We start from the raw sequence: 288,358 nt of genomic DNA on the forward strand, positions 1-288,358 counted from the left end.
CATTAGCTGCAGACTTTGATTTTAGCAGTGGATTTGGACTTCCTGGGAAGGGGGTGAACCCTAATATTACTCTAAGGGTGGAGGTGTGAGCCTCTGGGTTCCCTTGTTGCAAATGCAAGCATCGTATCCTTTTATTTGTTGGTTGAGAAAATGTGCATATGTGTATATTATTGTAAACACTATATTGAGTTGGATTTATAAAGCTTCATAGATAACATGATTATTTGTTGGTTGAAGCAAATGTGTGTGAGTGTATATGTGGTTGTTATTGTAAATACCGTAATGAGATGTGTTATAAAGGTCCAGTAAACGGTATGGTTGTCATGTTTTTACCAGGATGTCATTGTAAATACTGCAACGAGCTGTGTTATAAAGCTCCATGGGCAATATGTTTTGGTTGTCAGCAGTCTTGCTGGTTGAAGGTATCTTTGAACACCGAGGACGATGTTCCTCCAAGGGGGAAGGTTCTGTAACAACCATGGTCAAAATTCATGTAAAAAACAATATAAGACCAAGGTCATGGGACATGTATTCCAAGCTGAATGGTGGGAAAAACATCCTAATGGGTATTCATTTGGTTTATTATGGCTAAGGAAATCGGCAAAGGCAAGGACAAAGGCTTTGGAAAGGCAAGAGGCATTAATTGGAATTTTATTTATGAAAATAATGGAAATTAGGAGAAAAAGAAGGTGAAAGGTCAAAAGTTGCATGTGAGAAGGAAAGTGAAGGAAAATAATGTAAGAATGAAGAAAATAGCAGCCTCATTAGTAAAAAGTCTTGTGAGGATCAGTTAGTAGACTTTTGCCAGTTCAGTTTTGGAGCTCTCTCTCTTCTCTCTCTCTCACTCTTGGACATTTAAAGCATTCTTGGAGCACCTTAGCATTGGAGGGAAGAAGGAAAAGGGAAGCAAAGATCAAGCAAGGAAGAGAAAGATCAATGGCTACAATGAAATTTCTTTGCAGGTATCGAGTTGCATGTGTGATTTCCTTGTTATTTTTGGCATGCATGGCACATGCATGTGGTTTCTTGGTTTGTCATTGGCATGGAGGATTACCTGGATGGAAAATGGTTTTGCCTACCCTTTCCATTTCCTGGATAGGCATGATGTTGTGGGTTTCTTTCCTTTTGTGTTTTGGTTGGTTCTCATGTTCCTTATGGTTGTGGGTTGAGTTACTAGTTCCTAGAAGCCTTGGTTGGACAAACACTATAGAAGCCCTATAATAGCTTGGGTTGAGTTACTAGTCCTAGAAGCCTTGGTTGGAAAAACGCTATAGAAGCCCTTGGTGGGTTGAGTTACTAGTCCTGGAAGCCCTAGTTAGACAAATGCTCTGGAAGCCCGGTGGCAATTGTAGGTTGAGTTACTAGTCGTGGAAACCCTGGTTGGAACAAATGCTCTGGAACCTTGGGCAGCTTGGGTAGAGACTGATCTGGTGATGGTTAGTGATGTCTAACCGTGATGTGGAGTCACTTGTTAAGGGTTGATGTGGTTTGGCCACTGGAAGCCCTGGTTTGGTTTGGGTTGGTTTATTCCATGAGATCCCACATTCATGCTTGAAATATGGCACGGGGGTGACTGGTTGAAGAAAGTTTTGGCTCAGCCCAGTCTATAGTCTGGTGGTACGTGGAAGTCCCTGACTTGGTTGGAAATTTCATATATTAATATGAGGTATTTTCTATTGCGATCTATGAGCATCTGTATTGCTTATGATGGTGATATTATGGTTGAGTTGCCATGTTTTATATGTTGGTTTCTATGCTAGTTATTTTCTAGTTATATGATGTACATTGTTTATGGCTCTTAAAATGTTTGATGAATATATGAATGGTTGATGCATGCATGGACTAATAGATGTGATTGCAGCTATTATGAGAGGGCATTAGACCTCCTTGATGATTCTCAAATAAGTTTCAGGCCCCTATCTTTACTTATGCATTCATGACCGCTATATTATTTATTTTCCTTGTGTTTGACGAAATGTCTGCCATGGTTGGGCTTGGTCAATTCAATTCCTTGATTAAGTTTTATGTTAGAAGCTTTGTCTTCATGTCATTTCTTGTTTTGGAAAGGCAGTGGTCGGGATCCTAACCCTGAAAATGTGGCTTAAAACTCTTGGTCTCTGGCACAAAATTGGCTGAAAAAGACTGCAGTCTCTCCCTTGGAGGCTTGTGGGAGCGACTGGAGGTCTATAGTAGCATGCATGCAGGCTTGTGCATGTGACTGAGGTTTTTTCAGTGAAAAGGAAATATGACTCAAGGCTTGGGCACTTGGAGGAGTGGTTTAGCTCATGTGGGTCCTGTAGCTCTTGAGGAAGGTCAGTAAGGTTTTGTTGTGTCGATTCCACTTCCTTAAGGTGATCAAGGATGTTGAATTTTATCATAGTAACTCTTCATCGCATTTTTACCTCGGTGGATTGGTTAGCTTAGGTAAATATGGGAGGAGGTTGTTATAAGACCACCTCACCTGGATCCAAAACCTTCCCGCAATCCAGAGCTCAACCAAGAAAGAGTCCCATCACACCATGGTTATCTGGAAATGGCAAGGCAAGGCTAAAACCACTGTCGAAACCCGACAAAACCCATGCCAATGATAACAAATGAACCAAATACACACATGCATATATCATGCATGCCAAAACTAACTAGCAAATCATACATGCAACCTGTTACCCACAAGTATTCTTGTTGAAGCTTCTTGATCCAACCTTTCCTTGCTTGATCCTTGCTTTCCTTGTCCTTCCTTTGCTTTCCTTCCCCTCTTGGTGCTTTTCTCCTCTCTGAGACTAATTCCAAAATCGAACTGATAAAAGGACCCAAACTGATGCTCTGATGTATTTTTATTATTGATGCCTCTAATTTATTCATTTTCCTTGATTTTCCTTCAATTTCCTCCTCACATGAAACTTGTGACCTTTCACCTCCCTTTTCTCCTATTTTCCTTTATTTTCATAAATGAAGTGCCAATAACACCTTTCTGCCTTTTCAAATCCTTTGTCATTGCCTTTGCCAATTCCCCCTTGGCCATAATACATAACAAGTGATGCCCACTAGGATGCTTTTCTCAACATTTAGCTTGGAAGAAGTGTCCCTTGACCTTGGTCTTATTTTGCCTTTATTAAATTTATTACATGAACTTTTAACCCAGGGCTGTTAAGACCCCTCCCCCTAAGGGGAACACCGTCCTCGGTGTTCTATGACATCTACAACCAAAAAAACTGCTGAAAACCATAACATATTTCCCATGGAGCTTTATAACCCAACTCGTTGCAGTATTTACAATGAACAACCTACTCAAAAGCAAAACCATCGTGACAAACATGACAAGCTAACAACCATACCATTGATTGGAACTTTATAATGCAACCCAATGTGGTATTTACAATAGAAACCATACATAAATATGTAAAAATACCAAAAAATCGTTTGCCTCCACCAGCAAACAATGAAGGATACATAACTCACATCTAATCATCAATTTACCATGTAGCTTCATTGGGCCAAAGTGCTTCCACTGCACTTTAACCTGCTCGATTGCTCTGTTTCGGAGCATGAACTGTTTCTGCTGCAATATACACTAAGGTTCCAATTGGAATTCTCGTTTTGGTTCCCCTACAATACAAACCAATCAATAACATGATAAACATCCTATATATATATTTTAAGCAATGAACACATTGAAAACATCATGGACTTTCACTGTTGAAGGCAGTGCAAGTCTGTAGGCCACTGGTCCAATCCTCTCAAGGATATCAAAAGGCCCACAATACCATGGTGCCAACTTGGCACATGATCCAATCCTCAAGGAGCTCTTCTTGGGCTTGATGCGCAAATACACATGCTCCCCAACTTGAAACTCCTTAAATTCCCTGTGTTGGTCTGCATAAATTTTTTGTCGGTCATGTGTTTCCTTTAGATTCTTCTTTATAATCTGCATTTCTTGTTCCATTTCCTCCAACATATCCGATCCAATAAGTACCATGTTTAGTGTAACACTCTGGATGATGGGAGTTTTACAACTCCTCCCATACAGTGTCTCAAATAGACTTATTGTCAGTGACTCCTGATAACCATTGTTGTAAGAAAACTCGACCGATGGGAGGTACTCCTCCCATCTCCTCTGTTAGTGCATGACGTACATCCCCAACATATCCTCCATAATCCTATTGACCCTCTCTATTTGTTCATCTGTCTGCGGATGATAAGTTGTACTAAAGGCCAACTCTATCCCAAACCTACAAACAACTCCTTCCAAAACATGGAAGTGAACTTAGCATCCCTATCTGAAACAATCTTCTTTAGAACACCATTCAATCTCACTATCTCCCTGATGAAGACCTGTGCCACCTCACTAGTTGAATAAGTATTCTTCACTGGAATGAAGTGAGCTACCTTGCTTAACATTAGGGGAATTTTGAGGTCTAAAATGGGCCTCCTAAGGAAACTATAAAATAATAGTAGAAATAATAAAATAAGATTATATTACATCATCAAATTTTAGAGGGAAAAAAGAAAAACTATTTTTTTTTTTAACTTATCTCCCTATGGGTTTACTCAAATTTCGAGCGACAATGCTTATTGGATGCAAATTTGATTCCTCATCCAAGGAGTACCCATGTTGCATACTTTCGATGGACCCTACTTCATGAAAAATGAGAAATACATGAAAAATGTTATTGCAATCACATTTTTTCATGTATCTCTCATTTTTCGTGTAGTAATGTTCATCAAAAGTATGCAACATGGGTACTCCTTGGACGAGGAATTAAATTTTGCATCCAACTATTACTCCCACTCAAAATTTGAAAAAGTAGTTTTATTATTTATTAATTTTTAATCTTTTTACTTTTTTACTCCAAAAATGGTGAATCGTCCCTCATGGTTGGCATCATCATCTTGAATCCTATTGGTTCTTATAAAGTTTATTTTGGTTGTACATTTTTCTTAGGAGGCCCATTTTATACCTCAAAATTCCCCTAATGCCTATCGACCATAATCATGATAGAATCATGCTGCCTCGATGTCCTTGGAAGACCTATAATGAAATCCATGGAAATGACCTCTCATTTCCATTCTGGAATCAAAATAGGCTGAAGCAACCCACCTCGATGCTTGCACTTTGATTTCACCTGTTGATAGTCCAAACATCTAGCCACAAACTCTGCCACTTCTTTCTTCATATTCGGCCAGTAGTAGAACTTTTTCACTGTTGTCAACATCTTCTGATATCTTGGGTGACCTGAATATGGCTTGACATGAAAATCCCTCAAGATAAGCTTCTTGAGCCCACTGTCATCTGACACATAGACCATATATCTGAATCCCACCAAACCATCTTCTGTGATATGATAGTCCATATCCTGATCACTTGTGCGCTATTGTAACCTGTGCCTAAGATCCCTGTACCTGTCACCTTATTGTCTTACCTGTAAGATCTGATCCTGTAAATCTATCCCATACAAGCTCACAACTGCAATGTGGTTCATCTTCACACTCCTACTGAGAGCATCTACAACCCTGTTCTCCTTATCCTTAAGGTATCTAATCTTGAAGTCAAATTCACTGATCGTGTCCAACCACCTAGCCTACCTGGCATTCATATTCAGTTGGTCAAACTGATATCTCAACCCATTGTTATCGCTCATCAATACAATCCTCCTACTAAGAAGATAATGACTCCACATCTTCAAGGCATGGATAATAGCTGCCAACTCAAGATCATGAGTCACATAGTTCTGCTCGTGCTCATTCAGTTTCCTTGACTCATAACACACCACCTATCCCTCCTGCATCAGGACTCCACCAAGTCATCTCTTGCAGCATTTATACATACCACAAACTCTTTATCTGAATCTACAATCTTAAGAATTGGAGAATTTGTTAACAACTTCTTCAAATACTCAAAAATGGCTGCACATTCCTCTGCCCACTCAAATTTCTTACCTTTTGTTTGCAATGATGTAGTAGGATATGTAATGTGTGATAAGTTCATGATGAACCTCATGTAGTAACCTACTAACCCCATAAATGATCCGACCTCATCCACATTCTTAGGAGCTGCCCACTCCATGATAACCCTTATCTTCTCTGGATCCACTATTATGCCTTCCTTAGAAACAACATGTCCCTAGTAATGTACCTTTGTTTGAAAGAAATTGCACTTCCTAAGCTTGGCATACAACTGATGCTCTCTTCGCAATCTCGATACTGTTGGTAAGTGTTCAACATGCTCTTCCTCATTCTTAGAATTATCAATATATCATCAATGAATACAATCACAAACTTATCCAGATAAGGACGCAATACACTATTCATAAGGCACATAAAAGTAGTTGGGGCATTAATCAAACCAAAAGGAACCACAACAAACTCATAGTGCCCATATCAGGCTTGTAGATATCCTCTTCTTTGATGCGTACCTCATGACATCCTGATCTCATATCAATCTTCGATAACACTGTTTCTCCCTTCAACTAATCAAACACATCATCAATCCTTGGCAATGGGTACCTGTTCTTAATCATCACCTTGTTCAGTTGCTTGTAATCAATGCACAACCTGAGAGTACCAACCTTCTTATTTACTAACAATACTGGTGCACCCCAAGGCAATACACTTGGCCTAATGTATCCCTTATCAAACATTTCCTTAAACTGCAACTTCAACTCTACTAACTCTGGTGTTCTCATCCTGTAAGTTGCCTTTAATGTTGGTGCTACTCCTGGTACCAACTCAATAGAAAAGTCCACTTCCTTGTGGGGAGGCAACTTTGAAATCTCTGCTGGAAACACATCCTTAAACTGTTGTAATATAGGGTACCTCTTAAAGACCTCAATATCCTTATTGTTGTCACTAAAAACATGAACTGCAAACATTACACACCCTTTTCCAGCAAGGATCAAGCAAGGAAAGGTTTGATCAAGCAACTTTAGTAGGAACACTTACAGGGAATAGGTTGCATATATGGTTTCCTAGCTGGTTTCATGTATATGAGGTTTAGCAAGAAGGACCAATGCCTTCTCATAATAATTGTCACACCAATTAGGTCATGCATTCATTAACCAGATATTCATTAATTAAAATATGATAAGATCCATACATAAATATGTCATGTAACCATGCTGATAACTAACATATAACCAGATAGATAACAATGATGGAACAACCATTAAAGCCACATAATAATAAGTACAATTACTCATCAAAGACAAGAGGAACTTAGCTCTTATTAACCACATGCAAAATCCAACCAAGTTAGGGACTTCCACTTACCACCTGACCACAGATTAGCTGACCCAAATATTTCTTTCAACCAATCAACCCCGTGCCATATTCCAAGCATGAATGTGGGATCTCATGGGATAAACCAATCCATAAACAACCAAGGGAATCTAGAGGTTAAACCACCTCCACCCTCACCGTACCATGATCTCACCTAAACCGGTCCCAAGATCACAAAACCAAACCGACCTTTGATGCCTCAAAATTCCTTCATCATCCCTTGAGGAATTTTCCTGTCTCCACCCACATGTTAAGGGATTCCTGGAGAAAACCATCTCCACCCCCAATCCTTGGGATTTTCCTGAGACCACCTCATCCGGATCCAAAACCTTCTAGCAATCCAAAGCTCAACCAAGATGTAGAAATTTTGAATAATATAACACTTATTCACAGAGATTATCCCGATTATACACTATTTGCGGAATGCATGCATAATACATAACCTCCTCTACTATTGATCATCAATTTGCAGTATTCAGAAACAATCGCATGCGCACATTGAAGCATCAATCACACATATCAACACAGTATATCACGAGGAAAGCATACAGCTGAAAACCCCCAACTATCTGTATATTATATTGATTGAGAACATGTAACAATACATAGTACAATACTCCTCACAAGTACTCAGTACTATCTCCACCTGCTACACACAAACTAGCTCAGATCTGAATCAATCACAGGTTCAAATCTCCTCCGCTACTTGCCTGCCTCCACTGCGCAATCCTGCATGAGAATGGCTGATCCAAACTCGTATTTCCCTTGGCTGAACCACACAATCCTCATTGGCAATACTCAATCCATTGATTGTGCAAATCTCATGCACAACTATAGTCACAACTGACAACTGTCTTGCCCTTTCACCCACCTCTAACACTTGTCTCCATTGAACTGTCCATGCATTGAGTTAACTGATGTATTCTTTAGTTGATTTATGAGTTAATAACTAGTGAATTAATTAATAATTAATTCACATCACTCATCACTAGTGTATTCTGCAGTTAGACTAAATACAACTAGTTCAACTAAGTCAAACTGAACACAACTCCATCAACTCCTCAATTAACTCCACCAAACTCAACCACTTGAGTTCTAACTGAAGTCCATCATGCAATAGCTCAACTGACCCATAAGAAAAGTGTATTTCCTTCTGACAGCTACATGTGCCACATCCGTAGCTCGAACTGAAGTGCTCCAAGAGGATAAGATAATGTTTATAGTCCAAATATTATTAAGAGCTAATAATATTCGACTGTTCTATTTTTAGTCTGGCAGTCTAAAATTAGACTCTGCCCATATGTCTAAAAATAGAGGTCCATCTATTTTTACCAACATGACCAATCATCCACAAATAGCATCTTGCAACTCATGGACCATGATCCATATGTCTAAAAATAGACTGCACCAAAAATAGCCTACAGGCCCACTTAGTGAAGGCGACTCCTTTCCACTAAGCTCCATCATCTTGTTGCATTTTCAACACTCCCTCTCAACAAGATATGGATTATCTGCAACCCATATCCTGCAACTCTGGAATGTTCTGCATGCAACACATTTGCCCGGTCCACTTGCTCCAACAACACTTGGAACAAAAACACTCCCAACTGACCACTCTGTTGGGCTAGGAACATACTCTAATGCTGAAGCTCTACCTACTGCTGACAAGTGCTCCCTCTTTGACATCTGCACTACTGCAACATCTCCATGCATCTCGCACCATTGCACACTTCTTTGTGCCACCTAGCACTGTGCAAAACACTTGTGCCTCTCGCATTGCTGCAGCCTGCTAGCTATGTGCTGTCCTGGGATTCCCTACACTGTCGCTCTCTCTGTCGCTCCATCCGCATCTGTCTCTACCCAATCAGTCAGTTCCTGCTACTCCACATCGGGGCTCCCGTAGCAAGGTCTCATCCAAGAGGTTGGGTACCTCAAGGATCCTGCCCCTCCTCCTTGGGACAATCACTCTATATCGCCCCACCTCCTACCTGGAGGTATGGTTGCATGTGATCCCTCAGCCCACCTGGCTCGAAGTTTCCCCCTACTGGAGGTCTCTGCATGAGTAGATGTCTCTACTCAATCTCCTCTCAGCTTCCCTTGTTGTGGCTGCTCCACAACCTCCTGAAGCTGCTGCACCAATCGTGGCTCCTCCACAATCGTCTGAGACTTCTTCTGGCTCTGCATGTTGAGAGGTAATATACGCTCCCTCTCAACCACCAAGTCTCCATCAGTTGCCTCGTTGCTCAAGGCTTTGCATGCATCTTGAACCTCAAGAGCATACAGGTTCTTGACCCGTGAACCAATCTGCTTCACCTGTCTAGTGATGATGTGTCTAAGGAAAACCTTTCCCTTACTGAAGACTACATCACAGCCTCTGTCTTCCAGCATTTCGATCGACACCAAGTTTCTCTTCAGTCTGGGTACATACTTGACATCGGTCAAGGTAAGGCGAGCTCCATGCTCCCTCTGAAAAATAACCGTGCCTACACCTGAGACACTATACTTCTCATCATTACCCATCACTATGAGTATCTGGAGATCTTTCTCCTCCAAAGTACTGAACAAACTCTTGTCACCGGTCATGTGGAAAGAAGCTCAACTGTCAAGAAACCAACCAATTTCCGCCATGCATGAAACCATGCATGCGAAGAGTGTAAAATCTAACTCGAACTGTGAAGCAAGTGCCTCACCTTCAGATCCTTCCCCGGATCCCTTCTTGGATTTCTTCTTTGGGCAATTAGTAGCATAATGGCCCAACTCATGACAACGAAAGCATCTCACCTTCGATTTTTCAACCTTCTTCCCATCATTGGAAGAACTGGATTCGAAAAGAGAACCCTTCTCCTTCCCCTTCTTTGCTTTGCTCGCTAAGGCACAGTTCTCCTCATCATGCATGGATGAAGATCTGTCTTTGGTGCTCCGTCTGATCTCCTCTTGCACAAGATTCGACCAAAGTCTCTCCCATCCTGACAATTTCTCCCGACCATTGACAGAGTCCTGATAGGAATGCCAACTCTTCGGAAGACCAAGGAGAGCCAAGCTCACCAAGTCCTCATCATCGACAGTCACCCCCACACTTCCCAGTTCATCTCGACACTGAGTGAACTTCGTGAGATACTCGAGCATACTGTCTCCATTCTCACACTTAATGTTTTTGAGTTTATCCTTGAGTGCCAACTTCCTTTGATCGCTCTTGCTTTGGAATAGATTTGTCAACGCTTTCCACATCAAGTACGGAGAAGCATTTCCATGCAGGCTGGATACAATGTGATCTCACGCCCTCCAACAGAATCCTTCGACACTTTGCTGTCTTCTTTTGCGAAGCCACAACTTCAGCAGTATCAGTAGGCTTTGGGACCTCAGCCTCTATGAACTCCTTCAGCCCATTATCATCTAACACCGCCTCCATCCTGTCTTTCCATGCAATATAATTCGAGCTGCCCTCAAGAGCATACTCCAATCACAATCCGTTGAAAGAAATTTCAACTTTGACACCAAGAAAACACTGTTGCAAATTCGAATTCCACCAGCTCAAAACTCAACCGCTTCTGATCTAAAATTCGTGAGAACAAATTATTTCTCGTACAGAGATTGACTGTATGGGCTTTTACCGGATATCTCACCTTACAAAGGAAGGATGAATCCAGAGGCTACCTGGCCCGATTACAGACTCTGCCTGAAGAAATAAAAGTAATCACTTTCTGAATAATAGATTTGATGATCAACTCTGCTCCGATACCATGTAGAAATTTTGAATAATATAACACTTATTCACAGAGATTATCCCGATTATACACTATTTGCAGAATGCATGCATAATACATAACCTCCTCTACTATTAATCATCAATTTGTAGTATTCAGAAACAATCGCATGCGCACATTGAAGCATCAGTCGCACATATCAACACAGTATATCACTGGGAAAGCATACAGCTGAAAACCCCCAACTATTTGTATATTATATTGATTGAGAACATGTAACAATACATAGTACAATACTCCTCACAAGTACTCAGTACTATCTCCACCTGCTACACACAAACTAGCTCAGATCTGAATCAATCACAGGTTCAAATCTCCTCCGCTGCTTGCTTGCCTCCACTGCGCAATCCTGCATGAGAATGGATGAGAATGGCTGATCCAAACTCGTATTTCCCTTGGCTGAACCACGCAATCCTCATCGGCAATACTCAATCCATTAATTGTGCAAATCTCATGCACAACTATAGTCACAACTGACAGCTGTCTTGCCCTTTCACTCACCTCTAACACTTGTCTCCACTGAACTGTCCATGCACTGAGTTAACTGATGTATTCTTTAGTTGATTTATGAGTTAATAATTAGTGAATTAATTAATAATTAATTCACATCACTCATCACTAATGTATTCTGCAGTTAGACTAAATACAACTACTTCAACTAAGTCAAACTGAACACAACTCCATCAACTCCTCAATCAACTCCACTAAACTCAACCACTTGAGTTCTAACTGAAGTCCATCATGCAATAGCTCAACTGACCCATAAGAAAAGCGTATTTCCTTCTGACAGCTGCATGTGCCACATCCGTAGCTCGAACTGAAGTGCTCCAAGAGGATAAGATAATGTTTATAGTCCAAATACTATTAAGAGCTAATAATATTCGACTGTTCTATTTTTAGCCTGGCAGTCTAAAAATAGACTCCGCCCATATGTCTAAAAATAGAAGCCCATCTATTTTTACCAACATGACCAATCATCCACAAATAGCATCCTGCAACTCATAGACCATGATCCATATGTCTAAAAATAGACATAGTCTAAAAATAGACTTTGCGCCAAAAATAGCCTTCAGGCCCACTTAGTGAAGGCGACTCCTTTCCATTAAGCTCCATCATCTTGTTGCATTTTCAACACAAGAAAGAGTCCCATCACACCATAACTATTCAGAAATGGGAAGTCAAGGTTAAAACCACTATCGAAACCCGACAAAACCCATGCCAATGACAACAAATGAACCAAATACACACATGCATATACACATGCAACCGATTACCTGTAAGTATTCCTACTGAAGCTGATTACCTGTAAGTATTCCTACTGAAGCTGCTTGATCGAGCCTTTCATTGCTTGTATGATTTCATAGCAGGTTGCATGTACGATTTATGTCTTATTTTTATTTTCGTCTGGACCTGTTTTAAGTTTGACTCGAATTTATTATTTAAATCTAAATAATTTATTTTATATTATTACATATAAAATTTTATTTCAAATTGTATGATTTCTGTCTTATTTTTATTTTTGTGTGACCCTTTTTTTTTATTTTTTTATTTTTTTATAAGTTTGACTCGAATTTATTATTTAAATCTAAATAATTTATTTTATATTATTACATATAAAATTTTATTTCAAATTGTATGATTTCTATCTTATTTTTATTTTTGTGTGACCCTGTTTTTTTTTTTTTTGTAAGTTGGGGCGGGACTCTGCGATTTACATGTCCATTATGCACCCCTCTACGGGGAAGGGTAGCCCAGTTTGACTTGAATTTATTATTTAATTCTAAATAATTTATTTTATATTATTACATATAACATTTTATTTCAAATAATTTGATTCAGAATCTAAATATTTGACTTAATATCTGACCATAACTTATTAATAATTTTTTATTATAATTCAATATAAATATTTGACTATATATAATAAAATATTAGTTTATTAGTTCAATTCTACTATTTATTTATATTTTTAATCAAAATTTTAACTTAGTCTTCAAAATTTGACGATTTTTTTTCTTTTTCTTTCAAAACACGCTGTTTAATATAGTTGTAAAGGCCTCTAAATTGATTTCTCTATTTAATTTTGTGCCATGAACCACACTGGATGGTTCGAAAGGTGTCCTATGTGATTATTGCTGAAAAGATTTCTAGATTATTACTATTATTTCATTAAATATTTATTACATTTATTAATATCTTTTCATTTAAATCTCCCCTTATTGTTTGGTCAAAATTCAAATATTTTATTTTATTATTTTTAGTATTAAAAATTCGCAAGTAAATTTCTTTTAATTAATTTCAATTTTTAATTCAATTAAACACATACTCCAATTCTTTATAATTCTTCTTTTCTAATCCACTATGGTTTGCTTATGTCCTTAATGATGGGTGGTGAGTCCACAAGAAACATTAGGCAACTCTAAATTCTAACAAGTAGAAATTCAAAATTGACATATAACAAGAAATTTATCAACATAAGTAACAAGAAGATTTATTTCAATTTCCATAATAAATTTATCCCTTGTTTTTATTTATTCTTCTATATATTTAAGAAACCAAAGTTTAGATAGATTTGAGTGCATCTAAGAGTTAAGAAAATATGTTTCCTCTTAGGAGGTTAGAAGTTTGAATTCAAAGGTGAGTAGTGTGTATGCACCTTTGTAAATTATACCAACCTAGATTTATCTCAATTCTGGATCTAACAAGCCCCGAGATGGATCAAATCTTTTTTCACTTTAAAATAGATTTGCATATTCTGGATCTAACAAGTCCCGAGATGGATCAAATCTCTTTTCACTTTAAAATAGAGTTGAGATGGATCTAGGCTAGTTTAATCCCCCCTTTAAATAGGTCATGTTTCACATGAATACCATGGGTCAATACCATGTGTTCTCATACCATGGGTGAATACCATAAAGTTGTTTTTATTTCAACATAGTAAAAATGTTTAACTTAGTTTATTTTTAATTTTATTTTATTTTGACCAAGTATAAATGTTTACCAGACATGTTCCACATGAATACCATGGGTCAATACCATGTGTTCTCATACCGTGGGTGAATACCATAAAGTTATTTTTATTTCAACGTAGTAAAAATGTTTAACTTAGTTTATTTTTAATTTTATTTTATTTTGACCAAGTATAAATGTTTACCAGACATTACATTACGTTACAACATCTATACCACAGTGGGCAGAGAGGCATCTTGGCACAATAATCAAATCATAAGCAAAAGAGCCTCATACATCAACTTGATATCTAATGAGACTATAACATTATTATTATATATAAAAAGTTAAACTATAAAATAATACGATAGTAAAATGATTATTATTTTATCTATTTCCACTAAAAATCAAATAAACTAAATGATATTTTCAACTTTTTAAAATTAAACATAAACAATAGTGAATGACCAAAGCAAGTGGAAAACTACCTCAAAACAATTAAAAGTCCTAAACTAAAAGCTAAACTTCGGCCATGTTAGGGTTGGTGTGGCCCAGGCTGGGTGCAATCATTGGGTGATTTTGACAACGCATATGCCCTTGGTTTGTGGTTTCTCAACCCTAAAGGTAAGCGCGCAATCATATGCGATCTCTCGGTGATTTTGACGACTTAGATGCCCTTGGATTGCAGTTTCTCAAACCCAAGGTTAAACTCACAATTATCTCAAGACTCACACAACTTAGAAAGCAAGAAAATGTTTTAAATATTTAAATAAAAAAATATAAACTTACTAAATTATGATAAATAAAACATTGAAAAATAAAATTATAAATGTTAACTATTTATTAAACTAGTTTTATTTATATCCTAAACAACCTTCTTTAATGTCTATAAAATCATTAGCTAATTTACAATAATTTAAAAAAACTTACTTAAATTTAAAGTCATACATGAATAATTATTTTATCAAAATCATTAAAATCTTACACCTAATTGTGATTATTTGAAATAATTCTTTACATGTAAACTCTACTCCCCACTAAAATGCATCTTTGTAAATCTAAATCTTATTACTTTACTCTCCAATCTACTAGTGGTTGAAACGAATAAATATAAGGTATTTTTGTTTTTTTAAACTTAGTAAGATTACATCTTCATAAATAAATAAATATAAGGTATTTTTATTTTTTAAAGTTTAGTAAGATTACATCTTCATCATGTCTAACTTCTCACCCCAATTTACTAATAGTTAAAACAAATAAATATAAAATATCATGTCCAACTTCTCACCACAATTAAAAGATAACACAAAATTTAAACTTAACTTTTTTTAATTCATTTTTTAAGATTCAATAACGATAATGCTGCTTCATCATCATAAAAAATAACCATTCTACCCGAGAGCCCGGAGAAATCTTATAAACTTTAAAAATAAATAAATACCATGCTTATTTTTTTTTAATTGTGAAAAGGTTATAATAAAAAGCCGTGCTACATAGAAGTCTCACACACCAAAATCAATATTACTCTCATGTTCAAACAGGGAAATAGTAAGGTTTTTAAATAAAAAAATTAATATTATTAAAATTGGAAAGGAGTAAGGGTTTGAAATCCAAAATTAATGTTATTAAATTTTTTGAAATCTCAAATCGATTTCTTTCTCATTTAAAAAAAACAAAACATGTGCATGAAACCAGTGGATCCCTTATGACGGGGTACTCTATTTTTTTTTAACCACATTATGAATGGGATTTTTTTTAACTATATTATGATTTAATTTTTTTTAATTACGTGATGAATCAGTGATTCTCAAGTTTAATCTATGGAAGTTTCAGGATCAAACTTCATAGCTGTCACTATAACACCAATCCCAAGAGCATAAATCCCAAGAGCATAACCAATCACCTGTAAATCGGGTATACTAAGTTCCTATGATTTTAGCAAGAGCAGACTCCCGGGAAAGGGGAATCCGCCCCTCTAACCACCACCACAACAGGTCATTGTACAATGACATTTGAATTTCGGACTTCCCCCATGTAACTTATCGTCAAACCACACATCACTGTACTGACGGGGTACTCTACCCTTACAAAAGTCAGGGGAAATCTACAGAAGTCAATGGTCCCTTTACAACCGTCCCGTAAGATCCCAGGAAATGCTAGGGGCGACATCTGAACCCAAATCTTTGTGTGGGCTCGTGCACACTGGAGAGCAGAATATACGCTATGTGAAAACTCTAAGCACTTCATAAATGATCGTCATTCGATTATCACAGCGAAATATTGCTGCCCGTACGACTCCCACGAGTGGCATTCGATGATCTTTTTGATAATGAAGTTGCGTTTCTTTAATCAATGAAATCCCATATCTCAAGCCTCCTTTTCCCACAACAGCCTCGGCTTCTTGCCTGCAACAGAGCGTTTGCCCAGAGAATTTGAGAATTTAGTCCTGTACAACGTAAATCTGTTGAGGTACGTGCATCTTAGCCTCCATTTAAACGCCTGGGTTCTTTCTGTTTGAGCTTCAAATTAAATTGGGTCGATTCAGATCAGAGATTTTGCATCTTATTCCTGTTTCTGGTGGCTAGAAATCTTTTTAAAATTTCAGATCAGTTTGTTTTAATCAATCACACGGATGGAACAAATAACGTTAATATGTGATATCTATGCTCAACGACGAATCCATTACTGTTATGGGCGTTGTTGACAACGACATTTCTTCTTCTTGCTTGATGTGGTCCTCTTCTCTCTAGCAAATCCAGGTCTAAGAGACGAAACTCTATTTTCCATCATAATTATTTGCAGAAGTAAAACCACATAGAAAACTTATTATCCCATTGTGCACTCATCATGTTAATGAGTTCTTGATCCGTCATTGTGTTAGGTCAATTGTGGGTGAAGATAGTTAGTTTTACTAACACAAACCTATTTAATGTTGGGTTTGATATTCACCACGAGGTTGGGAAACTAAGGTTGTATATTGAGAATTCCATCCCACCTCTAGGGTTAACTTGAGATGTGCATCCTAGAGCTTTGCAACTTTCACTTGCATATTAAACCTTAGTTCAATATCCATGTTCAATGCACATCATTTAGATTTAATTCACCATTATACCCATACATGAACACACTAAATGTTAGTTGGTTTGGCTTGCTTGGGTGGTTGAGCACTTTGAGTTGCATGTAGCTGGTCTCGGGGTCGATCGTGGAGGTTGGCTGCCTTTATTGCATGCCTCACTCAATTTCTCTATTGGGTTGAGTGTTTTAATCAACACTGATGGGTTTACACTAGGTACCATCAACACTGATGGGTTTACACTAGGTATCAACAGTGATGGGTTTACACCAGGTACTTTTAATCAACACTGATGGGTTTACACTAGGTATCAACACTGATGGGTTTGTGTTTTGATCAACACTGATGGGTTTACACTAGGTATCAACAGTGATGGGTTTACACCAGGTACTTTTAATCAACACTGATGGGTTTACACTGGGTATCAACACTGATGGGTTTACACTAGGTACCATCTCCACTGATGGGTTTATTTACACTAGGTACCATCTCCAAAATGTGGGGAGGTGAAGTGCCTGAAGGTTTCCCCTCCCGGGTACCATGATGGGTTTACACTTGGTACCATCCCCAAAATGTGGGGAGGTAAAGTCCCTGAAGGTTTCCCCTCCCAGGTACCATCTCCAAAATGTGGGGAGGTGAAGTGCCTGAAGGTTTCCCCTCCCCACACAGTGTTGTTGGATCTCTCCACTGCCACCTGGGCTCTAGAGCGCCTCACTTCTTTTGGAGCCATTAGAAGAACGGTGATGATGTAAGTTATAAAGAATCAGCAACAGGCTTCAGGAGACACTAAACCAGTGTTTTGGAAGTTATTAATCACTTCCAAATCCTTCATTATGTAGCAAAAATTTACTAATTCATAACTGATCAAGTTCACACAATGTTTTTCACTTTGTGAGTTAAAACTAGCACAGATCCATTTAAAACCTGGTCTGATATGCACCTTAATGTTGCAAAATTTGGGATTACATATCTCTGATTTCAATATTTAATGAATGGGACGTTTCTGTGAATTCAATGTATGTATTCTTGATCTTCGAAACCTTGAGGGGCATATCATAACCAAGTTTAGCTGGGTTGGTGCTCGTGTCTATATTCCATACCCCCAATAATATGTCATCTAGATCTATACACCATTACATTGTCTACGGTAGTAGATTATAGAATGTAAAAGGGAAGCTAAAGATCCAGGACACTAGATTCTAGCAAAAGCCTTCAGAATCTCATAGCAACCACAACAATTTAATTCAGTTATCTTTATTCTGGAAGTTAATTTGTTTACTACTTGGAAACTATAGTGATGGGAGTTAATTTGTTTATCACTTGGAAAGTATAGTGATGCAATCATTTAGATTGGCCTCGGGAGAGTCAGTGTTGTCCGCATGTAGAGAAGAAGAGTATCCGGATTTTTTCAGGGGTATTGACCCCAGGGCCACTTGTAGCAGAGTTAGCTTTGATACCAAATGTTGAAAACGGAAGGAGAAGAATGCTGATTCACAAAGACATTCAACTTCCAATTAACAGGAATTTCAGTGCACTCCATTGGGCATAATTCATTCATCACATAAGCAAGACACACATAACATTTATCCATATATTCACAGAGACGAACATCCTGTGGCAAAAGTGAAATTGACAACCAGAAGTAGATTGTTTGAACAATTTACCACATGCCCCTCTCCTTTGTTGGAAAATCAGAAAGGCAGAAAGATTTTCTTTAAGTTGATAATTACTTGTTATATTCTTATGTTCTTCTTTTACTTTAGTTCATCAAGCAATTACCAAAACAATAACACAAAGATCACAGACACCAGATGTAGGCGGACAGCCAGGGCAAAACCCCTATCTAGGGGAAAACCTAGTCAACAACTCTTCCTTTAATAGTTTCATGAGATGATCCAAGACTCCTTGACCTAGACACAAACTTCCTCCAATCACCAAGTCAGCCCTTCCTTTCTTCTGCAGATGATAACCTTCCAGCAACAACTTTGACCTAGCACTTCGATCTAACAGCAGTAGACTTTCGAATTCCCCAACAACAAAACTTCGACCTAGCAGAACTCCGACTTCGACCTTCCCAGTAGCAAAACTTCAACCCAACAAATCTAGAACTTCGATCTTCCCAGTAATAGAACTTCGACCCAACAAATCCAGAACTTCGACCTTCCTAGCAACATAACTTCGATCCAGTAAATAGCCCAGTAAATCCACACACGTGAGAGAGAGACAACCTAGAAACTTCAATTTTCCTTCTCTAGCAAATCTCCTCCTTTTGCAACTTTGCACTTTTTCTGCTGCCTCTTCTTGGATATCAAACTTGTGTAATTGAGTGTTCTCCAAATAAATCGAACTACTTGTATATATACCCTTTTCTAGAGGTCGAATTACCCTCATGTAGGTCAACTTGATCAGGTAAGGGCCGACTTGGTGTGGAGGTGACAAATGACTTATTTTACTCAATATTAATTCTTTTTACATGATTCAAAAGCCCAATAAGGGTCTCATTAAATGGACAATGACTCTAATGACTCAAGACAAAACCTAGAAGTCCTCAATGGGGACTTTGACCTAAAACATGATGATCTAAGCATGAAACCCATGTTTTAATAAGTCATAATAATAATAATAATAACAAAAATTTCTTTTTCTTTCTTTTGATAAATACATTTCATTATGACTCAAATACAATTATGAAGATCGAACCTAGTTACATTCTTCAACACTCCCTCTTAACTAGGGAGGTATTCATAAGTACATGGAAGATCTCAAAACACATGAACCATGAAGAGTTTAGGCACTTATGGTGCCACAGACTAGATTCCTGACCAGGGCAATCTATCCGGGTGGGACTAAGATGGACTAAAGCTTTCAGCCTCTCTAGGTACCATTAGGCTTACTTGCTAACCATCAACCCAGGGAACTAGGTGCGTAATGCAAGGTCAAAGCTCTATGACCAATGCCACCCTCCCTACTACTTCGGGAACTAGACATCAACACATATGTCGGCCAGATGTCCTCCCAGGCATTTTACACACACAATGCCTCAACACATCAAATCTCTCTTGATCAAATAGATCGATAACCTCAAGCATGCTTTTCAAAACTTCGAGGGATTTTCCTGTGCAAACACAACCCCAATTAGTAACAATCTTTCAAATACTCATAAGTAAACACAAACCTTCAGGGTCTTCAATCATCTTGATGCTACTTCACTATTTATCATAGTAGGACATAGAGGCTTTCCAAACAAATCTTGACATAAGATTCCTCAATCATACAATTTCCTTTCGTACTTAACATTCAACAACATATTCTACAACTTGCTTTCTTTCTTTTAGCAACACCTCAATATTCATTCTCCAATTTCTTCTTCAAAGTATCCATCTTGACTGTAATATGCCCTCCCTCTGAACTTGGGAGGTATACTCTTTTCTTTATCCAGGCTCCCTCTTAAACTAGGGAGATCAACTTCAGAGAATCTTTCATGGCTTCCATCCTTCTTATCAAAGTCATCTTGATCATCATCATTCATGTAACTTCCTTCATTATGCTTATCAATCAAATCAACTTACAAATATCATCAACATCTTTGAAGATTATGTACCTGCACAACTTAGACAACAAGCACAACCAAAATACTTATATAGAAGCATGAAATAAACTATATCAGAATCATACAACAACGGAAACATTAGACTTTAGACATCGAATACCTAAACTTAGTTAGGTTCATAATCAACCAAAGACACATACTTTAAATCTCAACTTCTTGCTCGGGTTAGGTTATAACCCCTAGATCACATCAGTGACTTAATCAACATATCAGTCTCATTATATCTAGGGCCTCAATATTTCTTCCAGAGATATGACATACTCTACTATAATATATTTCAAACCGTAGTAACAATTCAAACAAGTACACTTACAATGCATCTAACAACTTTAGAATTCATATGATAGACTACTACTAGGATTTAATGCAAACCCTAGATCACAACACAACTCTTCCTTTAATAGTTTTAGTAGACTTTCGACTTCCCCAACAACAAAACTTCGACCTAGAAAAACTTTGACTTCGACCTTCCCAGCAGTAGAACTTTGATCCAACAAATCCATAGCTTCGATCTTCCCAACAACAAAATTTCGATCCAGCAAATCCAGAACTTCAACCTTCCCCCTTCCCAGCAGTAGAACTTCGATCTAGTAAATAGCCCAGTAAATCCACACGTGTGAGAGAGAGACAACCCAAAAACTTTCTCCAGCAAATCTCCTCCTCCTTCTACAACTTCGCACTTTTTCTGCTGCCTCTTCTTGGATATTGAACTTGTGTAAGTGAGTGTCCTCCAAATGAATTGAATTGATTGTATATATACTCTTTTCTGGAGGTCGAATTACCCTCATGAAGGCCGAGTTGATCATGTAAGGACCGACTTGGTATGGAGGTGACAAATGACTTATTTTACTCAATATTAATTCTTTTTACATGATTCAAAAGCCCAATAAGGGTCTCATTAAATGGACAATGACTCTAATGACTCAAGACAAAACCTAGAAGTCCTCAATGGGGACTTTGACCTAAAACATGATGACCCAAGCATGAAACACATGCTTTAATAAGTCATAATAATAATAATGATAATAATTCTTTTTCTTTCTTTTGATAAATACATTTCATTATGGCTCAAATACAAATTGTGAAGATCGAACCTAGTTACATTCTTCAACATTCTCAACGTGCTATTTTGAAAATTTGATCATACCATTGTGATTACTGTGAAAAAAACAAAAATACCCTCTTCTACACAAATTCTCACTTAGATGTAATATCATGTAATATTCCTAATGGAATTATGTAGTGAATAACTGAAGCATGAACTAGAAAACAAATTTTTTTTTTAAAGTACAAGGCACTAAAACACCCAACACAAATTTTAGAACAAGTGAGCCATTTTATTAAAAATTTGGAATAAATGGGAGTACAATAACAAGGAACAAGTGCACTTGGGCTTGCATAAGCAAGTTGAAACAAATCCAGGTGAGAAAGATGCCCCAATTAGTAGAAACTTCGACCCCCAAATTGCCTCTGCGCTGCCCAGAAATGTGCCACTGCTGCTATCTGAAAATGGTTTGAATCCCCTGCTAGAATGCTTGGATTGGCTTGAAATTGTTGATGTAAGGAATTGGTCCCAATCTTTCACACCGAAAAACCCACAAAATGGTGCAAATTACTAGCGGAGTAATAAAACGCACTACTGAACAAAATGGGATTTCGAGCCTGAATACTACCCGAAAAATTCTGCAAATTTAACCGGGACCTCTCCTCCAAATACCCATAAAAACCTAGAAATCTTTGGGCCTAATTCCAACCTTCCAAAATTACCCCCAAATAGAGTGAGCTCCTCCCCTTGCTGGGAAATTCGTACCACCCAGAATTCTGCTGCAAATGCCCACCAAAAATAGCTGATAAATCCCTCCAATAATTCTCCTGATGTCCCCTAGCACAACTCACCCCCAACTCTGGTCTATCCTCCACAACGAATGTTGCTCCTCTAGTGACTATGTAGGTCCCCAGTCAGCCACTTCTGTGCATGCCCAAGAAGAGGGTTTCGGTCTAAAGTGCTGCCACCAAATCAGCTTGTAAGTCCCTTGCAAAAATGTTGCCAAATACTCAGAAGGTGGGCCTCTAATTTTCTAGAACAATCTCTGATCTGTAGCTCTCTCCTCCCACACGTGCGTGGCCTTTTCCTACGCCCTAGTCTGCATCCAGAATAACTCGATTTCTCTTGTAGAATCCCTTTGGTACAACCTTAGATGTATAGCAATTCTCCCCTAGGGTGGCACTTGAAGTCCACCGAAGAAGGAGTCGAGATTTCCCTGCGGAAATCTCGTGGGCTGAACAACACTCTGTTGACCCAACTAAACAGCTATTTCGTGTGCTGAACAACACTTTGTTGACCCAACTAAACAACGATCTCGTGTGCTGAACAACACTCTGTTGACCCAACTAAACAGCTTGAGCAAACGATAGTTTAGATGTCAAATGAGAAAAAGTCCCCAAAATGAGTGCTCCACCTTCCATTTATAATTTTTGCCCCCTTCTCTTTCCTTGCGGGCTGCACCCAACGAATTTCCTTTTCCCTCCTCTCTCCAAGTCAAGCTCTCCAAGGGGTGTGTATTCCCTCATGGAGTGACCCCCACCTTCGACTAGCTCCACAATTTTCCTTTTTCTCTAAGTGGGTCCCTCCCTTTACCCAAAAATTAAATCTTCTTTTGATTTATCCCCCTTCCTAAGTTTTAATGCCAAAATATCTCCCAATTTCTAAAATTGCAAAAATGGAAACTATTCTTAACAAAAGTAATTAATTGGGATATTACAGTCCTCCCAAATTGCTTGTCCTCATGCAATTCCTAAACAACCACCCTCTCGGTCAGCTGAGCCAAACAGTCACTGCAAACAATATTGGGGCCCCAAATGTGCCACCGAGTCATCTCGGATCTCTGAACTCTCCTGCCATGGGGAAATCCCTCAATACCAGGATCCCAAGCCGTTCTGATCAACACGACGCATCCCTCGCTCCCCTCACTGCCCAACCCGACATGGTCACCAGACACCCCCTGCATACCGCCGTTAAGTAGAGCATCATGGTAGAATAAAATCCCAATCATCTCCTCGTGAAACTGCTCTACTGAATAGTCCCTCTCGTGCACTTCAAGAGTTGACTCCTAAAGATGCAATCCAATCCTTGTGGGGTTGAGTTCTCGTCTGCCTAAGCTTCCCCTGATCTCCTCTTGTTGATCACCCTGCCATACTGGTGTAGTCCCCCACACCATCAACGAATCACTAAAACCCAATGGAAGATCTGGATGACCTTCCCCTAAAGAAACTAATTCACGTCTATGGGCAGTTGAACTGCTAACCCCTGTTATGCCAAAATCCCTTGCCTATCGTAGAATGAACCTATCCTGCTGACATTGTGACACCTTGGTCATGCCTGACTGCTCAACATGCTCGTATCAGATCCTCCTCTCCAGTAACGCTCAACCACTATACCTATCACAATCAGTGCTATGCCCAACCTGCAAGGGCAACTCAACAATGCTCAAGCCCACCACTCCACGGCTAGCCTCGATCCAGAGAAGCAACCTGCCTCACCATATGATGAATGTCTCAACGACTCCCTCTGGGAAGGAATTGGATCACCCTGCATTTAAACCTTGCCCATTGAGTAGGGGAGTGATCCACTTGCCAACCGGGTCCCTGGATCCCCCAACCATAATGAGAGCTCACAACTCCCACTCCTCACGGGATGCCGCTGTGAAGCACTGCTACCCATTAGAGCCCATCTGACCCTCGTCTCTGACCCCAGTATATATACCATAGGTGGACCCCAAGTATCAAGAATTCGTCCCAAGCATGCCAATTTGTCTTGCCCCTGCCAGCCCATACAGTGAAATCCGCTATCCCAACTCCTGATGATACGCTTGGACACTGCTCGGGGTCTGGACACCCTCCTGTAGACGAAATCTACCATCCACTGTCCCTCAGGCTCCTGTAATGCCTCAGACTGTCTCCCCCAAAGTGCATCATGCAACTCCCTTGCAATCACCTCCTCAAGTGTAAGCCCAAGGGTGGAACATATGCTGCCTCAACAATAAGCCACACGATCCCTAACCCTGTATTCGTTAGCTTGTGCATCCACCAAATTGCTCAACTAGAGAGTCTCCTCCTCGCCCATGACATGCAGTGCCTCATCCAACTGCCTAGGGTGGGTCTCCCATGTCCTGCTGCGTGAACAAAGAGCATCGAGGGGTGGCAACCAAATGCTCTGCGAATGTAAGCAACACTGGAGGATGATGGTTGGGTAGGTCCCCAAGGGTATGCTCGATAATTTGCAGGAATACTGAAGAGTAATCCTATGGATGACCCTCTCTCTGCCTCAAATCTTTTGATAACCCCCTCGAAGACCTGTCTTCACTAAACATGGTGTCCCTAGATTCTCAACAATGCCCTCATCAATCCTAGGTAAGCTGCATCCAATGGTACACCTAATTTCCCTGTCCATAAGTCTCCCTGGAGGCAATGCTCCAAGAGCCTGTTGTGCCGCATCATGTGTCATTGCATACCACCAAATATCACCACACTCCTTGGCATGCAATTGTATGCCACAACTTGTCTCTATACACCACTGGACACCCCCAGGTACTGTTATACCATCTTGTACCGTCTCGTGTCCAGCCTGTGTCGTTGCTCCTGTCACTCCCTGCGTGTACTCAATGCAATTTAAGACACTCCTACTCCACAATGCAATCCAACACACTATGACACACCACCATTCATCTCCATGCCTACTTGCAAACCACTTCTCAACGCTAGATGCTCCTACACGTCCTTGGATGTGATGGCCTAAATTTGTGTCAGTACGCGTCGGCCCGCACTCGATCGACATCGTCACCTCCATTGTCGCATCACCATACCCTCCGATGAATGGATCTCCCCTCCAAATCCTCCCTGAGGGACCCAAGAAGTGAATCTTCCTAGGTATCAGTAGTGATGCCACCACTGCTCTGCTCCTCTGTGTCCTTTGTGCCCCACACAAATGTGGAGAATCCCCAACTCCGTACAAGGCACTGTTTGGTGGCCTACCAATGCCACTTACTCCGAAAAACTCCTGCCAGAGTATGCTGATCATCCTGTGATCCCATGTACAACTGTCATACCAAGACAACCCAAGGAGTCTGCCCATAAACTAGTTGGCCACTGGTGCTGACCCAATCTCCCCTAGCGAACGCATGTTCTCAGTCACTAGGTCGACTACCTCATCAATGCCATAGCCATCCCGTATGTCTGATATTGGATAGGAAGCCCCACTTGGATCCCAATGCCAACTTGGGCATCTAGTACCCTCTGTGTCTGAGAGCTCCCACTGAGCTTTAATCCAGACTACGACCATCTGCATGAGTCCAGTGCACTCCACCGGGTACCAACTCAAAATCTCTCGCCATCCAACTCCAAGAGGGATCAATTGCATGAACTCCCGCACATAGAACAATCCCTCCATCCCGCGAGTGCTGCACCCTGCGCAGCTCATGTCGCCTCATCCCAGCATCCTGGTCAACACCCAAAATCTGTCAAGGTGACTCTGCCTCTCCCTCTCCAATGTGCAAAGGCAACCCACTATTGCTACAAGCCCCATATATGTATGTTTGAAGAGCGCTGCTCCGATGCTCTAATGTGCACTCTAGCTGGACCATTAGGGAATCCAACTGTTACCCAACGTGAGTCAGTTTGGCCACTGACTCAGCACAAACCGCCCTCACGACATCCAACTCCTTGTTCTGTTGCAGAATAGCCTCTCACATTGTCGTGGCCTTCTTCTTCAATGCTAGAAGGACAACCTAGAACTGATGAAACTGTTGTGGTCGACCATCATCTGATACCACTGTATCCCCTGGCACCTCATTAATGGTGGACATGTCTCCCTGTACCTCGCCAATTTGTCGTGCACTACTATCACTTGAAAACTCAGACACAACCCTGGACATCTCACCAATGGATATCTCAACAATGAATGCAACTCCTCAATGGTGGACACCTTTGCATCTCTGGCACCTCGTCAATGGATGGCCTTATGGGTGTATGCTCTACTCTCTCCTCTAAGATGTCAACCAGAGCGGTCAAGGGAGTCTCCAACAAGGGTGACTCCTGCATCACACTAGGTGTATCTACGTGCTCCCCACGATCTTGTGTACCCTCAACCTCATGCTCAGGCTCCTGATGTTTAAAACCAGGTCTCCACCATCAAAATCGCCTCTTGGTCGCACCCTTTAACTGCCCTCCTCTACATGATGGTCCAACCCCTGAACCATACTTCTCCTTCTCTTGTTCATCCAGGAAATGAGGCATGGTAGGATGCCCAGACTGACCACATGTGTGGGTGTTGTACGATTGGGATGTGCATGCACGTGCTTGGGTTCTCCTCTGGTTATGTATCATTTGTTGCATCCCCTCTAGGATCTGCTGGTTCTGCCTCACCAATTGTTGGCTCTGCCACATCAACTATTCCACAGTCTTGCTAGCATCCCCACAGCTGGCCAAGATCATGCTCTGATACCACTATAATATTCCTAATGGAATTATGCAGTGAATAACTGAAGCATGAACTAGAAAACGACCAAAAATTTTAACACACAAGGCACCAAAACACCCAACAAAAATTTTAGAACAACAACTGAGCCATTTTATTAAAAACCTTGAATAAATGGGAGTACAATAACAAGGAAAAAGTGCACTTGGTCTTGCATAAGCAAGCTGAAGCAAACCCAGGCGAGAAAGATGCCCCAATGAGTAGAAACTTTGACCCCCAAACTACCTCCGTGCTGCCTAGAAATTGTGTCACTGCCGCTATCTGAAAATGGTTCGAATCCCTTGCTAAAATGCCCAAATTGGCCTGAAATTGCTGTTGTAGCCTCCTCTTAATTTTCCCCACAAGATACAGAAAGGAATTGGTCCCAATCCTTCACACCGGAAAACCCACAAAATGGTGCAAACTACCAGCGGAGTAATAAAAATGGGATTTTGGGCTTGACTACCCGAAAAATTCTGCAAATTTAACTGAAACCTCTCCAAATACCCATAAAAGCCCAGAAATCTTTGGGCCTAATTCCAACCTTTCAAAATTACACCCAAATAGAGTGAGCTCCTTCCCTTGCTGGGAAATTCGTACCACCCAGAATTCTGCTGCAAATGCCCGCCAAAAATAGCTGATAAATCCCTCCAATAATTCTCTTGATCTCCCCTAGTACAACCCACCCCCAACTCTAGTTTATCCTCCACAACGAATGCTGCTCCTTTAGTGACTGCTTAGGCCCCCAGTCAGCCACTTCTTTGCATGCCTAGGAAGAGAATTTCGGCTTGAAGTGCTGCCACCAAATCAGCCTGTAAGTCCCTTGCAAAAATGCTGCCAAATACTCAGAAGATGGGCCTCTAATTTTCCTAGAACAATCTCTGATCTGTAGCTCTCTCCTCCCACATGTGCATGGTCTTTTCCTATGCCCCAATTTGCATCCAGAATAGCTCGATTTCACCTGTAGAATCCCTCTGGTACAACCTTAGATGTATAGCAATGCTCCCCTAGGGTGGCACTCGAAGTCCATCGAAGGAGTTGAGATTTCCCTGTGAAAATCATGTGTGCTAAACAACACTCTGTTGACCTAGCTAAATAGCGCGAGCAAACAATAGTTTTGATGTCAAATGAGAAAAAGTCCCCAAAATGAGTGCTTCACCTTCCCTTTATAATTTCTGCCCCCTTCTCTTTCCTTGTGGGCTCCACCCAACGAATTTCCTTTTCCCTCCTTCTCTCTCCAAGTCAAGCTCTCCAAGGGGTGCGTATTCCCTCATGGAGTGGCCCCCACCTTCCACTAGCTCCACGATTTTCCTTTTTCTCTAAGTGGGTCCCTTTCTTTACCCAAAAATTAAATCTTCTTTTGATTTATCCCCCTTCCTAAGTTTTAATGCCAAAATATCTCCCAATTGCTAAAATTACAAAAATGGAATTTCTTCTTAACAAAATTAATTAATTAGGGATATTACATATCAGAATATGCTTATGAAGCCCATCAGAGAGAAGGAAGAACCAAGATTAATATAAGCGAATTAGTTTTCTTTTTGTGCCCTACAACTTCCCTATCTTGTATTGCATTTCAACGTCTAGATGCTTTGTTTCCCAAGTTTGCATTTTGTGGTCAACCATCAGCACCTCAACCATATCGAAGGTTGACCCAATTTTCATGTCAGTTTATTCTATGCAATCTTTTATCTGCAGGGAAAGGTCCATATTCTTGAACATAAAAGTTAAAAAATATCTTTGGTGCGGTAAGATATATATACTCGTAGGGCCTTCTTGGCAGGCACGTGTCTTACAACCACGCTAGAATATGAGGATTTAACAAGTATAGGGCTCTGAGCCTTGATTATCTGCAACAAAAGATCAAAATTGCCAACTTTTAAAATATATATATATATATATATATATTAAATCCTCCTATACTTGTTAAATCCTCATATTCTAGCATGGTTGTAAGGCACGTGCCTACCAAGAAGGCCCTACAAGTGAGATCTTGTTAGTCTTGGTGACCTAGGGGATTCTCTGTAGAATCTTCAAACGCCTACATCATCATGTAGATGCACATCCATAGAATTCTGCAAAAGGTATAAGTCTATTATTGAACCCTTGTTTGTCTTGACAAAAGCCATGCACTACCTGTATGTCATCATGAAGTAGAAAATAGGGTCTAATTGGGATAGACCGGGGTTACAGACAACGCCATACCTGAAAATTGTGCTGCAAATATAGGCTTAGCTAAGGGCACATACGATACACCCTTTCATTTTATTTTATTCAGCTCACAGTTCAAAAATATCCTTCATTGTTTCTTCTCAAGAGATTGGTTATTAGGTTTTAGTGAATACGTGTGGCAATGGGGACCATCTAGATCTAGTTTGTAAGGATCAAAAAGCATTTTGCAATATAAATTTTGTTTTATTTCAAGCAATATATGTGAAGTGATTTTTGTTAGGAAAGCACCAAAAATTGAAATATAGAAGCCAGAGAAGCATATACCCATGAATAGTGAATGGACCCCAAGGAAAAATAAAAAAGGGAAATGTTTGTTGAGAAATATAGTTTTAGCAGGAGCTTCTTGCATAGGTTAGGTCTAAATGTGGGAGAAGTAGTTCGAGAGAACTTTTAATGCCACTTAGTAAAAGTGGGAAATAATACCATCTTGTAACTTCACTTACATAAATACAAGTAAAAGTCAAATTTCACATATTCACATAGTCTTAGAAATCTAATGAATTATTTTGGAGATTTAAGAATACTAGTGAGTGAGATTTGTTTTAATCTTTATCATGCACCTCATTATTGAGACAAAGTGGTTGCTAGGATTAAGGAGATTAGTTGCTAATATTTGGGAGATTAATCACTAGTATTTGGGAAATTAGTTTGGTAGGATTGAGGAGATTTATTATCTCTCTCAAAGCATAAATAGGACAAGATGAGAGAAGTTAATATAAACATTTGTACACCAAGAAGACTCAAGAGACCAAGAGAGATCAATTGAGCAGATTCAAAGTAGAGGAGAGGAACCAATGTGTTAATTTCAGATAACAATGGTATGTTCTATGCTTGCAACAATTACTTCAATGTCCTTTTGTTAGCCCAATGATGGTTTCTAGTTAATTTCCAATAGCAATCACATAAACCATTAATCACATTGACAATAACCGTAGATAGAACACAAACAATAATTGCAGAAGACAAGCCAAGACAAGAGAACACCAGTGTTTGGCAAATGCCAGTGAAAAACCCCAAGATGGAGAAAACCCTTGCTCAATTCTTCTTATTATAAATATCAAATTTTTAGCAGAGAGAGAGTACAATAAAGTCAAAATTGACTTGCCAATAGATAATGAAAACCACTGCCCAAAACAACCTAACCCAATCTGTGATTTTCCCTCAGTCAACAACAGTGAAACAACAACAATGTGTGCCCTAACTAGTCAATGGTCAAGGTCAAAACAATCCTTAGTAGCTTGGTGAAAGAAGAGAGGAACTCTACCTCTCTTGCTTGTCAAAGTTAGCCCAAACAATCAACAAATTTGCAGTGAAAGTTGGTCAACCTGAAGTCCACCTTGCAGTCAAACAGGCTTGCAGTCAATGCAGGTCAAAGTGCCCAAAAATTCTCGGTTTCTGTGCCAATCATTGTGGTCTGCCCAAACAAAAAATTTCCCACAAAAATCACAGTCAAAGGAGGTCAAATAGTCCTTGGTCAACGCCCAGAAACAGTTCTGCAATTCGGCCCAATTAGAAAGTCACTTCTGCCCTTCGCACATGTGAGAGAGATCCTACAATTCTGAGCTGTACGAACCAATAGGAGGAGAGAGAAGATATGTTGTGTGATGATGGGATGCAAAATGAGGTTTGAGGTGACCCTTATTTATACAATTCGTTGAGGGTCAAAGGACATGTCGCTTAGGCTTCATGAGCCTACATGATTGTGAGGCCGACCTTCACAATTTACACTTGTGTGGGCTTGACCTCAAAAACATATATCTCCTTGTCCAAATATAGTGATCTTTAGGTCGATTTTGGTCCTCTCAAAAAGAGGAATTTAATGAAAAAATTATCTCCATCAAATGAGTTGTCAAAAGTGGAATTTGGCTCTAGTTGCCAATTTTAACACTCCCTCTCAACTAGGGAGAATTCCACCTGCCAATATTTGACCATCGATCATCATGCCATCCTGTCATTATGAACCATCTGTGCCAGTGTTTGTAAAACCGGAATCAGTGACCGGACCGGTCCACCTAATGAACTGGTTTACCGACCGGAACCTGTCTAACCGGGACTGGTTTGGTCAACGAACCGGTTTTAGAAAAATACATTAAATAATCAATTTTTAATGAAACAAAACTATTTTTAAGATTTAAAACCATGATTCCAAGCCAATAGAGACAAAATATGCAAAGTTTGCTCATCTATATACCATGTAAAGGTGAATATATTGAAATTGCATCGAGTGCAATACGTATCATCGACAAAATAGCAAAATACATAAGAAATGAGGCTCTAAATGGCCTATAAAGTCCAAAAACAATGTTGCAAGCTATGAGGCCATTGGCCTACTACAAGTCTATAGTGTACACATGATCAATCATAAAGTTTATCACCACTACTAGCCACAGGATCATCATCAGGAGCTACATAGACATCATTTGGTTCGGAGTTTGAGGATGCCTTAGCCTGATCTGCAACCTCAGTAGCAATGCCACCAATAACAATAGAAGTGGACCTAATGGAAGCACGAGTTTGTCAACCTGCACGACTAGTGCCTTTCATTGGTTCTTTGCCTTTCGTTGATGCCGCTACTGATCCTGGTTCTGATGCCGCAAAAAAATTTGCTTCATGCCCCGCTAAAGCCATGTCGATATCAAAATCAGCCTCAAACGCAGGATCTTCAGTCTCCTCCACCCATTCTGATGTTGGATCAATATCGTCCAACACAATGGGATCTAGATTAGGTGCTTTGTTCATCATTTGGTTCCTCCTCAGTCGAAGGTTGTATTGCACGAACGTAGAAAACAAGATCATTTAACTGTTTTTGTTCCTTAAAGGCTTGGAGAGGGTGTTTTTGGAGGGAAAGCAGCCTTAATTTCCCTCAAAAACCCCTAAAATACCTTGGAAAAGCATCACTATGGGTCCTCGGTGGGCATGGCAGGTAACCGGCCGGTTAGACCGGTGTAGGACCGGTTAGGACTGGTTAGGTCAAATTTTTCGCCACACAGCCTATTAAACCCTGTTTTTTCACCGGTTCCAACCGGTGGGCCTGCTAACCGGCCGGTTAGACCGGTAACTGGTTAGCTAGGCCGGTTTTTAATACTATGATCTCTGCATCTCGTCTCAACTTTGCTGAACACTTATATAGATAATGAAGAAGAATCGATCGAGAGTGAGTCACAAGACCTTATCACTCTCCACTGACAAATGTCAGTCCACATAACCTGGGGTTGAACCCCAATCAGAGTTGATCTTGAATGATCAAGTTGTTGAACATCATGCATCATAGACATAGGGAGTACGATAGTACACGATGTGTCTATTTGTAGTGCTATGGTGCCTATCCTCTTTTCCCAACTCATTGGCCATATGAGAGGTACGTCTAAGGAGTCCTAGACTGCAAGGGTAGGATGTATGCTGAGGCATCCGCAGGAGAAGGTGAACCACTCATCCTGCTCATATGCCATAGGAGAAGGTGAACCACTCATCCTATGCATATATCATCAACCATAGGGGAAGGTGAACCACTCACCCTATGCTCTCATATATCATCATGGGGTATCATAGGGGAAGGTGAACCACTCACCCTGTGGTCGCACATAGCTCCAAGAAGTACCCTAGGCCCCCAGGAGCTCCCAGAGCTCAATGTCCAACTCAAGCGGGACCCTCATGGGAGGGTCCTTCCACGACTCCCAGCCTCTCTTTGAAGGCAATGAACTTGACCTTACCAAGAGGCTTCGTGAGGATGTCAGCAACTTGTTCATCCGTCCTGATGTGTTGGAGCCTTATTGCTCCCTGTTGTACCATATCTCAGATAAAGTGGTACCTGATATCAATATGCTTGGAGCGGTCGTGGAACACAGGATTCTCTGAAAGTCGAATCCCACTCCGGTTATTGCAATAGATAATAGTGGTATCTAATATGTGCTCAAATAACTCACTGAAGAGTTGCCTTAACCAAATAGCTTCACAATAGGCCATACTAGCTGCAATATATTCGGCCTCGACGGTGCTTAGAGCAACTGATTTCTGCTTTCTCCTCATCTAAGAAATTGAAGCAAATCCCAATGAGAAGCAACATCCTGACGTGCTCTTTCTATCCACCACACTGCCAGCCCAGTGAGCATCAAAATATCCATGTAACCTCAAATTCTCGACAGTGTATCTCAATCCATAGTTGATAGTGTCACAAAGATATCTCAAGAGATTCTTTGCAGCAACCCAATGTATGTGATGAAGCTCAGCCATAAATTGACTCAACGTATTTATAGCAAAGCATATGTCCGGTCGGGAGTTTACCAAGAACATCAGGGCCCCCACAAGTTGTCTATATTCAGAAGCGTTTGCAAATTCGGGTCTAGCAACACTTCCACATAACTTCTTGAAGTTGAGTTCCATCGGAGTAGTAACGGACTTGCATTCCACCATACTACATCTTTCTAACAACTTCATAATGTATTTTCCTTGAGAAAGGAAAACCTTGCTTTGATTTTGCCAGACCTCCAGTCCTAGGAAGTAATGCATCAGTCCTAGGTCCTTCATCTCGAACTCAGAAGTCAACTCCCTCTTGCATTGATAAATGAGAGGGTCTGCACCAATCAGAAAGAGATCATCAACATAAAGGACCAAAATAAGTGGCATGTCCTTTTCAACCTTGAAGTATAGGTTTGGATCAAAATAGCTCCTTGTAAATCCCAACTTCATAAGATAGTTATCAATTCTTTCATACCAAGCCCTAGGGGATTGCTTCAACCAATAGAGGGCTTTCTTTAGCTGACAAACACGTGTCCTTTTATCTTGTATTTCAAACCCCTGTGGTTGTTCTAGGTAGACTTCCTCCTTAAGTGAGCCATGCAAGAATGTTGTCCTGATGTCCATTTGATGTAGGCTCCATCCTTGATTGGCAGCAAGAGCAATAATAGATTGGATAATGGTGCATTGAGCAGCCGGTGCAAATATTTTGTTGTAGTCCACTCCTTCCTTTTGAGAGAAGCCATGAGCTACAAACCTAGCCTTGAATTTTTCAGCACTCCCATCAACTCCATGTTTAATCTTGTAAAGCCATTTGGAGGTGACCATAGACTTGTCCTTAGGTCTAGGCACCACGTCCCAGACATCATTCTTCATGATCGATTTATATTCTTCATTCATTGCATCTTTCCATACTTGGTGCTTTACGACTTCTTTGAACGTGCATGGTTCAACTTGAACAATAGTACTCATGGCAACGAAGTACCCTTGATACCTATTTGGCTTCTTACCTTCGTGAAATGTCCCTCTTGGAGCACTATGTCTTTCAACATCTTCAAGAGTATCTTTGAGCCATAGAGGTCTTTTCCTTGAGGTAGAGGGATCGCTAGAAAGTGGCTCAATAAGATCCATCAGTCCATCAACATTGGGAATAGGATCGTCCATTAGAAGTTCGTCTTGTTTTTCGGAAGCATCATCATCGTCCTTCCTTGAGATAGGGAGATCTCTAGCTTTCCCAAGGGTCGTGTCTTCATCAAACGTAACATCTCTGCTTACTTCCACATCACTTTGACTAGGTACATAGATTCTATATGCCTTTGAATTTTCACTGTAGCCGACGAATATACCTTTCTCCCCAAAAGATTCCAACTTATTCCTTTTCTCTTTAGGCACATGAAAGTATACAAGACAACCAGAGATTCAAAAATGAGAAACATCAGGTTTATTACCAATGAAAACTTCCCTGGGTGTTTTGAAATCCAAGGCTTGATGCAGGCTCATATTTTGAACATATACGACAGTATTGGCAGCTTCTCCCCATAAGAATTTCGGTAGATCTTGATCATAAATCATGGCATGGGTGGCTTCCATGATTATTTGATTCTTCCTTTCAACAACGCCATTTTGCTCAGGAGTGTACGGAACAATTGTCTCCCTCTTAATGCTAGATTCTTTGCAAAAATCATTGAATTCATTTGATTCATATTTGGTTCCAGAGTCAGTTCTCAACATCTGTATCTTCTTCCCTGTTTGATTTTCCACCAATGCCTTGAAAAAACTAAACCATTTGAACACTTCATCCTTCCTCTTCAAGAAATATATCCATGTTTTGCGTGATAAGTCATCCACAAAGATTGCATAATATATGTATCCTCCCAATGAGGTTACAGGTAGGGCACCAGATAGGTCAGAATGGACCAATTGAAGAATATCGGTTGTCTTGCTTTCACTAGAAGGGAATGGTCCCTTTGTATGTTTCCCAACTGCACAACCCTGACAAACTCCTTCATGGTTCATGTTAAACTCGGGCATCCCTGTGACCATCTTCCTTACCCCAGGTAAGGCTTTGTAATGTAAGTGGGCAAATCTCTGATGCCATAGTTCACATTGAAGAGAAGTATCACTTGCCAAAGCTCCCAAAGGACTTCCACCAACTTGATAGAGACCATCAACCCTAAATCCAAGAGTAAATGCATCTTTAGGGTTTCTATGCCAAATACGTACCTTTCCATCAATGAATGCTACCTTGAAGCCTTTATCTTCCATCACAGAAATAGACACTAGGTTCTTCTTCAAATTGGGCACATACAATACTTCTTGTAGATGTATGGTTTGACCTTGATTCAAGTGAAGAGTGACAGTTCCTATCCCTTTCACGGGGTAGGTGGCATTATCTCCAAGTATAATCTTTAGATTAGTCTTCTTCTCAATTAAATTTGAGAAGGCCTCCTTGTAGCCAGTGAAATGCCTTGAGGCTCCACTATCAACCAACCAATGATCCAAAGTATCTGGAGGAGAGGCAGTAGATAGAACAGAAATAAGATAAAACTCATCTTTTTTTCTACAACATTGCTTTCATCATACTTGGCATTTCTTGTCCTTTTGGGAGGTTGACCATTTCCATTTCGAGCAGCTGAAACATCCTCTTTCCTTTGTTATTGAACTTGTTGTTCCTTTCATTGCCATTGCCTTTGAAATTGTTGTTATTGTTGTCCTCATCCCTTGGAGGATTCTTCTTGTGAGGACACTCTCTAACATGGTGGCCGAATCTGTTGCAATTGTAGCACCTTCCTTTTCTTCCTTCTTTGAATCCCTTCTTAGATCCTTGATCCTATCTCCTTGGACCAACATCATTCTTCCTTTTCACATGAGCAGAGAAGGCAGTAGGTTCATTTCCATTGGAGGACTTATCTCTCTCCATCATCCTTGTCTCCTCTTGAGCGTTGTGATGGTAAATATATACCATGGTCTTGAAAGACCTCCAAGTGCATTGAGAGTGAGCTCCCTGTCAATAATAACTTCTCCAATAGATAGTAGGTCGTTCTTGATATTAGTTATTCTCACGAAGTAGGATTGGATAGACTCCCCTTTATCCATCTTCATATCCTTCAACTTGTTTTCTGAGAAAGAGGATTTGATTTGCATTGTTTAGTTTGAACATCCCAACCAACTTATCATATATTTCCTTAGAAATTCCCAAATCATAAATGTAGGCAACCAAATGCTTTTCAATGGAGTCAATCAAAAATTTCTTTGCTTTGACCTCACCTTTTATATACTTTGTCTTAGCAATAGTTGGTGCATTTGAAGGAGGCTCCACCACTTTTCCCTGCACATAGTCCAATACTTCATGCTCCTCCAAAGTCAGGTCCAAAGTCATCTTCCATGCATGATAGTCAGATTTGTCATTGAGCTTGTCCTCAGTCTTGAAGTAAGATGTAGAGGCCACGGAGACTTGTCCAATAGTCTTTGTCCAACATATATCTTAGTGATTACTTTTATCTCTTGCTTGGGATTTGTCTTTCACTTGGGCTTTGATATTATGTTAATTTTAGATAACAATGGTATCTTCTATGCTTTGCAACAATTACTTCGGTGTCCTTTTAGCACAATGATCGGTTCCAGTTAATTTCCAATAGTAATCACATAAACCATTAATCACATTGACAGTAACTGTAGATAAAACATAAATAATAAATGCCAAAGACAAGCAAAGACAAGAGAACGCCACTATTTGGTGAATGCCAGGGAAAAACCCCGAGATGGGGAAAACTCTTTGATCAATTATTCTTATTATAAATATCAAACGTTCAGCAGAGAGAGTACAATAAATTCAAAATTGATTTGCCAATACATGATCAAAACCATTGTCCAAAACAACATAATCAAATCTATGATTTGCCCTCAGTCAACAATAGTCAAACAACAGTAGTGTGTTCCCTAACCATTCAATGGTCAAGGTCAAAACAATCCTTAGCAGCTCGGTTAAAGGAGAGAGGAACTCGGTATCTCTGGCTGGTCAAAATCAGCCCAAAACAATCAACAAATCTGCAGTCAAAGTTGGTCAACCTGAAGTCCACCCTGCGATCAAACAACCCTGCAGTCAATGCAGGTCAAAGTGCCCAAAAATTCTCAGTTTCTATGCCAGTCACTATGGCCTGCCCAAACAAAAAGTTTCCCACAAAAATTGCAGTCAAAGGTGTTGGGAAAAATACTGAGAGGGGGGTGGGGTGAATCAGTGTTTTAAACTCACTTCAACTTTTCAATTTCTTATTCTGATTTATGTACGCTATTGTCATTTAGGAAACCAGCGTATGTACGCGACTGTGGTAAATGCAAACCGCATATATCCAGATAACTAATTTATCATTTATTTCATTAATTGTTCATCCTTAACCAGTGCATCATTACTTCATTATTCATTCATTAAGCAAAAACCATGAGCAGTAAAGAGCAGATAGATCATCAACACACAAGAAACATATCAACACACATGAACACCAGGATTTTAGGTGGAAACCCAATGTGGGAGAAAGCCAGCGCTATAGTCATCTTTGTCTTTTTCTTTTATTATTAAGAAAACTTCTTACAATCTTGTACCGGCGTAGACTCTTACCAGTACGTAGGCACCCACCTGTAGAAGGCTACAACCTTTTCTTGTTCACCAACACCCACTGGAAGGGAGCTCCAATCTCCTGATCTCATTTACCGGCTCCTACCGGAAATGAGCACCTACCCCTTGCACAAATTTACCAGCTATTACTGGAAGGAAGCTCCGACTCCCTTACTAAAGGCTCCAACCCTCAGCACCTCTTGTGGACCACATTTCATAATATTTCATACTGGATTCACCTGACTCAAAACATCAAAACCTGTAAGCCACCTTTCATCATATTTTCAGACTGGACCCACACCCATCATTAAGCTCAATATCAAATTGAATACAAAGATAATCACTATAACATCAGCGAACCAATCATTGGATCTCAATCAACCATTGCAACTAAAACAAATCCATAACAAATATAAGCTATCAAATCATACCAACCATTCATCAATAAACCATACACTATTCACCATCACAGAAACACAGTGCTGTTCCTGCAAACCGTGATCATACATACATTAGAATGTATACGTTACTGTTCTGAAGCACACCCGCGTATGTACGCATGTTAAATTTAGTTAACAATGGTATGTTCTATGCTTAGCACAATTACTTCAATGTTCTTTAGCAGCCCAATGACAATTTTCAATTTAGTTTCCCAATACAATCAGATTAAATATAAATCACGTTGATAGTAGCTGTAGATAGAACATGAATAACAAAAATGCAGAAGACAAGCCAAGACAAGAGGATACCAGATTTGGCGGATGCCAGGGAAAAACCCCAAGATGGGAAAACCCTTTCATCAATTCTTCTTATTATTATATCGAATGTTCAATAGAGAGAGAGAGCACAAAAGTCAAAATTGACTTGCCAAATCAAAGTCAAAACAACCCTGTCAAATCTGCAGTCAACAACAGTAAAATTCTGTCCTAACCAGAAAGTCAATAATGGTCAATGCAATAGAAAACAATCCTCTTTGGAGCTCGGTTAAGCACAGTGAAACTCAACCTTTAGAGGTGGTTAAAGTTTGCCCAAAACAGTCCTGAAAACAATGGTCAAACTCTGCGGTTGGGCCAGCGGTCAACTCTGCAATTGGTATGTGGTCAAAGTCAACATAATGCCTCGGTTCTTGTGCTAATAGATGCAGCCTGCCAAAAACGAAATTCTGGGACAAAAACTGTAGTCAAAGGAGGTCACATCATCCTTGGTCAACGTTGGGCAAACCTGCAACAGTCTCTGAAATTTCAGCCCTGTAATTCGACATGCAAATTTTCCTTCTGCTGCCACACATTTGAGGAAAGAAGATGCCCAATAAGCTGTACGAAACAATCAGTTGACGAGAGAGAAGAATGTGTGAGTGAGTGAGGTGCCAAATGAGGTTTGAGGTCTCTTATATTTATACAAGTCGTCGGGGCTCAAGTTACACGTCCATTGGGCTTCATGAGCCTACATGATGATGTGGTTGATTTTGACAATTTGCAAATGTGTGGGCTTGACCTCAAAAATATATTTTCCCTTGTCCAAATTTGGTGATCTTTAGGTTGATTTTGGTCCTCTTGAAAAGAGGAATTTAATGCAATCATCATCTCCAACAAATGAGTTGTCCAAAGTGGAATTTGGCCCTAGTTGCCACTTTTAACACTTCCTCTCAACTAGGGAAAATGCCACATGCTAATCCATCCGTCATCATGCCATGCTGTCATTTGCATCTTGTCTCTATGCTGCTGAACATTAATGTAACAATGAAGAAGAATTGATCGAGAGTGAGTCACAAGACCTTTCCACTCTCCACTGACAAAAGTCAGTCCAGGGGTAGAACTCCAATCGGATTTGATCCCAGATCAAGTTGTTGAACACCATGCATCCTAGACATAGGGATTACGACAGTACACGATGCATCCATCTGCAGTGCTATGGTCCCTATCCACTTTTCCCAACTCATTGGCCATATGAGAGGTACTTCCCATGAGTTTCAGACTACATGGGTAGGATGTATGCTGGGGCATCCGCATGAGAAGGTGAAGTACTCATCCTACTCATATGCCATAGGAGAAGGTGAACCACTCATCCTATGCAATGTTATCAGAACCGAACTGGTGATTGAACCGAAAAACCTTTGTGGATCAAGAACTGGTCGGAACTGGAAAGAAACTGGAAAAATATCGGTTTACCAAAAACACATAAAATATTCATATTTGAAAGAAAAGCAACTATATTCATGTGCATCCATATGAATCCAAACCATTTATACACAAATATGCAAAAGTTATCATTTATATAGAAACTAATAGTGCATATTACCAAAATAGAAATTAGTGCAAAACATCGCTGAACCAAAAAAGTTACAAACATCAAGACGCAGGCTCTAAAAGGCCTTTATAGTCCAAAATAACATGATAGATCATAGTATATTACTACAGGCTACAACTACAACAAGTCAATGATCAATCATCATCAGAATCATCATCCTGATCATCCTCCTCATCCTCATTTGAAGAATGAGTAGCATCCAAGTTTGCAATGGGATTATGGTTTGATTCCCCTAGCCTTGAAGTTGCTACCGGTGCTTCTGATATATCTGGCTCTGCATCTTGTGGAGGTGGGTCCAAGTCCAACCAAGAAAGGTCTTCATTGTCAAATGCTGGTGCTTGACTCTCCACAACCCATTCTGATGTTGGATCAAAGTCAACCAAGACAATGTTGCTTGATTCAGGGGTTTTATTTAGTAATTGGTTGCGCCTCAACCTAAGGTTGTACTGAACAAAAACCATGTCATTCAACTGCTTTTTCTCCAAACGATTCCTCTTCTTAGAGTGCATATGCTCAAACACACTCCAATTCCTCTCACACCCTGAAGCACTACATGTCTGGCTCAATATTTGAATTGCAAATTTTTGCAATTGAGGGCATTCACCACCAAATTGTTGCCACCAATTAGCTGCAAAAAAGGTGGAAGGAAAAAAATATTAGCAAATGAATTTGAAAGTTGAAACTTGGACTCAACAATTGCAAATTGAAATGAGTAATATAAGAATTTGCAAATTTTGACAGTTGTTACTTGGGGGACTCTTTGCTCTATTTCTTACAGCTATAAAAATTCCAAAGGTATCGATACTTTCACTAAAATTCAATAGCTTGTTATGAATTTGATCTCAAGTCTTGGAATCTGGGACCATGTGCTCAATGCATTTTAGGGTCCAACCCTAACCCCTTTATTTATGTAATAGGGTTGAGTCATAGTTATAGTTAGTTAAAGAGTCAATAAAGCCCATATTAATAATTGTAAGTGGTTGACCCGCATTTAAAGAAAGGGACCACAGTTAGTTGCAAACGGGCCATGGTATTAGATAGATGGTATTGAGAGAACCATGGTACTGACCCATGGTATTGCATGTATGAATCCTATATAAAGGATAAAGACTCCCCATTGAGAGGCATTGTGTCTTATTTTGTAATCGAGCTCTGCTCTGTTGGAGGTTGCCCCCTCGAAGAGGCAAGTGAACATTGCTTTCATCTCTGAATAATAAAATACTTGCTGTTTTTTCTCATTTTGTTCTGTGTTCTGGGTTGTATTTCTTCGTATATTTGGTATTCTGGCATCTTATTGCAGGTCAAGAGCATAACAAGTGGTATCAGAGCGCTTTTCAGGGCCGGTGGTATCTGCATTTTTAGCAAATTTTTTTTAGGCTAGAGATGTGTTCCGACGTCTTTAAACCACGGGATTTGTCGTTGAACGCATAAACCTACAGATTTGGGGAGGCATGCACGCAGGAAATACAAGAGGTGGTTACGCTTGTTGGACTCCCTTGTAACCCCTGTGGGTACCCCTTCGAGTAGTAGCGCATTAGACAGAACTGTGCACGGACTGTCTTCCACGTACCCTTTGGGTATATCAGAAGCCCCCTAGGCTCACCTGAAACCTCGCCTTAGATAAATCGTCAGTCGTCTTGCTGCTACAGTACACTGAGAACAGCACTTGGGGAGATTACTCGCGCGTACGATAGGGTAGTCGGGTAGTACGGCTAAGGGTACGGTTGATCCTCCTTAGTTAGTGCCCTGAAAGATTGGGCTGAGTACTACTGTTGGACCCTTATGTATATTGCGATTTGTAGCACCTGACATTCCTTGAGACCATAATTCCCTCGTCTCTTTGAAGATTGCCCATTATCTTCTTTGCCAGATTAGATCTAGCAGTTGGGGTTCTGTCGTCGCCGCAACAATCAAATCCACCAGTTGAGGGTCTACTGCCACAGTACCATTCAGATCTAGCAACTGGGGTTCTGTAGCTGCCGCAGTCCAACTCACATTTAGTAGTTGAGGATTTTGCTAGCAGATCTGACCATTTGTGCAGGGAGGCTTGTGGCTCCTATACCATAGGGTGATTCTCGCAGGACATTGGGCAGGATTAAGTTTTCGAAGTGACGACAAGTGACTAGGATCTGTGTATGGTAGAAACCAGAGCTCAAGCCATGGCCAACGAGAAGATCGAGAGCCTTGAAAAACAGTTGGCTTCTTTCAAGAGCCTAGCGGACCAGATGCAACAATTCATGGACACATTCACAAGGGGCAAGTCGGGGTTGCAATTGGAGGCACATGGGTTTAATGAAGACCTTGAAGGCGAATCTAGCCATCATATTCACTTCCATGGAAATCACCAACATTCCCACCCTCGACCACCCAAGATGGACATGTACAAATTTGATGGCTCTAATCCTACAGTATGGGTAGCACAAATGGACCAATATTTCACTCTGAATGATATTGTAGATGATGAAACTAAACTATATGTGGGAGGCCTTTACTTGGACCAAGAGAGATGGCAATGGTGGCAGTGGCATCGGAAATGCTATCTCGGGAAAATTACTTGGCAGGTGTTCTCAAAATCCATTTGTGACTGCTTTGACCGTGAATCTAATTTTTTGGGTCGTCTTACTAAGCTCCGACAGACAGGCACAATAAAAGACTACATTGCAACCTTTGAGACATTGGCCATCTGCACAGAAGGTCTGGGAGATGAATTCTACTTGGAATGTTTTATAAGTGGTCTCAAAGAAGCCATCCAAGCCCATGTCCGGATGCACCACCCACCCACATGGATGGATGCTTGCAAAAAGGCTATCGAAGTGGAATGTGCTTTAGCTGCCCAGTCGCCTCGTCCAAATTTCATAGCCAAGGGACGCCCCACCTAGGCTCAGGGCACTACCCAAACACTTAAGGTTCAAAAGGTGTCCCCTACAGAAATGGCTGAAAGAAGAAAACAAGGATTGTGTTACTACTGTGATGACAAATACTCCCCGGGGCATAAATGCAAGGAACCCAAATTCTTCCAAATTGATGTTATTGATCACAGCTCATCTGAGGAAGCCCCACCCCTTGAGGGACCAGAGGAGGAAGATGAGGACACCCAATAGGACAATGAGCTCCCAGCTACGCCAGAAGAACCAATTATCTCGCTACATGCTTTGGCAAGCATTTCTGCGCCCCAAACTCTCAAAATTAGAGGTTTTATTAAACATCACCCTGTAGTAGTATTGATTGATAGTGGCAGCACTCATAACTTTATCCATCAAAGAGTCGCCGAAGTTGTTCATTGTTTTGTCAGGGCAGTCTCTAATTTCTAGGTCCAAATTGTTGATGGGGGGACAATGAAATGTGAAGGCCGTTGCGAAAATATCAAACTTCAGATGGGAGATTACCACCTAAAGACCCACATGTTTGCCATCAACATGGGTGGTTGTGACATTGTCTTGGGTGCTGAATGGCTTCGCACACTAGGCCCAATCACAATGGATTTCCAGGAGTTATATATGAGTTTTAAGCAGAATGACCACATGCATACCCTCCGTGGACTCTAGGTAGGTGCTCCTTCTATCATCAGCTCGCATCGAATGGAAAAGTTGTTGAAAAAGGGCCATCATGGAGTTATCGCCCAATTTAATGCCATCCAGGCCATTGAGCCCACTACTCTTCATATTCATCCTGAGATGCAACAGGTCTTAAACCGCCACTAGCAGATCTTTGACAAACCTAAAGAGCTTCCACCCTCTAGAGGGGAACATGATCATAGCATCACTTTGGTCCCAGGGGCACAACCGCCGAATGTGCGCCCATATAGATATCCTTTCGCCCAAAAGAATGAAATTGAAAAAATCATCAAGGAACTCCTGGAAGCCGGTGTCATTCGTCCTAGCATCAGTCCTTATTCATCACCAGTGGTCATGGTGCTCAAGAAAGATGGGGAATGGCGCATGCGTCTAGATTTCAGGGCCCTCAACAATCTCACGATCAAAGATAAATTCCCTATCCCGGTTGTTGATGATTTGCTGGATGAAAAAAATGGTGCTCAAATCTTTACTAAGCTAGATCTTCGCTCGAGCTATCACCAAATACGCATGAAAGAAGTAGACATTCCCAAGACTGCTTTCCAAACTCATGAAGGCCATTATGAATTCTTGGTCATGCCATTTGGTCTCTGTAATGCCCCATCCACTTTTCAGAGCCTCATGAATCACCTGCTCAAACCATATCTCAGAAAATTTGTCCTGCTCTTGCAACTGCTCCAGAAGCATAAATTATTTGTCAAACTGTCCAAGTGCTCTTTTGGCATGGAAGAAGTCGAGTATTTGGGCCACATTGTGGGTCGTGAAGGTGTCAGGGTGGATCCCAAAAAGATCCAGGCAATGCAGGATTGGCCCCAACCAAAGACCTTGAAGAGTTTGAGGGGATTCTTGGGTCTCACAAGCTACTATCGCAAATTTGTCCGCAATTATGGTCGCATTGCTAGACCCCTCACTAACCTTCTCAAGAAAAATTCATTCCTCTGGACTGATGAAGCACAATAGGCGTTTATGGCTCTCAAACAGGCCATGTGTTCCACTCACGTATTGACACTACTCGAATTCACCAAATCTTTTGTGATTGAATGTGATGCTTCAAGCATTGGTATTGGGGCTGTCTTAATGAAGGAAGGTCGACCCTTAACTTTCACTAACCAACAACTAAGTGGGAAACATCTGGGACAATCTACCTATGAGAAGGAGATGATGGCCATCTTACATGCAGTAGACACCTGGTGACCATACTTATTGGGGCGACGTTTCCAAATCCGCACAAACCATCAAAGCCTCAAATATTTTTTGGAGCAACGTCTATCCTCGCCCCAACAAAATAAATGGCTGGCCAAAATGTTGGGATATGATTATGAGATAATTTACAAGAAAGGGCGCGAAAATGTAGTAGTGGATGCTTTATCACACCAATTTGAGGATGACAACACCCTGCTATCAATCTCTCTTCCCATTCCAGATTGGATTGAAGAAGCCCGCAAGGAATGGTTTTCACATCCCTCTCTCTCCCAACTCATTAATAACTTGAGAGCAGATCCTAATTCCACAGTGGGCTACTCTTGGAAGGATGAGATTCTTCGCTACAAGGATAGAGTAGTGATATCGCCGACATCCACCCTCAAAACACGCATTTTGGTAGAGTTGCACTCATCTCCCACTGTAGGCCATGCAGGCTTTTAGAAGACTTATGCTCGCACTCATCGTTCCTTCTTTTGGACAGGCATGAAAATTGACATTCTTACTTTTGTAGCTGAATGTGATGTGTGTCAACGCCACAAAGGAGAAACAGTCAAGCCCCCAGGCACCTTACAACCATTGCCCATCCCTGCGTCAATTTGGAAGGATGTTTCTATGGATTTCATTAATAGTCTTTCGAAGTCAGGCAACAAGTCAATCATCATGGTGGTTGTGGACAGGCTTTCTAAATATGATCATTTTTGCACCCTAGCCCACCCATTTACCCCCACTTTGGTGGGTCAAGCTTTCATGGACCAGATCTTCAAACTGCATGGCATGCCCACTTCCATTGTGTCTGATTGTGACCCGAACTTCACCAGTAACTTTTGGCAAGAACTTTTCAAGCTACAAGGCACCCAACTCCAACTAAGTACTTCCTATCATCCCCAAACTGATGGTGAAACTGAAGCAGTCAACAAATGTTTGGAGACCTACCTAAGGTGCTTCACTTCAGAAAAGAAACATCAATGGGTACAGTGGTTACCTCTCGCTGAATGGTGGTATAATACTAACTATTATGCTGCCACCAAGATGACTCCATATGAAGCAGTGTATGGTCAACTCCCACCTTCACCTACTTCTTATATCCTTATATGCTCTAAGGTGCAAGCAACGGATCAACTCCTATAGAATCGTGCAACCAAGCTAGCCCGTTTCAAAGATAATCTCCTTTAAGCTCAGAATTGCATGAAGCAACAGGCAGACCAACATTGTTCAGAGCACACATTTCAAGAAGGGGATCATGAATTCTTGAGGCTGCAAAAATACAAGCAAACATCACTCAAAGACAAGGGCTGTCAGAAATTAGCTCCAAATTTCTACGAACCTTTTCAAATACTTCAACGCATTGGAGAAGTAGCCTACAAGCTAGCCTTGCTACCAACTGCAAAAATCCATCCGGTCTTCCATGTATCATGCCTCAAGAAAGTGGTGGGGAACACTTACAGAATTCAAACCAGTCTACCTGAATTGGATGAAGAAGGTTCACTCTGGCTCCAACCTGAACAGGTCCTTGACACGCGAGAACGACATCTGCGCGGCCGCATGATCAAGGAAGTCCTTGTCAAGTGGAAAGACACCTCTCCAGAAGATGCGACATGGGAACCAACCACTATTCTTCAGCAGTTCCCGCAGCTTCAGCCTTGAGGACAAGGCTATTTTTTATGGGGGAGGGCATGTTAGGGTCCAACCCTAACCCCTTTATTTATGTAATAGGGTCGAGTCATAGTTATAGTTAGTTAAAGAGTCAATAAAGCCCGTATTAATAATTGTAAGTGGTTGACCCGCATTTAAAGAAAGGGACCACAGTTAGTTGCAAATGGGCCATGGTATTAGATAGATGGTATTGAGAGAACCATGGTATTGCATGTATGAATCCTATATAAAGGATAGAGACTCCCCATTGAGAAGCATCGTGTCTTATTTTGTAATCGAGCTCTGCTCTGTTGGAGGTTGCCCCCTCAAAGAGGCAAGTGAACATTGCTTTCATCTCTGAATAATAAAATACTTGCTATTTTTTCTCATTTTGTTCTGTGTTCTGGGTTGTATTTCTTCGTATATATGGTATTTTGGCATCTTCTCGTAGGTCAAGAGCATAAAAATTTATGCAATCCCCTTAATACCTCCCCATCAACCTTAAAATTTGTAGTGTAATGGTACCTTTAAAATTCATAAAACAAAAACATATTCATCAACTCAACAAAACTTAAAAGTTAAAACTTATAACTTATAAGCAATGAGCATTGAAATCCAAAATTACATACCTTGGATTTAAGTAGCTGCATGTAAAGGTCTATGAAGTTGTTTGTTCCATCTTTCATCAGTGATTCTCCATAGAGGAATGTAATTTTGTCTTTTATCACCATATGATGCCTTTATTTGTTCCTTGGCTTGATCCATGGCCTCATAAACAAAACCCATGGCTGGTTAATCACCATCCACCACCCACAAAACTCTAGTAAGAGGCTCTCTAAATAGCACAATCTCCTCTGCCTTTAATCAAAATCTTTTTTTGAATACTTGGTCGATAATCTGTTTCCCTTCAGCCTTTTTACTCTATTGAGATGAATTCCATTCTTCACATGAAAACATCTTCCTCAAGTTTGATTTTTGTTGAACAAGGGATTTCAATGAAAGAAAGTTAGTTGCAAATCATGTGATGGCTGATTGAACAAGGTCTTTACCCCCTATGTGCTTTCTTATAAGGTTCAAAACCCCTGAGTGGTTGTAGATGTACCTGGTTAAAGATTTTGCATCATCACAGACTTCTTCACCCACTCAATTTTGCCAATAGCCTCAAGCATGAAGTCCAAACGATGGGCTGCACATGGAGACCACCAAATGGTGGGGTGTTTTTCTTCCAACACCTTTCCCACTGCAACATAGTTAGAGGCATTATCTGTGATCACTTGTACAACATTTTCAACCCCTACTTCCATAACTACTTCATCCAAAAGATGAATAGCAATTGTGCATCCTTCATCTGATCAGATGCATCAATAGATTTGAGAAACATAGTACCTTTTGGACAAGCAATTAAGAAATTTAGTATGGTGCGAGATCTACCATCAGTCCATCCATCAGACATAATTGTGCATCCTGTTTTGGTCCACATGAAGCTATAACATCAGTCATGGGCTGATAATATGCAAAATTAGTAGCATTAAAAGGTATTTTTGCATCATACCACCATTTAGCAATGCATTCATTTGTAACCTCCTCTATCTTCTTCCATTTAGCATAAGGGTTAGTTGAGAACCAGGGGTGGTGCGGGGTACAAAGGAGTCAATCCCTTAACGGGTTGCTGTTCTCTTCAAGTTAAAAGCACTTGAACTATCCTCTCCAACTCTATAAGGGAAACTAGAGGAATTTTCAAAACTGGGCATATATTCTTCAAAATCAGGGTCACTAAGCATAACATCATCCTTTTGAATTTTGCCTATATCTTTTTTAATTATTTTGTTTTTCCCCTTTTCATCGTTGTAGACTTCAATTAGACTTTGCATCTTTGCTTTAAGATCATCAGAAACATTTTCACAAGGTTTTACTTGCCCTCTCCAATGTGCTAGGTGTTCTTTAATTCTATGGATCCCCCCACCCTTAACTTTTTTCCCACAATAGTTGCAGACTTTATCCCTTGTTCATATAAATAACAGTGAAACCAATTTGGATCATTCTTGTTTTTGGGGGCCATGACAAATTCTGCACGATGAAATGAAAAATCCACATAGAAAACCCTAGGGTTTTTAGAATTCTATGGGAATTTCTTTTAGAGAAAAATAAAAGAAGAATAGAGGCAATGAAATACCTGGAGAAGATCTGTAAATTTTGAGAAGATAAGAAGCTCCAACCAATCAGAAAATAAACTCTTCAATCAACTCCAAAATCTCCCTCAGAAATTTGCCAACGAAATCCCTCAAAATAACCCTGCAAATTTCAACAATTGTTGAGAAAAAATAGAAGAAAATAATGACCACAATTTTTTTCCAAAAAAAATTACAAATCTAGATTCTGCATAAAAACTCTAGGGCTTTGAAATTTTTAGGGAAAAAAATAAATTTTTGGAGAAAAATAGATCAATAATGGTTGAAAAAATACCTTGATTTTCCCTCGTCATTTTCTAAAGCAGATCAGCTCCAAAATCCTCCCAAATCAGCTCTGCAGCAGCCCTTACAAATCTCCATAACAACACCGGGGTTTTTAAATTTTTTGAAAAAAACTGATTTTTTGAGAAAATGGAACAAAAATAGATGGCAAAAATTTCCTTGATTTACCCTCTAATTTTTTTTTAGAAAATCAACGCCAAAATCCTTTGAAATTAGCTATGTAGCAACCCCCCCTCCAAATAAAAAACTCTTCAACTAGCTTCAAAAACCAATGAAGAAAACCCAAAGATCTCTGGGAAAAAAAATTCTTTGAAGTAGCTCAAAAATCTCCCAACCCAACAGCTCTCCAAGACTTCATTCAGCTCTTCAAATCTGCAAAAAATCTCCCTCAGAACAACCCTGCAAAAAACTCTCTAAATTCTCCTAACCGAACTCGGCTCAAGAATGGCAAGAGACGAATGAATAGAGTGAGTGAAATAGAGGGGGTGGGGCTATACTAGGTTAGAAATTAGGAGAAAAAATAAAAAAATGAATTTTTTTAATCTTGGGCCATGCGACTGCGGGCTTTGCGGATTGGCAGAACCGGCCTCCGAACCAGTCTGTTATGGTTTGGAGGGTTGGTCCAGACCGAATTTGGCCCCAAACCGGTCGGACCAGCAGGTTCAGCCGGTTCCAGTCCGGTTCCAATAACATTGATCCTATGCATATATCATCAATCATAGGGGAAGGTGAACCACTCACCCTACACACATGTTAACCATCATGGGGTATTACAGGGGAAGGTGACCACTCACCCTGTGTAGAAATTCAAACTATAGATCAACAAATTATGCAATAGATTAAAGCAAAATACAAGATGTACTTCTACGACAAACTTTGCGGAAGCTTAATCAAATTGAGTAAGATCAATGAGAACACATATAACTGAGAATGAGAAATCAATCACACATAACACAGAAGAAATAACCCGGGGAAAGCCTTAGCCTAAAACTCCAATCTCTGTATTATCATACAAGTGGAAATATGTTCGAGTTACAAAAGGAATCAGCTTTCAAGCTATCCTGCTCTCTCTGCAATCAAACAATACAGCTCACACACTGAATAGACACTGTATATGTCCTCCTCAAGCCCTCCAAGCCTCCTATTTCCTTGCGCAATTTTTCTTGGGGTCTAGTGATGCCACATGTGTGAATTGGCCTCATCACACTCACAAAACCTGAAGAAATAACTGCGCAATCTTCAAGGAAAGAATTCCTTTTGCATGCAAGAGATATTCACAATGGAAATATTCTAGCGACTGATAGTACACTGCCCCTCCATCTGATCTCCACTGGTTCTCTATCTGAATTGACATGCATGAGTTATTTATGAGAGAATATTCAGTTATTTGAAGTGCAACAGTTACATGCATGCATGCATTAACTAACTGAACTCACAATTAATTCAACAAACTATTTGAATTAATCTCACTGGACTTGACTCAGTTAACTGAGCCAACTAATTACAACTCATCCTTATCTCTTTAATTGATGGATAAATTCCTCAATTAATGGAGAAACTGTTGCATGTCCTCACATAGACTTCATGTTTGATTTTCTACAACTAATTAATTCATGGTGAATTTATTAATTATTTTACAAACAGCTGCTAAGATCAAATTCGAATTTTTACTTCTCTATTTTAGTTTAGGGACTAACTAAAATAGGAAGGTATCCCGAAATGCTATTTATAGCAGTACTAAATTTAGCACTTCTATATTTAGCATTTCTTGTTGCTATTTTCAACACTCCCTCTCAACAAGAAATGGATTATCAGTAACCCCAATCCTGTCTCTGTGGAACTCAAACTTGCATTTTGACAATGCCTTCGTCAAAATATCTGCATCCTGTTCCTCGGTCGAAACATACAGCAACAACATGATCCTCTTGACCACACAGTGTCGAAGATGGTGATACCGGATATAAATGTGCTTGGACTTGTCATGAAAAACTGGATTCTTAGAGAGTTTGATACAACTCTGATTATCGCAGTAGATCACGGTTGGATCCATCCTCTGACCAAACAATCCCACTAGAATCTTCCGCATCCAAATGGCCTCACATGCAGCCTAACTAGCAGCCATGTATTCAACCTCTGCTGAGCTAAGTGCAACTGACCTCTATTTCTTGCTGTACCAGGAAATTGCAGCTGAACAAAGGTTGAAGATTCCTCCAGAAGTGCTCTTTCATTCTGATGGACTCCCTGCCCAATCTGCATCTGTGAAGCCTTGAAGCTTCACTTCCTCTGTCCGTCTGTACCAAAATCCGAACTGAGTGCCTCTGAGGTATCTCAACACATGCTTCGCTGCCTTCCAAAACAGCTTGGTAGGTTGAACCATAGCTTGACTTAGCTGGTTCACCACAAAGCATAAGCCGGGTCGTGTGTTCACCAGATACATAAGTGAACCCACCAGCAGCCGATAAACAGTAGTAGCTACTACCTCACCTGAAGTAGCATCCTCCTTCCTCTAATTCCCAACAAGTGGAGTCTGCATGGGCTTGCACTTCTCCATGTGAAAGCGCCTGAGTATCTCATTGGCATACTTGCCTTGAGACAAATACTTCACCATCTTTCTGCCACACCTCCATGCCTAGAAAGTAGTGCATAAGACCCATGTCTTTCATTTCGAACTCTCTTGCAAGTGTATCAGATGATCATCACCTGTCAAAATCAGATCATCGACATAAAGAACAATGATCAATGGTTTACCTTCTACCATGATGTGGTAAATGTTCGCATTTGCTTCACTCTTAGTGAAGCCCAACCCAGTGAAATAGCTTTCGATCCCGGTGTACCAAGCACGGGGTGCTTGCTTCAGCCCATACAAAGCCCTCTTGAGTCAGCTCACATGCGACTCTCAATCGAAGGTCTCGAAACCCTCTCGCTGCTTAATGTACACCTCCTCCTCAATCTTCCCATTGAGGAATGCTGTCTTCACGTCCATTTGGTGGATCTTCCACCCCATCTGAGCTGATAGTGCCAACATCGATCTAATTGATGAGTACCTTGCTACGGGAGCAAAAGTCTCATCGTAGTCGATCCCCTCGACCTGTGAGAAACCTCGGGCAACAAACCTTGCCTTGTGTTTCTCAACACTGCCATCAGCTGCCTGCTTTACTTTGTAAAGCCATCTGGAACTCACCACTGACTTACCTTGAGGTCTTGGGACAACATCCCACACACTGTTCCGAATGATAGAGTCGTACTCCTCTACCTTGAATGAAGAAGGTTTGGTATCTACACACTCCCCAACCAGGGCCATGTACCCAGTGTACCGCTCGGGTGACCTCCTCTATCTGCGTTGAGAAGATGGCTGCCCCACATTCTTCCGCACATCCAGCATCAACCTGTCAGTTTCCCTTGAGCGTTTCCGCCCATCTTTGGAAGTCTCAGCATGATTGGATGTCTCCACTCCCAGATCATCTGCATGCGGTTGCTCCGCATCAATCTGAGGCTCCTCCTCCTTAGGAATTGAAAGTTCCTCGTCTGCATGCAACTTGAGCTCCCTCTCAAGTGATAATCGCATGGCTTTCTGCTCGTCGAACTTCAAAACCCTGCGTACCACTGTCCTCTGACTGGTAGGCGAGTACACCCGATAGTTGTGGGGTGTATCCGTGTACCCCACAAGTATTCCCAACTCAACTGTTGGATCCAGCGTCTTCCGGGCATCTTTGGTCACATGACAGTAAACTGATGATCCAAATATTCGGAAGTGACTCACATCTGGTCGCTTCCTGGTAAAGGCCTCCATAGGTGTCTTCATCTCCAGTATACCGTGCGGGCTTCTAATCTGCAAGTATACTGCTGTATTGCATGCCTCAGCCCACAAATGCAGTGGTAGGCTTTGGTCATGCAACATCGCTTGAGCTACTCCCACAATTGATTTGTTCTTCCTTTCGGCCACCCCATTCTGCTGTGGGTTATGGGGTGCCGTCAATTCCCGTTTAATTTATTTTGCGGCGCAAAAGTCTTTAAACTGTTGGGAGACATACTCTCCACCATTGTCATTGCACAAGGTTTTTATTTTCTTTCCAGATTCTTTCTCTGCCAAGGCTTTAAACTCATAAAACCTCAAGAAGGTCTGATCCTTCTTTTGCATAAAGTAGATCTAGCATCTACAAGAAAAATCATCAATAAAAATAACATAGTACCTTTGTTTAGAGGTGGAGGCTGTAGAGAAAGATCCACAAACATTTTGAGTGAACTCGCTCCAGGATTGCTCCAGCTCCACTGTCTCGATCCGGAAAGGAAGATTTCGCATTCTTACCCAAGGTACAACCTTTGCATGTATTCGTCTGCTCAAGTTTTCCCTTGGGTAATCCAGTAGAAATTTGTTGCATGATCTTCAGGGCTCCATGGTGCAAGTGGCCCATATTCTATGCCAAAGCTCGCCAACATCTTGGCTCTGCACCATCTCAGCTTTGGAACTCAATGCAACACAGTCGTCTACCTCCAGCTTGTAGAGATTCTTTACTCGAATCCCAATTCGCTTTGTCTGTCTAGTACCGATATGTCTTAGGAATACTTTTTCTTTACTAAAGACTACATCATAGCCTTTATCTTCTAGAATAGCGACAGACACAAGATTCTTCTTCAGACCTGGTACATACTTTACATCAGTCAGGGTGAGGGGAGCTCTATGCTCCCTCTGAAACACAACCATACCTTCACCTGAAGCACGGTACTTTCCATCATCGCCCATCTCAATCCGCATTTGGAGATCCTTCTCCTCCAAGGTACTGAAAAGATTCTTGTCACTTGACATGTGGAATGAAGCTCCACTGTCCAGGTACCACACACATCCCACCATGGATGAAACCATGCATGCGATAAGCGAGAAATCCAACTCAAACTGTGAGGCCAGTGCCTCACCATCAGATCCCTTCGAGGAACCCTTCTTGGATTTCTTCTGTGGACAATTTGTAGCATAATGGCCCACTTCATGACAATGAAAGCATCGCACTTTCGATTTGTCAAACTTCTTCCCACCATGGGAAGAATCGGATTTGGGATGGGATGCCTTCCCTTTCCCTTTCCTCGCCTTACTCGCTAAGGCTAGATTTTCCTCATCATCTTGCTTCGATGAGGATCCATCTCTGGTGCTTCTTCTTATCTCCTCCTGCATCAGATTCGACCAAAGTCGTTCCCAATTTGGCAGTTTTTCTCTTCCATTAACCGAGTCTTGGTAGCTATGCCAGCTCTTAGGAAGACCGAGGAGTGCAAGACTCACCATGTCATCATCAGCGGTCGTGATCCCTACACTTCCAAGCTCATCCCTACAGGTGGTGAGCTTGTTCAGATATGTAGAGATCGTGTCGCCCTTTTCACACTTGATTTTCCGAAGCTTGTCTTTTAGCGCCAACTTCCTTTGATCGCTGCTATTCTGATATAGATCTTTCAATGTTTTCCACATCGAAAACGGCGTTTCCTTCCCATGGAGACTTGAGACTATGTGGTCTCGAACTCCCTCCAGAAGGATTCTCCTTGCTCTAGCCACACATTTCTTCCATTCCGCCAATTGAGAAGAGAAGAAGCTCCAACCAATCAAAAAATAAACTCTTCAATCAACTCCAAAATCTCCCTCAGAAATTTGCCAACGAAATCCCTCAAAATAACCCCTGCAATTTTCAACAATTGTTGAGGAAAAATAGAAGAAAATAACGACCACAATTTTTTTCCAAAAAAAATACAAATCTAGATTCTGCATAAAAACTCTAGGGCTTTGAAATTTTTAGGGAAAAAGAATAGATTTTTGGAGAAAAATAGAACAATAATGGTTGAAAAAATACCTTGATTTTCCTTCTTCATTTTCTAAAGAAAATCAACTCCAAAATCCTCCCAAATCAGCTCTGCAGCAGCGCCTACAAATCTGCATTAAAACACCGGGGTTTTTAAATTTTTTGGGAAAAAATTGATTTTTTGAGGAAATGGAACAAAAATAGATGGAAATTTTTTTCCTTGATTTACTCTCTAATTTTTTTTAGAAAATCAGCTCCAAAACCCTTTGAAATTAGCTATGTAGCAACCCCTCCCCCCCAAAAAAAAAACTCTTCAACTAGTTTCAAAAACCAATGAAGAAAACCCAAAGATGTCTGGGAAAAAAAATTCTTTGAAGTAGCTCGAAAATCTCCCAACCCAACAGCTCTCCAAGACTTCACTCATCTCTTCAAATCTGCAAAAAATCTCCCTCAGAACAACCCTGCAAAAAACTCTCTGAATTCTCCTCACCAAACTCGGCTCAAGAATGGCAAGAGACGAATGAATAGTGTGAGTGAAATAGAGGGGTTGGGGCTATACTAGGTTAGAAATTAGGAGAAAAAATAAAAAAATGATTTTTTTTAATCTTGGGCCTCACGGCTGCAGGCTTTGCGGACCGGCGGAACCATCCTCCGAACTGGTCTGTTATGGTTTGGAGGGTCGGTCTAGATCGAATTTGGCCCCAAACCGATCGAACCGGCAGGTTCAGCGGGTTCCAGTCCAGTTCCAATAACATTGATCCTATACATATATCATCAATCATAGGGGAAGGTGAACAACTCACCCTACACACATGTTAACCATCATGGGGTATTATAGGGGAAGGTGAACCACTCACCCTGTGTAGAAATTCTCACTGTAGATCAACAGATTATGCAATAGACTAAAGCAAAATACAAGATCTACTTCTACACCAAACTTTGCGGAAGCTTAATTAAATTGAACAAGATCAATGAGAACACATATAACTGAGAATGAGAAATCAATCACACATAACACAGAAGAAATAACCCGGGGAAAACCTCAGCCTAAAACCCCAATCTCTGTATTATCATACAAGTGGAAAAATGTTCGAGTTACAAAAAGAATCAGCTTTCAAGCTATCCTGCTCTCTCTGCAATCAAACAATACAGCTCACACACTGAATAGACACTGTATATGTCCTCCTCAAGCCCTCCAAGCCTTCTATTTCCTTGCGCAATTTTTCTTGGGGTCTAATGATGCCACATGTGTGAATTGGCCTCATCACACTTACAAAACCTGAAGAAGTAACTGCGCAATCCTCAAGGAAAGAATTCCTTCTGTATGCAAGATATATTCACAATGGAATATTCTAGCAACTGATAGTACACTGTCCCTCCATCTGATCTCAATTGGGTCTCTATCTGAATTGACATGCATGAGTTATTTATGAGAGAATATTCAATTATTTGAAGTGTAGCAGTTACATGCATGCATGCATTAACTAACTGAACTCACAATTAATTCAACAAACTGTTTGAATTAATCTAACTGGACTTGACTCAGTTAACTGAGCCAACTAATTACAACTCATCCTTATCTCTTTAACTGATGGATAAATTCCTCAATTAATGGAGAAACTGTTGCATGTCCTCACATAGACTTCATGTTTGATTTTCTACAACTAATTAACTCATGGTGAATTAATTAATTATTTTACAAACAGCTGCTAAGATCAAATTCGAATTTTTACTTCTCTATTTTAGTTTAGAGACTAACTAAAATAGGAAGGTATCCCGAAATGCTATTTATAGTAGTACTAAATTTAGCACTTATATATTTAGCATTTCTTGTTGCTATTTTCAACACCCTGTACACAATGCACATATAGGGGAAGGTGAACCACTGACCCTATGGTCGCTCATAGCTCCAAGAAGTACCACAAGCCCCCAGGAGCTCCCAGAGCTCAATGTCCAATTCAAGTGGGACCCTCGTGGGAGGGTCCTTCTACGACTCCAAGTCTCTCTTGGAAGGCTAAGAATTTGACCTTCTCCAAGGGCTTTGTGAGGATGTCAACAACCTACTCATTGTTCCTGATGTGTTGGAGCCTTGTTGCTCCTCGTTGTAGCATATCCCAGATAAAGTGGTACCTGATATCAATGTGCTTAGAGTGGTCGTTGAACACAGGATTCTCTGACAGGGGAATCCCACTTTGGTTGTCGCAATAGATCACGGTGGTATCCAACACGTGCTCAAATAGCTCACTAAAGAGCTTCCTCAACCAAATAACTTCACAACAAGCCATACTAGCTGCAATGTATTCAGCCTCGGCAGTGCTTAGAGCAACCCATTTCTGCTTCTTGCTCATCTAAGAAATCGAAGCAGACTCCAATGAAAAGCAACATCTTGACATGCTCTTTCAATCCACCACCCTACCAACCCAATCAACATAAGTATATCCATGTAGCCTCAAATTCCGGGCAATGTATCTCATCCCATAATTGATTGTGCCACAGAGTTATCTTAAGAGATTCTTAGCAACAATCCAATGTATGTGATGAGGCTCAACCATAAATTGAATCAACGTATTCACAACGAAGCATATATCCAGTCCGGAGTTTACCAAGAATATTAGGGCCCCCACAAGTTGTCGATGCTAGGAAGGGTTTGCCAATTTGGGCCTAACAACACTTCCACATAGCTTCTTGAAGTTGAGTTCCATCGGAGTAGACACAGACTTGCAATCGACCATCCCACATCTCTCTAGTAGTTTCACAATGTATTTTCCTTGAGAAAAGAAAATCTCGCCCGGCTTTTGTCAGACCTCCAAGCCTAGGAAGTATGCATCAAACCTAGGTCCTTCATCTCGAACTCTCAAGTCAACTCCCTCTTGCATTGATAAATGAGAGGGTTTGCACCAGTCAGAAAGAGATCATCTACATAAAGGACCAAAATGAGAGGCATGTCCTTTTCAACCTTGAAGTATAGGTTTGGATCAACATAGCTCCTTGTAAATCCCAACTTCATAAGATAGCTATCAATCCTCTCATACCAAGCCCTAGGGCTTGCTTTAACCCATAGAGGGATTTCTTCAACCTGCATACATGTGTCCTTCGATCTTGTACTTCGAACCCTTGAGGTTGTTCCAAGTAGACTTCCTCCTTAAGTGAGCCATGCAAGAAAGAAGTATTAACGTCCATTTGATGTAGGCTCCATCCTTGAGTGGCAGCGAGAGAAAAAATAGATCAGATAGTGGTATATCGAGCAACCAATGCAAATATCTCATTATAGTCCACCCCTTCCTTTGGAAAGAATCCCCGAGCAACAAACCTGGCCTTATATTTTTCAGCACTCCCATCGGCTCCATGTTTGATTTTGTAAATCCATTTAGAAGTGACCACAAACTTGTCCTTGGGTCTAAGCACCACGTCCCAGACATCATTCTTCATGATCAATTCATATTCCTCATTCATTGCATCTTTCCAAACTTTGTGCTTTACAGCTTCTTCGAACGTGCATGGTTCAACTTGAACAAGAGTACTCATAGAAGCCAAGTACTTTTGATACTTGTTTGGCTTCTTACTTTCACAAAATGTCCCTCTTGGAGCAATATGTCTTTCAACATCTTCGAGAGTATCTTTGAGCCATAGAGGTCTTTTCCTTGAGGTAGAGGAATCACAAGGAGATGTAGAAGAATCACTAGGAGGTGTATCAATAGGATCCATCGGGCCATCAACATCAAGCATAGGCTCATTTGTCGGAGGTTCTCTTTGTTTTTCAACAACATCATCTTCGTCCTTTCTTAGGATAGGAAGATCTCTTACTTTCCCAAGGGCAGTGTCTTCATCAAAGGTAACATCACGACTCACTTCCACATCTCTTTGACCAGGCACATAGAATCTATATGCATTTGAATTTTCACTGTAGCCAACGAATATACGCTTCTTCCTAGATGCTTCCAACTTGTTTATTTTCTTTTTAGGCACATGAAAATACACAGGACAACCAAATATTCTAAAATGAGAAACATTGGGTTTCTTACTAGTGAAGACTTCCTTAAGTGTCTTCAAATCCAGTGCTTGATGCGAGCTCCTATTTTGAACATACACGACAGTGTTGGCAGCTTCTCCCCATAAGAACTTTGTTAGGCCTTGATCATGGAGCATGACACGAGTGGCTTCCATGATTATCCGATTCTTCCTTTCAACGACTTCATTCTGCTCAGGAGTGTCTGGAACAATTGTTTCCTTCTTAATGCCAACCTCTCTGCAAAAGTCATTGAATTCATTTGATTCATATTCAGTTCCATTATCTGTTCTCAATATCTTGATCTTCTTCCCTGTTTGATTTTCCACCACTGCTTTGAAAGAACAAAACCATTTGAACACTTCATCCTTCTTCTTTAAGAAATAGATCCATGTTTTGCATGAGAAGTCATCCACAAAGATTTCATAATATAGGTATCCTCCCAATGATGTTATGGGCAACATACCAGATAGGTCATAATGGACCAATTGGAGAATATCGGTGGTCTTGCTTTCACTAGAAGGGAATGGTCTCTTTGTATGTTTCCCAGCTGCACAACCCTGACAAACACCTTCATGGTTCATATTGAACACGGGCATCCCTGTGACCATCTCCCTTACCCTAGGTAAGACTTTGTAATGTAAGTGGGCGAACCTTCGGTGCCATAGCTCAGATTCAAGAGAAGTATCACTAGCCAAAGTTCCCAAAGGACTTCCTCCAACTTGATAGAGACCATCAACCCTAAATCCAAGAGTAAATGCATCTTTAGGGTTTCTTTGCCAAATACGTACCTTTCCATCAATGAATGCTACCTTGAAGCCTTTATCTTCCATCACAAAAATAGACACCAAGTTCTTCTTCAAATCAAGCACATATAACACTTCTTGTAGATGAATGGTTTGACCTTGATTCAAGTGAAGAGTGACAATGCCTATATGTTAATTTATGGTATGTTCTATGCTTAGTGCAGTTTACTTCGATTTCTTCTTATTAGCCACTATTTACCAATCACATAAACATAAAGTAAAACACTGATAGAACATTAATAGATCGACATAAAACAAGCCAAGACAAAAGACACAAAATGTGGCGGCTAGCCAGGGACAAACCCCAATGCGGGGAAACCCTTTGATCAATTCTTCTTTAATCTTCAATAGTTCAACAGAGAGAAATAGTACATTTCAGAAATCTATAATTTTATGACAGCAGCAACAAACCATAAATCAACAAAGTCAAATTTAGTCAAACAACCCCCGATTGACCTCTAGTCAACCTTGAAGAACTCGGTCTTCAACAACAAACATCGGTAGCCCAAAACAATCCTTGGTCAACGGTCAAAACAACAGTCAAAGATCAGGAGTCTGTGGTCAACCCAAACCAGTCAACGTTGGTCAACGCAACACCCAAACAGCGTGCATAGATTAGCCCTTGGTCAACGCAACCCTAGAAAAGTCAACGCTGCCCAGAAGTCAACGCTGCCCTAAAATCAGTCAACATTGCCCTAAACAGAAAATGCGTCCTTCTTCTTGGATGTGTGAGAGAATCTGCGCCTTCACTGGCCTAATGAGATGAGGAGAGAGAAGATGAGTTGAGATGGGTTGAGTGAATAATGACTCAACCTCACTTGTACTTATATGATGTGTTGGGCATGTGTGCCACACATTTCACTGCTGGCCGACCTTGACAATTTGTCAAGTAAATACAATAAATTCATATCTCCATAAATACTTGTCGGAATCGGATGATCGTTAGATCAATCCTACACCTCTCGACGAGAGGAATAAAGGAAAAATATCAGCTGCCATAAATAAGATGACCCACATGGAGTTTGCCCTAGTTTCCAATTTTAACACTATCCCTTTCACAGGATAGGTGGAATTACGAGAGGTTTGTCATCTTCAACCTTAAAGTAAAGGTTAGGGTCGGCTTCACTCCTAATGAATCCCAACTTCATCAAGTAGCTATCGATCCTCTCATACCACGCTCAGGGTGCTTGCTTCAACGCATAGAGGGCTTTTTTCAACCTGCACACATGAGATTCCCGATCATGAATCTCAAATCCTTTCGGGTTGTTCCACATAGATTTCCTCTTTGATTGAACCATGCAAGAATGCGGTCTTGACATCTATCTGATGTAGGTTCCATCCTTGCGAAGCAGCAAGGGCTATGATTGAGTGGATGGTGGTATATCGGGCAACAGGTGCAAATATCTCGTCATAGTCTATACCTTCCTTCTGAGAGAAGTCATGAGCGACAAAACGAGCCTTATACTTTTGAGCACTTCCATCAGCCCATGCTTTATCTTGTAAATCCATTTCGAAGTGACAACTGCTTTGTCCTGGGGTCTGGGGACCTCATCCCAGACATCGTTCTTCATGATGGACTCATATTCCTCAGTCATAGCGTCCTTCCATACTTGATGCTTGATAGCTTCTGCGAACGACGAAGGCTCATTTTGAATGATCGTGCTCATGATGGTCAAGTATCCCTGATACGTGGCCGACTTTTTACTTTCACAGAAAGTCCCTTTGGGTGCAATGTGTCCTTCGGCATCATCAAGTGTCCCCCTGAGCCATGAAGGCCTCTTCCGAGAAGAGGAAGGCTCTTGCAGAGGGGGATCAATAGGATCCATAGGTTCTTCCACATCGGGCATCGTCTCATCTTCCTTTTCCTCTGGTTTCCTGGTGTTAGCTTCTTTAGATTCCATTAGAGTAGGAAGATTGTCAACTTTGCTAAGAGCCATATCTTTGTCAAAGGTGACATCATGGTTAATTTCGACTTCCCTTTGACCAGCTACATAGATTCTATAGCCCTTAGTATTTTCGCTATGGCGTACGAAGATTCCTTTCTTTCCAGATGCACCCAATCTATTCCTTTTCTCTTTTGGTACATGAAAATATACATGACTTCCAAAAATTCTAAAATGAGATACGTCAGGTTTCTTACCAGTGAACATTTCTTCAAGAGTCTTGGAACCCAATGCTTGATGAGGGCATCAGTTTTGCACATATACAACGGTATTCACAGCTTTGGCCCATAGAAACTTCGGAAGTCTTTGATCATGGAGCATATCACGGACAACTTCCACAATCGTACGATTCTTTCTTTCCGCCACACCATTTTGCTCAGGAGTATATGGTGTTGTAGTCTCCCTCTTAATGTCAGCCTCTTTGCAAAAGTCATGGAACTCATTGGATTCATACTCAGTCCCATTATCAGTCCTTAAGATCTTGATCTTCTTTTCGGTTTGATTCTTGATCAAGGCTTTGAAGTGAGGAAACCAGGAGAACACTTCATCATTCTTTTTCAAGAAGTATATCCAAGTCTTGCGAGAATAATCATCTGTAAAAGTGAGGTAATATAAATATCCTCCCAAGGAGTTCACAAGCATCATACTAGATATGTCTTAGTGAACCAACTGCAATATATCAGAGGTCTTGCTATGGCTTGAGGAGAATGTTCCCCTTTTGAGCTTTCCTTTGGCACATCCTGGACATACACCTTCTTGCTCTACTTTGAACTCGGGCATCCTTGTCACCATTTGTCTCACATCGGGTAGAGCTTTATAATGAAGGTCAGCAAATCTTCGATGCCATAGTTCGGATTGAAGTGATGTGTCACAAGACATGACATCTAGCGTACTTCCTCCGACCTGATAAATGAATCAACTCGAAACCAAAGAGTGAAAGCATCTTTAAGATTCTTCTTCCATACACATACCTTGCCATTGATGAAGGCCACCTTGTAGCCTTTGTCTTCCATTGCCGAAATGGACACCAAGTTCTTTTTGAGATCAGGTACATATAGGACTTCTTGCAAATGAATTGTATTATCCCGATTCAATTGAAGAGTGACATTCCCTACGCCTTTCACGGAATATTTTGAGTTGTCCCCAAGAACAATTTCCAAGTTGGTATCCTTCTCTATTAGATTAGAGAGAGCTTCTTTGTAACCAGTGAAGTGCCTTGAGGCACCACTATCAATAAGCCAATTTCTCAGCGAGTACAGGGGAGCAGTAGTAGAGAGGGCTGCTGGTAGATACTATTCATCTTGCTTATTGTTAATAACGTTAGATTCATACCTGGAGTTTCTCGCCATCTTGGAGAGTTGACCACTTCCTTGATTTCCGGCATTCTTCTTTCCTTTGCCATTGAAGCTGCCATTCCTTTGGTTGCCTCGGGAGTGATTTTGATCATCGTCACGATGTGAGTCCTTTTTATCAAGGCACTCCCTTGCATAGTGGTCCATTTTGTTGCAATTGTAACATCTTCCTTTTCTTCCACCCTTCGGTCCGACCTTTCCTTTATATTTAGCCCCAAAATTGTTTCTCCTTTTAGCATGAGAGGAGAATGCAACGGGATTTCCTCTAAGTGCAAGCATTTCTTGCTCTTCCATCCTTGTTTCTTCTTGAATGCATCTTGCCATCAATTCCTCAAATCCAGGAATTACATTATTGTTGAGAAGAGTGGTTCTGAATATATACCATTCAGATGGGAGCCCTTCGAGAGTTGTGATGCTCAGTTCCCTGTCAAGAATGACTTCGCCAATTGATAGGAGATCATTCTTGATCACAATGATCCTTAAGAAGTATGCTTGCATACTCTCATCTTTTCCCTTCTTAATTTCCTTAAGCTTATTCTTAAGGAACAAAACTTGATTTGCATCATTAACTTTAAATAAACTTACTAGTCTATCATAGATTTCCTTGGAGGTGGTCAGCTCAGAAACATAGGCCACCAGGCGCTTGTCGATAGAGTCCCAGATGATCTTCTTTGCTTTGACTTCTCCCCTGGTCCACTTGTTCCTAGTAGTAGCAGATGCATTTGATGGAGGCTCAACGATTCTGCCTTTCACACGGTCCAACACTTCCTGCTCTTCTAATGTCAGATCGAGAGACATCTTCCATCCGTGATAGTCAGACTTCTCACGGAGCTTGTCTTTAGCGGGGAAGTGTGATGAGGACCCCATGAAGTCTTTGAGATTGCTTCAACAGCCTTTGGTGATTGCTCTTGCTCTTGCTCTTGCTTGGGTTTTGTCTTCACCTCAGCTCTGATACCATGTTAATTTATGGTATGTTCTATGCTTAGTGCAGTTTACTTCGATTTCTTCTTATTAGCCACTGTTTATCAATCACATAAACATAAAGTAAAATGTTGATAGAATATTAATAGATCGACAGAAAACAAGCCAAGACAAGAGACACAAAATGTGGTGGCTAGCCAGGGACAAACCCCAATGCGGGGAAACCCTTTGATCAATTCTTCTTTCTTCAATAGTTTAGCAGAGAGAAATAGTACAAATTCAAAAATCTATAATTTTATGACAGCAGCAGCAAACCATAAATCAACAAAGTCAAATTTAGTCAAACAACCCTAGATTGACCTATAGTCAACCTTGAAGAACTCGGTCTTCAACAACAAACTTTGGCAGCCCCTGGTCAATGGTCAAAACAACAATCAAAGATCAGCAGTCTGCGGTCAGCCCTAACCAGTCAATGCTGGTCAACGCAGCACCCAAACAGCATGTGCAGATCAACCCTTGGTCAATGCTTCACAAAACAACCCAGCACTTGGTCAATGCATCCCTAGAAAAGTCAATGCTGCCCAGAAAGTCAACGCTGCCCTAAAATCAGTCAACGCTACCCTAAATAGAAAATGTGTCCTTCTTCTTGCACGTGTGAGAGAATCTGCTCCTTCACTGGCCAAATGAGACGAGGAGAGAGAAGATGAGTTGAGATGAGATGAGTGAATAATGACTCAACCTCACTTGTACTTATATGATGTGTTGGGCATGTGTGCCACACATTTAGCTGCTGGTCGATCTTGGCAATTTGTCAAGTAAATACAAATAAATTCATATCTCCATAAATACTTGTCGGAATCGGATGATCGTTAGATCAATCCTACACCTCTCGACAAGAGGAATCAAGGAAAAATATCAGCTGCCATAAATAAGATGACCCACATGGAGTTTGGCCCTAGTTTCCAATTTTAACACTATCCCCTCCAAGTATGATCTTCAAATTAGTCTTCTTTTCAACCAAATCTGAGAGGGCCTCCTTGTACCCAGTGAAGTGCCTTGAGGCTCCACTATCAATCAACCAATGATCCATAGTATCCAGAGGAGAGGCAGTAGATAGAGCAGAGATAAGATAAAAATTCATCTTGTTTTTCTACAACATCACTTTCATCATACCTAGTATTTCTCGTCCTTTTGGAAGGTCGACCATTTCCATTTCGAGTAGTGGGAGCATTTCTCTTTCCTTTGTTGTTGAACCTGTTGTTCCTTCGATTGCCATTGCATTTGAAATTGTTGTGGTTGTTGTTGTCATCATCCCTTGGAGTATTCTTCTTGTGAGGACACTCTCTAGCATAATGGTCGAACCTGTTGCAATTGTAGTACCTTCCTTTTCTTCCTTCCTTGAATCCCTTCTTGAATCCTTGACCTTGTCTTCTTGGACCAACATTATTCTTAATCGTTTCATGAATAGAGAAAACAATAGGTTCATTTCCATTTGAGGGCTTGTCTCTCTCCATCATCCTAGTCTCCTCTTGAGTGATTCTAATCAATAACTCATCGAAACCAAGTATCCTGTTATTGTTGAGAATAGTAGTGACAAATACATCCCATGGTCTTGGAAGCTCCCTCTGAGAAATAACTTCTCCAATAGGTAGCAAGTCATTCTTGATTGGAGTTATTCTCATGAAGTAGGATTGAATAGACTCCCCTTTATCCATCCTGATATCCTTAAACTTGTTTTTTGAGAAAAAGGATTTGATTTGCATTGTTCACTTTGAACATCCCAACCAACTTACCATATATCTCCTTAGAAGTTCCCAAATTAGAAATATAGGCAACCAATTGCTTTTGAATAAGAGTCAACCAAATTTTTTTTTGCTTTGACTTCCCCTTTTCTATATTTTGTTTTAGCAACAACCGATGCATTTGAATGAGGCTCCACCACTTTTCCCTGCACATAGTCCAATACTTCATGCTCCTCCAAAGTCAGGTCCAAAGTTATCTTCCATGCATGATAGTCAGATTTATCATTGAGCTTGTCCTCAGTCTTGAAGTAAGATGTAGATGCCATGGGGACTTGTCCAATAGATCTCTCTTAGCGATTGACATGTAGAGGGTGCAAGTGAGTTGCACACATGCAGATGTGTTACATGTGACATGCATGAGATGTGCATGTAAAACAAGTTAAATTTATGACTTGTACTTGAGTTTAAGTAAAGAAAGCTAAAGATAGGATAGTTAATTAAAGTAAAGTCACTTATCTTTTGTTAACTTGACGAGCTGATTTTGGCCGTCAATCTTAGATTAGGAAAGTGATAAATTAAGCCTAAGTGTTGAGGCTAAGATACAACAACAACACAAGATTAAGAGGGGCTTCTCAATGAGCATATGCTGGGTCCGAGAGAGTGCAGAGAGACTGGTAATCAGTTTTGTATTTTCTCAGTTGGGCCATTATCCCTGGTATGAGAGCCTAAGTAAATTCCATATAAATTTATTAATGAAGCACTGTTGATTGGGCAAAAATCTATTTATGTGTATGTGATTCAGATCGAGTTTTGTTTTTGCTTCCACTATATTTTTGGTGTTAGGAAGCTGGCTGTGTATTTGTTAAGTTAAAAATTGTTGGGAATCAAATACCAAGTGCTGGGTTCGAAAATTCTAACATGCTATCTGAGCCCTAACTCTGAATCGATCTCGAAATTATAGGTGTCGGGTTTGTACCAGATAGTTGAAGTCAGGTTGGCTGTGATCATACGAACGAGATTTTTTTTTTAGGGGCTGAGATGATTTTTTTTTTTTAAAGGTAATTCTTTTTTTTTGAGTTGGAAAAAAGCGAAGGATTTAAGAAAAGGGGAAAAGAAGGAAAAGGGACCCATTTAAAAATAAATAAATAATAACATAAAAAGGGGCGCAGGCCTGAGTGAGGTAGCGGGTCAACTAGTTATTAATAAAAATTAACTATTGTAAGGTTGACAAGGATGACTACTGGGTTCCATTATGAGGACAACTTGGACAGGGCAGAATATTTTTAGCCCATGGAAGGAGCAAATTGTTTTGTTATTTGAGGAGCAAGAGTTGTGGGACATCATGGGGAAGGTCGTCGGTTGGCTGAGTTTAATAAGAAGAATGTGAAGGCCAAGAGAATAATCCTGGACTCCATTAAAGACCATATTATACCTCATGTGACAGGGAAGAAGTATGCCTTTGAGATGTGGGCATCCTTAACCAAGTTATACCAGAGTACAAACCAAAACAGAAAGATGGTGTTGAAAGAGAAACTGAGAAATGCCAAGATGTCTAAAACTGACACAGTTGCATCATACCTAACCAAGATCACTTAGATTAGAGATGACTTGTCAGCCGTGGGGGAAACTATTGATAGTTTTCTACAAAGTACATTAAGCTTTCTGCTAAGTACATTCTGTTCCATTCAGTTTTCTGCAAAGTACATTCAATTTTCTGCAAGTACATTCAGTTTTCTACATAGAACTTTCAAGTTTCTGCAAATAATTTTTTAAATTTCTGCATAGAACTTTAAGATTTTAACTGTATGTCTCTCTAGATTCTAACAAACAGGGCTAGACATCTCTCGTTGAGATAATGGAAGAAAGAGGACAACGATGCTGTAGAAATTTTTGTATACTACTTTTATTGCAAATTCATAAATTTCACCTCTCAATAGAGATTTCCTCGATCTGATCCCTGAGAGCTTTCAGCCTTAGGGTTGATCTCAAACATATAATTACAGCAGTGAAAAGCAATAAACATTTCAGTTTTCTTTAGTCAATATCACTAGGAAGCTCAAGAAAAAAGATATCAAACTAGTGTACTTCAATGTCAACAAGTTACAGACCTTGGGATACACTTTTCCATGCATACAACAGATTGAGATAACTTTATTTCAGCAGATTTTACAGCAGTAAAAATGGCCCCGTTGTTTTAAAGATATATGTTAAATCACTTAATAATTTCAGCACTATGTTATGTCAAATCAACATGAACAGAACTGCTGGAAATTACCCAGTCAAGAAGATGATACAAGCTGAAAATTAAACCTGCAAGTACACAATTCTTGGACAGCTGAAAACTTCATTTTATATAAGAGATGAAGTACATGTACACACTCACAAGTTGCAGCTTTTCTCAAACCAGTACAATTTCAAGCTCACCTAACCCTAGCTAGTGAATCGGAGTAAGCCCTAGCTACCAACTCCTAACTAGGAATCACTCCTGAGTCCTAACGAAAGCTGGCCGCTCCACCAAAATTCCTCATCAAGCTAGCATCATCACTGACAAGTCCTCCTTGGCTCAAGCAAAATGCCTCCTCTTCTCCTTGTCAACAAGCATAACAAGTAGCGCTAGGGTTTCCAAATCCCTAGTCTTCTGCTTTCTCAAGAGCTACAAGATACAATGCTATCTTTATCCGACTAGAGTTTATGACAAACCATAGCTTCGTTGCGTCCTTACGGTGAAACCTTAACTCTATTATATCTCTTGAATTTCTCCAAGAACCATGGTGCACAAAGACACAGGATGATAATACAGAGAGTAGTACACAAGAGAGAGGAACCATTGTGCTCCACTACTCACATCTCTATTACAAGTGTCTGATGGTTGAATTATATGAATGAACTCTCTCATTCCTGTGTTTATATGAGAGTTAAGGGAGATCAACAATATAATAGTGGTCCTAATCCACTACAAGCAACCTATCCTCAAGAAGATAGGTCCACATGTGAAGAAATCTCTCTACAAGTGATGCATGTCAAGCTCCAAGGTGAAGATGCCCAACGAGCAAGGCTCCAATTCATGAATTCTCCTCAATAAGGTATAACACTCCACCTCCACAAACCTTCAAAGCTCCATTGCTTGTCATACACCATGTGCTCCTTTGGGTCCACCCCACCTACATTATCATTCCCTCAATATAAGTGTCCCCTAGTCACATGCAAGTCTCCATACGAGTAATCAAGTGTGCCCATGTCATCTATGGTTCAATGCCCTTCTCTGGGATGCTCAATGCTCCTCCAAGCAAGCCACCCACTCTCCATGTGTGTATTGTGAAGAATGTCATCATGTTGTCTGAGGTTATGATGTTTCGAAGAAGAATGACACATAAGCATCCACACAAGGTATTGAAATTAATGAGCAATCCACCCGGCATGTCTGTCCATCAAAGAACAACCAAGGGCCATCATCCATACACGACGCACCCCATATGACCCCTTGGGGTCTCTACATTCATGGCAACTTGTTTGTTAGAGGCTTAGCTTGCTTTCCCATACTAGAAGCACTAGATTATATTTCTCTGACATGCTTGGTTTAATATATGTCATGGTTAAATTTAGATGAATATTTATATAACTAAAGCTTCTATGCTAGGTTTTGAATAAACATGTATGCTTTGAGTCATTGATAAAACCTCAAAATAGACATATTCTGTAATTGATTCCTCCAGAACTCCTACATCCATAGAATGTGGTGGATATATTTTTTCCGTCTTTTTATCATTGTAATTTCAGAAGATTTTTTTTGTAATCTTGCCATAGTACAATTGTGCTTGAATGACTGATGATGTAGATTTTCCTTGAAATTCTGCAACTGCTTGAATGAACGAACTGAAACTAACTTCGATACGCAAAGACACAAAATTTCTCTACTCTAAATAAGAAGCGTAATAGAAACAAAGATAAAGAAACAGAGTCACACAATAACACAATAAATTTTTCCTGGGAAACCAACTGGGAAAACACACTTCTTTGCTTGAGAATTTATTGATAAAGTTTGAGCAATAGATCTTTTACAAGGTAATACAGTTTCACTAGAAAACACACTTGTTTTCCCTGCTTATGCTAAGCTTGAAACACCCTGCAAATAACCCTGATCCAGCTCCTCTTTCCTTGCGCAGTTTCTCCCTATTTCCTAGCGCAGAATAGGCTTCTGTTCTTTAGGAATTTACTCCTAAATCCTAGTGCAAACCTGCAAGAAATTCTCTCTCTCAAATCTGCGTATAGGATTCTCCTTAATATGCTCTCCTAGCAAGAAGCTCTCCTCACACAAACTTGTGCAAACAATAATGATACAATTGTGCCTTTTGTCCTCCTTTTAAGCAATTCGATCATGCTATATCTGGCAAACCCAATTTTAGAACACGAGTTGAGTTTGACTTGTTAACTAAGTCAAACTGACTCTTCAACTCATCCTTGCCTCAATTAGAACTTGAAGCTCCCACTTGTACTCTTCTAAATTTGAACTCGCACTTGGAGAACAACATAACTGAGCCTCCAACTCTGCGCATGAATAAATTGCTCCATGAACTCGTCCTATCACCACAAACTCGTGCATGCTAAAGGAAGGACTGATCATGGTCTTTCTTGACTAAGGCACGAGTCAAGAAGACCTTCTCTCGCTACTATTTTCAACAGACGAGTTAAAATATTCTTTCCAGATTATTGTTTTCTCTTATGTCATGGTGTTATCTCAGAATGTCACATTTCAATGAGCTTTAGACATTAGAATGAATCTTGACATCTGTTCATATGCACAGTAGTTTTCTTCCATTGTAAGATTGAGCCTGATAAAAGCAATTGCAAGAATCACTGTCCTTTCCTTCTTGCAACAGCAATTTTCTTTTGACCTTGAGATCAGAGTTTTTCTAATGACATTGATAATTAATTTGAGGTATCTTAATGTTTGGTGACTACAGGGAGAGAGAGCTATGCAGATGTGCTATAAATTCTGATCATGATGCGAGTGTTGCTGAACTAGGCACATCGTTCTTCTAGGGAGCATATACAAAATGGCCTTGGGGAAATATCTACAAGAAAAACAATTGCCATTCTTATTTCTGCTGGTTGCAGGATTTATGTGCATTGCATTTTTTCTCTTAGCGTTTAGCATGTCAGGTTATCCTTCCGAGTTCCAAAAAGTTCAAAAAGAGGATGCGAAGTCAAAGCATGAAAATAACATTATCAAACATGATGATGCGAGACCAGATTTGTGGCAGCACAGGCAAGTGGTAGCCCAAAATAAAAACAATTCCACATCCAATAATAAGAGGCCTGCTGAGATAGAGAGAGAAGCAAACCAAGTTACAGTTGAAGGTACACAGAAGCAAAATGCAGAGCAAGTGATAGTGGACAGCACACGAAAGCAAGATGCAAATCAAATGGCTGCAGAAGATGTAAGGAAGCAAGGGGATAAGTCAATTGTTTTTAGAAGACATGATGATCCAGGATTAAACTGGGTGCTTTGTCAATGGAATGGAGCTGCTGACTTCATCCCATGCCTCGACAATGCCAAGGCTATAAAACGGCTACGATCTCGTAGGCACATGGAACACAAAGAGAGGCATTGTCCTGCCAAAGTGGACTTACTGAGATGCCTTCTTCCTCTTCCTGAAGGTTACAGATCACACATTCTTTGGCCTAAAAGCAGGGACACGGTGAGCTTTTTATGTATAAGCTATTTAGAACTTGGGGTCTCTTAATTGATTTCAGTTATTTGTAAGTCTTAACTTAATGCTTGATTCTAAAATAATAAGTTGTATCATATCAAGCAAATCCAGTTTTTGACATTTTGTATTATGTATTTAGACCTTATAGACCCCATTAAAAGTTATAGTGTGGCTTATATTGTTAGGTATGGTATGGTTTATTTGGTTAGCACCATGTGAGGTGGACTACAAAGGTGGTAACAACATATTATTTTTGAGGTATAAAACCACTACAGAATAAGGTTTGGTCTATTCGCTAATATATAAAGCTTTAGGATAAAAACACCTTATTAGGTTCTAATTTGAAATAGTCAGGAATTTAGGGAACCAATTTTTGTATTATTTCCTATCTAAAAGGCACTAGAAAAATAATGGGTCTGTCTAAAAAGGAACAAGATTGAACTGTGTTAAACTGATTACTTTGGAATCATTGGTTTGTTTCATTCAGAAATAGCAATTTCACAAGATGTCTTATTAAGGTATTTGGTAGCTTCATGTATATGGTATGTTACTTTGATGTTCACCTTTTATATTAACAATTACCATGAGTAATTGATGGACTACCTTAGTAATTGTATGTGAATGTTGCGAGATATGTATTCTTGGTCAAATTCCAAAAAGCGCTGAAAGGGATGTGTTGGAAATCGATGTCTCTTTGTTTTACTTGAGGACTCCTTTTTTTCTGTAAAAGATGCTTATATTCACAAAAAGTTATTTGCATCATTGACAAAACAGGAAAGCAGAAGGGTATATACGATGGAATGATATCCTTTTCTTTAAGGAAACCAGGACAGCTACGAAATCAGGATAGTCACCAGAATCTGACAGTTTGACATCCTTAATCAACAATTTTGTTTTGCCAGCAGCTGCATATGTACCTCCTTTCTCCACAGCTGACAAAACGAAACCAAAGAAATGATCTCATTCTCAAACACATTCGCAGCAGAATTTCCAAAGAAAAAACAAGGCTCTCAAACAATGCCAGTTATCAGCAAATGAATCCCAAATCACAGCTCTGGAATCCCCCAACAACACTGCCCTCTAATGTAGATGCACTTGTAGAATATTAGCCTGATCTGACTGAACATCCTCCAAACAAGTCCTGGGAAAAGGGCATTCCCACAAAAGATGTTTTATTGTTTCTACCTTAAGGCAAGTGGGGCAAAGTCTATTAGATAGGCTACTCTTGGCTAACTGAGCCTTGGTGGGGAGGCCTTGATAAATCACCAGCCAAGCAAGCATTCGGAGCTTATAGGAAAACTGCACTGACCATATACTATGCAATCTCCGAATCCAATGGTTCTTGACATCCAACGAAACCCACCATGGATTCAAAACTGGGCCTAGCACACGCCTTTGATGTTAAATGGATTACAGTCTATGTGAATCATACTGAGTCAAAGGACATCCAAAACTCCACTCCCAATCACACCAGAATGGCCTTGGCATATATCAATGTTCATTTTGAATAGAACTTCCTGTGGAATGAGTCTGTTGATCTCCGAAAAAATGAGCTGATCCAAATGAGATAAGGCATACTCTCGAGCCACCGAGCACAATCTTGCACTATCGAAGCTACTACCTTAGCCATGGTTTATTGGAAACACTCAACAAGGTTATCAGATGCCACCCACCAATAGAGCCTTTGGAAACATTCATTGGAGTAAGCTTAATTAGACCCTGATTAAGATATTTCAATAGGTTACTTGAAGTAAAAATCCCACAAGTGAGGTTACAAAAGTCATCCCAACTATATCCCACATCTACTTGAAAAAATCAGAAGGCAATCCATCAATTCCAGGGGATTTCCCAATTTTGCATTGAGCAAAGTGCAACGATGAACTCATCCTTTGTGAAACCTCTATCCAATCTATCCTGGTCAATAATCAAAACCTTATGAACAACCCCTTTTTAAAAGACAGAAAGAAACCCTAAAATAGGGAATTGTTGGTTCTTTATCTTCTCTGCTCTCAGTTTTGATTTAGGAGTTGCTTTCACACTCCCATGTTGTACCTACAATGGATGTATTATTTTAGTTCCATTGACCTACTTTTGTGACATCATGGAGTGGTTTTGAGTGGCTGAGAGGTTTGCTAGCATCCTTGAAGTTTGGCTGGTGCAGTTAGGGAGCATTGACGTTTGGAAATTAGGAAGTCCTAAGCATATAAGTAGAATACACAGTGCTCCAAAAATACAATATCTAGAGTTTTCCCTTGATCTTCCTTCCTTCTTGTGCATTAAGATGATTAGATGACAATTGGTTAATCAATTTTTCAATAATTCTGTCTTTTTTTTAACTTGTCCTAGTTTTTTTTATTAAAAATTCCTGGTCTCAGAAGATCCACAATCCATTTCCAAGGTAGTTTATACTTTGGGAGTGTTAAAATTTGACAGCTCATGGATGAATTTCTCCTATAAGAAATCATATCTTTCTGTTAATTTTAGATAACAATGGTATGTTCTATGCTTTAGAGCAATTTACTTCAACTTTTCTTATAAGCCCAATATCAAATTCCAAATTAGCAATCACATTAACATTGACAGTAAATGCAGATAGAACATAAACAATAAGTAGAAGACAAGCCAAGACAAGATGACACAATATTTGGAAAATGCTAGAAAAAAACCTCAATGTGGGGAAAACCCTTTGATCAAATCTTCTTATTATTCTTCAAAAGTTCAGCACAGAAAGAGAGTACACCATGCAAAATTTCCTTGCCCAAACACTGTCAAAACAGTCCAGTCAAACAACAGTCAACAGGATGCCCTAACTAGAAAGTCAACGCTGGTCAAACCAGCATAAAAATTCCTCCAAATGAGCTCGGTCAAACTCAGTCAACTCGGCCCCCAAAGACAGTTCAAATCAGCCCAAAACAGTCCTGAAATTCTCGGTCACACTTGGTCAACCAGTCAAAGGGCCTGCAGTCAACACAGGTCAAACAACTACAAATACCTCAATTTTTGTGCCAGGAGATGCAGCCTAAAGAAATCAGACTTTCTGCCTGAAAAACACAATCAAAGGTGGAGGTTTGACCCTCAGTGAACGCTGCTGCAAATGGCCCAAAAACAGTTATGAAATTTCACCCTGAAATTTTTGGTCAACCCAAGTCAACGCATAAAGAAGAAGAGCTGCTCCTTTGCTGTATGAACCAATGAGGAAAGGAGATTGAAAGATGTGTGTTGAGATGTGTCCAAATGAGGAAAATGCCTCTTCTATTTATACACAATGTTGAGGGTGAAGAGACATGTCTATTGGGCTTTATGAGCCTACAAAACATATGTCTGGTGGGTGTTTACGAGGAACATCATTACCCCAATCAATTGCTGATATTTAAAGGGGTTCGCCAAGTCAGTTCCAACAACATCTCCACATAACTTCTTGAAGTTCATTTCCATCGGAGTGGCCAGGGACTTGCATTCTACCATTCCAAATCTTTCCAATAGTTTCATGATATATTTTCCTTGAGAAATGAAAATTTCACTAGGTATTTTCCACACTTCTAATCCTAGGAAGTAATGCATCAAACCAAGATCCTTCATTTCAAACTCAGAGGCCAACTCCCTCTTACATTCGAGCATTAGAGGCTCACTACTTGTTAAGAATAGATCATCAACATATAAAACCAAAATCAAAGGCATACCTTGGACCACTTTGAAGTAGAGGTTCGGATGAGCATTGCTTTTGATGAATCCAAGCTTCACCAGGTAACTATCAATATGGGCATACCAGGCTTTAGAGGCTTGCTTCAAACCATATAGTGCCTTCTTCAGCCTACAAACATGAGTCTTCCTGTCTTTCACTTCAAATCCTTGAGGCTACCCAACATATACTTCTTCTTGTAGTATGCCATGAAGAAATGCAATCTTCACATAGATTTGGTGAAGAGTCCATCCTTGACTAGCAACAAGAGCAACAATCGATCTAATGGTGGTGTAGCGAGCAACAGGTGCAAATATATCGTCATAGTATTCTCCCTCTTTATGGGAGAAACCTCTAGCCATAAACCTTGCCTTATATTTCTCAAGACTTCCATTAGCTCCATGCTTGATTTTGTATAGCCACTTCGAAGTTACGACAAACTTTTCTTTGGGTCTCAGAACAACATCCCACACATCATTCTTCATAATAGACTCATACTCTTCGACCATGGCATCCTTCCAAACCTGCTCTTTCACTTCAAAAGTGGGAGGCTCAGCCTAGATGATAGTGCTCATAGCTATAACATACCCCTGGTATCGACATGGCTTCTTGCCTTCTCTAAAGGTACTTCTGGCATGTCTTTCAGCATCCTGTAAAATATTGCGAAGCCAAAGTGGTCTCTTCTTGGCATGGGGAGCACTTGGAGGAGAATCCAAGGGGTCCATAGGCTCCATGGGATCATCAACAATATCCTTCTTAGATTTTGACACAGAAGGACCTTCTACTGGGTCCATGTCATCATCCTATTTCTCAGCAGGAGGGGCAGAGGAAGGTCCCTTGCTTTTCCAAGGGAAGCATCTTCATCAAAAGTTACATCCTTGCTAAACTCGATTTTCCTTTGACCAAATATATATATTCTAAAGGCTTTAGAATTTTCACAATATCCAACAAACGTACCTTTCTTTCCGGTGGCTTCCAACTTGTTCCTTTTGTCCTTTGGCACATGAAAGTACATGGGGCAGCCAAATATCCTTAGATGACTAACATCGAGCTTCACACCTGTAAACACTTCTTCGGGAGTTTTGTTACCCAGGGCTTGATGAGGAACCCTGTTTTGAACATAGACTGTTGTATTTGTGGCTTCTCCCCAAAGGAATTTTGGCAACTTTTGATCATGTAACATGGCTTGGGCAACTTCCATGATAGACCTGTTCTTTCTTTCAGCCACACCATTCTGCTCAAGATTATATGGTACAATAGTTTCTTTCCTGATTCCAACCTCCTTGCAAATGTCAATGAACTCATTTGTGGTATATTCTCCACATTGTCGGACTTGAAAACTTTGATTCTCTTCCTTGTTTGATTCTCTATCAACACCTTGAAGTCCTTGAACATGTCAAACGCTTCGTCCTTATGCTTCAAATAGAATATCCATGTTTTCATGGAGAAATCATCACTAAAGATAATATAACAAAGGTAGCCACCAAGGGAGTTCACAAGCATGGGTCCACATATGTAAGAGTGGATGAGTTGTAGAATATCATTAGTCCTGCTTTTGCGGGAGGGGAATGGTCCCCTTGTCTTCTTTCCAGTGGCACACCCCGAACATACACCATCATGACTAGATTGAACATTAGGCATCCGAGAGACCAACTTGTTTACTTTAGGTAGGGCTTCATAATGTAGATGTGCCAACCTTTGGTGCCATAGCTCACTTTGATGATTGATATCGTGGACCATAATTCACATAGGTCTTCCACTGTCTCTATATAGTCCTTCAATTCTAGATCCCAAGGTGAAAGCATCCCTCATGCGAGATTCCATAGGCCAGGTGAGGACCTTTCCTCTTATGAAGGCAACTCTCATCCCTTTGTCTTCCAAGGCAGATATAGATACCAAGTTCTTCTTTAATCCCAAAACATACATAACATCATGAAGAAAAAATAGATTCCCCAAAGTGCAAATGAAATTTAACAAAACCAAAGTCCTTGACAGGATGAGTGGAGTTGTCTCCAAGGATGATCTTTAGATTTGACTCCCTCTCAACCAGATTTGAGAGGACTTCCTGATACCCAGAGAAATGTCTAGAAGCCCCATTATCTACCAACCAACTATCACAAGAATCTAGAGGAGAAGAACTAGAAAGAGCAGAAATAAGAATATATTCAGATTGAGTAGTAGCTGCATTATTTTCATACCTTGGGTTCCTTGATCTCTTTTGCGAATGAAAGCCTTCTTCATGATCATCAGGAGCCTCTCTTCTTCCTCTATCATCTCTCCTTCTTCCATCATCGCCTCTTATTCTATCATTAAACCCGTGGTTGTTGAAGCCACGAATGTTTTTGTAATTGGACCTTGGAGCAGCTCTCTTCTTCGGACAGGCTCGGGCATAGTGACCATGCTTGTGACAATTGTAGCATTCAATATTACTTAATCTTCTATTTGAGTCTTTTGATTCAGGCGAAGCCTTTCTTGAACTATATGGTCTCCCTCTTCCTTTTCTCTTCTTTCCTTGTGCAACAAATGCAGAGGTCTCCCCTTCTTCATGCTTTTGAATTCTCCCTATGAGATCATCCTGGTTTCTTCTTGAGTGCACCCTCATACAAGCTCATCAAATGACGAGAACTTGTCATTGTTGCTAATAGTAGTAATGAAGGTTTCCCAGATAGTAGGAAGACATTGAAGAGTGACAAACACCAGCTCTCTGTCAGATATAGGCTCACCAATAGTCTGCAATTGATCCCTTAGTTGGGATATCCTCCTGACATAGGATTGCATAGATTACCCCTTGTTTATTTTCATGTCCTTGAGTTGATTCTTCAAGGAGGATGTGATTCAAATTGTTGACCTCATACATCCCAACCAACTTATCATAGATATATTTGGACTTCTTCAATTTTCCAACATAAGTAAGCAAATGATCTTTCAATGAATTTGTTAGGGTCCTATAATTTATAGGATCTCAAGGTGATTGAGTATTTTATCTCAGGAATCTTATATTGTAAATAATTGTCAATCTGCAAATTATTTCCAAATTAAAAAAAAATAGAATTAAAAAATGAAAAGAGGGTATAAATAAAAAAGAGGAAAAACAAAAAATATTGAAAAAGAAGAAAAGATTGAACCCCACTAAAAGAAAGAAAAATCAAAAAGAAATAATACTGAAAGTGTTGCAAGTCTAAATGCCACTACTGATAGATAGTTTTCTTCATCATTGATAAATAAAAAAAGAGGAAAAAAAAAATATTGAAAAAGAAGGAAAGATTGAACCCCACTAAAAGAAAGAAAAAACAAAAAGAAATAATACTGAAAGTGCTACAAGTCTAAATGCCATTACTGATAGATAGTTTTCTTCATCATTGATAAATAAAGGTTGTGTGCAACTTGTTTAAAATGCCACAATGACTAGTTATTTGTTTAATCATACAATACAATCATGGTTAAACATCTTTAAATTTCTGTAAATTAGACTAGAGAATAAAGATTTGCCAAACAGTTTAATCTTGGTAAATCAATAGTTAGGTAGAAAATGACATTGATTCAATTGTTTAATCTGAATCAATAGGAGAAATAAGTGATAGGATTTAGATAGTTTTGCATTGTTTATAAAAGAAAATAAGGTGGGTTTGCTAGTCTAAGTGCACCCCTTAGAAGAATAAAAAATGTTAGCTTAGTTAAGGGTAGGTAAATTAGTTGGTTTTATAAATATAGGCCTATGCCATTTTATCCTAAGTTTTAATGTCATTGTAAAAAGGCAAATGGGGCACGATGGGATAAAGTGCTTTTACATGTTTTTATTCCTAACCTTTATCCTAAGTCCAAAATACAAAAAGTAAAGGCGCATATGGACAAATCTCATTTTGTCGTATATGGTTAATCAATGCCGCTGTCAGAGCATCGGGATCACCCGTCCTTTGCTATCCACGACCCTCGTTCACTTTCGGCTCCCCCTCTCCATCCTACCTTTACCGTCGGGCGGGGGCGGGGCCGGGGGGGGGGGGGGGTCCGAAAAGGCTGTTTTCTTCTGTCGGGCCCCATCCCTACATGGCACCCTCTCCGTATTTTGCACACCCTCTTGCAATACTACTTACCACCCTCTACCCCCCTCGAAACCGCCTTCCCCTCGCCCTCTTTACCGCGTCCCCACCACGACACCTCCACCACTCACCTTCCGCCACGTCACCTAGCCATTACCCAATTAATTCCTCTCCCAGTGAAAATAACCGTTCAACATTCAATTCGCCTTCCCGGGTAACCGTTCAAACTTAACAATCCCGCGCAACCTCCAACGAATTTCACCATTTTCTGCCTTTAAAAAGCTTTCGAAACCATCACTTTCCTCCTTTTTACTGCTCATTCTTTGTAATTGATAGCTTTTACACAACGACCGTTTTCAGAGCATTTCCTCGACCTGAACTTGATCGGAATTGACAACACCCTGTCTCTTTTCCCCTAACAATTCATTCAACTTAAACTGATTCCCGGTAACTTGTAAGCCTTTCTTTCTCTCACTATAATTATTCACTGATACAGTCATGCCTCCAAAGAGAAAAACCCAAGATAAACCTGTTAATCCATTAATCCCTCCCTCCGTAGATTTAGATCACATCCCTTTAGCTGATAGGGATTATCGAATTAATGAAACCCAGTGTGACCGTGAGTTCTTAGAGCTATACGGGAAGACAAGCATGCAGACAAGACTGATGAAATTGGACTCTTGGTGTCAAATCTTCCCCATTATATCTTCCCTCTGACCTTCCAAGCCCCTGAATTCACCAAAAAAAGTCAGGCCTGTTATGTCCCTGCTCGAAGAGCTATCATGGCCCCATCCAGTGACATCCTCTTTATCATTATTGCCCAGTCTATAAATCAAATGATGCTAGCTTCCCCCGTGGAAAATAGTGCCCCTTTCTCCTTATAAACCCTTACCCAGCTTTATCAGAATCTGGATTTTGCTACAGGATCCAAAATCTTTGAGATCTTCTTGCCTGAAAATGCCCAATTACCTAAGAAGAATCCTCCATACCCTTCCTCTATCTTCCTTGATCAAGCTAAACAAATTATATCCATAATTTCCTATATTTTGGGTTATTATTCTGATCAGTGGGTAGATGAGCCCATTTTAGGTTTCCTCTCCATATTTTCCACAGACAACAAACCATCCATTGTATTCAATTTCAGTCAATTCTTGGTTGATAGCATTCATGAACAATTTCTGAAATTTCCCACAGAGCAGGTGTTTAATTACACTTCCATTTTAATTTACATGTTCCTTTATTATCAAGCAGACAAGTTCAATTTTGCAATGCAGAAGCTAGATGATGAAGGAAACCAACAACCGGTGATATTTTGGACTTCATTGGTCATGAAAGAGCAGCAGGAATTCTCTTACAAGCAGTTTATTGAGGAGTTTGTTCACCCAGCAATGAACATCCTAAATAGTTCCATACAACCCAGAATAGGTGAAGATATCAAAAGGATTTTACATCTAACAGATCAGGCCAAGACTGGAGATTGGTATTTATACCAAAATTACACAGAAATAAGAGTTTATGGATGCGAATTGGCACCATACAAACTCCCTAAATACCTCCCCATGAGGATTTTTGCCCTGGAATACATTAGACAAATGTTAAATTCTGATGATATTCATTTTGTGGTGGCTAAGAAGAAGTCACAATTTCACATAAAGACACAGGTGGGCCCATTTATATGCAATACCAGGACAACAGGGGAAGAAGCAGACAAACTTCTTAAAGAGATGAAATTTAGCTTGAGTTTTACATGGTCTTATGACCCTTGGGGTATTATTTCAAAGCTCAGAGTAGAAAATAAAACTACTCCCTACATCCATAGGCCTGAGATAGAAAAGTATTCAAATCAATTGGAATGGACAAAGAATACCTTGCAGGAAGCTAAAGAACAACTCTTTTCTACTTCTAGTTTACAGACTCCCACTCCTCAGGAGAAAACAAGTAAAAGACAAAGAGAGGAGGGATCATCATCAACAACAGGAAGTGAGGCCAAAGAATTCAGGATCAGTTACAGGAAAAGGGCAAAATTGACTCCTAGGACAGATGTAGAAAAAGAGACAGAAGAGCATGTTGCCATCATAATTACAGACTCACCACCTGCAAGCAACAAATTTGTAACATCTTCTACTGGACCTTCATCATCACAGGGTTAGAAGGAAACAAAACTAGATTCACAAAATGTCCAAGGAGAGAAGGAGAAGACTGTTTTTGATAGGTACAGAGAAATTAAACTCAAGAATGAGATTCTTAAAAACAATACCTATAATCAGTTTTGGAAGCAGACCTCCAACTCACAGAGCAGATTGTTATCAGTTTTTGACACAGAATAGGGAAAGATGCAGATGGCCTTTCTTGAGGCCCAAATTCCACATCCAAAAACATCAGCAGACTACAAGAGTACTTCATTTGAGTTCAGCACCAAAGACATCCATCCCATTGATCAAATGGAGATGCATAAGCAGAATGGTGAGATGATTTCTTCTACCTTAACTAACATTGCTATGTCATTGTCCAAGTTGCAGGTTTCATTTGCCAATATTCAGTCTCAGTTGAAAATGGAAAAGGTATCCTCCTTAGCAAAGGATAATAGGATCAAATCTTTGGAAGATTTGGTGGTAAAGATAGGATATGATCCTAAAGATGTAAATGCTGCAGAGGAGATTATCAAGAAGAAGAATCTGGATATTGCAACATTGAGAAAGCAACTTAAGCTACCAGCCACAGAGGACCCCTTGACCAAGGACATTGAAGAAAATGAGGCACAAAAGGTTGACATGATGAAACTGATCATAGAGCAAAATATACATATTAGGCAGATGGAGGCTGAAATGGAGAAGATGATAAAGGAGAAAGAATAGAGTCAGAAGATGGCCATTGTCCCCCTAGATGCCATACCCATTTCTCAGCTTCCAGTAACAGGAACAACCATTGCAGCTACTTCTTCCACTCATACTGCAAGTGCTGAACAGGTGACAAAGACACTGGAGAACATGTCAATCCAGTCAGAAGAAATCAAGACTTTGCATGGACAACTCAAAGCTCTAGAAGAATAGAAAGCCAGAGTTGAAGCTTCTTGTCTTGCTAAAGTGCAAAAATCACAAAGACTGTTGGAGAGGTTGCAGAAGGTAGAGAAGGATACATCAATTGGTCAGACCTTGGCCCAAGCCAAGGAAACCATTTGGATGGGTATTCTGGACTCTATGAATGAGATTTGGCCATCTATCCAAATCATCTTTGAACAAAAGGAGTTGATAGAAAAAGCCACAGAAACCATTGTTCAGGTAAGGGAAAAACTTGGAGATATGCCCACAGAAGCCTCCAACATTATCAGATTCTTGAATTCTAAGTCTAAATATGAACTTGAAGAATTAGGAGTTAGTGACAGGACTGCCACTATTTTGGAAGTCAAGAAAGTCTTGACTAAAAGAAACCTCATTGATCAATTGGAGGAAAGATGTGAAACATTAGAGCTGGGAGTAAACAATTTCTGCAACAGAATTGAAGAATTAATCTAGAAAGGGCTGCCCAACATATATGTGATAAATGATAAATTAATCACTCGGGAAGACTATGTTTTGAAAATGAAAGAAATGGCCAGAAGTAGTGTCAAGTTTAGCAGGAAATGTTATCACTCCTCTGGATCTCCAAGGCTGAGAAAGAGTCCAACTGAGGTAACCACAGACCAATCTTTTGACTTGGTAGCTAGCCCTACCAGGCTGGAGAGGGCTCTCTCCAAAGAATCACAACCAAGAGGGCTCGATGGATTAGGGTTTTAGGCTAGGTATAAAGTGCAGAGGTTGTTTTGATTTGATTTGATTGGGTTATTGCTGGATAAGGATATTAGGTCAAAGAGGCTAGGTCAGGGCAAATAAGATATGATTGCAGACATTCAAAGAGGCAAGGTAGCCAGGAGGCTTAGCACTTAAAAGGTGATTTGGTGAGATGGTTTAAGAGATGAGGAGTTAGGAAGAGCATAGGAGATGTATTCTTCCTAAACTGAAGAAAGAATAGAAAATTATGATAACTTTCCCAAAACAGAGCATGAACAAACATGTATTCTGCCTATCAACTTGAAAATTACGATATAACAGACATGAAATGGTTTATGAACCTACAAAACATTCATACAAATGATAACAGAGAAGATTCAATGCTAAACATCCATACCACATGTATCCCAAAGAAATAGCTGCAACTCATCTATTAAAATTGGCCAAATTCTGATACAATAGTGTCTCTGATCAATACTGCAACATCCAACTGAGTCCAACCTCTGAAAAGAGTGAAAGAAGGGAAGATAAAGACATCAAAACAAACTCCTCCCAACCTCAGGGGTCGAATCCATGAGAGGAGGAGCAGTTCCACCAAAATCTGAACTGATAGCTAGAGTGTAGGGTGGTCAAAGTGACTCATCCCTAATTACATTGAAACTGATTCATTTGACTTGATGAAGTCTATTTACCTAATGTATTTACCCCTAGGTAATAGTAAAAGACCATAATTACATTTACCATATCAATTACATCAGTAAAAAGTTGATTCCCAAGGATGAAAATCAAAACTGGAGAAAAACAGTGAAAAATCAGGCAAATTGTCCTATGCGCAGCGCCAGTGGTCTATGCGCAGCGCCTTTGGTTTGTGCGCAGCGCCATCTTCCAGCTGAGTTTTGAAGGGGTTCCTAATGTCCAAATTGAGCTCAGGATAGCTCATTGGAAAGCTTATCCTGTCTACTTTCCAGAAATGTACTTGGTTCCAAAAAAGATAAGATTTGACCCCCCAAAAAGTCAATCTCCCAAGACTGCTCCCGTGCACAGCGCCTAGATGAAAAAGAGGGCAGAGATGTGATTTTTGATGGCCATTTTTTGTGGTCTTGGTTTTGCATTTGGAGGCCTCTAGAAGGTGCGCAACGCCTAGGGTGCTACGCATAGGATAGTCCAACTGTGCCAAAAACTATCAAATCTTGCACAAAAACCCAAAAATTCCAAAAAATGCCCAGAAACTTATCAAAATTGATACATGAGCTGCTGATGAAGTATGTCAAGCATGGAAAGAGGCCTCAGCAAGGATATCAAGTTTTCTCTTCTCCTCTTGCATATTTGATCTCTGCTTGAACCTCTGCTTCTGTCATCTTTTCTTTGCCTTTGTGTACCTGTTTTGCTAATGAAGAAGGCAGGGCCCCTCCCACAATCTGTGGGGCAAACACTTGCCTATGACCTCTCTGATAAGTATATGCCAATGTGCCCAAATCTGCCCTCTTAGGCTTGATGACCTCAACTCTGCTAGGTTACCCTGTATGATCCTACAATGGTGATGATGATGGTGAAATAGGCTGAGATGATGGAGGGATAGATGTAGTGGGCTGAGATGGAGGGGGTATGTCTTCAGCATGATGATCAGTGGGATGAGATGAAGGTGACATAGCTTCAGCATGTGGAGCAGTGAAAATATTGTTGGCAATGAAAGTGTCCCATGAGATGTTCAACTGATTAAGGTGATGGAGGACAATGATCTTGATTAGAGAGTGATGAAAGAGGCTGTTCATTTGCAGATCATACTTTTTTCCCTGAACTGTGTATGCCATTTTTTCAATGCTCCTGAACAAATAATATATGGTGAAGGTTACACCAGCAAGGGTCACTTGATTGTCCTTAAGATTTGAAATGAAAACTCTAGTCAAAACAGGGTGGCTTTGAACTGTTTGTATCATTTCACAAAAATCAAAGCGTCCCATATGCATGATATAAGTGACTGTCATGCGTGAGGCCATTAGTTCTCTAGTGTTAGTAGGCTCAAACCTCAATATTCTTCCTCCTTTGTGTGGTCTTCTTTCTTCTGTATCTTCCTCCTCTGTAAAATCTCTATCTTCCTCCATGATGCGTTTTTGTTCTTTTTGTCTTGAAACCCTAGGGATTAGGAAATAGGAGTGGGAATGGGGTAGGAAAAATTTAGTGAATGGGGGAAGGGATTAGGGAACTTAGGGAGGTGATAGGGTATTGAAATATTTAAGGATTTGGAAATTGGTATTTATTACAGGTATGGCAGTATGGTTACCTAGGAATTTGCTGCCTAGGACTTAGGGTTTAAGGAGAATAAATTTTGGATAGGGATTTAGCAATACAGGGGTAGGGATAGGGTTTACTGTGATGTGGGAAGGATAGTAGGGTCTTAGGAACAGTTTTGGAGGTGTGGGAATGAAACTAGGGTTTGCAAGTTTTGAGAACTCCAAGTTTCACACAAGAAACTTAAAACCATGAATTGATGACTTGTGAAATGTAAGGAGGGTATACTAAGGCCTTACTTACTTGCTAGGAGGTTAAGAAACCCTGTGCTGAAGGTTTGGAGCACTTGCATGAAATTTGAGAGCTTACAGATGAAGTTTGACAGGTGCGTAGCGCCTTTGATGCATGCGCAGTGCCTGACTGCTCTATGCGCAACGCCTTTGATGCGTGCTTAGCGCCATCTTCAAATCAACTTTTGAGTAACTTCCTGAAGTCCAAATTGATCCCATGATAGCTCGTTGGAAAGGTCTCTCTGTTGGCTACACAATGGACCTATCAAGCACTGAAAATGATCAATTATAGCTCCTCAAAAATCAATTCTCCCAAGACTTGTCAAAAAGTGCAGAATGAGGGTGCAAAAATGAAGTGTGCTCTTGCAGGAAACTTTTGGAGGTCTTCCTCAACTCCAAATTGAGCTCATGATAGTTCATTGGAAAGCGATTTTTGTGTAGTTATCATTTGACTCATCAAGCAAGTCATTTGGACACTCCAGCTAGGCGAAAAATGCATTTTCCCAAGGTCACTCCAGAGGTGCAACAACTCTCTTGTAGCAACTGTATTTTTGACATTTCTCCAAAACCATAACACCTGTGTAAAAACTGAAGGAGGTTTTTCATCCTTGGACTATTATGGACAAAAACCTCTCTCACTTTTGTAAAATTCATCTCTTTTTGGTTGGAAACATACTTTGAAGAAAAACTGGCCCTATGTGTGGCAAATGATTTGTCCCTTGGAATGACTTCTTGAAAAATGATGGAGACATGATGTTTATGAGTTGGAATGGCCTCATACTTGCTAAAATGACCTCCCTTAGGCCTCCTCTGCTCAGATGTCTCTGATTCCATAGCCAACCCTAGCTTAGTGGGAGAGGAAATTAGGGTTTAGTGCTTGTGGAAAATGATGATTTGGACACCCTTGGGAAAAGACAACTCCCTTTGGCATTCACTTAAATTTTTGAAACATTACCCTTTCACTTGACTATTTCCTTTGACAAATTGATCTTTTGATGGTCTTTGAGAACTCTTTGAATTTGACTTTGCTTTAATGAAGTTGGCATATAGAGATTGAGTTGGCAGCTTAGGAACAATACTTATTACATATAGTGAACATAAAATTACATGATGAAATAAGCATTTGTCTTTACAAATCATCTTCACATGGTGAAGAGATGTTATTTGATCATCCTTTACTTGTTGGTCTTATGCAATGGTTTATTGGAACCTTGGAAACTCTAATGACCTAATGAAACCTTGAAAAACCCTAAAAGACCTAATGAGACCTTGAAGGACTGAATTTCAAGATGACATGACTGATGTGATGGCATGATGTCATTAACTTTATGGACAATGGATACTCAGCAAGGTTGAAATGAGCCAGCAAGGGGTAAATTTCTAAAAGGAGTAAAGGAAACCCTAATTCAACCTTCAGTGACCAAAATTTTGCATGAAAACCTAGTGGAATGACAAAAATTTCAGAATGGGACCCTAATATGATATGAAAAGAGGATTTTTGATCACTGATGGCAGTATGCAAATACTGACTCTAACATCGGCCTTATTGGGGATGGCAGCTCCTTAGAGGTGTCAAGAACACCGTAGACCAAGTGCCTAACCATGTGGGCCAATACGGTCAAAAACTTAAACTGAAATGCATGACTAAACGCTGACAACTCAAATGACACAAACTGACTTGTGACGAACTGAAAACTGACTGAAAAATGACTCAATATTGACTTACTTAACTGACACAAGTACTTACAAAACTTATTAATGGCAGCAGACCATCGAGATTTGAGGGCTTCAAATCTTGATGACAACCACCTACCTACTGAAGAAATATGTACAATCATGTGAAGTGATCCTTCCAGTGTAACCAATCCAACAGATGGCTACTTACTGAAATTTTGCTCTCACTTTCCTCGAGCAGGTAGAATGATGTACATGTAGGCAACTCACAATAACAACTGAAACCAAGGCTTATGCTAACAAACAAGACAACATTCATCTTCTCCAATGCTTGCAAAAGACTGTCGAAGGGATCTTGAAAATCCTGAAGCATTACCTTGTCTTGAGATCCAACAACAAAAATACAATTAGTCTCTTCATTCTGATCTGAAAGAACAGTTGGTTGTTGATTGATAGGAAGGCATAGGGAAGTATAACTTTCTGCTATTTGAGTGTTGGCTGTAAATTCCTTGAGCATGAGAAATTATGACTTGATTTCTGGAATACTGTCTCTCTCAAGCTCATACTCCTCAAATTCATAGTATAAGTCATTCTTGAACAAAAAACATTCTTGAAGATTATCAAAGATGACAGCCTTATCATCTGCATTAGCTTGGGCTGTAACATGACTTTTCAGGAGTTGATCTATCTCATCTTCAGACAGAGGAGAAAGTACTTTTTGTTTTCTTTTGCTAAAACAATAATTGTCTTCTTTCCCTCCTAAAGATTCACAAGGATGCTGAATATGGTCTTGTGTATCAAAGTGACTAGCTTCTTCAGATTGTCCTTGAAACTCAAAACTAAAATTTCTATCATTTACCATAGAGTCATCCAAAGAAGATTTTTCACTTACTTGAACAAAGATCTCGTCTTGTTTTTCATAAAGGGACTGGATTACCTCCTTCTGAAGACTTTGTTCTGATGGGATGAGAACACTTGGGTTGATAACTTCGTTTTCTTCATTCAAGGTGATCTCAACAATAGAGCTCTCCTTCATGGGATCCGGAACAACATACTCTTCATCATCACAATCTGAATCTAGATCTGGAATAGCCAGCTTGACCTTATCACAATCTGAAATTGGAACTTGATTTTCCTTCATACCATCTTCTGCTGCAAGTAGATCTAAAATAAGACCTTGTCTTCCATCATTTTCAACTGTACAAAGATCTTCAGCCTGCTGCGAACTTTCCTGAGCATCTTGACAAGTATCCTCTAAGATTTCTTTGTGCTGTTGAAATGGATTTTCATACAGGGCTTCCATGATCTCATCGTCCATGAATTCATCATCTCCATAAACATTCTCAAGATTTTCAATAAAACTATCAACATGTTTACAACAGTTTTGAACTAATATTAAGGATGGACAAGATTCTTTATACCTTTCAAAGAACATGGTATGAAAATCCTTTAAACAATAAATACAAGCAGGCGGCAAACTTTCATACCAAGATTGGGCTTCACCTTCCAGAGTGGCCATGAATATCTTCATCAAGTAGTCTTCAAGAAAATCAATCTTTAATCTACACACATGCATGTGAAATCTCACCAGATGAAGAGCAACATCATAACCTTTCACATCTTTGAACATAGGCAAATTGCTTTGCCAATTTACCTTAGGCATTTTATTTGGGAAACCTGGAATGTGATCTCTTTTCAATGGAGCATACCTTCTTGCAACAGATCCCATCTTGAAAGTTCTTCAAGCTACTGATCTTAATGCAGTGGAGTCGCCATGAAGTGTTGATTTTCTGGATCTTTCAGTCAATGGAGTCGCCAGGTGAATGGTACAGCCTTCCTATGTGTCCAACTGCTGTTCACCATCAACAATTAGATCTAAATCATTGTCGTTCTTTCTCGAGGAAGATAGAGCTTTCTCTCCCCGGCAACGGCGCCAATATGTTATCACTCCTCCGGATCTCCAAGGCTGAGGAAGAGTCCAGCTGAGGTAACCACAGACCAATATTTTGACTTGGTAGCTAGCCCTACCAGGCTAGAGAGGGCTCTCTCCAAAGAATCACAGCCAAGAGGGCTGGATGGATTAGGGTTTTAGGCTAGGTATAAAGTGCAGAGGTTGTTTTGATTTGATTTGATTGGGTTATTGCTGGATGAGGATATTAGGTCAAAGAGGCTAGGTCAGGGCAAATAAGATATGATTGCAGACATTCAAAGGGGCAAGGTAGGTAGGAGGCTTAGCACTTAAAAGGTGATTTGGTGAGATGGTTTAAGATTGATGAGGAGTTAGGAAGAGCATAGGAGATGTATTCTTCCTAAACTGAAGAAAGAATGGACAAATTATGATAACTTTCCCAAAACAGAGCATGAACAAACATGTATTCTGCCTATCAACTTGAAAATTACCATATAACAGACATGAAATGGTTTATGAACTTACAAAACATTCATACAAATGATAATAGAGAAGAAATAATGTTAACAATCCATACCACATGTATCCCAAAGAAATAGCTGCAAATCTTCTATTGAAACTGGCCAAATTCTGATACAATAGTGTCTCTGATCAATACTACAACATCCAATTGAGTCCAACCTATGAAAAGAGTGAAGAAATGGAAGATATAGACATCAAAACAAACTCCTCCCAACCTCAGGGGTTGAATTCATGAGAGGAGCAGTTCCACCAAAATCTAAATTGATAGCTAGAGTGTCGGGTGGTCAAAGTGACTCATCCCTAATTACATTGAAAATAATTCATTTGACTTGATGAAGTCTATTTACCTAATGTATTTACCCCCTAGGTTATAGTAAAAGACCATAACTACATTTACCATATCAATTACATTAGTAAAAAATTGATTCTCAAGGATGAAAATCAAAACTGGGGAAAAACAATGAAAAATCATGCAAATTGTCCTATGTGCATCGCCAGTGGTCTATGCGTAGTGCCTTTGCTTTGTGCGCAGCGCCATCTTCCAGCTGAGTTTTGAAGGGGTTCCTGATGTCCAAATTGAGCTCAGGATAGCTCATTGGAAAGCTTATCCTGTCTACTTTCCAGAAATGTACTTGGTTCCAAAAAATGATAAGATTTGACCCTCCAAAAAGTCAATCTCCCAAGACTGCTCTTGTGCGCAACGCCTAGCTGAAAAAGAGGGCAGAGATGTGATTTTTGAGGTGTTTTTGGCCATTTCTCCTTGTCAGATTGCCCAATTTTGGTGTGCCAATAGTCAAAATTGCATGTTTACTACCTTCTGAATCCAATGGTGGTCTTGGTTTTGCATTTGGAGGCCTCTAGAAGGTGCGCAGTGCCTAGGGTGCTGCGCATAGGATAGTCCAACTGTGCCAAAAAATATCAAATCTTGCACAAAAACCCAAAAATTCCAAAAAAAGCCCAGAAACTTGTCAAAATTGATACATGAGTCACTGATGAAGTATGTCAAGCTAAGTTGCACGAAACGGGGAAACGGGGAAGCGAAACGAAACGCGGAAGCGAAACGAAACGCGACCTCCCCAAATTTTGGAAACGGGGAAACGCGAATATATATAATAATATATATATATATATATTAAAAACATTTAAAAATTATTAATATACATATGTGCAATCATAAAGCATTAATGATACATTTACTTAAACAGCTTAGAAACTTTAGAAATGGTTTCTAGAACAGCTTAGAAACCCTAAAAAAATTTACAAACTAATTAGAAAAAAAAAAAAAAAATTAAAAAACAAGTGATTTTTTGGAGGAAACGGGGAAACGCCCATGGAAACGCGTTTCCATTTCGGGAAACGTGACCGTACGGCCGGAAACGCGTTTCCAGGCCGTACGGTACGCGGAAACGCGTTTCCGTTTCGTTTCCGTACGGAAACGGACCCTCCCCCTGCGTTTCCTGCAACTTAGATGTCAAGCATGGAAAGAGGCCTTAGCAAGGATATCAAGTTTTCTCTTCTCCTCTTGCATATTTGATCTCTGCTTGAACCTCTGCTTCTGTCATCTTTTCTTTGCCTTTGTGTACCTGTTTTGCTGATGAAGAAGGCAAGGCCCCTCCCACAATCTGTGGGGCAAACACCTGCCTATGACCTCTCTGATAAGTATATGCCAATGTGCCCAAATCTGCCCTCTTAGGCTTGATGACCTCAGCTCTGCTAGGTGACCCTGTATGATCATACAATGGTGATGATGATGGTGAAATAGGCTGAGATGATGGAGGGATAGATGTAGTGGGCTGAGATGGAGGGGGTATGTCTTCAGCATGATGATCAGTGGGATGAGATGAAGAAGGCATATCTTTAGCATGTGGAGCAGTGAAAATATCATTGGCAATGAAAGTGTCCCATGAGATGTTCAATTGATTAAGGTGATGGAGGACAATGATCTTGATCAGAGAGTGATGAAAGAGGCTGTTCATTTGCAGATCATACTTTTTTCCCTGAACTGTGTATGCCATTTTTTCAATGCTCCTGAACAAATAATATATGAAGGTTATGTTGGAATTTCTAAGTTTAACCTGTTAGAAATTCTTCCTGTACTATCTGGTTTATTTCTTCCTACTTGTTCAATTACTTAACAAGTTATTTACCATGTAAATACTAAAAATAAACACAAGTACAATATCAACATCTATAGATCATCAACTGAAAGAAAACAAGCACACAAGTGACTCTGATATTTTTGGACCAATGTCCCAGAAAAACCCAATGCGGGAAAACCGATGCAGCTATTTTGAGGGTATATTATTATGCAGTGTTTCCTTGAGTACAACTGGGTGCCTAACTGGCTCACTCGATAGAGAAAAATACATGGCAGCAATACCTCTATATTTGGAAACATGTATTCAGAAAACCTGTCTCACAAAACCCTCACCGACGACTCTAAAGCACACTGCTGGCCCTTCTGGCCTCTGTGTCAGCCTCTTTGCATCAGCTCTTTGAGGTACTACACAACCTCTGGGACTCTCTGCGTCACTTCAGCAGCCTCTGCATGGATGATGTAGTCACTCTGTCCTTTGCGCTATCTCTGCTAGGTTCTGCATGGCCTGAACTGGCTGCTGCTCTCGCTCTCTTTGCTTTTGTGCTAGTCTCTCAGTATTGTTTTTGCCTCTCTGTCCAGTACTCACTGCCCCTCGCTGCTGATCACTGATTTACTTTTGCTTAGAAACCCCGCTCTAGCGAAATGAATGACTGATCACTCTGGTGTGTTCTCCAACTGACCCTCAAGCCTCCTCTTACACTTTTCTCGTTGGTCCATCAACGACCGAGATTAAATCTCTAATCAACGACTAAGATTAGGTTTGGCTTGATCCATGACTTTTGGACCTTTCTAACTGCTGGGACAAGAAAAAGGTATGATTTCTCTTCACTTCGTGCTTCATTTATCATTCATCCTTATAATATTATCTCTGTTTATAGAATAAAATGAGGAAAATATCAGTCAAAGTTGGAAGAAACTAGTTGGTGATAGAATAGGCGAATTTAGTACGAAAAACTGATTCTTTGCTATCTTTGTATGCAGAGATGCAATTGGGCAAAAGCTATTCAGTTGGCAGGACAACACGAGGCCATAAAGGGGAAAAGCCACGACGTCTGGGGCAGACAAGGAAGCAGAAGATCAGTTCGAGTACTCCTGTTTTATCATATGATCAGATTTTATATTGCAAGCTTCTATCCAAGTTTCTCTTTTATGTTATATAAGGCCGAAAGGCAACTAGATGAGAGTTCAGACTTTTAATATGTAATTATTCTCTTTGGAGCAAAAATGCTGTTAATTCAGTGACTCTGTCAGCTGTTACTTTGAAGTTAATGAAAGAAGGTTGCGCTTGATACATCTCCGTATTCTGAGTTTTTATTAAGTAGAGGCTTCTGGCGACTCTGGGCCCAGTCACAAGAAGTTCCACTGCTCCTTTGTGTTATAGTTTACATTCAGTCTTTGTATTTGATTTAATGTTTAGTTCTTTTGTTTATCTTGAAGATTTGCGATATTGATTTATACCATTGTTCACTTAGATTTATATTGACGCTGTGAGATAGACTTAAGTAAGCGCCTTGATTAGAATGAGTGAATGTGTGGTTGATTGTTGTTCAGATTGAATAAATGTTATCATAGATCTTGAGAGACAAGACTGAGTAACTTCTATGGATTGCAATATAGAATGTTTACCATTTAGGAATCTTTTATAGCTATTGCTGTTCACTTACTGATTGCTGTTCAATTGCCGATTGTTATTGCTGTTTAGTAATGCAGATTGATTTGAGTTGTTAGTGTTGTTCGATAATCATAGTTGCTTTACTTGATTAAGTGTGATTAGGCTCAAGCTTATTTGAATAATTCTCCGTGTAATTCTCATTTGCATTCAAGTTCCAATTGGTTTCGGAACAAGTTGTATAGAATTACATAGGGTGTTGCGAGCATTCCCTTCATAAATAGTTCTTTGTAGAGTTGTGTGAATTGAATTGAATATTGGACTTTAATGATTGCAACGATTCATCATTAGATAACCTCTAACTCACTGCACATACTGTGTTGGCACTCTTGAAATAGAAAGACTTACCTCAGGTTGACAACTAATGTAGGGATTAAGATTGCCTGTAAAAAGACATCTTAGTGAGCCAACATTTTGGCGCCGTTGCCAGGGAGAGTGTTTAAAGTGATTAATTCTATTCCTTTGCTGTAAGAGAACTGGGTTTTAAAAATGGAAGGTAAGAACCTGCGTACCTAGCAAGTAAAGTGCTTGCTTACCTGCCCGCTTTACAACAAAATTTTAGAGGTTAAATAGGAATTTGTTTTATGAATGACTAGAAATAAAAAGATAGAGAAAGAACAGAATCCTCTACCAAAACCCACAAAACCCAAAGGATTGGTGAACCTTGGGAGAACGACCTTTATAGACGAAATCATAAGAAGAGCAGAGTCTCAAGCATCAGTAGGATTCCAGGCTATACCTGGAAAAAGTTCTACTACTATCCCTCAAGCAGCAGGCCCACCATCTGCAGCTCATGTTGAGATTCAAAGCCAAGTAGGAGGATCGGAACAGAGTTTTCAAGCTACAATAAGCCTACCCTCTGATCCTCTACAAGAGGGAAAATCCTGTAACTTACAAGAAGGAAAAGGAGAAACTAGTGGGGCTGCTAAAGCAGAACCACAACTGTCTGAACAAGGATCTCCTGAGATTCCAGACCTAGGGAGTGCTGTAAAGCCAGCTCGGGTTGCTAACTCTCTGTTTATTACGGAAGCACCCCTTGAAATCCCTGAAGATTATTGGCATATCTTTGATCAAATGGCAGAACAACCACCCCAAGGTCAAACCTCGACATTAGAATACCCCATAGTCGACCAGGTGGCCAATGCCCCTATGAAGGTTATTCCTCTGCAGAACATCCCAACCTTCCATGGGATGATCACAGAGGATCCTGATGCTTTCCTGTTTGAGTTTGATGTCCTTTGTAGAGGGTACGACTATACCACCGACCCCCAAAAACTAAAATTATTCCCTTCCACTTTGAAAGGGGCAACTTTAAGATGGTTTATGGGTCTAGGTGGGCGAACCATCAATTCTTGGGACGAGATGAAAACCTCCTTCCTTAAAAGATATCAGGACTTTTGTAAAACTAGGGAACTGAAAGATGAGATTTTCAAGATGACTGCAAAAGATAACGAAACACTAGAAGAATATGTAGAACGATTTAATTATAATTTGCAAAGATCTCCACACACTACCCTACCAAAATAAGTCCTAAGAGCTATATTGATTAAAGGAATGAAAGAGGAATGGGTAGAAACTCTAAACTTAATGGGAAAAGGGGATATTTCTCAGGAAGAGTATGATGAAATCATTCGTTTGTGTATCAGGTGTTCACGAGGAAGCGCATGTACAGGAGTGGCTAGCCGAGATCCAATGAGCAGAGGAAGCAAACCACATAGTGGAGGTATAACACGAATGGAGATTGGCAACCTCCTGGAAGATTTTAAGACGGATATCCTGGGCACTCTTACAACATAGTTGGATGTTCTACAAGCCAAACAAAAGCAAGCTTTAGCAGAACAAAATTTGGCCATCTTCTACCCACATTGTTGAAAGAAGCACAACCAACAGGAATGCTCGTTAGACATGGTTCAAATGTGTGCCATTTGTACTAAAGATCATGATACTGAATAGTGTCCATCATTACGTTGGCTAAAAGCAGTATTCAAAGAAGCAGAGGAGGAAACAAAACCAGTATATTTGATGAACCAGCGTCGACAATGGCAAGCTAAACCTACAGGTATGTCACAAGACGCATCCCAATTTTTTCCTTCATCACAGTTTAATCAACAACAGAACCTTGGGGCAGCCTAGCAAGGCCAATCACCCTACCCAAACTGGCAAAGTCCACCATTCCCTATGACATCCTGGCCAACACAATCTTTTCCAGGAAATGGTTGGCCGAATTCTCCTTTTACTCCTATCTGGCAAGGCAATCCCTATCAATCCCAGTGGCCTGCCTCCACCTCTCAAAACCCGAATTGGTCTACAAACTGGCAGTGACCTCTAGGGATATCCAATATACCTATGGGAATAGGCCCCCAGCCTCAAACCGCATTGTCAGCTCCTTATACAGTATAACAGAATTCTCAACCTCTTCTACGACCACAATTAACAGCTCAGCCAAACCCGAATCCTAATAATAAGCCATTCTAGTTAGTACAGGTTATTGAAAATCTAGAATATGAGATTGAGCAAAAAGAATGCAATGAGCTCAGATTGAGGTCAGGTCGTGTCATAACACCCGAGAAAAAAAGGGACCAGCCTTCAATTGAAATTGTAACTCCACCTATACATATTCCATCATCTGTACATGTTCCACCACTTGTAAATAATACTGAATCAAAGCAAGGGGAAGAAACAAATCAACATGATGACCCTGAAAAACTTATAGTCACTTCTCCTCCGTTCCCCGAAAGGCTAGTGATACCTAAACCGATCACTTATCCTGATTTCGATCTTGTAGAGGAACTAAAAAATTTGTGTATTAAGATTCTTGTCCAGGTTATTCAAGACATTCCCATCTATGCCAAAACCATCAAAGAATTATGTGTAAAAAGGCCTGTGAGGAAGGTAAAAACCTCACCCACTATCCATGTCGTAGGAACCTTATTCGATCTACTCCTGGGAGAGGAAACTCCAATAAAGTACGAAGACCATGGAAACTCCATAGTAATAGTTAAGATATATGGCCGCTCTTTTCCAAATACACTAGTTGATCTAGGAGCTGCCATCAATATATTAACAACAGAAACTTTTAAAGCACTTGGTATTACAACCTTAGAAGTTAGAACCAACCACCACTTTATAAGAACTTGCTGATCGGTCGGTGGTAAGACTAGAAGGGATTTTACAAGATATTACAGTTTCTGTTGACTCATGGGAATATCCAATAGATTTCCTGGTTATAAACCCAAGGAGTAGGTTGGATGGGCATCCTTTGATTCTGGGACGACCTTGGCTAGCAACAATTGATGCATATATTGGCTGCCGAGAAGGCAGCATGACTATCACAAAGGGAGATGCTGTAAAAAATCTAGTGTTATACCCTCCTGCCAGGCCAAGTTTTCCCATTGTAAAAATATGTAAGCAGCCACCAACGTACCTGGAAGAGAGCATCCGTTCACCACTCACAGTAGCGGAAGCGCTAGAATTTAAAAATCAAACTGAAGATGATGTTATCAACAATTTTATAAATTAGCCAACCAATGTGGAGTGTCAGATGCTGAAAGCAATTCTTGATAACGAAGCCATGGAAGATCCCCTGAAGGATATAGACGACCAGCATATTCAAACAACTGCTGTTCAGAATAGCAAACCAGTTGAGATCGAACCAGGCAAAGTTCTAAATATCAATGCTAATCTGGAGAGCGAACAACAGAAAAAGCTTATCTAGGTATTGCAGAAAAATAAAGGGGCTTTTGCCTGGGATTATCCTGATATGAAAGGGATAGATCCGTAATTATGTACACACCACATTTATACAGAGAAGGATGTGCGACCCATCCAGCAACCTCAACGGAGGTTGAACCCTCACCTCAAGGATATCGTGAAAGAGGAATTGCAGAAGCTATTGGATGTAAACTTTATTTATCGTATCTCAATAGTAAATGGGTCTCTCCCTTGGTGGTCGTTCCCAAGAAAAATGGGAAATGACGTATTTGTGTAGACTATCGAGAGCTAAATAAGGCAACATAGAAAGACCATTTTCCCCTCCCATTCATTGATTAGGTCCTTGATACGTTGGCAGGGAAGCAGTTCTTCTCCTTTCTAGACGGCTTCAGTGGGTACAATCAAATTCAGATTGCCCCTGAAGACTAGGACAAAACGACCTTCACCTGTCCCTGGGGCACATTCGCATATAGAGTATTACCATTTGGCTTGTGCAACGCCTCAACCATGTTTCAGAGAGCTATACTAAGCATCTTTGCTGTTCTAATAAATGAAGGACTAGAGGTATATATGGATGATTTTACTCCATATGGGGATGATTTTGATCAAGCATTATGAACACTAGAAAAAGTCTTAGAACGATGCATCACTACCAGGTTATGTTTAAGCAATGTCAAGTGTCACATGATGATGACCGAGGGCGTGATCCTGGGACATTACATCTCTGTAGTAGGAATACAGGTAGATCCAACAAAAATACAGGTAATTCTTTTACTGCCTACCCCTTGCACCCAAATAGAGGTACGTAGTTTCCTAGGATATGCAGGTTATTATCACAGATTTATCAAGAATTTTTCACAGATTGCGGCACCCTTATACGCTCTAACTGGAAACATTGATTTTAGTTGGTTTGACAAGTGTGACATAACTTTTGCAGGATTAAAGAAACTAGTCTCAATAGCACCAGTATTACGTGGACCAAACTGGGAGCTGCCTTTTCATATTTCCACGGATGCATCAGATGTAGCCATAGGTGCTGTCCTTGGCCAGGAGGAGGACAAGAAACCTTATGCTATATATTACATTAGCAAAAATCTCACCCCTGCAGAACTCAATTACACAGTGACAGAAAAAGAATTCTTAGCAGTTATTTATGCAATAAACAAATATAGACACTATATAACTGGCTACCAAGTCTTTGTGTACACTGATCACTCTGCCATTAGATATCTAGCTAATAAACCAATCACAAATGGTCAAGTAACACGATGGTTATTGCTTTTGCAGGAGTTCGACATTACCATTAAATATCATCCAGGAAAGGAGAATCCCGTTGTTGATTTTCTATCTCGAATTCCGAAGGTTAATGATCCACTGGCGGTAGATGACCAATTCCCGGATGAGCACCTGTTTGCTGTGATGGTTAAGACGCCATGGTACACAGATGTGGCAAATTATCTGGCAGTAGGGAAGCTACCTAAACATTTAACAAGGGAAAGAAAATTGATTGTTCAAGCAGCACCCGGTTCTCTTGGATAGGTGGATATCTTTTTCATATAGGGGCCGACATGTGTATACGCAAATGTATCTGCGAGGATGAGATCCATGACATCCTGAAGGCTTGCCATGACGAACCCTGTGGGGGACATTTCGCAGACCGAAGGACAAGACATAAGGTATTACAAATGGGCTATTATTGGCCCACTATTTTTAAGGATGCTAAAAAATATGCCCAGGCCTGCGACAGTTGCCAAAGGATGGGTCGACCTGGTCAATCTGATGAAATGCCTCTGCAGCCACAATTTGTCATAGAACCCTTCGAGTGTTGGGCATTAGACTTCATAGGTCCATTCCATCCACCTTCCAATTAGAAGGCCTACATACTGGTAGCCACGGATTATGTGACAAAATGGGTGGAAACAGTAGATTTACCAAGAGCCACAGAGGAAGCAGTGATTAACTTCCTTTTTGGGCTATTTGTGCGGTATGGATTACCACGAGAAGTGGTCACAGATGGGGGAAAGCAATTCACAGGTAACAAGATTACTGCCACCCTCAGAAACCATCATATCACGCACAGGATCACTTCTCTGTATCACCCGCAGGTAGAAAGCACCAACAAGGTTATAGAAGCAATTTTGACCAAAACAGTCTCAACGCACCGATGAGATTGGACTGCTAGACTGCTAGAGGCCTTGTGGGCCTATCGTACAACTTGGAGGAATACTACTGGATACTCTCCCTACCAGCTTGTGTTTGGTAAAGAACCAATTTTTCCAATCGAATTCAAAATAAAGACTCTAAGGACGGCCCATGAAATGTGTTTGGATTTAATAGAAGCTCAAACCAAGCGTCTTCAGCAGATTAATGAACTGGATGAAGCTCGATTGTTTGCTTTGCAACGAATTGCAATAATACAACAACAAATGGCAAAATGGCATGACAACCTTATCAAGAAGAAAACGTTTCAAAAAGGGGATTGGGCACTTTTGTACGATTCCAGGTTCCAGGACTTCCCAGGAAAGTTGCAAACAAGATGGCTCAGCGTTTATGAGATTCAAGAAGTGCATAATAATGGCACTCTTACCTTGACTACCATAGATGGATCTAGCCATTCCTTTAAGGTAAACGGGTATCGAGTGCGCCTCTATCATCAACCGCTTACCAAAGAATCTTTCTGCAAGCAGGTACGCGAGGACCCCTCCATGCAAATTCTAGCTACAGGGAATGATAACCTAGTAGCTTTTTCTTTAAAAAATTGAAATTGCTTGAAAAATTGTAAATAATGTACATATCTTTGTAGGCATTACCACGTAAATATGGATTTTTTTTGTTTTTGTTTTTGCTGTTCAAACAATTGAACGCCTGTTGTTCAATTGATTAAACAACATATCTATTTTTCTTCTGTAACTCGCTGTTCAATTGATCGAACAAGTGCAGTCTTTCTTTGACGTAATTTGTTGTTCAAACAATTGAATGTTTTGCTGTTCAATTGATTGAACAACACATTTTTGTGTTGTGTTTGTTGTTCAAACAATTGGACATTTGCCGTTCAATTGATTGAACAACACATTTTTTCATTTTTCGCTATTCAAACAAGCGAACGTTTGCCGTTCAATTGATTGAACAACACTTTTTTTCATTTTTCGCTGTTCAAATAAGTGAGCGCTTGTCGTTCAATTGATTGAACATCACATTTTTTTCTCGTTTTTCGCTGTTCACACAATTGGACGTTTGCCATTCAATTGATTGAATAACACATTTTTGTTGTTTTCGTTGTTCAAACATTTGGACGTTTGCCGTTCAATTGATTGAACGACACATCTTTTTCATTTTTTTCGCTGTTCAAACAAGCGAGCTTTTGCTGTTCAATTGATTGAACAACACATTTTTTCTCCTTTTTCGTTGTTCACACAATTGGATGTTTGCCGTTCAATTGATTTAACAACACATTTTTGTTGTTGTCGTTGTTCAAACAATTGGACGTTTGCCATTCAATTGATTGAACAACACATTTTTGTTGTTTTCGTTGTTCAAACAAGCGAACGCTTGCTGTTCAATTGATTGAACAACGCATTTTTTTTTTCATTTTTTGCTATTCAAACAAGCAAATGCTTGCCGTTCAATTGATTGAACAACACATTTTTTTCTTCATTTTTTCGCTATTCAAACAAACGAGCGCTTGTCGTTCAATTGATTGAACAACACGATTTTTTTTCGTTTTTCACTGTTCACACAATTGGACGTTTGCCGTTCAATTGATTGAACAACACATTTTTGTTATTTTCGTTGTTCAAACAATTGGATGTTTTCCGTTCAATTGATTGAACAACACATTTTTGTTGTTTTCGTTGTTCAAACAATTGGATGTTTGCCGTTCAATTGATTGAATAACATTTTTTTTTTTAATTTTAATTTTATTTTTTATATTTACTCGTCTTTCGTTGTTCAAACAAGCGAACGCTTACTGTTCACTTGGTTGAACAACACTATTTTTCTTATTTTGTTTTCGCTATTCAAGTTATTGAACAATTGCCGTTCAATTGATTGAACAACACGTTTTTCTTTGTGTTCCCACGACTGCCGTTCAATTGATTGAACGACACATTTTCCGTTCATTGGTTTTCGCTGTTCAAGTTATTGAACAATTGTCGTTCACTTGATTGAACAACATTGTTCTTCTTATTTGTTTTTTCTGTTCAAACTATTGAATGACTGCCGTTCAATTGATTGAACAATGCATTTCTCCTTATTTATTTTCAGTTTTTTGATTTTTGATTTTGCAGAGTGAACCACACTTTTTGGCAAGCTAAATTTTGAATTTTTCTCATTTTTTCTTGATCATTATACCATGATCTTATTCTTTTGTATTGCAAATAAGCGCCATGTGCATTCGTGCCTCTTCTAAAGATATATGGTAATAACAATGTTATTATAACTTCTAAAACCCTTTTGTTGGTTATCTAAACATCTTTTCTTTTGGGACACTTCAAGAAATGATTCATTACTTTTAATCCATGCTGGCTTATGTTTATACTTCCAAATGGATAAAACTCATTGATATAATGTTAAGGGATAAGAGTATAATAGTCCCATTGGCATCTTCTTACTTCTTACACCATCCCTGACTCTTAAGGAGCAAATGAGCCTCCCTTTTTACAAGAAAAATTGCAAAAGAAAAATAAAAATAGCAAAATGCTTACAACATTGTCCAAAGAGGATAGGGGGTCTCATCATGAGCTAGCCTACCACAATCATAAGAATGTAACAGGTGACATTCCAATTTGGCTACCACACCAAGGTAATGATCTTCTTGATAAATAATTTGTCAGAAGAATAGGGGGTCTCATCACGAGCCAGCCTGATCATATCTGTTTCACCCTGGTGAGTGGCACTATGATTATCTTGTCACCATGCTAGCATAGTGATCTCTTTGTGGCAAAAGAAAGAAAAAATTAAACTGTAAAAAAGACTCTGGCTCATTTGGGAGGCTTAAAAAGCAACCCCGCCGAGGCTATGAATACTTGCTGGCACTTGTAGTATTGAAGTATTATCTTATATTTCCATATGACATCTACCTCTTATCACCTATGACTCTATTTCTAAACGAAAATCTCCGTTTGGTAGCACTTTTACAAGCTGCATAGCATGGTAATTTTTATTTATATTTATCATATTCCATATGTCCACGTATTAAATGATAGCCATTAAACATAAACCGCTGATTATGCTGATATGATTAATTCCGCTTACGGTAAAATATTTGACATAATGACTTGATATTGCTGTTTTTTATTTTGGCCAATTCACGTCTGACGGTGCATGTCGCTTAAATGCTTTATTGATTTGTGTGTTGTGCTTTTTAGATTGGTTGCCGACATTTATTTCGCATTGGTTATTTGCTTGTTTTCCGCGTGCTGAAAGGATGTGGACGCCCTTCTCTCATCAGAGGGGGGGGGATGGCCTGCGTATGGATAGCACGTATTCCAGTTATAAATAAATGTGTGATAATCATTCGGATTACCTCCGGAGTACGATTTGCATGATGTGTAGGAATATGTAATAATTAGCAGGAAATTCTGATTGGTCGAAGAATGGCAACCATTATGGCGGGCATGCAAACATATGATTTTGCGTTAAGTATGGCTGACAGGATGGATGACTTAACTAAAAACGATAATACTTATCCAAGTAGAGTCATTTCCTTTATAATTGCTGTGATATACATCGCTGTTGTGTTGCATTACAGGGGTAAAACACAGTTGTCTTTAGAAGAAGTCCTGGCTGAAGTCACTCGACTTTCGGCAGAAGGGGTGAAATGGGCAGACAAACGCGTCCTTTTATATAGCGCAATTGAAGCCTTCCAGGACCCAGGCGAGCGACTAGTACGAACGGGGAAAGGAATTCATCCTTCGGCGTTGCAGCAACCATGGCAAGAGCTGGCGGTCATCATCCAAAGATATATCACTTGCGACGGTCGGCATGACGTGGTAAAGCCTCGACAACTGAAACTCCTAGCCATTTTAAAGCAAAGAATTTCAGTTAATTTACCATTTTATTTAAATTCCCTATTACACGATGTTGCCCGACGGGTAAGGACAGCCAAGGACCCACATAGTGTAGTCAGCCATCATGGGTTAATTAAGTTAATCATCACAAATAGATTGGCACAACAACAATTAACATGGGACAGTATCATAAATCCTACCTTGGTTCCACCTCCGGAAAATGAGGAAACAGAGCAGTAAGGGCCAAGAACCCCAGGCCCAAAGAAAATATTAAAACGAAAGAGCCCCACTGCACCCCTAGAATCAGCTAAGTGTAGATGCTCGGTGAGAGTAAAAGCCCAACGACGCATTCCAATCCAAGCAGAAGAAGTTGGACCATCTCGCACACCTCCTCTTAGTCCTCAAGACCCTCCTTTGCAAGACTATGAGGAGGAAGTGGCAAGGGTTTTGGGAAGCATGGAAATGTTTACCGAGGGCAGGGAACAACCAAGGAACATTGAAAGACAGAACTGTACTCTTGATCGGTCGGTCCCTGCTGACAATTCCGGTCATGAACAAACCCAGCCATGCACTGATGCCATGGAGGAGCAGAGAGAGTTAATTCCTGATATGGAAACACCCCTCGAAGCCGAGGAGCACGAAGAAACCCAAGCAGAAAGAAATCCTAAAGGTGAAAACTTGGAGGATGCCAATCAACCAAGTGATATTCCCTTTTCAAAGTCCCTGTGGATGAGGCCTACCAAGAAGAAGACCACGAGAATGATGACTGTTCAGGAGATACCATTGCATTGGGATCTCCTGAACACGAAATGAATAATAATTATGAGTTGGAAGGAGAAATCCCGCCAACAAACACAGCTCCAATTGGGAACATTCCTGATGATAACATAATGCAGCCTGTGCAAGTAGCAGAAGGTAATGTAGCCCCAGATGGGAGCCCTAGAGTAGAAGAGCCCTACAAAGTTAAACTTAAAAAGGTGCTCAGAAAATATAGAAAACAGAAGCAGGTAATCAGGCAGTTGAAATACTGGTTAAAAGAAGCAACCAGAACGAGGAAATTGAAAGAAGAAATGGAGAATGCAGGGACACAAACAGAACAATGTTCTATGAAGGATGCAGAGACTCAGATAGAGTTTCTTAAGGGTTGCCCAAGAGAAACCCAGACTGAGCCTGCTATTAGAGAAGATACTGCCATACAAACAGAGGAGCCCTGTATCTTTTCACAGGGAACTCAAACGACCTACCCCACTGCGGACACTGCTGTCCAGACCGATATTGAAGAAAATGTTCAAGTTGTAATTCTAGAAGCAGTTGAAGCTGCTATGCAGACTGACCCTAAGGAGACCCAAGATGCAGAAGTCCAAACAGATGAAACGCCTCTTTACACCCCCTTGGTTAGAGAAGCCGTTATTAGAAAATTAGAGAATGAGCTTTTAACAGTTCATCAAGAGCTAGCTTAGCACAAGGAAAGGTGGTCCCTTTTCACGAACACCAAGGGCTAAAGAAGAAATTCGAGGCACTTACCAGGACGGAGGACGAGACTTTTGCTCAATACAAGGCTGAGCAAAAGAAGGTTGAAAATTTAAAGGGTCAATTGTAGAAAGCTAGAGAACAAATGGAGATTGTTTGTTCTCTCTATTCAAACACTCTATCTTGTCGAGCTCCCGCTACTAATTATGCTTTATTTCTTATGGAGACATATCTCCTGTTAAAAGTTAAGGCCATTAAGGCTAGTAAATTGACAGAAATTAAAACCACTCTTGATTTTATTAAGTGTTTCAGAGAACACAATGAGAAGATTTAGTGCTTCTTCTGTGAGCTCTATATGCATAATTTTGTTTTAGAGGATGACAGGGATAGCCACCCTGCCTCTTTCATAGGAGACATTCAATTTCAGGCATTCATTTCCTTTGTTGCTAATCAGCTAAAATGGGCCAAGGCTTACAACATATTCAAAAGGCGTGAATATGGCATTGACCTATGGGTCAGAGGAGAACCTACATAGCCACTACTCCTATCTGTCCAGCATAAGCAGTTTATGAAGAAAAACGGTGTCGTAGGCAAATTGGGGCCAATCCATACTGATATCATTCAGGCCGGAAAGGAATACTTCCAGGATATTAAAGAAGAAGCCTTGGCTACATCAAAGCAAAGATGGGAAGTTTCTAGTAACACTGTGAGGGGCCAGGAGTCGTTCGGATACCGTAACTTCCAAGTTGCCTCTTCCCATTTTTTCAAATATAGCAATATGATTTTAACATTGGGACCAGACTAGATAGGATGCCACTACAGAACCCCAATCATATGGTACCCTCCTGATCAATACCGTAGTGATTATAACTTAAAAGATCATGAGGTAACCCAGGCTTTCGCTGTCCTCAAGCAAAAGAATGGTTTTAGGAATTACAGGGAAGAAGTATACCCTGCTTATTCCCTCACACAGTTGCATCTGAACTATACTCTTGCACGAGGACGTGCAACAAGGTAAGTTGGGGAGTATGTTGGGACGAGAAAAAGGTATGATTTCTCTTCACTTAATGCTTCATTTATCATTCATCCTTATAATATTATTTCTGTTTATAGAATAAAATGAGGAAAATATCAGTCAAAGTTGGAAGAAACTAGTTCGTGATAGAATAAGTGAATTTAGTACGAAAAATTGATTCTTTGCTATCTTTCTATGCAAAGATGCGATTGGGAAAAAGTTGTTCAGTTGGCAGGATAGCATGAGGCCATAAAGGGGAAAAGCCATGGCGTCTGGGGTAGACAAGGAAGCGGAAGATCAGTTTGAGTACTCCTGTTTTATCATATGATCAGATTTTATATTGCAAAATCCTCAGGATCTCCTGATCTTGAGGATTCGCTTCTATCCAAGTTTCTCTTTTATGTTATATAAGGTCGAAAGGCAACTAGATGAGAGTTTATAATTTTAATATGTAATTATTCTCTTTGGAGTAAAAATGATGTTAATTCAGTGACTCTATCAGCTGTTACTTTGAAGTTGATGAAAGAAGTTGCGCTTGATACATCTTCGTATTCTGAGTTTTTGTTAAGTAGAGGCTTCTAGCGACTTTGGGCCCAGTCACAAGAAGATCCACTGCTCCTTTGTGTTATAGTTTATATTCAATCTTTGTATTTGATTTAATGTTTAGTTATTTTGTTTATCTTGAAGATTTGCGATATTGATTTATACCGTTGTTAACTTAGATTTATACTGAAGCTACAAGATAGACTTAAGTAAGCGCCTTGATTAGAATGAGTGAAGGTGTGGTTGATCGCTGTTCAGATTGAAGAAATGTTATCATTGATCTTGAGAGACAAGATTGAGTAACTTCTAAGGATTTCAATTTAAAATGTTTACCATTTAGGAATCTTTTATAGCTGTTGTTGTTCACTTACTGATTGTTGTTTAGTAATGTAGATTGATTTGAGTTGTTAGTGTTGTTCGATAATCATAGTTGCTTTACTTGATTAAGTGTGATTAGTCTCAAGCTTATTTGAATAATTCTCCGTGTAATTCTCATTTGCATTCAAGTTCCAATTGGTTTCGGAACAAGTTGTATAGAATTACATAGGTTGTTGCGAGCATTCCCTTCATAAATAGTTCTTTGCAGAGTTGTGTGAATTGAATTGAAGAATTGGACTTTAATGATTGCAACGATTCATCATTAGATAACCTCTAACTTCACTGCACATACTGTGTTGGCACTCTTGAAATAGAAAGACTTACCTCGGGTTGACAACTAATGTAGGGATTAAGATTGCCTGTAAAAAGACATCTTAGTGAGCCAACACTAACCCAGTTTTATATTAATACCCATTAATATTTTATTTTTCCTAAGTTTAGACTTAGGAACTCCATTAAAAATATTAATTATTTTAATATCTCCCAAACTGGGTACAATCTATCCAAACCATTTTTGGGTTTTGGAGATCTCATGTGCTTTAGCCTCTCCACCAATTTTCATGGCTAGAGCACATCCGATGCTACCCCAAATCAACACTCCCTCTTAGTGAGGACTGTGCTCTAGTAATGCTCCTCACTAAGTATCACCCTGATCATCCAGCATCGGTCCCTACGCTGATGCTAGGTCTCCCTGCCCAACATCCTCTGCACTGCTGCCCATGGCTCTACCACTGCCTCTGCTGCATCCGTATGACAACTCCCTCTGCATCCATGCTGTTGCTGGTCCATATACCCAACACTGCATCTGCACTGCATCCCCTTCTCACGCTGCGTCGTGTTGCCCATAGCACTGCCACTGCTAACTGCTGCATTGCAACCCAGTTACTGAGAAGGATGTAACTGATCCACCCAACTCTGACATCCCGATGCTGAAGCTCCCTCTGCTGCTAACAAGTGCTCCCTCTACTGACCTCTGTGCTACTGCAACAATTCCATGCATCTCGCACCATTGCACACCTCTCCGTGCCATCCTGCACTGGTGCAATACTCCCGTGCTTCTCGCACTGTTGCATCCTACTAGCCTCTGCGCTGTCCCGGGACTCCTGCACTATAGCACTCTCTGCCGCTCCATCCGCATCTGTCTCTACCGACATCTGCCAGTCCTGCTACTCCTCTTTGGGGCTCTTGTAGCAAGGTATAATCCAAGAGGTTGGGTAGCTTGAGGATCTTGCCCCTCATCTCCTGTAGTCCGTCTGACTACAGCTCGATGTCTCCCCACTTCCTCTCAAGTGGCACATGAGAATTGAACACTCATGGCACAATCGTCATCAGTCTCGACTTATTTCTCCGCCCTTGCTGGCCCTGCCTTGGTTTCAGAAGCCTCTCCCTTGCTCTTCTTCCTAGGACACTGGTTCGCAAAATGACCCAGCTCCCCATAATGGAAGCACTTGACTTTGGAGAGGTCCTTCTTCTTCCACTTCTCCTGCTTTCCTGTAGATGCTAGAGCCGCATCCTCTTCTTCCTCCTTGATTCTGACCCCTTTATCGCTACTCCCCCCCTTGGTCAGCCTTCTGATCTCTTCTTGACGAAGAGCTGCCCACAGTTCCTCCCAATTCGGAAGGCTCGTCTTGCCCAGTATGATCTGGACAAATACCTCCCAATCCTCTGAGACTGCGTTCAGTGCGGTCCTTGCCAACATTTCCTCATCCGGCGTGGCCCTTATGGAAGTCAGCTGGTCCCGACTCCGTCAATCGCCCGAGGAAGATATCTATCTTCTCTCCCCTCTGCATCTGGTATGACTGCAGTTGATTTTCAAGTAACATCTTCCTCTGCACGGAAGTATGCTGGTATAATTTATTCAGGGCCTCCCACATCTCATTTGCCGTGTTCTTCTCGGCGATATGCGGTACCACATGATCCTTGACCCCATCAAGGATGATGCACTTCGTGCTGGTCATTGCCTCCTCGTACTTCTCATTTTTAGCTGGGTCAATTGGGATCGCTATAATTTTCAAGGCGAAGTCCTTGATGCGATATCTGTTTAGAATGGACAAGATCCTAGCCTTCCAGACTACGAAGTTGGAAGCTCCATCCAGTCTATCCTGATCTCTCAGCCCATTCACTGCCATCTCGCTGCTCTTCTTTCGACTCCTCCGAGTCTCTCAACTTCTCGTCTAGAAGTTCTCGGTTCAACTCCCTCTGAGTCTCGATTTCCCTTCTGGAAATCCCTCTGCCAATGTCGAGTTGCCCCACTTTGATCATCTGTGCAACTGCACCACTGATCTGGATTCCTTGGCTAGAAATCCGCCTCGGCAACAACTCCCTCAACCTTGGTCTTGCCCTGTTAGGTACTGTTCTGACCACAGTACCCCACCAGCTTCGCTCTGCAAATTTCCCACAGCCTCCTATGCCCCAGCAACTGAAGGTCTGAGCCTCTAGGCTCTGCGCAATCCCGACACTGGCAAAATCTGCACCTCCTGGCCACAACGTCGATCCTTCCTGACTGAGAAAGATGATCGGGCACTGCGTAGGTCAGGTCTGCTCCTCTCTGCCTCTGTGCTGATCCTCCTCCTGGCTCGAACTGATGACGCAGGCCCTCTGCGTCACCCCTTCCTTGCTGCTTTCTGCTAGGAACAACTTCTATCACTCGGGACAACTGTTTCTGCTGCTATTGCTCTGCTAGCTGATGCCTTCAGTTATCCTGTGATCTACAACCATGCTCTGATACCATGTTGGAATTTCTAAGTTTAACCCGTTAGAAATTCTTCCTGTACTATCTGGTTTATTTCTTCCTACTTGTTCAATTACTTAACAAGTTATTTACCATGTAAATACTGAAAATAAACACAAGTATAGTATCAACATCTACAAATCATCAACTGAAATAAAATAAGCACACAAGTGACACCGTTATTTTTGGACCAATGTCCCCGAAAAAACCCAATGCGGGAAAATCGGTGTAGCTATTTTGAGGGTATATTATTATGCAGTATTTCCTTGAGTACAACTAGGTGCCTAACCGTCTCACTCGACAGGAATATACATGGCAACAATACCTCTATATTCGGAAACAGGTATTCAGAAACCCTGTCCCACGAAACCCTCTCCGATGACTCGGAAGCACACCGCTAGCTCTTCTGGCCTCTGCGTCAACCTCAGGACCCTCGGCGTTAGCCCTCTGAGGCACTGTGCAGCCTCTGGGACTCTCTGCGTCACTCTAGCAACCTCTGCGTGGATGATGCAGTCCCTCTGTCCTCTGTGCTGTCTCTGCTGAGCTCTGCGTGGTTTGAACTGGCTGTTGCTCTCGCTCTCTCTGCTTCTGCGCTGGTCTCTCATTACTATCTCTCTCTCTCTGTCCAGTGCTCACTACCCCTCGCTGCTGATCACTGATTCACATTTGCTTAGCAACCCCGCTCTAGCAAAATGAATGACCGATCACTCTCGTGTGTTCTCCAACTGATCCTCATGCCTCCTCTTATACTTTTCTCGTTGGTCCATCAACGACCGAGATTAAATCTCTAATCAATGGCTAAGATTAGATTTGGCTTGATCCATGACTTTTGGACCTTTCTAACCCAATTTTATATTACTACCCATTAATATTTTATTTTTCCTAAGTTTAGATTTAGGAACTCCATTAAACATATTAACTTTTTTAATATCTCCCAAACGAGGTACAATCTGTCCAAACTATTTCTGGGTCTTGGAGATCTCATGTGCTTTAGCCTCTCCACCAATTTTCATGGCTAGAGCACATCCGATGCTACCCCATATCAACAGGTTACACCAACAAGGGTCACTTGATTGTCCTTAAGATTTGAAATGAAAACTCTAGTCAAAACAGGGTGGCTTTGAACTTTTTGTATCATTTCACAAAAATCAAAGCATCCCATATGCTTGAAATAAGTGGTTGTCATGGGAGAGGCCATTAGTTCTCTAGTGTTGGTAGGCTCAAACCTAGATATTCTTCCTCCTTTGTGTGGTCTTCTTTCTTATGTGTCTTCCTCTTTTGTAAAATCTTTGTCTTCCTCCTCCGTGATGTGTTTTTGTTCTTTTTGTCTTGAAACCCTAGGGATTAGGAAATAGGAGTGGGAATGGGGTAGGAAAAATTTAGGGAATGGGGGAAGGGATTAGGGAACTTAGGGAGGTGATAGGGGATTGAAATATTTAAGGGATTTGGGAATTGGTATTTTATTACAGGTATGGCAGTATGGCTGCCTAGGACTTAGGGTTTAAGGGAGAATAAATTTGGGATAGGGATTTAGCAATACAGGGGTAGGGATAGGGTTTACTGTGATGTGGGAAGGATAGTAGGGTCTTAGGAATAGTTTTGGAGGTGTGGGAATGAAACTAGGGTTTGCAAGTTTTGAGAACTCCAAGTTTCACACAAGAAACTTAAAACCATGAATTGATGACTTGTGAAATGTAAGGAGGGTATAGTAAGGCCTTACTTGCTAGGGGATTAAGAAACCTTGTGCTGAAGGTTTGGAGCACTTGTATGAAATTTGAGAGCTTACAGATGAAGTTTGACAGGTACATAGCGCCTTTGATGCACATCGCTTGACTGCTCTATGCACAACCAATGTTGCACACATCGCGATCGGGATTTAATCGGCGCCGGGAAAAAATCGGAAAAATCGTTAAAATCGGGAAAAAATCGGGAAAAAATCGGAAAAAATCGTTTGGCACAAAAATATTCATTTTTTTTCATTTTTTTTCAATTTTTTTAATATCTAAACCATCTACAACATAAAATAAATACATTGACACATAAATATGATAAAAAAACTAATATATAAGATGTTCAATATCATTTCTAGCGCTAAAATCACACATAACATTGAATCATGTCCTAAATAGTAAGTCCTGAGTCCCAAGTCCAACTCAGCCTCAAAATATCAACAAAAAATATGATAATGTATCTCATCATGTCATAATGTCATATACAATAAAATGAAAGTCTAATCCTATTGATTTCCTCTGCCCCTCTTGCGAGAATATGGCACAGCTTTCTCTTTCCCTCTAGATGTAGAAGCTGGTGCCTGTGGTGGTGGAAATGGCAGTGGAGTCTGACGTGCTCTAGAAGCTGAAGAACTAGTAGTAGCAGCTACAAGAGGCTGAGGTGGACGGAGACCACGTCCTCTACTGGTGGTAGTGGTAGCCCGGGTAGCCCGGGTAGGCGGTGTCACCTCCTCCTCCTGCTCCTCCAACTCCTCCTCCTCCTGCTCCTGCTCCTGCTCCTGCTCCTGCTCCTCCTCCTCCTCCTCCTCCTCCTCCCCCTCCTCCTCCCCCTCATCCTGCACTAACCAATCCTCAGTGGGATCCATGAGAGGCCTCTCGGTCTCAACCCTCCATTCAGCAGTGGTGTCAATCCCATCCAATGAGATGGCTTCCGTATCAGGTGTCTTCTCTAGTTGTTTCACCCACAATCGAAGATTGTAGTAGACATAGACCATGTCATTAAGTCTATGGGACTCCAACCTGTACAAAGTTCATGAAATAATAAATTAATAATTAATATTATAAAAAAAATATTGTTTAAAACTTTAATGAATTCAAAAATTTATTTGGAAATTTGCAATATTTTAAATGTTTAAGTGTTAACCTATTGCGCTTCTTGTTGTGTATTTTTTCAAATACACTCCAATTGCGCTCACATCCCGAGGAGCTGCATGTTTGGCTGAGGATGCGCACGGCAAGATTTTGCAAAAGGGGTACTCTGCCACCATACATCTTCCACCATGCGTCTACAACAAAATTACAAAGAAAATTTTAAATAAACATAAGAAAAAAATGGAATTTGAAGAAACAATGAAATTTGAAACAAAGTTACAAAGTACATACTACAAACTAAAAAATACCTGGGATTTTAACCGTCCTATCATTGATAGCCATCTCAAAGCCAAATGTGCCACCTGACAACTTATATTGCTCAATTTGTCTAGAGACCTCCATACGTTCTTCTGGAGTTTTCACCATCTTCTGGACACAGGTTAATAATCCTTCCACGACCTCAACATCAAAATTAAACCCACATGCATAAGAAAATGCAGGGTTCAGGAAAAGGCCAGCAGCATGAATGGGACGATGGAGTGTGTTGTTCCATCGCTCATCAATGACCTTCCATAGAAGGAGTTGTCTCTGGAACCCATCATCTCCCTTGTCATCATAGTAGGACCGAATGGCTTCTTTGGCCCTATCCATGGCTTCATACAAATAGCCCATTGCGGGCTTCTCACCATCTACCAACCGAAGAACCTTTACCAAAGGTTCTGTGACAGCGCACACCTCCTGCACTCCCGCCCAGAAGTCTTCTTGGTATGAAACAAGTCTGCAGACGGCCTCTCCTTCTGGTTTGCGGCTCATTGGCGAAGAACGCCACTCCTCTGAAACAAACATTCTCTTCAAATCCCACATAGAATTCAAGAGGGATTGAAGAGATATGAAACTCGTCGCAAACAGTGTAATGGCGGGGCGCACCAACTCTTTGTTGTTGGTGCATTTTCTCATCAAGCTAAGCACAGATGTGTGATTGTAAATAAATTTTGTGATGGTTTTTGATGAGTCAACAGCCTCTTTGACAAAGGGAATTTTCCCTATGTCCTCTAACATCAGATCAATACAATGGGCAGCACAAGGTGTCCAAAATAAAGTAGGATGCCTGTCCATAAGCAATCTACCAGCAGCAACATAATTTGCAGCGTTGTCCGTTATGACTTGGACAACATTTTCTGCACCCACCTCCAAAATAAACACATCCAGCAAATCACATAAATTTTTTGCATCTTTGATTTGATGAGTTGCATCAACAGATTTGATAAACATAGTCCCCAAGGGACAACTAACCAAGAAGTTTATAAGGGTTCTCCCCTTTTGGTCAGTCCAACCATCTGACATAACAGTGCATCCTGTTTGTGCCCATGATGCCCTAAAATCCTCCAATCTTTGGGTGCAGTCACGCTTTTCATCTTGAAGAAGTCGGCCTCTGAAATCATGAAGAGAAGGGAGTTTGTACCCCGGGCCAACACTGGCAACAGCATCAAGAGTAGGTTGGAAAAATGGATTATTCCTTATAATGCTGAAAGGAATATCACTCCAGAGGAGAAATTTTGTCATCAACTTGTCAGCTTTTTCTTTTTCAGTTCTTTTCATCATTGAACCGATAGTTGGTTGTGAACCAGGTGTGGTTCGAGGAACAAAATATGATGATGCAGCAAACGGATTGACTGACGCTGCAGTAGAACCTGTGCCACTTGGCCCACTTCCTTCAACTGACCTTCTTAGTTGCCTTTTGAGTTCTTCTTTGGCGTCTCTAGTGTGCTCTAATTCTCCCAATGCTCTCATGGCTTTTTGGATAATTTCAGCATTTGTCTTTAGACAGGGCCCCACATCACGTCCAGGGATTTGTGCAAGGTGGAACTTCAACCTGTACACCCCCCCGAATATTTCCTTTCCACACAACTTGCAAATCAAGTTTTGTCTATCATTCGGAGTTTTAGGGTCACCATATTCCCAGAAAGGATCCAATTTCCTTGGCATGTTTGTTTTTGAATTTTGAATTTGCAAACCTATGGAAAAATAAGGATTAGGAAATAGGAATTTAGGATTACATAAATGATAATAGTAAATAGTAAATACAAATTACAATTTAGCATTTGCAAAATTACAAGCTAATTATTTCCAAAATCCCAATTTGAATTTCTAAACCCAAAAAACAATGAAAAATCAAAAAAAATAAACAATGTTTAAAGAAAATGAGAAAATAAAAATCAAAAATTGGTTCTCATAGTCATAACAAATAACCCATCCCAAATCAATGAAAAATTTCTAAAAATTCTTTAAAAACAATGAAAAACAAAGTTTTTAGAGAACCAAAACAAAAAAAAATTAATCTACATACCTGGTTTATGGACAAATTCGCGATCTTGGCTTGGATTCCTCCTAAAATCGGCTCCCACAAGCGACGGCAACCCTCTCCCTCCCTTCTTCTCCTTCTCCTCCTTCTCCTCCGCGGCGGACTGCTGAATGAATAAACAAAAAATCGATTTTACATATAAAACCCCCGCTGCCCGCGCCTCCCGCGATTTTTTCCTTAAAAATCGCGATTTTTTCGAAAAAATCGCGATTTTTTAAAAAATCGCGATTTTTTCGATAAAAATCGTTAAAAAAAATTTCCGCCGATTTTTTGGATAAAAATCGCGATTTGAATCGGCATTTTGAAAAAATCGCGATTTTCCGATTTTATCGCGATTAAATCGCGATGTGTGCAACACTGTGCACAACGCCTTTGATGCGTGTTTAGCGCCATATTCAAACCAACTTTTGATTGACTTCCCGAAGTCCAAATTGATCCCATGATAGCTTGTTGGAAAGGTCTCTCTCTTGGCTACACAATGGACCTATCAAGCACTGAAAATGATCAATTATAGCCCCTCAAAAATCAATTCTCCCAAGACTTGTCAAAAAGTGCAGAATGAGGGTGAAAAAATGAAGTGTGCTCTTGTAGGAAACTTTTGGAGGTCTTTTTCAACTTCAAATTGAGCTCATGATAGCTCATTGGAAAGATATTTTTGTTTGGTTATTATTTGACTCATCAAGAAAGTCATTTGGACATTCCAGTTAGGAAAAAAATTGGTTTTCCCAAGGTCACTTCAGAGGTGCATCAACTCTCTTGTAGAAACTGTATTTTTGACATTTCTCCAAAACCATAACACCTATGTAAAAATTGAAGGAGGTTTTTCATCCTTGGACTATTGTGGACAAAAACCTCTCTCACTTTTGTAAAATTCATCTATGTTTGGTTGGAAACATACTTTGAAGAAGAACTGACCCTATGTGTGGCAAATGATTTGTCCCTTGGAATGATTTCTTGAAAAATGATGGAGACATGATGTTTATGATTTGGAATGGCCTCATACTTGCTAAAATGACCTCCCCTAGGCCTCCTCTGCTCAGATGTCTCTGATTCCATAGCCAGCCCTATCTCAGTGGGAGAGGAAATTAGGGTTTTAGTGCTTGTGAAAAATTATGGTTTGAACTTTGGACACCCTTGGGAAAAGACAACTCCCTTTGGCATTCACTTAACTTTTTGAAACATTACCCTTTCACTTGACTATTTCCTTTGACAAACTGATCTTTTGATTGTCTTTGAGAACTCATTGAATTTGACTTTGCTTTAATGAAGTTGGCATATAGAGATTGAGTTGGCAGTTTAGGAACAATACTTATTACATATAGTGAACATAAAATTATATGATGAAATAAACATTTCTCTTTACAAATCATCTTCACATGGTGAAGAGATGTTATTTGATCACCCTTTACTTGTGGGTTTTATGCAATGGAATGGAGTTTTATTGGAACCTTGGAAACTCTAATGACCTAATGAAACCTTGAAAAACCCTAAAAGACCTAATGAGACCTTGAAGGACTGAATTTCAAGATGACATGACTGATGTGATGGTATGATGTCATTAACTTTATGGACAATGGATACTCAACAAGGTTGAAATGAGCCAGCAAGGGGTAAATTTCTAAAAGGAGTAAAGGAAACCCTAATTCAACCTTCAGTGACCAAATTTTTGCATGACGACCTAGTGGAATGACAAAAATTTCAGAATGGGACCCTAATATGATATGAAAAGAGGATTTTTGATCACTGATGTCAGTATGCAAATACTGACTCTAACAGGATAAAAGGCAGTATGACAACAAGAGCGTTTTTAGAAACCATGGCAAATGACTTCTACATCCAGAATGAGGTAAAACATGTTTTTACAATGAAGCCAACTTTTGCAAAATACACTGAGGTTGATGAGATTTACCGTAGGGTAATTAAAGTAACCATACCAAATGAAAAAAGATGGGAAGAACTTTGTGATTTACTAGATTAAAGGGTAATTCAGAGGCAGTAAAAACAACGGCCAACACAACAGTCAACACAGCAGCCAACGCATCAATGCAGCACAGTTTTGGGTCGATTCAACAATCGAACCCACCAAAATAGAGCCACTTTTCCATCCAGCTGTCTACATGGCCTTTTTTCCTGCTAGAGATAAATCTGATTGTTTAGAATTAGGCTAATAATACACTATCGGTTGAGACAACGATTTTGTAATGATTTTGTAATTATTTGTATAAATACTTCACTGTTTGAAGTATTAAGGTTGATTTCTGAATGTAATTTCCTCTGCATATTGTAATTTTTCAAAGTACTGGAGCATCAATAATACAAGGACCTTTCACAGGATTCATGTGGTGTACCAAATGGTGATGTGTTTCTTCTATTTATTTGTTTAAACATTATTTTTCTCTCTTTGTTATTATGGAAATCTCAATTACTTAACAGAAACTGTGATGAATAGGATTTGTTGTTTAGAGCACCCTATTCTCGTTGTCAGTAATTTTCATGTTTTCTCCTGAAGTCAAATTAAGGAATTCTTCATTGCTCCTTAGTTTCTACCAAATCTTACATTTCTTCTGTTTCACAATCCATTTAATATTCTGAAAGATCCAAATAGTGCAACCTAGCTTGCCCTGTGCAACTCCTCTAAAATTTGATGCCAAATCCAGTTAATGTTTAGACTCCATAGCCCAATGGAATTATGACAGTTTAATCAACCAAACAATCAAATCAAAACAACAGTACAATCATAACTAGCCTAAAATTTACATAAAACAAAGCTAAATTTTACAGAGAGATCACTCTCTGAAGCTGGTAGGGCTAGATCCCAGCTTCCAAAGTGGTTTTGATGTTGTCCTATGTGTTTACTCCCTCAGCCTCAAAAATATAGAACAACAACAAAATCAATGAAAATTTTCTTGGCTTTGAGCTCACCTTTCTTATATTTGGACTTGGCAACCATTGGAGCATTTTTGGTGGCTCAAGTACTTTTCCTTGCACATATTCCAAAACATCATTATCATCGAGTATGACTTCCACCTTGATCTTCCAAGTAACAAAGTTAGATGAGTCACCCAACTTTTCCGTGTCTTTGAAGTAAGAGGTAGACATCTTGACCAAGTCAAATAGGCTCCTTTAGCTTTCTTCCAAAGATGATTTTTCTTGATTCCTTGGGCTTGTCTTCACCTTAGCTCTGACTCCATGTTAATTTTCTACTGTTCTATGCTATTACAATCACTTAGCCCAATCTTTTTTTCAATTAGCACTCAAATTTAATCTTCCAATGATAAATATAAATTGTAGATAGAACAATAAATGCAATGTACAATAAAAGACAATCAAGAGCAATAACAAGAGACACAAGTTTGGTCAAAGACCACGGAAAATCCCCACAAGGGGGATTTCAAAATTTTCTTCTATTAGGTTGTCATCAAATGTTCAACAAAGAGATTACAATGTTCCAATTCATGAATCACGAGTCAAAGTCAAACCTTTGACTATCCAACAAAACCAACCAAATCAATGTTCAAATGATGAGCCCAATAGTCAAATCTGGTCAACAAGTCAATTATGCGATTCTATCAATGTCTACAATAGTCAAAGATGCCCAAACCAAACCTCAAGTCAATGGTCAAGCACCTCCAAACAACTTGGTCAAGGCAACATCAAAATCAGCCTTCAAAGATCGGTCAAACCCACCAAAAATAGTTATCAAGAACTCGGTCAAAGGAGAGAGTCCACGATCAAACTTCAGATTCCTTGTGGTCAACATAAGTCAAACTGCCCAAAAATCTTGATCTCTGCACCAAGGAATGTGGCCTCTAGAAACAGATCCAAATCAAGTAAAAACAAATCAAAATGCCAAGTCAAAGTTGGTCTGTGAGATGGTCAAACTGTCCAAGCAGAAAAGTCAACGAAGAAATCAGATTACCCTTCCTTCCCTTCACATGTGTGAGCTCGGACCTCTCAATTACAGACATGTATGAACGGATCCAAAGAAGAGAGAGAAGAGGATGCTTGTGATGTGATATCCAAAGTGATGCGACATTAGGTCTATTTATATGCGTTGGAGGAGACCCATTTTGACTTCTAGGCCGACCTGAACTTTTGTGCACATGTGAGTTTTCACATTAAAACTATATTTTTCCTTGACTAAGTTCAATTCTTGCAAAGGCAGAGAGGGTCTTCTTTGGATGAGGAAGGTTGTCCAAAGGAGGGAATTTGTTCTTGAGCTGCCAAATTAACATGGAGCCCCTCCCACTACCCTTAGCCTTAGAGGTAGATAGCCTTGAAGATTTACTTGCACGTTTGGCCCTATTTGCAACTGCCTCTTCTTTCTTTGTCCTTTGCATAAATTGCATCATGTGCAGTTCTCATAACCTTCGGGTTAGATGACTTACAAATCTCAACATCATGCCTGGGGATTTAGCAAAATTGTATTTCAACCACCCCTCCTAGCATATGTTGGCCATACAATTTGCAATTCAGTTGTTGCTGGTTTGTCCCATCTTCATGTTCCCCATACTTCTTGTTGTCACACAGATGTCTAGGCACCGCGACAATGACTTAGAGCGGGGGCTGTCACACTGATCCCTAATGAGTTGTCTCCCAATAGTAGACTAAGGGGGGTAGACGGGAACCAACCAATCTGGGAGACACAACTAAACAACCAATACTTGTTTTAGATTGCGCAAGAATTTAAATATTCAAATTTATTTTAGGAAAATGATACCAGTGCCTTGTGGAGTTAACTATCTTGTAGAGGAAATAAGGTCCAAGTAAAGGATGGGAAACTGTTGCTAAATGACTTGACTGTCTCATATGCAAATGCAAAACTTAAAGCTATGTGAAATGCAGGGACTTGGTTAATTTTAGTTAAATGAGGGCCTAAATTTATTTTTCTGAAATATGTCTTAAATGTTATTTAACTTAAGGCTTAGAAAAATGGTGATCTTAATGTGAAAACAAGTACTTATACCAACAATGTAAAATGTAAAATCTACACAAGTAATTACTGAAATGTACAATAGGACTAAAATGTAAAATGCTGGAAATAAAACACTTTAAATTCAGAAATCCATTTGCATGAAGTACTTAATCAAAGGTCATTGGATGCATAAGTGAAACTAAGTTAATCTTTCTTGAATGAGCATGTGAAAACAAATGTACTTCAGAAATAAAACTAAGTACTTAAACTCATATTACAGCAATGAAATATCAGTGTAATAATCTGTTCTTAAATCAAATGTTAATGCCAACAATATATTCTAAAACAATAGTCCTGTAACCATGGAATATTTAGATTTTTCTATGCATAACAACAGAAACTCATAAATGACTAACTAATAACTACAATTCAGAAAATTTCTTAGTTTAATTATTTCTGATCTACTGATGTATTTGATCTAAAAACTCATAAATAAATTACTGAACAACAGTGAAACAATGTAAATTTGTCAATTAGCATGCAAAAAGTTACTGAAGATAATTTCTATCTCTGCAACGTACATCAGTAGAATATGAAAATTAAATTTTGCTGATATACTCCAGCGAATTTCAAATTTATGCTAGTATTAGCCTTGCTTTCAAAATGAAACGAGGAAATGTTAGAGGGTGTGCACGAGTCAACCCTTAGGGGCTTGAAGACACTTGAAGATACGCTGCACGAATCACTGAAAATCCTCAACTCATAATTTTTTTGTGAAAAACCTTTTTGTTCAAAACTTGTAAATTTTTTTAGGGAAATTAATGGAGAGAATTTAGTGATGAAGGATGGCGAAGAAAGGGAGGCTAAAAGGGGAATGATGGACGTCGAGAGTGAGATGAGGGGAGGCTGAGAGGAGGTGAGGGAAGAGGAGGCCGTAAGGAAGCGAGGTCGAGAGTAGGAAGAGGGAGGCCGAGAGTGAGGGCCATAAGGTTGGAGAGATAAGGAGGAGGGGCTGCAAAGAGATGAGTGGAAGGTGAGGGTCAAGAGGAAGAAGGGAGCAGGTTGAGGATGAGGGGGCTATAAGGTAAGCCGAGGAGGCAAGCCGAGAGGAGAAGAGGGGAGGTCGAAAAGGAGCTGGAGATGGTGAGCATAGGGCCTCAAAGCCCTAAAAAATTTGCCGGTGACCCTTTTGAAATTTCTCCTTGACCTACAAACAAAATGGAGATGCCCTTTGAGGCTTAGATCTCACTCGGTAATCCACAAAAATCACCTACAATTTTTAGAAGTTGTTCTGCACAAACAAAAGATAAAAACCCCAAAGCATGTATATACAAAAATATAAAATACCTAAAATCCCAATGAATTAGAAATTTGATATTTACAAATCGACAATGATATTCTACAGATCTAGCAGATTTGCAGATCAAAGCCCTCTATTAACCAGATTTAAACAAATTTTGCACAAATTTAGAAATAAATTTGAAATTTTAAAGAGGCACAAGCCCAAGAAAAACCCTGCAAGTAAAATATTCTATAAAATGACTTCAAAAATTAAAAAGACAGTGGGCTCTTGAGAATCTGTAAACTGAGTCAGTTGGTCCAGCTGAGGACTTCCCCAAGTGCCCAAATCCTGAATGATAACTTTTGCACACTTAGATTTGATTGTTAGATTAATAGAGATTCAAAAAATGATCATAAAATCATCAAGAAATAGAGATACCTGCTACTTCTATCAAATCAAAATGATATTCTAAAAACCCAGAAATCTGTGTAAGATACCTGTACACAGATCAATCCTCAAAGGTTTTTAACTAGCAAATGCAAATAAAAGCAGCAGAGTATTAAGAACAATATTACCACAAAAATTGTCTTAAACCCAAAAGTCCATGTGTTTTATTAACCAGAAAAAGTTACAAGAGCTTTCTTAGAGCAAGTACACAATTCAAAAATCGGATCCAAATAATGGAGAGAGGCCTCTCATTTATAGAAAAATTCTTCAACGACTAGTTGGCTTGATCCCTGTCAAAGCAATCTCAACCGTTGATGAAGATCAAATGATCTTTTAATCATCACCGTTGAAATAAAGTTACTTTTTGAGGAAATTCGAATTTCACTTTTAATTAACTCAAAAATGATTATTTTGAGTTAATTGCCGCAAAAAGTTGACTTTGACTTAACTACTATGGCCCAAGGGTTCAAAATATCTTGAAATTTTCAATATTCCCCTGGTCGGGGAACTCCAAAAATTGAAAACTTTAAAACCCACGAATTTTAAATGTGGGAGAATTTAATTTTTGCTAGGACCTAAATTAATTAGATTTCTGGCTTTAACATTTTAATTTATTTTAGCCAGAAATTTTAGTTAATTGGCTCATGAGGGGATTATTAATTTTTCAACCCTCTAATATTTAGCGATGGTGTGTAACTATGAGGGATCACACACTAAATATTTTTACATGAAATATTAGATTTCTAACCCATGAAGGGGGAACACCTGTTCGTTATAAACCCTCAATAATTACCCATTTTTGTGATACAAAATATGATCTAACCAAAAGTTAGAATTATTCCCAAAATAATCTAGGACTTGTAATAAAATAATCTAATCAAATAGTTAGAATTATTCCCAAATCAATTTTACAGAGACTCGATAAATAACACTAAGACTTATTTAAAATCCCGATGACAAAATCCACCCTAGCTTTGGGGTGAAGCTGGAGGGAAAAACTCTGTCGATCATCTGTGTTTAGAAACACACATGAATCCGTGAGACTAAAAACCTACTAGGATAGAAATCATCATCAAAAAAATAAATTTACCTAGGTTGTCACTGTTGAAGATAGTGTAACTAGGTTCGGTCTTCATAATGACATAATCTTTGTATTCGATGTAATAAAACTTAAAAGGAAATAAATTATTTTTGTAATCTTGCTACATGGGTTTCATGAGCAAGAATTGTCTCTAGGTAAAAGACTTCTTCTTGATGTCTTTAGGATTTATTTTTATGTCAAAGAATCATGTCATGATTCCATGTAAATGTACACAAGTCTTCGACAAGTGTAGCAACCCTCCAAGACCAAGATCAATGCCTCAAGAACAAGCACAAGAAGTCTGTAAACGAAGCATTAAGGAGATGATCACGTCGGCTACAAAGAAATATGAATTAAATACATAAATACAAGTTATGTCGACTTGGTATAAAGACACATCGGTTCATGAAGTTATGTCGGCTCACATATGAAGCCTCACCACTATATATACCCATGAAGGGTCAGCTCAAAAGCATAGAACTTCGTACTTCTCTCTCTGAAATTTCAGGTAATGAAGCTACAGTAAGAAGCCGTAGTCAAGGTATGTAGCCGCAGCCTTGAGGAGATGATGCCGCAGTCACAAGGTAGCCGCAGTGAGACGAAACTGCAGGCATAGAAGAGAAGCCGCAGTCAAGGCTTCAGATGAGACAGGGAGCCACAGTAGGGTTTGACTGCACCTTGTCTTGGGTTTTTAGGTGCAATCATGATTGTGGATACACAGTGGAGCAGACAGGATCTTAGTTGGATGATTATCCTCAGCTCAACAATGTCTCCATAACCCTGGTAAGCCGCAGTGATAATATGATCAGTCTTGGATCCATAACAACGAAGGAGCATGACAAATTTGGTGTGATCATAGTCTCGACTTATCGCAGTACAATCAAGGTATATGTATAGTATGAGAAGGATCTCAATTTATTAGATACCGCAATGATCCTAGATCTTTGTCTCGGCATAATTATTCTCTGTAGATATCATAGTGTTCAGATCTTGTAAAAGCAACATGCTTCGAGGAGCAGTGACAAGGATCATAGTCTTGATCCTGATTTAATTGCAATCACAGTAATTATAGATCATGATCATATATCAGTGATCTCATTGACTCAGAGGATCTCAGTGCAGCAAGTGATCCTGGTGATACTATTATAAAGGCATCTAAGCTGCAACAGTGATGAAGATCATGGTGTTGCAACAGTAATGAAGAGCATGGTGTTGCAACAGTGATGAAGATCACAATGGTGATGACCTCTGTGGTGCAGCGAAGAGAATGATCTCAGCAGTGACACGAAGAGGATTGATGGCTTGGTCTTGGAGAGGCAGATTGTGTCAAGGGTCATGGTCTTGGTATTCGTCAATGGAATCTCTATAAGAAGAATTTACGCATGGGTTTTCCTCTCCAAGAGGGAGAGGTTTTGGCCCTGGCAGAAAGCCAAATCATTTGTGTTCTTGTCTCTTTTGGTTTTGGTAGCAGTTTGATGAAGTAATCAAATACACTAATAATGAATGGAACATCTAACTATGATAAATTGTTTAAACACTTCACAAATTGTTATCATGTCAAAGAAGAATCACCTTAATATGCATGCCCTAAGATTCTTCAACATGGTATCAGAGGGATTGGTTCAACAGTCAAAATAAGGGCAGTTAAGAGACATTCAAGAATCAAGACATCCAAGCAAGCTAAAGATCTACATCTTGATCAAACCTTGGATTAAAGGATCAACCTACAACAACAGTATATAGTAACAAGGATTGTTGCCTATCCGTTCAAGGAGATAGTCTTCAACAACAAGGGTTTTGGAGATCTACAGTCGAAAGGATAAAAACCTTCAGGATTCATACCAACAACTTTGATGCCTCCCACAGTCTCGGTCTACAACATGCCACTATTCATTTCTATAAAATCTCAGTCCTGAAATCTCGGATTCTCAGAACTTATATATTTGAGGACAGCTGGAATGGGCAAGCACTCGTTATAGAAGCCATACTATCTGATGGACAAGCAACCTCAATTCGAAGCTGCATACTACAAGGTTCCAGAAGTACAATTATATCAACAGTTTGTATATCAAGATAACTTCCTATCAAGGATCTCATCCGGTGGAAGCATCAATACTGCCAAGGTGAAGATTTCATCTTCACATCTCAAGTAAGTATTTTCATTAATCATTTTTTCTTTGAAATGACTTCATGAATGCAAGGAGATCTATAGGATAGACGAGTTATCTTGCATGGAATAAAAGGGATTGACAGAATCCTTATAGAGAAGGGAAGTCAGTGAACAGGTCTCCCTTGAAGTCATAAAAACTCTTAAGGTTCTATGAAGTAAGAAAGGAGACATAAGAGGATATACTCTCTGAGATGAAGTGCAGAATGGGCCAAGGAATGGAGAAGTATCTTCATTGAGAGATCTGGGAAAAAGATGAATGGATAATCATCATTGATAAGCAAGGTGACAATTGTTTATGAACAAGAAGATCAACTCAATCAACAGTTTGCGGTCTCTATGCCAGACAGAGAAAGGTAAGTTGAAAAGATTCAACTATGTGCAAAGGAAGGATTAATAAGACAAAACAACACTATGAAAAGATTATGAAAAAGGGTTCATATCATCTGAAGGATAGAGGAAGCTAAAGGGAAGAGGGAGTAATAGATTTCCAGTATGAGTGAAATGACATCCCTCTCAAATGGGTCCTATCAGAAGTCCTGATCATGGTAAGAAGATGCATCGTGGCATCATGAAAACAAGAGCTCGTATGAATCATGGAGGATATAGCTCTTGGGAATCTCGTTGTACATTAAAGGAAAGGAAGATCTAGGTCAGAGGAAACATTTGCCAGATAGGGATATACTAGATCCTGAAGGATCTCTGATAGAGATCTCAGCGGAGGATCTCATAGTCCGGGAAGGCAGCAAATGTTTCGTCAGGAATTCCAACTTTTGGAAATCATGAGATGAAGGACTGATGACAAATCAAGGGATTGAAGATCTGTTCAATCAAGAAGGTTGCAGAAAGTAGCTTGATGGAGGTATGTATACTTGTAATTGTACTTGCATTTGATATTGTGATGTCGTGTTATATGGTTGTAGGTTAAATGGATCAAGCATGATCAAAAGGGAAAGGATCTCCTCCTCTGAAAGGATGCAGAAGGACATAAGTCAGACTAGATGAAATCAACATAATATGTATGAGGAAATTGATGACCATTGAAGAACTATGAAAGCTCTTGGGAATGAGAAGAGGATGGAAGAGATCGTGAAGCATGCAACCATGATGAAGGCAGTCAACATCTAGAGGATCAGGAAGACTTGACCAGGAAACCTCCCGGAATGATGTGAAGACTCTGATGGAAGTCTGAAAAGATGAGGACCCTTGACAACAGATATCATTGGGAGATGTGTCAACATGTATGCAGGATGAATGATGCCTACAAAAAGATGTCACTGGAAGAAGGCCATCACCAAAAGGTAATATGTGATTTTTTTTGGTGTCTGACCTTTTGGAAAAGTTTGGGTATGTGTGCAGGATCAAGGAAAGAAGAGTTGTGAAGGATGTCACAACTATGTACCTTGTGATCCAGAGCAATCACTGTTGAAGGAAAGTGAAGACATATGAGCTTATGAAGGAAGCCCCAGATATGAAGCCAAGGAGGATACTTTTCGGAAAAGAAGGAATAACATGACGAAGGAAAGTAATGGATGGCTGACCCTACATGTGAAGAAATTGATGACATTGAAGTCTTGAATCATCAGTCAACTAGAAGACCCTATAAAGCACTGATGATAGAGTCCCTGTGTAAGAGGGAGCTCTGGGAAGTTCCTATGAGCGAAGGAACTCAAGCAAGTTTCTGAGTAAAGAAAAACTTGGAACTCGTCCCTGGTTAAGAGGGAGAGTTAGACACAACATTCTTGTCTTCAGTTTGGAAGAAAGAATGGAGGATTGTGTAATCATCTGGCATCCGACACTCTTTGAGGATGTGGTAGGGCATCCAAGAGTGGGCAAGAGGACCGATATTCTTGAGGGCTGGGAACCCAAGATGAGAATAGTCCTATTAGGGCATACTCAGAGAACACCCGAGTGGGTATGACCTTAAGAGAGACAATGATGATGTGTTATGAATATAATTCATAACAATTAGATAAATAAAATAGATATTAATATTAAATAATTAAATATTATTTAGGTTAAATAGTCATTAATTAAGTGAAAAGACATGTCTAAAAGACATGCCCATTCACGAAAGGTCACCTACGGAGGTATAAAAGCAGGGTCCTCATTGTAATCTTATATCATCTTATACATTATATATATATTAATAAATTATTATTTTAAATATCTGTGTGTATTTTAACATTCAAGCCTACAAGCTATCAGTGTCTTGCTTCAACATAGTTTTTATGCTTCAGTGGTATCAGAGCCATGGCGCACAATATAATGATGCGAGCCTTTGAACGTAGTTCGCCACATAATGTGCCATTATGTTCACATCCTGATTACGTTGAGCAGTTTGGTGAAATTCAAGAAGCATTTCAGCATTTAGAAAAGTCATATGCAAAAATTAAAGCATGTCGAAGGGAAATCGATAATTGGGAAGATGATAGCGACAATGAAGAAACGAAACAAGATCAAGATGAGGACTATCTTGAGAAACAAGGAGATGTACAATATCATATCAATAAAGAAGTCGTCAATGAAAAACTACCATCCATGACTCTGGAGAAAGAGCAGACTATTGTAGATATTGACAATGAAAGGATATTAGATTTTTCCTTGTTTAAAGAAGATGTCAATAAAAATCTACCATCGGTGACTCTTGAGAAAAAGCAGGTTTTTGAAGATATAGAATCTATAAAAAAGGATGTAAAACAATATAAAATGAATGAACAAAATGAGACTCGAGAGACTAATCAAACGAACAACAACCTAAAAATTTACAAAGAATGTAAGGAAAGATTTAATAATGATGAGACACCTATGAACAAATTTTTTAAAATCAACCATGTAAGTTATAGGAATTTCAACTTAAGCTGTGGTCTAGTATATGTTGCCGAGCAAGGGCACATGCTATCAAGTGTTCCTTCTTTTGCGATCATTAAAAGATTTGCAGGGAAGGAAATTACACAAGTTCAAGATTTTATATCTGTTTTGTCTAAGCTATCACCCGGGGCGCGGGTTCCGTTAAAATATGTGAGCCCTATAGATCACCATCGAATTAAGTCTCTTTTGGTTACTGTTGATAGACATAAATGGTATGCAACCCCTCAAGTCTACACTCGAGATAATCTGACTGGACTGTGGGAAAGGAGACCTGCGATTACATCTTGGGATGCACAACCACAAAGGTCATTATCAAATGGAGAAACACAACCACAGGTGTCATTATCAAATGGAGAGGTTAGGGATGCATCTAAAGTCATTGATAGCATTGTTTTAAATATGCCATATTCCAAAGCTCCTCTTGTGGAGCAACTCCTTGAACCAAGCCTTGTTAGGGTTTCGGTCACAGTACCACCAAGTATTTTTACTGATGCTCTTGAAATTAATTATTGTATTGGAACATGGCTTGTGATCTATAATTCTAAGACACTTGGAATAGTTGCGGTTGACAAAAATACAGTGCCCATTTCTGTATCAGATATTGTCATAAGGTTTCGTGCGTACCCAATTGAGATACCTGGAGATGTTTTGTTTGTGCACCCTGTACACAACTTTGCATTAGTAGCATATGATCCTGCGGCACTAGGTCCATCTGGGGCTGCAGCAGTGCGTGCAGCTGCCCTTCTTCCTGAACCTGCCTTGCGTAAAGATGATGCAATATATCTTGTTGCAGTAAATTTATTGAGTCTACAAGAGCTCGAGCCAACCGAAAGGCCCATATACAGTAGCGACGACGAATCTCACACGAGCCCCATTGAGGAAGGACACTCTGATGACGACGACGTTGTCATTGGCGAACACTTTACCTTCGGCTTGTGGCCATATGGAGAAACTGTTGTTCCCTGGGGGCATTGGCCACATCAATTTTTTCTTCAATTGTTGGGCCATTGGCCACCTGCGCATCACCTGCTCGATGATGATGATGATGGTGACGACATTGTCATTGAGGGAGTTCTTGAATTTAAAAACGACAACACTGGCGAGGATGGAATTGATCCGGATACCTTAGCACGAATTGTTCAGAACGATCTGCTACCTCTGCGTATAACAGTCCAACCCATCGATGACGGCTGTCATGTTGCCACACACTGTCCGTTTCCATGGTCGGCTCCCACTTCGTGCACCCTTCCTCACTGTCCACCTCAGCCATCAATTCCCAATGTCTGCAGCAGTCAGCGCTTCACCGTTCAGCACACGGGCAGTCGAAGGCACAATTGTTTACGTGGCTTCAAGGTGAAGGGAGGTGTTTTCGCTGTCTCTGCAAGCCGAGGCCACGACCAAAACAAGAACCAGGAGCCATTATTTAACGAGAGTTCACGGTCAAGGTCAACCAACGTGACCCATCAGAGCGTGGCGTCGCTTCTTTTTTAAAAATTCGATCATACGATTATCAAAAAAAAAACTATATAATATATAGCTATAGTTATATATAATATATATAATTAAATAATAACTATATTATATAATTACAATTTAATTAATTAATATATTTTAATTAATTAAAAAAAATTGAGTTAAAAAAATATAATTAATTAGAGTAAAATCTATCTATATATATATATATATATTTTAGACTCGTTAAAAAAAATATAAAAAAATTATTATTATTTAAAAAATCCAAGGAAATAGTATTGATAAGCTACATGACGAATCGATGATGAGACGACAGACACTAAGGAGAAGAAAACCCCCAGCGTTAAAGATTTGAGGACAAAGCTTTTGAAGGAAGAGGCTATATTATGAATATAATTCATAATAATTAGATAAATAAAATAAATATTAATATTAAATAATTAAATATTATTTAGGTTAAATAGTCATTAAATTAAGTGAAAAGGCATGTCTAAAAGACATGCCCATTCATGAAAGGTCACTTGCGAAGGTATAAAAGCAGGGTCCTCATTGTAATCTTATATCATTTTATACATTATATATATTAATAAATTATTATTTTAAATACCTGTGTGTATTTTAACATTCAAGCCTACAAGCTATCAGTTTCTTGAATCAACATAGTTTTTATGCTTCATGATGCGTGTCTATCAGTCATAGGGTCTCGCCAACATTGTGTGCTCTGATCTAAGTGAGAGACAAAGCTGTTAGTCAAGGCCTTGCTAAATGGAAACAATGTTGGTTCAAATGATGCTATAACAGATGGATTGCAAATCCGATTCTTCTTATGAGAAATTCTTCAAATTGAGAAGGACCAAGTATCATTATGAATACCTACCTAGTTAAGAGGGAGTGTTGAAGAAAGTGTAACTAGGTTCGGTCTTCATAATGACATGATCTTTGTATTTGATGTAATAAAAGGAAATAAATTATTTTTGTAATCTTGCTACATGGGTTTCATGAGCAAGAAGTGTCTCTAGGTAAAAGACTTCTTCTTGATGTCTTTAGGATTTATTTCTATGTCAAAGAATCATGTCATGAGTCCATGTAAATGTATACAAGTCTTCAACAAGTGTAGTAGCCCTCCAAGACCAAGATCAATGCCTCAAGAACAAGCACAAGAAGTCTGCAAACGAAGCAATAAGGAGATGATCACGTCGGCTACAAAGAAATATGAATTAAATACATAAATACAAGTTATGTTGGCTTGGTATAAAGACACATCGGTTCATGAAGTTATGTCGGCTCACATATGAACCCTCATCACTATATATACCCACGAAGGGTTAGCTCAAAAGCATAGAACTTCACACTTCTATCTCTCTGAAATTTCAGGTAATGAAGCTGCAGTAGCTGCAGTCAAGGTATGTAGTTGCAGCCTTGAGGAGATGAAGCTATAGTCACAAGGTAGCCGCAGTGAGACGGAGCTGCAGGCATAGAAGAGAAGCCACAATCAAGGCAATTAGCCGCATTCAAGGTTTCAGATGAGACAGGGAGCTGTAGTAGGGTTTGACTGCACCTTGTCTTGGATTTTTAGGTGCAGTCATGATTGTGGATACACGGTGGAGCAGACAGGATCTCAGTTGGATGATTATCCTTGGCACAACAATGTCTCCATAACCTTGGTAAGCCGCAATGAGAATATTATCAATCTCGGATCCATAACAACGAAGGAGCATGACAAATTTGGCGTAATCACAGTCTCAACTTATCGCAATACAATCAAGGTATATGTATAGTATGAGAAGGATCTCAATTTATTAGATACTGCAATGATCCTAGATCTCTGTCTTGGCATAATTATTCTCTGTAGTCATCACAATGTTTAGATCTTGTAAAAGCAACATGCTTCGAGGAGCAGTGACAAGGATCATAGTCTTGATCCTGACTTAATTGCAATCATAGTAATTATAGATCATGATCATATATCAGTGATCTCATTGACTCGGAGGATCTCAGTGCAGCAAGTGATCCTGGTGATACTATTGTAAAGGCATCTAAGTTGCAGCAGTGATGAAGATCATGGTGTTGCAGCAGTAATGAAGAGCATGGTGTTGTAGCAGTGATGAAGATCACAATGGTGATGACCTCTGTGGTGCAGCGAAGAGAATGATCTCAGCAGTGACATGAAGAGGATTGATGGCTTGGTCTTGGAGAGGCAGATTGTGTCAAGGGTCATGGTCTTGGTATTCGTCAATGGAATCTCTATAAGAAGAATTTACGCATGGGTTTTCCTCTCCAAGAGGGAGAGGTTTTGGCCTCGACAAAAAGAAAAATCATTTGTGTTCTTGTCTCTTTTGGTTTTGGTAGCGGTTTGATGAAGTAATCAAATACACTAATAATGAATGGAACATCTAACTATGATAAATTGTTTAAACACTTCACAAATTTTTATCATGTCAAAGAAGAATCACCTTAATATGCATGCCCTAAGATTCTTCAACAGTTACATACATTTGTCTTACTAGGATCATTTACATTAAAAAATGCAGAATGGGTTTACAAATCTCCAGTGTACATATAGCTGATAATGATGAATTTGTGGATCATCTGATTGCTCAGACATGATGGACTTCCATGCGCGAATAAATGTACAACTATGGGGTAGTTGACATGGAGTGGTCAACATCTGGCTCTACTTGGGGACATGTTGCTTTATCGAAGGAATGTGAGAATCCAGAATCTGCACCCAAAGAAAACACAAAATGACATAAGTAACATGCATCCAAATATAATCCAAAAAATAATCATATAACATTATATAAAATGGAAGCTCTGTAACAATTCTACAAACATGAAATGTAAACTTAATCTAAGAACAAAAATAAAATGCTAAAATGACAAGGTGTAGGGTTAGAAATACAATACAGAGGATGCCCTATGGCATCAAATGTCATCTTTGAAGAATAGCTTGAGCATTTGGCCATTTTCAGGTAAGTCAAGTGGTTCACCATCCAATCTGCTCAAGTGGAATGAATTTGGACTAACAATGCCTCGGATGATATAAGGTCCTAACCACAAACTATCAAATTTCTTATGCTTTCCTAGCTTTTCATTTTTGCGATCCCATAGTAAAACCATATCTCCAACCTGAAAAGATCTAGACCAAGAAGATTTGTCAATTCGTAATGTTAGACTGATTTTTGCATATACTATCAAAAGCTTTCCTATGAGTTTCATCCAACTCCACAATATGATCGATTCGGTTTTGGACAACATCTTTATTACTAGAAAAATGCTGAAGGAGTTGGTACGCTGGTAATTTAAGATGGATAGGTAATGTCACATCCATGCCATAGACAAGTTTAAAGGGACTTTTACCAGTAGCTTTTTTTTAGTTATCTTATGGGCGCATAAAGCATACTTGATTTTGCTATCCCAAGACTGCTTGTTATCTGCTAGTATCTTCTTGATAATGGTTATAAGATTCTTGTTACTTGATTCAGCCAGGCCATTACCCTGAGGATAGTAGTTAGACGAATGAGATAACACAACGCCATACTTAAAACAAAAAGATGAAAACTCTATAGAACTAAAAGCCTTTGCATTATCAATGGTGATTTTAGTTGGGACACGAAATCTAGTAATAATATGATTTTCAACAAAATCCATTATGACCTTTTCAGTGGCATTCTTAGCAGGAATGGCTTCAACCCATTTAGTGAAATAATTGGTAGCCATCAAGATCCATGAGTAGCCATTGCTAGAATTTTCATGGAATTTCCTGATGAAATCTAGACCCCAATGCTGAAAAGGTGCCTCAACAACAATAGGTTGTAGGGGCAGGGCAACTAGCTTTTGCTTCCCAGTGAACATTTGGAAAGCTTGGCAACTTCTAACAAATCTATGAACATTAGAAAAAATAGAAGGCCAATAGTAACCAGCTCTAAGGATTTTGTGAGCGGTAGTTCTAGCAGTGTAATGATCAGTACAAAATCCTGAATGAATCTCGGAAATCAACTAATTAGACCCTATCTCATCAACACATCTAAGTACAATGCCCTCAAGATTTCTCCATCCAAGGCCATCCTTCATAAGGCAATACTTAGTGGCTTTTAATCTAAGAGCCCTTCTCCTATGAACAACTAAATGGTTAGGACATGTAAGATTTAACAAGTAGTAAATAATATCCTTGTACCATTCATGCTCTCCTAATCTTTGCAGCTTAGGGGAAGATGAATCGTTAAGACAAATCAAACCAAGTGATTTTTCATTTCCCTCTTTCATCATTTCAGCCAAACCTTGACCTTTGACCAACTTGGTGGGTCTAATCTCTAAATCATATTCTTGAATCTTAGTAACCCACCTAGTATGAGTCCCTAAGCATTGAATTTGAGTCAATATATCTTTAACAACAGAGTGTGGGACAAAAGTAATGATCTTGGAATAACCCACATAAGTCCTGAAATGCTTAAGAGATTTAACTAAGGCATAGGCTTGCTTTTCCATGGGAGTATAATTTAATTCAGAATTCTAAAGCGCTCTGCTCATGAAAGCTATAGGCTATTTGTGACCGTCTTTATTCTTTTGTAACAGGACACCAACTATGGTATCTTCAGAATCAAAAGAAAAAATCATGAAGTCCTTTGAATAATCGAGACTAACTAAGACAAGAGCTTTAGCAATAACACCTTTGATCTCTTGAAAATCCCTTTTGCCATCGTCTTTCCATAAGAATTTAACATCCTTTTTTCAGAAGACTTTGAATAGGCTTAGCTATTTTTGCATAGTTTGGAATAAATCTTCTAAGGAAATTGGTTTTCCCAAGAAAAGATTGAAGGGATTTGAGATTATGAGGGAGAGGAATCTTTTGGATTGCCTCAACCCTCTCAGGGTCAATCTTGATCCCATCCTTGGAAATGATGTGACCAAGCAACTTCCCTTCTGTTACTCCAAAAACAGACTTAGTAGGATTCAAAGAGATTCCAAATTCTCTGCATCTATTAAAAACCTGCCTAAGATGACCTATATGACTGATACAATTCTTAGAAAAAACCATAAGATCATCCTGATAAATTTCAATAATTTTACCAATTAAACCCTTGAAGGCATAGTCCATAGCCCTTTGAAAGGTAGCCCCAACATTAGTTAACCCAAAAGGCATTCGAATGTATTCAAATGTACCCCATGGTGTGGTGAAAGTAGTTTTGTGTCGATCTTCTTTCTTAACCCAAACTTGATTATACCCAGAGAAAACATCTAGCAGGGACATCATTCTAGAACCTGTTATCCTTTGCAACATAATCTCCATGTTTGGCAAAGGGTAATTATCCTTCTTACATGCTAGATTAAGGTTTTTGAAATCAACACAAAGTCTAATTGTTCCATTCTTCTTTCTAACAATCACCAAATTGGAACACCATGGTGAATGCCTAGTTTGAGCAATGATTCCAGCTGTGAGCATTTTTACAAGCTCCTTTTGGACTAAGGGGGCCAACCTAGGGTTTATCTGCCTAAGCTTCTGATGAAAGGGCTTAGCATTTTCATCCTTTAAAGGGATAGTGTGCTCCATGACATCTTCCCTATAACCTTTTAGCTCATCATAAGAAAATGCTAAGACATCCTGATATTCATGAAGTAAATCGATTATCTTTTTTCTTTCTTCCTTACTAGTACCCTTACCAATTTTAACAATTTTATGGTCACTAGGGGTACCTATATTTACTTCAATAAATTTTCTAGGATCCATCTTATTCTCTTCTCCTTTCTTTGTGGCATCATGCTGATCAAAGTGTTTCTCTAAGGCAACAACATTCTTGGGAGTAGGATTTATAATATCTTCATAGTCATCAGATCCATCCTCCCTATATCTTACCCGGAAATTCTCAAACTCATCCAAGTTATTTAAAAAGTGAATCACTTGCTTTTCATCATAAAAAACTTGCCAATGCTCTAAGTTATCTAGAACAGAAGGTCTGAAAATAATTTCCATTTTAATCTTATCCTTCACTAATTCATCAGACAACTGCAAGGTAGATGCGGCTACAACAAGATCATCGACCAAACTATTCTGCTCTCTTGGGATAGCTTCGAGGTCAAGAGCGTCAAAGTATTCCAAAATATCCCAGACTGCATTCTGATAGTTTCTCAATCTCTGATTCTTACAAGTAAATTTATTTTTAACTTGCATGATAACAAAATTAGAGTCTCCCTTAATATGAAGCAATTTAACCCCTAAGCTCTTTGCTAACTCAAGGCCCAACAACAAAGCTTCATACCCAGTCACTCTGTTGGTTGCTCCAAATTCTAATCTATAGGCAACTTTGAAAACATGCCCCAGGGGAGACTTTAAAACAATCCTAACACCTTTACCATGCCTAGATGATGCACCATCGAAATGCATATACCATACTTGACTCTTCAGATCACTTATCTTTTCATCAACCTTAACTTCTGAGGGGATTATGGAATTAGACAAAATAGCGTAATTCCCCAAGTCAGGTTTGTCGGTGATCACCTCATTATGGGGTCTCTTAGGATCTTCCACATGGAATCTCCTTTCTAGCTCCCTATTTAGTCTAATGAACCCGAAACCTCTAGGAGAAGGAATCATAGCATATGACCAATTCATTTGGATACTTCCTCCTAGATCAGAGGCCCATTTCCTAGACAATAGCATACCCCAAGCATTAGGAACATCAACTACAACTTGTTGGAAATACTAAGAGGGGGGGTGAATCAGTGTTTCTTACTATTTATTTTTTAATTGTTCTAGTGATTGCCAACAACCTATATAGATATGTATATGTATACACAGAACACAGAAATCAACAGTTGAATTTAATGCTTTTATTAAAACTCAAGACAGTGCAAAGAAATAAATACAATATAAGTATAAATCTGATTGTGAATAGTTGCCAAGCTCCAACTTGGACTTCAGTGAGGCTCCAACCTCCAGAGCACCAACTCTGTTTTGCAGTGGTTCTGCACTTAGGAGCACCTACCCCAATGACTTCAGTCCTGTTCAGTTCTGAGGCTCCAACCTCTTGGGCTCCAACCCAACCTTGGTATAAACAGGTATGCTGCTGCACTCTATTCAGCTGAGGTTGTCTCACTCCTGCTCTCCTGCCTCTGCTGCTTCTGCTGCCTCTACAGCCTCCGCTGCTTTTTCTGCCTCTTTTGCCTCTGCTGCTTCTACTATCTCACCCTCGGGTTCTTCACCACCATAACCGCCACAACAGTTCTCTGTTTCCACTGCTTTATACATTCCCGTGCCTTTGTCCATTCGTTTTCGCTTACACCGTCTCTTAGGCTTCCTCCTCAGTCGCTGTCGTTTCCTCTTACTTGCTTGATCTTTCAGCTTCCCTCCTCGATCGTTGTGACCTCCTTTGATCACCAGAACCCCACCTTGGACCGCATTCGGTTTTCACAGGGAAACAAAGATTCATTTCTGCCAGATATTGAAGTCGAACAGGTAGAAGAAGTTGCAGGCATGTACATATTAAACGGAGTGCAAGCCATTTTTCACAGAACCAAACCGTACCTTTAAATTGTACAAGTCTAAAGAAACCAGAAAACCCGTCTTAAACGTTTACCTCTAAGATGTAAGTATTACCTCACAATCAAATGCGATGAGCTACAATTTCCTTTTGTTTCTGTTTTATTCCAAAAAAAAACACGTAATCGCGCCCATATTAGCCTCTGCTGCATTCGCAATCGCAGCAGTTGATCACCCTCATCCAATGGTTCCCGCGTCGCTATGGCCTTTTGCTTGCACATTAAACCTCGTGCAGCTCCTCACTGTTGATTACATTCACCGCTTGATCTAACGGTGATCGCGCCTCCCGCCTTTGTTAAGTGCTCACGCGTTAACGCACGATCGCGGCGGTTTTGCGCCCGTCACTTCAGCCACGTGTCGCGCATTAACTGGATCGCGCGGCCATATACGGAAACCGCCTTGGGCCCAAAGGCGGTGCGGGGAATACCGCCCGCTCGTGAAACTGCCTGTCCCCTGGCCGTTAACCTCCACGCATCTTTCACGTGCGATGACCGTTGGATCCACTGCTCTTTGATCCGACGGCTCACATTCATCATCAGTGGATTCTTCTTTTTCCACCAGTTTCTTGCCAGGAAGTGATTTTCTTTCCCCCGGCTTAGCCTTTGCAGCTGCTTTATCAATTATCACAGGTTCAGGCTTCACTTGTTTCGCACCATCTTTCATTAACTCAGGCTTGGCAAGCCTCGCTTCTCTTTGGCCATTTTCCTTAACACGATGCATCAGAGCCTGAGCTTGTCGATCATCATCAGAATCAGAGTCTGAGTCATCATATCCTCCCATTCCACCGTTTGATTCTTCTACAACTGTGGTATAGCCAATGAAGAAGACGCTTCCTGTGGTGCAACTGTGTGAAAGCTTGAAAGGTTTAGAAAACATAATATCCAACGAAAACTGGTTGCATTTGCCATATGTAAGTGCACCAAGCACAACTTTCTTGTTATCAACATGAACATTGAGGAGAGTTCTCTCCCTTTCCTTTGCATTTTGAATCTCACCTAGGGCTGCCTGCGATAAGTGGAGATATTTACCATCTCCAGAATCATAGCTCTGAACCTCCCCAGGTTTTGCCTCCACACCCCAAAACTCCATTTGATCTGAAACCCTCTGCTCGATTGTTTCGGTTCAACTCCTAACAAACGAGGAACTCTATTATAACTCTGTTTGCTTCTCTCGTCTCCATTGGCTCTTCTGGTGGCTCTGTCTACTCCTTGAATATTGCCATATTGACATCAATGACAATCCGTGTCCAACAATCTCCCCCTTTGTTATTGATGGCAATATTCTTCTGCTCTCTCCCCCTTTGACATCAATGGCAAAGGAATGCATATGGACTCCCCCTGTCAAACTGATCCCCCTGTCCTGCTGCGTCTTTATGAATGAACTTGAGTGATGATAAAGAAATAACTCCCATCTTTTGACACAGATGTTCGAATGCTTCTCGAGGAAGAGGTTTTGTGAAAATATCAGCGATCTGCTCCTTTGTACTGATATATTCCAGGATGATGTTTTGTTTAGCTACTTGCTCATGGAGGAAATGATACTTGATTGGTATGTGTTTGGTCCTTGAGTGCATCATTGGAATTTTGCTGAGACTGATAGCACTTGTGTTGTCACAATAAACGGTAATTGGTTGATCTGTACATACGTCGAGATCTTTTAGAGCTTCCTTCATCCATAGTGTCTGAGTACAACAGTGTGCTGCAGGCTGCAACAATATACTCGGCTTCGGTAGTGGATAATGATATGGATGACTGTTTTTTGCTAAGCCAGGATACCAAACAGTCTCCTAGGAAGAATGCATTTCCACTAGTGCTTTTCCAATCATCTATACTTCCAGCCCAATCAGCGTTGGTGTATGCAGTTACAGTCAGTGTTGAGTCCTTTGGGTACCAAAGACCGAAATCCGATGTTCCCTTCAGATATCTGAGAATTCTTTTTACAGCTAATAAATGGGATTGTTTGGGAGAAGATTGAAATCTTCCCACCATTCCTACTGCTTGCATTATGTCTGGTCGTGTAGGTGTTAAGTATAGAAGGGCTCCAATCATTGACCTGTAATGAGTTGCATCTACTAGAGGGGAGTCATCATCTTTGCTCAGTTTGCAGTTTGTGGTCATAGGTGTGCTCATGGGTGCACAATCCTCCCTTCCATATTTTTTGAGCATGTCTTTCAGATATTTGGTTTGAGATATACACAATCCTGCTCTAGTTTGAGATATTTGAAGTTCAAGGAAGTGGGACAGCTCTCCTATCATTGACATCTCAAACTCTTTTGACATGTTTTGAGCAAATTAATGGCTCATTTCATCATTATTACTAGCAAAAATCAGATCATCGACATAAACAAGAGCAACTAGTAACTTACCTTGATCTGTCTTTATGTATAGATTGCTTCTAGCCACTCCCTTTTTGAAGCCTTGTTGTTGTAGATAGTGATCCAGTGTTGTGTACCAATCTCTAGGAGCTTGTTTCAACCCATATAAAGCCTTTTTCAACTTACAAACTAAGTCCTTTCCTGCTGTTAGACCAAAACCTTCTGGCTGCTTCATGTAGACTTCCTCCTTGAGTTCCCCATTTAGAAATGCCGATTTCACGTCCATTGGATAGTTTTTGAATCTTTTTGAGCAAGCAAATGCCAAGAACATCCTGATAGCTTCCATACGGGCCACTGGTGCAAATGTCTCTTCAAAATCAATTCTTTCAATTTGTGAATAGCCTTTGCAAACAAGTCTTGCCTTGTTTGTGATAACCTATCCTTCCTCATTCATTTTATTTTTGAACACCCATTTGGTTCCTATTATGTTTTTGTCCTTTGGACGAGGTACCAGCTCCCATGTCTTGTTCTTCTCAATTTGGGACATTTCTTCTTCCATAGCTTTTACCCAATGAGGATCCTTGCTTCTGCAAATGTTTCTGGTTCTATCATAGATAGGAGGGCAATGACTTTTCTCTTGGGTGTGATTGATATCCTTCTTCGGGTCTGCACACCTTCATCTCTATCGCCAATGATCTGCTCTTCTGGATGATGTCTTTGGACATACTTCATCTTTGAAGGGGTATTAGGTGGTTCTCTTCCCTCCTCTTCTTCTTCATCTATTACTTCTTCTTTAGGTTCTTCTTCTTCAATGAGAGAGTCATCTTCATGTTCTTCAATTTCCCTTTCTGAAAGATCTTCATCAACCTTTACATCAATGCTTTCCACTATTTTCTTCAGTTGATAATTGTAGCACTTGTAAGCCTTGCTCCGTGTAGAGTATCCAAGAAATATCCCTTCATCAACCCGAGAATCAAACTTTCCGGGTTTATGAAGCACTTGCTTCCAAAGATATTGAAGTACTTCACTGAAGCAGGTCTTCCTTTCCATAGCTCATAAGGAGTTTTTCCACAATTTGGTCTTAATTGAGTTCGATTTAATGTATAGACAACTATCCCTACTACTTCTCTCCAGAATCTAGGCTGTAAGTCTGCTGCTAATAACATTGTTCTTGCCATTTCTTGGATTGTTCGATTTCTTCTTTCAACTACCCCATTTTGCTGAGGTGTTCTGGTAGCTGAGAATTCCCTTTTAATTCGATGAATATTACAGAACTCACTAAACTCGTTTGATGTGAATTCTCCTCCTCTGTCTATTCTGAGGCACTTAATTTTTGAATCTTTTTCATTTTCTACAAGGGCTTTTAGATTATTAAAACACTCAAAAGTTTCAGATTTATACTTTATGAAATATATCCACATCATTCTAGTATAATCATCAACAAATAACACAAAGTACCTTTCTCCTTGGAGTGCTTGCTTTCTAGTTGGCCCACATACATCAGCATGGATGATCTCTAAGGGCTTCGATGTAGAGTGTTCCTTTGTCTTGTGGCTGATTCTGGTCTGCTTTCCATGTTGACATGGACCACATACTGCTTGATTTGGTTTGAACAGCCTTGGGATGTCTCGTACAGTTTTTATCTTGCTGATATTGTTCAGATTATTGAAGCTTGTATGTCCAAGTCGCTTGTGCCACAACCAACTCTCATCTGTCTGACTCAGATAGCATTTATTTTCTTGAATCTTGTTCAGAACGTAAATGTTGTCTGGTGTCCTCACCCCTTTTGCCACAAGTTTCCTTGAGGCAGAGTTTCTTATTTCACAGCCTTTGGTGCTGAAAACAACCTTATGTCCTTGATCACAGATTTGGCTGACACTCAAGAGGTTGTGTTTGAGTCCATCAACCAGCAGAGCATCTTGAGATTTTCCTTTTCCATTGATCAGAGTAACTGTTCCTTTTCCTGCAATTCTGCCAGATCCGCTTCCAAAGGACACATTCCCTTCCTTTTTGCTTAGTGAGACAAACTTCCTTTTGTCTCCTGTCATGTGTCTGGAGCACCCACTATCTATAAACCACTAGTTTCCATTATTTTGAGCATATAGAGCCAGGCCGCATTTGTCCATGCTGGAGTTCTTGCTACTCGTCTTTCTTCCTTTGAGTGGGCAGTCTTGTTCATAGTGTCCATTATTGTAGCAGAAAGAGCAAATCAGATCAAATTTGGTCAAGGGATCAAATGAATTAAAGGTTTTGATTTGTCCCTACCTTTTGGGGGCATATGAGTTGATTATTCTATCCTTTAGCTTTGTCTTTTCACTTCTGCGAGCCATACAATGTCTGGCTTGATGACCGAAGTTTTTATAGTGAAGGCAGTGTCCAAGAAAAATGGTTTTGTACTTGTTAAAGCAACCACGGTTTGAGTCGATTTCCTTCCTGGGAATTACTCCTCCCTTGTTCTTTGGATTTGAGATGGACCCTTGGTGGAGTATAGGTTTGTATTTGCTGTAGTGTCCATGATTTGACTCCACATTCTTCTTTGGAGTAATTCTCTCTTCATTCTTGGGATCTGAGGTGCACTTTTCATCTTTTGGATTGCAGGAAAGTGCATTGGCATAACTTTTCGCATTATTCGTAGTGCTTGATAATTCTCCTTTGAAACCTATTCCATACTTGTCATGTTGAGGCTTTTGATTTTTTTGAATAGTCTCAAGTATTTGAGAGCTTTTACAGGCCTTTTTAATTTGCTCCAACTCCTTTCTCAGAGACACTATTTCGGTCTCGCGTTCTGTTAGCGCTTGAATTTGGCCTCAGGTTGAAAAAGACAAAATCCAAGGCAACATCAAACCACTTAGCCTCGTAGCTAGCCCTACGGGGACAGGAGAGGGCTCTCTCCGGGTCTATCTCGGCAAAAGGTCTTCAAAGGGCTGAGATGACCAATAAAGAAAACTGATTTTAGGCTAGTAAACTGATGGGGAAAGTTTGATTTTAAATTTTTAGGGTTTTGTTGGAAAACTGAACACGACAATTTTGAGTGGCGGGATGAGACACAGTTTTTGCAGAGGTCTTTTTGGGGAAAGGTAGGAGATTGTCTTGATGCCTTTGAAATAAGTGAATGGATAGATATGACCGGTTAGGAGCTAAGGAGAGCAAGAAACCATCGAGAGTTCTCCTTAAACAGATGAAAACATAGATATTAAGCAAACTTAAAGGCAGAGCATAGAAACCATGAATTCTACCTTAACACTTCATTTACTTAATTTGCAGAAGAGAAGAGTAGGAAATTGTTATGCTCTTAACCTGCAAAGCGATACCCAAACATAGAATTTGCGAAGAAAAGATACCGAGAACACAAAATATGCGAAGAAAATATACCCAGAGCACAGAATAGCAATGATTTTATTATCCAGAGAGAAATGTTCACAGGCCTCTTCGAGGGGGCAACCTCCAATAGAGCAGAGCTCGATTACCAAACAAGACACGATACTCCTCGCAGGGAGTCTCTATCCTTTATATATGACTCATACATGCAATACCACGAGCCAATATCGTGGATTTTATTAATACCATCTATCTAATACTACCGCCCATTTACCATCTAACTAATACTTCCGCCCATTTGCAACTAACTGTGGTCCCATCATTAATTGCGGGTTAACCACTTACAATTATTAATATGGGCTTTATTGACTCTTGACTATGACGTGATCCCATGACATAAATAAGGGGGTTAGGGTGGGACCCTAACATGCCCTCCCCCTTAAGACTAGCCTTGTCCTCAAGGCTGAAGCTGCGGAAACTGCTGAAGAATAGCGGCTGGTTCCCAAGTTGCATCTTCCGGCGAGGTGTCTTTCCATTTGATTAGGACCTCCGTAATCACGCGGCCACGCAGGTGCTTGTCTCGTGTGTCTAGAACTTGTTCAGGTTGAAGCCAGATTGATCCTTCTTCATCCAATTCAGGTAGACTGGTTTGAACTCGGCAATTGTTCCCAATCACTTTCTTGAGGCACGATACATGGAAAACTGGGTGGATTTTTGCTGTAGGTGGCAAAGCCAGCTTGTAAGCCACTTCTCCAATGCGCTGAAGTACTTGATATGGTCCGTAGAATTTTGGAGAGAGCTTTTGACAGCCCTTGTCTTTGAGTGATGTTTGCTTATATGGTTGCAGCTTCAAAAAGACCTGATCCCCTTCTTGAAATTGGCGCTCTGAGCGATGTTGGTCAGCCTGTTGCTTCATACGGTTCTGAGCTTGATGAAGATTCTCGTGCAAGTGGGCCAGCATGGTTGCACGGTGTTGTAAGAGTTGATCCACTGCTTGTACCTTGGAGCACCCCGTGAGATAAGAAGTAGGGGACGGCGGAAGTTGTCCATAGACTGCTTCATAGGGAGTCATTTTGGTGGTGGCATGATAGTTGGTGTTATACCACCATTCCGCCAGAGGTAACCACTGTGCCCAAAGGTGTTGTTTTTCTGAAGTGAAACACCTAAGGTAGGTTTCTAGGCATTTGTTGACGGCTTCGGTTTGACCATCTGTTTGCGGATGATATGAAGTACTGAGTTTGAGTTGAGTGCCTTGTATTCTGAAGAGCTCATGCCAAAAATTACTGGTGAAGATTGGGTCGCGGTCGGATACAATCGAAATGGGCATGCCATGCAATTTGAAGATTTGATCCATGAAAGTTTGAGCAACCAAAGTAGGTGTGAATGGTTGGGGTAGAGCGCAGAAATGAGCATACTTCGATAGTCGGTCCACAACCACCATGATGACTGATTTGTTCCCAGACTTTGGAAGACCTGTAATGAAATCCATGGAGACCTCCATCCAAATTGACGCCGGAATGGGCAATGGTTGTAATGTGCCTGGTGTGTTGACGGTTTCCCCCTTGTGGCGTTGACAGTCGTCACATTCTGCTACAAAAGTAAGGATGTCCTGTTTCATGCCGGTCCAAAAAAATGATCTTCTGGTGCGAGCGTATGTCTTCTGAAAGCCCGAATGTCCTGCAATGGGAGAGGAGTGCAATTCTGCCAAAATGCGACTTTTGAGGGTGGATGTTGGTGATATGACGACTCTGTCCTTGTAGCGAAGAATATCATTCTGCCACGAGTAGCCCTTGCTGGAATTAGGATCTGCCTATAATTGAGAAATGAGTTGAGAGAGCTCAGGATGTGAAAACCATTCCCCGCGAGCCTCTTCAATCCAGTCTGGAATGGGGAGGGATATTGCGAGCAGAGTACTTTCCTCCTCAAATTGGCGTGACAATGCATCTGCTACCCTGTTGTCTTTCCCTTTCTTGTAAATGATCTCATAATCATAACCCAGCATTTTGGCTAACCATTTATTTTCTTGGGGGGAAGATAGGCGTTGCTCCAAAAAATATTTAAGACTGTGATGATCTGTGCGGATTTGGAAACGTCGCCCCAACAAGTAGGGTCGCCAGATCTCAACTGCATGTAAGATGGCCATCATTTCCTTCTCATAGGTAGATTGGCCCAAGTTCTTCCCACTTAGTTGTTGGCTGGTGAAGGCCAGTGGTCGCCCTTCCTGCATTAAGACTGCTCCAATACCTGTTCCCGAAGAATCAGATTCAATGACAAATGTTTTGGTGAAGTCCGGTAGGGCTAAGACCGGAGTGGAACACATGGCTGTTTTGAGAGCGGTAAATGCCTGTTGTGCTTCTGCGTTCCAGAAGAAGGAATTTTTCTTGAGAAGTTGCGTCAGGGGCTTCGCTATGCGGCCATAGTTGCGGACAAATTTACGATAATAGCCTGTGAGACCCAAAAATCCTCTCAAGCTTTTCAAGGTCTTAGGTTGAGGCCATTCTTGCATTGCCTGGATCTTTTTGGGATCAACCTTGACACCTTCTCGGCCCACAATGTGGCCTAAATACTCAACTTCTTCCATGCCAAACGCACACTTAGACATTTTGACAAATAGTTTATGCTTGTTGAGCAGTTGCAAGAGGATATCTACATGCTTAAGATGTGCCGCCCAAGTGCCACTATAGATGAGGATGTCATCGAAGAAGACCAGGACAAATTTTCTGAGATATGGTCTGAGGAGGTGATTCATAAGGCTCTGAAAAGTAGAGGGGGCATTACAGAGGCCAAATGGCATGACTAAGAACTCATAATGGCCTTCATGAGTTCTGAAAGCTGTCTTGGGAATGTCAACTTCCTTCATGCGAATTTGGTGGTAGCCTGAGCGAAGATCCAATTTAGTGAAGAATTGAGCCCCATTGAGTTCGTCCAGCAAATCGTCAACCACTGGGATGAGAAATTTATCTTTGACTGTTAACTTATTGAGGGCCCTGAAGTCTGGACACATCCGCCACTCCCCATCTTTCTTGAGGACCATGACGACTGGAGATGAGTAAGGACTAATACTAGGACGAATGACACCTGCTTCCAACAATTCCTTGATGATTTTTTCTATTTCATTCTTTTGGGTGAACGGATGTCTGTATGGCCGCACATTTGGGGGTTGGGCCCCTGGGACCAATGTGATGCTATGATCATGTTCTCCTCGCGAGGGTGGAAGTTCATGAGGTTTGTCAAAGACTGTCCGATGTTTATTCAAAATCTGTTGCATCTCAGGATGAATTGGCGCAGACATGGTATCTACTACCTGGATGGCATTAAATTGAGCTACTACTCCATGATGGCCCTTTTTTAACAATTTTTCCATACGATGCGAGCTTATGATAGAAGGGGCTCCCGCTTGTAGCCCACGGAGGGTATGTGTGTAGTCGTTCTGCTTAAAACTCATATATAACTCCTGGAAATCCATTGTGATTGGCCCAAGAGTGCGGAGCCATTCCGCACCTAGGACAATGTCGCAACCCCCCATGTGTATTGCAAACATGTGGGTTTTCAATTGATAATCCCCCATTTGAAGTTTGACATTTTCACAGCGACCTTCACATTTCATTGTGCCTCCATCTGCAATCTGGACTTGGAAGTTAGAAACTGTTCGGACATAACAATGTGTTGCTTCAGCGATCTTTTGGTGGATGAAATTATGGGTACTTCCACTATCAATCAAAACTATTACTGGCCGATGTTTAATAAAACCCCTGATTTTGAGAGTTTGAGGTGAAGAAATTCCTGCCAATGCATGTAGCGAAATCATGGGTTCATCAGATACCATCTCCTGTTGGTTATCTTCTTCGGTCGCCTCTGGTTCCCCAAGTGGTGGATCTTCCTCGGTGGAGCTGTAGTCAGTGGCATCTATTTGAAAAAACTTGTGCTCTTTGCATTTATGACCCGGGGAATATTTTTCATCACAGTAGTAACATAGTCCTTGCTTCCTTCTTTCGGCCATTTCTGCAGGTGACACCTTTTGAACCTTAAGTGTTTGGGTCATATTGGGAGCCTGTGAGGGACGACCTTTAGCAGTAAAGTTGGGGCGGCTGGATTGAGCTGCTAATGCCCTTTCCACCTTACGGGCTACCTGGCAAGCCTCGTTCCATGTGGGGGGGTGGTGGAGTAGAACCTGAGCTTTGATGGCTTCTTTAAGACCGCTGATAAAGCATTCCATGTAGAATTCATCTGTGAGACCCTTAGTGCGGAAGGCTAAGGCTTCAAAAGCGGTAATATATTCATCCACTGTACCCGTCTGTCGGAGCTTAGTGAGACGCCCCAAAAAAGAGTCTTCCTGTTCAAAGCGATTTCGAAGAGCTTTGGTAAATTGGCCCCAATTCTGAAATTCTCCATTGCAACGCTGATACCATTCCTTCCATTGCCATCGTTCACTGTCCAAGTACATGGTGCCCACCATAAGCTTAGTCCTCTCATCTCTGATATGATTCAATTGAAAATACTGCTCCATTTGTGCTAGCCATGTGGACGTGTGAGAACCGTCAAATTTCTGCATATCCAACTTGGGAGGTCTCTGATTGGGTGGTGGATGGGTGTGCCAGACGTGAGGAGAGTGGCTAGACTCTCCCTCATGGTATTCATGACCCTTATACGCCTCCTCGTGGGCTGGCTCCTTGCCCTTGTCCTGTATTAGGCACTCTAATCCTTTAAGATGTTTTTCGACCCTTTCCACCACAGAGTGGAGGGAGTGCACCTCTTCTTCTATTTTTTCTATCCTTTCATTGGCCATTGCTTGAGCGCGAGTTTCTACCATACACCCGTCTGACTAAAATTTGGGACCGCCGAATTTTTTTTTTTTGCCAAGAATTGAATGGTACCACCTTGCTCAGCTCGTCGTCCTGATTCTATGGGCTAGGTCACCAATAAGCGCCCGGGAAGATCTCAGATTTTTTTTTTTTTGTTTTTTTTTTTTTTTGAAAACTCCCAATGGAGTTTTACTCCTTTCTGATCAATACTGCAGTCGCCAAATCCTCAAAATGTCAATGCCACCAAAAGTCCTGCGAAAATTATATCCAGGTACAGGAACCCTTTTCAACTACTTCGATCTGGCTAATCTGGGAGATCTGGCTGGTGGAACAACTGCTGCTGCTGATCTGGAATATCAGATCTGGTGGATCTGAGAGATCTGAATGGTGGAACAACTGCTGCTGCTTATCTGGAATATCAGATCTGGTGGATCTAGGAGATCTGAATGGTTGAACACTGCTGCTGCTGATCTGGAATATCAGATCTGGTGGATCTGAGAGATCTGAATGGTGGAACAACTGCTGCTGCTGATCTGGAATAGAAGATGTGTGATCCCTCGAGCGAAAGGGAACTAAGGTCTTGGGGAGTGTCAGGTGCTACAGATCGCAATATACATAAGGGTCTGACAGAAGTACTCGGCCCAATGTTTCAGGGCTCTAACTAAGGAGGATCGACCGTACCCTTAGCCGTACAACCCGACTACCCTATCGTACGGGCGAGTAATCTCTCCGAGTGTTGTTCTCGGTGTACTGTAGCAACAAGACGGCCGAAGGTTTATCTATGGCGAGGTTTCAAGGGAGCTAGGGGGCTTCCTATATACCCAGAGGGTACGTGGAAGACAGTCCGTGCGCGGTTCTGTCTAATGCGCTACTACTCGAAGGGGTACCCACAGGGGTTACAAGGGAGTCCAACAGACGTGACCACCTCTTGTATTTCCTGTGTGCATGCCTCCCCAAATCCGCAGGTTTATGCGCTTAACGACAGATCCCGTGGTTTAAAGACGCCGGAACACGTCTCTAGCCTAAATTTTTTTTTGCTAAGATTTGGAGATCCCACCGAGCCCCGAAAAGCGCTCTGATACTACTTGTTATGCTCTTAACCTGCAAAGCGATACCCAAACATAGAATTTGCGAAGAAAAGATACCGAGAACACAAAATATGCGAAGAAAATATACCCAGAGCACAGAATAGCAATGATTTTATTATCCAGAGAGAAATGTTCACAGGCCTCTTCGAGGGGGCAACCTCCAATAGAGCAGAGCTCGATTACCAAACAAGACACGATACTCCTCGCAGGGAGTCTCTATCCGTTATATATGACTCATACATGCAATACCACGAGCCAATATCGTGGATTTTATTAATACCATCTATCTAATACTACCGCCCATTTACCATCTAACTAATACTTCCGCCCATTTGCAACTAACTGTGGTCCCGTCATTAATTGCGGGTTAACCACTTACAATTATTAATATGGGCTTTATTGACTCTTGACTATGACGTGATCCCATGACATAAATAAGGGGTTAGGGTGGGACCCTAACAGAAATGATACACATAACAAACTTACAAGTACATGAGAGAAACACACCATCAACACAAATCACCACAGGAATCCCAAATAGTGCTGCAAAACCCTGGTCTTTCCTTTGCCAAAATTGCAGAGATACAAAGAGTAAAACAGTCTAAGCTTATCCCTCAAGAGTCCAACCATGAAAATGACTAAGAAAGTACATAATATAGGCAAGCTAACACATTTCCTTGCCTCTAGGGGTCGAGCTCATCATCCTAGGAGTTGTTTCAACCAATTCTAAACTGAGCACTACAATCTAGGCAATCAAAACAGTTTGCCTCTATAAGTTAGGAAACCAATTCATTCATTAATTTTTTGCTATTTTATGAATAAATCTTCTAGAATAGGTAAAAAAATGTCATGTCATCATGAAAATACATTAGTTACATCAAAGAGGGTGAAAAATCCCATGAAAAGTCAAAACTAGTCAAAAGCTGCGTTGTCCTAAGCTGTAGATGAAAAACTGGCAAATTTCCCTGATGCGTAGCGTCCCATTTCTCAACGCGTAGCGCACCTTTGAGCCCACTTTTGGGGCGCTTCCCGACATCCAAATGAGGCTCAAGTGGGCTTGTTGGAAAGGTCTGGATGTCTACTCTCCAGCCCAAGTGGAATTTCTCAATTTGGTGCCCATTTGCCCCTCCAAAAATGCAATCTCCCAAGACTGCTTCCTGTGTGTCCAAAAAGTGGCAGAAGGTCATTTTTTGCTTGTTTTTTGACTTTTTGGGGGCCCAAACCTCAATGAAATATTTTGGCAGTGGCTGAGCAAGTGTAATTTGTCATGACAAATCCAAAAATGCAGAGTTTTTGTGAAATGGACCTCCCCATCTTCAGGGTAGCGCGCGGTGCGCTACGCGTTGAGGGCAAAAACCTGTTTTTAGCAAAAAAAATTGAAAATTGACCAAAATTGCTCCAAATTTTCTGAATTTTGAGCTGGGGTGTATCATTGAGCACCATGCTCCTTCAAGGAGGCTTCAGCCAAAATCTGAAGTGGATCGGGCCTTTTCCTCCGTTTTAATGCCTTGGCCAATCGTCCTTTGAGTACCTTCATTTTCGCTTTGCACACATGCATGCGAGCCCAATAATGATTCTTCATGTGACGAAGCAAGTCTTTGTCTCTATTGGCTTTCGCCAACAACCCCTCCAAGTGTCGGTTGACCTTCTCAAGCACAAATTGCCACGCAATAGGTGTCAAATCACCCGGTCTTTTACGGGCCAACCTACGGTCTTCACGAATTCGTTGCAGCTCTATAAGTGTGTGCTCATCTTCCCGCTGTTTGTTGCGCTGCTCCAAGTAGTTGATCACCCACTTAACCATCTGCAATTTCTATTTGTTGACTGAACCTGTTGCTGATAGCATTCTTGTCACTGCCTGAGCATTCTTCATCCTCTTCAGCTCCAAGATTGTTGCTGTGTGTCAATACCAAACTTATCGATGAAATTTGAATAGCCATGAATTTCGAATAAGTTTTTGATATCTGAATTTTCCCTCCCCAGGATGACCTAATGCATCAATTGCTACTATCCTTGTTTCTCGCCTACCACAGAAATCATGACACCTTGTATCAACATAGTCACCAGCAAAACGGAATCCTGAAGCATATCCTTCATATTTTGAAAACCTTTCCCATACTAAGTGCACCACCTCCAAGGTATGCATTAGCAAAGTCTACCTCCAAAGCCTCCTCTTCATGTTCTTCAATTGTACCTGTGATTTGATGCGTGAGAAGAGGTGTTTGAATATGTTTCGGGCAAAGTCTGGGCATAAACTCCAACGCGTAGCGCGCCTCACCCAACGCGTAGCGTGCCCCTGGTGCGTAGCGCACGTGCAAATTTGCACTGAGAAAAGCGGCCTGATGCGTAGTGCGCCCCTGGTGTGTAGCGCGCCCACCCTGATGCGTAGCGCGCACCCAGCAACATAGTGCATTTTGCAAGAGGCTTTTGGAGGCCTTCCCGGTGTCGAAATCGGGCGCAGGATAGCTCGTTGGAAAGGTCTTTGAGTCTACTTTCCAAAACAACTGGAATTTTTCAATTTGGAGTTCATTTACCTTGTCAAAAATCAAATCTTCCAAGACTGGTCAAAATGTGCCAAATGAGGCTGCCTCAAGGCAGAGTGCTGTTGCCGTCAACTTTTTAATGCCTTCCTCAACTCCAAATTGAGCTCATGATAACTCATTGGAAAGCTCCTTGTTTCTAGTTATCATTTGACTCATCAAGAAAGTCATTTGGCCAACCAAGCTAGGAGAAAACTTGATTTTCCCAAGGTCACTCCAGAGGTGCATTCGATTCTCCTGAGGCAACGATATTTTTGACATTTCTCTAAAACCATGATTGTATAAAAAGTGAAGGAGGTTTTTCTTCTTTGGCATGTTGTGGACAAAAACATCTCTCAGTTTTCCAAAATTCATCTTTGATTGCTCTGAAACATCTTTTGAGTGAAACTTATCCCGATGTGTGAAACAAGGAATTTTGTGGAAATGAAGCGAAATGAAGGGGATAAGGGGCTTCTAAATTCTTGGGAAAATTTTCGGAAGTAGGGAGGGACGTTAGGAAGCAGGGGAAAGTGGAATCGTGGAGATAGAGTGAGGGGAAGGGGTCCAAAAGGGCAAAACACAGGCCCATCCTAGAAAATTGCCAAGTTGTAGCAAGAAACTAGGGTTTGCGCAAAAATGAGGAATTTGGAGGATCTTAGTGATGGGAAGCATTTGATAAGGTACTTTAAGGATAGGGGAAGGTGTATGAACATCAGGATACAAGTTTTGCCGATGATTTGACCGTCCAAGAGAAATTGCCTTCAAAACCCTAGGAGAGGGAAATGACCTTACCTAGGCGCAACTGAAGCATGAACAAGGTGTAAAATGACTCATTAGACACTGACATGATAATGACAACCCTATGAATGATGATAGACTCAGCTGAATAGTGACATAGATTGGCGTTTGGGCAATTTTGAAAAGAGTGAAAGCAAACCCTAGACCTAATGCCTAGTGACCAAATTTTGCTTGAAGACTCACTGAAATGACAAAATTTGACCTTGACACTTCAAAATCACTATGTAAGAGTACGTTTGATCACTGGAGGAAGGCTGGAAAGACTGACACTAACATGTTCTTCGCAAGTCTCTTCCTTTTCTTTAAGCTTTTCTTCCAAGAGGTCTTCTCTCCTTCTTATTTCCTCGTTTTCCACTTTGAGAGAAATGATTTTGTTCCGTAGTTTCTCATTTTCTTCAATGGCACTTATTAACAGGTCATCTACATTTCCTTCCAGCCTTGAGTCATCATCATCAGCGAGTGCCATGAATAATGCTTCTTGGCTTTCATTATGATCGCTTTCTTCATCTGATTTCCTTTTGATGACCATAAACTCATCCTCATCAGACTCATCTTGCTTGGAGAAGAAGTTTTTCTTATTGAACCCTTTCTTTTTATGTGCCATTCTTTTAGAATTTCCTTCATCATCATTGTCATGTTTATGGGGACCTTTTGCTGCATAATGGCCTATTTTACCACATTTAAAACAGATAAGAGGATACTTGCCTTTAAGCTTACATCCTTTCTTCAACTTTCGTACAAATTGAGCCAATTCGGATTCCACATCTGATTCATCACTACAGTCATTCCTTTCTTTAACCTTCTTTGACCTTGAGGCCTTGAATGCTGCATCTTTGGAGCTTGGGCCACCTTTCCTCATTTCATAGGTAGTGAGAAGTCCATGGAGTTCATCCATTTTGAGGGTATCTAGATCCTTTGCTTCTTCTATAGCGCTTATTTTGGAGTCAAACCTGTCTGGAAGAGACCTTAATACCTTTTGAACAATGGTACTTTCTTCAACTTTTTCGTCCAATCCTTTCAGGGAATTTACCACTTCAGCTACTCGGAGGAGGTGTGCTGCAATATCTTCTTCATCTTCCATCCTCAAACTTTCAAATTGTCTTCTGTGAGTTTGAAGCTTTGACTTTTTGACTTTTGAGTCTCCATTGTACAAGCCAACTAGCTTCTCCCACATTTCTTTGGCCGAGGTACAGTGCATGATTTTTGTAAACTTGGAATCAATGATTCCACTAGTGATGGAGTTCATGGCCTTTGCATTTACGATGTAGGCTTTCCTCTCGTCTTGGTCTGTTGGAAGAATGGAAGTAGTTTTGTATTCATTTTGAACAAAATACCAGACTTTAGGTCCAAGGGACATTAAGTAGTAAGTCATTCTTTTCTTCCAGAAACCAAAGTTAGTGCCATCGAACAAAGGAGGTCTTCCTGATGCTTCGTTGTTTCTCATCATGACTTCAGATCCTTCTTCAAGCTGTTAGGCTAGTATGAAGAAGCTTGCTCTGATACCAATTGTTGGAAATACTGAGAGGTGGGGGGGGGTGTGAATCAATATTTCTTACTATTTATTTTTAATTGTTCTAGTGATTGCCAACAACCTATATAGATATGTATATGTATACACAGAAATCAACAGCTGAATTTAATGCTTTTATTAAAACTCAAGACAGTGCAAAGAAATAAATACAACATAAGTATAAGTCTGATTGTGAATAGTTGCCAAGCTCCAACTTGGACTTCAATGAGGCTCCAACCCCCAGAGCACCAACTCTGTTTTGCAGTGGTTCTGCATTTAGGAGCACCTACCCCAATGACTTCAGTCCTGTTCAGTTCTGAGGCTCCAACCTCTTGGGCTCCAACCCAACCTTGGTATAAACAGGTATGCTACTGCACTCTATTCAGCTGAGGTTGTCTCACTCCTGGTCTCCTGCCTCTGCTGCTTCTGTTGCCTCTACAGCCTACGCTGCTTTTTTTGCCTCTTTTGCCTCTGCTGCTTCTACTATCTCGCCCTCGGGTTCTTCACCACCATTACCGCCACAACAGTTCTCTGTTTCTACTGTTTTATACATTCCCATGCCTTTGTCCATTCGTTTCCGCTTACACCGTCTCTTAGGCTTCCTCCTCAGTCGCTGTCGTTTCCTCTGACTTGCTTGATCTTTCAGCTTCCCTCCTCGATTGCTGTGACCTCCTTTGATCACCAGAACCCCACCTTGGACCACATTCACTTTTCACAGGGAAACAAAGATTCATTTCTGCCAGATATTGAAGTCGAACAGGTAGAAGAAGTTGTAGGCATGTACATATTAAACAGAGTGCAAGCCATTTTTCACAGAACCAAGCCGGACCTTTAAATTGTACAAGTCTAAAGAAACCAGAAAACCGTCGCAAATGTTTACCTCTAAGATGTAAGTATTACCTCACAATCAAATGCAATGAGCTACAATTTCCTTTTGTTTCTGTTTTATTCCAAAAAAAACACGTAATCGCGCCCATATTAGCCTCTGCCGCATTCGCAATCGCAGCCATTGATCACCCTCATCCAACGGTTCCCGTGTCGCTACGGCCTTTTGCTTGCACATTAAACCTCGTGCAGCTCCTCACCGTTGATTACATTCACCGCTTGATCTAACGGTGATTGCGCCTCCCACCTTTGTTAAGTGCTCATGCGTTAACACGCGATCGCGGCGGTTTCGCGCCCGTCACTTCAGCCACATGTCGCGCATTAACTGGATCGCGCGGCCATATACGGAAACTGCCTTGGGCCCAAAGGCGGTGCGGGGAATACCGCCTGCCTGCGAAACCGCCTGTCCCCCGGCCGTTAACCTCCATGCATCTTTCGCGTGCGACAACTGTTGGATCCGCTGCTCTTTGATCCAACGGCTCACATTCATCATCAGTGGATTCTTCTTTTTCCACTAGTTTCTTGCCAGGAAGTGATTTTCTTTCCCCCGACTTAGCCTTTGCAGTTGCTTTATCAATTATCACAGGTTCAGGCTTCACTTGTTTCGCACCATCTTTCATTAACTCAGGCTTGGCAAGCCTCGCTTCTCTTTGGCCATTTTCCTTAACACGATGCATCAGAGCTTGAGCTTGTCGATCATCATCAGAATCAGAGTCTGAGTCATCATATCCTCCCATTCCACCATCTGTTTCTTCTACAACTGTGGTATAACCAATGAAGAAGACGCTTCCTGTGGTGCAACTGTGTGAAAGCTTGAAAGGTTTAGAAAACATAATATCCAACGAAAACTGGTCGCATTTCCCATATGTAAGCGCACCAAGCACAACTTTCTTGTTATCAACATGAACATTGAGGAGAGTTCTCTCACTTTCCTTTGCATTTTGAAACTCACCCAGGGCTGCCTACGATAAGTGGAGATATTTACCATCTCCAGGATCACAGCTTTGAACCTCCCCAGGTTTTGCCTCCACACCCCAAAACTCCATCTGATTTGAAACCCTCCGCTCGATTGTTTCAGTTCAACTCCTAACAAACGAGGAACTCTATTATAACTCTGTCTGCTTCTCTCGTCTCCATCTGCTCCTCTGGTGGCTCTGTCTACTCCTGGAATATTGCCATATTGACATCAATGACATTCCGTGTCCAACACAACTATGTCCATCACGATCATAATGTCAGGGTAGACAGAAAAATGGACTTGTAAATCCTTTATTAACCCATGAACTTCGATTTTCTTAGAATCCATGGCACATATGTTGTAGTAAGGCCTGGAAATCCTTAAATTTAGCTGTTCCATGACCCTCTTGGTCATAACACAAGCTGAAGCGCCCGAATCTAACATGCAATTGTACAACCTGTAACCATTAACCATCAAGGTAATGAAAAAAGGTTGATGCTCATTGTTGTCAGAATCCATACTTTGCAAATACACAGGAGCATCCTGGTAGACAGTCTCAGGAGCCTTGTCTTGAGTAACATTAATACGAGGATTCTCAATGGCATTTAACAACTTAGCCCTTTGGGAAGGGATTTTCAAAACTTCGGTGACAAGAACCCAGATTTTGGAATTGTTCAACCATCCACCCAAATCAATATTCATTTCAGAGGAGGGGCTAAAATTTCGAAGGGGAGCATGATTATCACTTTGATCTTTATCCCTTCTTTGATAAGTTAGCCCCTTATCTTTCGCAATTTCTAAAATTTGATCTAGAGAGGGCCTTTCACCAAATAATTTAACCAACATATCATTGTCATGGTCAAAATTATTGATACTATAGGAAGATGCGAAAGGCCTGACATCATGACTATGCTCCTTAACCCTTTCCCAATTTTCATTTGATAGGTGATACTCCCTACCAACGACATTAATCTGGTTACTTGCCCCAAAGATCCCACTTTCCACAATTCTCTTAATAGTGGGGCAAGTAGCTTCTTCATGCAAGGCATCACAAGCCCTACAATATGGAGGAGCATCCTCAACAAGATTGGCAGATTCAAGGGGATTTGGCGGTCGATGTTCATTTGATTGCCCTTTCCTCTGCCAAGCATTATTATTTTGTTATTATTTCTAGGTTGGGAACTTTGAGCTTGCGACCTTTCCATTTGGACCAACCTAGATTGCAAAGTACTTATCTCTTTAGCATGGTTAGAGATTAATTTTGCTTGGTTAAGCTCCATGCTTTCCAACTTTTGAAGTAACTTCTGCATAGGGTCATCTTCAGATTCCTTAACTTCTTTACCCTTAGGCTCTTTTAGCTTTGTGGAAGCTCTATCAAAGCCTGGAATCTTAGATTTCCCAGATGCCTTCTTATCCTTTTCAATCTCTTCGGCTAAAGTTTGACACTCCTTATAATCAACAAGTTTAGCACATCTTAATTCATAAGAGGTATCAATGTTAAAAGCATCAATGTAGAAGTCCCGAAGAGATTTATCAGGAGGTTTATAATCTTGAGGTAATTCCTTAACAATACCATTAAACCTTCTGTTAAATTCCTCAACGGTTTCATTTTCTTTTTTCTTTATGATACTTAGGGCTTTAACTAGATGCCTTTCTTCCCTCTTATCTCCAAACTTCTCCTTGAAGGCATTAGTAAGAGCTTGTAATGAATTGAAGGAATGATCAGGTCTTTCGGTGAACCAATCTAAAGCATCCTCTTCTAAAGAGAGCACAAAAAGCTTCATCCTCACATCCTCATGAGCAACATTAGCACCACCCCATTTGTTAATGAAATTCCTAAAGCGATTAAGATGATCTTTAATGGTTACCGCATTATTGCCTTGGAAAGAAGGCAATTTATCCATACCTGTATTAGGAAGGTCATGCGGGTAACCCTGAATGTTAGCGAAATTGCAAGGAAGATACAAGTCATCCATGATGTCTTGCTGAATGGGATCTGAAAAAAGCGAATGGATATCAGAGAGAGCTTCTTGTCCAAGATTATCAAGGTGTGCACGGGAAGAGAGTTTGTTTAATTGAACTCTAAAAACCCTTTTAGGATTCGGAGTGGGATTAATCAAGCTACTCAATTTCTTCTAGTGCAAACCCTTGTAGGAAATGAATAAAGTGGAGTTGCCGCTTGGACAAAAATCTAACTCAGACACCTGAGATGAAAGATGAAGCATAGAAGATGCAAGATGAAAACTGTCGTAAATCCAAGGTCCAATAAATTGATCATCGACAACGGCGCCAAAAAATGTTGTCGCACATAATCTAGGCACTGTGACAACAACTCAAATCAGGGGCTGTTACACTGATCCCCAATCACTCCGTTTGAGTTGTCTCCCAATAGTAGACTAAGGGGGGTAGACCCTATGGAAATGGAAAGAGGAAAGATTAGTTGGGAACCAACCAATCTGGGAGACACAACTAAGCAACCAATACTTGTTTTAGTTTTCGCAAGATTTTAAAGATTCAAATTTATTTGAGGAAAGTGATACCAGTGCCTTGTGGAGTCAACTATCTTGCTGAGGAAATAAGGTCCAAGTAAATGATGGGAAACTGCTGCTAAATGACTTGACTATTTCATATGCGAATGCAAAACTTAAAGCTATGTGAAATGTAGGGACTTGGTTAATTTTAGTTAAATGAGGGCTTAAAATTATTTCTGAAATATGTCTTAAATGTTATTTAATTTAAGAATCAGAAAAATGGCGATCTTAATGTGAAAGCAGGTACTTATACCAACAATATAAAATGTAAAATCTGCACAAGTAATTACGGAAATGTACGATAGCACTGAAATGTAAAATGCTGGAAATAAAACACTTTAAATTCAGAAATCCATTTGCATGAAGTACTTAATCAAAGATCATTGGATGCATAAGTGAAACTAAGTTAATCTTTCTTGAATGAGCATGTGAAAACAAATGTACTTCAGAAATAAAACTAAGTACTTAAACTCAGATTACATCAATGAAATATCAGTGTAATAATCTGTTCTTAAATGAAATGTTAATGCCAACGATATATTCTAAAACAACAGTCCTGTAACCATGCAATATTCAAATTTTTCTATGTATAACAACGGAAACTTTTAAACCACAAACTGATAACTACAATTCAAAAAATTTCTAAGTTTAATTAATTTTAATTTACTGATGTATTGATCTAAAAACTCAGAAATAAATTACTAAACAACAGTGAAACAATGTTCAGAAATTTGTCAATTAGCATGCAAAAAGTTACTGAAGATAATTTCTATCTCTGCAATGTACAACAGTAGAAGATGTAAATTAAATTTGTTGCTATACTCCAGCTAATTTCAAATTTATGCCAGTATTAGCCTTGCTTTCAAAACGAAATGAGGAAATATTAGAGGGTGTGCACCAGTTAGCCCTTAGGGGCTTGAAGAAACTTGAATATATGCTGCCCGAATCATTGAAATTCCTCAACTCATAAATTTTTTGTGAATTTTTTTTTTTTGTTTAAAAATTTGTAAATTTTTTTAGGGAAATTAATGGAGAAAATATAGTGATGAAGGAAGGTGAAGAAAGGGAGGCTGAAAGGGGAATGATGGATGCTGAGAGTGAGATGAGGGGAGGCCGAGAATGAAGAAAGGGAGGCCGAGAGGAGGTGAGGGAAGAGGAGGCTCTAAGGAAGAAGGGAATGGAGGCCGAGAGTAGGAAGAGGGAGTCCAAGAGTGAGGGTTGTAAGGCTGGAGGGATAAGGAGGAGGGGCTGCGAGGAGATGAGTGGAAGGTGAGGGCCAAGAGGAAGAGGTAAGGGAGGAGGTCATGAGGAAGAAGGGAGCAGGACAAGGATGAGGGGGTTGTAAGACAGGTCGAGAGAAGAGGGGAAGCCGAAAATGAGCTAGGGATGGCCAACACAGGGCCTCCAGGCCTTAAAATTTTTTTCAGCGATTTTTCTGAAATTTCTCCTCAACTTGTAAACAAAATGGAGATGGCCTTCGAGGCTTATATCTCTCCGGAATCCACAAAAAACACTAGCAATTTTTAGAAGTTGTTCCTACACAAACAAAAGATAAAAACACTAAAGCATGCAGATACAAAAATATGAAATACCCAAAACCCCAATGAATTAGAAATTTGATATTTACAAATCTACAATGATATTCTAGATTTAGTCAAATTTAAGCAATTTTTTCACAAATTTAGAAATAAATTTGAAATTTTAAAGAGCAAGTAAAATATTCTATAAAATGACTTCAGAAATTAAAAAGACAATGGTCTCTTTAGATTCTGTAAACTGAGAGTCAGTTGGTCAAGCTGAGGACTTCCCCAAATGCCCAAATCTTGAATGATAACTTATGCACACTTAGATTTGATTGTTAGATTAATAGAGATTCAAAAAATGATCATAAAATCATCAAGAAATAGAGATACTTGCTACTTCTGACAAATCAAAATGATATTCTAAAAACCCAGAAATATGTGCAAGATATTTGTACATAGACCAATCCTCAAAGGCTATTAACCAGCAAATGCAAATAAAAGTAGCAGAGTATTAAGAACAATATTACCAGATAAATTTGAAAGAGGAACACTACAATCTGGAACCCCAAAGTCTGTGTTTTATTAACCAGAAAAAGTTACAAGAGCTTTCTTAGAGCAAGTACACGATTCAGAAATCGGATCCAAATAATGGAGAGAGGCCTCTCATTTATAGAAAAATTCTTCAACGACTAGTTGGCTTGATCCCCGTCAAAGCAATCTCAATAGTTGATGAAGATCAAATGATCTTTTAATCATCACTGTTGAAATAAAGTTACTTTTTGAGGAAATTCGAATTTTACTTTTAATTTCCTTTTAATTAACTCAAAAATGATTATTTTGAGTTAATTGCCGCAAAAAGTTGACTTTGACTTAACTATTATGGCCCAAGGGTTCAAAATATCTTGAAATTTTCAATATTCCCTTGGTCGGGGACCTCCAAAAATTAAAACTTTTAAAACATGCAATTTTAAATGTTGGATAATTTAATTTTAGCTAGGTCCTAAATTAATTAAATTTCTGGCTTTAGCATTTTAATTTATTTTAGCTAGAAATTATATATATATATATATATATTATTTTATTTTATTATTATTATTATTATTATTTTATTTATTTATTATTATTATTATTTTTTTTCCGAGGAGAAAATCTGTAATTTCCATTAATTTCAGAAAATTACATGTTGTAGATGCGTAACGCATATGCAGAAGTGTGGGCAGAGCCACATACAATAAACAATACTTCAAGAGAAGTATTCCAGAAAAGCCCACAAACTGGGCAGCAAGTAAAGGGTATGTAAACCCCAAAACTGGAGGATACCCATACCCGTCACAACAAAAACAGGAAATAAAGCAAGAACATAGCTTCTGAGGGAGAAAATGAAACAGTAAAACATCCAAATCTGTCTGTCCAAGCAAGTAGGAGAGGCACGAAATGAGGAAAGTGCAGCCATGGTAGCCACGCCTCCCCTGCCCCCTCAAACTCTCCTCCTGAAGCCGACCAAACCAGAGGTAGATACCAAACTGCCAAAACTACTTTAGCCGCCTGCAGAAACCCCAACAAAAAAACAGCTATGAAGCGGCACGAAACAATGCCAGTTCCCTCAACGCGTCAATAAACCACAATGTATTGCTAGCGAGCCATCAATAAAACACCCACTGCCCCAGCAGAGGAACCCATCCGGTCCCGGCCAGAGCAGAGGCAGGTCCGGGGGCAGAGGCGGCTAGGGCAGCCACCTCGGCCCCACGAAGAGTGATCTGAAGACCAAAATAATCTCGCCCCCGCTCCGCCGCGCAGTCAAAAAACCCAAAGAATCAGCACCTTGCAAGACCGCCAAGCAGAGCCGCCGGGAAAAAACGAGCAGGGCTGCCGAAGTCTACAAGGCGCGCCGCAACCACCCGACAGGTGCGATAAGGAGCCCCAGATCTCTTCCGATCAGAGCCCAAGACGAGCGGGCCGCCAAAACAGTATCACAGAGCCGAAAGGATTCAGGTCAGCAGGAATGGGGAAAGCAGGGGCCGAAAAAATGAAGCGCCGCCTCAGGCAAAGCAGGATTCGTCGCTCAAAACCCCAACTGAAAACAACGAAAAGACCTCCGGCAGCCTGGCAATGGCGACGATGTCAAAACAAAAGCGTCAAGAATGGCCGCCAGAACCAGGGGTGGCCCTGCCGCCACTTCCCAACGGTGGTAGCAGGGGCAGTAGAAATCCTATCTCCGCGCGCCTTCGCTCGTTTCAACCAGAGGCCTTTTTCAGCTCACCTATCAGCTAGAAATTTTAATTAATTGACTCATGAGGGGATTATTAATTTTTTGAACCCTCTAATATTGAGCCATTGTGTCTAACTATGAGGGACCATGCACTAAATATTTTTTACATGAAATACTACATTTCTAACCCATGAAGGGGGAACACCCATTCGTTATAGACCCTCAATAATTACCCATTTCTGCGATACAAAATATGATCTAACCAAAAGTTAGAATTATTCTCAAAATAATCTAGACTTGTAAAAAAATAATTTAACCAAAAGTTAGAATTATTCTCAAATCAATTTTACAGAGACTTGATAAATAACACTAGGATTTATTTAAAATCCTAAAGACAAAATCCACCCTAGCTTTGGGGTGAGGCTGGAGGGAAAACTTGGTTGATCATCCGTGTTTAGAAACACACATGAATCGGTGAGACTAAAAACCTTGTAGGATAGAAATCATCATCAGAAAAATAAATTTACCTAGGTTGTTACATACATTTGTCTTACTAGGATCATTTACATTAAAAAATGCAGAATGGGTTTACAAAACTCCAGTGTACATATAGCTGATAATGATGAATCTGTGAATCATCTTAGTGCTCAGAGATGATGGAAATCCATGTGTGAAAAAATGTACAACTATGGGGTAGTTGACATGGAGTGGTCAACACTGCCAAAATGGGTCCAAGGCCTTTGACATATTTGCAATGGAAATGGATAGGTTCAAAATTCAATCCTAGGGCACCAAAAACACAAAAAATGGCGTTAAACCCCTACTATACAAAAAATAACAGTCGCCTCATTTAAAAAATCATTTTTTTAGAAATTTAAATTAGATTATTTGCAATGAAAAATGAAAATAAGAGGGTGCATAAAAAGTTAAAAACTAAAATCAAGCTTGCTGTCCCATTATGGAAAAAAATCTCTTACATTGTTTCATGGGCATGAAAATCATAGCAAAATGTCTAAAGGAGGAGGAAAATGTAGTTAGGAAAAGAGGCAAGCAAGCATGCCTAAATGTATGGAAAAAATCATTAACATTGGGGTATTTAAGAACATACCTGTGAATGGAAGATGAGAAGTCTGTCTGGCTGCTTTGGCAAATGATCTTGAACCTTTGATCTACTAAAAAAACTTTGCTGGTGATGATGAAGGATGTTTGGCCCTCAATCCCTCCTTGAAGATGACCACATGCTCCCCTCCTTCTCCAATAGCCAAAAAACTAAAATGAGCAAGAAAAACCCAGAAAATTCCCTAAAACCATGTGGGCTTGCCATTCCGGCGATTTTTTCTAATGTAGCGTGAGAAATTGGAAAGAATTGTGTTCTTCAAAAAATCACGATTTTTTCAAAGTGGAAAAAATCACAATTTTTTGAGAAATCAGCAAAAAATTGCTGATGTTATATTCACTTGTCTAAAGTGATGTGTATTGCTATTTGAATCTCTTAATGATAATTTTCACAAATAGGCTAGAATTTTTCATTTTAAAAAATTGCTAATTATTCCTTTTTTGATTTCTTATACCAAATTACAAATATTTGGTCTGGTAGAATATGCTGATGATGTATTCCTATAACCTACTCACTGACCATTTAAAAGATAGGCCCAGCTTCCCTGTGTGCATATGATAGACAAAAGCGGGAAAAGTTTGGAATGATAGCTATATAAGGCATCTTTCTTGAGCTGAACTTTATCTCCCAGGCAATTTTCACCTATTTTCATTGTTTTTTTACTAATCTTGATGCATGACAAAGTTTGTCAAATTGTTCACTGCTTAAAGTGATTGCCATTCTTATTTTTAATCGATTTTCAGCTGTATCAAATTTGTTATAACCTCAACGAGATGCTTTAAGGATTTGGGGTTTCACTATTTATAAAGCGTGGATACAGTGGCACCAGTGATTTACAAAGAGATTAGAACTCATAACTAATAACCTTTCACCTGTGATTAGAGCTGTCATGCTTGATAGAGTCTGGTGGTGGAGTGATACCGGTTATGATATGAATATGAATTACTGACCGTTGTTAAATTTTAGATACCTGCTAGTTACTGATTCATCATAAAGGGTGTTTGTGTTGACCTTTGTTTATTTCCTTAAATGTTAACTGTGGATTTTGCTGCAAATGACAATTTGAATAGAAAATAATAAACTTCTCTTCAAAAATATTTCTTGAAAGTGTGGCTGTACCTTTTCTATCTCTGTTTAAGGAACTAAAAGCTGTAAGGATGTAAATATTTCCAATAAGTTTGTCTTCATTTCAAGAAAATTGTAACTGTATAGAATGTTAATCATCCTCCATTATATTTCTGCAGATCTGGTTAAAGAATGTTCCTCACACCAAACTTGTTGAATACAAGAAAGATCAGAATTGGGTTAGAATCTCTGGAAAGCTACTTGTATTTCCTGGAGGTGGAACACAATTCAAAGATGGAGCCCTCAGCTACATCAACTTTATTGAAAAGGTATATCTCTCTTTTATTGAAATGAAGCATCCCTCAATTCATCCAATTCAGCAAAAGGAAAAGAAGAAGGAAAATGAAAGGAAAATAGCACTCAGGGAACATAAGGGAGAATTCTGTTTATGTGCTTTGTCTGTCATGTTTAACTGTGCCTACTTCCTAGGAAGTTTCTTTTCGATATCTTCAAATCTAAGTTGCAGTAAGATACAGCAGGCAAGTGACAAATATAATATATATGAATAGATACAGCGAGGCAAAAAAATTCAGATTACCAGGCATTGCTGATCGCTGATCAGTTCTTTTTAAATAAGGTTTTTTGACTATGCTTCTTAAGGTTGCTCAGACATGCAAAGATGGCACATGGATATGTAATCTGGGAATGTAAAGGAACTAGAAAGGAGAAAAATTGCCTTTTTTGTATGCATATAGTGCCTAATACTAGAAATTAAGATCAACACAGCTTTTGTTGCTGGTTTTGTTAGCCCTTGAGGTGCAGTGCTGCTATTTTTAGCATAAGTGTCCCCTGTTTTAGCTCCGACGGCCACATCTCTTCTTGCTCCGCTTTGGCCATAAGCCGTGTTACCCCTGAGGTACTGATTCAAACAAATCCAAAATGGATCCAAGAACTCTGTCTTTAAAAATCGTTTAAAAGATCAAAATAATCACTAGAGAAAACCTTCAAACAGGCGGAAAAACACTATCGGGAGGCGAAAAACACTAGAAAGCAGTGCAAAACAGAGTAGCGGAGGCTTGAACAATGAATGCACAGCCGCCATCAGATGATAGATCTGGCTGATCAATGGTCCAGATCTAGTCGGGGGATCGCAATCGGCGGATATCGGCGCAGACTATGTGGAACTTGCCATGGTAATCGACGGAGTCAATGTGGACCATTGATCAAGTGCGCAGATCAACGGCCCACATTGCATCGCAGAATCACAATCGGCCAACACAACAGAGCGCTCACCAAACGGCCCGGGGTTATAGCGATATGCGATTGCGATCAATCGCATCATGATATCGCATCAGAGCTTCACAGAGGAGCGGGGCTTATACCTATATAGATGTCCGATGCGATAAGACCCGGACCCGAAAGGGTTCGTGAAGGGAAATATATAATATTTGAAGTCCGGAGGGAGCCAATTTTCACGTTATTTTCAATGTTTTAAACGTATTTCCAAAATACAAAGGGAAGCCTTGGAACAAGGCCGAAGCGACTTGCGACAGCGATTGAGGACGGACCCGATAGGAGAATAGACCAGATTTAAGGACTTTTGAAGTCCAGATGAGCAGTGTTCGCGGCGGATTTTCACAGTTTGAACGCGTTTCTCTGTGTAAAACAGAAAGCGGCCGTTTCAGGGATTCGAGCAGACAGAAAGCCGAAAAAGGGAAAAACAACAGCACAACACAGCCAAACCAACAACAATGGTCATGGAGCATCGCTGGCATGAGCGAGCTACCGGACAGCAAGGCAAAATTACCAGAATTTGGTTACTGCTGTTAGAAAAAAGAGACCTCCGAGCTCATGCATGTCTAGTCATGGCATCAAGTCGTTAAAAAGACAAAGAGGATAGATTAAGACCTCTCGAGCCTCAGAGGGTTCGAGAGCATTGTAAAATGCCTATAAAAGTTTGAAAGTTCAGAGGATCACGGGTTCAACTTTTGGAGACTATGGAGACTCTGCTCCTCTCAACGTCTCATCTTCATTCCAGCAATATAAGCTTCTTTTGCTGTTACATGTTCAATTCCCATTTTCTCCTCTGTTTTAAGCTTGCACTTGAATAGGTTATTCATTTTTTCTTCTGTGCCTAATGCCAGATAACTGTCATCTTATCTCTGCGTTGATAAATTAGATTTGCAAGCTCCATTTACTTTCTGTAGCTAGCCATTCATATGTGTTTATGTATGCATCTGCTGGTACAATCAATATTTTCCATCTATCCATTGAATCTATAAACTATTGAGCATTAGTGGTCTAAAGCCTTGTAAAGCTGAGGGTGTTCATGCATGTCTTGAGTGAAAACAGAGTTGAAACAGTCATCTGACTTGATCCAAACCATCATACATTCCAATAGTTTCGAGAACGATATTGAAGATTTATATGTTACCAGGCATCTCTAAGATACAACCTAGGAGAGCTTCCTGGAGTGCTAACATAATTGGCGCCGTTGCCGGGGAGAGGAGACTGAAGCTCAACTTCCCTGGGAGACGACACAGATCTAGCTTTGATGATAGACAAAGTCTGGGCACTTTTTCGGTTGTAATCATCTATCTAGCGACTCTACTGAAGGACGAACCTCTTGGTGACTCCACTTGATAGTTCTGGCTCAGTTTGTGAGGCATACTCAGAGAAATCCTTAGAAGCCACAAGCTGACCCAGTATCTGACCCTGAAAAAATCATCAAAGAAAGAAAGGCATTGCAGAAAGGAGCATCAGGTTCAGGTAGCTCTAAACAATATTCTATATCTCTTCAAGAAAATCCTGTAATAGAACAAATACATGTTGAGAGTATAGCATCTAATACTAGCAGTGAAGAAAAAATCTCAGAAATTCATAGAGCTCCTTATTCTTTAGGTTCTCCTTTTGTTGCAAGCCCAAAGGAAACCTCTCCTCCTATCCCTCATACCCCTTTAGTCTTATCAGTCACTCCTCAACCCCCTGTCATTCAGATTTCCAGTACCCTTATAGCCACCACAGCTATGGCAGGACCACAAGCACCTACCAAAATGGAAAGAATCATAGCTGCTAGGTATGGACCTCTAGTATTGTCCACTCCTTTAAATGCAATGCTTACTGGAGAATATCAAAAGTATAGGCCTAAATTCACTGAGAATGAAGGTGTTACAGCTGAGGAACATCTTGAATCATTCTATAGCTATGCTGATAACCTGGACATTAGTGAAGACGATGTATGGATGAGAGTCTTTGTCCAAAGACTAGATGGAGAGGTTAGAAAATGGTTCAGAGAACTAGCCCCAAGGTCTATAGCAGATATTGAGGTTTTAGATGATGCATGCCTAAAGCCTTGTGGGGATAAGAAGGATCTACTCTAATACCACACCGATTTTGGGAACTTAAAGAGGGAAAATGGTGAGTTGTTTTCTGATTTTAATAACATGTTTAACCGCATGTACAACAAGATACCAGCTGAAGTAAAACCCACCACTACCTCTACGTATGCCAGAGCCTTTGATTTTGACTTCTGTCTACTGTTGAGGGAGAGACGGTGTGCCACCTTGGCTGATATGCAGGACACAGCTTTGGAAGTAGAATCAAACATCATGGCTGCAGAGAAGCTCAAGGGGAATGTTGATAGATGGAGACAGAGGGGCGAATCTTCATCATCTTCAGAACCCAAGATAGATAAAATGACCAAGATGATAGATTCTTTAGCCTCTGAAATCTCCAAATTAAAGGTTGAGCAGCACTCTGGGAAAGGAAGAGTTCCTAATACCTTTGCTCCTAGAAACCCAAATCCATATAGAAGAGCTAATGAGCAGTTGCAGATTTTGCAAAGAAGCAAAGATGCCAATGAAGACCAAAGGGTAAAGACCCCTTTCTAGAATGTAGTCATGGAAGAAGAGCAGTTTGAAGAAGATGATGAGATCCATTGTCTTGAAGACAAAGGCAGTGCCTCCTTTTTGACCTCAACTGCCTATGAAAAGTCATTATTCAATGACCAGATCAGCCAAGAATGGGATGGTGAAGTTGTTCTACAAACTGAAGATCGACACAGATATGATCTGAGGTCGAAGATGAATAATGCCAAGGAAATTCCTGTTCAAAGAGTTGCTGTCCCTGCAATACAGCAAGCTAAAAAGCAGAAATGACCAGCAGTTGATCCCATCATCCTCAAAGCCCTAGCTCACGAGGTAAGAGGCCTTGACAAGTCTCCTTCTCCTTTCAATTTTGAATCAGAAATTCAGAAGCTAAGCATACCTATACCTCTGATCGAACTAGTGAAGAATGAGTCCTTCAAGAGATCTATCCTTGAGGCCCTTGAGCCTAAAGCCATCCAAGCCTCCACTGACTATGTAAATCTACAAGATGACAACCCAGCTGTTGTTCTCAACCCAATGCTTGAAAATTGTGATGACAACTCCCCATCATTCTATGTATCTTTGACTATTCATGACAAAATCTTTCATAACTGCCTTTTAGACACAGGAGCCAGCAATAATCTAATGCCCAAGGTTGTCATGGATGAGTTGGGTCTTGACATTACCAAGTCTTATCATGACCTGTTTTCTTTTGACTCTAGAAAAGTGAAATGTTTGGGATTAATCAAAGACCTAGTCATTACCTTGTCTCAGTTTCCCATGAAGAGCATGATGTGGATATTGTGGTAGCAGATGTCCCTCTCAAGTTTGGCATGTTGCTCTCTAGAGGTTGGATCAAGAGATTAGGTGGAACGTTGCAAAATGATCTGTCCTATGCTACTGTCCCAGTTTTTGGAGGTGATAGCAGGAGATTATACAGAGAATCTCAGTTGGCTTATATCATCAGTGATGAAAGGAATGCGACTAATCATTCCATCTATGCTGTCGACATTGATTTTGGAGCCTATATTCTTCAGATTGAAGAATCCCAGTTGGCCTCCACGCAACTTAAGAAACTAGTTTGCCAGATCACAAAAGAAGAAGCCCCACAAATTTGGGACATGTTCTTTGATGGAGCTTGCTCTAAGGAAGCTGCAGGGGCGGGTGTAATCCTTGTGTCCCCCACACAAGAATGCATTCATTTATCTTTCAAGCTAACTTTTCAGGTTACAAATAACATAGCAGAATACGAAGCTTTGATATTGGGCTTAAACACTGCTAAAGAAATGGGCATCAAAGGTCTGAAGGTGTGTGGAGATGCAGACCTTATCATTCAACAGGTCAACAAAAATTTCCAAGCAAAGCATCCAAGGCTGAAAACATATAGAAATGAGGTATGGAAGCTCAAGGACTCTTTTAATATTTTCAGCATTTCTTACATCCCGAGAATGAAGAACTAGCTTGTTGATTCCCTTGCTGTGTCTGCTAGCATGTTTATTCCTCCTTTGCCTCCTAAATTGACTTATGAAGTTCAGGTGAAATATAGACCATCTCTACCTGATAATGTCAAATACTGGAAAGTTTTTGAAGATGATGATGAAATTAATAGATTTTTACAAGTCGTTGAGGAATTTTCTGAAATGCACATCGGCGAAGAAAACAAAACCATGGAAGAATGCAACCAGTCCAAGCTAAAAAACGAGATTGGTCAGGACAGCATTGTTCAGCTGCCTAGTAACCATATACCCAAAGGATTGGTGCCCCTAGAGAATCTGTTTGATCATAATGATGTACCTTATAAACCTGCCAAAAAAGAAAATGAGTCTGCTATTCATAAACATAATGTAGCGAGTCCAGCCCATCCCAAGTACATAAATTTGTCCACTCACTTATCTTCTGCCCAAAGTTCCTAGTATTGCACTCTGATGAAACAATTTGCTGATATTTTTGCTTGGGAGTACAGTGAGCTTAAGACCTATGACACCAACATCATTCAACATAAAATTCCACTGGAGAAGAACACTATCCCTAAGCAAAAATTAAGACCTATTAGCCCTCTCTTATTGCCTTTGATTGAAAAGGAAATCAAGAAGCTGCTGGATGCCAAGATCATAGTTCCCCTAAGGTATTCAAAGTGGATAGCTAACCTTGTGGTAGTAAGAAAGAAGAATGGAGAAATCAGGCTTTGTGTTGACTTCAGGAATCTGAACAAATGCTCTAAAAAATAAAACTACCGCCTGCCTAAGATGGAACACTTGCTGCAAAAAGTTTCAGGGGCTAGAGACATGTCTTTCTTAGATGGATTTTTAGGTTACAATTAGATTGCTGTACATCCAGAAGATCAGGAAAAGACCACCTTCACTATGCCTTGGGGCACTTTCATGTACTCCAAGATGCCTTTCAGACTGATGAATGTTGGGGCTACTTTTCAGAGGGCCATGGACATAGCCTTTGTGGGAGAGAAGGACAAGTTTGTCTTTATTTACCTTGACGACATAGCAGTCTTTTCTAGCAGTCACAAGGACAATTTGCAACATTTAAAGAAGGTGTTTCTAAAGTGCAGACATTTTGGAATTTTTATAAACCCAAAGAAGTCACAGTTTTCTCTAGAAGAAGGCAAACTGCTAGGACATATTGTTTCTGCTGAAGGTGTGAAGATCGATCCAGCAAGAGTTCAAGCATTTCAGACATTGTCCATCCCAACGTCAAAAAGGGACATTCAATCTTTCTTGGGTAAGATTAACTTTGTCAGGAGATTTATTCCAAATTTTGCAGAGCTAGTGAAGCACATCACTTCCATGCTGAAGAAAGGATCAGAAATAAAATGGACAGATGGTGCAAGAAGCTCTTTTGAAGCCATCAAACAAGCTATCATGGAAGCTCCCACTCTAATCAGCCCAGATTATACCAGGGAGTTTTATATCTTCTCTTTTGCCTCTTATGATACACTTGCAACAGTTCTATTGCAGAAAAACGATGAAGGCGTAGAACACCCTGTGGCCTTTTTCAACAAAACTCTGAGGGACGCTGAACTAAGGTATGACCTTATTGAAAAACAAGCTTATGCTCTCATAAAATCTTTAAAGGCATTCAGAATTTATATTCTGCATTCCAAAGTGGTTGCATATGTACCTTCAGCCTCAGTAAAAGATGTCCTAACTCAGCCAGATATTGATGGAAAGAGAGCTAAATGGATTGCAAAATTCATAGAGTTCAACATAGAGGTGAAGCCCACCAAGCTTGTCAAAGGCCAGGGCTTGGCTAAGCTTATGGCTGAGGAAAATTGCAGTTTGTTAGACATCAATTGCGTGGGTTCAAATTCAGGTGGTGAGCGGACAGAGGAAGCAGTAGAAGAGCAAGAGCAGAATCAGTCTTTGGCTGAAAATCTAGCCACTTGTGAATGGTATTCCAATATAGTTCATTTTTTGCAGAAGCTAGAAGTCCCTCCAGGGCTTAGCTTGAGTCAAGCCCGAGCCATTAAGCTCAGATCAACCAAATTCTGCATTAATGAAAACCTGCTCTATTGGAAAGACCCATTAGGGATCCTCTTGAGATGTCTAGACAAAGGACAATCTGTGGAAGTCACGCACCAATTCCATTCTAGCATCTACGGAGGGCATCATTATTGGAAAACCACTCTGATGTTTTTTCTTTTGTGAAGACTTGTGACAAATGTCAGAGGTTTGGAGGAAGACAACAGCTAAAATCTCTGCCTTTGAAGCCAATACACGTCAATGGTCCCTTCCAGCAATGGGGCTTGGACTTCATAGGTGAGATCAATCCACATTCCAGTGACCATCACAAATAGATCTTGGTAGCCACTAATTATTTCACCAAATGGATTGAGGCCGTACCCACTAAAAATGCTAATCATCAGGTTATCATGAAGTTCTTGAATGAGAATATTTTCACTAGATTTGGTTGCGCAACCAAACTAGTCACTGATAATGCAACAAATTTCAGGGCAGAAGAATTGGTGGACATGTGTGAATCCATGGGCATTCAATTGGTGCATACCACCTCATATTATCCTCTAGGCAATGGCCTGGTAGAATCATCTAACAAGGGTCTTGTAAGGATAATCAAAAAATTGCTGGAGGACAACAAAAAGAACTGGGATTCCAAGTTGAAGTTTGCACTATGGGCTGATAGAGTTACTAACAAGAAGTCCATAGGAAATTCTCCATTTAAGCTGGTTTATGGTGCTGATGCTGTTTTTCCTATCTAGCTGATTCTCCCTGTGGCCAAATTCTTGCAAGAAGAACAGGATGAAGAGAATGAATTAGCGAGGAGAATGAGTAACTTGGCGGAATTATAGCAGATTAGAGAACAACTGGTTGAGAAGTCAAGAATTCATCAGAAGAAGATCAAAGAAACCTTTGATAGAAAGGCAAAAAAGGACAATTTTCAGGTTAGTGACTGGGTTCTCAAATGGGATGCGTTGAAAGAAAAGAAGGGCAACCATGGTAAATTTGATGCCTTATGGACGAGACCGTTTGTCATTGCTCAAGTTTAGATGAACAACACTTTAATTTTGCACAATTTGGAGGGGGAAGGTGTTTTTGATGGCCCAGTCAATGGGCGGTTTTTGAAACTTTACTTCATATGAGGCTTTAAGGCCTTAATATTGTAATAGGTTTTTCAGTTTTTGTTTTTATGCAAATAAACTCCATGCCCAATGGAACACTAGGAGATAAGTTTGTTTTGATTGTTACTGGAAAGGCAGTGGTCTACAGTTCTTGAAACCTCACAGGGAGGCTTTCATCCCTAGAAGGAGCTAGTGTTAGCCCCTGAGGTGCAGTGTTGCTATTTTTAGCAGAAGTGTCCCCTGTTTTAGCTCCGACGACCACATCTCTTCTTGCTTCGCTTTGGCCATAAGCCGTGTTACCCTTGAGGTGCTAATTCAAACAGATCCAAAATGGATCCAAGAACTCTCTAAGTCTTTAAAAAATCGTTTAAAAGATCAAAATAATCACAAGAGAAAACCTTTAATCAGGCGAAAAAACACTATCAGGAGGTGAAAAAGACTAGAAAGCAGTGAAAAACAGAGCAGTGGAGGCTTGAGCAATGAATACGCAGTAGCCATAAGATCTAGCCAATCAACGGTCCAGATCTAGTCGGCGGATTGCAATCAGCGAATATCGGCGCAAACTATGTGGAACTTGCCATGGCGATCGGCGGAGTCGACGTGGACCGTCGATCAAGCGTGTAGATCGACGGCCCACGTTGCATCACAGAATCTCAATCGGCCAACACAACGGAGCACTCACCAAATGGCTCGGGGTTATAGCGATATGCAATTGCGATCAATTGCATTGGAGCTTCACAGAGGAGCGGGGCTTATACCTATATAGATGTCCGATGCGATAAGACTTGGACCCGAAAGGGTTCGTGAAGGGAAATATACAATATTTGATGTCCGGAGGGAGCCAATTTTCACGTTATTTTCCATGTTTTAAACGTATTTCCAAAATACAAAGGGAACCTTTGGAACAAGGCCGAAGCGACTTGCGATAGCGATTGAGGACAGACTCGATAGGAGAATAGACCAGATTTAAGGACTTTTGAAGTCTGGATGAGCAGTGTCTGTGGCGGATTTTCACAATTTGAACGTGTTTCTATGTGTAAAACAGAAAGCGGCTGTTTCAGGGATTTGAGTAGACAGAAAACCAAAAAAGGGAAAAACAACAACGCAACACAACCGAACCAACAACAATGGTCATGGAGCATCGCTGGTACAAGCGAGCTACCAGAAAACAAGGCAAAATTACCAGAATTTGGTTAGTGCTGTTGGAAAAAAGAGACCTCCGAGCTCATGCGTGTCTAGTCATGGCATCAAGTCGTTAAAAAGACAGAGAGGATATATTAAGACCTCTCGAGCCTCAGAGGGTTCGAGAGCATTGTAAAAGGCCTATAAAAGGTTGAAAGTTTAGAGGATCACGGGTTCAACTTTTGGAGACTGTGGAGACTCTGCTCCTCTCAACGTCTCATCTTCATTCCAACAATATAAGCTTCTTTTGCTGTTACATGTTCAATTCCCATTTTCTCCTCTGTTCTAAGCTTGCACTTGAATAGGTTATTCATGTTTTCTTCTGTGTCTAATGCCAGATAACTGTCATCTTATCTCTGCGTTGATAAATTAGATTTGCAAGCTCCATTTACTTTCTATAGCTAGCCATTCATATGTGTTTATGTATGCATATGCTGGTACAGTCAGTATTCTCCATCTATCCATTGAATCTATAAACTATTGAGCATTAGTGGTCTAAAGCCTTGTAAAGCTGAGGGTGTTCATGCATGTCTTGAGTGAAAACAAAGTTGAAAAAATCATCTGACTTGATCCAAACCATCATCCATTCCAATAGTTCTGAGAACGATATTGAAGATTTATATGTTACCAGGCATCTCCGAGCTACAACCTATGAGAGCTTCCTGGAGTGCTAACAGGTCTCTCAGTGAAAATTAGGATAATGGGACCAAGGAAAATGACATTTACCTCATTCATAGACATGACAAAGTATGTCTTGTTAGATGCGTAAAGCGTCAAGTGGTGAACATATGACATTTAAATATTTAGGAATATAGCAGGGATATTTTATTTTTCTAATTTATAATAGACTACCTCTGCAAATCCAAAGCAAAAATTGTACAATCCAACTGATAGCAAGAGTGTGTCAAGACCAAGGCGTTGATAGTGATAATCATATCTTCTATGATAAGAGATCAGAATGCTTCATATTTTTTTCGGTGTACTCTTTAATGTTTTTTAATCATTTTTTCAAAGTTGCACTGAAATGGATACGAGAACGGATATGGATATGAGGTTTGAAACGAATACAACAAATTTTCAAAAAATCCGGATACGGTACGGCAAGGAAACAACACACACACACATGTTGAGAAATCTAGGGCATTAGGATTAGGAGATTTTTCTTTGATGATAACTGCTTGTGAATGCTTTTTACTTCTTTAGATTAGAATTTTATTTTTAGTTAGATTATTATAGTGTTCTTCTTCATCAAACAGCGACCAAGGCATAAACAATAAAGAGATGAGACATAGAATGTAGGCGATCAGCCAGGGCCAAAACCTCTCCAACTTGAGAGGAAAACCCAAATGAATTCTTCTTCTTCTAGAGACTTCAATTGATGAATGCCAAGACCAAGACCCTTGACCTATTGACCACTCCAAGACCAAGTCACAAGGCTTCTTTCTTCTTCCTTGAGTCAGTGATGATCAAAATGCTTGCTTCACTTTATGACTCGGCTTCCCTTAAGATTTCGGCTTCTAGATTCAGACCTGCAACCCTTGTCTTCTTCAGAAAAACCTAGCTGCATCACGTGTGAGGGATAGACAGTGATTTGATCCCTTGATCTCCTTCTCTCTAGGTGTAGGCTTCTTCTTTGACAACTTGGCTTGAGATCTGTCTCAACTTTCTCCTTGATTTGACCTTAAAGTGTGACTGTGATACCTCAGCTCCTTCTGCAGTAGACAACATCAATTCCTTGCACGTGTGGAGTGGATTAATCCAAAACAGATCAGAAAATAAACTTGGTTATGGTCTTTCTTCCTTCGCTTGGTTATAGGCTTCTTCTCTTATGAATTTCACACGTCTTTTCTTGTCCTTGATGCTTGACCAAAATTTGTCTTAGGTGAGGCCGAGCTGCCCTATATATAGTGGTCTATCCATCAAAATAAGTCGACTTCTCTTTGCACATAGGCCGTCATGAGTAATAGCTTGTGAGAAGGTCTTGGAGAGCTATTGACACAATCAAAATTACTCTTTACAATATGTAACATGTCTTCAATACATGACATTGACTTCCTAGACTTTATGACTTGATGATCAACCCTAAAGGCTCACAATGGGAGCCTTAACTATAAAATGAAATTCCTTGAGCATGAAACCCACGACTCAAGCTTTACAAAAATAATTTTATTTTCTTCTTTACTTCAATTACATAAAATTATGATTACACATGTCATTATGAAGACCGAACCTAGTTACATTTTTCAACAACACACACACACACACACACATATATATATAACAAAATAAGAACAAAGGAAACCAGTCGAGACGAGATGTGATGAGATGGATATCTTGTTGATATAACTGAGATGGTAGTCATGTGATTTGACTTAGAGGTTAGTAGGGTTTTGACTCTTGAGGATCAATCTCCCCTACCATTGATTGTGGACTATTCTTCTTCTATTTGATGAGACCAAATATAACGATGATGCAATTGCTTGCCTTCCTATATTGAGATAAACCTCTATCTTTGACTATCTCTTAAATTTGATTTCATGAAGGCTTTTATCCATATAATTTCGTGATCTTATCCAACTCACCAAAGAAGATGGAAACTTCTTATTTACCTTTTGGCTACTCTCCCTAACTTCTATCCAATTCTCCATGGACAAATGATGCTCTTTGCCAACCAAATTTACTTGCTCACTTGTCCTAGCCATTCCTCCTAAAATTATTCTCACATATGGACAAGTGGCTTAATCATGCATTTCCTCACAAGGTCTACAACAAGGAATAGAATCGTCAACAAAGTTAATAGACTCAAGTGGATTTGGTGGCCTATGTTCATTGGGTGGTCCTCTCTTTTTCCATTTCTCATTTCCTCTATTTTGGAATCTCCCAGCTTGATTTCTTTCCATGGCTACCAATCTATTTTGGATGGCATTCATTTGATTAGTGTGATTTGCTTCCATGGTCTTGATGAGTTGGGTTAACTCTTTTATAGGATCATGGGAACTTTTCATCTTGGCCTTCCCTTTGGAATCATGAGACTTTGATGGCCCTCTACTAAAACTAGGAATTTCAGACTTTCCTGATTCATGCCTAGCCTTTTCCATCTTCAAGGCTTCAGTTTGAGCTGCATTTAGATTTGCAAGTTCCTTCCTCCTTAGCTCATAGGAAGTGTCAACACCAAAAACATCTAAATAAGAGCACAATAAAAACTTTTCAAGAGGCTTAACAACTTGAGGCATACTTTTCACCAAGTCATTAAATCTTTTGTTAAACTCCTCCATAGTTTCATTCTCGTTCTTCTTCATAAAGCTATTGGCATTGATCAAGTTCCTATCTTCTTTCTTCTCTCCAAACTTATCCATGAAGGCACTAATGATGACTTGCGTGAGTCATAAGAGTTAGCAGGACGCTTAGTGAACCAATCAAAAGCATCCTCTTCTAAGGAGAGGACAAAGAGTCTCATCTTTACATCCTCATGGTTAGTAATGTTACGCCACTTGTAAATGCAAACATTGAAATTCTTAACATGTGATGCAACACTAATGGCATTGTTACCTTGAAAAAAAGACAATTTTTTAATAGCCTTGTCAGGGATATTGTGAGGATAGCCATTAATGTTAGTAAAGTTACAAGGACCAAAAAGATCATTCATGATGTCCTATTGTTCTTGTCCTTGGAAAATCAAATGGATATCAGAAATAGCCTTTTGCCCAAGATTAGCAAGAAGTCTACTATGAGAGAGTCTATTTAACCTCGCTCTAAAAACCCTTTCAGGTTCAAGAATGGGGCTAACTAGACCACTTGGTTTCTTCTTAGCACACATACCCCATACACGTTCTCTAGACATCACTCATTACATTTTACATTCATAATTTATTAAAATTTCTGCCCTGTGGGAAATTTTAAAAGTTAAAAACTGACCCCTAAACCTAATCAAATTCCATGAAACTTTATGAGTGATCTAGTATGGTAATATGCAATGATTCTAGACATTACGACTCACCCAAGGCCTTGCCATCAAGCCGCACTCCAAATTTGGTGTTATGCTTGGAGGAAAAAACTCAATTAATTATTAAGTGCCTGAAAGTACTGTTACCCACCACTTGTGGGTAGTGTGTATAGGAGAAATTTTTTCTCTTAGATGGTCCTTAGCTGACATCCAGTAGCCCCTTGCAGCCCCCAGATAGCTCGATGTGCGATTTTCTCCACCATGTGAGCGAGCCATGTGGTCCCTCGACCACTTGTCATGAATGTACGTTTGAAGGTGGGCCTCTCAACCCCAAAGGTATGGATTTTCATTGGTATAATTGGGTAATTTTCCTTACATGTCATGGACACTTTTGGGCATGGATTGGTGGGGGGATTTAGCGGAAAGAGTGGCTTAGGTTTGTATTCTTGTCTCTGTTGCTGATTTCGTGGTTACCCTTGTATCCTAGTCCTGTGGGATTTCCTTTACTGACCATTAGCTTTAGGGTGTTGGAACTACATGGGAAACCCAAATTTTGGTTGTGTGGTCCTGCTTCCCGATACCACCTACATCACTCCCCTTCCACTCATTTTAACCCCATTCATCTATTTTCCCATCTGGGTCCACATGTGTCCGTTGGGTCCACATAGGCTTAACCTCCTCCTCCCCCTGTCCACACCTTAGGTCGGGCCTGGAATGATGCCCCAAAGGTTGATGCAGCTAAAAAGAAAATAAAGAGCATAATTTTCTCACTCTCAACAAGAAATGTACCACAAAATGCAAAAGATGGTCAGGACATACAAATTTAGCACGTGGGAAAAATCCAAACATGAGCTCTATCCCTTATCCATGGCCATCACCCTAGTTCCTATGGGCCCTAGATGAGTCCCCTCTATCATTAAGGATCCCGTGATTGTCCCAACCCCTGGTGGGCAATGAACCGCCCTACCTTAAGGGGGTATCCATTGCTACATGCTACACATTGTGCTCTCATCCCTTGGAGCCTCGAGCAGTTGTGAAGAAAAATCAATAAAAGGCAAAAGGAATATGAAGAAGGGTGGAAAAAAAAGGCTGGGGTAACTCATGTACCATGATTTTCTCCCTCCTACGCTCACATACCTAGGTGTGGGCTTCCTTATTGTAGCTACCCATGAACCATGACACGTGGTCTAGATGATTTCCCTTGATACCCACTCTGCTCCATTATTATGTCATTGCCACCTACCATTTGAGGGATATACCATATGCATGTCACCCCCTTTAGAGGTTGAAACCACCTAATAGGGTCCTTAGTTAACCCCCTATTGTGCTTGGAGACACTTGTACATGCCAAAGCCCATTATGGAAGGGCATGCCACCATGAAATGCCCCATTGATTCCATGACTTGTAAGTTCTTTTACTTGATTATTTTAATGATTTGTTGTATTGGGGGGCAAGGGGACGCATTAGGTCTTATGTAGGATTGCAGGTGGATCTCCATTTAGGGCCTGGTCTCGCTATACGGGCTCCTAGCCCTGTAGAGGGCATTGGCACTTGTAGGGTGAGCATTGACAGCCATAGGTATCAAACATAGCAGAGATTACTTCATGGATCCCCAACAGTGCTCACAGATTTCTCGTGTTTGACCTTTTGGATGAGGATGATGCACCTGGTTCAGCATGCCCAACCAACTCCACACTTGCACCATACACTTGGCAGATGTTCCAGGGACCAGAGGATCTCTCCCGCTGTAGAGGGAGGGCTTATGTCGTCATTCTAGCACTTGCAGATGATTTACAGGAATTTTCAATCCATTTGGAGACTCATGATAATGTCCTTGTGACCCCACACCAACCTGGGAGCTCTACAGGTTCTTACTTGGAAAACAAGTGGCCAACCCCTTGTCCATTATGTTTGGAGTCCATTTTTACATCGTGTCACCCCTTGGACTTCATTAGGCCTCCTCAAAGGCCTAACGACTCACTTTATTGATCATTTGACCCTCTTGAGAGGCTTATTCTTGTATTATTGAGCTATTTGGTGGGCTTGTCACCAAAAGTATTGTTATTATGCACATTATTTTATTTTAGGGGCTCAATTAGGCCAAATTAGCTAAATTGAACTCATTAGACATTGTATAAATAGATGAGAGGTGATTCATTCTCTCATCATCACTTGGATTGGGTTATTTTCTCTTGTGAGATTTTCGTATCCCTTTTGGAGGACGAGTTTGGATGTTATGGATGAATTTTGATGTTTGGATATCTCTCTCTTGTCTTGGAGCTTCATTATTGGCATAATTTGATGATTGGATATACTCTTTTGTACATGTAAGTGCTTTTTTCATGCTTATTCTTGTTATTTACTTTGTCACATGAATGTTGCTGGGATTTTCGCTATACAAGTCTGAAATTTACTGCTTTTCTCTACGAATTAGTGGAAATTGTGATCTTTTATAGCGTTGCATCATGTCATGGGCCATGTATGAATGGGTGAATGTTCCTCGAGATAATTTGTGTTAAATACATCCCGATAAGTCATCATTTATTGCAAACTGAAGTATAAATTCCTTGCAGTCGTTGTTCTCATGCTCCAAATGCCATGCAAAGTGGTTTAAGGCCTCCTTGATTGGGTGAATTCTTCCCAAACCATAAATTCTCCTTGATGCCATCTCTCCCAAAGGACAAGCCACTAATCCTCCATTGGTGATCATTTTCAACGCTTATTCTTTTCACCTCCCTCTTTTTCTAGGCCTAGCCTACATAGGTCTCCTAGGGCATCAATTATCTCACAATATAGCCATCCAAACACTTTGACTTTTGGTCCAAAAGTATGCTGAGGTTTACTTTAGAGGCCCTCCAAATTTGAAGCAAATCCGACAGTGGGATCTCGAGACATAGCAAGCCCTAGCTCAAGGACTATTTCTTGCCCTAGTTTTCTCTTGGCTAGTGTCCTAATTAGGATCATTGAATTCAAATCTCAAAGAAAATTTGTCCTTTGATCCTCTTCTCCTCCCTAATTAGGTCAAGCCCCTCATTGGGTAATCAACTCCATACTCTTGACCTAATTTTATGTCTGCTTGGTCCTGTGTGGTCCCACAACCTATTGACGCCAATTCCACCAAAGATCACACAAAGACCAATTATCCATAAGGATTTCCAAGCCTATGAATCATCTTTGCAAGATATATTCCCAAACCCTAGCTTCGAGAATCCTCTTAGCCCTTCCTAGAGAGCATATCACCTTGATTCCCGAGCAATAATGCCATATAATTGAGTCTCACTTGTGAATAGGCCGTAGGAATCACTCCTTGCCCTCTTGTTGTTCCATTCATCTAGTGATTCCCCTTTATACTGGGTCTTCTCCCATTGGTGAAAGTCCATAAAGAGTAGGAAGATTTAGCTTTGGTGATAGTGGGCTATCGTTCCATTGTTGCCCTTGACCTAGTAGTTGCTCTATAGGGTCCCCTCTTAGAACCCCTGCTAGTTTGAGTGGTAACAAGTACCTAATAATTAATCAAGTAAAAAAAATCTCCCAGAGTAAACTCACTTGATGATAATGTCTCAAGTCACCTAGGCTTGTTACATGGCTCAGTTCATCACACTAATATCACTTTACATCATCCCCGTAGGGCTTGCAAAATTTGAGTATGATATAGAAGAATATGAGAAAAAGAAGTTAGAGTTAAAAACTCTGATGACATATGAACTTTGATGGTACATGAAACCTCTAACATATCGTCGGGTATAGAGTCTTCAATGGTCAACAATACCTATACCTGGTTGGAAAGTGAGCGGAGCAAGGGGTGCTTCACAGTGATCTGGATGGCTTGGGAATTGGGTATTGAGGGATTCCTTCATGACCAGACAATGCAAAGATTGGGGATGACTCAGTGGCACATTTGGGACCTCGATATTACTAGTGGTGATAGTGATGATCAACAATCAGAGGGGGTGCTTGTTCAGGCATTGCTTGAGGATAAGCAATTTTTGGCGGGGAGGACTGTAATATCCCCAATTTTGACTTTTCTGTATTAGAGACAATTTTTGGAAGATGAGGCAATTTCGACATTGGGACTTGAGGAAAAAGTGAAATTGCTGCTCTAGTGGAACGTGGGGCCCACAATAGAGAAATTTGGCCCAAGAAGGGAACTTGCACTCTTGGAGGGGAGAGAGAGAGGAGGGGGGCGAAATAGGAGAGAGAAAGAGTGGGGACCACCAAGGGAGAAAAGGAAGCCAACAATTGTAAATAAGGAGAAGAGGCCTTCATTTGTATCTTTTGTCAACTTTACTTCTGAACACAAGTTCTCTTGAGCTATTTAGCCGAGACAACTAGTGCTGTTTAGCACAAGGGATTCCCAAGCGGGAATTCCACCTCTACCTTCGGTAAACTTCGAGTGTCACCCAAGGAGAGTAAGGGGGAGTTTGTTTTGGGTGATTGAGGAGGTAATTTGCAAATCATTCATCAACGCCGGCATGTTTTTCTTAGGGCGCAGAAAGGGAATTCGTAAGTGGAGAGGAGTTAGCAGGGAGTGGAGATTGGGCCGAAGATTTTGCAGGAATTTATCCATTGGAAGGGCAAGTTTCCTCTTGGTATTTTGTAGGGTTGAGAGTGTTGTATTTTGGAGGGTCGAATTGTCTAAAATCTGGGCCTGCGCAGAGATCACTAGACATCTACTATGCAGACATAGAGAGCAGGGAAGTTTCGTGGGAGCTGGGCAAAGAGAGAAAGAGATTTGGAGGAGTGGTTGCAGGGGTTGGAAGAGATTATCTACGAATTGATTTGGCTTCCTACAACAAGATTCTTTCTAGAGGGCGTTTTTTCCAGCCAGTTGGAGCCACACGCACTTCTTGGGGGTCACCGCGGCATGTTGGATTCAACCGAACCTTTTTCTGGGTTTTTGTGGGTTTGATGAGAGGAGGCTAGGATTAATTTTACATAATTTTCTGAGCACTTCTAAGGGCAGAATTCCTAGTTCCATTTAGCAGTCAGCAACAAAAAATGTTGGAGGAAGGCACAATTTACCTTAGGACCATTTCCCCCACTTGAGTTTGTGAGTTATTTCCGAGTTCGGTTGGAGCTGGTGTGGAGAGCCTACATTTAATTTTGCAGAATTTTTGGAGCAAATCTGAGGGCCGAAATATCAATGCACCTACAACTATAGTGGCAGTTATTTTCTGGGTCAGTGCAAAGGTCTTTTTTGGTGGAGTCATTCCAACACTTGAGCATCACAATTCCAACCTGGGTTCTTGCCATAGCTTGTAGTAGCAAGCCCAGGTTCCTCTAATCTCATTTATTGTACTCATATTTATCAGAATTAATACAATGACTCAGAGTTTTTGCCCATATTTTCATGTTCAAATGTGTATGGTTGTGCATTTTTGAATTTAGTAGTTGTAGCTGGTTCATTGCTTCTATTATCTATGATATTTTTCCATTTGGAATGTTACACCTAGAGACCATCTCATCACCTATGTATCCAACTTGAAGAAATCAAAAGAAATCCTTGATACGCTGATTGAAATGTATCAAGTGAATAACTTGAGCCAAATTATTGCTCTGAAGAATCAACTCAAGGATATCAAGATGAACAAAGGAGAGACCATTCAAGCATACTTCATGAAGATCTCTAAAATTAAAGATCCACTGTCTACAATTGGTGAAATTGTATTTGATAAGGAGCTTGTGCTGATTACACTTGGAGGCTTTTCTCCAACTTGGGAAACTTTTATTATCACCATCAGCAACAATGACAAGTTTCCTACATTTTATGAGCTCCTGAGAAAGTGTAGTGAAGAAGAGGCCTGAATGATTTCTAGAGGAAGAATTCCCAAGCATGAGGAAGGAGAACCTATTGCCTTTGCTGTCCAAGGCAAGAAACAGAAAGGAAGAAGAGACCATCACTATTCGAGAAAGCCTGCTCCTTGATCCAACAGTTCCTTCAAATGGAACATAGACTTGTCGAAAGTCCAATACTATAATTGCCATAAGCATGGCCACTATGCTTGTGACGGTTCAGAAAGCAGAAGAGCACCAAGATCCAACTACAACAATCATACCAACAAATCTGATTATAGAAGAAGAAGAGAAGCTCCTTCTGCTTGTGAAGAAAACTACCATTCTTCAAGGAACCCAAGGTATGCCAACAATGCAGTTGAAACACAATCGAAATACTTTCTTGTTTTTGCTCTTTCTAGTTCCTCTTTTGTAGATTCTTTTGACAATTGGTTGGTTGATAGTGGTGCCTCAAGGCACTTTACTGGTTGTAAAGAACTGCTCTCAAATCTGGTTGAGAGGGAGACAAATTTGAAAATCATTCTTGGAGACAACTCTACATATCCTATAGAGAGATTTGGTTCTGATTCCTTCCATCTAGATCAAAGGTAAAACTATGACACTTGAAGAAGTTTTATATATACTTGGTTTAAAGAAGAATCTTGTATCCATATCTGCTTTAGAAGATAAAAGAATGAAAGTTCCTTTCATAATTGGTAAAGTTCTCACTTGGTTGACGAGATCTAGCATGAGAGATGCCTTCACTTTTTGATCAAGATGTGAAGGTTTGTACATAGTCATCAGAAGACCAATTCATGTGTTGATCTATGATAGTAATCATCAAAGGGAACATTGGCACCGAAGGTTCGCTCATCTGCACTATAAAGCATTACCTCATGTGAGAAAGATGGTTTCCGGAATGCCAAACATTAGAGCAGATCATGATGGAGTTTTCCAAGGATGTGCTAGTGGAAATCAAGTCAAAGGACCATTTCCTTCGAGCAAAAGCAGAACCAGTTAGGTACTTCATCATGTACATTATGATTTGTGCGTACCTATGCTTGTAACTTCTCTTGGTGGCTACTTGTATGATATAGTTTTTGTGGATGATTTTTCTTGCAAGACCTGGATTTATTTTTTGAAAAATAAAAGTCAAGCATTTACTAGTTTTAAAGACTGTTTACACCTAATCATAGGGATTGGGTGAACAACTGTAATTAATGTAAATAAATAATAGAAAAGATGGAGAGTCACCGGGAGATGAACTGAACAGTCTCTCCCTCTTGTATATAATAATGAACAACCTAAATGAATAACATGATTTGATTTGAGGAGTTACCTCCTGGTCTGACATGGTATCGGAGCCAGCGCCATTTTTGTAACTCCCTTCTGCCATTTCTTCAGAAATTTGTCCTGCATTTTCCTGCCATTTTCCTGGTGGTCTAACTCTGTCCCTCTGCCTCCACGCTGGATTGAACACTGCCAAGAGTAATAACTTGTGAAGGAAATGAAGCGTTTTGAAGCATTTTTCATAAGCTGCTCCGGTGGTTTGCAGGCTGCGCCGGAGGATGCAATTGGTATGCACTAATTCACTCTTGTAATGCATTGAATGCTACATTGAACTCCTGAGTCCTGTGTATTGAACAGTGGTCGTTGTGTATGAGGGAAGCGGTGTGAACCATCTCCAGCGCACAAGCCGTCGGCAGAGCAGCATATTGGGCAACAGTTTCGGGACTGGCCCTCTCCTTACACTCGGCACCAGGGGTAACCATGCTCGGTGGTATCACGTTGTTCTCTGCCAGGTAGAAGAACACCTCTGGTATTCTTCGAACAAATCTGTTTATATATATTTTTTATGAAATATGGTGAATGCCATGAGCGTGGATGCATATGTTGCAACGCTAACCTCCAACAAGATATTTTGTTATGGGTGATCTTCTTGAATTTCGTGATAGAACATATTTTAAGGAATTGGGTTTTGCATTTCTCAGTGGATTAAGTAACGAGGGTTACACAATAGCACTCCTGGATGCCTGTGGTTCTTCTGTTGAACTCTGATGTATGCTTTAAGTTGCCACAATCACTGCGGTCAGCCTTCTCCCACAGTCACGCATACCTTGGGCTCCCATACATAGTCGTATTAAATTCTCTCCCATTTTTTTATGGTGGCTCCCACAAGTTAACGCTCTTCTGACATAGTATATCACATTCCCCAAATACCACCTTCCCCACATAATATCTCTGTCTTCATATATCAAAATCAATTTTTTTTTAGGAGTAAAATTTTGCAGCAGAAGTATTTTTTTTCCCACGGTACACAGATTTTACAATGCATTCAATCATATCTATTGTGGGAGTAGTTCTCACTGGCAAGGAGAACTATCCTGAGTTGTCCCGTAAGATAAAACACACCCTCATTTTCAATGAGTTGTGGAAAGGAGTGTGTGTTGGAGACGGAGACAAAGAGCCAGAACAACGTACCTCAGATGAGTTCGCCATTTGGGAAAATAAGAACAACAAGGCCTATGCATTGATTGCAGCATCAGTAAATGAAGAGGTGAGTCGCCATATTTCGCCATTTTCAAATGCTTTCGAAGCCTTACAAAAACTGAAGGAACTCTATGACTCACACCATGCACTTGAAGTTGTTCAACTCATGATTAAACTCTTCACCCTTGAATTACAAAATAATGATCCTCTTGCTCTTGCATCAGAAGTAAAATCTATAATGCATGATATCAAAGTCACTAATGTTGAACTGGATATTCCTCTGATAGCTTTTATCAAGGCACTTTATCCCACTTACTCAAATTATCTTGAGTCATTGCAAGCAAATGGAAACCTCAAAGATATTACCTTTGACTCCCTTGTGAAAAAATTTGCTGAAAGAGAGAGCTTTTGGCAAGAAGATAGCTCCTGAGTCTTCTGAAGGGGCTGTGTGCCTTGCTCATAGAAAAAAGAATCTTGCTCAAGAGTCTTCCAGAGGAAGAGGTGGTCGATGAGGAAGAGGAAGAAATTTTAGAGGCAGGGGGGGCAGACACTCTCAAGGAGAAAAATCAGATTTGCACTGCATACGCTGCAAAAGAGATGGATCACATGATGCATCCACATGCAAGTTGCCTTGGGACAGAATTGAGCAGGAAAGAAATCAACCCAAAGGTAAAACTAATGACAAAGACAAAGGTAAAGCACCTGAATCCGCTCACTATGTTGTGGCACACTGTAATATTGGAGTAAATGAAGGCTTATTTAATGCTTCACTTGCTTCTTGGAAAAATGATTATTTGCTTGATTCAGGAGCAACTTTCCACATGACTTTTAAAAGAGATTTTTTTGAAGAATTTACTGACATTGTTGATGGAGCAGTATACTTTGCAGACAAATCAAAACTCAAGCCATCAAGGCTTGGCACAATCAGGCTTAAATTGCCTGGTCTTCCAGGCTTTCTTCTGCATCATGTTCTATATCTCCCACAGTTGAGGAGAAACTTGTTGTCCTTGGTCCACATCCGTCAGCAAGGACACTCCATTCATATGTTTGATGGCAAGCTTGAGGTGAGAAAAGCATCAGACCACTCACTTGTCATGACGGGGATAGAAGAAGAAAGGCTTCTCAATCTGCAGGGTACCTCTGCTCGTGCACAAAATTTCTCATACAATTCTCATTATGAAGAAGGTACATTTCCATCAAGTTTATCATGGCATGCTAGATTTGGACACTTGAACTATGACAACCTCCGCTTGTTGAAGAAAAATGGTGTTACTGGTTTGCCTACAATACCTAGGAAACTTAAGCAATGTGATTCTTGCATTCTAGGAAAGCATAGCAAACATTCTTTTCATGATTCACATTCAAGAGCACATAGAAAACTTGAACTCATTCATTCAGATTTATGTGGTCCAATGCCTGTTCCTTCTATAAATGGAAATAAATATATGACATTTATTGATGACTACACCAGAAAGTGTTGGGTTTATTTATTGAAGAACAAATCTGATGCTTTTCAAATATTCAATAACTTTCATACATGGATTGAAAATGATGCACAATCTCATATTGGCTCTATTCACATTGATAATGGAAAAGAATACACTTCAAATGAATTTGAAAACTATCTTCGCCAACATGGGATCAAATATCAAACAACTATGCCTTATAATCCCCAACATAACGGAGTTGCTGAAAGAATGAATAGGACAATCTTAAATATGGTATGCTCCATGATGTTTTTCAAAAATGTAAAATTGATGTTTTGGGCTGATGCAGTTCTATGTGTTGTATATGTAAAAAATAGATGTCCATCTAATGCTATTAGAAACAAGACTCCTTATGAAATGTGGTATGGGCACATTCCTTCGATAAAGCATCTCAGGGTCTTTGGTTCCACATGTTATGCCTTGATACCAAAGGTACATAGAAACAAACTTGTTGCAAGAAGTCGTAAGTTTATCTTCCTGGGGTATTCAAACCCCTCCAAAGCATTCCGTCTCTATGATGAAGTCAATAAAAAGTTTGTTGTATCTAGAGATGTAATCTTTCTTGAATCATCTAAAACTGACAATGTTGTTGAGCGACAACTTGATCGCTTGGATAGATTTGCAAATGCAAAATCATTTCAAGAATTTGATAATCAGATTCCACATCTTGAAGGGGGGATTCCTATACTAGATCAACTTGTGGAATCTTCTTTTGAAGCACTCTCTTCCCTGCATGAAACTCTGACAACGGATGATACTTTGAGTGATGTGATTGACAGAATTGGGAGACTCAATCTTGATTCAGTCCCAACTCAATCAACGGAGTAGCCTGGATCATTTGAGAAAGGTCCCCCAAAGTGGCTAACAAAGACACTTGAAATTGTTCATCCTGATGAGGTTGGAAAGACAAGAACTAAAAATTCAAATCGGCAAAATGAAGGTGATGTAGATGACTCTGATTCACCTATTGATATGGATGTTTCTTATGATTGTGAATTGAATTTGTCTACAGATTTTGAACCAACTTCCTTCAAAGACGTTGCTTCTCATGATGAATGGAAAGAAGCGATGCAAAATGAGTATGATGCCCTGATAAAGAATGACACTTGGAAGCTGGTTGATCCTCCATTGGGAACCAAACCAATTGGCTGCAAGTGGGTCTACAAGAACAAGTATAAAGCTGATGGCTCACTTGACAAGCACAAATCCAGGCTTGTGGAAAAAGGTTTTGCACAGAAGGAAGGGGTCGATTATGAGGAGACTTTTGCCCCCACAGCAAAATGGGCTACCATCCGGACACTCTTTGCCCTAGCAGTTCATAACGGTTGGAAAGTCCATCAAATGGATGTAAAAACTGCTTTCTTGAATGGAGATCTAAAGGAGAATGTTTTTATGTCACAACCTTAAGGATTTGCTGTGAAAGGCCATGAACATAAAGTATGCAAACTTGAGAAATCCTTGTATGGCCTCAAACAAGCACCGCGAGCCTGGTATGAAAAACTAACTGAGCATCTTCTGAAACTCAATTTCAAACATTATGATCTTGATTATGCAACTTTGTTTGTCAAGAAGGTTGGCAAAACAGTTGTATATCTTGTGGTATATGTATATGATCTTTTGATGACAGGGAACAATGAAAGCTACATTGCATCCATAAAGAAGGAATTGAGGAAAGGTTTTGAAATGACTGTTTTGGGCTATGTTCATTACTATCTTGGTATTGAAGTAACTCAACAGCCGAAGTCCATATTCCTTTCTCAAAGGAAGTACATTGGAGATTTGTTGAACAGGTTTGGCATGATTGAATGCAATCCTCTGACTACTCCAATGGAACAAAACTTAAAGCTCACATCCATTGAAGGAAAAGAATTTGAGGATGCAACAAAGTATAGACAGCTTGTAGGAAGTCTCAACTACCTAACTACTACCAGACCAGACATTTCGTTTGCTGTTGGAATCCTCTCCAGGTTTATGAAAAATCCTTGTGAGGGACATTGGTCTGCTGTAAAAAGAGTTCTAAAGTACTTGAAGGGAACTCAAGACTTTGGAATCAAATATACACAGGTGGGTGACTTCAGCTTGATTGGATACTCTGATTTAGACTTCGATGGAGACAAAGAAACTGGGGTATCTACTTCAGGTTATGCTATGAGTCTTGGATCAGGAGCTGTCTCCTGGAGATCACGCAAACAATCAGTTCCAGCAGATTCCACAACAGAGGCAGAATATGTGGCAGCAACTGAGGCAACAAAAGAAATTGTGTGGCTCAGGAAACTTCTTGAAGATTTGCAGGTAAAACAAGTACAATCGACTCCACTCATGATTGACAATACCTCGGCAATAAAGTTGGCCACGAACCCAAAGTTCCATGATGGAACGAAGCACATCAATACTAAGTATCATCTGATTCGACATCATGTTGAGGCCAAAACAATCCATCTCTGCCATTATTCCACTAATGAACAAATTGCAGACATCTTCACCAAAGCGCTTGGAAGAGAAAAGCTTGAAAGATTCAGAACGATGCTTGGAGTCACCAACATCCCTTCAGATTAAGGGGGGGAATGTTGACACCTAGTCATAGGGATTGGGTGAACAACTGTAATTAATGTAAATAAATAATAGAAAAGATGGAGAGTCACCGGGAGATGAATTGAACTATCTCTCCCTCTTGTATATAATAATGAACAACCTGAATGAATAAGATGATTTGATTTGAGGAGTTACCTCCTGGTCTGACAAAGACTACAAATCTCTAGTAGAAAAAAAATTGCAAAGTAGATCAAAATCTTCAGATCTGACAATGGAGTAGAGTTCACTTCCAATGATTTCATTGACTTCTGCAAAAAAGTTGGAATCATGAAAGAGACCACCGTACCATATAACCCAAACAAGATGGTGTGGTCGAAAGAAATAATAGAACTGTCATGGAAGCAGTCAGAGATATGTTGCATGATAAAAAACCACCAAAGTTCCTATGGGGAGAAACTGCTAACACAATTGTCTATGTCCAAAATAGATCCCCTCACCATGCTCTAAACAACAAGACTCCTGAAGAAGTCTTCTCTGGTGAAAATCCTGAGATGGGGCACTTAAGGATCTTTGACTGTCCTGTCTACTCCCTTGTTCCAAAAGAAAAGAGGAACAAGTTGTGAAATTTTGCTTGAAGTGCAACAACTGGAATTAATTCTTTTAACTGGATTAATTATGTAGTTTATTTTGTTACGAAAAAATAATGAATTAATCACACTGCAATTTCTTCACAATAAAAATATTGCAGAAATAAATTGGAAACTGAGAAAATGATAGCACACACAATAAAAATTTGACGCAGTTATTTTTGGATAATTGTCCCAAAAAATCCAGTGCGGGAAAACCGGTGTAGTAGATGATGGTTTTATTATTATATGCAGCAACAAAAATTTCGAGTACAAATCTGGATGCCAATCTAGCTATCCTACAACAAAATATTCTGCCAAAATTATTTGGAGGAGATTCTTTCCTTCTGCAACAAAACTTGGCCGCTCTAACCCTGCTCGCACTTTCTCCCGACAACTTGCATTGGCCAAAAATTTGCAATGCTTGGCCCAAATAATTCACACTGCTTGCTAGTTGGCTTTGGATATGTCGTCCTGCCTCCCTTTGGCCCTGGAAGTGACTCTCTCTGTCTTTCAAGTGATCTTACGACCTCCCGCAACTGAAACAATCACTTTTTGGCACTTTGAACTGGGGTTTCTAGCTGCTCGCACTGGCTGCTCGACCTCTCTACAGATATGATTTGGCCTCCAACCTATTGCCGCTCTGTTGCTAAGAAACTCTGCTAGAAATGACTACGATGCTCCCTCAGTCACTACCACTCGATCTCTAGCTCGAATTCATCTCTAGAAGAACTGCTATTTGAGAAATTCGATTTTCCTTGATCATTGGTGTGTCTACTTCCAACCCCATTGACCTTCTCGTATAATCTCAAATTGGCTCACCAACGACCATGATTAAGTCCTCTTCAGCAACTAAGGTCATCTCTAGGTTGATCTATGTGAGTCTCAAGAGAATTCTCACCTTTCTCAATTAATTACCATCAATTAATTGATTTACCTAAGTTAGACTTAGGCGTTTTTAATTATCGATCAATTATTTTAATTCAGTTGTCTTTAGGTGGAATTTCCAGAAACGATTTTTGGATTCTAGAGCTCTTATGTGTTTTAGCCTCTCTGCAAAGTTTAAGACTACAACACCTGTCCGATGCTACAAAAATCAACACTCTTAGCAAGGAAGGTGTTCTCTCTATCTCGTAACACCATCTCCCATATAGGCTGCTGATGTCTGACAACTATGACATTCTGCCACTGCTCACCAACTACTGCGCAACTCTGATTCATCTGCCACATTGTAGTTGAACCAATGCTACATCAACGATTCTACACTACTGCTGACACTGTACTATACACCTTGTATTGCTGCCAACTCTGCACTGCGCTGCAACTGATCTCATGTTGCTTCTGCTGCAACTACTGCAACTGAGATCCAAAATACTGAATCTCCTATATCTATGGACTGCAACTGTCTCCTGAGTCACTAACAACTATTAGTGTTTGCACTGTCCACTAAGTCTGTCTACACAGCAATTGCACTGTGCTCCTTAGCATCTGACTGCAACTAATAATGCAACTGTCCCTTAAGAACTGACTGCACCATCTGACATTGATCCATTTGCTACTGAATACTATGGGCCCCTGTAGCAAGGGTATTGATCCAAGAGGAAACAACTTCCCAATGCTTAACTTCTATCTGATGCTCAACACTTGTTTGATGCTACCCTCAAGGGATCTTACCCAGCTCAGCGCAACTCTGGAGTTTAGAGCTCAATGTCTCCCCACCTCTCTCCTGGAGTTATAGCTGCATACAAAGCAAAGTCTTCCTCCAACCTGGAGGACAATTGATTGGTATCTGTTGAAGCTGTTGCTTGCTCATGTTTCTCCTTCTTGTCCTTCTTCCTCTGAGGACACTGAGTATTGTAGTGACCAAACTCACCACACCTAAAGCACTTGACCTTCGACAGGTCCTTCTTTTTCTTCTCCCCTACCTATGGGCCTTGTCCCTTACTGGGACCTTTCTTTGCCTTTCCCCTTGATGCAAGGGCTACAGTCTCCTCCCCCTACATAGTTTTCGATCCTCTGTTGCTGCCACTGAGACTACTCTTGAGTCTTGACTAGAGCAAGTCGCATCTCCTCTTGCTTGAAATCTGCCCACAATCAATCCCATCTAGGTAGCTGATCTCGTCCAATGATTCCTTGGACGAAAGTAGCCCACTCCTCGGTGAAACCATTAATGGCTGTTAGAAAATTAGAAAGGCAAAAACATTTTCTTTATATTGATAGTTACTTGTGATATTCTTATTTTTTTCTTATGTTTCTCTTTTATCTCTAGTTCATCAAGCAATTACCAAATCAATAACACAAAGATCACAGACACCAGATGTGGGCGGACAACCAGGGCAAAACCCCTATCTAGGGGAAAGCCTACTCAACAACTCTTCCTTAATAATTTCACGAGATGATCCAAGACTCTTGACTTAGACAGACTTCCTCCACACCAAGTCAACCCTTTCTTCCTTTTGTAGATGATAACCCTTTCAGCAACAACTTCGACTTAGCAGTAACAACCGACAGCAACAATTTTGACCTAGCAACAACAACTTCGACCCAACAGAATTTTGACCCAGTAGTAGCCCAGCAAATACTTCGACCCAACATAAATACGTCGATCCAACAACAACACTTCAATCTTCTAGTGGTAGACTAGAAAATCCACACATGTGAGAGAGAGATCACCCAAAAACTTCAATCTTTTCCTTTCTAGCAATTTTCTTTCTTTTGGAATTTCGCATTGTTTCTACCTCCTTCTCTTGGATATCGAACTTGTGTGTGATATGCCTCCAAATGAATTCAAATTGCTTGTATATATAGGCTTCTGGTGAGGTCGAATTATCTTGTTTGAGGCCGACTTGATCTCCTTGAGGCTGGCTTGGTGTGGAGGTGGCAATTAACTTATTTGACTCAATAATAATTCTTTTTACATGATTTAAAAGCCCAAGAAGGGTCTCTTTAAATGGACATTGACTCTAATGAGTTAGTATAAATAGTAGAAGTCCTCAATGGGGACTTTGACCTAAAACGTGATGCCCCAAGCATGAAACCCATGCTTTAATAAGTCATATTAATAATAATAAAAAAATATTTTTCTTTCTTTTGATAAATACATTTCATTAAGACCCAAATACAAATATGAAGACCGAACCTAGTGACATTCTTCAACAATGGCTACATGCACAAGTTCAACTTCTTGTGGCGTCTCTCCTATGGTAGAACGCTCATTCTGGATATCCTCAATTTTGGTAAGGTAGGGGGTGATTCCTTCTCCCTTTTGCATCCTAGTGGCTCTCAACTTTTCCTTCAAGAACATCTTCTAATTCTCAAAAGGATTCTGATATAGTGTTGCGAGAGGATCCCACATTTCTTTAGCAATATTCTTGGCCGCTAAGTTTGAGACTATATGATCCCGAACCACATGAAGGATCAATCACTTCACCTTGGCCATTTCCTTTCCATAATTCTCTAGCTGCTGCGGGTCTGTAGGTATGACTACTACTATCTCTGCATGTCTTCAAACCATGCTCATCTAGCAGAAAATATATTATGGCTTTCCAAATAATGTAGTTGGATGCACCTCTAATCTTTCCTGATCATGAAGTCTTGTTGAAGCCATCTCTGCAAAACTCATAACTGTGAAAAATAAACACGAATCTCCTCCACTCTTGCTTGGCTACCTGCTCTCTTCTGGAATGTGCAGTGTTACGTGCTAGTTCTGCCTTTGCAACTAGAAATTTCAGGTTTCCTTCAAGACTGAAACTGGAAACCCTCTAAGAAAAATTCCTCAGTGTGCAATTTCTCTTCCACCCAATGTTGAATCCACTATGCAAAATTGCCGCAAAAAATTTGCACCCAGAGCAAGAATCTGCTTTGTGAAAATATTGATCTGCTTCCCAGCTTCACCACTACCTGTTGGACCTGCTACTGGGTAAATTGAACTCTTCCTACCACTTGCAACTAGAAAATCGAACTTGTGTCCAATAATTCGCACTGCTTGGCTGGCCTCTATGTAGACCCTAAATAAATTGTGTTGCTGCTCCTTCTGAGCTGCGAATTTCTCCCTCTTCGTATCTAAGCCTTTGATCTGCAAACTTGCTCTGATACCATTTGCAATTTCGCTTGAAATGCAACAACTGGAATTAATTCTTCTAACTGGATTATTTATGCAGTTTATTTTGTTATGACAAAATAACGAATTAATCATACTGCAATTTATTCACAATAAAAACAGTGTAGAAACAAATTGGAAACTGAGAAAATGATAAAACACACCCAATAAAAATTTGACACACTTATTTTTAGACAATTATCACCAGAAAAACCCAATGTGGGAAAACCAATGTAGCAGATGAGGGTTTTATTATTATATGCAGCAACAAAAATTTTGAGTACAAATTTGGATGCCAATCCATCTATCCTCCAACAAAATATACTGCCAAAATTATTTGGAGGAAATTCTTTCCTTTTGGAACCAAACTCGGCCCCTCTGGCCTTGCTCGCACTTCCTCCCAAAAACTTGCACTGGCCAGAAATGCGCACTGCTTGGCCCAAAAAGTTTGCACTTCCTGCGAGCTGGATCTAGATGAGCCGTCTTGCCTCCCTCTGGTCTTGGAAGTGACTCACTCTGCCTTCCGGGTCATCTTCCGGCCTCTTGCAATTGAAACAATTACTTTCTGGCACTTCAAATTGGGCGTTCTAGCTGCTCGCACTGGCTGCCTGACCTCTCTGCAGAAATAATTCGACCTCCCAATTACTGTTTCTCTATTGGTGAGAAACGCTGCTGGAAATGACTCTATTGCTCCTTCAGTCACTGCACTGCTCCCTTAGTCACTACTACTCGATCTCTGGCTCACATTCTTCTCTAGCTTAACTCTGTTATTTGAGAAATTCAGCTGCCTTGATCACTGGTGTGTCTAGCTCCAACCCCATCAACCTCCTCTTATAATCTCTCATTGGCTCACCAACAACCATGATTAAGACCTCTTCAACGACTAAGATCATCTTTGAGTTGATCCATGTGGGTTTCTAGAGAATTCTCACCTTTCTCGATTAATTCCCATTAATTAATTGGTTTCCTTAGGTTAGACTTATGCATTTTTAATTACCGATAAAATAATTTAATTGAGCTGTCTCTAAGGTGGAATTTCCAGAAACAATTTTTGGGTTTTGGAGCTCTTATGCATTTTAGCCTCTCCACAAAGTTTGAGGCTAGAACACATGTCCAATGCTACAAAAATCAACATAAGATGGAAGCTTCAGGTAATAAAGGCATGTTTATTGGTTATTGTGAGAATTCTAAAGCTTACAAAATATAGGTACCTGGACAAAGAAATATAGAGTTTAACAAGGAGGTAACATTTGATATAGATGCTTCTCTTAGAAAGGCAAGAGACACTCCTCTTCCTCATGCTAATGTTGATAGACAAGATGATGTATTTGAAATACAAGAAGAGCCTGAGGCTGAAACTGATCTTGTTGATGAACCCATGGAGCCCATGGACCCCTTGGATCCTCTTCCATGTGATCCTCCTGCTAGCAAACGATCATTATGGCTTTGTGACACTCTTCAAGATGTTGATAAACATTCTGCCCCCAAAGGATCCTTCATAGAAAGTAAGAAACCATGCCTGTTCTAGGGGGTAGAGACAGAGGGGCAGAGACAGTGAAGCTAGAGGAAGATTTCCAGATCCAGCGAGTGCACTACAGAGAGAGGCCAAAATTTCTCCAAGAAGTTGTGCAGAGGCAATGCAGAGACTTCATTGAACAATTCGATTTGCTGAGGAAGGAATACGTTTTTAGTTCCAGAGGTCGGGCAGAGGTTCCAGAGTGTCAGAGAAGTGTTTTCCTAGTCAATAGCAAGCAGGACAACTTGATCTTCAGTTGTTCCAGACTGAGCATGTAGCAATCTGCCCCAGGGTGATGTAGAAGCTGCGCAGAGGTGGACGACTTTGTTTTCTGTCGCAGTCGAGTGATGGGATTGCTTGGAATGAGGGTAATTTCCCTAAAGATTTTTTCGCTAGTATTTTCTCTGCAGGATTGCCAGTATTTGAAATCCAAGTTATACTCAGATAATTTCCCTGCTGCATTATAATCAAAACCCTTAGCTGCTGCACTGGTTTTCCCATGTTGGGTTTTCCAGGGACATTTGTCCAAAAATAACCGTGTTAATTATTGTGTGTGTGCTAGCATTTTCTTAGTTTCCAATGCTATTTTCTTCCGTAGTTTATTGGTGAAAATCACAATGTGAATTATTTGATATTTGCTGTAGGAGATAAATTGTTAAATAAATTAACAATTAGGAACATAATTTCTAGATGTTGTGATAGTTGAAATTTTCACATGGTATCAAAGCGTGAGTGATCAACCGGGAAGCTCATAAGCGGAGAAGGGAATTTCACTGTTCAGAGAGAGCAGCAGGTCAAAAGTCTCAGAGGTTGCGCAGAACCTAGATAGGTAGTAGAATTGCAGGGGCAAGGGTTCGATTTTCAGTTGCAGGTTGGCAGAAAAATTGATTTGCCTAAAATAGTGATTCCAATAGTCAGAGGGAGCAGCAATAACTCAAATTTTCGTTGAGCAGATTTCTGGTTGGATGCACAAGGTTTTGCGACAGTAGAATCAACATCGGATGGAAGAGAAAAGCACACACAACAGTGGAAAACTTCTCTCACGGGACTTCGATTTTCCGGTTGCAAATTGGCAGTAGTTGAGTGCAAATTTCCTCACTCTAGGAGTGAGTGCATATAGCAGATCCAACAACCAAGTAGAGGGAAAGAGGGAGTTTTTGACAAATCTAGAGATGGCCATATCAGGGCTCAGAGATCAGGATAGGTTGGAGGGAGCCTCCAACTATGTCATCTGGAAGACTAGGATGTCCTTTATTATGGATGAACATGGCCTGAAGACCTATGCAGAGAATGTGGTAGCAGTTCCCCAGGACCTTGATCAACTAAAGGAGTATAGGAAGGAAATGGCGAAGGCAAGGAGGATGATTTTGGATGGAGTCCGAGATCATCTGGTCTCACATGTGGCAGACAAGGAAACGACCAAGGAGATGTGGGATGCTTTGTCTGAGCTGTTTCAGAGTTCTTCTGAGTAGCGGAAGATGTTTCTCCAGGAGAAGCTGAGGAGTACCAGGATGCAAAAGGGTGAGAGCATAGATGCCTTTCTCACTCAAATTCAGGAAGTCCGAGATCAATTGTCAGCCGTTGGGGAGGCACCCCAACCCACAGAGCTTGTACAATTGGCACTGAAAAGTGTCTCAGAGGATTGGTAGGTATTTGTTCTGAGTATCTTGGGCAAAGATACCTTGTCGAAGTGGGACAGGATGTGGTCTGATCTACAACAAGAGGAGTTGAGGAGGGCTCTATTGAAGAGTACCATAAGCGGTAGCAGCAGTAAGGGACCAAAGACTAAGGAAGAGAATGTGGCCCTTGTTAGTTTTTGGTAGCAATGAAAGTGCTCTAGCCTTGAAAATTGGTGGAGAGGCTAAGGCACATGAGTTCTAAAGAACCCAGAAACCGTTTAGTGAAATTCCACCTGAATTGTATTTTATTAAAATAATTAATATTTTTAATGGAGTTCTTAAGTCTAGACTCTAAAGGGGCCCACAGTGTTCAGTAATAGGATGGATCAGTGTAAGAGATGCAGTCAGCTGCTGGGGAGTGCAATGCAAAGTTGGCAATAGTGCAAAGTCAACAACAATGTAGATTCCTTGTTGGACAGTGCAGTGGCTAGTAGCAGTCAGATGCTCAGTATTCAAATGCATCATACTAAACACAGATGATTCATTATTTTGGATGCTTCTCAGTTATAGTTGTTGCAGTTGCAACAACAACAGATGAGAGGGAGTTGCAGTGCAGATGCAGAATTGGCAGTGGTATGGTAGTGTCAACAGTAGCACAAATGTAGCATCATAGTTGCGCAGTGGTTGGTGGGCAGTGGCCAAACATCAACAAAGTGACAGAGGGGTGATACATAGAAAGGGTGTTGTAGTAGCAGTGGTGCAGCACTAGAACACCTTCCTCGCTAAGAGGGAGTGTTAGTTTTTGTAGCATCAGAGGTGTTCTAGTCTCGAAACCTTGTGGAGAGGCTAAAACACATGAGATCTCTAAAACCCAGAAATCGTTTCTGGAAATTTCACCTAGAGATGGCTCAATTAGATTATTAGCCGAATTTTAAATATTTCCTAAGTCTAAACTTAGGGAATATGGTTAATTAATTAGTATTAATTGAGATAAGGCGATAATACTTAGAAACTCATACAGATTGACAAGGAGTTAATCCGGGCCCTTGATTAAGTTCTAATCTTGGTCGTTGGTGCTCCAACAGAGGATTATAAGGAGAAGTCGATGGGTAGATGGAGAATATACTTGAGACACTTGTGAGAATCATAGAGAGTTCGATTTTCTAGAGAGGAGACAGTGCTGGAAGAGTTCAAGCTTCAGTATGGAAGTAGAGATAGAGAGGGGCAAAGGTAGTGAAGCCAGAGGAAGATTTCCAGATCCGGCGAGTGCATTGCAGAGAGAGGCCGATATTTCTAGGAAGCTGCGCAGAGGCAACGTAGTGGCTTCATTGGGTAGTTCGATTTGCTGAGGAAGGAAGACATTTTCAGTTCTAGAGTCCAGGCAGGGGTTCCATGTTAGTTTTTGTAGCATCGGATGTGTTCTAGCCTTGAAATTTTGTGGAGAGGCTAGAATACATGAGATCTCCAAAACCCATAAATCGTTTTTGGAATTTCCTCTTAGAATTGACTTAATTAGATTATTAACCAGTTTTTAAATATTTCCTAAGTTTAAACTTAAGGAATATGGTTAATTAATCAGTATTAATTAAGTCAAGGCATTAATGATCTAGAAACTCCCATGGATCGATTTCAAGATGATCCTAGCCATCGATTAAGATTTAATCTTGGCCACTTGAGTCCTAACAGAGGATTATAAGAAGTCGATGGGCACTTGGAGAATACACCTGAGCAGTTCGATTTCATGAGTAGATCGATTTCTTGAGTAGCAGCACTCAGTTGCCAGAGAGAAAGCTATTGAGATCAAAGCAGTGAGAGAAGGGGCAGAGATAGTGAAGCCAGAAGAAGGATTCCAGATCCGGTGAGTGCATTTGGAGAGAGGCACAAGAGCCACAGAGAGGCTAACGCAAAGCAGTGCAGTAGCCTCTAAAGGCAAAGTCGATTTGCTGGGAGAGATAGACGCTTTCAGTTCCAGAGACCAGGAAGGAGTCCCAGAGTGCCGGAGAAGCGTCTTTCTGGGCAACAGAAGGCAGAACGACTTCATTAGACTCCAGTATGAGGCAAGCTGTCCATCTAGCTACGCAGAGGTTAATGCAGAGCCTCAGAGGGTCGAAATTATGAAGGCAAGTTGTGTTGGAAGATTGCCTATGGGGTTGCAGTGTGAGTTATTCATTATTTGTTGTAGCAAATAGTAAATAAATTGTTAAATTAAAATAACAATTAGGAGAATAATTTCTAGTTGCTGCAATAGGATTTTGGGTTCTGAAATTTTCACATGGTATTAGAGCGTAGTTGATCAACCAGAGAGCTCAGAGGCAAAGAAAGAAGGAATTTCACTGTTCAGTCTGAGCAACAGATCGAAATTCCCAGGGGCATTGCAGTCACTTTGCTAAGAGGCTGAGTTACTTGAGGGGATTCGATTTTTCTGAGTGGGGCAGAAAAATTCGGTCTCTCTAGATCGAGTGGTTCCAGAGGTAGATGGAGCAACTCAGTATTTTTGTAGAGAAGATCTCTAGCTGGACGCAATAGTTTTGCAGTTGTTTGCTAGAGCAGAGCTAGTGTCGGGTGGAAGGAAGAAGAGCACACATTGAGGGACATTTTTTCCTGAGGGAACTTCTAGTCTCAAGAAAGTTGAATTTTCCTTATAGATCAGCAGTCCTTGTGAGAAGATTTTCTCACTCCAGAAGGGAGTACGAATAACTAAGCAATAACTGAGCAAAAGGAAAGAGGAGATTTTCGACATTTGTTGAGATGGCCACTGCTAGGCTTCGTGATCAGGACAGGTTGGATGGAGCGTCCAACTATGTCATCTGGAAGGCAAGGATGTCCTTCCTTTTGGATGGGTTTGGCCTGAAGATGTATATTGGTGCAATGGTAGCAGTACTCCAGGATGCAGATCAGCTGAAGGAATACAAAAAGGAGATGGCACTTTCTAAGAGGTTGATCCTAGACAAAGTTCGGGATCACATTCTATCACATATAGCGGCCAAGGGAACGACCGAAGAGATGTGGGATACCCTCTCCACGCTATACCAGGGTACTTCTATGCAACGAAAGATGTACCTCGAGGAGAAGCGCAGAAGGGGGAAGGAGTAGACCCCTTCCTCACCAAGATTCAGGAGGTCTGAGACCAGTTTTTAGCTGTTGGTGCAACAATGCCTCAACCCACAAAGCCAGTGCGATTGGCACTAAATAGTGTCTTCGAGGAGTGGCAGGTTTTCGTCTAAAGTATTTTGGGTAGAGATACCTTGCCAAGGTGGGACAAGATGTGGGTCGATTTGCAGCAGGAGGAGTTGAGACGAGCTCTATTGAAGAGCTCTATCAGTGGCACCAGTAGTGGATCGAAGCGGGTGAAGGAGGAAGAGAATGTGGCCCTCACTTTGATAAGGTCCCAGTTAGGGACTGGGGGAGCAGAGGAAGAAGAAGAAGGACCTGTTGAAGATCAAGTGCTTAAGATGTGGTGAACTTGGTTAGTACAGTACCCATTGTCCTCTCAGGAAGAAGGACAATGAGGAGAAGCAGGACCAACATGCAGCTTCAGCCGAGATCGATAGACTATTCTCTAGGCTGGAGGAAGACTTCGCCATGTTTGCTGATATACCTCCAGGAGTGAGGTGGGGAGACTTGGTGCTGTAGCCCCAGAGTGCTACAGATGGGTAGGATCCTTGAGGAGTCCACCTCATGGGTCAATACCTTGCTACGAGGGCCCATAATATTCATTAGCAAGATGGATCAGTGATAGTTGATGCAGTCAGAGACCGAGTGACAGTTGCAGAGACTAGTAGTAGTCAGATGCTGAGGAGCGCAGTGCAGAGTTGGCAACGATGTAGAGTCAACAACAACACAAATTCTTTAGTGATAGTGCAAATACTAGCAGTAGTCAGTGACTCGGGTGATAGGCATTATACTAATCACAATTGATTTAGTATTTAAGATGCTTCTCAGTTGCAGTTGTAGCAACAAAATATGAGAGGGAGTTGCAGTGCAAATGCAGTGTTGGCAACAATATGGCAGTGTCAACAACAACACAGATACAATAGATATCAGAGTTGCGTAGTGGTTGGTGGGTAGTATGGCTAGGCATCAACAGAGTGGTAGGAGATGATGCAGAAACAGGGTGCTGCTACAGGTGAGCAGTAGCACTAGAACACATTCCTCGCTAAGAGGGAGTGTTAGTTTTTGTAGCATCAGATGTGTTCTAGCCTTGAAATTTTGTGGAGAGGCTAGAATACATGAGATCTCCAAAACCCAGAAATCGTTTCTGGAAATTCCACCTAGAAATGACTTAATTAGATTATTAACCAGTTTTTAAATATTTCCCAAGTCTAAACTTAGGGAATATGGTTAATTAATTAGTATTAATTAAGTCAAGGCGTGAATGATCTAGAAACTCACACAGATCGACTTCAAGATGATCCTAGCCATCGATTAAGATTTAATCTTGGCTGTTGGAGTCCCAATAGAGGATTATAAGAAGAAGTCGATGGGCACTTGGGGAATACACTTGTGCAGTTCTATTTCATGAGCAGATCGATTTTCTGAGTAGTGATACTCTGTTTTCGGAGAGATAGCTAGTGAGATTGAAGTAGTGAAAGAGGGGCAGAGACAGTGAAGCCAGAGGAAGGATTCCAGATCCGGTGACTGCATTTGCAGAGAGGTAGAAGGGCCACAGAGAGGCTGACGCAAAGCAACGTAGTAGCCTCTAAAGGCAAAGTCAATTTGCTAGGTGAGATTGACGTTTTCAGGTCCAGAGGCCAGGAAATAGTCCCAGATTGCCAGAGAAGTGTCTTTTTGGTCAACAAAAGGCATAATGACTTCACCAGAGTCTAGTCTGAGGCAAGCCGTTCTGCCAGCTACGCAGAGCAACACAGTGGCTAACGCAAAGCCTTAGAGGACCAAAATTTTGAAGGCAAGTTGTGTCGGGAGATTGCCTGTGGGGTTGTAGTGTGAGTTATTCAGTATTAACTATAGAAAATGGTAAATAAATTGTTAAATTAAAATAACCATTAGGAGAATAATTTCCAGTTGCTGCAATAGGATTCTGGGTTCTAGAATTTTCACATTCCAGAGTGTTGGAGAAGCATTTTCCCAGTCAGTAGTAGGTAGGACGACTTGATCTTCAGTTGTTCAAGGCTGAGCGTGTAGCAGACTACGCTAGGGTGACACAGAAGCTAAACAGTGTTAGGTGGACGACTTTATTTTCAGTGGCAGTCGAGTGCCAGAATTGCTTGGAGTGAGGGTAATTTCTCTCAAGAAATTTTTGCCAGTATTTTCTCTACAAGATTGCCATTATTCGACATCCAGATTGTACTCAGATAATTTCACTGCTGCATAATAATAAAAACCCTTAGCTGCTGCACTGGTTTTCCCAAGTTGGGCTTTTTCGGGGACATTTGTCCAAAAATAATTTTGTTAATTATTGTGTGTGCTAGCATTTTCTCAGTTTCCAGCGCTATGCTCTTCCACAATTTATTGGTGAAAATCGCAATGTAAATTATTTAATATTTGTCGTAGTAGATAAATTGTTAAATAAATTAACAATTAGGAAAATAATTTCCAGTTGCTGTGATAGTTGAAATTTTTACAGTTGTGCACGATCCTTGTCAAGTGGTAATCCCCCCAAGCAGACTTGGTTGTGCATGATCCTTAACAAGTGGTAATCCCCCCAAGTAGAGATGAGACTTGGTTGTGTGTGATCCTTGTCAAGTGGTAATCCCCCCAAGAAGAGACTTGGTTGTGCGTGATCCTTGACAAGTGGTAATCCCCCCAAGCAGAGATCAGACTTGGTTGTGCGAGATCCTTGTCATGTGTTGGCAAGTGGTAATCCCCCCAAGTGAATATAGGGTGATGGATGAATCTCCCCTATGATGATTCTTCTTCATTAGATTGTAACATCATTGTTCCAAAGCAAAGATCCTTGTTTTAGAAAGAAATTCCTCCCTAACTGAGAGGGAGTGTTGAAAATTGGCGGCTAAGAGATGGATTTCCTTGAATAAAATCTCATTTTAACTATTCGAGAGTGACTTTCTAAATGTAGAAAGTCATGTACAATGTTGCACGAAGTGGGGATGAAGCGGGGACGCCGAAGCGTCATTTTCCAAAAATATAGGAAGCGAAGCGTCTGCTATATATATATATTTATAATTTTTTGCACTTATACTCAAAACAAACATCTCAAATACCAAATTAGTTGTAGAAGACATGAAAACATGCATATTTTTGCATAAATCAATATAGATATAACATCCATTGTACATTAATGATTAATTATTTGAGCATCAACCATTTAGATGCATCAACCATCTAGAATCTAGATTCTTCTCCTCTTGTCTAGCCTTTGCCTCTACCTCGATTGTCTAGGGATATTAGTCAACATTGCCCAATTTTGATCAAACTACCTAATTCAAGACTTAAAATATGGTAGAAAAAGCTTAACATGCTTGATCGATGATTTTGACTTGATTGAAAGGTAATTTTTTGCTAAGGGCGTGCCGCGTGACAAAGGAGTTCAACAATTAACACCACCAACACTAGGGTACATATAGGGCTTGGTGCTCTTGATTAAATGCTAATCGCATACCTTCATACTTGATATAATCTAATGAAATGCCACAATCCCATTGATCCTAAATTCCTGAAAACTGTTAAGTCTGCTGAATTTTGAATAGGATATGAAATTCTATTTTCTCCATATGAAGTCCAATGAGGCTAGAACCACTCTCAAACATCCTGAGTCATTTCATGGTAATGTTAAAAAGTTAAGTAAAAGGATGAAAATGAAAAATAAAGGAGAATGTCACTTTTACTTTAAGAATTTAACATTACCATGAGGGAGCATCTGCTATATTTATATTTTTTTTATATTTTTTTTGCCTTCATTCCTCACCCTAACCCAAGGTGGACCCACTCCCAACAAGCAAACTCACCTAAAATTAAAAAAAATATTGAAAAAAAAACGATTTTCTAAACCCTTTTCCGGAATCGTACGAGAAGTGTACGCTTTGCCCTCCGAAGCGCCGTACGAAGCGCGCTTCCGAGCCACACTTCGGAAAATTCCAAGAAGCAGCAAAATCAGGGGAAGCGCGCTTTCGCTGAAGCTTCCTAGACGCTTCCGCACGGGACGCGCTTCCGGGCTTGGAACCGGGGGGGGGGGCACTTTGTGCAACATTGGTCATGTATATCATTTCAAGCATGAATTTTCAAAAAAAGTAAATCACCTTGCTTCAATTGGTAATCAAGTATAAATGATGGAAAATCACTTAACTTATCCTTAATCAATCTTAATTTCTCAATCTTTACTTAAATCATTAATAGTATTATTATTATCCTTATGATACTATAATAACATTATTAAAAAGGAAATGCATGTCATCTTTCGCACTTAATCATGCCACTTCGCACCTCTCTCTTTCCTTGATGGCACTCATACCTCCCACTCTCACTTAATGATGCATTACCCTCTCTCCCTCTTAATTGATTCGTTGCACTCCTCTTACACTCTCCTACGTGCATTAAAGACTCGTCATAAAAGATTCCTCTTACACATTCTTCAATGCATATGCTACACTCTCTCTTTCAAGGCATGCATATTCCTCTTTATGGCATGAGTTACAAAGGCAAGCATATCTCTTTAATGGCATGAGTTACAAAGGCATGCTTGTCTCCCTAAACGGCATATGTAACTCTCCCTCAAGGCATGCAAGTTACTCCTCCTTGATGGCTCGAACTCCTTGCTCCTCCTATATATGTGCCTCTCATCTTCACTACATACTTGTGCATTGTGAAAAGAGACTTTGAACTTGTGAAAGAGATGGAGAGGCTAGAGAAGGATTGAGAGAGTGAGAGAGAAACTTGGAGAGTAAAAGCAGAACTTGGTGAGCCAAATTGATTCAGTGTTTGCAACAACTGCTGCTATCAAAGATCTTCTTGCTACAACTAGTTCAGATTTGGGTGAACTTCTTCATTCTCTTGATATCTCATTGTATTTTGTTTCTCTGCTGAACAATTGATTTCTAATAGAAGAAGAATCTGGTTGGGTTTTCCCCTTGTGGGTTTTGCCCTGGTCATTGGACCTAAATTCTCTGTGTCTCATTGTGTTCTTGGCTGTCTTCTATTTTGCATATGGTTTATATGGTGTATGTTCTATCTACAATTGCTTAACTGATATTGCAGCTGGAAGAAGTTTCATTTTAAGTAATTGTTTCAGCATAGAACATCAATTTTCAATAGATTGACGATTGAGATTAGTTCTTGCTTCAGTTTAGATCAATGACTGAGTTTAGGACACAATTACTTTACTTTTCCCAAGTTTCTTAAATCGATTAGCCGACATAATTAATATGTGATTTTCCTTAGTTTAAACTTAGGCTACGTTACATTAGTAACTTGCTCACACTTGAGCAAGTGTCCTAAGGAGACTTTGGGCGACTTTTGCATGCCTAGACACTTAGGCCTGTGCAGAAGTACCTGCCTGAGCTACAAACATCAACATTGAGAGAACGAAGGTGCATTTTACAACATGGGTGGAAGAAATACATAATAATTTGTAATGCATGTAACAGTAATAATTTAAAATGGAAAAAAGTAGATGTCTGATATCTAATGTGAAACAAAGGAACTGATGTAAAACAAATAAAAATCGAAGTAAATAAACTAGTATAGATCCATCTTAATGCCAAATATCTTAAGCAGAGAGAGGTTTGTGCATCTGTTTATTATATCCTTCTTGATGCTTAATAAACTTGATGTTAAGATAGATCAATGCTATTTCTGTATCAAACAAGTTGATGAAATTATAAATGGTATAATTTTGTTTTTTAATGATTAATTGTGTCAAGGCTTTATGATAAAGATGGAATTGGACATGTATTGCAAATGAGATTTTTAGAAAATGGAACTGTTTCTTATTTCCTTAATTGTCTAGAAAAAACAGTTGTTAGTAAATTATCTGCAGCAATGGCATTACTATACGAAGGAATGCTGATGGCATTCTTCATAGAGGATACTTTCCCAATTTCTTGGTGAAATATTCGGTGGATTTAACTATTGAATATCTATTTGTAAAGCAGGTCTTTCCGAATGTTGCATGGGGAACACGTACAAGGGTTGTGCTTGATGTGGGATGTGGTGTGGCTAGTTTTGGTGGGTACCTTTTTGACAAAGGTGTCCTAACAATGTCAGTTGCTCCCAAGGATGAACATGAAGCACAGATTCAGCTTGCTCTTGAGCGGGGCATTCCAGCAATTTTAGGGGTTATTGGCACGCAAAGGCTCGTATTCCCAAAGCAATGTATATGATGTGGTACATTGTGCAAGATGTAGGGTGCACTGGCATGGAGATGGTATGCATGCATTCGTTTTGATATTGATGGTTTTGAGTACCTTTACATGACATTGTTCTTGCTAGTGAAAATCAACAAATTCATTAGGATTTTTTATGCATCCTGTAATGCAAAGGTTGGTTTCTTCAAAATGTATTTATTTCATAACCTTGTCAGGCCTATCAATCAGATATTCATTTGACCCAAAATACTTCCATCTAGTTTTATAAAACTTTGAAGTGACTATTTTCTTCAAATGCAACAATTTATGTTGGTTGATATTTGAACCATCTTTGGATTGCTAAACAGGAGTTGAGGCTCATTTGCAGGTGGAAAACCTTTACTAGAGATCAACAGAATTCTTAGACCGGGAGGATATTTTATATGGTCTGCAACTCCAGTTTATCGGGATGACCAAGCACATCGTGATGTATGGACAGGTTTGACTTCCATAACATTTTCCCTGATATTAAATTTTTATTTGCTGCTTATTCTGTTGGAAAATGTAACTAGTGTCAGTCTTCACAATGCCATTGATATATTTATTATTATATTCGTTATTATTATTTTATTTTGGTCAAAGCATGTTCTTCATGCTTATAGAGTCAAAAAGAGTCAAAAGGAAATTATTTTGAGTCAAAAGAAATGTATGAGTCAAGTCCCATTTGGACTTTTGTTAAGAAGAAGAAAAAGAAGTTTTGTTCGGGGAATGTCTTCCTAGGATCCCTTTTAACTTAAGCACAAGGTCACATGGACAGAATTTGATGACTGGGGGCCAAAATAAAGAGGACAGTTTTCAAATTATATGAATCTGATTCTTAAGTCTCTATGAGCCTTGTGTTACCACAAAATTGGCCACTTAATTGTGCAAGGTCTTCACATGGTGACAAATTTATGGAACTTGGAGGATTCACCGCTGTTACCTTGGTTTTATCTTCTCACACACTATCATGATCAAAGATCACCTCTAAGGGGAATTTCCTATGATCATCTTTCTATATGTTTTAGTCTTGCTAATAGCTTGGTGGTGATTGAGTAAAAGGATATCAGCTTAATTAGGAACACGTTGTATACTTTCGAACTCAATCCTTATGACGTATTGCAACCATACGAGTACAACAGCATATGTTTTGATCTGATTTCTAATACAGAATTCAAGTAAATTATAATGAGTTTTCATATTTTAACCAACAGCATTAAATGGCTGTTCATAATTATGTTGGGCAAAGAATCATGTAATTATAGGGCTTTTATAGTGTGTTGCTAACTGCTGTAGCAAACTTCTCAATTCTGACCTGATTACAAGTGTGAATACCATGATATTTCAAGCTTAAATGGATCCCCTTTTTACCGTATCTGACAAGTACATTGCAGCTGGTATAAATAGCTACTATCTTCAATGTAATTTCCAGCAATAAAGTACCATTCAACAATGCATAAACCTGCCATTTTAAAGCTGTTCCCAATTGAGTTATGAAGCAGGTTTATACAACCAAAATAGTCTGGTTTGTTTGATGCAAAATGAGGAAAGAAGACAGACTTTTAGGATGGATTTGAATTTAAATTTTCCTATAGAATTTCCAGATCTGTAGAACACATAAAAGATGGGTTTAAAACGAGTTTTATGTGGCTGTAAGGTGGTATCAGTGCCCTATACATCCATCGGGTGCATGGGATTCTACAATATCCTTCTGGCGGGTGGCTCTCTTGGGGCTACAAGGGTGATTATGGCTATATATTACAAGCTGAATAACCCCTCTTGTTCTTTTGAGACACCCAAAAAGTTTCATACATTGATATTTGCTAATGTGGACAAGATCATAGGCTATGAAGTTATGAATCTATCAAGAAATGTTCAAGTGTGCTTTTCACCATATATAGGGAGAAATGCCTTAACAATATCCATTTCAAATGACAAATGGTTATAGATGAAACAATATTACCCAGATTTCATTGCCTAATACTCGTTGATGAAGAAATAAGTAGCATCCATGAGCTTACAAAGTAGAAAGCATTCTCATTCTCTATGGTATCTTTTTAAATCATCCACTTTCTCCAAGAAAAATTACAAATGCAGAGTATACCAAGAGCTCAAGTACTCGTTGCTTCAACTACCATTACAAACGAGAGGGGGTCTCTTTATATAGAAGAAGAGCCAAACCCTCTTGAAATAAAATAACTATATTTTTCTAACTAGGGAGAAAATAATAAAATATTGATGGTGATGCCACATAGACATAACAACTATTTTCTAATAGATAAATGAGTGGGTCAAACTGCTCATGAGAGGTTTTAGACTTTTAGTCCCTCTCTATTGGTTGACTTTGTTGTCTCCTAAACTGTACAAGCAAGATGCGACAACGCTCAGGGGGGGGGGGGGCTGTCACTCTAGTCCCCGCCCTGTTCATTCTAGCTGTCTCCCTACAACAAATTATGGGGGGTAGTCCCTATGACATGTGAAGATGAGAAACTTGTTGGAAACCAACAAGTCTGAGAGACACAACTGAATGGCCTAGCAAATTGGTTGAATTAGCAAGTTAAATGATTTGATTAGATTATTGGGGAAGACCAGTGCCTTAAATGGAGTCAATTACTTGCTTAAGACAAATTATTTACCAAGTCACCGGATGAACAATTGTTGCTTAAGAATGCTTCACTATCTTATATGAAATGCAAATCCTACAATCTAGGTGAGATGCAAAGTCTTGGTTATTTTTGAGTTATATTCCTATCTAAGTATATCCTTCGTCTTAACTGTTTTGAAGCTAGTTCGTAGAGTAAGTTGTGAAAGACAAACCAAGGGGAAGCAAGCTAGGGCTTGATTAACGATCCCTCCCCTTGGGTTCTAACCACCTGATGCCTCCGGTGCTGCAGAGACTGTGGCTCTGACAACTGCAAGGTCACCGTGTTAACCACTAAAGAGGTGCTAGACTCCTCAAGCTAGATGAGAAAGGTGGGCCTATCTCTCTATCGACCAAGCTTATGCTTGGAAGTTAATTAATTAATGCAAGAGACTAGTCCTAAGATGCAAATGCAAGATCTGAGTGCTCTTAAGGTGAGATTATTAAGGTTTTTAAGTACTCAATTACAATGATCTTCAATTATGAACAATGAAGTACTTAAACAATAGATGAATGACAATCTCAACCACAAGAGAAAGTGCTCAAACTTAACGGTGCCAGAAAATGTTACCGGTAATAACAATAGATAATTGCTCAAGTGATAAACAAGATAAGATCAATGTTTTTCAAGACAATTAGCAATCTTCAAGATTATAATCAATGAATCATCAATATGCCAATTAGATACATAAGAGAGAGAAATTCAGATTTCTTATCACAACTATGATTAAAATACCATCCACAAGAGATATCCAATTTATCCAATTATCGAATGATTACAATAGCTATGAGAAACAAGATCATTAATCACAATGCCACTCAATCTCATTAAACACTTATCAACTTGATTAGAGCACTTATGTGTGTGAATGCAAGAGTGCAAATAGATGCCAATGACCAAATTTTAAGTCCAAATCACTTCAACCATAAATGATTATGAATTATAAGAGTTCCTTAGCCAATTTTAGAGACTTATATGTGATTTATTACTGCTGCAACCTTGTTTTCAGAGGTCTGCAAATTTATATCAGCAGTCAAGAAACAATGCAAGATGTCAAATATAAGCTAGAAAATCAATGCATTAAACTTCCAATGATATCCAATTGATTATGAGACTGCTTAGAAGCTATAGATCAAACTTTTAATGTTCAGATCAGACCTCAAAATAACATATATCAGACTTGTAATAACTCAGAAAATTAATGATTCAGTCCTTCATAAACCAACAAGATGTCAAATTATCAATGCCAAATAAGCTCCAATGATTAACCAATTAAGTTAAGTGATTATTAGATGATCTTGGTCAATTTTAATTGTTTTTATTTGATTTATATGACTGCATTGTTGATTTGGGGTAGCATCGGATGCGCTCTAGCCATGAAAATTAGTGGAGAGGCTAAAGCACATGAGATCTCTAAGATCCACAAATGGTTTGGACAAATTGTACCCGGTTTGGGAGATATTAAAATAATTAATATTTTTAATGGAGTTCCTAAGTCTAAACCTAGGAAAATTAAAATGTTAATGGGTATTAATATAAAACTGGGTTAGAAGGATCCAAAAGTCATGGATCAAGCCAAATCTAATCTTAGTCGTTGATTAGAGATTTAATCTCAGTCGTTGATGGACCAACGGGAAAGTATAAGAAGAGGCTTGAGGGTTAGTTGGAGAACACACCAGAGTGATTAGTCATTCGTTTTGCTAGAGCGGGGTTGCTAAGCAAAGTTGAATCAGTGATCAACAGTGAAGGCCAGTGAGTACGAGGCAGAGAGGCAGTGACAATACTGGGAGACTAGCGCAGAAGCAAAGAGAGCGAGAGCAACAGCTAGTCCAGGCTACGCGGAGCCCAACAGAGATAGCGCAGAGCCCAGAGAGACTGCGTCATCCACGCAGAGGGCAGAGGGAGTGAGGCAGAGGCTCCCAAAGGTTGCGCAGTGCCTTAGAGGGCTGATGCAGAGGGTCCTGGGGCTGACGCAGGTCAGCTGGAGGCTGACGCAGAGGCCATAAGGGCCAACACTGAGCTTCAATTGTGCTGGAGAGGGTTTCGTGGGACAAGTTTTTTGAATACCTGTTTCCGAATATAGAGGTATTGCTGCCGTGTATTTTTCTTTGTTGGGTGAACTAGATTAGGCACCTAGTTGTACTCAGATAGACTACTTAATAATATAACCCTCTGAATAGCTGCACTGGTTTTCCCACATTGGGTTTTTTTCAGGGACATTGGTCCAAAAATAACATTGTCACTTGTGTGCTTGTTTTCTTTCAGTTGATGATCTGTAAATGTTGTGACTGTATTGTGTTTATTTCGATATTTAACTGTATTAAATAACTTCAAGACAAGTAGGAGAAATAAATCAACAGAATACAGAATAAATTCCTAACGGATAGACTTAGGAATTTCAACATGGTATCAGAGCGTGGTTGTAGATCACAGGATAACTAAAGGCGTCAGCCAAGCAGAGCATTTGCAACAGATTCAGCTGTCCTGAGTGACAGAGCTGATCCTTGCAGAAGGCGACAGAGGAAGAAGTGACGCAGAGGGACTGCGTCATCATTTTGGGCCAGAGAAAGGCAGCGTAGAGGCTAAGGGAGGCAGAATTAGGCTCACGTAGAGGCTAGGAAGGCCGGCGCAGTTGGCTGGGGGAGCTGATTTGTCGGTGCTGGGATTGCGTAGAGCCAAGTAGCTCAATCCTTCAGTTGCTGGGGCATAGGAGGCTGTGGGTAATTTGTGGAACGAAGCTGGTGGGGTATTGTAGTTAGAACAATACCTAATAGGGCAAGACCAAGGTGGAGGGAGTTGCTGCCGTGGCGGATTTCTAGCCAAGGAATTCGGATCAGTGGTGCAGTTGCACAAACGATCGGAGTGGGGCAAATCGACGTTGGCAGAAGGATTTCCAGGAGGGAAATCGAGACTCAGAGGGAGTCCAGAGGAGAACTTCCAGATGGGAAGTAGAGAGACTTAGGAGGAGTCGAACCAAGAACTTCTAGGAGGAAAGTAGAGAGACTCAGAGGAGTCGACAAAAGAGTAGCGAGATGGCCGTGAATGGGCTGAGAGATCAGGATAGGTTGGACAGAGCATCCAACTTTGTGGTCTGGAAGGCCAGGATCTTGTCCATTCTAGACAGACATCGCATCAGGGGCTTCACCTTGAGAATGATGGCTATCCGAGTTGACCCGGTAGTGAATGATAGGTATGAGGAGGCAATGGATAAGGCAAAGTGCATCATCTTTGATGGGTTCTAGGATCATGTGGTACCACAAATTGCCGAGAAGGAAACGACAAAGGAGATGTGGGACACTTTGAAGACATTGTACCAACATATTTCAGTGTAGAGGAAGATTCTCCTGGAAAATCAACTAAGGGCATACTAGATGCAAAAGGGAGAAAAGATAGATGTCTTCCTCGGTCGGTTGAAGGAGATCCGTGACCAACTAACTTCCATAGGGGCCATGCTGGATGAGGAATTGATGGTGAGCACTGCATTGAATGCAGTTTCCGAGGTTTGGGAGGTATTTGTCCAGAGCATACTGGGCAGGATGAAGCTTCCAGATTGGGAAGAACTGTGGGCGACTCTTCGTCAAGAAGAGATCAGACAGCTGACCAAGGTGGGGAGTAGCGGCAAAGGGGTTAGGATCAAGAAGGAGGAAGAAGAGGATGTGGCTCTAGCATCTGCAGGAAAGTAGGAGAAGAGGAAGAAGAAGGACCTCTCCAAGGTCAAGTGCTTCCATTGTGGGGAACTGGGTCATTTTGCGAACCAGTGTCCGAGGAAGAAGAACAAGGGAGAGGCTTCTGAGTCCAAGGTAGCGCCAGTGAGGGCGGAGAAAGAAGTCGAGGAGGATGACGATTGTGCCATGAGTGCTCATGTACCACTTGAGAAGAAGTGGGGAGACATCGAGTTGTAGTCAGGAGGACTATAGGTGATGAGGGGTAGGATCCTTGAGGTACCCAAACACTTGGATTATACCTTGCTACGGGAGCCCCGAAGAGGAGTGTAGTAGGACTGGCGGATGTAGGTAGAGACGGATGCGGATGAAGCGATAGAGAGTGATATAGTGTAGGAGTCCCCAAACAACACGAGACTAGCAGGCTGGAACAGTGCGAGAGACACGGGAGTGTTGTGCCAGTGCAGGATGGCACTGAGAGGTGTGCAATGGTGCGAGATGTAGGGAGTTGTTGCAACAACGCAGAGGTCAGTAGAGGGAGCACTTGTTAGCGGCAGAGGGAGCTTCAACATTGAGAGAGTCTCTAGCTTGACAGGGATGTCAAAGTTGGGTGAATCAGTTACTGACTTCTCAGTAACTGAATTGCAGTGCAGTAGCACGATGCGGCATGATGAGAGGGGGATGTAGTGCTGGGAGAATGGACCAGCAATAGCACAGATGCAGAGGGAGTTGCCGTACAGATGCAACAGTGGTAGTGGTAGGGCCATGGGCAACAGTACATGATGCAACAGTGCAGAGGATGTTGGGCGGGGAGGCCTAACATCAACACAGGGATCGGTGTTGGATGATCAGGGTAATGCTCAGTGAGGAGTATTACTAGAGCACAATCCTCGCTAAGAGAGAGTGTTGATTTGGGTTAGCATCGGATGTGCTCTAGTCATGAAAATTGGTGGAGAGGCTAAAGCACATGTGATCTCCAAGTCTCAGAAATAGTTTGGACAGATTGTACCCGGTTTAAGAGATATTGAAATAATTAATATTTTTAATGGAGCTCCTAAGTCTAAACTTAGGAAAATTAAAATATTAATGGGTATTAATATAAAACTGGGTTAGAAGGGTCCAAAAGTCATGGATCAAGTCAAATCTAATCTTAGCCGTTGATTAGAAATTTAATCTTGGTCGTTGATGGACCAACGAGAAAAGTATAAGAAGAGGCTTGAGGGTCAGTTGGAGAACACACCAGAGTGATCAGTCATTCATTTTGCTAAAGCGGGGTTGCTAAGCAAAGTTGAATCAATGATCAGCAGTGAGGGGCAGTGAGTATGAGGCAGAGAGGTAGGGACAATACTGGGAGACCAGTGCAGAAGCAGAGAGGGCGAGAGAAACAACCAGTCCAAGCTATGTAGAGCCCAACAGAGGCAGTGCAGAGTCCAGAGAGATTGCTTCATCCACGTAGAGGGCAGAGGGAGTGACGCAGAGGCTCCCAGAGGTTGCGTAGTGCCTCAGAGGGCTGACACAAAGGGTCTTGGGGTCGACGCAGGTCAGCAGGAGGTTGACGCAGAGGCTAGAAGGGCCAGCATTGAGCTTCAGTTGTGCTGGAGAGGGTTTCATGGGACACGTTTTCTGAATACCTGTTTCCGAATATAGAGGTATTGCTGCCGTGTATTTTTCTTTGTCTGGTGAGCCATATTAGGCTCCCAGTTGTACTTAGATGGACTGCTTAATAATATAACCCTCTAAATAGCTGCACCGGTTTTTCCGCATTGGGTTTTTCTGGGGACATTGGTCCAAATATAACGGTGTCACTTGTGTGCTTGTTTTCTTTCAGTTGATGATCTGTAGATGTTGTGATTGTATTGTGTTTATTTCGATATTTAACTGTATTAAATAACTTGTTCGGATTTAGACAAAGTAGGAGAAATAAACCAACAGAATACAGAATAAATTCCTAACAGATAGACTCAGGAATTTCAACATGCATCAATGGCTGTAGCAAAATAGAGAAGATAATGAGGGGAAGACAGGCAAAGCAAGAGGCCTAAAGGCGTAGTCACTAGTTTGACTTCCAATGAGCTTGGCTACCTGCAACCACCAAGTTAGCTTTAATATTGCTGCAAAACGACAATGTTAGCCCACTCAAACAGTGTCAAAACCAGAGAGGACTGAACAATGGCTAAATGAGGGGTAGGAAGAGAGGTTAGGGCTAGGAAAACTCCAAACCAGGGCTAGAGGAGGAAAACAATGGAAAATCAGTAGGAGAAGAGGCCTGAGAAGGCTATGACAAGGGAGAGGAAGCCCCTTAGGGCTGATGTCAAGCCTAGAAAGGTTGATGATGGGCAAGGTGAGGCCCTAGAAGGCTTGCGACTAAGGAAAAAGGGAGGCCGAGGGTTCCTAAGGGAAGCTCAACGTTGCGACCAAGCAAGAGGGAGGAGGCCAGACCCATAGAGGGCTAGACGACTGCCCTAGAGGGGGGTTGAGGCCGCTCTAAGCCTGCGGCTAGGGTTTATAGGGGTGTCGAGGGCCTTTAGGGGCCACGAAAAGCCCTAAAAGGGTTGTGACCAAGGGAAATAGGGGGTCGAGGGCCCTAGGAGGCCACTAAGCCTCACAACCAGGCTAGAAGGGGAGGACGACTAGGCCTTGGAGTCCTAAGAAATTTTGAAACCTTGCAAACAATTTTTTTCCACAAATTTACTGTAAAAATGTTGGACATTGAGCTTGGATGAATGATTGGAAGCTAGATCTTGCATTCCTAGGCCTAGATCTGCTTCAAAACCCCAATAAAATTCTCTTGATCAAATTGAAGTCCACCTGCACAAATGAGTCAAAGAATGCCAAACCCCAAATATATACACAAAATATAAAACCTTAAGTGCTGCAAAACAAATGGGTTATAATTCTGGAATGAGGGAATGTTGGGAACTTGGGTACCATTGTCTAGAACGGCTAGAGGTTTCCCAAAAATTTACAGGAAACGACTAATTGGGAGCGGTAATATTATATAATAAAAAAAATAAAAATTTATTTTTATTTTTTAATTATATAATTTATATAATAATAAAAATTAATATTGAATCAAAATATCAAGGGACACTTGCGATGGGCTCCCCTCTCTCCCCCATTGTCGCAAACTTGTTCATGGAAGATTTTGAGACCAAGGCCCTTGCTTCCGCCAAATTCTGTCCTAAAAAATGGAAGAGGTTCGTCGATGACACTTGTGTCATTTGGCCTCATGGACGAGAGAAACTAGATCTGTTTCTCAAGCACCTGAATTCTCAATCAGATTCCATCAAGTTCACCATGGAAGTTGAGGAGAATGGTCGCCTTCCCTTTCTTGACATCCTCCTTTCTAGGAGGGAGGATGGTTCCGTCTGTCACCAAGTTTTTCGAAAGAAGACTCACACAGAACAGTACCTCCATGCCAATTCTCATCATTTCCTTGCTTAGAAATTCGGGGTTCTCAGCACTCTCACTACCCGTGCTCTAAGAATCTCCGATGATGACCACCTTGATCAAGAGAAATCTCATCTTCTTGAGGTTTTTGAAAATAATGGGTACAGCAGATCCCATAGCCTCAAGGCCTTCCACAGAGCTAGCAAAGAGCCGAGGGTTAAACCCGCCCTTGCTGATCCTATCTCTAAGGTTTTTCTCCCGTATATCCAAGGAACCACTGATAGGATTCCCATATTCTTAAGAAGACTAATGTCTCTTCTTCCTTCAAACCTCTCAAGACCATTAAGAATTCTCTTAGATCGATTAAGGACCCTATTGACCCAAAGGACTCAAAAGGGGTCTACCTCATTCCCTGCTCCTGTGGTATCCCCTACATTGGAGAAACTGGTAGGTCTATTAAGCAAAGGATCAGTGAGCATGCTGCTGACATCAGACACAATCGCTCCTGCACATCTGCCCTTGCAAAACATGCTAAGAAATCAAAACACCATGTCTGCATTGAAGAATCAAAGGTCATTGCTAAAATTGGTTATTTCCACCACCGGAAACTCAGGGAAGCAATTGAGGCATGCCAAAAACCTTAATAGGGATGATGGCTGGAAATTAAGTAAACGCTGGATTCCAACTCTCGCTTCTTAACTCCTCCACCCTCTCCTCACCCCTATCCTTTTGTGGCTTCATATTTTTTCCCTCTTAGATTTATTTGCCCTCCTCCTACTGTTGGTTATACCTTCTTTGCTTTCCTCCTCTCAATGAGGTGAGCTTTCCTCTAGCTTAAAATCCTTATTGAGGTTTTGGTAATTATTATGTGATAAAATATATCAAAATCAAATGAAGTTTAAACCATATATTCTTAATAAAATTTTAGTTTAGGTCATGGTATTATACATTTTTGAACCTTATATTAATTAATTTAATAATACTAGTAACCAATTTATTATATCATAACCTAAGTTGCACGAAACGGGGAAACGGGTACGAGTTTCCGAAACGAGAAGCGATACGAAACGCGACCTCCCCAAATTTTGGAAACGGGGAAACGCGAATATATATATATATATATATATATATATATATATATATATATATATATATATATATGTGCAATCATAAAGCATAAATGATACATTATAATTTATTACACTTAAACCTTAAGATTTAATTTACATCACATTTACTCATGAATGATCACATAATGAAAATAAAAATATCGGAATATCCAAAAGCAACGTTTATTATATATCCAAATCTCAAAATCAGCCTTTATTTATATTAATATATGAGGCTGCAAGTACAATAAAGACTATAAGGCTGCACAAAAGAGATCCAAATCAGGATTTTCTGCATCCACATCCCATTCTTTAGAAGGACCACTGTTGTATTAGGAGTCTCCTCCTACATAGTCGAACAACCTTAGTGCTCTTGATTAAATACACGTTTCATACCCTAGTACCCTACATGATCTTGATTATTGGGAGTTTCCCCTGCATAGAGGGCTTGATTCTCTTGATTAAATACAAGTTCCATACCTTAGTACATGATAAAATCCAATGGAAACATTGCAATCCCCCCAATCCTGAAATCCTGAAAAACAAATAAGTCTGCTGGATTTTGAGTGAGATCTAAAATTCTACTTTCTCCATATGAAATCCAATGAGGGCGAAACCACTCTCAAACATCCTGAGTCATTTCATGGTAATGTTAAAAATATAAGTAAAAGGAGAATATCACTTTTACTTTAAGAATTTAACATTACCATGAATTGCATATGCCTCAAACTTCCTGATGAACTGCATATCAACACTAGGGCAAAAATTCACTTTTATAACTCTAGACACACATCTAGAAGTCACTAACATACCCTAAAAGTAAATTAAAAAACAATTTTATTTTTTTATTTTTTTTTTAAAACACAAGTTAATGAGGAAACGTGGGTCGTACGGCCCTGAAACGCGTTTCCGGCTGTACTAGCCACGTTTATGTTTCGGGAAACGTGGTAGTACGGCTGGAAACACGTTTCACGGCCGTACCAAACGTGTTACCGCGTTTCGTACCCATTTCCGTACGGAAACGGACCTCTATGACACGTTTCCTGCAACATAGATCATAACCAACTAATAATATTATAAATCATTCTTGGATTCCATTATTTGAATTGATGAATGACTTATTTATTTTTAATATTATCACCTACTAATTTATTACATAACAACCAATTTATTACCATATAGCTAATTTTTAACCTAGTTATATAAATTAATTATTATAACGGCTAGTTTTCTACCGGATAGGTCAACCCTTACCAATAAGCTAATATTATTATTATTTATTATATCATGATAACGACTAGTTTTTTTCTTAATTCACATTGACTAGGTCAACCTAAGTTTATAATATAATTTTATTAGATTTTATTATTATTTAAATTAATAAATTGTGACAATTTTCGATAATTATTAATTATTTATTAAATAACAACGAGTTTGTAACTAAATTTTATTTCACCAACGACTATTTTTAAACGGCTAACAATGAACAATGATGCATCCATGCTATTTAGTCTCACAGATTGATTGATTTCTCACCTTGTCCTGAGGATGAACCATATTAGTTGGTTTGAAACATCGACCCAATCCTTACAATGTGATTAATTCGGAAGACTTTTTTAAATTATGGATCACAAAAGTCTTAGATCTAACATTATATGCTTCATTAATCTTGCAATTTTGGGCTTAAAGGTAATCATAAGTAGAATAACATTTCTCTTATTGAAGCATTGCATTGACATTTTGCATCTCATCTTGCATTTGATCATTATAACTAGAATTTTGGGCTTACTTTATAATTGCAAGCTTGTTGTACTCTTTTGTAAATCATAATCACTTGCAAATTGTTCTTAAACTGTTTATTGCTCATATTTCTGGTTGTCGTGATCTATCCTACTAACATCCTTCTTGCAGCACTACTTGTCTAGTAACTTGAAGCTTTTCATATTTGTGCAAGTGATATAATATATTTTGAGCATTGTTCATTAGGCACTGGTCTCTATTTGATAATCCTAATATTGTCTCATTGATCTCAATTTGTTTAATCTTGTTAAAACATACTTTGCTCATTCAACAAACACACTTGCTAATTAATCTCAATTCAAGTTGTCTAGAGGTAGTGATCTTGCCCTTTGATCTCCTAGGACTTGTTGCTTCAACAAGTTTTCCCCCTTCCATCTATCTTTAGGGACTACCCCCCTTAGCTTGTCTAGGAGAGAGCTAGAACGGAGTGAGTAGGGATCAGGGTGACAACCCCTACTCTGAGCATTGCGCTTTAGGTGTACACTTTAGGCAACAACATTTTTTGGCGCCGTTGCTAGGGACCTCCAAAAATTAATTTCTCTGGAACCCACGAATTTTACCTTTCAGAGAATTTATTTTTCCAAGGACACAAAATTAATTAAATTTTTGGTTTAGGATTTTAATTTATTTTTGCCAAAAAATTTAATTAATTAACTTAGGAGGGGGTCAATAATTTTTCCAACCTTCTAATATTTTAGCCATGGTGTTTTTTTTTTTGCTAAGTATGATTAATCTATTATATACAAAAAGAGAGAACTGTTACATCCTTTGAACACAGAGAGCCATCATGCCTGAGAGTTAGGCCGTTTGAGCATGACTAAATCAGAAACAGAGAGTTTGAACATGATATCCCGTGCAGGGGAAACATAGAGATACAAACAACAGACACTAGACAATAGTCCCGCCACAACAGAAACTGGACAATAGACCCGATACAAGAACATAGAGAAAGTTTGACAAACAGAGCCAGAGAGAACCTTTCCTCCTTTCCACTGGGCTTCAAAAAACTGGTGGATAGCTGACACATAGGATTATTCGTCGGGTTGCTCCTCCACTATCCTGCACCATCCCTCTTCCGGTTCCTGCCTGTCCGGCTGAGCGTGGGCAACAGGCACAATGCTGATGGCGCTGGCTGGCTGAGGCGGCCCGTGATGCATATCAGTAGAAGGCTTCGGAGAGCTGGGGTTTTGGATTTCCTCAGTGTGAGGCATAGTGGCACTAGGCTCGCCCTCGTCTTGGGCTTCCTCTATGAAGAGAACAGAGACATGAGCCGTAATTCGAGGGCGAGTGAGAGAGCAGTTGAACGAGAAAATAGTTGAGCCAAAGGATGGCGAGTTGGCAGAGTCTGGAGAGTTTGGGTCCAAGTATTGACTTGGACTCAGAATGCTCTCTGTTCCCAGAGGATGAGGAGCTTGCCCCATGGAGCCAGACCCAGCAGAAGGGCGCGAAGGGTTGCCTTGGCCGGAGCCTCTGCGACTAAGCATGCGCTGGCGGGGTCTCGGCATAGCGGACGGAAGAACACGAACAACAGTAATGAAATCTCCGTTAGTGGAAATTCCTCGACCCGTAATGAGAATGCCACGAACACCACAGGGTATGCCACCAACCGCTGAGGGGAGATTACGCACCTTGAGCTCTGCCTCAGGCGCTATCCGAAGACAGCATCCGGCGCCTGACCCTCCCCAAGCCCAGTCTTTCTCAAAACTCCGGATCGTTCCAAACAGAATGAAACACAGTGACATGTTGCTGGAGGTGAGGCTATTAAATACGCAGGTGCCATTCCCTCGATCCTCACCCGCCATTACTATGGCAATCAAGTTTGTTGCAGGCCGAAATCCTCCCGAGCAGGCGTAACTGGACAACGTTTTAATGCCAAGACCGAACAGATGAACTCCCGTAATGTTAATCACCTGCGCATTGATATCCTCCCACCTGATTTTCTGTCCGGCGAGCATGCTGGACAGGTGCCAGCCATGCTCCGCCTTCCTCCGTCCCATCATGGTGAATGCCTTACAGATCACCCGCATCCGGGGCGCCATGGTGTTTAAATATGAGGGACCATGCACTAAAATATTTTTTACATTAAGATATTACAATTTAACCCTCAAAGGGGGGAAATCCATTCGTTATAGCTCATTTATAATACCTCATTCTGCGAATCAATATGATCTAGTAGACCAAGTAATTTGTAATAAAGCAATTTAGCCAATTAGCTTCAATTACTTCCAAATTATTTTTATAGAGACTCGACTAGAACACTAGGACTTACCTAAGATCTTGATGGAAAAATCCACCTAGCTTTGGGGTGAGGCTTGAGGGAAAATTTTTGCCTATCATCCATGGTTAGAAACACACATGAATATGTGAGACAAAAACCCTCATAGGATAGAAATCGTCATCAAAACGGTAGGCTTACCTAGGTTGTTACATATATAAGCGGTCTTACTAGGATCATTTACATTATAAACTTGCAGAATGGGTTTACAATTTTACAAAATGATGCCTAATGATGATGATGAAATCCAGATGATCTCATTGCTTGAGCATGATGGAATCTTCTTGCGAAAATGTGCACTGCTATGGGGTAGTTGACACAGAGTGGTCAACAGGTCTTTAGCCCACAACTTTGGGTCCAAAGCCCACCGCTTGGGTATGCAACCCACAAAACCACATTTTTGTGGGTCAACTCCTCGCAAACCCTGTACCACCTGGGTTGTAGGAGTACCTCCCAAGCGACACTTCTTATCAATATCAACTTTATCAGGATAAATAAAGTAATTGAAAGTAATATATATATATATATATATATATATATTTTAGTTTATAATTGATTTTCATTTTTTAGTGCGAGGGAGATGGGTAATTCTTTCACTATTCAATATGGAGCACATGATATCTAAAAACAAAAATATTTTAATAACAAAAAATATTTTAATGTCAACTACAAATAAAATATTTCAATATCTATGTTAAGTAACATACAAAGTAATTGAAATTTAAAAATTTCTTATATTTTCACTTTCCATTTTGAGGGGAGTGTAATTTATTCCATTCTTAACACGGAGTTGATTTGTAACATTTACAAAATCTGAATAACAAAACAAATTCAATGTGGGTTATAAATAAAATTTTCAATCTACACACTGGGTAAAATATCTTAGCATCAAATATATAGAGTGCATGTGTGTGTTTTTATTCCATTGATAGATTCTTTTTAATTCAAGGTATGGGTGAAATTTGTAATTCCTTCAATATTTATATGGAGTTGACACGGAACATTTAAAAAATATAAATAACAAAAAAAATCATATATATAAATATATATAGAGAGAGAGATTCTATCTCATGGATATATGCTTTCTACTTCTCAATATGAGAGAGGTGTATTTAAAAATACACTAATAATAACATAACATTTTGATATGGAAAATGTTGGTCATAAATAAAATATTTCAATGGCTATGTTGAATAAATATTTCAATGTCAACACTATGTACATATAATATAAAACAGATGAAGATAAAAAATTATTATAGTTAAAACATTTTATTTGTGTCGCTCAAAATGAATGAGATATGTAATTCTTTCCATGCTTGGCATGGAATTGGCACATGATATGTGTGTGTATGTATAGAACAAGCATTAGATTCATCTTAACCCTAGATCTATCAAGTGTCGAGATGGATCAAATCTCATGAGGTGCAAATCTTTTTTCTAGTTTTGCGCTCTAAATGAGGAGGTTTGCAACTCAAGATTTGATACCTCTCCGTACTTAATAGATCTGGGGTTAACATGAATCTATGATATTGTGTCTGTCACTGATTGCAGTTGACAACCTCCTTATTCGCTAATCATATATGTGACTCTGTATTTCATTAAAGAAAGCATCACTTGTAAATAAAGCCATACTGATTGGCAGGATACTCAATCAAAGACAAATGGTAGTGAAGTATCAACTTACTCGTAATCTTTCTATGTGCGGACACACACTGATTGTTGTAATTAATTGTTGCTGTTATAGCTGTAATGGCGTTGACAGAGTCGATGTGCTGGAAACTTGTTCTGAAAACAATGGCCAAAACAGGGGTTGGAATTGCCATCTATCAGAAACCTACTTCAAGTTCGTGTTATATGCAGAGGAAACAACAAGATCCTCCTTTATGTCAAGAGGATGATAGATCCGATGCTGCCTGGTACTATTTATTTTCTCTTGACTGTAATCTTCTGACTTTGATTTTATGATTCAATCTCTTGATCATTTTTCATTATGAAAAGCAGGTATACACCACTGCAAAGATGCATTCATCAGATACCTAGTGAAAGTTCTGTTCATGGTTCTATGTGGCCATCACATTGGTCATTACGACTTGAAAAGGAACCATTATGGCTGAAGTATAAACTAGGAAGCACAAATGGTTCAAGTAGAGGCTTCCAAAAAGACACAGCATACTGGAGGGATGTTGTACAAAAGTTGTACTGGCATGATTTAAGTATTGATTGGTCAATCATCCGAAATGTGATGGATATGAGAGCAGGTTTTGGAGGGTAATTCGATTTCCCTTTTGACAATGAATTCATTTCCATGGATGGTAGTAGACTTTAGCTTCGTAATAAATGGGTCCTTGGCCTCTTGATAGAAGTTTGAAAACATTCTTACCCTGTCAATTGTTGATTAAAATCAAGATTTACAGCATCATGATAGGCAAGTCTGTTAGACGCGCTTCCCATTCTTATACAGCAGACATTTGCTTCGACCTACTGTCAGAACTAGTTTTGCAAGACTTTAATGAAATTTAGTTAATGAACTATCAGCAGTATGGTTGCAAAAAAGCTAGATGTTTTTAGATAAACTTGCTTTTCAAAAATTTCAACGGAGTATGTTGTTTTGTATGAAAAGAAAACTATGAGAAACTGATTAATACAGAGTAGTCCATTACAATATAGAAACAATTCTCCTGCGGACCTTAACATTTATCTATAGGCCACAAGGCAGAGGTTAAGGCTTGGCGCCATGGCACCATTTCAGTGAAAATAAAAAGAAGATTGCGCCTATGATCTTAATCAAAGCTTTATGCCATTTTAGCCAAAAATAAAAAAGAAACTTGGATCACAGTTGGGTGTGTTACGTACTAATGTTTGCTATGATGACGTAAGAAAAATTATGCTCAAACATATTTATAACTCAGGTCCATTTCAACATTCAATTGCTGAAGATTCTTAAAAGTTTTTTACTTGTGGTTACAGGTTTGCCGCAGCTCTTATTGAGCAACCAGTTTGGGTAATGAATGTCATTCCAATTGATGGGCCAGACACACTACCCTTGATATTTGATAGAGGCCTGTTTGGGGTTATCATGATTGGTGTGAATCGTTCAACACTTATCCGCGCACATACGATCTCCTCCATGCAGACCATCTCTTCAGTGATTTAACATTAAGGTAATTGTGTTGTGTCCCGTTTGAAACATTCTTTTACTTTACAGGTGAGTGAAGGCTGACACACATATGTCTCTGGAAAAATTCAAGAAACGCCCATGAATGCTAATGGATTCAAGGAAGTTGTCATGTAATTCTTGCTGTAGCTGGGCGGTGAAACCTATTATTTTATCTTGTTGCAGGTGTAATTTGGTTGATACCATTTTAGAAATGGATAGAATCCTGAGGCCACAAGGATGGGTTATAATGCGTGATACTGCCATGATTGTCAAGCAGTTATTGCCTGTCATGCAATCCTTACATTGGCGCACCAATATTAAAATCACGCAGACGGAAGAAAATCTTATTGTTGCCCAGAAGGGTAGTTGGCGTCCTGAGATAAATAAAGGTCCTCGCTTGATTGTGGGATGGAATTAAGGATTTAGATTCGTTTTTCAACTAACCATGGAATGACCATTATGCCTCCGACGCACATAAAGCCATGCTCCAAGAATAGGGAAATCTAGAGGCTGATCATGTCTGATAAAAGAGGCATTCAAACCATCACGATGTTTCAGTGATTTACTAATGATGCAGGTCGGCCAATTTTTGAAATTTATCAAAATACAATTAAGCTGTGCCTTTGCCTAAACTAAACATGTGTAACAATATTTTTCACAATTCTTAATATTGGAGCATTGATTATTCTTCAAGTTAGAAGATTGACAAAGTCGACCTCAAAATTGTCTAATAATTCTGTTCCTCATAAACAATGGGGTGGGAGAATTTGTTTTAGGATCAGATTTTGAGGTCATTTGTATCTCTACAATATGAGTAAATTATTTTCTTCGGGATCATTTGTTTCCAAAGAATTTTTTTGGTCTCTTAGCACCGTTAAGTGGTTTGATTAGATTGCTTCAGTAGTACCGTTTCAGAATGCTGAGAAGAAGAGAACAATCCAGGATATCACGTTCCAATAACAGCTAGCCTGGTTTTGGCCAATGGTGTGCCCAACACCATGGGGAAAATGATACGTGAACATGATGAAAACATGACTACTGATGATGTGGGGGAGTAAGCTATTTAAACAGTTTGCTGTTTCACAACATGTTTTTACTAAATTTTAAAACTAAATCAACTCCATTTCCAATACAGGGTACCATCCATTGCTTTATCTACCATAACTTGATAAGTGTTTTCAGGGAATTCTTAGTCTAAACAGGGCTCCATTATTTCGGATATCTATAATTTCACATCACCTATAATATCAAATTCATTAATGAAATGGTTGTAATTGTTGTTTCCTTTGGAAATAGCTTGCAAATTCTCTATTTTCTCATGATTTAAAAATTAAATTCAGCTGGCTTAGTTCCGTGCAATGCGTACTAGGCACCCACATTCATACTTATCTGTGTACTTTATCATCTTTCGACTTAGTTTTGGCTTCACTTTAACCTATTACTAACCGTGATTCATGATAAACTTTATATATGAAAAGGTTCTATGTACCATCTCTATTACATTTATTTAAAGGTTAAGTGGAATTTTTTTTGGCTGCATTTTCACTTTTCTTTGTACTTTTATTGTCTTTTGCATTAATTTTTATTTCGGTTTAATATTTTTATAATTATGCTTCATAATAAATTAAATTCAAAAGTTTTAGGTTTTACTTTTTCTGGTTAGTTTAATCTTTTTCTTCTTATTAATGCATGTATATGTACTTCATCAAACTGTTATCAAAAACATAAGAACAAGAACACAAGATGTTGGCTCTCTGCCAGGGCCAAAACCTCTCTTCTCTTGAGAGAAAAACCTTTTGGTAAATTTCTCTTATTGAAGCTTCTTGTTGATCAATGCCAATTCCTAGACCTTTGACAAGAATATCCTCCAAGCACAAGTCAAGTCCTTCCTCCTTTCTGCACTTTGTTCCCCAACACTTTTTATTTCCGGCACTTCGTTTCCTAGCACTTCGTCCTCCTTCCAACTGTTGTTAGATCTTGGTGTACTTACTCTAGAAGAGGTACCTTTGCTGAGATCTTTTCCTTATGATGATCCCTTCTTTTCACCAACCAACGAACGTGTATGACTGTAATGGGAGGGTTTTTCTGACAACAGAGACAAACTCCTTCTCCTCGCACGTGTGACTATAATAGGCTTTAGAACAACCATATTACCTTCGCTTTTCTTCCTTGTTTCTTCGCTTCAGTGGGAGGCCCTTTAGGCCTATATTTCTAGCCCAAACAATGTGAGAGGTGGTGCTGATATACTACTGTTGTTATGACCGTAGAGAGGCCTCTTTTCTTGCATGTGTGACTGTGTTTTTACCCTTAGATCAACTCTCACAACTTTGGTCTTGTCTTCTCCTTCTTTGCTACACTACAATCTCCTTCTATTCGACTTCTTTCACCCTTTCCTCGGCTCCCTTACTTCGCGGATTTTAGAGATGATTTCATTTTCTTTTGAGGGAGTGGACAACCTCTATATATAGAGGTTTGTCCCTCCTTTAGGCCGACTAGAGGACAGTAGGCCGACTTGACATATATAATTCGGATTGCTTCTTTTGATGGTGCTACATGCTTGGAGGATACTTGACTTTGCTTGGAGGTGTCTTCTTTGACTCTAATACATAATTACACCTAGTGTAACATGCCCTTAAGGTCTTCAACATAATTCTTTGGACTCTTTGACTCACCTATAACAATTTAGCATGTACTATACCTATTTCAATGAGCAAGAAACTCATTGACATATTATAAAAATAATATTTCTTTTCATGAATAAATACAAAAGTACATTTATGAAAACCGAACCTAGTTACATTTCCTTCAACACTCCCTCTTAACTAGGGACGTATTGATACAACATTACAAGTTGTTTGGCGTATGTTTCAAAATAAAAAAATCCACATAAGAGAAATCGGATTGGCAGTCCATCTGTTATAGCATCATAGTAACCAACATTATTTGCACAACAAGGCCTTGACTAACAACTTTATCTCTCAACAGATTAGAGCACAATGTTGGCGAGACCAATGATGATCCAGGTGGATTTTGGTGGCCACCCACCTATCCCATTTGGACCCCCACAACTGTCTCTTTCAGTTTTTCACTTTCCTTAATTATAACGCAGTTTACTATTTTTAGCAGTTTTTTGGGTCCTAAACTTCCGGAGCCGTTTTGAGGCCCTAAACGACGTTTTTTTGGGAAATCCACCGCCAACGTCTTTTCCGTCGTAGTCCTCAGAGAGATCTTTCCAACGGGCTATCATGTGCGTCAAATGGAGATAATACGACCAATTCGCGACCCCAGGAAGTTGGCTGTCCAGCTCACCCCAAAGCGGGGCCCACAATTTGGCGTTTCGTCTTCTAGGGTTAGGTTTTGGAATGTGAAGGGTTTTCCATTGTTTCTGAACAATAAATAGGTCCTCGAGCCTCATTGTAACACAGTTTGAAACAGTTCAGAGGCATATAGTCGACACATCTCTTCTCAGAGATAAGCTACCATCGCCCTAACTGGGTTATTTCTATTTGTAAGCATATTTCAGTATTCTCCATTAATGAAATGAAGTATTATTTCCGCTGCATCTCTGTTTTTATGGTTATCGCATCTCTGTATTTATGGTTATCTCTGTAATCTATTGCGTTCCTTCTTAAATCCGGATCAGTGGTATCAGAGCGATCTGCTTTTTCTCTGTTTTTCTTTGCATGTCCCCAATGAGGTCGGGATATAAGGAGTTAGGGCTTGAATTGGTCGAACCTTTGCAAGACCAGCCTCGCAAATCTCGACGACCTCCCATGGCGGATGAGAAGAAAGACGAGGGGGCAGGAGATCCTATCAGAATCTTGCTCGAAGAAGCCCTCGAGCGGCAAAGGAACGCGATGATGGATAGCTTTGCGCAGATCCTTCAGCGGCTACCTAGAGGTGACGCATCAGCTTCCAACAGCTACTCTGGAAACGCTACACCATTTAGGGTACAAGTTAATTTTGAAATCCCCATATTCGAGGGTCAGATAGACGCAGATGCCGTAGATAAATGGTTAAATCTGCTAGATGGTTATTTTTCTGTTCATGAATTTTCGAGTCGGGAAAAGATTGTTTTTGCTCTTCTCAAAGCAGCCCCCCACATCAAGGACTGGTGGGAAACCTACTGTGAGCAGAAGGATGAAAGTACTGGCTCACTATTTTCAGCCGCACCCACCTGGGATTCGTTCCGGGATGCCGTCAAGGAGCAGTACTACCCTGTTGGAAGCTATGAGGATGAACACATAAAGTGGACCACACTGCGGCAGGGAAGGGACCAAGACGTGTCGGAGTTCACCAATCTTTTCCATACCCTTCGCACAAAGCTGGGTATCAAGGATTCAGAGCAACATTTGATACTCAAATACCGTGGTTGCCTGCACAAGTACATCCAGGAAGAAATACAATTCCTAAACATCCCCTCGCTCGGCGCAACATACCGATATGCCGTCAAGGTCGAGCAGAAGTTTAAACAAAAGAAGCGAGACTTTGGATCTGCGAATCCAAAGCAGGGGAAAGGTGCCCCTAAACCACAGAACAAAGGACAAAGCCAAGGCGGGACAGCCCAAGACAACCAGTCGAAGCTGCAAGAAAAGAACAACACCACAAAGCCGAAGAAGGAAACAGGAAAGTGGTGTGAGTTCCACAAGAGTCCCACTCATAACACAAGTGAGTGTCGGACCAAGCAGTTGCTGGTGGCCGAGTTGAAGGCTTCCGAATCAGATGCATGTTCCTACTCTGAGCCAGAACCCGACAAGGGGGACGGCAAAGGGAAGCAAATCATTGATGCAGATCCTAGTGCCACTGTTTCCACTGCCAAGATCCAGAAGAATGAGCCCGAAGATCCAGAGGAGGGGGAACATCTTTTCCACTCACAGATGTGGGTGAAGGGTTCGCCGCTGCAATTCATTGTCGACAGTGGCAGCCAAAAGAACCTCATTTCAGCTGAGGTCGTGAAGCGGTTGGGCCTACCGACTACACCACACCCGCAGCCGTACAATATCAGGTGGCTTCATGAAGGACGAGATCTGAAAGTTCGCCAGCAGTGCTGCCTTCCCTACAGCATCAAACCCTTCACAGACGAGGTATTGTGTGATGTTACACCTCTGGATGTTTGTGATGTACTATTAGGCCAGCCATACTTGTGGAGGCGACATGCTGTGTATGAGTCAAGGCCTCGCACTGTCATCATTTCTTTGGACAATTCATTATATAGGATACCAGAGGTAGCCCCACCTACCGCCACCTCTTTGATCACTGCTAAGAAAGGCAACAAGCTCATCTCACAGACTAGGAAATTTATTTTCTGTCTGGTTTGCTCCCAAAGTAAGGGGAAGATCGTTGCTACATCCATGACCCCCGCGAAGGGTTCCTCCACACAGCAGCAACAACAGAGGGATACAGTCGTGACAGAACACATGAACAACTTCTCCTTACCCGGAGGGGCACCACACAAGTTTCAGGGGGGCGACAAAGTTTGGTTACATTTGCAGAGGGAGCGCCTTACTAGAACCCATCAGAAACTCAGACCACTTCGACATGGTCCTTACACCAGTAACAAGGCTACGGGAAACAATGCTTTGAAGAACAACATTCCTCCATTCCTTCACTTGCACCGAGTGTTCAATGTGGACCGTCGCCGACCATGCTCCCCACCATTTCTAGACACATTAGAGATTGCAGAACAGCTCACCAGAGACCCAGCTCAGCAGAAGCTTCCTCATCTCAGGGAGGAACTCAATGCAATGGGGACCATTGCTTCCTAAGGGGGGAGGAATGATCCAGGTGGATTTTGGTGGCCACCCACCTATCCCATTTGGACCCCCACAACTGTCTCTTTCAGTTTTTCACTTTCCTTAATTATAGCGCAGTTTACTATTTTTAGCAATTTTTCGGGTTCTAAACTTCCTGAGCCGTTTTGAGGCCCTAAACGACGTTTTTTTAGGAAATCCACCGCCAACGATTTTTCTGATAAAAATTGTTTTTTCCGTCGTAGTCCTCAGAGAGATCTTTCCAACGGGCTATCATGCGCGTCAAACGGAGATAATACGACCAATTCGCGACCCAGGAAGTTGGCTGTCCAACTCACCCCAAAACGGGGCCCACAATTTGGCGTTTCATCTTCTAGGGTTAGGTTTTGGAATGTGAAGGGTTTTCCATTGTTTCTCAACAATAAATAGGCCCTCGAGCCTCATTGTAACACAGTTTGAAACAGTTCAGAGGCATGTAGCCGACACATCTCTTCTCAGAGATAAGCTACCATCGCCCTAGCTGGGTTATTTCTATTTGTAAGCATATTTCAGTATTCTCCATTAATGAAATGAAGTATTATTTCCGCTGCATCTCTGTTTTTATGGTTATCGCATCTCTGTATTTATGGTTATCTCTGTAATCTATTGCATTCCTGCTTAAATCCGGATCAAATGACCTATAGACACTTTAGTCATTGTCTCTCAAGGTATATACCCACTTGGGTGTTCACTGAGTATGACCTTCTAGGACTATTCTTGTCTTGGGTTCCCAGCCTTCAAAGAATATCAATCCTCTTGCTTACTCTTATCTTGGATGCCCTACACATCCTCAAAGAGTATTGGATGCCAGATGATTAACCAATCCTCCCATTCTTTCTTCTCAAGTGAAGACAAGAATGTTGTGTCTATCTCTTCCTCTCAATTGAGGAAGACATGCCCAAGTATCCTTTGACAAGGTACTTGTCCAAGTGCCTTTGTAATTGGGAACTTGTTATAACTCCCTCTTAGCTAGGGACTTGTCTATTCATCAACAACTTCTTCTTCATGGGTCCTCCAACTGCTTGATCTCCTTCTTTCCTTTGATGCCATGAAGTCTTTGTTTGAAATTCTTCTTGGCAGGGCACCATCCATCGATCACTTTCTTTCGTGGTTTGTCATGTCATTGCTTCCTTAGTGGAAAGTGGCCTTCTTGTCATATATCAGGTTCTCTTGTCATCTGGCTACTCCTTTGTCATCTGTCCATGCTTCAGAATTCTCTTCTCCTGGATGCTTCGTTGTATTTTCGTGTTTACATGCTTCGATCTAGTAGCCCTTCATGACTTCATCCTGATATTGCTTAAACATTAAATGGTGCTTTTGCTGGATGGCTTCTTTATCATGACATGTTTGTAGAGTAGAATCAATTATCTGCACCTTTCATATCTCAAAGGCTTTCATAGGTGTCAAGGGTCCTTTGATCTTTTTCCTTCCTTTGTCAGAGTTGTCATGCCTTCTTTCGAGAGATGTCTTCAAAGTATCTTATCAAATAGTGATTCTTTGTGATCATGGTGTTCTTCACATGCTTGATCTCTTTCTTCATTTGCTTGTTTTTGGATAGATTAGTCAACTACCTTATGCTTCTTGTGGGAGCACTTCTTATTTGCTTTCTTCTAGGACTAGTCAAAATTCCTTCTTCACTTGCTTCTTAGTCAACAATCTTATACTCCTTATGTGAGTATTTTTTTGTTGACCTTCATTGCATTGTAGTGCATGCCTTTGAGCATTTCATTGGTGAAAGAGATTCTTTCATATTTGATCATGTCATAGAACTATTCCTATGACTCAATAATTAATATCCATATGATAACATGCCTAAACTTTGATTCATACATACCTCATCTTGATTCTCCTTTGATCATCTTATCTTCATTTGGTTGTCCTTGATGCAGCCCTTCTTGCTTCATCTTAGCTTACCTACATATTATCCTCTTCTTGAATCCCATGAATGGGACTCCCAATGAGACATCTGCTTTTGTTTATGAATCTTCTTTTGAAGATTCCATAAGAGGGTCTTGAAGACCCTTTCTCTACAAATGTTTCTTTCTTTTGATGATGGAGGTCTTCTAAGATTCTTAATCATGATCAATTTTTTTTCATTATGGATGAGGTCCTATACTAGGTATGCTCCTTTTACATGAATATCTTGAGCTACATCTACCATGCTCCTATATTCTAGAAGATGTTTCTAACCATGTATTTTGTTCTCATTTATAAATGCTTCTTCTACATGAATATTTTGAACTCTATGTACATCATGCTTCTAGATTCTAGAAGATGTTTCTAGCCATGCAATTTTATTCTATTCCTACATGCTCCTATACTACTCAAAACTTGGAAAGAAGACTTTAAGTAAAGAGTTTGACTTAGTCATAGTAGAGATCCAGAGGATCTTCCTTCTTTTACTTCTTTTCTTCTTCTTTCACCTCTTGAGTCATGTGAGATTCTTCCCTTTTTATTTTGTTGTTGTTGTCATTCTTTAGTTTAGGACAATTCCTTTTGTAGTGTCCATATTCTTGGCATCCAAAGCATTGGACTTTGGACATATCTTTGTTGTTTGTTCTTCATGGACCAAATTTGCCAAATTTTCCTTTTCTCTTAGCCATGGTAGCAAATGCTTTCTCCTTTGATCCCACATCTTCCTTTGCTTTGAGTCTTGTTTCCTCTATCTTTCATAGAGACCACATTTGACTTAGTGGGGTGGCTTCCTTTTTTGGCATATATGCTTGATGTGAAGTTGCCCCAATCCTCAGGTAGATCATTGAGTACTACAATTGTCATTTCTCTATCAGACATGACTTCCCCTAGCTCTTGAAGTTGATCCCTCATCTTAGTGATCTTCATGAAGTAGGGAGCTATTCCTTCCTTTGATATCTTCATTTTGTACAATTCATTTCGTAGAGATATCACTTCTCCAGGTGTGCTTACTGAGAATAGCTCTACTAGTTTATCATAGATTTCTTTTTGATGTTTCAAGTTTGGAGACATAAGGAATAAGAGACTCTTTGATAGATTCTATTAGAATCCGTTGAGCTCTTGTCTCATCCTTATTGTACTTGGCTAAGGCTTGAGTTTGTTCCTTAGCAGGAATAGTGATATTCCCTTTGATGTGTTCTAGAAGTTCATTCTCCTTGAAAAGTAAATCAGTCCTCTTCTTCCATGCAAGAAAGTTATTGGTACCTATCGATTTGTTGTTTTCCTTGCAAAAAGACATTGATGTATATTCAAAAGGGGACATATACTTACTTGATAGATTTTGAGATGTATTGGACTTGCTTTCTCCTTGAAGACTTGATGACTTGCGTTCCTTAGATCTTGATGTTCTTCAACTTGCCTTCTCCAAGTAGACTTGCTTGATGAAGAGATTTTCTTGATGACTTATAGCTTGATGTAGGTCCTTCTTTGATTTCTCTACTTGTAGGTGCCTTTATGTAAGGCTCTTCTTCTTGCTTTATAGTCTACATTGATGAGTGATAGATGGTAGACGTTCTTGTCCTTGAAGTGATTGAGACTTCTTGGCTAGATGCTTCAACTTTTGTAGATGTTCTTCTTTTATGAGTGTGCTTGAGATGCCCTTTCCTTGATGTGTCACCTTAGCTCTGATATCATGTTGAAGAATCAAGGGCAATTAGGTGTAGTGTGATTCTTCTTGATTTGATAACAATTTGTGGAGTCTTTTTACTTTTTCTTGTTATCTTAATCCTCTTCTTCTTATTATTAATGCATGTGTATGTACTTCATTAAACTGCTACCAAAAACATAAGAACAAGAACACAAGATGTTGGCTCTTTGCTAGGGCCAAAACCTCTCTTCTCTTGAGAGGAAAACCCTTTGGTAAATTTCTCTTATTGAATCTTCTTATTGATCAATGCCAAACCCTAGACCCTTGACAAGAATATCCTCCAAGCACAAGTCAAGTCCTTCCTCGTTTCTGCACTTTATTCCTCGACACTTCCTACTTCTGACACTTCATTTCCCGACACTTCGTCCTCCTTCCAACTGTTGTTAGATCTTGGTGTACTTACTCTAGAAGAGGTACCTTTGATGAAACCTTTTCCTTATGATGATCCCTTCCTTCTCTTCACCAACCAACAAACTTGTATGACTGTAATGGGAGGGTTGTTATGACAGCAGAGACAACCTCCTTCTCCTCGCACGTGTGACTGTAATAGGCTTTAGAACAACCCTATTACCTTCACTTTTCTTCCTTGTTTCTTCACTTGAGTGGGAGGCCCTTTAGGCCTATATTTCTAGCCCAAACAATGTGAGAGGTGGTGTTGATATACTACTACTGTTATGACCGTAGAGAGGCCTCTTTTCTCGCACGTGTGACTGTGTTTTTACCCTTAGATCAGCTCTCACAACTTTGGCCTTGTCTTCTCCTTCTTCATTGCACTAGAGGCTCCTTCTATTTGACTTCTTTCACCCTTTCCTCGACTCTCTTACTTCGCTGATTTCAGAGATGATTGCATTTTGTTTTGAGGGAGTAGACAACCTCTATATATAGAGGTCTGTTACTCCTTTAGGCCAACTAGAGGACAATAGGCTGACCTGACATATATAATTCAGATTTCTTCTTTTGATGGTGCTACATGCTTGGAGGAGACTTGACTTTGCTGGGAGGTGTCTTCTTTGACTCTAATACATAATTATACCTAGTGTAACATGCCCTTAAGGTGTTCAACATAATTCTTTTTGACTCTTTGACTCACCTATAGCACTTTAACATGTGCTAGACATGTTTCAATGAGCAAGAAACTCATTGACATATATTATAAAATCAATGTTTCTTTTCTTGAATAAATACAACTATCAAAGTTACATTTATGAAGACCGAACCTAGTTACATTTCCTTCAATGAATAGGCAGCTCGAATCTCATTTGAATATGAAAGATTTTCGGTTAAGGACAAGTCTGCAATAAGAAGTGCGAGAATCACTTGGGAAGGAGCCTCATGACCAGTGAAGGGAAGGGAAGGAAGAGAGAAGTTCTTGGTGTTACTTTGGATCTATTTAGGGCTATTTCTTGTCACACATGCGAAGAAGAGAGGCATCATCTATTTCAGGAAAGGCTGAGAGTATCACCGTCTATTGCAAGGAAGGGTCGAGATTCATAAGGTCACTCTATAATTTGACTCAAGTAGAAGACATTGCAACCATCAATCTGAAGTGTAGAAGGAAGTCTCTTGATTCAAGTGAAGTGGTAACAAGGTACTGCAACTAGGGTTTTTGAGTTAGGGCTGAAAGTTGTAGATCTGTCTTAGGAACCAAAACACTCCAAGGTAGCCGAGAAGGAGGAAGAAATAATGAGTTTGAATATCATTGACTCAAGGAAGAAGAGGAAGCTTTGTAACTTGGTCTTGAATAGGTCAAATAGGTCAAGGGTCTTGGTCTTGGTATTCATTAATTGAAGTCTCTATAAGAAGAAGTATTCATTTGGGTTTTCCTCTCAAGTGGGAAAGGTTTTGGCCCTGACTGATTGCCTACATTTTGTGTATTTTGTCTCATTATTGATTATGCATTGGTAGATGTCTGATGAAGAACACAATAATAATCTAGGTAAAGAAAATATCTTAATCTAAAGAAGTAAAAAGCATTCAAAAACAAGTTAACATTAGAAGAGAAATCACCTAATCTTGCTATGCCCTAGATTTCTCAACATGGTATCAGAGCTAAGGTGACAAAGTCAAGGAAGGGCATCTTATCAAGGGATACTCAAAGATCAAATCTCGAGAAGGACATTGAAGAAAATCTATGAAGATCATCTTGGAGTCAAGATCTACAAAGAAACCCTAGATCAAAGAAGAAGTCTACACCAACAAAAAGTCTTTGAATCCTCAAGTGATATAAAATGGATCTAGAATAGACTTCTAAGTCTAAAGTGTTCCTCACAAAGGAAAATGAAAGTCAAGGGCTGCTCTTGGAAATAGTCCCATTGCATAGATCCTTGCATTCTGAATTTACTGCAATTTGAATGGGCTAAAATGGACTTCGGATGAAGAAGTTATTGCGGAAAGAAGTTTGCCATGGTCCTTTGAAAAGGCGGCAAATTCTTATGAAAATGGCATAAAAGGCTCATCGAAGAAATCACATCGCAAAATGCCAAAGGGAAATGCTTAACACAAGGGCAGAAGGATCCCCGATCAGCGATCTCTGATATATTGGGTCGGAGGTAGGCTACATGCAATATCGGGACCTAGGCGGAGCGATTGCGATATGCGATAATCGGTGATCGGAACGATCGGTGCGATCAGCGATAGGAGGAGCAGAGGCATAGACCCCGTCGATGTGATATGCGATGTGCAATATCGGCGATCGGTGGATCGGCAGATCAGCGTCAGCGTGTTCCATGGTATATGGAAAGAACCCCTGGGCCGTTGCGATAATGATATGCGATATGCGATCACACGACAACCGTCGGATTGGGAATAGAATCAATGGGCAGGATCTGATTGGGGTGATCGACGATCGGGCGATTGGCGGATCCCCGATACAAAGGGCCGTTATATGCGATTGCGATATGTCGATAAGGGGTAGACTTGATGGGATTATAGACCCGATTTCATAAGTTTTGAAATCCAGAAATTCAAAATTTCAATGTATTCCCCGTGTATTTGGGTTTTGGCCATGCAACGATGCGATTGCGATATTACGACCAAAGGCAGACCCGATAGGGATTATGAGCACGATTTCATAGATTTTGAAGTCTGGGATTTTGCGCTCGATAGTGTATTTCTGGTATATTTCTGTGTATTGGAATTTTATTTCGTTTTTGGGTTTTCGCCTAAAGAAAGGCTCCAAATCCTCTGTAACTGTCCCTGATCATTGTGCCACACTACAAGTGGGCATTTTGTAACAATGATGCATTTGTAACATGCAGAGCCACAGAGCTAGAAGACAAAGGACCAGTCGAAGAGACATAGGAATGATCACGCACAAAGAAACGGACAGGAAGTCGCAGAGCTGGAAGGATGCCTCAAAAAATCCAGAGAGCACGATTGAGAGGCAGCACAGAGAGTTTTGGAGTCATTTGGAGGTCGAGCAAAAACCAGACTCAGAGAAGCCAGAGCCAGAGAGCCAGAGCCAGACTCGAGAGTAGAAGTAGAGGTCGACAGAGGTTGGAGGCAGTTGTAGAGAATAGAGCTAGTGTTCATTCTCAAGGTTACAATAGTCGAGGTGACTGTAGGGGACAGCTGAATCCATTGAGATGGAGTTCAAAAAATCCGAAAGACTTTTAAGAGCCATGGAGTAGTAATGAAGCTTCAGAATGACAAAGAGATCAAATGAATGATCTAGCTGTTGCTAGCGTTTAGAGTGTGCTGAAGATAGAAGAAGGCATTCTAGAGACAGTGAGAGAATTTTGAGGGAGTTGGTGCAAGCTAGAGCTCAAGACAGTTCAGAGCGTTGATTGAAGGAGTCTAGTCCAAAGAAGCTTAGATCTGTGTGTAGAGTATGGACAACCAGCGGGACAAGATGGTATTCTAAACCCATAGGTTCAGTTGTAAACCAATGGAGTTGAGCATGGAGCTTGTAAAAGAATTTATGCTATAATCCCAAAGAGCCTAGTTGAGTTTACTAGAGCTCAAGGAGACGTAGCCCAAGAGGTTTGGGTGAACTCCATATTATATTGATGTTATGTGTGATGCTTATTTGCTGCATTGTTTCACTGTTATATGTTTTTATAACAGTTTAAGAAAATCAACTTAAAGCACATAAACAGTTTTAAAACAAACACAAGCATACACCTATTTCAAGCACTTTTTAATTCCACAATTGGCTAATCATAAGGTCTTGAGAATATATAAGCTTTGGAGTGGGAGAGGTTCTTGTAATCTTGACAAGAAGCCTTTAGTGACCCATTTTCAGATCAGGTGGTATCAGAGCCTGAGATTGATTAACCCCACCTTCAGGAAGGTGATATCAAAGCTAGTTATACCAGAGCAAGTGGTATCAGATCAGAATGCTTGATTGACAGAGCAAAGGATTGCTTGTCGGAAAGGTGTTTGGGCAGTCAAGGATTGATTGTCTGATTGATTGTATGCTTGTTTGTAGACTGACTATTGTTTGAGTTTGCAAGAGGTGAAGGGAAAGCTATTGATAGCTAAGTCCAGGAGAGGACAAGAAGGAAGAAGGGCTGAAGGCATTCTTTTCATCCCAAAGGACCTCAAAGCAATCCTTAAAGGACACAAGGTTTGTTGCAAAAGGTTGCTTGAATAAGCTCTTTTTTAGTCTTGTTTGAAGTTCTTTTATTCATTGGAATAATGACAACTTCTACAAGTGAGTCTTCAAAATCTTCTTTTTTCACAAGATTCTTTGATGAAGACATGAAGCAAGACTTGTTCACCATGATGGACAAGGTGAGAGAAATGTATGAGGATGGAAGGAAGAGCAGCAAACTTAGAGAGAAGTTGAATTCCATGGAGGAAGAGAAGCAGTTGCTTTCTGACAAATTGCAGGAAATGGAGAGGCAACTTCATATTGCAAATATGAACCTAAAAATGGTGCATGAGTTGGAGACACAACTCTTTGTTGCCAAAGAATCCTTAGTCAAGTATCAGTTTGAAGAAGAGGTAAACAATTCCTATTTGTCTTCAAATTCTTCTAAGAATGCTTATATTGGTTCTTTTGAAAAACATCCAGAGGCATAGGTTCCAAGTTAATGTCCAAGATGGGCTGTGAAGGAAAAGGCTTGGGTAAACATGCACAAGGTATTGTTGAGCCAATAATGATTGAGGAAAAGCCTAAGTATTTAGGTCTTGGCTATGGACAGTCTTATGGAGAAAGTTCCAAAGCTGACATGAAGACAATTGAAATAGTTCCAAGGAGTTTCATTTCAGGTCTTCTACTTCAAGAGTGTGAAGATTGTATTAAGGAGGAATGCGATAGTTGGAAACATCATTTTCAGGATGAAGATGTTCATAAGCATGCACTTGAACCAGAGAGTTGTGGAAACTCTGAAAGCCTTGAAGAGGTTGATGGTGTTCCAAAGAGAGCCACTTCTTCATTTGATTCATCTCCTCATGAGGGCAATAAAGGTGAAAGATAAAGGTATAAATCTGGTTCTAATCATATTCCTTTTGATTATGTTCAACATGGTAAATTTCCATATAAGCATGGGAAAATAATTGCTTGTTCCTTTTGTGGTTTGGATAACCATAATGTTTTTAGATGTTGGAAGAGAATGGTCACATACAGGAAACTTTTGAAGGAATGGAAGCAAGAAGCCAAAGGTCCACTAGACAAGGCAAATCATGCTGTCAAGAGGATGCACATGTGTTACACTTACTGCCATAGCAAGGACATGTTGCTGCAAAATGTTGGACTCTGAATCCAACAATGCTTCTACAAAAGTTGAAGAAGGTGGAAAGAAAAAATGGCAGGAATGGAAAGGAAGTTTCCATGATTGATGTGTTTTAGGATGATTCACATGTTGATGTTGATGTGCAAACAAAGGTAGCACCTTTCAAATGGATTGGTAAGAAATGGTTAGAGTTCTTATCCAATTAAGATTGCATGTCTATTGATGCATATATTTGCATTTCTTTGTTAATGAGATGCAAGTTGCAGGGTTTTACCAAGAAGGTGAATGGAAAAAGTTGAGTAGGAGACTCATTTTGTTGCTGCAACATTATGTTCATTTCAACTTCGAAGGTACAGTGTGCTTAAGCGAAAGTTGAAGGATGAAATGCATGCATGAGAATGAACACAGGGATGTTGATGTTTCCTTGTATTTGAACATGCATGTGTGATTAAATTGAAGGGTTGGTTGCTTTGTTTTTAAACATGCATTTAATATTGACTTGAGAAAAGTTGATGTGGTCTCCAAGATGGAGATAATGATGAAGTGCTTCATCTTTGAAAAAGAGTCTTAGAGGTCTTTTTCTACATGCTTGAATTGAAGGGTCAATTGTTTTAAAGACATGTTTTGTGGGCTTGTTATCTAGTCCATCATTTGTATACAGATGTAAGACATGGAGGTGTTCACAAGATGTGAAAATCTGTTTCTTTTGTTGAAGCAGGAGTTTAGGACATCCAGTTGCTGTCTGTATTTCTATTGTTGTTAACAATTGTTGTTGACAACATGTCAAATAGGTACAAATGAAAGTTTTTGTGAAGCAGATGTAACTTCACATTTGTTTGAGCCACCTTGGATCGATGATCAAGGAAGAGAAGTTCAAACTACCTTCTGTGACCTTCTCAGCAGGAGTTCTGCAAGAAGTCAAGGAGGAATACGGTTTTTCCCAGGAGGACCAGCACATCCAGGAAGGAAAGTGGTCAAAGTTTTTGGTTCAAAGGAACTATGCAAGGCAAGTGTATGGAGGCTGAAAGAAGAGGGTGTTGTTACTCTCATTTACTGTTCAGATCAGTATGTTAGTCTTTTGGAGACCAAAAGTTCTTTTAGTGGGAAGGTGTGATCCAAAATGGATCTAGAATAGACCTATAAGTCTAAAATGTTCCTCAAAGAGGAAAATGAAAGTCAAGGGCTGCTCTTGGAAATAGTCCCATTGCATAGATTCTTGCATTCTGAATCTACTGCAATTTGAATGGGCTAAAATGGACTTTGGGTGAAGAAGTTATTGCAGAAAGAAGCTTTCCATGGTCCTTTGAAAAGGAGGCAAATTCTTATGAAAATGACCTAAAAGGCTCATCGAAGAAAGCACATCGCAAAAGGCCAAAGGGAAGGACTTAACGCAAGGGAAGAAGGACCCCCGATCAGCGATCTCCGATATATCGGGTCGGAGGTAGGTTGCATACGATATCGGGACCCAGGCGGAGCGATTGCGATATGCGATAATCGACGATCGGAACGATCGGGGTGATCGACGATCGGAGGAGCAGAGGCATAGACCTCGTCGATGCGATATGCAATGTGCGATATCGGCGATCAGCGGATCGACAAATTAGTAGATCGGCGTTGGCGTGTTCCATGGTATATGGAAAGAACCCTGGGCCGTTGCGATAGCGATATGCGATGTGCGATCGCACGACAACCGTCGGATCAAGGAACAGAATGAATGGGAAAGATCTGATCGGGGTGATCGGTAGATCCCCGATACAAAGGGCTGTTACATGTGATTGCGATATGCCGATAAGGGGCAGACTCGATGGATTATAGACCCAATTTCATAAGTTTTGAAATCTGGAAATTCAGAATTTCAATGTATTCCTATGTATTTGGGTTTTGGCCATGCGACGATGCGATTGCGATATTGCGACCGAAGGCGGACCCGATAGGGAATATGAGTGCGATTTCATAGATTTTGAAGTCCCGGATTTTGCACCCGATAGTGTATTTCCGGTATATTTTTGTGTATTGGAATTTTGTTCCGTTTTCGGGTTTTCGCCTGAAGAAAGGCCTCGATTCCTTTGTAACTATCCTTGATCATTGTGCCATGCTGCAAGCGGGCGTTTTGTAATAATGATACATTTGTAACACGCAAAGCCACAGAGCCAGAAGCCAGAGGGGCAGTCGAAGAGACAAAGGAATGATTACGCACAGAGAAATGGACAGGGAGCCGCAGAGCCGGAAGGAGGCCTCACAAAAGCTAGAGAGCATGATTGAGAGGTAGCGCAAAGAGTTTTGGAGTCGCTTGGAGGTTAAGCAAAAACCAGAGAGCTTAGAGAAACCAGACCCAGAGTCAGAGAGCCAGAGCCAGAGCCGAGAGCAAAAGCAGAGGCCGACAGAGGTTGGAGGCAATTGCAGAGAATAGAGCCAACGTTCATTCTCAAGGTTCCAATAGTCAAGGTGACTGTAGGGGATTGCTGAATCCATTGAGATGGAGTTCAGAAAATCTTGAAGACTTCTAAGAGCAATGGAGCAATAATGAAGCTTCAGAACAGCAAAGAGATCAAATGATCCAGCTGTTGCTGGTGTTTAGAGTGTGTTGAAGATAGAAGAAGGCATTCCAGAGACAGTGAGAGAATTTTGAGGGAGTTGGTGCAAGCTAGAGCTCAAGACAACTCAGAGCGCTGATTGAAGGAGTCTAGTCTAGAGAAGCCTAGATCTATCTGCAGAGTATGGATAGCCAGTGGGAGAAGATGGTATTCTAAACCCATAGGTTCAGTTGTAAACCAATGGATTTGAGCATGGAGCTTGTAAAAGAATTGATGCCATAATCCCAGAGAGCCTAGTTGAGTTGACTAGAGCTCAAGGAGATGTAGCCCAAGAGGTTTGGGTGAACTCCATATTATATCGTTGTTATGTGTAATGCTTATTTGCTGCACTGTTTCACTGTTATATGTTTTTATATTAGTTTAATAAAATCAACTTAAAGCACATAAACAATTTAAAAACAAACACAAGCACACCTATTTCAAGCACTTTTTAATTCTGCAATTGGTTAATCATAAGATCTTGAGAATATATAAGATTTGGAGTGGGAGAGGTTCTTGTAAGCTTGACAAGAAGCCTTTAGTAACCCATTTTCATATCATCAAGTCATCTCAAGAGATCAAAAAGACCCTATTCAAGTTGAAGGTCTTATAAATAAAGCTTCTTACTAGAAAAGCAAGATCAAGGATGTTGTCATCATCTTCAGAAGTTCCAAGGCAATTCCTCTCATTGAAGCAATGACCTTACCATTGTAGATCATCCAAGAAGCATCAAGAAGTCATCATTGATCTTCATCAACAAGGTCAATGTTGGAGCCAAGATGCACAACAGATTAAATCATATACACAACAAATAAAATCATGCACAAGAAACACAACAATTTAACGTGGTTCACCCAACCAATCTGGGCTACGTCCACCAAACATAGGCATCGACAAAACAAGAGATTACATAATTAATCAAATCCTCACAAACTCTCACACTCCAAACCATCCGTATGGATACCTATTTTATAGCAAGGAGAATCTAACTGCCTCTCACATCAAATTTAGGATGCATTAACTCTCTCCCAACAACCTGGAGCTAATCTAGCAACAAATTTCTATTGTTGTCACACACTGGGATTTTTGCCTATTTTATTTAAAACAGAAAATCTCAACAATCTCCACCTTGACAACAATTAGCCTGATGCCCTGTTTGTTTATTATTTTATCTTTTCTGCAAGCCAAGAGAAGCCAAACACCAACGTAGCTTCTCTAACAAAATTGGTTTCGTGAACATGTCTGCACAATTTTCCTTTGTATGCACCTTTTCAAGAGAGACTCCCCTTTCAGCGATAACCTGTCTTACAAAATGGTACTTAATTGGAATATGCTTTGATTTACTATGATAGGCCGGATTCTTAGCCAAATGTATTGCACTTTGACTATCACAAAGTACCCTGATGTTGTCCTGTAACCTACCAAACTCACCAAGCAAACCTTTCAACCAAATCGCCTCTTTGCAAGCATGTGAAGCAGCAATGTATTCTGCTTCAGTAGTGGATAAAGCAACAATGTTTTGTAGCTTTGACATCCAGCTAATAGCTCCACCTGCAAGAGTAAAGACATACCTTGAAGTTGACCTTCTCTTATCCAAATCACCTGCAAAATCAGAATCAACATATCCGCAAATAGATTCACTACTCTTATTGTAAGTAATACAATAACTACTTGTGCCTCTCAAATATCGAAGCACCCATTTCACTGCTGACCAGTGTTCTTTACCCAGATTTGCCATATACCTGCTGACAACCCCAACTGCATGTGAAATATCTGGTCACGTACACACCATCGCATACATCAAACATCCTACTACATTGGCATATGGAATTCGAGACATATAATCCTTTTCTTCATCTGTATTAGGACATAAACTGGAAGAAAGCTTGAAATGGGAAGCTAAAGGGACTGACACAGGCTTCACATTGTTCATACCAAACCTCAAAAGTATTTTCTCAACATACTTCTGTTGTGATAGCCACAACTTACCATTGCCCCTGTCTCTGAAAATCTCCATGCCCAAAATCTGTCTTGCTGCTCCTAGATCTTTCATATCAAATGTCCTTGCCATCTGAGTCTTCAACCTGTTGATTTCTTCAATGCTTTTGCTTGCTAAAATCATATTGTCAACATACAACACTAAGATAATCAACATGCCATTACTTAACTGCTTAAAGTAAACACAATGATCATATTCACTTCTTACATATTTCTGACTCAACATGAAAGAATCAAACTTCTTATACCATTGCCGAGGCGACTGCTTCAGGCCATATAATGACTTCTTGAGCCTGCAGACAAAATTTTCATTGCGATGCTGAACAAACCCTTCCGGTTGTTCCATATAAATTTCCTCATCTAAGTCTCCATGTAGAAATGCAGTCTTAACATCTAATTGCTGCAACTCTAAATCAAGCAAAGCCACTAATGCTAACACAATTCTAATTGAAACTATTTTAACAACTGGTGAAAAAATCTCATGAAAGTCAATGCCGGATTTCTGAGAAAACCCTTTTGCAACCAGCCTCGCTTTGTACCTGTCTTCCGTATCATTCACACCCCGTTTCACCTTCAGAACACCCACTTGCATACCACAGTTTTCCGGCCTTTGGGAAGTTCAACCAGATCCCATGTGCCATTCTTACCTAAGGCCATCATTTCTTCCTTCATGGCTGCTTTCCATTTGTCACTCTTTGAACCTTCTACAGCTTCCTGATAACACAAAGGTTCATCATCATTAGCGGTCAAAGCAACTGAAGTAACATAATCATCATACCTTCTCGGAGGGCGTTTGATCCTTGTAGACCTCCTTAAGGATGTTTCTGGTGCTTCCACAATTGGCTGTCTACCATCTGTAGGAACTTCTTCATGATCGCCATCTGAGACTTGTTCATGTCCTCCATCTGAACCCTGTTCATAATCTGATTCTGAAACCTGTTCATGACTAGAATCTGAACTATGGTCATCATGAATATCATCAGAAGTGTTGTAAAACTGAATGTGCTGAAAATCAGATACATCATCCTGTTTCAATTTATTATCTACATCTAACTGTACAAGAGAGGATTCATCAAACTTTACATCTCTGTTGATGATGATTTTGCGGGTAGTAGGATCCCACAATCTAAATCCCTTTGTTCCATCACCATACCCAACAAAGACATACCTTTTCGATTTCGGATCTAATTTAGTTCGCTGATGTTTAGGCACTAGAGCATATGCATCACAACCAAACACTCTGAGTTTAGAATAATCACAAGGGTGTCCTTTCCATACCTCTTGCGGAATCTTGCAGCCTATCGCCGTTGATGGAGATCGGTTTATCACATAACAAGCTGTTGCCACCGCTTTCGTCCACAACTCCTTTTGCAACCCGGCGTTACTCAGCATACTCCTTGCTCTCTCTAGAAGAGTCCTGTTCATGCGTTCAGCAACTCCATTCTGCTGAGGAGTATAAACCGTGGTCTTATGTCTCTCGATCCCTGCATCCTTGCAATAGTTGTCAAACTCCTTGGAAGTAAACCCACCACCATTGTCAGTTCTTAAACATTTTATAGTTCTACCAGTGTTGTTTTCTACCAATGGTCTAAACTGCTTGAAAACGAAAAACACATCAGACTTCCTTTTCACCATGTAGACCCATACTTTCCTAGAAAAGTCATCAATAAACGACACAAAAATACGACGAGCCACCATACGAGGTTGTAGGTGCTGGACCCCAAACATCTGAATGGATATAATCAAGTATTCCTTTACTAGTATGTTTGCCTGTTTTAAAATTTTGTTTACTTTGTTTGCCAAACAGACAATGTTTACAGAAATCTAACTTTCCAGATCTTAGATTAGGAAGTAACTTGTGATCAGCCAAAATCTTTAACCCTCTTTCGCTCATATGGCCCAACTTCTGATGCCATAGGCAAATGGAACTACTGTCATGTTCAGACACGGTAGACACATGAACTGACCATGTTCTTCCTTCTAACTGAAACAGATTTCCTACTTTCTTAGCTTTCATTACTAGTAAAATACCTTTGTAAATTTTCATTACTCCACCTTGAATGACAGTTTTATATCCATTTGTATCAAGTGCCCCCAGTGAAATTAGATTTTTCCTTAAATCTGGTACATGTCGTACATCAGTTAACATTTTGGTTGTCCCATCAAACATTTGCAGCTGTATACTCCCTATTCCCACAATATTAGATGTGACATCATTACCCATGTACACGACTCCATCATTCACTGATCTATATGTCTTAAACCAGTCTCTATGAATACACATGTGGTTTGATGCACCGGAATCTAGCAACCAATGTTGATCATGATTTGAAAAATTAACTGATAAGACTTCGTCGCTCATACCTGAACCAGATGCTGAACCTGTATCAGTCGTGTTCACTTCCTTCTTTTCTGTCGATGAAGCTTCTTTAGAAGTTTGTTGTCGCTTCCAGCAATCCTTCTTCAAATGCCCTGATTTGCCGCAGAACCAGCACTTGACTTTACTCTTCTTCCCCTTGGACTTTGAACGCAAATCGCTGCGCTTACTAGAGCGTCTTTCTCTAGCGACCTCTAGCCATCATTGCCTCTGATGTAGAGGTGTCAGAATTCGACTGCTTCTTGGTCTCCTCGGACAACAAAGCTCCGACGACATCATCAAATTCAATGGTTTCGGATGAACTAAGACTTATAGACGTGACAAAATGATCCCACGACTCAGGCAACGAGCACAATAAAGTTATGGCTTTATCCTCGGCTTCAATTTTTACTTCTATGCTTTTTAATTGCACCATTAAAGTATTAAAAACATTCAAATGGTCAGTAATGGAAGTACCTTCCTTCATTCGCAGACTATATAGTTGCCGCTTCAGGAGAATCCGATTTGTCAAGGATTTCGTCATATACAGCTTCTCTAATTTCGTCCACAAACCAGCTGTAGTCTTCTCTGACACGATGTTAAATAAAACATCATTAGCCAAACACAATCGAATTCCGCTCAAGGCTCTTCCATCCAATTCATTCCACTCATCGTTTGTCACGGGGTAAGGCAGTTTGGATCTGCCCAACAGCGCCTTCACCACGCCTTGTTGTACCAGCAGATCATGCATCTTTACCTTCTAGATCTAATTTTTTTTTTTGCCATTTTTCTCGATTTCAAATCGGGCACTTTGAGTTTTTGCCATCTCGTTTTAAAAAATCAAAGAATCTCCAATTCGAATTCTAAAAAAAATAAATTGAATCTCAATAAATTCCTATGCCTTAGTTTACCTTCGCCTTTATTAAAAAAAACAACCCCCTTTACTTTGCTATTTAAATCTCAGATTTCAATTTAAAAATTGGCACTTGCTGATGACCACAAGAACCGCGCCATTTAAAAAACGCTCTAAGTGTTGACAAAATGGCACGAGTATACCTTGAAAATACGCGCTGAGCAGCAAATTAGCGCATTGGCACACTTAATTGAATAGGATCCGCGCCATTTCAGTTGGTTGGCGTGACTGTATTAACAAATCCCGTGCCAATCCGCAACACACCATATCAACGCTGTTCCGTCATCGCATTCAAACTCAATGTATTTGCACTAAGGGTGGACGATTTGAGCACATTCAAATCCAACCAGTAGCGATCCACGATCCACCAGCAATCTACGCACCAATGGAATACCACGCACCACACAGGTTTGGTAAACAACCTCCACGCAGGTCTCCACCACCAGGCCTCCAGCACCAGTAATCAATCAAATACCACCAGCGCTCCACGCAGCTTCTCCAGCAATACTACGCACGCAACCATACCATATGCTCCACGCAGCACTCCAGGCAGCACCAATCAACGCACCAGCAGCACCATACAATGAACACGCAGGTCTGGTCTGTTTGTCTTCCACGCAGCAGCGGTAAACGACCTCCACACTCAGTCATACGCAGCATTCACAAGGGTTTATATATGTATATGCGCAGGTCTCATGAAAAACTTCACGCAGCATTACAATACCTCCACGCACGCACCAGCAGGTTTTAATACACCACGCAGTTTTAATCCTCAGTGCCTCTAGCACGCGCCAACACGCAGACTCCAGGACTCCACGCACAGTAATCAACAACACCAGCACTCCAACATTGCTCTAATACCACTTGTTGGAGCCAAGATGCACAGTAGATTAAATCATATACACAACAAATAAAATCATGCACAGGAAACACAACAATTTAACGTGGTTCACCCAACCAATCTGGGCTACGTCCACCAAACATAGGCATCGACAATCTTTATTAATCAAAACAGGAGATTACATAATTAATCAAATCCTCACAAACTCTCACACTCCAAACCATCTGTATGGATACCTATTTTATAGCAAGGAGAATCTAACTACCTCTCACATCAAATTTAGGATGCATTAACTCTCTCCCAACAACCTGGAGCTAATCTAGCAACAAATTTCTATTGTTGTCATACACTGGGATTTTTGCCTATTTTATTTAAAACAGAAAATCTCAACAGTCAACACCATCAAATAATCTAAAGTGATCTCCCTCTTTGTGGGGTCAAGGATCATTCTTGAAGAGATCTATCTTCATTAATGAGAATTTCTCTATCATCTATATTATCATCAAATTCAAGGAGGAAACAAGTGGAAGAAACATCTTCACAAGTAAGTATATTATGTCTGAATCTGTCAAAATGTCTTTTTGCAAGGAAATCAACGAATTGGTTGGGGCTTCAAACTATCTTGCATGGAAGAAGAGGACAATTCTGAATCTCATTGAAAATGAGGTTATGGAGCATGCTAAAGGATCTCTCACCAAACCAGCAAAAGAAGATGCTCAATCACTTACAAAGTTTATGAAAGGGTAAGTGAGGGCTCAAAGGATTCTCATAAAATCTATCAAGGATCCCCTCATTCCATATGTATATAAACTAGACACCTCAAAAGAAATATATGACAAATTGGTTGAGTTGTTTCTTGTAAGAACTGTAGGAGAGGTTATCTCTCTAAGGAAATAACTCTACAAGCTAAGGATATCAAAAGAAGAAGGAATAACATTGTACTTTATGAGGATATTTGAAATAAGGGATCAACTTCAAGACCTGGGAGAAGTAATTTCTAACAAGGAGATGATCACTGTAGTACTAAATGCACTACCAGAGGAGTGGGGTAACTTTACTTCAAGCTTTTATAAGAAGAAAGAATCTACTCCATTCTAGGATCTATGGTCACTATGCAAGATTGAAGAAACCAGGCTGAAGGATAAAATTGACGTGAGAACCAGTGAGAAAATCAAGCATATGTTGCTATGACAAAGAAAAGAGGAAGGTCTAGAAATTTTGGTTCTTAGAAAAAGAGAAAGAACATGGCTAAGATTCAATGCTATAGATGTCAAGAATATGGGAATTACAAAAGAGATTGTCCTAATCTCAAGAAGGGCACTAATAAAAGAGGTAGCGAAGAAGCACATATCACCGAAGATGTGGAGGAAGCTGAAAAGAAAAAGTCCAAGAAAGAGGAAGTAAAAGGTCTCTACTATGATTGAGATAGTCTTCCTCACCTAGTTATTTTCAAGTCCTTGTTCTCAAGTCTTCTATTGTAAGATATGACTATCATGATTCATTAAGAAAAATGATGGGATGCATCATGGAAGCATAGAAGCATTGAAAGTAAGAGCTCGTGACATCATCATAGAGAAGCATGAAAGATGGTTGAAATTGAAGTCCATGGCAGCCAACTATGGAAGGATATAGCTCTTGGTAACCTCATTAAAAGCATAAGTGGCACTTATGGGAAAAAGGGAAAAATTCATCCAGGACAAGGCTCATCATATGTCAAAAGGAAACATATGTTGGATGGGGATACTCAAGATCCTCAAAACTATCTGATGGAATCTTCATCAGAAGGTTCAACAATCTAGAGGGGAAGTAAGTGTTTCATTAGGAATTTGAACTTGTGGAATTCATGGGATAATGGTATGATATCAAAAGAGGTGAAGCAGATCAAGGGATTGAAGTTCTTTCAATCAAGGAAACTGATGTAAGGAAGTCTAAGATGACTTGAAGAAAAATGAGGTATGTATGCTTGTATTCGATATTTTAGAGTCATGTCATATGGTTGTAGGTAACATGGATAAATGCTCTATCTTGAGAGCATGATCAAAAGAAAGGATCTCCTCCTTTGAAAGGAGGTAGGAAGGCATGGGTCACGCATTGAAAATATGAAATCAACACAATATATTCTCATATTAAATATGAGGTAGTTGACAATAATTGGAGGAACTTTGATTGAAAGTTCCTGGGAATGAAATGTGTAAAGAAAGAAAGGAAGAGATCATGAAATATGCAACTATGGAAAAAGGCTATCAACATCCGAGGACTAAGAAATTTGACTTAAGATATCTGCATGAAAGATATGAGGACTCTGATGAAGTCTAAAAAAGAAAGAGACCCTTGAAAATATATATATCTTTGGGAGATGTGTCAATGTGTATGCAGGATATTGATGCAAACTAGAAGATGTCATGATGAAAGACCATCACAAAGGTAATTTTGATTTAATATTCATTCCTTTATTTTTGAATGATATCTGGATGGGCTTATGCAGGGTTGCCAAGGGAAGAGCTATGGATATCTTCCACCACTGATGTCCATGTAGTAGGATGAAATATCCTTAAGGAGACATAAAATGAAGAAGGAAACATGGCATGAAGGAAGGCTAGATAGGAAATGATGGACCACTCTCCGATGAAAGGAATAATGAGGGTTGCCAAGGGAAGAGCTATGGATATCTTCCACCATTGATGTCCATGTAGTAGGATGAAAGATCCTTAAGGAGACATGAATGAAGAAGGAAACATGGCATGAAGGAAGGCTAGATAGGAAATGATGGACCACTCTCCAGTGAAAGGAATAATGACATGAATGACTCATGGATGAAATGGAGGGATGGTCTGTGCCCTACGAAGAAGTCCCAAAACATGAAGACTCTTGAATAAAGAAAATAAGTTCATGACATCATGGGGAGGAGTTCTTCAAGTAGTTTGTTGTCCCATCATGTCCACCTGAGGAGCTGTTGTAGGTCCCTATGTAGGAATTTACAGGGTAAGTTCCTCAGACAGAACACCAAAGGACACCACTCACAAATAGATCACAGATCAATACACCAGTACTTTTGACGTGGTTAAAACCCTCAAAGAGGGACACAGTCCACGACCTAAGCCAACGCGACCACTTCAGGCAATTTATTAATAAAAGAATGAAAATTTACATAAGCTTCTCTCATGAACGATTAACCTACAAATGACCCTCCATGCTCTTTAAATAGAGATCATGGACCAATTGGGTGTTAAGACACATATCAAGTGTCAGTAATATCGAGGAGAGAATGAACCGTCGGATCACTACATATCGTGACCGTTGGATTGTAAGTTACAAAATGTACATAATAAAGAAACACACTTTACCTAACTCTATACTAGACCAAGTTATACTTAACTATTTCCTATGTGTCAGAATATCCTAACATCCCCCCTTAAGAACAACTTGGGATAGGATTGAAGGATTTACAAATATGACACAATAGGAGAAGGAAGGAGGCACTAGAGCCTATCCCCCCATACTGACAACTTCTTAAACTCCAACCATAAATTGAAGTTTAGTGAACTTCACCTCTGTGAGAGCCTTTGTAAAGATGCCTGCAACTTGATCATCTGTTGAACAATATTGCACTTCAAGAACATGGTCGTGGATGAGCTTTCTGATGAAGTGCATGTGCAGTTCAATGTGTTTGTTGCACTGATGTTGGACTGGATCTTTGCATAGTTGAATGGCACTTTGATTATCACACCAAAGTGTAGTCGGATGTTGCTGCTGAAAGCCAAACTCTGACAAGATCTGACGAAGCCACAAGGTTTCCTTACTAGCTTCTACGGCACCACGATACTCTGCTTCTGCTGAAGAAAGAGAAATGGCACCTTGTTTCTTGCAAGCCCATGTAATAGGTCCCGAACCAAGAGTGAACACATAACCTGCAGTAGACTTCCGATCATCAGGGTCACCAGCCCAATCGGAATCAGTGAAACCAACCAATAGAGGAGCTGCTTCGGCACTGTAATGAATCCCAAACTACACTGTACCTCGAACATAACAAAGTATTCTTTTAGCTGCTTTCCAATGACTTTCATGTGGGTTTTTGCATAAACCGAGCAACAAGGCCAACAGCAAAGGAAAGGTCAGGACAAGTATGGGTTAGATACAAAAGTTTTCCTACAAGTTGACGGTATAAGGTAGCATCAACTTCAGGAGAGGTACAAGTGATTGAAAGTTTGACTCCAGACTGAAAGGGAGAAGGGGCTGGCTTACAGTCTTCCATGTGAAAATGGCATAGAATATCACAGGCATACTTGGACTGGGAGAGGGAAATACCTTCCTTGGATTGCAAGACTTGAAGACCAAGAAAATAATGTAAGTGTCCTAAGTCTGTCATTTCAAACTTCCTTTTAAGGCTAGAATTCACATGGTTTATAAGGTTGGGATCACTACTAGTCAGGATAACATCATCAACATAAAGAACAAGAATGATAAGAGACTTTCCCACTTTCTTGGCGTAGACAGTATTGTCAGAATGACACCTAAAAAAGCCATTTTCTAAAAGAAAGTTATCCATTTTGGCATACCAAGCTCGAGAAGCTTGCTTGAGACCATAAAGGGATTTCTTAAGCCGACATATAAGGCTGGAGTCTGTTTGTATAAAGCCAATAGGTTGTTCCATATAGATTTCTTCATGCAAGTCCCCATGCAAGAAGGTAGATTTAACATCCATCTATGGACTTTTTGAAAGAGGCAGCTAGGGAAAGAACAAGGCGGATAGAGTTCATTTTGGAAATAGGGGAGAAGGCTTCAGTGTAGTCAATGCCTTCAACTTGTGAAAAACCCTTAGCAACAAGACGGGCTTTATGTTTATCAACTTTCCCATCTGGTCCATACTTGGTTCTGTAAACCCATTTGCATCTAACAAGTTTTTGTCCCTTTGGTAGAGGAACAAGATCCCATGTATCATTTGCCAATAATGAATGATATTCTCCATTCATAGCTGCCTCCCAATGGATGGCCTGAAGCTTCTGCAAAGGTGTCAGGATCATAATCCACTGAAGCTTGAGCAAGTAAAGAAGAGGCTCTATCAAACTGAGAATGTGTACGTCGCTGATCTGTAGGATCATCAACAAGATCACCTGCTGCATCTCGAGTAGCATGGACCCATTTTGGAAGCTGAGGAGCTGAAGGAGGATCCTGAGAGGGTGGGGGAGGATTTCCATCCTCGCTTTCATCATCTGAAGAAGAAATATTTTCAAAAGTAGAAGAGATAGGGAGAGGTGGCACATCCGCCGAAATAGGCTCGTATGCTGATATATTTTTCAGCAAACTTTACATCTCTTCTAATGATAACATTTTTGGACTTAAGTGGAATAAGTCTATATCCTTTGACATCTTCAGAATATCCAACAAAAATACATTTTTCATTCTTAGGTTCTAAAGCTTTATGTTTCTCATCTGGAATATGGGCCCACGCTTCACTTCCAAAAACATGAAAGTGACTTACATCTGGTTTAATTGAGCTCCATGCTTCTTCTGGAGTGATATTATTTAAAACCTTAGTAGGAGTGCGATTTATTATGTAATTTGCACAGTTAATTTCTTCTGCCCAATAATTAAGACTAAGTCCTTTAGATTGAAGCATACAATTAGCCATTTCCTTTAAGCTGCGATTCTTCCTTTCAGCTACACCATTTTGTTGTGGAGTATATGGAACAATATGTTGCATTTGAATTCCATTCTCAGTGCAAAAGTTGATGAATTTGTTGTTAACATATTCTCCGCCATTATTAAATCTTAGCTTAAGAATTTGATGTCTAGATTGTTTTTCAACAAAGGCCTTAAAGGCCAAGAACATATTAAATACTTCACTCTTGAGTTTTAAGAAGTATACCCAAGTGCGTTTGGAGAAATCATCAATGAAAGTTAAGAAATACTTGTAGCCAGAGAATGAAACAAACGGAAGTGGACCACATAAATCACTATGCACGACCTGTAAAGGGGCTGAGGCATGCCAAGAGGCACGTTTTTCAAAACTATCCCGATGACATTTTCCGAGTACACATCCGGAAAAAACACCATCTCTGCAAGATACCATTGGAAGACCTGTCACCATATTTTCTTTACATAGATTCTGAAGGGAGCAATAGTTTAAGTGACCAAATCGCTCATGCCAAAGTTTGCTCACTTCATCATTATGAGCAACAAATACTGAGGGAAGATTTGATGACCCAAAGTTGTGAAATTTATACAACCTTGTAGAATCATCAGCAATTCCAGTAGCTAAAATCTGTCTAGGATCTCTTAGGTCCTTAATTACAACATCGTGAGGTGAAAATTCAACGATTTTACCTTCACCTGAATGAGTTATCTGATATACAGATAGAAGGTTACAGGATAAGGTTGGAACACATAATACATCATTAAATTGACCATTGTCTATATGAACAGTTCCAGTCCCTACAACACTAAGAGATCTAACATCACCAACATATATATTTTTGGTGTTACAATCATTTAAAGAAGAAAACATGGCTTTGTTTTTGGCCATGTGATAAGAAGCTCCAGAATCAATGAGCCACTCACGAGAATGAGAAGAAGAAGATACATTTAGTGCATAGCCAGACCGAGATGCTTGACAACCACATGAAGAAAGTGCCATTCCTGAAGATGAAGTTGAAGTTGAAGACTGCTCCAAATGGATATTATGATTCTTCATTGCTGCTTCTAAGGCTTCCATCTTCTTAAATCATTTGGATTCTAAGTGGCCATTTCGATTACAAAAGTTGCAATGTCTATCAGTTTTCTTCCCTTTGTTTTTATTTGTCTTATCATTTTGTTAAAATGATTTTTCATTTTGAGGCTAAAATTGCTTAGGACTCTTGTTTGGTTTAAGACCATTCCTTTTAGGATACAACTTCTTAGGATTCTTTGAATTTGGTTGCTGCTGGGCGGCTAACGCTTTCTTAGGAGAGTTTCCAAGATGAAGAAGACCAAGGTGTAAGAGTTTTTCTTGTTCTCTTATTAAAGAATCACAAAAGGAATCAAAGGAAGGGGACTTGTAGGCTTGTCCTTGAGAAATGAAGGCTTCTCTTATAGAATGGAAGGTGGAAACAAACTCAGAATAGGCTGGTCCCAACTTAGTAAGAATGGAGTAGATAAGGCTACTATCTTCTTTCTTAACCTTAACACCTTCCAAGAGAAGTCTAAGGGTCTTGAACTTGGACAAAAAATCTTCAATGCAAGAAAAATTATTGGGGTCCAATGTAAGCAACACATTTTCAAGTTGATGGTCTTTAAGTTCATTTTTAATTCCAAAAACTTTAGTGATCTGTTTCATTGCTTCTTCAGGAGTATCAAGTTTTGTAATATGGAATCTAAGATCTGGAGAAATAGACATTCTTATCAACTCTCGTGCTTGATCTTGCCTATTTTCCCATTTAGCTACCTTATCTTCATCTTTCGGTTTGGTTTCTTGGCCTGAGGCTATTCTGTAGAGACCTTTACTTCTAAGTAAATCCACAATGTAGGACCACCATTGGAAGTAGTTGGTGCTATCAAGAATAACTTGGCATGGACTTTCCATTTTAACAGAAACTGAAGCTATAGATGCTGAAACTAAGTGTTCCAATGGAAAGATCTCGAAAAATTAGGCTATTTAAAAAAAACAATTCTGAAAACGGCTTCCGGATGAAGAAGTTATGGCTTTTTGAAGAAAATTTGATGAAGATGTCGACGAAGTGCGGGAATGTGCGGAAATGAAAAATCTGCCCCCACAAAAATGAGACTTGAATTCAAGACCTCTACTCTCATAAATTAGCTTTGGACCAAGTGAGCTGTACTAAAAGTTTGAGAGAGAGAGAGAGAGGGGGAGGGGGTTGAAGCTTTGGGTTGCATGCTTGCTTTGAGAAAGCTCTTTTTCCCTACAAAACAAAAAACAAAAAACCCAACATGGACATACAAAAAACGAACCTTGCGGCTCGAAGTTAGCTTTAGCCGGAAACTAGATATTTTCCTCAATGTTTTTGATTTTTTGAGATCACACTAAGGCGCAGCGGAAAAGAGCATACGCATGAGAAAAATCCTCCTTTCTGTTTCTGTTTCTAATTTGCCCAGATCGCACAGAGTCGCGAGGCAAAGAGCATACGTAGAAATGAAAGGTACAGATTCGGTAATAAAAAAAAACAAAAAGCTAAATAAACCGAAACCGAAATAAACAGAGAGAAAATAACTGTAAACTACAAATAAACACTGTATACCTCCAGATCTTAAAAATGACGTAGCTAGGGCTACCGAAAACCTTTTCACGTGAAACGACAGGGGTTCCTCACTAGAACAGATGCTCCCAACACAATAGAGCAGTCCTCTCGGCCCGAAAGTAGTCAGAAACAATATATCTAGGAAACGACAGTCAGATGCAGTTCTACCTACTTCAGATTTGGATCACCAACGGACGCGGCCCTCAAATAGCTCTGATACCATGTAGGAATTTACAGGGTAAGTTCCTCAGACAGAACACCAAAGGACACCGCTCACAAATAGATCACAGATCAATACACCAGTACTTTTGATGTGGTTAAAACCCTCAAAGAGAGAAACAGTCCACGGCCTGAGCCAACGTGGCCACTTCAGACAATTTATTAATAAAAGAATGAAAATTTACATAAGCTTCTCTCATGAACCATTAACCTACAAATGACCCTCCATGCTATTTAAATAGAGATCATGGACCAATCGGGTGTTAAGCCATGGATCAAGTGTCGGTAATACCGATGAGAGAATGAACCGTCGGATCACTACATATCGTGATTGTCGGATTGTAAGTTACAAAATGTACATAGTAAAGAAACACACTTTACCTAACTCTATACTAGACCATGTTATACTTAAATATTTCCTATGTGTTGGAATATCCTAACACCCTAATTAAGAGGGAGTCTGGAAACAAGTTTCTTACTTGATAGAAACTTGGAAGCAAAATTCCTAAGCCAAGAGAGAGCTTAGGTACATTCCTTCATTGGAATAGATATATCCTCTGTAATTAAGAGGGAGAGATAGAAACATCATTCTTGTCTTCACTTGGGAAAACAAAATGGAGGATTGTGTAAACATATGGCATCCAATGCTCTTTGAGGATGAGTTAGGTGTTATGAAGAATTTTGTATCTACGGATAAATAATAATTCCCTAGATAGGTAGCCATATCTAGAACAACAATTTAAATCAATTTAACCTTTTTCTATAAACAATAGATAAGACAAAGAGAATGAGAGGACCTACTTGTACTTTTTCTTTCCTTTTGTCTCTTTTGTATCGGCCCCGTTGCTCCTTCTTGTACTTAACACACTTGAGAAGTACCTATAAACATCAACAGAAGACAAAGAACCAATTAAAGCAAAAGATCTATTGATTAGAAGTAAATGGAATCAGACACATTCACACATATAAGCATCATATATCAAGATAAGCATATGGAAAAAGGTGTAAATACTTTATTGAATAGAAGGAAGAATTACAACCATGAAGCCTGATTCGAAGTCACTCCTCCAGCTTTGGTTCCATCCACATCACATCATAAGCATGAAATTCCGATAGCATAATGACACTTACAATAGTCTCAATTCTCAAACTAACATTATCTCCTTACAATTCATCAAAGTCCAACCCTTGATCACTTAGATGAGTGCTCAATTTATAGGAAGATGGAGGAGGTTTTGTCATCAATGAGGGTATTTAATGGCCTTCCAAACTTAGAATTAGTTCCATGGAGGAAGGGATGAGAGGATAGGATGTATCTTAACTCGTTCCTCATCTATTTTCGAGCTCATAGGAGATGATAAGTGTGGGAATCTTCTAGAAGACTAAAAAAGATAAGAATATTCCCCAAACTCTATGTGAATTTCGCTCAAATTCACCCAACGTAGGTCAAAGAGGGCCTAAGAGCTCTATAGAGCACCCTGGCATGGACTTAACTGCTCTTCAGCGCACCCTTGCATGGGCCTACCTGCGCTGGTCCCTCTAGAGGTCATTTCAGGATGTCTTTAGGCCATGAAATTGTTTGGGAAGGAGGCATTCAAAAGGTTGACTTGTTTAGGGCATGTAGCAACTGAAATTAGGGTTTGATGAGCCCTAAAACACTAATCTAGATGATGGGAGTGATGTGCCCAAATGGATCTGTAATAGCTGCCCCCTAAAGCATGAAGTCAAAAAATGTTAATGTCGAGTGAAATGCTTTACGATGTGATGAGGAGGTTCCGAAGTGGTTGGTGACCTGCATCGATTACAATACATAATATCATGATATTTTGATTTTTTCTCATGAATTGCTGAGGGAAGGCATACCCATGCTCAACATATAAAATTTCATTACAAGTACATAGACAGTTGTCTACAGATATAGACCCATGATCGGAATGACCATCAATGTAAAGCCATTGTACGGAGGATTTGGTACATTTCTTAAAATTGCATCCCAGATGGATGAAACTAGATCCGGGGTCTTCTATCTCGTTCAATCGTTCGCTCAAGTACGAGTCTAACGATGTGAATATGTGATCTGAAGTTGAACATGGGAAGACACCATATGATTACTAGCCAATGATGTACGCCGTTAACAGACGCGAGAGAAATCACCGATACTGATAATGATCCTCAAGGTATTGCAATACATTTTGCATGGTGTGAATAGATGTTTTGGTGTCGAACACCATACAAAATCTTTCGGTCGAAGGCTAGTGATGTCAACCGATAGCCTGAAGCGAGAAACTTTTCATTGATGTATGCAAGCCTCAAGGTACTGGAAGGGTGTTTCTAAGTCAACTTCTTGGATAATGTGTTGATGTCGACAAGAAGCGACTCATCGTAGAAGAGCCTTGATGTATCCCACATCAACGACACAAAACGAGTATAATTATTTTGGAGACGGAATTTGACTTACAACACAAGGTTCAGGAATGGTGGTCATGAAAATGAAGGTTTATGGTATTGCAAAGGATGAATTTTGACTGAAGGAATTCTATTGAACATGTCGGTGACACTGAAATGAATTGGTAGCATTGACCCAAAACAAAGTGACGGATGGTATGATAGACCAATGGTATGATAACCATCAAGCTGATAACCCAATCCAAATAGTCACGGTGATGAAGTGAAAGTGTCATGTTTAAGAGCGACCTGCTACCAAAAGTGGTTTACCCCTTTTTCCATTTTCCCTAGTCATTGCTGACCAATACCTCTTTATTTTTTATCAAGCTTGAGGAGGATAACATATGCTTGTTATATAATTCCACCCTTCGGGTGAATCCAACACTATGTGATGTTTTAACGAGTCTAGCGAAGGTGAAAGTTGGTCTTGTCATGATCGACAAATTTGTTGCTATTTGATGTTTTAACGAGTTTAACGACAATGATAACTCAGTCCTTTTCATGTTTAGAGAATTTGAAAAGGGACGAAAAGAAAACTCCACAAGTTCTTTTTCGTAGATTTGTCTCTTAAGCCCGAAAAAACGTAAAACAATGCGAGAGAGGACATATTGACCATGTTTGGTCAAAGTATTCATTTTTCATAAATAATCTATCTCAGCCCAAAAAAGGGTTAAAATTATATTGAATAGATGTCATTTCCAATCCATTAACAAGCTAAAAAGGACAAACGCTTGACAATATTTTCATATTAGAGAGTCTGAAAAGAGTTTAAAGAGGACTTCATGGGGGTTCCTTTTTCGATGTTTAACAGAAATCGAAAAATAAATAAAAGTATGCTCTGTGGTCAAAGATACAACTTACAATCGAGCACGCCAAATTTTATAATTCAATTGTAAAACTTGCTCAAAACACCACCAAATAGATTAAACATACCTGTTTCATGAGTAAAAATAGGTAAATACTAAAGTTTATTCGATTAATGAACATGAAATAAACATAAAACAAGTATTTACCATGTCATTTTTACCATTTAATATTTACCATTCAGTTTTGTGCTCTGGGCTAGTTTTTTACCTCAAACTTTAGTAGTTGATTACGAGAGATTCTGTGGACCATTTCTCATGCCGTTTGGACCAGGTAGGATATCTACCCCTCCTCTTTCTTTTCATGTCATTCTTTTACTATTTCATGCAAGTTTTAGGGTTTTTTGGGGCCTCTGGGGTTAGATTTTTTCACCCTGGGATCAGCGCAGGCTTGCATGTCAAAAACTATGCTGAAGAGAACCTAGATAGAAGGCTGCCTGCTCTGTAGTGCACTGTCTCCTTTCCTGGGCTGCGCTGGGCGAGTTTCCCAAACTTGTTTCACTTGTTTGCTCCAAAATTTGTCCTATTTTTTGCATGGAAAGGATCCTAATTAAGCTTATGGTTTGATTTCAAGCTTTCATCGGATCAAAATGTCTATTACTTGGCGAGAAAGAGAGCATGAATAACAAGACATGATTGCCCTAAATAATCCGAGTATAGTTGAGGCCCTAAAAAATTGTGGGTTTCTCAAATACTTCAGGTTGTCTGGAATGAGGCAACAAATAGAACTATTGCAGTTCCTAGTTCATGCATGGGATCCGACAGATCAGGCTTTTCACATAGGGGACAAAGTGGTCCCTATTATGATTGATGATGTTTACTTTCTTACCAGGCTGTCAAGGTGAGGTGCCCCCATCTCACTTTCAAGATTTTCCCATGGAGGTGAATCGATGAGGGATTACATTCGACAGTTTTTTCGGCCAGGTACACAACCTAGCAAGGATGGGAAAATAAACATCAGGGATGTAAGTGATTTGCCTTTGAGAACTATCCTTTTCACTATCGCAAAGTTGGCTGGAAATGTGACACTTCATTTGGCAAACAGATCATTTATGCAATATGTGCTAGAGTTTCTTGAGCCAAAAGTATTCAACTGGTATGAGGCCGTGCTTTCTTCACTGAAAGAACAACTGACAAAGGTAAAAAGTGGTAAGATGAAGAATTTTAGCTATGGTTCGATCTTAATCGCTTTTGCCTTAGAAAGAATTCCATTGATGCAACCACAACATGTAACACTGGGTGTAGTTGGTCCTAGAGATCCACAGATGCAGAGGTGGGTCAAATTGATGGCTAGACATGCGGGTCAGTCAACAATAATTTTTTCCACTGCATTCTTTAGTTGGCTCGATCGACAACACATTGTCGTCGAGGAGCATCCATACTCAGGGATGGATTTTCATGGAGATCCAAATTTGATTTTACCAGTGGGTGCTCAATGGGGTGCTATAGGTAAATTGTTTGACCAAAATGTTTTTGATTTTCAAGTTTCTACATGTTTTTGTGTTTTTAATGTTTCCAAGACTAAACTAAAATCATTCTCATGCATGCAAATGTGGGTACTATTCGACCTATGAGGCACCAATAGGAGGAAGGTGGGCCAACGAGGATAAACATCGGGAGAGCGGTTCTCTAGGATTTGGATTTGGCCAAGACCTTGGCAGAGTTGCAGGATCACGTGGAGGGATTAACCATTGGTATTTTGGATGTTCGGATCGAGGAGTTACGTATGAGGCTAAAACGCCATACTATTGGTGTTCCAGGCCGTTGGATGCAGCTTTTGCACATGATAGCTCAGGCTGTGACCTGTTATCATGAACATCACTAGGTCTACTTAGGATCTTTTTGTATGCATTTTGAGTTTTTAGGTTAGATGACCAAACGTGTCTTGGACACAAATTTTGTAAAAACTTTTAAAACATCTATCTATTTTTACTTTCAGAGTTTTTATATGTATGGCTATATGCAATCCTATTCAACTAATGATGTGAATTGAAAATTTACTTTTACATGTGCCACAAATGTCTATTTAACACATAATATTCTAATGAGTTGGTTAATATGTTCAAGTTTTTGGAAATATGTTGATATTGAATGTACTCAAAATGTCTTATCAAAAGACGAACTCTAAGGAACATACGAAGAATTGTTGGATTTCAGACAGTATAAATGTTTGTTAGTTATAGTACAACAAGTTGTGAATCCAACCTAATGATGATTCGGCGGATTCCAAGTGAAATGGCATCAGAGAGAAGTTAAATAAACGCGCTATACTCAATGATATTGTTCGTTGATCGACTGATACAAATCCCTTGAAAAATCATTGACTCGCCACTTGGAGTGAAAAATGGCCCATGCTGCAGAAGATAGGTTCTGCGTACTATGACTAGCACCATCGGCGTAACCAACAAATGGTTCCAAAGGTTCCAACATTTGTAACAAATGCAAAGTGGATTACTTAACCACATAAAAACTCTAAAAGACACATTGACACACACACATGCAATTAAAGTGTATATACAGTGATTTTTACTACACTCAATTAAGAATAGTAACGTTTGAGATACAACCCATTTTAGGGTTGTGACAATGGAATTCCATCATAATCCACCAACTCGTAGGCACCTTTTGCCAAAACACGCTTGACAATATAAGGACCCATCCAAAGCGGTTCAAATTTTCCTGCTCCTAGTTTATCAGCTTCTTAATCGTAAAGCAAGATTAGGTCTCCTTCTGAGAAAACGCGAGGCTTGACATTTCTGTCATATTGTGCCTTGATTCATTTCTTATGTGCTTCGTTAGCCAATGCGGCTTCACGACGGGTTTCATCCAGATGGATAAGTTCCAAGAAACACGCTTCTTCTTTAGAAGTGTTGGGTAACAGGTCAATCGTGAGTTTGAGAGATGAAATTTCGCATTGTATCGACAAGATTGCTTCCAGACCATACACCAAATGAAAGGGTGTGAATCCAGTTGCATTTCTCACCGAGGTTCGATATGCCCACAAGGCAGAGTACAAGATTAAATGCCAGTTTCATTTATGAACTGCTATCATTCTTTGAAGCATTCGCTTCAGGGCTTTGTTGATGGCCTTAACTTGTCCATTCGCTTGCGGATAATAAGGGGTGGAATTATCATGTGAAAGTCCTAACTTAGCAGTCAACTAAACCATCATGTGATTGTGAAAATGAAACTCATGATCTGTAACTATAGCCTGTGGTACACTAAACTGGGCAACCATGTGGTTGAAAACAAAAGAGCAGCCATTTTGCCACTGTTGTTTAATGTTGGCATCACCTCAACCCATTTGGTAAAATAGTCAACGACGTCTATAATGTACCCATGCCCCTTGACTGAGGTGGGGTTACATGTCATGAGGTCAATGCCCCATTTGGTGAATGGTCCAACAACAATGACATGATGTAATGGTACAGGTGGTAATATAGCTTTACGATCATAGATCTGGCATGCATGACAGCCTCTGACGACAATTATGCAATCTTTGAATATACTAGGCCAGAAGTAATCAACATGGAGAATTCTCTGCGCGGTAGAATAACCAGATAAGTGTCTACCACAAGCACCTGAATGAAAATCATTCAAAATTTTCTCAGCTTCCTCATGTGTGAGACACCTTCGTAAAATCATATGAATACCATGACAGTAAAGAGTGTCGCCAACGATAAGATAATATTTGGCTTGGTATTGGATACGTCGTTGTTGCAAGCGAGAGGTATCAGGCTGGAAAGTTTAGGTCTGGAGATAAATTAGTATATCTCCATACCATGCATCAGATGACGAAATCAGGAGCAGAGACTCATCTAGAATTGATGGTTCTAATGTTGAATCGATAGAAGTTGAGGGAAGGTCACAAAGTGGCTCGACAAAAACTAGAGATTTCTTTGATTTGGACTTGATGAATTCCAAATCAAACTCCTACAAAATGACTATCCATTTTGAGTATTTGTCCCCCAGAAATTGACGTGACAAAATATATGTCATAGGGTTGCAATCCGAAATGACAATGGTCTTTCGGAGCAGGATGTAGTGGCGAAATCTCTGTACAGCTTGAATAGCTGCCAAAGCTACTTACTTTTTGTATCAGTGAGATCGCGACTCAAATAATATATCGGATGTTCAATCCCATCTTCTTCTTGGACTAAAACCATTCCAATGGTTGTATCTGCAGCAGCGAGATACAGGAAGTAGTCGTTTTGATAATTCGGGGAATACATTAATGAGGCTCTAATCAAGGTATCTTTAAGAGCATCAAAGGAAGCTTGCGCAACCTGATCCCAATGGAAGGGTATCCCCTTTTTCAATAAACGAGTAAATCCTTTAGCCATTTCAACATAATTGGGAATGAACCTCCTCAGAAAGTTAGCCTTCCCTTGGAGTCTCTGTAACTGAAGTAGATTTGAAGGTGGAGGCAAGTCAAGAATTGCCTGAACCTTGAATGGATCGAGTCAAATTCCCTCCTTAGACACTACGAATCTAAGCAAATGACCAGAACCAACACAAAACACACATTTGTGTGGATTGAGTCGTATTTTGTAGTGTCGGCACCGTAAAAATATAGCTCTTAAATGCTTCGAGTGATCAGACCGCTTTCGTGAATGAGAAAGTAAATCATCAAGGTATGGTTGAAAAATATGTTTGATGTCATGGAAGGCATAGTTCATTTCCCTCTGAAATTTGGCCCTTGCATTGATCTTCAAACCAAATTGGAGTTTCCGATAAGCGAATATGCCCCATGGACAAATAAAAGCAGTTTTATCCTGTTGCAAGTCTCAACTTTTGCCACTTCCACCAAATTTGATGGTGGTGGTAGTGAAAAAGTACCCATTAGGGAAGAGTCTTTAAAGATACCTACACCAATGTTTTGGAGAGATAGCGGGGGTTCGTGTACCAATGGAATGCTTCGAGTAACTTGTGAACTAAAGGCGAAGAAGGCCAGTTGGTCGATAACTGTGATTCCACCTTTATGAGGAAATGCAATCATATGAAAGTATGTTGAAACCACATCAGCCATGGAATAAACCCACGGTCTTCCTAGAAAAGTGTTGTAGTTAAGGGGTCCGTCAACTACCTCATCTTCAACTGTTATCATTTTGCCTCCTAGTTCAATTTGCAGATTATTCAATATTCCACAAGGCATATATGTGTGACCGTCAAAAGCTTTTAATGTTATTGGTGAACGTGACAACGATGGTGAACCAAGTGTCTTCCAACAAATCATAGACATTATACAAGTAGATGCCCCCTCGTCAATAATGGTTCGATGAACAAGTTTATTCAAGGCATTTACTTGAATCAGAAATGCTAATTGTGCTGGTAACTGTGGTGTATAACCCGCATGGTTGAAAACCACAAGATTGGAATCAGTTGGATTGATTCCACCAATTGTTGACAACAAAGCCTACTTTTGGGAGGGACAGTTTTGTAGCACCTCAAGCATAGACATAGCAGAAGGTGACTGAGCCAAATCTTCTACTATGTTATAGTTCTATGCAGCTCGAGCTCGAGGGTTAAATGTCGATTTGTGTACAACTCCCTTAGGCAGTTTTATTGTTAAATCTGGTGCAATAGGTGGTGGAATAGAATCATTCGAAGTTGTAGTCGAAGGGTTAGGTCAATCAGCCTGGTTATTCGATGACGACGGTTGATTTCCATAATATTTACTTCGTGTTGACACCAAAACATCATCTTGCTGCTTAGAGGCGGATAACATAAGCACTTGGGAAGTGGAAGCTTGGTCTGTAGCAACCATATTTGTCTCTGGTTTTGGAAAAGGATTAGTCAATACCGCAGATGTATTAGAATTCTTCAGAAGTTTTGAGACTTCGGAGCGGTGTGGACAATCTCGCGTAAAATGCTCACCGTTATATATCAAACATGAGTAACGAGGTTTCCTAGCCGAAGAAGAGGAATTTGATGATTTCTCTTGAGGGGAGTTATTTTGTTTCTTCTTATTTTCCCCCTTTTTCTTACCTCCTGGTTGCTTTTCATTCTTGCCCTTGTTAGATGACACGACATTGATTTCGGAAGTAATAGTGTTATCAGGTGCATTTTTATTTTGATTGGTAATGGCAAGTGTTTGACCAGATGGTCTACCTGCCATTTGTGTGCTCGAAGAACCAATCACACCGTCGCCGGCATGAGAGTCCTTACTCGATGGAGGAGGAGGAATAGTGAAAGCTGGTCGGCGTGCATTCAGAATCTTTTCGTAGAGCGTGCCTCACTATGTATATATCAAGTCCAAATATTGGGCATGAGCAATTACTTTCTCTTCTATGACAACTCCACCTTTCGCCACATCCTAAGTGATAGATGGAAGCAAGGATTTTATAAACCATTAAGCCAGAAGCTGATCAGGAACATAAGTTTTAACCATTCGACGACGACGATGCCACTCATGAATATGATTAGAGATATGAGTAGCGGTAGTTTGTTTAAAGTTGGTTAATAGTTCCGTTCCAGTCTCATATCATATGGGCAACTAGAAGTGGGTTAAAAACATGGTAGCTAAAGCAGTGAAGTTATCGAAAGAAGCTCGTGGTAACTCGATGTACCACTTCACAGCCAGACTAGTAAGTGTTCTTTGGAAAAGACGAAGTCTAACAGAATCATCATTCAAGGAGTTTGATGAACACCATAAATTAAAAGTCATGACATGTTTGGACGGGTCTTCTCCAGGATTTCCATTGAATTTTGGAATATTGAAAGGTAACTTATGATGAATCACCAGTGACCAAGGTGCATAAAGAATTGGGTCATTGGTGAGCCGATTTAGATCTGGTAACTCAAGTGTCACAACAAAAGGCAACTGTCTATTGAGGTTAGGTTGAGCATATCCAGGGTAAGATGGAATTGCCTAGGCAATGGGATTTGCATACCAGCATAAGGCATTTGCTACTGGTAACCTTGATATGGGTAAGTTTGTTGAGCAAATCTGGTGTAAGGTTGTTGTTTTTGTGCACCAAGGTAAATTTGCTGTTGTCCAAACCCAACATAGGCTTGTTGACCAGGGCCTAGATAAAATTGTTGCTGACCAAACCCAACATAAGCTTGTTGTCCAAGTCCATGTTAAGGTTGGTATTGCTGGAATTGTTGTTGTTGATATTGGGGCTGCCAAGGCTATTGAATCAACTATTGTTTTTGTTGGTACAACGGTTGTTGATTTAACGATTGTTTTTGCCCACCAATGTAAGGTTGACCAGGTTGTGAATACACTAAATCAATGTAAGTTTGAGTCATTCTAGTAAAAGGTAAACTAGCCTAAAGTTGTTGGGCTCCAGACACAAGTGGTTGTTGTAAAACCGCATGAGAAGGCTGGATCTGTATACTTGAAACTTACAGTTCTGAGGTTGAAGGGCTAGCTTGCACAAGTTGCGATACCACAATCTAGGCTTGTGACTGTGACACAGTTGTAACAACAAGTGTTGTAGGTATGGATGATACAACTTGCATAGCTTGTGATGGATACACAAGCCTAGGTTGAACGGGCATGGTTGGCTACCACTAACAGATAATCATTCCAGGCTGACCTTGTAGTATACCTAGAGGGGATAGTATGGGGTACAGAGGGAGGTACCCAAGGGAATAATGTAATAATGGGATGGGCCATAATAATAAATAAGGTGGTTAACCTGTATCATGTAAGGGACCACAAATAGTTAGCAATAATGTAATAAAGCCATGGTATTAGATAGATGGTATTGAGGGAACCACGGTAATGACCCATGGTATTTTATGTATGAGGCCTATATAGAGGCTAGAGACTCCCCATTGAGAGATGTGAAGGAATATTTTATGAATAGGCATATGGTTTGTCGAGTGTTCATCTTCCTTAAGGAGTGAATGTATGGTGTTGCCCTACCTTAAGGGTTTGATTAATAAAGTGAAGCATTTCTATATTCAGATCTTGTTATTTCTTGGGTTTATTTCTATTATCATATATTTTCAGTTCAGATCTATAACAGACCTAAAGACGACGAGATACCGACATATGGTTTCCCCCCAGAATAAGGAGGATAAGGAGAATATGCATATTGTTCTCTGTATGGGGGTAGTCCAGTGTTAAACGGATACAGAGGATGGTAACCAGATGAACCAACTTGATGTGAACTTGATTGTCCCAGCTGTTTGGTACCTGTAAATGAGGAACCAGATAAAATTCCAGTAGAGGACATTGGTGAAGACCAAGGGCTAGAAGAAACACTTCAGTGGGTTCTTGATAAAGATTGGCAACTCGATGGGATGGATGGAACACCATACAAGTGTGACTCAGGTGTCATAGTAAACATCAAAGAGGTTGCGACATAATATTTTGCTGTAGCTGTAACATATGGTACGGTCTTGGATGTTGATTCTGCCATAGTCAAATGTCCAAATAAGTTTCCTAACGAATCAACAGGTGTATGAAAGTAATCAAGATCAAAAGGAGAAGTGAAATGAGGAGTATGAGGATATAGATAAAGTCCAGTTCCAAAATGGAATGGAGTTCTGGGTGATTCTACCTCAGGTTCCTCTTCTATTGAAATCAAACCAGGTGGAAGAACTTCATCATCTAGTCTGTAATAGATTTCTGGTTGTTTCTCAGGTACAGAGGAGGTCTCGACAATTACGGATGTTTGAGGATCTACCTGTCGATCTTCTTCCGGTAAGGTAACAACTTTTGATTGTTCCACCTCAAGATCGAAATGTTCTCGTAAAAGAACAAGTTCAAGTTGGGCTTCGTGAACAACTTCTGGCTCAGAAGTAACTTATGATTGAACAGTGATGGGTTTAGAATCCAGTTATAGTTGAACAGATTCAGGTTCAAAAGTAATTTCTTATTGAACAACTTTGGATTGAGAGTCAACTTGTTGTTGAACAACTTGGGTTACCGTTTCACTAGATTCAGTTATAGTTTCCTTAGGTAATTTTGGAGATTCCACTTCAGTAACATATGTACCATTAACTGTAGGAGTAACTGGGGTCACAGTACTTACTGGTATAGGTGTTTCTGGTAATTCAAATGAAGAACCAGATGCTTGTGAAGTACTGGATCCAGTCAAACGAAACTGCCTTGAACAAATAGGTGTAGCTTCAGGTGGTAAAGGCGGTTTACTCGCTGCTCTCTGCGAACGATGGGGTAAGGGTTGATTTTCCTCCATGATTGTTGATTGATTTTATTATAAAAAAGAAATAAACAAAAATGGCTAAGCTAGGCAAAAGGCTTACCAAGCAACTTTGAACTGTAGAATACATCCTGGTGAACCAGGAAGTACGGGCAGGAAATCTCTCCGAATGTTGTGTTCGGTGTATCACAGTGTACAAGGCGGCTGACTCGGTTACCTAAGGATGGATAGCAACCTAGTGTTTTCCTCCCATATATACATGAAAGTACATGGAGGCCCAATCTGTATTAGCACTGTCTAATGCAAAACCGCACAGTGAAAACATTCCCATACACTTTACGTATTGTAACACCGCCCTATATACCCGAAGGTACGTGGATGAGCTATGATATACTCATGTACGTGGAATGAGATATCACACTTGGGATGTATTGCAGACAAGTTAGCGACAACTGCTATGTTTTACGACGCCGGAACACGTCTCTAGCCTAGAACCTCTAAATGTTATTCGTTAGGTGACAATGCTCCATTAGGTAAATTGATGTTAATTTTAAGTTGATCTTGATTAAGAATTTGCCTTTCAAGGTTCACCACGTGATGTATTTTCAATTCCTAGAATGCAACTAATATGATAAGCATTCTTTCCATTCAATTTAACAATGAAAATATTAGCTAATAGGGATAGAACAATCAAATTTCTTTCAATCAAAGAGAAAAGAGCACAATCTAATGCAATTTCCCTAAACTATTCCTATGAGCACACACAAAATTTTTCAATGCACGATGCAAGTTTTTCTTTTCGATTCCCTTAATTTTATGATGAACAAAAAAGGAAAGTAATGCACATATAATCAGTCAATCCTTTTACAAGAACGAAGACTTTATGACAGTTTTGTTTCGAAGGAAAAGAAGACTTTTATGACACTTTCTTTTGAACAAAGATTAATCAACAATAATCTAACGTTGACGATGAATCGATAATGACAAAGAAATCATTTAAGAAACATTAATCAATCAAGTCAATGTAGGGCTAGCAAAGGAGATACAATCTTGATTTTAGAGACATGACACTCATTGATCATTCAACAAGTAATCAAATAGAAGAAATTTGGGGAAAAGCCCTATCCAAAGGTGGAAAACTGACCCAAGGAGGATCAACGTAGCCCTGAATGGGAGAAAGTGTGCTTCAGAGCACTATCCCTAAGCCAAGGGTGCTTTGTAGCACACTATGTCCCTTACAAGCCCGCGCTGGTGACAGTAAGCTATTTCAAGAGGCAAGTAAACACAATTTTTGACCAAAATTCACTTCAATAAGGCTGAAATAAAATCAATGAAAGGAAGTAAGGTCTGCTAGAGTGTACTAAGATGTGTATAAGCTACTTGGAATGATGATTGCTCCTTAGTCGAGTTGCCAATTTTTTATAAAGAATTTGGTATCTACGGATAAATACTAATTCCCTAGATAAGTAGCCATATCTAGAACAACAGTTTAAAGCACTTTAACCTTTTTCTATAAACAATAGATAAGACAAAGAGAATGAGAGGACCTACTTGTACTTTCTATTTCGTCTTGTCTCCTTTGTATCAATCCTGTCTCTCCTTCCCATACTTAACATGCTTGAGAAGTACCTGTAAACATCAACAAAAGACAAAGAACCAATCAAAGCAAAAGATCTATTGATTACAAGTAAATGGAATTAGATACATTCACACATATAAGCATCATATATGAAGGTAAGCATATGGAAAAAGGTGTAAATACTTTATTGAATAGAAGGAAGAATTACAACCATGAAGCCTGATTCAAAGTCACTCCTCCAGCTTTGGTTCCATCCACATCACATCATAAGCATGACATTTCAACAACATAATGACACTTGCAATAGTCTCAATTTTCAAACTAACATTATCTCCTTACAATTCATCAAAGTCCAGCCCTTGATCACTTAGATGGGTGTTCAATTTATAGGAAGATGGAGGAGGTTTTGTCATCAATGAGGGTATTGAATGGCCTTCCAAACTTAGAATTAGTTCCATGGAGGAAGGGATGAGAGGATAGGATGTATCTTAACTCATTCCTCATCCATTTTCAAGATCATAAGAGATGATAAGTGTGGGAATCTTCTAGAAGGCTCCAAAAGATAAGAATATTCCCCAAACCCTATGTGAATTTTGCTCAAACTCGCCGAGCATAGGTCAAAGAGGGCCTAAGTGCTCCATAGAGCACCCTGGCATGGACTTAACTTCTTTGCAGTGCACCCTTGCATGGGCCTACCTGCTCTAGTCCCTCTAGAGGTCATTTCAGGATGTCTTCAGGCCATGATACTGTTTGGGAAGGAGTCATTCAAAAGGTTGACTTGTTTAGGGCATGTAGCAACTGAAATTAGGGTTTGATGAGCCATAAAACACTGACCTGAATGATGGGAGTGATGTGCCCAAATGGATCTGTAACATTAGGGAATCCAAGATAAGAGTAGTCATAGAGGACCAAGATTCTTTGAGGACTGGGAATCCAATATAAGAATAGTGCTAGTGGAATATACTCTAAGAGAACCTGGGTGGGGTATGTTTCGAGAGAGACAATGAGAACCCAGGTGGGGTATGTTTCGAGAGAGACAATGAGAACCCAGGTGGGGTATGTTTCGAGAGAGACAATGATGAGGGTGTCTATACATCATTGGTCTCGCTAGAATTGAACTCAGATCTTGTGGAGAGATATAGCTGTTAGTCAAGACCTTGATATGTCACACTGTTGGTTTATATGATGCTATACAGATGGGTTAACAATCCAACTCTTCTTGTGATAATTCTTCAAATTGAGAATGTCCAAGTACCATTATGAATACCTCCCTAGTTAAGAAAGAGTGTTGAAAAGTGTAAATAGGTTTGGTCTTCATAATGACATGTGTAATTGTGATTTTATGTAATTGATGTAAAGAATAAAATAAAACTATTTTTGTAATGCTTGAATCATGGGTTTCATGATCAAGGAATTTTATTTTAGTTAAGGTTCCCATTATGAGCCTTTAAGATTTTGTTATCAAGTCATAAAGTCTATGTCATGTATGGAAGATCCTTTTTGGACATGTTACATTTATATATGAGTCAATGAAAGAGTAAAAAGGCTCTCCAAGACCAAGCTCAAGCTCCTCCAAGAATTCGCCCTCAATATGATCTCCAAAAGGACATGTCAGATCACCCACAAACTCAAGTCGGCTTATTTGATGGTCGAAACACTATAAATAGGCAACTCGACTCTCATTTGAACACAAAAGATTTTTGGTCAAGGAAAAGTCTACAATAAGAAGTGTGAGAATCACTTGGGAAGGAGCCTCATGAGCAGTGAAGAGAAGGGAAGGAAGAGAAAAGTTCTTGGTGTTACTTTGGATCTGTTTTAGGGCTATTTCTTGTCACATGTGCAAGGAAGAGAGGCATCATCTGCTTTAGGAAAGGTCGAGAGTATCACTACCTACTGCAAGGAAGGGCAAAGGTTGGTAAGTTCACTCTAGAATCCAAGTCAAGTAGAATACATTGCAACCATAAAGCCAAAGTGTAGAAGGAAGTATCCCCATTCAAGTGAATTGGTAACAAGGCACTGCAAATAGGGTTTTTGAATTAGGGCCGAAAGTTGCAGATTTGTCGTAGGAGCCAAAACATTGCAAGGTAGCCAAGAAGGAGGAAGAAACAAGGAGTTTGACTATCATTAACTCAAGGAAGAAGAGGAAGCTTTGTGACTTGGTCTTGGAGAGGTCAAATAGGTCAAGGCTCTTGGTATTGGTATTCCTCAATTGGGGTCTCTATAAGAAGAAGAATTCATTTGGGTTTTCTCTCAAGTGGGAAAGTTTTTGGCCCTAGGTGATCACCTACATTCAGTGTATCTTGTGTGACTCTTTATTGTTTATGCATTGGTCATTGTTTGATGAAGAGGAAAACAATAATAATCTAAGTAAAGAAAAGATCCTAATATAAAGAAGTAAAAATCATTCACAAACAAGTTATCATTAGAAGAGAAATTACCTAATATTGTTATGCCCTAGATTTCGCAACAGTCACAATCTTCACTTCACTCTTGAAAAGGATTGTGAGAAATGAAAGAAAGTGCACTTTGATCCCACTCTTTTCCCACCCATATAATAATATATCAATGTCTAATGCATATTGACTACGCATGGTGATATGACTATGCATGTAATCACCAAAAAACAATAGATTAATAAACATGTCCACAATATTAAAATACTAGAGTTAAAATGTGAACTTTCAATGTAATAAGCACATTAGTAGTAGAACTTAAGAATAATTATTCTAAACTTTCATAGACTAAAATTGGAAAAGATGAAAAAAAATCATAAGAGTTGACTTCGCCCAAGAAAAATTAAGGGCCGACTTAGAAAGAAAAATAAAAAATAAAAAATAAAAGAATACACTAAATTTCCAAAGACATTTTTCATAATATGAAAGTTTATACAATTTATATATTGGAAATTTTCAAAAATAACTTGTTATAGAGTGCATAGATGATATGTTATAAAATGCCATGTATTTTTGGTATTGGATATGCCTATTGATTATTTGTTATGAAATTGGATTAATAAAAAATGAAATAAGTGTTTCTTTATTTTCCCTATTTTTATAGGCAAATCACTAAGTTTAACTTGTGAGGCTCATAAATTAGTTTGTTGATTCAATGTGACATGTTTGACAAGTGCAAATTTGAGCCATGTTGTTAGGTCCCTATAAAATTGGTGTATTCCCCTTATTGTTATTGTTAGTGTAGCCTCCTATTGTTATTGTTGTGCCCTTACATTATTATTGTTATGTAGGCTCTTATTATATTGTTACCCCTTAGAGTCCTATATATAACAAGGAGGCCTTATCATTTAAATCATCCAACAATTATTCATTTATGTAATGTAAAAGAGGTTTCCCCCTCGAAGAGAATAATTTTTAAGTCATCAATCTATCTTTTCTACTATTTTATGAGCCGGGTGTGTAACATTTGGTATTTGAGCTTTGGATTTTAGGGTTTTGCTTCTTCAAACAAGGCATCTTGGAATTTTCACTATGACATTTTTTCTATGGGTCTTCAGAAGCTAAAATTTCAACCACGTTGATCCAAAATATTGGTGAAATTCATGTACGAATTTCAGATCTTGGTTAGTTATATTTTTAGAGAATGATCTGAGGACATTAGGGTTTTTGCAGGTTCTAGAATTCAATCAAAAATAGGTGACCTAGGGAAAATCATCATAACTTTCTCTTCGAGCATTATATTTGAATTTTGTAAAAATCATATAAAATTGCATAGACTGCAGTTTTTTGTATATCATTAGCAGGGCCGAAGTTCGAAACAATGACACTTAGCACTCCGTACAAGTTCGCTCTACTGAACTACTCGATAATCAAGTCATCATGGGATATTGGGATAACTCTTTCTTATAGAATCCAATCTTGATTTGACTTATGGGGTTGGAAATATGACTCATAGGGATACCACATGACAAAATTTCAGACCTTGGAGATCCGAAATTACAAAGATACAATAGTTTCAATATTGAGCTCCTAAAAAACAAAAAAAATGTGTGTACTTTTTAAATTATTTTTATAACTTTTGTTTGAAAAATAAGTTTGAAGTGATTCAAAGGGAATAAAGAAGCATAGATATCATTGTTTGATTCCAAAATGCCTCAAAACAAAAAAAATGGACACACCTGGTAAGAAACCAAAAAAATATTCTATGATGCATGAAGAAGAAGAATAAATGCAACATGATATATCAAAATTACGAGACCAAGTACAATAAATTTCACTCTCACAAAGAGTAACCAAAAATGAATTGGAAGCGATGATGAATGTTAAGATGGATGGTTTAAAAGGGAACATGATTGGTTTAGAATAACAAATATAAATGGACATGGAAGGCTTGAAGGATGGTTTAGAAACAAGAATGGAAGGTTTGAAGGGCGGTTTAAAAGAAAAATGGAAGGTTTGACAAAATTGCTACAAGAAATGGTTCATAAGATAACAAGGTATTCCATGAAACTCATGATGAGAAAAAAAAGAATATTAATCATTATTTTAGAGACTCTAACTTTGGGTTGAAGACCTACCACATTCCAAAGATCGATATGAGGAAGTTTGATGGCAAGGATCTGGTAACATAGATGCTACATATGGAGCAATATTTTGATCTACATGATGTGAAACGCTCACAAAAGGTATGTATTTCATCTTTATATTTAGAACCCAATCAGTTTATATGGTATAAATGGATTTTTTCTCGTAAACCACTTGTCACCTAGTCAATTTTTACAGAGGAAATGATATCACATTATGAAGGTATAAAGAGAAACACCTTCTTTAGCCAATCGATAAATCTTAAACAAAAGGGTTTAATGGTGGAGCACATTGAAGACTTCCAAAAATTGAATATTAGGGTAACTGATATTCCATAGGAGCATAATATTAATTTATTCATAGGGACTTTAAAGGATAACATACAACATGAGGTTCACCTTTGGGAACCTGATTCATTGGAGAAGGCATTCAAGGTGGTAAGAAAAATTGAAATTTTTTTTATGGCAAAAATAAAGTCTACCACTAAAAACTATAAATATGGAAGTGTTGCTGCTCTTACTCTTCCACAACTTGCAAGGTTGATACCACCAAAATTGGAGGAATATAGAGCAAAAGGGCTTTTTTACAGTTGTGATAACAAATACACTAAATTTCATAAGTGTGCTGAGAATAAATTATTATACATAGATTGTGAAGAGGAGGAAGAAAAGGAACAAGAAACATCAAAATAGGAGGATATACACCAGGAACCAACCCTAGAGAAGGAAGAAATGAATTCAACCATATCTTATAATGCATTCGAAAGAATTACCAATCCTCAAACTCTCAAGATAGAAGGATATATCAATAAGAAAAGTGTAATATTTCTGATTGATTTAGATAGTACCCATAGTTTTATTCATTGTAAGATAGCCAAGAAATTTAATTGCTTCCTATATCTAGCACCAGAGTGTCAAGTGATGGTTGTAAATGGAGGAACTATAAATTTGTTTGGAAAGTGCCATACCATTGGGGAATATGAATTAAATAGTCCAATGCTTTCCATTCCAATGGGTGCTGCTAATGTTGTAGTAGGAGTCCAATGGTTACAATATTTAGGGACAATAACTTTTAATTTTCAAGAACTTTTATTGAATTTTTTTTGGGAAGGAAAGGAAGTTGAATTAAGAGGTATCGCAGGGAAACTAGGAAAGATGATCAACTCTAATGGAATGAAAAAGCTTTTGAAGAAAGAACAATAGGGTGAAATTGCACAATTATGATCACTAGAGGTTCAAACATCGAAATCATCTATTTCTCTAGATCTCCAAAAAGTCCTGGACAATCATTCCAAGGTATTTGAGACTCCCAAAGGTCTCTACCCTATTTGTGATCATGATCATGCTATTCATTTGATTCCAGGAAGTGTTCCTCCAAACATCAGGACTTATAGATATCCCTATGCCCAAAAGAGTGAAATTGAATGTATGGTTGCAGAAATGCTAGAGGATGGTATAATTCAACCTAGTCAAAGTTCTTTCTCTGCTCTAGTAGTATTGGTGCAAAAGAAAGATGGATCATGGCATATGTGTCCAGATTATAGGGATCTCAACAAGCTCACTATTAAAGATAAATTTCCCATTACTATTTTGATGAATTGTTGGATGAATTACATGGAGCAATTTACTTCACCAAGTTGGATATTCGTTCAAGATACCTCAAATTAGAATGAAGGCTGAAGACATTCCGAAAACAACATTTAGAAATCATGAGGGTCATTATGAATTTTTGGTCATGCCTTTTGGCCTTACTAATGATCCTTCCACATTTCAAGGTTTGATGAATTCCGTTTTCAAACCCTTCCATAGAAAATTTGTGTTAGTATTATTTGATGATATACTAATATACAAGAAGTCTTGGAAGGATCATGTTCAACATGTTGACAAGGTGCTCAAAATATTGGAGAAACAATTATATGCAAAAACCTCCAAATGTTTCTTTGGAATATAGGAGGTGGAATATTTAGGTCATATTGTATCTCATGAGGGTGTTAAGGTAGGTCCTAACAAAATTAAAGCCATTAAGGAATGAAAAATCCCCACAACCATAAAGTATCTTCGAGGATTTCTTAGGTTAACAAGGTATTATCACAAGTTTGTTAAGAATTATGGGAGAATAACATCACCTATAACAACATAACTTAAGAAAGATGCGTTTTCTTGGACTCCAAAAGCAACTAAGGCCTTTGAACATCTTAAAGAGGTAATGTGCCAAGCATTGGCCTTAGCTACAACAGACTTCACAAATTTTTTTATTGTAGAATGTGATGCTTCATGAAATGGAATTGGTGTTGTTTTAATGCAAGAGGGAAGACCCATTGCTTTTGAAAGTTGTCCAATCAAAGGAAAGTATTTACACAAACTTATTTATGAAAAAGAAATGCTGGAAATACTACATGAACTAAACTAATGATGACCTTACCTAATGGGAATACACTTCAAGGTAAAAACAGATCACGATGGTCTTAAATAACTTTTGGAACAAAGATTATAGCAACAAAAGTGAGTCACAAAGATGTTGGGATATGACTTTGAAATCAACTACAAAAATGTAAGCAAATCGTTGTTACAGTTGCACTCTAAAAAAGGATGAGGATGTGGAAGAATTGCTTTGTGCCATTTCTATTATCCAGCCTGATTGGATAACCGAAGCAAAGGATGAATGGAAGAATGATGAAGAGCTATGGACACTCATTCTAAAGTTGCAACAAGATCCCAATACATTTGATACACTAAGCTAGAAAAATGATTCATTATGGTACAAAGATCACTTATATATTTGTAATAATCCCCAACTCAAGCAAAATATTCTTTTGGAATTGCACCCCCCCCCTTAGGAGGGCACTCAGGATTTTTAAAAACTTACCATAGGGTGAACAAGGAAATTTTTTGGGATGACCTTAAATCATATATTCAGAAGTTTGTGGCAGAATGCTTGGTTTTCCAACAAAATAAAGTTGAGACACCCTGGGTCTATGACAACCTTTAGCCATTCCAAGTCAGCGTTGGTAGGAGGTCTCAATGGATTTTATCATAGTTTTACCCAAGTCTTAAGGAAAGAGTGTCATCATGGTGGTAGTTGATAGAATTACCAAGTATGCACAATTTTGTGCATTATCTCATCCTTTTAAAGCCAATACAATTGCTATTGCATTTATGAAAACAATTTAAAAACTACATGGAAACCCAAAGATTATTGTAAGAGATAGAGATCCCATTTTCACTGAAATTTTTTGGACAAAATTATTTTCTTGTCTTAGTACTCAATTCGCTGATAGCTCATCTTATCATCCTCAATTTGATGGGAAATATGAGATAGTGAGCAAATATTTGGATGGATATATTCGTTTCTTTGTATCTAATAAACAAGCACAATGGGTCAAGTTGTTAGCTTTTACTCTCACATTAAAAACAATTCTAATTCCAAATAATTAAATTAATTAAAATCATGAAAGTTAGGATTTAATCCCACATTTCTAGATTGAGTTTGTTCCTCATGGTTAGGAGTCAGTTTAGGCTTAGTTGGTTGAGAGATTCTCTCCAACGAGTTAGGCTCCTAGATTAGTCTGTTGTTGAGATATTTTCTCAACCATAATGCCTAAGATAGACGTACTATCTTGAGATCAACTTCCTCATGTATTTATTTGTACTATTACCATTCTTTATACAATTGGATTGATTAATAATGAGAATGTGAGGAATTTTGTAAGGCTGAGGCCTTTTCCGTCATGTCTAGTTTTTCTATATTTATGATATTTATTTTATAAGTGTGAATTTGTATTATTTTTTAATTAATTTTCTTCAATTGGTATTAAAGGCGAAAAAAAAAAAAAAACAGTAAATTTGCAACCCATATCTCTACCGTCTTGTGCAATAGCCATTGGTTGGAGGAAGAAAATCGGCCATGGGCGAAGGAAGAAAAGAGACTTTGGAGTTTGCGCGCATCAAGGAGGAACAAATCTAGCATTGGGTGGCAACGGGCTCGAGCCTTGGCAAATGATACCAAAAGGAGTGGACGACCAGGTTTCTATTTTTATACTCTGCTGAATTACATTTGCAAGATCAAATTTCAATGAAGCTGCGCAGATAGGGACAACTTTGTCCACCTTGTTGTCCCAGATTGAGATCAGGCTAAGTTTGATTTGAAATTCGTGTAATTAGGGTCAAATTGATTCAAAAAACTTGATATCCAATTGGTTCAAAAAGCATTTAGATTTGGTGAATTTCGATTTTCTAGCAACAAATGCGTGGAATGCGGTGACACAGAGATTCTCACCTTAGCTAGTCTCGTTTTCGGTGGAGCTGATCCCACTTTACCTTGACATTTCTTTTCTTTGTTCTGACCCAGCAATAGCATTGGGGCATCTCTTGTTTTGTTCTAATGGTTTATCGGGTTATCAAATCCGTCTAGGAATATCCATACGTAGCAAATATCCTCTATGAATTTTGGTGGGCTGGTCACCACAATTTCTGGTTGAGGAAGTCTCCATGGAGAGTGGATTGTGTAGATTGATGCACGTTTTCTCCATGTAAATAACTGGCATTGGCTCCAGGTAATAAGTTGTCTTATCATGAAAAACGTATTATGATAAAAAAATTGGCAACAATCAAAAGGAGTTATGGAGATATACATGAGAAGGAAGATTTTGAGGTCGAGAGTCAAGCTGGACATCATACCCGTGAAAAGAACTAGCAGCAAAATTATGAGAATATAAATTCAAAACTTTGTGTTGCAATAAACTTCCTCTGTGGCCATATTTCCGAACCCTAGGTTTATAAAACTTCAAAATAATACTATTTTACTTAGAAAAAACACAATTACTGTCAAAAAACCATGCCATGCTGTAATTCCTTCTGCCTGCGTTTCATAAATTCCTCAAAGCTCTGTATTTTACAACATGTTTAGGCCTTTGAGAGGCTTGGATTCTTAAACCTTCATGCAAACTCTGGAGAGCTTTTGCGAAGCTCAATACAACTTGGCAACGATGGTGGCAGTAAATGATTGTTGTTCGGATCCAACCTGGACGTTACCTTTTCATTTGCATAAATTCCATTTGACAGGTGCGTGGTTGTTAAAATATTTTAGCAATTGGTAAGTGATGTGTGTTGAAAAGAGTTGGCATCGAATCAAGCCACATGGATACCATTGAAATCTATGGATATTGAATTTTGTTTAGCGATTCTAGATAGAAAAATTCAGTCACAGGGAACAATCAGGATAGGAACATGTAGATTGTAGACTTTATATTAGAGTGTGGATTGTTGTAGAGCATGGATTGCTCCCGAGCAAGGATCGTTACTGTAGATTTGGTATAAATAATTTTACCACCAAAGCTGCACATAAGCTTCACCTTTCCCATCGGTTGATCCTGGTGCTGTTGAAATTCGGCCAGCCGAGCCCCATGAGACCCCGACCCTTCCTTGGACCAGTTTTCATCCTCATCCAAAGACCTGATATTCTGCATTCCTCTTGCGGAATCTTCACATGCCTGAAAAATCCAATCCCAACAGTTCTGCAACATTTTTTTATCACTTTGCCCTTGAGATTCAAAAACCACCTTTGAAATTCAAATGTTCTATCTAGATTAATAGCAGCTGAAAGACTATTTGTAGCAGCATAATTAATATTAAGAACAAACTTGGACTTCTGTTTTATTGGGAACAAAGAAAATGTTGAAAATTTAGTGGTCGGCAAGGCACCGGAGGAAGAAATGACTGCAGAAAGTGAAGTTGTTTTGAGTTCAGGCCAGCGACGATGTTTTAGTCCTTCAGGCATTGTTCATGATGTAAATGTCAAAGGTCTTCTCCAGATCCAGAGTTCAGCGTGAGCCTGTTTGACGGATGCGAGTAAAGTATTGGCTAAAGTCTCTCCAACAAAATCACTTTATAAGGTGTGCGTTATTTTTTTTAAGAAGGGAACGTGCACAAAATTTTGATTTTTTGAATTCATTTCACTTTTATAAAGTGAAATCATAAACATTAATTCACCTTTTCAAGTTACATCATAAAGTGATTTCTTTTTATGTAAAGTGATATCAAGCCTTTGGAAGAATAAGGACATATTTTAATATTTTGGAGTGATTAAGTGAAATTATTTTTGTGAAAAGGTGCATTTTTTAGTGGAGGTATAAGTGTGAATTTCTTTGAAGTGATTTTGTGGAGTGATAAGGGTGTTGTAACTTTGGAGCGATAAGTGAATTTGTTTGAGTGAAATTTGTTATTGTAATTTAAATTAATATTTTACTTTGAGAGCCATTGAGTCACTAAAGGTAGTTTTTGAAGACAATTTGCAAGTGTGACATTCTCTTTGAGAAGTTTCCAAGACAAAGTTGTGACATTGAAGAATGATATACTCCAGTAATTAATAAAATCATAATTTTTGTGGTTCTTGTGTCCTAGATCCGCCCAAAATTGAATAAGGGGATCTTAGATACACCGTGTGTAATGAATGCATGTGCATGACTTGTGTTCAAATTATCTCTTTGTATTATGCTTAAACAACTACATGCACATAAGCAAGCTTAAGTATAACAATGCTTAATCAAGCTCTTGTAATCAAGTTTAAGTACACAAGCACAAAGCGTCACATGATCAACTTGATAAGATGATCTTCCAAGCAAGCACATTTCACATCATGTAATAAAAGCAATCAAGTTAAGGACACTACAAAATCAAGCATTTCAAGCCAAGACGACATCAACATCATCAACACTTTTGTATCACTTGCAGATAAACATTTTTTAACTGAATTGTATGAGTGCATTCTCGGTTGTAACTAACACCCAAATTTGAATTGTTAAGGTGAATACATTAATTCAAATAAGTCTTCAACTGAGTCATCAAGATTGAACATGTCATTTGTCTCTTGAGTGCATTTTCGACAGTGTTCGACACCCTTCCTTTTTTAAAAATCAACACATTCAATTATTACATTCAAGAAAGCACAAAGTGTCAGTAATCAATCAAGCAAGTTCAAGCAAGCCATCTATCCAGTAATCATCATCACACAAGTGTGGATTCTAGTATTCTATTCTTCAAGTGAGCATCAAATCAAGCTAGTGTTTAACACAAGTGTAATAAAAAACAAAGCAAACAAGCGTGTCATTAAAACAACCAAGCAAGCAAGCGTATAAAAATCAAGTGCGAAAGTTTAAAGCATGACATATACAACAAACAAGCCAGTGTGAAGTTGATTGAAGCATTCAAAAAGTGTCAATGAAGCATTCAAGCAAAGCGATCATCATCAAGCGAGCTTGAAATCAAGAGTTCAAGCAGCCAAGTTATAAAACTCTAGCAAGTGTTTAAAGCATCAACAATAAGAAACAATACAAGCAAGCATAAATTCAAAGTGAGCGAGCTAAAATGGTGACACACATTCAGTTGTCTCAAATTCTTAACAATTTGATTTTATCATCAGATGGAAACATAATGAACATCAGCAAAACAACTCTTGCTGATATTCAAGTGCATCTTCAACACGCACATGAAACATTTGAGTTCCTTCAACTGGATTCGCAACTACAAAGAATTGAGTTGCTAGAGAAGAGTGATGCTTCCAAGTCTTTGAACAATACAAATACAGCTGATGATTCCAAGTCACTGATCCAACCAACTTCAAGTGTCGAAGTGGTCCTTGATACAATTCAACTTTCTTCCAAACCAATCATCAAGCCATGGGAAGAAATCCAAAGTAACAGAAATCGATGAGGCTTAGGATATGTCAAAGACGATGCCAAATTTCATATCCCAGATTATTCAAAGCCCATTAAGTTTATTAGTGCAGGGTTTCTTTCACAAATTACATTGGCTAGTTTTGAGAAAGGTGAAGACAAACAAAAATCCACACAAACTAAAGTTGCAGACAAATAGAAATACACACAAATTGAAGTTGCAGTCAAACCAAAATGCCTTCATTGTCAAAGAACCGGTCATCTGGAAGATCAATATTTTGATCTCCATCATTGTCACCATTGTGGAAAGTCAAATCATTCATCAACATAATGTAGCAAACAACAAAAAATAGGCAGATTGAAGATCGATTATTCATGGATTGATCCCCAGGAATGGCCATACATAGTCAAAAGATTGTATAAGTTTTTCAATCGAATTCACTCACACATAATGCAACCAACAATAAAAATGAAGGTGGTACTCTCGTGCAGTTGAATGGGGGAGTACACCAGTGAAACACTCCTACACCTGAAGGGGGGAAGTTCACAAATAATTTGAAGAAAATTGTCTCTCCTTTCAGCTCACAAAGGGGGGAAAATGTCAATGAAATTGATAGTGGTTGTCAGACTGAAAGTCTCGACAACATCCACGAAGCAAAAAGTGGTCATTTTCATCAGCGAGTGAGCATCAACAAATTCGCTAGTGGGTGATCGACAAAAAATTTAGCCAGTGGGCATCATCAACAAATACGCTAGTGGGCGTTCCTCATATTTTGTTAGTGGACAAAGGATGATGATTACAAGAAAAGGATAGATGGATCCTTTTGCAGCTTGGCACGTGATCGAGTTGTCAAGTGACATTCAGAGATGAATCCGACATGTAGTTGACTCATGGTCTCTTTATATTGCAGTTCTTTCAGCATCCAACTTTGGCGGGTTTTCAGGAAAATGTTTTTTTAGGATCAACAGTTTCAGCATGAGAACTTGGAAGATGGTTCCCGGTTCTTAATTTTGACTTATCATTGAGGGGGGGAGTGTTAGACTTTACTCTCACATTAAAAACAATTCTAAGTCCAATTAATTAAATTAATTAAAATCATGAAAGTTATGATTTAATCCTACCTTTCTAGATTGAGTTTGTTCCTCATGGTTAGGAGTCAGTTTAGGCTTAGTTGGTTGAGATATTCTCTCCAACCAGTTAGGCTCCTAGATTAGTGTGTTGTTGAGATATTTTCTCAACCATAGTGTCCAAGATAGATGTACAATCTTGAGACCAACTTCCTCATGTATTTATTTGTACTATTATCATTCTTTGTACAATTGGATTGATTAATAATGAGAATGCGAGGAATGATGTAAGGCTAAGGCCTTTTCTGCGATGTCTAGTTTTTATTTATTTATGATATTTATTTTATGAGTGTGAGTGTGTGTATTATTTGTTTATTAGGTTACATCTAGCTGAATGGTGGCATAACACTTCCTTCCATACTGCAATAAACATGACCCCATTTACGACACTTTAAGGATATCATCCACCATCCATCACATCATCTTTAAGAGAAAATTATAATGTTCAAGCAGTCTAATATCACATCGAGCATCAACAAGAAGTTATCCAACTCTTAAAGGATAACCTCACCTTGGTGCAAAATTGAATGAAACAACATGCAAATCATCATCGCAGTGAAAGAAGTTTTGATGTAGGCAAGTGGTATTTTTGCGTCTAGAACCATACAAAAAATGTCCCTCAAGCAAGCTAATAAGGATAATAAATTATCACCCAAGTATTATGGTCCTTACAAGGTGTTGCAAAAGTTTGGTACTATGTCTTACAAATTGGAGTTGCCTACATCTTCCGAAGTACACCCAATTTTCCATGTTTCATGCTTAAAGAAGGTTATTGGTGACAAGTTCCCAGTTCAATCAGTGTTGCTAGAACTGAAGGAAAAATCATATTTGAGCCTTCAAAAGTCAAGGAAAAAAAGAACTTGACAAATACAAAATCTATTAATTTCAGAGTATCTCACTAAGTGGAAGAACTTACCCATTGAAGAGTCCACATGGGAGAATGAGGATTTTATACAAAAGCATCTGACACTACTCAAGTGTTGAGGACAATTCTTTTTTGAAGGAGAGGGGCATGTTAGATCCCTATAATATTAGTGTATTCCCCTTATTGTTATTTTTAGTGTACCCCCCTATTGTTATTGTTGTGCACATGTATCCCCCATGTTATTGTTGTGTCCCATAGAAGCCCACTATTATTATTGTTGTTCCCTTACATTATTATTCTTATGCAGATTCTGATTATATTGTGACCCCTTAGACTCTTACATATACCAAGAAGGTCTTATCATTTGAATAATCCAATAATTATTCATTTATATATTGTAAAGGAGGTTTCCCCCTTGAAGAGGATAATTTTTAAGTTGTTTATCTACCTTTTCTACTGTTTTGTGAGTTGGTTGCATAACACATGCTAGTGAGTCAAGTATGATTAACAATTGACCTTGGTGTCTTAAAAAGGGATGGTCAAACTCAATAGGTGACTTGGAAGAATATGGCAACATAACCAAAGTGTATGTGGTAGATGTTGGCCAAAGTTTTTTAGCAAGGTGGGAAGTGAATACATTTTAATTATAAAAAAAATGACTTGGCTAAGAAACACAAAGTTTATTAACCCTACAAGTTCAAAATACTTATATCAAAACTAAAATGTCTTTTATAAGACTAGTAAGGGCCTTTAATAGAGAAATTAACTTTATATGCACTTTTTAAAAATATACCATGCTCTTAAATATCAATTACAAATTTAGTTGGCTCTCTTGAAAACATAATGAAAATATAAACTATACTAAAAAATAAGTTACTGTAACATGGTGCCACAACACTACAAAACATGATCAATAACAACTATTCATCAATCACCATTTTCTCCTTGCTTTATGAGGAAACTTTGAAACTTTTTAATAAAAACAATAAAAAAATTCTACTAGAAATGGATGGGAGGTGCATTTAATTTTGAAATGTAGTTGTCTACGAGGTGTAGCACAATTTGATAGTGTTGTGGATCTAGAGGGTTTTATGGGTATTGAACTGTATATACATTTCTTTGAAACAATGATAATGCTTAGTGTATTATTTCCTTTAAATATTATAATTTTTTATGTTGGATATAATCTACTAGAAGAAATAAAGATCCATAAAGTGAAGTGATGTACTTGTGAGTATTAGTGAATTGTTTTTGCAACTCTTTTCTTATGGGTGTTGAATTGTTAGAGTCTTATATTGAGTCCCTATTAGTTATATATAAAGTATAAGGTTATATATTGTTTTCTTAATTAATTGCTGTTGTATTTGAGCATTTCCCTTGAAGGTTCCCCCCTTGAAGAGGCAAGCGAATATAGCTCTCTATTTTTCATTATCAAAGAGATCTTTCTTATGGCTTATCTCTATTTTTTCTTGTGTTTTTATGTTTTTCTACAATTTATCTGGTTTCTCTAAATTTTTAAGATTAAGTATATTTAAAGTGGAATTAGAGCTCCTTCTTGGGCATGAATTCAAGAATTTTTGTGGTAGAAAATGAGAATTTTTTTCTCTGTGTTGATTTTTTTTTATGGAAAAAAAAGAACGACAACATTTAGGTTGAATTTCAAAACTTTTTGTGCTCTGGGAAAATCTAATATTAGAACTAGATTCCTCTTGAAATAATATCCAATTTCAAGAAAATAAATCTATATGGAGTTTCAGAAAATGGAGATATTGTTAATTTAAAATCAACATTTTTATATGGGTTTTTCTAGGAAAGTTATAAATTTCACAAATTGGCTGTCTTCTGGTAGAGAGCATACTAGATTATGGCCAAAAAAATACCAATAGATCTATAGAAGGTGTGGTGTTTCATATCTGGGTTCATAATAGCCAATTTGAGAAGTATAATGGAAGACGTGATCATTTTACATTTTCAACTTTGAACCCTACCTTGCACAACTTTTTTTTGGGTGTTTTTAAGAGATTTTTCTTGGTTTAACAAGTTCATTTTTATCTTTTTTTAGGGACATGATTTGACATCTATAAATAGCATAGTGGTTTGTCGTTAAGTGGGTAAAATTGTGATAGGGGAAGATTATACAAAAATAAAAATGGAATCACAATGTTGGAAACCCTTATAACCCCTATTAGTGCCCCTTTGAGTAGTATCACCTTAGACAATGCTTGTATACAAAATTTCACCTCCATGTAACCTTGGGTATATAAGAAGTTCCCTAGGTGTACGTAAGACCAAATTGAAGCTAATTGAACATATTGTTGCTATAGTGCATCAAGAACAACACTTGGAGACACCACTCTCTAGTACTTGGATAGTTGAGTAGTATGACTAAGGGCACAACTGCGCCTCCTCAAATAGCACTCTCAGATATTGGGCTAAGTACTATTGTTGGCTCCTACAAGTATATTAGAGGGATACACCACTAAATACTCCCTCATTGTCAAGACCTCGTAATTTTTTCCAATAAGACCATCCATGAAAGATAATGTCTATAAACCACCTCATACTTCCCTAGAAAACATGAACTCTCACTCTACTATAGGAAGGCTGGAACTCATAAAAGGTCATCTTAAGATACTTTAGGAGAAAATAAATAGGTTTGAAGAGAAGTTTGATAGAAATCTAGATGAGAAGTTGTAGCAACACAATCAACAAAACCTTAGCAACTTAGACAATATATTGACTAAAAAGTTGAAGAATATGCTAACTGAAGGCATACTAGAAGAATAAAACTGGATTGCACAAAACATTGAGCCATGCTAATAATAAAACTCAAACTCAAGGCTATGTAGCCAACCATAACCTTGTTAATTTTTCATTAGGGAATTTTGAGGTCTAAAATGGGCCTCCTAAGAAAAATGTACAACCGAAATAAACTTATTAAGTACCAATATGATTCAATATGATGATGTCAACCATAGGGGATGATTCACCATTTTTGGATTAAAAAAGTAAAAATATTAAAAAATAATAAAATAATAAAACTACTTTTTTCAACTCATATTTTCAACTTTTCTCCCTAAGGTTTTACGAAAATTTCGAGGGGGAGTACTTTTTGGATGAAAAATTTAATTCCTCATCCAAGGAGTACCCATGTTGCATACTTTTGTTAAACCCTGCTATACGAAAAATGAGAAATACATGAAAAAAAGTGATTGCAATCACATTTTTCACGTATTTCTCATTTTTTGTGTAGCAGGGTCCATCGAAAGTATGCAACATGGGTACTAATTAGATGAGGAATCAAATTATGCATCCAATGAGTGTTTTCAATATTAGCACTCTATATTTTCTAAGACTGTGAAAGAAACACAAAGATAACCAGAAAACCACTTTGGAAGATGGGATGTAGCCCTGCCAGCTTCAGAGAGGAATCTCTCTTTCAAATTTAGATTTGTTTACTTTGTAGGGTTTTCGGCTAGTTATGAAAGTTAAAGGGTTTGCTTTATGAATTGGTTTGGTTGTTTGGTTGAGAATGTAACAGTACACCATTGGGTAATGGAGTAAATATACTTAGAATTATTTCAACATTTACGGATAGATCTAACAGTTGAAGGTAGGCAGATTTATTGGATCTTATATGCTTAATGGGATGGAAAAAGAAGAAACGATTAAGTGTCCATTAAGAAGAGAGAAATTAAGAATTCTATTGCTTAACTTCAGTAGAAAACATTGATATTTTTTTAAGCGAGAATAGGGTGCTATTGTAACAAATCATGAACTTAATTTTCTTTAAAAGAATAGAAAGAAAAGAAACACATATGAAAAAAAGAACACAATAACAAAATAAAAGATCAC

General features: G+C 39.7%; 2 protein-coding genes and 2 pseudogenes across 3 annotated transcripts; 1 reads left to right on the top strand and 3 right to left on the bottom strand.

Annotated features, from left to right (window-relative positions):
- Window positions 1-16,036: 16,036 nt before the first annotated feature.
- LOC149162240 (putative methyltransferase PMT23) lies at window positions 16,037-224,917 on the top strand (annotated as a pseudogene). Its single transcript, XR_016261914.1, has 9 exons — window positions 16,037-16,457; window positions 70,953-71,690; window positions 163,206-163,355; window positions 205,813-206,084; window positions 206,393-206,503; window positions 222,668-222,839; window positions 222,925-223,191; window positions 223,891-224,084; window positions 224,264-224,917. The product of XR_016261914.1 is annotated as a putative methyltransferase PMT23 (transcript).
- On the bottom strand, window positions 105,550-113,151 carry LOC149162241 (uncharacterized). Its single transcript, XM_089437613.1, has 4 exons — window positions 112,563-113,151; window positions 112,307-112,448; window positions 111,913-112,182; window positions 105,550-105,610 (listed from the first exon to the last, which is right to left on the bottom strand). The coding sequence occupies exons 1-4, from the start codon at window positions 113,116-113,118 to the stop codon at window positions 105,550-105,552; spliced, it is 1,029 nt and encodes a 342-aa protein (XP_089293739.1). The 5' UTR covers window positions 113,119-113,151.
- Window positions 136,693-137,478, bottom strand: LOC149162242 (histone deacetylase HDT1-like). Its single transcript, XM_089437614.1, has one exon. The coding sequence runs from the start codon at window positions 137,476-137,478 to the stop codon at window positions 136,693-136,695; it is 786 nt and encodes a 261-aa protein (XP_089293740.1).
- On the bottom strand, window positions 153,884-154,669 carry LOC149162243 (histone deacetylase HDT1-like; annotated as a pseudogene).
- Window positions 224,918-288,358: the final 63,441 nt, after the last annotated feature.

Source organism: Pinus tabuliformis, chromosome 5_2 (genome assembly GCF_031772625.1).
Source record: "Pinus tabuliformis cultivar Carrire ecotype Pingquan chromosome 5_2, CPIR1, whole genome shotgun sequence".
Classification (NCBI taxonomy): domain Eukaryota; kingdom Viridiplantae; phylum Streptophyta; class Pinopsida; order Pinales; family Pinaceae; genus Pinus; species Pinus tabuliformis.

What these genes read in the sequence shown, in the direction of transcription:
- LOC149162241 (XM_089437613.1), bottom strand. Translation starts at nt 113,118, where the DNA reads ATGTGGGATTTGAAGAGAATGTTTGTTTCAGAGGAGTGGCGTTCTTCG. An exon ending in TAGGACGGTTAAAATCCCAG is followed by an intron (nt 112,449 to 112,562) that starts GTATTTTTTAGT and finishes ATTTTGTTGTAG; the next exon opens with ACGCATGGTGGAAGATGTAT. An exon ending in CACAACAAGAAGCGCAATAG is followed by an intron (nt 112,183 to 112,306) that starts GTTAACACTTAA and finishes AACTTTGTACAG; the next exon opens with GTTGGAGTCCCATAGACTTA.
- LOC149162242 (XM_089437614.1), bottom strand. Translation starts at nt 137,478, where the DNA reads ATGGAGTTTTGGGGTGTGGAGGCAAAACCTGGGGAGGTTCAGAGCTAT.